Here is a 222236-nt window from a genome sequence, read left to right on the forward strand (position 1 = left end):
TAAGCTTTGTGGACTATAATGGTCTTGGCAGCCACTACTTGACTGGGCCATTTTAGGGAAAGCAGCCATAGACACACCATGAAAGGGTGGAGTTGGGTATGTTCCAGTAGGAAAAACAGGGAGCGGGATTTGGCCCACTGGCGGCAGTTTGCCAACTCCTGATTTAGCAGACGAAGTAAGATCTGCATGGGAAAGTAGACTGCAAAGTGCCATCTCGAAGTAAAGATGATGAGGAGAGGCCGCACAGCAGGCTCAGGTGAACCCCAGCAGACCCCACAGGTACAGAGAAGAACCTTCGACAGGACAGCCAGCAGCTGTGCGGCCTGGGTCCCCCGACAGCCCCGGACAGGGACGCTCAGGCGAGCAGGGCATGCTGGCCCGCAGAAGAGCCTCTTCCCAGGGAGAAGGCTCTCCTTTTCTGCGGAGTAGGTGTGACGGTGGGCTTGAAGCTCAGGGCAAAAACAGTCCTCGTTTGGGCATCAAATGATCTGAGCTGTGGCAGCAGCTGGGTATAGCCATGGTTGGGACAGTCAGCTGCCCACATCTGGAGACCTTGGGGGCGTTTGGCTCGATCCCTCTGCTGGGGAAAGAGGAGCCTCCTGTATCAGCCCGCACATTGCAGAGGACCTGGAGAGAGAGTCCCCGGGCTTTGCCAGGCAATCCTGCTCGTTTCCCTCGTAGACGGCAGTGACGATCCCACTGCCTCTAAGGGAGGGAGGCAGCACGGAGTCGTGGAGAGACGGCACCAGGCAGACCCAGATCTGAGTCCCAGTGCCGCCATATAGAAGTTCAACAGTTACTTAACCAAAATCCAAGTCACTTCTCTGAAACTGTCAAACATAAAGAATAATACTTATGGCTGTTGTGATGATTAAATTAGATACTATCCATACAGTATGGGGTCCTTAATTATTTTTTTGAGAAATCTTAGTCCCCTTCTCCTTGGTATACATGTGTCCATGAGTGGACTCTCGTCCACCTGGAAGGGGTGGTGATCTTGGATGCACAAGGGCAGGCTGCAAGAAGAGCCTTGAAGATCTATTGTCCTCCTTTGCTGGAGGTGACGCTGATCATACTGGGGAAGCATGATCAACTGCTCTCTCTCCACTGAGCATCATACCAGACTTAATGGGCTTATGTTTCAGCGTGACCAGTTCGAGGCTTCCTGTTAGACCTACAAATTAATGACTTTGGATGAAGGAAGAATTGTAAAACAGGTGTCAGTGGGGAGGTAGCATTTTCTTACCTAGAAATGTGAGCTCTCCGATCGGGGCCAGAACGGCCGTTCCTGTAGTCCGTCAATGAGATTGGCTGTGCTCCGCCCTCTGATTCAGGGATAAAAAACACCAGCCCTAGCTCTCATGGGGCTCGCAGGTGAGTGGGGACACGTTCACATAAACCATGATGATTAATTTTCTGTGTCAGTTTGAGCCCTAGGGTGCCCAAATATTTGGTCAAACATTATTGTGGGTTTTTCTGTGGGGTTGTTTTTGGGTGAGGTTAACTTTTTTTTTTTTTTTTTTTTTTTTTTTTTTTTTTTTTTTTTTTGGTGAACTGGTCTTTGTTACTTTTTTCTTAATTAAAAAAAAAAAACACCTTATTGAGGTATGGTTGATATACAAAAAGCTGACACACTGAATGTGTTTGAAGATTAGTGGATGAGTTTGGAGGTCCAATAACCATCACCATAATCCATACCGTAAATATATTGATGGCCTCCAAATTTTCCTTCCACCCTATTTGTGTGTGATCAGAGTACTTAACATAAGATCTACCATCTTACCAAAGTGTTGAGTACACAATACGGTATTCTTAACTCTAGGCACTGTGTGGGATAGTAGATCTCTGGGATTTACGAGTCTCGTTGATCTGGTACATACTGAAACTTTGAATCCTTTGACTAATGCCTCCCCATTTATCCCTCCTCCCCAGCCCTTGGAAAATACCATTCCACTCCCTGTTTCTATAAGTTTGACTGTTTTGGATTGCTCATATAAGAGGTAGCATGTAGTATCTGTTCTTTTTGTGTCTGACTTCACTCAGCATAACGTCCTTCCAGGTTCATCCATGTTGTTGCAAATGTCAGATTTCCTTCATTTTTAAGGCTGAATAATATTCCATCGCATGTAGATACCACATTTTCTTTATCCATTCATCCATCTGTGAACGTTTAGGTTGCTTCTAAGTCTTGGCTATTGTGAATAATGCGGTAATACATCTGGGAGTGCAGATTATCTCCTTACAATCCCGATTTCAGTTCCTTTGGGCATATACCCAGGACTATGATTGCTGAGTCATATGGTAGTTGGTTTTTTGTTTTGTTTTGTTTTAATCTTTGAGGAACCTCCATACTGTTTTCCCCAGTGGCTGCGTCAGTTTACATTCCTCCCAGGAGTGCACGAAGGTCTCCTATTCTCCACATCCTCAACTTCTTCTCTTTCTATAAAGCAGCCGCCCCCCTGGTGGGAGGTAAGATCCCATTGTGATTGTGGCTTCATGTGATTTGCTCACTGTTAAGTGATGTTGAACACCTTTCCACATACCTGCTGGTCGTTCGTATGTCTTTTTTAAAGAAATATCTATTCAGATTCTTTGCCCATTTTTAAATCTGGTTATTTTTGGGTTTTGCTACGGAATTGTAGAACTTCCCCACAGGAGGTGGGTACGGACGCGGGGGCAAGCGGGCTTCTGTGAAAGCTGCATCCAGCCTCTATGGAAGAGTCGTGATAACAAGAACAGCAGGTGGCACTTACTCACCTGCTATTATATTATGTATTACATTCCCAAGCAGTTTGCAAGTCCCCCAACAAATGGGGAAAGTACCTTATTACTCCCTCAGAGAGGTCAATGAGCTTTCCTAAGATGACCAAGGTAGTGAGTAGTGAACTAGGACTCGAATCCAAACCCACCTAATGCCAAAGTGCATTATGCTATGTGCTCAGGGCTATTACACCAACATCCAAGATGTTGGGCTCCCAGGGAATTGCCAACCATACCTACCATGCTGCTGGCCCACAGTCCTAGTCGCCCTCCACCTCTCTAGATCCCAGCTCTGCCACCTCTCCATAATTCACTTACTCAGCGTCCAGCATGTACTAGCATGCTTGGCCCTATGCTGGGCACTGGCTGTACAGTGACAGCCCAAAGGTACACAGATCCTCCACTCCTGGGGCCCACAGTCCATGCACAGTTACTGTCCATGGGCTGAAGGAGGGATGATGGGAAGTACAGAGTGCAGGGGAGCATACAGCAGGTGACATTTTGACTATTTTGAGGAAGGGCCACTGTATCTGAAATCTAAAGAATGAGAAGGTGTTTAAGAGGTAAGACTCTACCTGCCTCTGTCAAGAGAGGGCATGAACATGCTCAAGTGATGGTTTGTAATTCTGTCAGATGCAACGTGCCTTTTTTGGGGCGGGGGGAGATTTGTAAGACCCCCTTTTTGGTAGTATAATTTACCTACACACGTATTTTTTAAAAACCAGTGTAAAGTCATAATTGTAATATAGAAGGAACAAAGGGAAAGTATTTTTTAAAGATTTTATTTATTCGACAGAGCATAAGCAAGGGGAGCAGCAGAGAGAGAGGGAGAAGCAGGCTCTCCACTGAGCAGGCAGACCAATGTGGGGCTCCAACCCGGGACCCTGGGATCATGACCTGAGCCAAAGGCAGACGCTTAACCACCTGAGCCACCCAGGTGCCCCAAAAAGAAAGTAATTTAAATAAAATGCTATGCATTTTCATATACGCTCAAAACCACAACTGTCCTAGAAGGCATAGTATAGGGAAGTAGGCAGGATTTACACCTCTGGGGGAGGGGAAGTGATGGTGCCTGGCGGTGGTGGTTGTGGGTTATGTTGGCAACTCAAATACCATGAGCAACATTGCCAACAGTGCTGTGAATTTCTAAAGTGATGAACAACATTTGGTAATGTTCCAGGGAAACAAAGTGCAATCTTCCCTTGATTTACACAGCGGCTGTGTCCTTGGAAACTCTAGTTTGTGGTGGGGGAAAAAAAATCGAACCCCCAAACCTCATGTTTATATATAAAATGGGGTTTAGTTGAGGCTCAGATCAAGATAAGCAATTTGTCACCTCTCTCCTGTCTGTCGGGACCCTCATGACACGGGTCACGGGATAACCGTTGTGTTGCACCACACCGCCCTTGGTCATCGTGGGACTCTCCACATGCCTCCTGCCCAGCACACTATGTGCCAGGAGCTTCTCTTGCGATCAGCGTGACACCAGAGTCCTCTAAAATTTCTAAAAGGTACTCTAGGCGTGATAAGAGCCCCCCTCGCCCCAAAACACCAAGCTACAGAAATTCTAGAGCAATAGTGGCTTACAGAAATGTGAGCCCCGTATATAACTTTAAATTCTGTAGCAACTACGTTGGAAAGAAGTAAAATGGAACAATTGACATTGACCTTCATGATACATTTTATTTAATGCAACATAGCCAAGATACTGATATTTGAACAACATAATCTAAAAAGCTGCTTTTTCCCCCCCATACACAGTCTTTGAAATTCAGTATGTGTTTTACACTGAAAGCCTATCTCTACTCAGACCCGCCGCATTTCAGATGCTTCACAGCTGCACGTGGCTGGGAGCTGTCACGCTGGAGAAGTGCGACTCCAGAAAGTGTTAAGTTCCCTTCTTCGGCCCAATGACTTCTTTCTTGAGTCCTCAGTTTCCAGAACTTAGACTTGGGTTTCCCAGGCAAGAGTATGGAAGCCTCCACCCAGGGCCAAGGACCCTGAGCCGCGGCAGAGCGCGCAGCGAAGCCCAGTGCGTGCGGCTGCTGAATCCCCGCATCCAGCTCCCTGCTCCGGATCACGGGTCACGGAGCTGTGTGGAGTCACCTCTAATTGCCGATAACCACGTGGCTCAGTGCTGCCTGCAAATTGAAGGCCCCTTTGAAAATGCTGGAAACAGATGTTCTCAAGACTCTGACCTCTCGTCATTAATTTTAGAATGTAAATGCCTGTTAATTTCCCCCCTTTGCTGAGCTCCACACCGCGGCATGCTCAATGTCAGTGGGAATCTCCTTTGGAGATGTTCCATAGATCAAATCTGAAGGTTGCTGGGAATCTGGGCACTTAGAGGAGGAGAGGAAGACCGGGAGAATGGGGAGGGAAGTGGGCACCGTGGGGGCACAGAGCAAGGCTGGAAAGAAGCTTCTCTGACTGGAATGGAGGCCCGAGTGGAAGATCTGAATGTTTAGTCTGCGTGCCCTTGGCTGGTGCACGCACTCACAAGCCCCACTCACCCCTGGTGTCCCATCTGAGGACGTAGAGTGGCTTACCAGGGACTATCCCCCAGCAGCGGACTACAGGCAGACCCCGGAGACAGGCCAACCCAGGCTCCGGTTCTGTTTCCCTTGCTCTCTTGCTGCAGGAACCTTCTCCGCCATTTGCTCAGGTAGAAAATGGGGGTGAGAGCCCCATTGCCGCTTTATTAGAATTTCCTGGTGTAATGGACACAGCACCTCGCATAGTGCATGACCTGCAGTAAAGACGTGACAAACGCCACCCCTTCACCACTGGTCTCCTCCTCAGAGCCTTGGGTGATGGAGGTGATGGTGTCTATAGTGGCTAGTAACGACTTCTTCAGGGAGCTTACAGTTCAACTGTCTAAAGCACTGTCCTCTGGATGTTTGCACCCAGACCTCTGGAGGGGGCGGGTAATCAAGGTGGCTTCCTACTTAGACCAGAGGCCCTCGAGAAGAGCTGTGGCTGAGACCAGACAGGGTGCCTAGCATGTCCAAATGTTAAGTCCCTAAGTGCCACAACTGAGCTCTTGGCTACTTTCATGTGGTCCCAACACTTCCTCTGAGCGCGGGGGAGGAAAATCAGAACAAAGATGTCCCCATTATTGCCAGCAATGAGAGGAGATTCCATGTGTGACCTCTCTGGGCCCACTCCCTTGCGTCTGTCTGCTCTACCCTGTTTAGGAACAGATGGGGCCACACCTTCACCTTGGGGTGGACCCTGGGAATAGATGTCACCTTGACCACCCAGCCCCTGCTAGAGCCCCGACCATGAGCTCCCCCTTCCTCCATGATGTCACTTCTCCCCTAAGGCCTCGGGGGCTTTCTTTAAACTGTTTGCTGCAATGCCCTAGTATGGGCTTGAGAATTCAGCCAATTTTTGTGAAGGAAAGTGATTATACTTCGTCAGTACTTTGGAAGAAAAACGGTTTCCTTCACAAAAGAAAGACTTCTAGGGTTTTTAACTTCCCTGCTCTAAGGAAGGAGGAGAAAAGCCCTTAGCAGCCTCCAGGGTTTTCAGCAAAGCTCCAGAGAATGCCCAACTTCCACATTGTCGTTTGACTCTTGTAATTTGGCCCTAGAATTTGGCAGGGGGACATTTGAGGAAAAAGTTAACTCTGAATGTGCATTGCTAATGCCCTGAGTGTTCCTCCTGAGCCCAGCTGGGAGGGCCTGGTGGGGACTTCCGGCATCTCCCTGGCAGCCATTACAGCCTCCAGGCGTGGGGCCTGGGGTCACCTTTCCTGCCTTTGGTGTTGATTGTTGATGAAGTCCCTCTCCCCCGCTGCCAAGCGGAGGAATTGTGGCCTCGCTTTCAGTGTTTGCCCTCCTGTTTTACAGCGAGGCTGGTGCCTCCCAGTATTTGTTGGAAATGACCCCCCTCCTCCCAGCCAACCCCCACCCCCTTAAGTCTCCTCAGTGCTCCTCGCTGGCTGGAGGGTAGGTGTGGTGGAGGCATGGGGGCCCCATGTCCTCCCTCTCTCTGCTGGGATCTGTTTCAGGATTGACATTCAAGATATTCACATTCAGAAGTGTCTTATCACAGCTCCACGTCCTGATTGGAGTGGCAGTTACAGAAATCGATCTGTGTGCTGACATTTCCTAGCACCATGGCGTGCAGGTGCGCACAGGTGCATATTTGAAATGGTGAAAGCTGAATAACCCTTACACCTGAATCAGCAGTGTTGGGCTAGCGTCCGCTTCCTCGTTTTGGAAATGTGTTATGGCTGTGTGAGACGTTATCATTGAGAAAAAGCTGGGTGAAGGGTCCACAGGGATGCTCTGAGTTTTTTACACCTTCTTTCAAATCTTAAATTATGTCTGAATAAAAGGTCTCCCATAGAAGGGCCCTCAGGTCCTCAGGGAAATAAAGCCCAGCGACCTGCCCCAACCTACCCCATTCATGGAACTGCGTACTGGGCCTCCCTTTGGAACATCTGCTCAGGGTGGCCATGCTCTCTGGGCACCAGCCAGTGTTCATAGTCATTGTGCTTTGGATTCTTAGGGTTTCCCTGTTTCTTTAGCTATTGGGAGAAATGCCCATTTTTTAAAGTCTTTATTTAAATTTCAGTTAATGTACAGTGTGATATTAGTTTCAGGTGTGCAATATAGTGATTCAGCACTTCCATATATTACCCTCTGCTCATCACAAGTGCACTCTTTAATCCCCATCACCTCTTTCCCTCATCCCCAGCCACCCACCTGCCCTCTGGGAACCAGCAGTGTCTTCTCTGTAGTTAAGAATCTGTTTCTTGGTTTGCCTCTCTTTTTTCCCCTTTGCTCATTTGTTCTGTTTCTTAAAATCTACATGAGTGAAATCCTATGGTATTTGTCTTTCTCTGACTGACTTAATACTCTCTAGCTCCATCCAGGTCATTGCAAATGGCAAGATTTCATTCTTTCTATGGATAAATAATATTCCATTGTGTCTATATATCACATCTTCTTTATCGGTTCATCACTTGATGGACACTTGGGCTGTTCCTATAGTTTGGCTATTATTGACAGTGTTGCTATAAACGTCAGGGTGCATGTATCTCTTTGAATCAGTGTTTTTGTATCCTCTGAGTAAATACCTAGTGTGACTGCTGGATCATAGGGTAGTTCTGTTTGTAACTTTTTGTGGAACCTCCATACTGTTCTCCAGAGTGGCTGCACCAGTTTGCATTCCCACCAACAGTGCAAGAGCGTTCCCCTTATTCCGCATCCTCACCATTACCTGCTGTTTCTTGTGTTGTTAATTTTAGCAATTCTGACAGGTATGAGGTGCTATCTCATTGGCGTTTTGATTTGTCCATTTAAAAAAAAGCTTTGTTTCTGGCTTTCCCCCTTACCAAGGAGGCATTGGTGGACTGATGTTCCCCAGTGCACTTAGTCACAGCTGCTTGGAATCCCTGAGTTTCAGACATAAGCTTGTGAGTGCCGCCAAAATGGGAACAGTGAATTACTCCTTCCCTAGCCCATCCTGAAGTCACTCAACTTCTTCCCTTTGCTCTTTCTCCTTATTGCTGTATCTGTGCCTGCCACAGAGTGTAGATGTTCAAGCAATCGGGTTTTGAATGAATTAGTCCTAAATAGAATCAGGTAAGACGCAAGCATGTTGGAAATATTGCTTAAGTCGGTTTCTTCCTCCTTGTGGACTTCAGGGGAGAGGCGTTTCTTTTCTATTGAGATAGCCAAGTTATGTGAGCCTGGGGCTTCTGAAGACTTCTCTCCTGCAAGACCCCAGATGGCAGGAGTGGGTGGGGTGCTGGAGAGAGAGTGAAGGAGAGGAAGAGAAGACCCTGATGGCCTTACTCCAGTTCCTGGATTCAGCTGTACCTGAACCTCCCAAGTTCTGTGTCCAGAGCTGCCCGCCTCTTGCGGGCAAACCCACATAGGGCATCTCCTGCTTCTAGTCCAGCACAAAGATTCCTGGGGCCTAGCCCAGCTTCCCCTGAACCCCCAAAGTGAAAGTGAGCCTTGAATGCAGTGTGTATCCCTCTCAAGCTTCCTAGACCCGCCCTTCTTACCCTCTTTATATCTGTCCTCACCCAGGGATATGCAGCAGTGTGTGAGCTGCTTACGCACTACCAAGCCCCCTGTCCAACCGATCAAAAAGGTCTATCTTTACCTAACTCATGGACCCTCCACACTTCATTGCTCATCCTCGCACGCTTAAGCTAAACATGTCAGACGCATCACAGATGCTCTGATAGCACAGAAAATTGGAGTCTAAAAAATTGGGCAGAGGTAGAGTGACCTCAGAAGACTTCTTGGGTGTGGTGCACTCTGAAGAACAGGCATTATTTAGATGGAGTGGCAGGGCCATGATGACTGGCAGAGGGGTGGCACATGGGAAACCACCATAGAGACTGCGAAGGAGGCTGTGTGAAGCATTTAGGGGAGAGCAGAGGAAGGGCCAGAGGGAAGTCATCCTTAGGATATTAAGGATGGCAAGGGCCAAAGCATGAGAGCCTAGGATGTTAAGTCAAATACTGAGTTTTCCCTGTGAGCTGTGGAGAACCATTGGAGACTTTTAGGCAGAAAATGACATCAGAATTGTGTGTGGAAAGAATGATTCTGGCAGCAGGGGTGGGGTGGGGGTTACTGGGAGGATTAGAGGCGGGGAAGCCACCATGTAAGTCCAGGCAAACACAGGTGGTGGTCTTGGCAGGGACCAGTGAGGAGCTCATGGAAGTTTTCATCTGTTGCTGCATTTTCTCAGTAAAATGGGAGGCAGGCTGTTATAACTGGGTGTGACCTGCCCCCCAAAAGTCATATTGAAACCTAACCCCCAGAGTGACGGTGTTAGGACGGGCCTTTGGGAGGGGGTGGGGCCGTTGGGGTGGAGCCCTGGTGAATGGGATGAGTGAGTGCCCTGATGAGGAGGAATGCGAGAGCTCGTGCCCTCTCTCTGCCGACCACCAAGGAGAAGGCGGCTGCCAACAAACCAGGAAGAGGCCTTCCTCAGACACCGGATCTGCCAGGGTCTTGATCTTGTGCTCCTCAGCCTCCAGAATCGTGAGGCGACAAATTTCTGTTGCTTAAACCATCCAGTCTGCGCTGACTTGGTCCAGCCGCCCACACGGACTAGGACCCAATCGTGGGCTGAGAGGAAGGATGAGGGAAGGTACTGGAGGCATCAGAAGTTTGAGGGAAGGAAACAAGGGGTAAATGAGCAGTGGAAGTTTCCTGAGAAAGCAGGAGGAATAGGATTCAAGTCCCAGGTCAGATAGTTGAAGGGGTTCCTCGTTGCTGAAATGAAAAGTGTGCGGGGCAGGGGGAGGTCAGAAGAATGGTAGTTGTGTGGGGGTGGAAATAAGAGCAATCCCTTTTTGGGAGTCCTGGGTCTACTTTCACTAGTAGTCTACAATGGTTGCTCAATGTCAGTGGTGTCCCCTTGAGTCGGCAGAGCATGGTCAGAACTGCGGTTTATGTGGCCAGGGTTTCCTAATTTCAAGGATCAGAAAGAGGAGGTTGGGGGGCTGTCCCTGGACTCCCAGGAGACCCTTAGTTTTTCTATGCAGCTTCCTAGTCAACCACACCCCAGAAGTCTGTATGCCAAAGAAGGGCACTCTCTACTACACCATGAACAACAACAAAAACATTAAAAACCCAGAAGCTTCTATGGTACTCTTTAAGCTTATTAATTAAGAAAGCTACTATGGAAATTTTTCACATAGGATAACTTGCTGTCTCCACCTCCAGATGTAAAAAGATACTGGTTTACTTGTAAAGTAAACCTCAGCAGGTGTCCAGTTGAGACTTGAGTAGCTTTGGCAGAGTCTGGGGTGAGAGCCTCTCCTGACACCAGCATAGATGGGAAGTCGGGATTCCAGAGTCCCTTACCCAAAGTTACTGTCTCAGTGAATGCAATAAATGACAATTTTGGCTTATTTTGTACCCTGACGATACCTTTACCAACTTAAATCTGTCAGTGCGCATTGCTTTCCAAAGCACACGTTCTCTCACCTCCTCCCGGCTCATCCCCCATTTAGCGTCTCCTCCTCTCTATCTTCCTCACTTTCAATTTTTAAAAAATTCTTATTCTCACTGCCTATCCAATCTCTTCAGTTTAAAATTCTTATTCTCACTGCCTATCCAATCTCTTCAGTTTTTCTCTTCCCAGTTCCCCACAAAAGCCACTGTCCAGCCCATTTTCTTCTCTCATTATTCATCTTGAAATAGAAATCCAAGCATGCAGGGTTTTCACAGATGTGTCTAACGTATGCATATAATCGCAGTGAGGCTGGAAATGCACGACAGGCTGTCCTGGTTCTGGAGGTGGCGTTGGGAGAAGGGCTGGTCCTGGTAAAGTTGCAGGACACTGGCTGTCCCACGTCTGCAGCCCAGACCCCTCAATCTACAACTGCGCCCTCAGGAGCGGGCTTTTCATTTCCTTTACACTGACAGTGCTTAGGAATGTCTCAAGTATCAGGCTGTCCCTGTGTGAGAATCAGTGGGAAAGAATTCCATGAAAAATTCAGCAGAAGCTGGTGATGAGGGAAAATTCTAAAATCACATATCTGGGGGGCACCTGGGAGCTCAGTTTGTTAAGCGACCGACTCTTGATTTTGGCTCGGGTCATGATCTCAGGGACCTGGGATCAAGCCTGGCATCTGCTCAGTGGGGAGTCGGCTGGAAATTCTCTCTTTCTCCCTCTGCCCTTCCCTGACCCCCTGCTTGTGCTTGTACTCTTTCCCTTTCTGTCTCAAATAACTTTTAAAATAAAATTTTAAAAAATCACATATCTGGGCCTTCCTGGAGGTGAAGGAACCAGGAGTCTAATCCCAGGGACAGTGCGAGTCTGAGGGGGGTTGTGTCTGCCCCATTCATCCCATTCACCGAAAAGAGATCCTTGTTGAGGTCCCTTAATGTCAGAAACTCCATTTGACAGAGCGTTTCTTTAACTTCTAGCTGTGCGTATAAAAGACAGGGCAGTGAGTGTTTGAAGAAGGAGCAGTGAACCCAGTGATGCTCCTTGGATAATGAAAGGAGATGCAAAGGCTTCATTTATCAAAACCAGGTCCATCTGCCCATGATGTAGGGCTCACCTGCGGGCTGGGGCAGGCGTGCGGGCTTATTCCTACACGAGCGTGGGAGTAGGTATACGGAAAAGCCACTTAGCCCCAGTACACCTGCAGCCCATGAGCCAAGTCTGTGTCTTCATGGTTCGGAAGATCAGCTCCAGTGAGAACTTTCAATGAAGGTCGTTTGGGGAGAGAGAGCAAATGGAGTGGACGGAAGGACTGCCACATCCATCTGGGATCAAGCGTTTTGCCTTTCCGCCTTTCCAGCTTTGGCTTCCAAAAGGCCAGGACTGTTCCTCAGACTATTTCATGCAGCAAGTCTGACGCTCTGTCAAGCCATCAGTGACGGCTCTTGGTTCCTAGATGCCTGCCATCTTTCCCGTGCGATGCCAGAAACACATTTGGAAATTATTCTTGTTCTGAATAATGGAAATACATCCTTAAGGCGCATCCAGCCGCGCGCCTTGTTGATTGGAAATTTAGATAGCTGGTAAGAAATGATGGCAGAGAGATAGAATCTAGCAAACAAATCTCTTTTGGATGGTGGACCACTCTTCATGCTAATAGGGTGTTTTCATTAGTTAATGGGTCTGTCCAAAGAACTGATACGGCTGGCTAAATATTGATCATTTGATAAGCATTATTTAAAGAACTCAAGGGACTAAGTGTGATGTCTCTCCTGAGTGGGAGAGGGCAAAAGTTGAAAGCAGCAATGCAAAAAACAAAGAACAAATCCTAGTGAAAAACAGGAACTAAAAAGGGGGGGTAGATTTGCCAATTTTTTTTCAATATTAATATTAGATGCTTCTTTCTTTCTTTCTCTTTTCTTTTCTTTCCCTTTCCCTTTCTTCCCCTTCCTTTCTTCCCCTTCCTTCCCTTTCTTTCTGGAAGCAGAGGGAGAGGGAGGGAGAGAATCCTAGGCAGGCTCCTCACCCATCACAGAGCCTGATGTGGGGCTTGATCTCACCACCCTGAGATTGTGACCTGAGCTGAAATCAAGAGTTGGGTGTTTAACCAACACAGCCTCCCAGGCGCCCCTAAGCTAGATGCTCTCTAAAGATGCTTTTGTCGCAAAAGCATTTTACAAAGTCACTGAAATATGAGTCACCGTTGTTGACTATTGTGTTCCTGTGGCTCCTAAAACATCAGCCTTCAGATTCTGCCTCCGTACCGGGAAGTCCTGCAAGGAAACCTGTCGCGACAGCTGGCTTCACTAGAGGGGCTGGAGTTGTTTATCAACATTACCTAGTCCAGTCCTCAGAATTCTCTCCCGTGCCAGTTTCAGCCCCACTTTATAGCTGAGATACGAAAAGTTTAAGTAACGTCGCGGGAACCATATGGCTATCGTAAGGAATAAGGATTTAACCTCGGTCTGTCGGACTACCAAGGCAAAGTGTTATGTTCAAAATTATACACTGACCAGAGACTGGCAATCAAGTCATTTTTAAAGGAAGGAAGATAACACTAGAATCAGACTTTTGAACTGCAATGTATTATGTCAGAAGGTAAGGAATAGTAAATTTAAAATACCCAAGGAAAGAAAATATAAGCCAAGGACGGTGTATCTAGACAAACTCACCTTCCAGTATAATGCCCATGGATGAATTGTTATGAACATATTAGAAATTAGGGAATACTCTTCCCATGGACCCTTCCTGAGGTATACATTTGAGGGCAAGCTTCAGTCAAATGAGGGGGACAGAGGCACAGGGACTGGAGGCAAACTTTATGGATTTACCTATAGAACTAATGTAACTGATGCAAATATGGGAGATAGTGTAGTAACAGTACATATGAGGGGCGCCTGAGTGGCTCAGTCATTAAGCGTCTGCCTTCGGCTCGGGTCATGATCCCAGGGTCCTGGGATCGAGTCCCACATCGGGCTCCCTGCTCAGCAGGAAGCCTGCTTCTCCCTCTCCCACTCCCCCTGCTTGTGTTCCCTCTCTGACTGTGTCTCTCTCTGTCAAATAAATAAAATCTTAAAAAAAAACAAAAAACAAAAAAACAAACAACAGTACATATGAGCTCAACCACCAAATATGGAGAGTTTAGAGAAGGTAGAGAAGCTTCTTGGTAGATTTGTAATATTAACTATGGGAAAATAATAATAAACACTGGAGGATATGGAAAGGAGGGGCAAGAAGAGATTTCTTGTTACTGTCAGGATTGCTCAAAGTAGAGAATTGATAGTATTCCAAAAAATGGGACTGAGGATATTAAGTAATGTTAATATAAAGCTAAATTTTGGATAAAAACACAAACCTTCCTGAACACAAAAAGTATATTCAAGAGAATAACTACGACAGGAAGCCACATAATAAAAGAATAAGAGATGAAGTGTATCATCTGTATCAGTAAAACAGGCTTAACTCACCTGGAAAAATAAAAAGGTTTTCAGACTGACCAGCAAAGCAAAATTTTAAAAGTATGCTGTACTCAAAAGTAGTATCTGAAACAGATTCAGCTAGGTTGACATTAAAAGGCTACAAAGGGGGGGGGGGGGCGGGAACCACCGCAAAGCAGTTTTAGTCCTGCTGTTGGTAGTGGTGTAGGTATCCTTGTTCTGAGGTCATTATGTGAGCTGTTGTGGTTACTCTTCAAGTCAGTAGTTATGCTGGTGATGAGAAGCAGAATTTTTTTTGAGATATAATTGACCTATAGCATTGGATTAGTTTCAAAGGTACAACATAATGATTCACTATTTGTATATAGTGTGAAATGATTGCTATATGTTTAGTTGGCATCTTTCATTACATGTAGTTACAATTTTTTTTTTCTGGCGAGGAGCACTTTGAAGATTTACAACCTTACAACAATAAGGTATTAACTACGGTCACCATGCTGAATATTCTAGCCTCAAGACTTACTTATCTTCTACCTGGAAGTGTGTATCTTTCGACCACTTCACTTATTTGCCCCACCCCCACCACATGCCTCTGGCAACCACTGATCTGTTCTCTGTATCTGTGAGTTAAGGTTTTTTTTTTTTTTTAAGATTCCACATATAAGTAAGATTGTATAGTATTTGTTTTTCTCTGTCTGACTTATTTCACTTAGCGTAATGCCCTCAAGATCCACCCATTGTTGCAAATGATAGGATTTCCTTCCTTTTATGATTCATATTTCATTGAATCCTATTCCACTGTGTATATACACTACATTTTCTTTATCCATTCATTCTCCAAGGGACACTTGGGTCATTTCCACATCTTGGCTATTGTAAATAATGCTGCAGTGAACACGGGGGTACCGGTATCTGAGATAGTTATTTTTTCACCTATGGACAAATACCCAGAATGGAATCGCTAGATCATAGGCAGTTGTTTTTAATGTTTTGAGGAAACTCCATACTGTTTTCCAGAGTGGCTGAACCAGGTACATTCCCAACAACAGTGCACAAGGGTTCCCTTTTCTTGACATTCCTGCCAACACGTGTTATTTCTTTCCTGTTTGGTAATAGTCATTTTAACAGGTGTCAGGTGATACCTTGTTGTGGTTTGGTTTGCATTTCCTGATGATTAATGTTAAGTACCTTTTCGTGTGTCTGTAGGGTGCTCAGATTCTCTGCCCATTTTTAAAAATTTCATTGCTTTTTTTTTTGCTATTGAGTTGTCTGAATTCTTTTTATGCCTTGAATAGTAACTTCTTATCAGATGTATGATTTGCAAATATTTTCTCTCATTCTATAGGTTACCTTTTCGTGTTGTTGATAGCTTCTTTTGCTATATAGAAGCTTTTTAGTTTGATATAATCCTGCTTCTTTATTTTTGTTTTCTTACCTTTGCTTCTGATGTCAAATCCCCAAAAAGATTATTGCCAGGACCAATGTCAAGGAGCTTACTGCTTATGTTTTCTTATAGGAGTTTTAAGGTTTCAGGTCTGACATTTGTTCAAGTTTTTAATCCATTTTGAGTTGATTTTTGTGTATGATATAAGATGGGGGTCCAGTTTCATTCTTTTGCATGTGACTGTCTAGTTTTCCTAGCACCATTTATTGAAAAAACTATCCTTTCACCATTGTATATTCTTGGCTGTTTTGTTGTAATTTAATTGACCATATATGCCTGGGTTTATTTCTGGCTCTCTATTTAGTTCCATTGATCTGTGTGTCTGTTTTTGTGCCACTACCATACTGGTGTGTTGTTTTTTTGTTTTTGTTTTTTTTTGGGGGGGAGTACTGTTGACACACAATGTTACAATAGTTTCAGCTGCACAACATAGTGATTCACCAAGTACTGTACATTATGCCCTGCTCACAAGTGTACCTACCATTAGTCCGCATAAAACCCAATTACAATACCATTGACTATATTCCCTATGCCGTACCTTTTATCCCTGTGACTTATTTATTCCTAACTGGAAGCCAGTGTCCTCCAGTCCCCTTCACCCATTTTGCTCCTCATCCCCCCACTCCAACCCCTGGCAACCATCAGTTTGTTCTATTATGGGTCTGCTCTTTGTTTTCTATTTTAGATTCTACATAGAAGTGAAATTGTATGATATTTGTCTTTCTCAGTCTGACTTGTTTGACTTAGCATAATACCCTTGAGGTCCCCCCCTGTCGTTACAAATGGCACAATCTCATCCTTTTCCATGACTGTGTAACATTCCATTGTATATACACCACAACCTCTTTCTCCATCCATCTATGATGGACACAGGTTGCCTCCATATCTTGGCTTTTATAAGTGCTACAATAAACATAGGGGTGATTATATCTTTTTGAATTACTGTTTTCATTTTCTTGGGGTAAATATCCAGTACCAGAGTTACAGGATCCTATGGTATTTTTTTTTAAAGATTTTATTTATTTATGTGACAGAGAGACAGCCAGCGAGAGAGGGAACACAGCAGGGGAGTGGGAGAGGAAGAAGCAGGCTCCCAGCAGAGGAGCCTGATGTGGGGCTCGATCCCGGAACGCTGGGATCACGCCCTGAGCCGAAGGCAGACGCTTAACGACTGCGTTACCCAGGCGCCCCATGGGATCCTATGGTATTTTTAATTTTAAGGGAAACTCCATCTTGTTTTCCTCAGTGGCTGCACCAGTTTGCATTCCCATCAACAGTGCACAGGGTTTCTTTTTCTCCACATTCTCACCAACATGGTTATTTCTTGTGTTTTTTATCATAGCCATTCTGACAGGTGTAATATCTTGTTGCGGTTTTGATTTGTGTTTTGCTGCTGATGAGTGATGTGGAGTGTCTTCTCGTGTATCTGTTGGCCATCCGGATACCTTCTTTAGAGAAATGTCTGTTCAGATCATGTGCCCATTTCTAATTGGATTATTTGGTTTTTTTGGTATTTAGTTATAGACATTATTTATATATTTTGGATATTTACCCCTTATTGGATATATCATTTGCAAATATCTTTTTCTATTCAATAGGTTGCCTTTTCTTTTTCTTGATTGTTTCCTTCACTGTGCAAAAGCTTTTAATTATGGTGTCGTCTCATTATTTTTGCTTTTGTTTCGCTTGCCTCAGGAAACAAATCTAAGGAAATGTTTCTACAGCCGATGTCAGAGAAATTACTGCCTGTGTTTTCTTCTAGGAGTTTTATAGTTTCAGATCTCACAGTTACATCTTTAATCCATTTTGAGTTTATTTTTGTGTATGTTATAAGAAAGTGGTCCAGATTCATTCTTTTGCATGCGGCTTTTCCATCACCAGCACCACTTACTGTCTTTTCCCCAGTGTATAGTCTTGCCTCCTTTGTCGGAGATTAACTGACCATGTAATGATGGGTTTATTTCTGGGCTCTCTATTGTGTTCCATTGATCTGCATGTCTATTTTTGTCTCAGGATCGTACTGAAGTTTTTTTCATGTTTTTTTTTTTTAATTTTAAAGTCTCAATTTCATTTATTTCTGCTCTAATCTTTATTATTTCTTTCCTTCTGCTAACCTTGGGCTTTGTTCTTCTTTTTCTAGTTCCTTTATATATAAGGTGAAATTGTTTATTTGAGGTGTTCCTTGTTTCTTGAGGTAGGTCTGTATTGCTATAAATTTACTTCTTAGAACTGCTTTAGCTGCATCTCAAGGACTTTGGACAATTGTGTTTTTGTTTTCATTTGTCTCCATGTGTTTATTTCCTCTTTGATTTTTTTTGTTGACCCAACAAAATACTTGGTGGCATGTTTAGTCTCCACATGTTTGATGTTTAAAAATTCTTTTCTGTTGTATAATTTCATGATTTCAATTGTCTTAAATTTATTGAGACTTGTTTTGTGGCCTAACATTTGATCAAGCCTGGAGAATATTCTATGTGCACTTGAAAAGAATGTGTATTCTGTTGTTTGGGGAGGAATGTTCTGCATATATCTGTTAAGCCCATCTAGTCTAATGTGTTTTTCAAAGACACTGTTTCCTTATGATTTTCTGCCTGATGATCCATCATTAGTGTAAATAGGGTGTTAATGCCCCTGCTATTATTATTATATTACTATCAATTTCTCCCTCTATGTCTGTTAATATTTGCTTTATATAGTTAGGTGGTCCAGTATTTAAATTTTTATATCTTATCCTTTTATCATTACATATTGCTCTTTGTCTCTTGTTACAGTCTTTCTTTTAAAGTCTACTTTGTGTGATACAAGTGACCAACAGACACAGGAAAAAATGCTCAATATCACTCGGCATTAGGGAAATACAGATCAAAATCACAATGAAATACCATCTCGCACTTGTCAGAATGGCTAAAATTAACAAGTTAGTTAATTAACAGATTAACAAGAAATGTTGTCAAGGATGCAGAGAAAGGGGAACCCTCTTACACTAATGGTGGGAATGTAAGCTGGCACAGCCACTCTGGAAAAGTGTGGAGGTTCCTCAAAAAGTTAAAAATAGAGCTACCCTATGACCCAGCAATTGCACTACTAGGTGTTTACCGAAAGGATACAAACATAGTGATTTGAAGGGGCACCTGCACCCCAGTGTTTATGGCAGCAATGTCCACAATAGCCAAACTATGGAAAGAGCCCAGATGTCCATCGACAGATGAACGGATAAAGAAGATGTGGTGCGTGCGTGTGTGTGGGTGTGTGGGTGTGTGTGTATATATATGATGGAATATTACTCGATGATTAAAACAAATGAAATCTTACCATTTTCAATGACATGGATGGAACTGGAGGGTATTATGCTAAGTGAAATAAGTTAAAGACAAATACCATATGATTTCACTCATGTGGAATTTAAGAAATAGAGGATCATAGGGGAAGGGAGGGAAAAATAAAATAACATGAAATCAGAGAGGGAGACAAACCATAAGAGTTTCTTAACTCTAGGAAACAAACTGAGGGTTCCTGGAGGGGAGAAGGCATGTGATGTAATGAGCACTGGGTGTTACATGAAACTGATGAGTCACTGAACTCTACCCCTGAAACTAATAATACACTATATGTTAATTAATTGAGTTTAAATAAAATTTTAAAAATTTAAAAAAACCAACATATAAACCCCTCCCAAAAATAAATAAAATCTACTTGGTCTGATAGAAGTATTGCTATCCTGGCTATTTTCTTTCTTTTCTTTTCTTTTTGCTCCTATTTGCATAAAATATCTTTTTCCATCCTTCGTTCTCAGTCTGTATGTGTCTTTAGGTCTGAGATGAGTTTCTTATAGGCAATAGACAGCATATAGAGGGATCTTGTTTTTTAAAATTTATCCCGCCTTCTATGTCTTTTGACTAGAGCATTTAGGCCATTTACGTATAAAATAATTATTGATAGGTATGTACTTATTGTCGTTTTGCTATTTGTTTTCTGGTTGTTTTTGTAGTTCTTCTCTGTTCCTTTCTTGTTCTCTTTCATTGTGATTGATTAGTTGCTATGATGTTATGTTTGGCTTTCTTTTCATATTTTGTGTATAGGCGTTGGATTTCCAGTTACCATGAGGTTCATATATAACACCCTAAGTCTATAGCCGTCTGTATTAGGTTGATGGTCATTTAAGTTCAACCACATTCTTAAAGGATTTTTTTTTTACTCCTCAATGTTTTATGTGTATGTTGTCACATTTTATATCTTTTATAGCTTTTTATTCTTAGTTTTCTTTTAATTATGGCCTTTTCTACTTGAAGAATTCTCTTTAACATTTCTTATAATGCTGGTTTAGTGGTGATAAACTCCTTTACCTTCTATTTGTCTTGGAAACTCTGTCTCTCCTTCAAATCTGAATGATGATCTTGCCAGGTAGAGGACTATTGGTTGTAGTCTTTTTTTCTTTCAACTCTTTAAATATGTCATGCCACTGCCTTCTGGCTTGAAATGTTTCTGCTGAAGAAAAATCACCTGATTGCCTTGTGGGGTTTCCCTTGTATGTAACTTTTGCTTCTCTTTAGCTACTTTTTTAAAAGTATCTCTTTATCTTTAATCTTTGACATTTTTATTATTATATGTCATGTTGTAGACCTTCTTGAGTTTATCTTGTTGGGAACTCTGTGTTTCCTGAAACTGGATGTCTGTTTCTTTTTCCAGGTTATGGAAGTATTAAGCAATTATTTATTATTTTTTTTTCTTTTCTTCTTGGTATTTTGTTTTTTGTTTTTTTTTTTTTAGAGACAGAGAGTGCACTTGTGAGCAGGGGAGGGGGAAAAGGAGAGAAAGAGAGAGAATCCCAAGCAGGCTCCATGCCCTGTGCAGAGCTGGACACTGGGCTCAATCTCATAACATTGAGATCATGACCTGAGCCAAAATCAAGAGTCAGATGCCCAACTGACTGTGTTACCCAGGTGCCCCAGCAATTATTTCTTCAAATTAGTCCTCTGCCCTTGCTCTCTCTCTTTTCCTTCCGGATCCCTATAATGTAAATGTTTGTTCATTTGACATGGTCCAGGAGACCCTGTAACTAATCCTCATTTTTTGAATTCTTTTTTTTCTTTTTGCTGTTCAGCTTGGGTGCTTTCCATTATCCTGTCTTCCAGATCATTGATCTGTTCTTCTGCATCTGCTAATCTGTTGATCCCTCTGGTATATTTTTCATTTCAACTATTGTATTCTTTATATCTGATTGATTCTTTTTCATATTTTCCATCTCTGTATTGAAGGTCCCACTGATTTCTTCCACTCTTCAGTCTGGTGTGCATCATTACTAGCATTGCTGTAAACTCTTTATCATGTATGTAGCTTATTTCTATTTCGTTTAGTTCTTTTTCTAGGATTTTGCCTTTTTCATTTTGGAGCATATTCTCTGTCTCCCCATTCTGCTTGACTTTGTGTTTGTTTCTATGAATTAGGTGAAACAGCTACTTCTCCTAAACTGGAAGGAGTGGTCTTGTATATGGTTGTTACCTGGGTAGACTATGTGTGACTGGTGAATTTGGCTGGCTGGCTGGAGCTGTGTCTGGCATGGGCTGGGACTTCCCTGGTGGGGTGGCCAGAGCTGAAGTGGGCATGGGTCAGGGCAGTCCTGGAGCTCTCTGCACAGAGGATACCCTGGCAGGACAGCTCAAACTAACGTGAGGGTAAGCTAGTGTCCTGGGGCTCTTCCTGTAGAAGGCAACCTGGCAAGATGGCTGGAAACAAGGTGAGGGGCCATCCAGGGGTTGCTGGGGTGCTCTGTTCCGGGGGAACTTTTGTGGGATTGCTGAATGTGAGGTGGGGCACAGGCTGATGGGTCCTGGGACATTCTGCGCAGAAGGCCCCCTGGCAGGAAAGTTGTAGCTAAAGTGAACACGAACCACATTAGTCCTGGGGCTCTCTGCACAGGGCGCATGCTGCGAGGACAGCTGAAGCTGAAGCGAATGCAAACTGATGAGTCTTGGGGTGCTTAGAACAAGAGGTGCCTGGGTGGATCAGGGTGTGCCCTGGTGGGGCAACCGGAGCCAAGGCAGGCACAGGCTGAGGATTCCTGGGGTGCTCCACGAAGTGAGGGGCACCTTGGCAGGGTAGCTGGATTGAAGCAGATATGAACCAAGAGGTCTCAGAGTGCTTTGCACCTGGAATGCCTTAGTAAGCCATCTGGAGCTGAAGTGGTACAGGTCTGGAGAGTTCTAGGTGCTTTGTACCTATGTCGCCTTGGTGCCGCAAGTGGGGCTGTAATGAACATTGACCTGGTGTGTCCTGGTGTGTGCTGTACTGGGGCTGCCTTGATGGGATGGCTAGAGTTTTTGTGGGCTAAGGGCCCAGGGCTCACTGAGGAGGCAGGCAGGCTATGGTGCCGGGAGTTTGCTCCCATCCAAGTTATCAAGGTAGAGGGCGAAGGTGAATCATGGTGCTCACCAGCGCCTCCTACTCAGAGTTCCAGCAGTTCTCTCACTGGTGGAGTTCTAGGACAGTTTCCTTTATATAGTAGTTGTTTTTTTAAGCTGCAGCTTTTCCGCTATGTTTCAGGGCATATGGGGCTGGTGTGAGCTAGAGCCCCGGGGCTCACTGAGGCAGCAAGCCTGCTAGGGAGCCTGGAACCCTCTCCTATCTGCATGCACTATCTAGGTGGAAGGTGAATGTTAATTGTGGCACTTGCCAACCCCACCAACCTAGAGTTCCAGGAGCTTCCACTTCCCATTTGGTGGAGATCTAAGGCTGGATTTTTTTTTTTTCTAGTTGCTCTTTTAAACTATAGCTTTTCCCCCCATGTCCCAGGGCAGGTGAGTCTGCTCACGGTCTCTCAGTACTAGCCCTCCCCACTGCAGTTCAGAGTTGGAGGTGGGGGCTGTCTTTATTACCTTGTTTCCACCTCTTGCCGTTATCGATGTGGTCTTTTGTTGTGCAGAGTTTTCATACAGTCTTCAGTTCTTCTTCAGGAGGAATTACTCTGTAGATAGGTAGAGATTTGGTGCATCCATGGATGAGATGAGTTCAGGGTCTTCCTATGTTGTCATGTTGGACTGGGACTCAGTACCGTACTCTTTGATTGCTATAGCTTTGCAAAATAGTTTGATTACTATGTTCTTCTTTCTCAAGATTGCTTTGGCTATTTAGAGTCTTTTGTGGTTCCATACACATTTTAGGGTTTTCTTACTCTATTTCTGTGAACAATGCCATTGGCATTTTGATAGAGATTGCACTGAATCTGAGATTGCTTTGGGTAGTATGGACAGTTCAACAGTATTATTTCTTCCAATCCCTAAGTATGGAATATCTTTCCATTTGTTTGTGTCTTCAATTTTTTCATGGATGTTTTATAGTTTTCAGTGTATAGGTCTTTCACTTCTTTGGTTAAATTTATTCCTAGGCATATTATTCTTTTTGATATAATTGTAAATGGGATTGTTTTCTTAATTTCTTTCTGAGAGTTTATTATTAATGTACAGAAATGCAACATATTTTTGTATATTGATTTTGTACCCTACAATTTTACTAAATTTTTAAATTAGTCCTAACAGGTTTTTTTTTTTTTTATAAGTTTAGGGTTTTCTATGTATAATATTATGTCATCTGCAAACGGAGACCGTTTTCCAATTTTTCAGTGGGGAGGGGGGTAGAGGGAGAGGAACAGAGAGGATCTTTAGCAGGCTCCACACCCAGCATGGAACCCAACATGGGGCTCAGTCTGACAAACCTGAGCCAAAATCAAGAGTTGGATGCGTAACTGACTTGAGCCATCAAGCACCCCTTTTTTCCAATTTGGATGCCTTTTATTTCTTTTTCTTGCCTAAGTGCTCCAGCTAGGACTTCCAGTACTATGTTGAATAAAAGTGGCAAGAGTGGAAGGTAAAAGAATTTTTAATGTGAAATAAAGAAGATACTGATGTAAGATTGAAGAGATTTCGTGAAAAACTTTAATTCTGAATTGAATTCTAAATATCAGCATGAACTCATACTGTGTTATAACCTTTTCGAAGAAATACATGCATTTCCTAGATCTGTCCATTGAGAGCCCAGAGACAAGATCATGATCTATAAATATCATTCCCCACTAAGAGAAACAAGAATCTTTGGAGAAATGGCTGATTCCAGGTCTTGGCAACAAATGTACAAAAAAATTCTGAGATATCTTCTTATACTAGAAAATAAGGAAACTTTAAAGAGTTGTGTCAAAAAAGTTTAGGAGCCAATTTGAAAAGATTTCCATTGGCCAGAGATGGTATAACTGGGGTATCAATAAGAATAATATCTGTAGTGGATTGAAGCAGATCAAATTTGTGTAAATCCATGAGTTCTAAATTAAAAAAAAAAAAAAAAAAAAACCACTCCATTGCCCGTGGAAGTGACTGGTAAATAGATGGAAAAAATAAGTACTTATCTTGCCTTTTCTGTATGAATTGCCCCTCATGACAACCAAAGAATTGATGAGGAAAAGTTCCTCTTTTGGAAAGCTTCTAGTTTGGAGGAAGAATGATAGAATTAGACTATTACCATTTCACATTATGTAATAAAACAGTGGATGTGGACAGTAATTGTCAATGGCTGCTAACATCACAAAAAGACGTCTAGACAGTAGATACTTCTTCTTGGAAGTACACACTACTATCTAATCTTCAGAGAGGTTACCACTTTATCTAAGATAGCACCCCTGCTCTCCACCTGGCTTTAATGTTCATCATAGTACTTATTTTGTAAAAATATATTTTATGATTGTTTTATTTGTTCATCTGTTGACACTGCTGGATTGTAAGCTTTATCTGGATAGGGAGTTTGTCTTTGTCAACATTTTATTCTCAGCATCTGCAATACTGCTTGGTACTTAATTGGGCACTGAGTAAATATTTGGGTCAATGACTTTATGATTCTCACAGGATCAATAAATTATCAGCTAATACCTTATTGAGGATTAGCTGATAACAGTTGAGGGTGAAATTCTGCAAGCACAGAAAAGAGAGGCAGCTGGAAATTTGGAGTAAAGGGGAGAACTGTAGAGGGTGAGTGAGGGGGGAAAAAGAGGTTTTGGGGACAAGACAGGGAAGAAAAGACTAACTTCAGAATCTGAATGACAATTTCACAGAAATGAATCCTTTTAAAATTTGGATTTCTCTTTACAACACTGGTCTCTCTTTGGTGGAAGCATATTGCATACGTGAAGATTTGATGGCATAGTAATTGAAAATGTGCTGTGAAGCCTGATGAGCTGTTTGACCTTGGGCAATCAGGTGATTGTTTTGTACCTTCCTTTCTTCATGAGAAAACGGAGGTGCTGATAGCTTTCTTACAGGTTTATGAAGAACCTGTAACTTGGGAACTTGCCTGGCACATAGCAGTCGTTCATCCAGTGTTAGTTCCTCTCCCCATGCCTCTGGAGGTGAGGGTAATTAGTGTTTATTGACAACAATGCCACCTTTGATGAGCAAAAGTGAATTTTGACTATCTTGGATATTTGCATTCTTTTCTCTCACATCCTTGAATATCCTTCCTATGTTTGGGAATTCTCTGCCCAGTAAATCTGTGTTTCCCCCAAAGTAGAAGAAATTCACTCTCCCAGGTTCCTGTTGTGGCTGGGGCCAGATACGTGACTAGGCTCAGCGCTTCTGCCTGAAGCTCATTCAGCAGAGAAGGGTGAAGCAGCTGTCACACAGTCTCCGTGCTGCTGGGGGAGGCAGCAGTACCAGGGTTCCTAGTGGCGGCATCCTAGGCCCTCCACATCCAGGACAAGCTGTAGGGTCCATGTCTGGGGGGTACAGACAGGAGTGATCCTGCAGTGCGGTTTGCGCCCTACTCCTGATTGTATAGACTTCAAACTTGTTCTCTGGCTTTTTCACATTCTTTGATAAATTCTTTTTCGCTTAGACCAGGAGGAGGAGTTTCTGTTCACCCATATACCGAACTTCTCTATTAGCCAAGGTAGGTATACCACTGTGATGACTCAGATCTCAGCAGTTTAACACACTGGTCAACTGGCTTTCCCCTGAGCAGTGACTTGGGGACCTGGGCCCTTTCAGTTTGTGAAGCCACAGCTCTGTAGGGTCTCAGTGTCTCCTGCTGGATTCTCTCTTGGGTCCAGACAGCTGCTGAACAAAGAGAGTATGGAGGTTCTCATGGGAGTTAGTGGGTGGTAGGCCTGAAAGTGACATGAATCAGTTCTGCATGTCAAGAGGGTTGGAAAGCGTAGGATTGCTGTGTGCCTGAGAAGAGGAAACGCTTAGCTTCACCACTGGCCTTGGGCAAATCTTTATGCGCATCCCGTTCCTCATATCTGGAATGCCTCCCTCACTGGTCACAGCAGGCCATAAGGGGGATAAAAATGTGATAATACAGGAGAAAGGGTTTTGTAAACTTGCAAAAGGACTATTGCAATTAGAGCAGAGCGACTATGGTAGTAGGGAGAATGGCCCAATCGTTAGATTTGCAAGCATCTCAAAGGTGGGGCAAAAGAGAGTTCTTCTTTCATAGGGAAGAGCAAACAAGCTAGAAAAGACAAGAGTAGGCAAGGGGATTAATGGCTATGTGACTGGAGTTGACCAGGAAATGATTTTTCTGGCAGTAGGCTGATTCTCAGGAGGGGATATGAGCAGGAATGGCTCCTTGTTCTTTAATCTGAAGGATGGGTCAAGATCCAGGGGGTGGGGGAGGAGAGGAGCCTGACTGAAGTCTGGTCAAGTTAAATTAGTGGATATTTAGTACAGATTGGTAGTGGGGACAAACTGCCCAGCTACTCACTTAAGAGACAAAGAATGCGAATTTGGAGAGTGTATGTCTGGCCACATCCTAGATAAACAAGGGTTCATCTATGAGTCTTGCCCAAATTTGTGGGGAAGGGTGGTTCTGTGTAGTAAGCCGTTTTTGTAACACAAAAGGGCAAGGTTCAGGTAAAGCTCAACATTATAAGCCAAATACAGAGAATTATATAAAATGACTATAATTACAGAAATACAAGAAAGAATAACACTTGACACCAATAGTTAACTTTCACTTCTCTAGTCTATTTTAATACATAATAATGCTAAGTATTAGATACGGTGTGCCTCTAAGACAACCGCTTCATGTATAGGACATGAGATCTGAGTTATGAAATAATAAAGAGCTACATTTCAGTGTTATCCATAAAGTCCCTGGCATTTGGGATTTTCGTTCAAATAAAAATATGATTTCAGCCTACTTGTGGATAAGATTAAGTTAAAGTCTTTGATTCAACATAGATGTTTTTAGTTCACAATTTTTAATGTTTAAAAACTGTTTCCAACTGAATAAGTATTAAGCCAGCTTAAGCTAATTACAGCTTTAAGTATGTTATGTACTTAGATTTCAGAAGGCTCATTATTTAAACTTATGTTTTAATGTATTTTATGAACTCATTGTGAAAGTCATTAAACTCAGTTATTACTTATGCTCTGCAGGTTCATTTCAATTCTCCGTATTTAAGCTGTTTTCACAGTTAAAATTCCAAAAAGGCTTACTCAACAATATGCACCAACAGCAGGAAAAAACATTTTCATAATTGAAGTAACTTTCAATTTATGTATATAAAACACATTCAAGATCAAGGAAATGCCTCCTACCCATCCTATGTATCATAAATAGAGGAATTTTCTCTTCCCACACAGAGAGATAAAGAGGAAAGAAATTTCCACACAGATGGTTCTTGGAGTATGGGTGGTGGAAACAGGAGAATGGTGTTAATGGCCAGCAATTATCAGCCACTTCAAAGATAGATTATCTCTACTTTACCTGTGCTTATAAAGTCTCCTTCCCTGTGCATACCCCACCCAAGCGGAGTCCTCTCATGTATCTGTGAATATTGGGTCTATTTCATATTTCACAGGGAAAGGAAGGCCAGCACCAAGGTCCTGGGACACACCAGGGATTAACTAGTGACTAGTGTCCGTGGAGTGCCAGTATGAGCCACGACCCACTGAGGTCTGGGGACATGGTCTCTCCTGCCCATGCATGAACCCCACATGACAAGCCAGTGGGAAGTAAACTGGACTCTCCCAGTTAGAAAGAAAGAAAAGAAAGAAAGAAACCTGTCCAACATGATCTTCCTCTGGTTTAATTATGTGAAGTTTTGGATAGAATTTTTTTTTTTTTTTAACCTAATGGATTCTTGATTGAACAGTGACACCACTGGCAGTGCTATTTCCCATCTTCGCCAAAGTCTGCTTGTTAAAGATAAGTGCTAGGAGTTTAATTTATGCCATACCCTGTGGAGTCTGATTGAAAATAAAAGCCAATATCTATTTAAGGATTGTAATATGAGATTCTTTCCAAAGAGACAGGCAAAGATCGTCAGGAGAGACGGTAATAATATCTCACATATAGCCACTAGAAATGTCATCAACTTATTATGAAATTACCCACTAGCCCCTTTAGCCTCAAAATGACTAAAAGAGCTTCTTGGTTGGATGGCTTACTTTAATAGGAAGTCTGTCCACATTTGCCCTTTAGGGAGTTTATATTCTCTATGAACAATCAAATTCAAGGGTGAACCTATTTAACATCCTTATTAGCACGAAACAAAGGTTAATTAAGCGATAATCTCTCACGCTGCTCAGCAGTGGTTAACAGGTTTGCTAGTTAACTTCCCAAAGCTAAATCCATGTGGTGGGTGTTCTAGGCCACTGGTTAACCGCAGTGCCAGCTTTAACCCAGCCTAGCGCTGCCTGCAGTTGTCCTCGATGATTTGGAACAGCTGTAATGAATTCATAAATATTACGCAGGAGACGGCAGTGCAGATGGGAAGAACTGGCATTTATCCACGGGGGGGCTGGAGGGCAAGAATGGAGATAACAACAGAGATGGGATTGCTGCCACAGTGTAAAAACTGTTATAACTTCCCTTTTAAAATAATTTTTGGGTTATTTTTAATAATTTTGTCCGTTCCCCCCCCCCCATCACTACAAATGACACTTAATTGACATGGAAAAATAGTGCAGAGAACTGCAGTCTGGGAATGGAGAGTAAAAATTAATGAGGTCTAAGAAATCTTTATTACCTGTATTTACATGTTAATATGCAAAAAAGCTACACTACATGGATGAAAGTTTTAAGTGAACAGAACTGGAACCTGGCCAATTCTAACAATTCTATTACAAAACTCCTGTCCGTACTTGAAGGAATAAATGCAAAGGGAAGGATATCCATACATTTTATGACCAAGTAGGCAAATGTCACTTATTCCACAACCAGATTCAGCCAACATTTGAGTGTTCACTTTTGCTAAAAGATAAACTGAAGCCTGTTTGAAAATCTTAAAAGTTTATTTGAGCAAAAAGATTGGAATTGGGCAATAATAGTTAAAGAGCACTCCACCAGGGCCAAGACTTTTCTAGAGAAGAGGTGGAAGCAAAGCATTATTTGGGAAAGCCTAGTTGGCAGTTAGTGATTAGTTGTCCTTAGGTTTTGATTTCTTAACCTTGGGGCTTTTCAAGCTTAGGTTTTGGTTTGCTTAGGAAGGCTCCTAAGGCATTAGAATCACCTCGGTCTAATGGCTTCCTTGTTTAATTAATTTAGCACCATGTTCAAGGGGAAAGTTCACAGTGCTAGAATGAAATGGGTATTAAAAAGTTCATTTAAAAACGGTCTCTGGATTCCAGTTGTTCATAGTCTGGGAAACCAGTTGGTTGCATACATATCCAGCCAACTAGAATGCAACTACAGAAGTGACCTAATTGAGACCATAATAATACAGTGTACAGTAGGGTCACGCGATGAGAGACAAAAAACAAAGTGTAGAGAGGAAAGTTAATTCAAAATGAGAAAAGTTTCATCAAAGAAGTAGCATTTGAACTGTATCTGAAGGATAAATATAGATTTAATATAATATAAAGCGGGAATTGGAGTGAGGAGCAGGCAGGTGGGATTCAGCGCAGAAGAAACAACATCCAAAGTTACGAAATCACTTATGCGTCTGGCAGTGTGCTGTAGGAAGAAGTTTTCCTCAACCCTCTTGGGATCCCTGACTGACTCTGGAAATTCAAACGACAGATTGATAGGAGAAAAGCATTCACATTTATTTAATATAAATTTTATGTGACATGGGAGCCTTCATAAGAACATAAAGACTTGAAGAAACCATTAAACTTGAGTGTTGGTGTTTTTGTTTTGTTTTGTTTTGCTAGGTTCGATGAAGACGGGAAGTTATGGGAAAATAAGATAGGACAAAAAGGTTAGGAGCTAAATGTAATAAAGGGGGGGGCATCTTTGCAAGACCTGTTTCTTTAGATTCTTCTCTGCATCCCTCCATCTTGAAGATAGGGAGGGACACCTCTCATCCAAGGATCTTATGCTGTATTTCAAAGGGAAGAGATGAGGGAAGGTCAGCAAGATCTTCCTGCATCTGCCGTTTCTCAAATTCCTTCAGTTTAAAGTGTTCAGTACATCAAGGTGTCCTGTTTTGGGGTAGTGTGTTTAGACCCCATCAGGGTCCTACACTAGACACACAAAGGTAGACACAATACCCAAGATGCCAAGTCCCACAGAGCATGAACAAGCCGACGAGCCACGGAGATCTATTAGGTTTAAGAAGAGAGATAAATTGTGATGGGAAGGAGATGCCTAAAGGTAGGTTGGGGTGAAATTGTGAAGGTGTTCACAGACCAAGCTCTCTGCTTGGACTGTGTTCCATAGAAAATGAAAGCATTTACAGATTTTTTTTTTTTTTTAAGTGCAGGAGTGACAGAGAAAGTCCTGGAAATTTAAAACAACCTACAACCCAATTCCCTTACTTTATAGATTAAGAAAATGACACTCAGATTAAGTGATTTGCTTAAGTTTATTTACTTGACAGTGGCAGGACCCCAGCTAGAAACCAGGTCAATCATGTCTGTATTTTAGGATAATTTAGAAAGATTATTCTGGTGTCAGTGTGCAGAATGGATTAGGAAGATAGGGCTGAGAGAGAGTGTCTGAATAACAAGCAGCAGTCAGGAGAATGTTGAATGGTCCAAATCAAGAAATGATGAGATCTAGGATTTAGGATAAATGGGTGTTTTGGTGTCATTTTGATGTTTTTGTTAGTTTCTAAACCTAATATGCTTTAAAATCAGAATCATTCTTCTTAATCATTTTCATATAATTTTCCTGATGCTTTTTATCACATTAGAGATCAGAAATAAGTCATCATTTCCCATTCCCTACCTGCGAGTGCTAAGAATGTGTCCTATATATGTCATAGAGTGTTTTGCCCTAATTTCTTGGTTATGCAAGAAGGAACTGTTGGGTTTGAGTAATTGTAGATACATTGGTCGTACATTTAAAGGTTATTGAATGCAATGCTTAATAAAAAGCCCAATTCCTTAAGTATTTTTAAAATAATGTGAACGAATACTTGAACTGTGGCTGCTAAAATGTACAGATTGGAGAAATGACAGCACTAAAAATCACAGTATTCATTTGCTATAAATGAATATTGCTGCCATAACAAGATACCACACACTGAGTAGCTTAAAAACAAATTTATTTTCTCACAGTTCTGGAGGGTGAGAGTCAAGGATCAAGGTACCAGTAGGGTTGACTTTCTTTGAGGTCTCTCTCCTTGATGGGCAGATGGTCATCCTTCTTGCTGCCTCTACATGGTTATTCCTTGGTGCAGGTGCACCCCGGTACCTCTTCCTCTTCCAATAAGAACACCAGTCATATTGGATTAAGATCCCACTCTAATGGTATCATTATAACTTAATCATCTCTTTAAAGACCTCATCTCCAAATACATTATATCCTGAGATACTGGGGATTGGGATTTCAACATGTGAATTTGGGGCAGGGGGGAGACACAATTCAGCCCTTAATACTACTCTGTAAAGAATTGGTGAGATGAAAATGATAGCTGCAGTTATCTTGCATTTGTATAGTACTTTACAGTCTACACAGCAATTTTACATGCTTATCTCATTTAATTTGAATAGACTTTTGTTATTTGATCCAAAGTTTTCTTAGATAGAGCAGCACCTACTGAAGAATTCTGCCCATTAGAGTTTATCTGGAATGATTAGGAGATACAAATTGAAAAACGTCCAAGTTATGTTCTAGTAATCTTTAAATCTCAACTCTCAGAAGATAATAAACAGATGTAAATAGTGTGATTTCAATGCTATATCCTTTATCTCTTCTGATGGAAGAAGAAATCCAATTTAAAACAAAACCAGACCTAAACTAAAGAATTAGAAGGCTTGAAGGCCTGACTGGGACTGGAGGATCCACTTCCAAGATCACCGGTGTATTCACATGGCTGTTAACAGAAAGCCTTGGTTTCTCAGCACATGGACTTCTCCAGAGTATTTCAAAATGTTCTTGGGGTGTGACAGCTGGCTTATCCGTAGCAAGTGATCTAAGAGGACAAGTAAGAGGCTCCGTGCCTTTTACGACCTTTTACGACCTAGGCTCTATTTCTGTGAAAAGTAACATTGGAATTTTGATAAGGGTTGCCTTGAATCTGTAGATTGCTTTGTGTAGTATGGACATTTTAACAATAATAATTCTGTCATTCCATGTGGGGTATCTTTCCATTTATTTGTTTCTTATTGAGTTTCTGTCATCAATGTCTATAGTTTTCTGTGTGCAGATCTTTCACCTCCTTGGTTAAGTTTATTCCTAAGTAGTTCCTTCTGATGCAGTTATAAGTGGAATTGTTTTCTTAATTTCTCTTTCTGGTAGTTTATTATTAGTGTGTAGAAACTCACCAGATTTTTATATATTGATTTTGTATCCCACAACTTGACTGAATTCATTTATAAGTTCTAACAATTTTTTGGTGGAGTTAGGGTTGTCTATCTATAATACTGTATTCTCTGCAAGAAGTAAAAAGAGTTTTACTTCTTTCAAGTTGGATGACTTTTATTTTTCTCTTGCCTAATTGCTCTTGCTAAGACTCCCAATACCATGTTAAATAAAAGTGGCAAGAGTGGGCATCCTTGTCAAGTTCTGATCTTAGAAGAAAAGTATTTAGCTTTTTGCCACTGAGTGCGATGATACCTGTGGGTTTGTCATATGTGGCTTTTATGATGTTGAGGTATGTTCCTTCTATACCCACATTGTTGAGAGTTTTTATCATGAGTGGATGTTAAATTTGGCCAATGCTTTTTCTGCATCTATTGAGATTATCACAGGAATTTTATCCTTCGTTTTGTAAATGTGGTGCATTGATTTGTAGATGTTGGTTTGTCCTTGCATCTCTGGAATAAACCCCATTTGGTCATGGCATATAATCCTTTTAATGTATTGTTGAATTTGGTTTGCTAATATTTGGTTAAGGATTTTTGCATCTATGTTCATCAGGGGTATTGGCCTGTAATTTTCTTTTCTTGTGGTGTCCTTTTCTGGTTTTGGTATATGGGTAATGATGGTCTCATGAGTTTGGAAGTGTTCCCTAATCATTTTTAGGAAGAGTTTGAGAAGGATTGGTATTAATTTTCCTTTAAATGTTGGTAGAATTTGCCAGCGAAGCCATCTGGTCCTGGACTTTGGATTGGTGAAGTTTTTTTGATTACCTATTCAATCTCCTTACTAGGTAATCAATGTGTTGAGATTTCCTATTTTTTCATGACTCGGTTTTGGTAGGTTATATGTTTCTAGGAACTTATCAATTTCCTCTAGGTTTTCCAGTTTGTTGGAGAATAATTATTCAGGTAGTGTCATAATCCTTTGTATTTCTGTGATATCAATTGTGATGTATCCTCTTTCATTTCTGATTTTATTTGAGTCTTCTCTTTTTTTCTTGTGAGGTGAGATAAAAGTTTATTTTTTTTTCTTGAAAAAACCAGTTCTTAGTTTTATTGATATTTTCTATTGTCTTTTTAGTCTCTATTTCATTGATTTCAGCTCTGATATTTGTTATTTCCTTTCTTTTCCTAGCTTTGGGGTTTGTTTTTTTTTCTTGTTCCTTGATGTGTAAAGTCTGGTTTTTATCTGAAATCTTTCTTGCTTGTTAGTATAGGGTTTTATCACTATGAACATCCTCCTTAGAACCCCTTTGCTGCATCCCATAGTTTGGGTATGTTGTATTTCCATTTTCATTCATCCCAAGGTATTTTTAAATTTCCCTTTTGATTTCTTTTTTGAGTCATTGGTTGTTCAGTAACATGTTGTTTATTCTCCACATACTTTCAATTTCCCAGTTTTCTCTTGTAATTGATTTTTAATTTTATAACATTGTAGACAGAAAGCATGCTCGATAAGATTTTAATTTGAAACTTATTAACACTTGTTTTGTGGCCTAACATGATTTATCCTGATGAATGTTCCACGTGTGCTTGAGAAAAATGTGTATTTTGTTGCTTATGAATGGAATGTCCTGTATATATCTGTTAAGTCCATCTGGTCTAACATGTTATTTAAGGGCAGTATTTTCTCATTGATTTTTCTGTCTGAATGATCCACCCATTGATGAAAGTGGGGTATTAAGTCCTCTACTATTATTGTATTGCTGCCTGTTTCTCCCCTTTAGGTCCGTTACTATTTGCTCTCTATATTTAGGTGCTCCTCTGTCAGTTGCATAAATATTTATATATGTTATAGCTTCTTGTTGGATTGAACTCTTCATTATTACATAATGAACTTCTTTGTGTCTTATTACAGTCTTTGTCTTCAAGTCTATTCTGCCTGATAAGTATATCTACCCCAGCTTTCTTTTGGTTTTCGTTTGCATGGAATATCTTTTTTTCATTTCTTTACTGTCAGTCTATGTGTCCATATATCTGAAGTAAGTTTCTTATAGGTAGCATATAAATGGGTCTTGTTTATTTTTTATCCACACAGACACTCCGTCTTTTGACCAGAGAACCTAGTCCATTTACACTTAGTAATTTATAGGTACAGATTTATTGCCATTTTGTTAATTGATTTCTGGCTGTTTTGTAATTCCTTTGTTCCTTTTTCTTGCTCTCTTTCTGATTTGATGATTTTTTGTAGTGGTATACTTAGATTCCTTTCTCTTTACCTTTTGTGTTAAGTTTTTGCTTTGTGGTTACTTTGAGGCTTACATAAAATGACATATTTATAATAGCCTATTTAAGTTGATAACAACTTACGCCAAATTCTTTCTTAAGCTCTACATTTTAACTCTCCCCACCCCCCAACATATCGTTTTGATGTCACAATTTGCTTCTTTTTATTTTGTATATCTGTTAATTATTATAGTTACATAGACCATGTAGTATATATTATATAGTTTTGTCTTTTAATCTTCACACTAGCTTTATAAGTGATTAACACATCACCTTAACAACATTGGGTTGTTCTGAATTTTACTATAGGTTTACTTTAACCAATGAGATTTTACTTTCAAAGGTTTTCCTGTTACTAATCAGTACCCTTTCATATCAGCTGGAAGAAGTACCTTTAATATTTCTCGGCAGGGCAGTCCAGGGGTGATGAACAACTTTAGCTTTTGCTTGTCTGGAAAACTCTACCTCTTCTTCAATTCTAAAAAAGAAATTTTGCTGGTAGAGTACTCTTCAAAAAAAAATTTTGTTAGTATAATTGACACAAAATGTTCCTTTAGTTTCAGATGCACAACAGTTATTCGCCTTCTCTGTACATTATATTGTGCTCACCACAAGTGTAGCTACCATCTGTCACCACACGGTGCTATTTCATTCACTATATTCCCTGCGTGGTGCTTTCATTCCTGTGATTTATTCATTCTTGTGGAAGCCTGTATCTCCTACTCCCCTTCATCCATTTTGCCCATCCCTCTACCCTCTGGCAACCATCAGTTTGTTCTCTATAATTACAGGTCTGATTTTGCTTTCTGTTTGCTTTTTTTTTTTTTTTTTTTTTTTTTTTTTTTAGTATATGTGCTGCCAAAGCGAGCACAATTTGTTTTTTTTTTTTTTAAGTTCTACTTATGAATGACATTATTTGGTATTAGTGAAATAAGTCAGACTGAGAAAGACTTAGCATAATACCCTCTAGGTCCATCCATGTTGCTGCAAATAGTATGATCTCATTCTTTTTTTGACTGAGAAATAGTCCATCGTATGTATGTATACACACACACCACATCTTCCTTACCCCTTCACCTACCACTGGACACTTAGGGTGTAGCCGTATGCTGGCTATCATAAATAATGCTGTAGTAAACATAGGTGTGCATATACCTTTTTGAGTTTTTATTTTCTTTGGGTAAATTACTATATCATGTAGTATTTATATTTTTATTTTTTTGAGGAAGCTCCATACTGTTTTCCACAGTGGCTGCCCCAATTTGCATCCCCAACAACAGTGCGTGGGGTTTCTTTTTCTCCACATCCTCACCAACACTTGTTATTTCTTGTCTTATTTATGTTAGCCATTCTGACAGGTGTGAGGTGCTATCTCATTGTGGTTTTGGTTTACATTTCCTTGATTAGTGATGTTGAACATCATTTCAAATTTCGGTTGGCCATCTGTAGGTCTTCTTTGGAAAAATGTCTATGCAGGTCCTCTGCCCATTTTTTTTAAAATGTTTTTTTATTATATTATGTTAGTCACCATACAGTACATCCCCAGTTTCCGACGTAAAGTTCGATGATTCATTAGTCACGTATAACACCCCAGTGCACCATGCAATACGTGCCCTCCCTACTACCCATCACCGGTCTGTCCCATTCCCCCACCCCCCTCCCCTCTGAGGTCCTCAGTTTGTTTCTCAGAGTCCGTAGTCTCTCATGCTTCATTCCCCCTTCTGATTACCCCCCCTTTCTTTATCCCTTTCTTCCCCTACCAATCTTCCTCAGCAGGATGGAAATCACACAGCAGCCCACCCCGTCCCTTAAAAGCATAGGTTCATGTCCACTTGGAATAGCAGCCTGTCTACCCACCTCGAGGATGCTTTGAGGGGAGGGACTGATTCTCTTTTCTCTTTCTCACGCTTATTAACGCAAGGTGTGGAGAAAATGCATCAGGCTCAGGTCTGGTAGAGTCTTTTAATTCTCCCTCTTTGTTTCTCCAGGGCCTTTTCTTCCTTCCTACAGCAGAGTTATATATACAGTAAGAGATAAACAGACTGTATGGAATGACCTGAGGGGTCACTGGCCTGGGAGGTGGAGAGTGCCCATATGTAAAAGTTTACGTTTAAGGCAAATTGGGGAAAAGACTCTTTAAATTAAGGGAAAGTAAGATGACAGAATTTTAAAAAATGAATATAAGGGATGATTAGCAATGATCTCATTGGTCAGGGGGAAAGAGAGGCTTTTAAATGGCTTTTAAATGGCTCATCCCCTAAGATTGATTCAGTGCCCTCTGACCATCTGAATTTTCTTATCCAATCCTTTTAAATCCAGTTGGGGCTTGGCTCCCCGTGAAATATCACAAAACCATAAAATTTGAGTCTTAGGTTAACAAGGATTTCCACAGCAATGTTTAGGTTTCCGGCTACCCCTTACCTGCCACACCCAGCCCTGTTGAGCTTCTTTTCGCCCCGGGGAAAGTCCTGCAGAACCAGGGTGCTTTTTGCGGGTGGCAGGTCTCCCTGCAAGGTCACCAGTGCCTCGGGTGTTATGGACATGAGCTTGGCTTGCATCCTGGCAGCAGCACTGCTGTCCAACTCTGGAAATGCACTAATGAGTCCAAGTTTTCAGCTACTTTCTTTTTTATTGGGAGGAAAGAGCCTGTTTGATAAGCCTGAGAATTAATAGACTGGTCTGTTGTAATTGGGGTGTAACCTGGATGTTTTTGTGTCTACCGACTTGCAGCACTGTTTATATAAATTAGAGATCATGGATCCAGGCTGTGGTTTAATAGTGGCTACGTGGGATGTGGATTCAGAAGACCTCTCCCCATTTTTTAATCAGATTTTCTTTTTTTGGTGTTGAGTTGTGTAAGTTCTTCATATATTTTGGATACTAACCCATTATTGGATATATTATTTGCAAATATCTTCTCCCATTCAGTAGGTTGCCTTTTTGTTTTGTTGATGGTTTCCTTCACTGTACAGAAGCTTTTAATTTTTATGTAGTCCCAATAGTTTATTTTTGCTTTTGTTTCCCTTGCCTGAGGAGACATATCTAGAAAAATGTTGCTATGGCTGATGTCAAAGAATTTACTGCCTGTGTTCTCTTCTAGGAGTTTTATGGTTTCAGGTCTCACATTTAGGTCTATAGTTGATTTTGAGTTTATTTTCGTGGGTGTTGTAAACCAAGTGGTCCAGTCTCATTCTTTTGCATGTGGCTGTCCAGTTTTCCCAGCACCATTTCTTGAAGAGGCTGCCTTTTCCCCGGTGTATATTCTTTCTTCCTTTGTCATACAGTAATTGACCATATAATTGTGGGTTTATTTCTGGGCAGTTTATTCTGTTCTATTGATCATGTGTCTATTTTTGTTCCAGGACTATACTGTGTTTTTTTTTTATTAAGTTTTTAATTTTAATTCTGGGGTAGTTAACATATGGTGTTATATCAGTGTCAGGTGTAAGGACCATACTATTTTGATTACTACAGCTTTGTAATACATCTTGAAATCTGGGATTGTGGTACCCCCAGCTTTGTTCTTATTTCTCAAGATTGCTTTAGCTAATTGGGGTCTTTTATGGTTCCATGCAAATTTTAGGATTGTTCATTCTAGTTCAGTGAAAAATGTTGGTATTTTGATAGGATTGCATTGAATCTACAGATTGCTTTGCATAGTATGGACATGTTAACAATATTATTTCAATCCATGAGCATGTACGTCTTTCCATTTATTTGTGTCATTTTCAATTTTTATCATCAATATTTCATAGTTTTTAGCTTACAGGTCTTTCATATTTTTTTTTTATTTTAATGGTTTTTTATTATGTTAGTCACCATACAGTACATCCCCGGTTTCCGATGTAAAGTTCGATGATTCATTAGTTGCGTATAACACCCAGTGCACCACGCAATATGTGCCCTCCTTACTACCCATCACCAGTCTATCCCATTCCCCCAACCCCCTCCCCTCTGAGGCCCTCAGTTTGTTTCTCATAGTCCATAGTCTCTCATGCTTCATTCCCTCTTCTGATTACCCCCCCTTTCTTTATCCCTTTCTTCCTCTACCGATCTTCCTAGTCCTTATGTCCCATAGATGAGAGAAATCATATAATTGTCTTTCTCTGCTTGACTTATTTCACTTAGCATTATCTCCTCCAGTGCTGTCCATGTTGCAGCAAATGTTGAGAACTCGTTCTTTCTGATAGCTGAATAATATTCCATTGTATATATGGACCACAACTTCTTAATCCAGTCATCTGTTGAAGGGCATCTCGGTTCCTTCCACGATTTGGCTATTGTGGACAATGCTGCTATGAACTGGGGTGCATTTGGCCCTTCTCTTCACTACGTCTGTATCTTTGGGGTAAATACCCAGTAGTGCAATGGCTGGGTCATAGGGTAGCTCAATTTTTAACTTTTTAAGGGACCTCCACACTGTTTTCCAGAGTGGCTGTACCAACTTGCATTCCCACCAACAATGTAGGAGGGATCCCCTTTCTCCACATCCTCTCCAACAATTGTTTTTTCTGGCCTTGTCTATTTTTGCCATTCTAACTGGCATAAGGTGGTATCTCAGTGTGGTTTTGATTTGAATTTCCCTGATGGCTAATGATTTTGAACATTTTTTTCATGTGTCTGTTAGCCATTTGTATGTCTTCATTGGAAAAGTGTCTGTTCATATCTTCTGCCCATTTTTTGATTTGTTTATTTGTTTTTCATGTATTGAGTTTGAGAAGTTCTTTGTAGATCTTGGATACCAGTCTTTTATCTGTAGTGTCATTGGCAAATATCTTCTCCCATTCCGTGGGCTGCCTCTTAGTTTTTTTGACGGTTTCCTTGGCTGTGCAGAAGCTTTTTATCTTGATGAAGTCCCACAAATTCATTTTATCTTTTGTTTCTCTTGCCTTTGGAGATGTGTCAAGAAAAAGGTTGCTTTGGCCGATGTCGTAGAGGTTGCTGCCTATGTTCTCCTCTAGGATTTTGATGGATTCCTGTCTCACATCGAGGTCTTTCATCCATTTGGAGTTTATCTTTGTGTATGGTGTGAGAGAGTGGTCAAGTTTCATTCTTTTGCATGTAGTTGTCCAATTTTCCCAGCACCATTTATTGAAGAGACTGTCTTTTTTCCACCAGATGTTTTTTCCTGCTTTATCAAAGATTAGTTGCCCAAAGAGCCGAGGGTCCATTTCTGGGCTCTCTATTCTGTTCCATTGGTCTATGTGTCTGTTTTTGTGCCAGTACCATGCTGTCTTTGTGATCACAGCTTTGTAGTACAGCTCGAAATCCAGCATTGTGATGCCCCCAGCTTTGTTTTTCCTTTTCAACAGTTCCTTGGAGATTCGGGGCCTTTTCTGGTTCCACACAAATTTAAGGGCTGTTTGTTCCAGTTCTTTGAAAAATGTCCTCGGTATTTTGATCGGGATAGCATTGAAAGTGTAGATTGCTCTGGGTAGCATGGACATTTTAACTTTGTTAATTCTTCCGATCCGTAAGCATGGAATATTTTTCCATCTTTTTGTGTCTTCTTCAATGTCTTTTTAAGAGTGATTTATAGTTTCTAGAATATAGGTCCTTTACATCTCTGGTTAAGTTAATTCCAAGGTAATGTATGGTTTTTGGTGCTATTGTAAATGGGATGGATTCCCTAATTTCTCTTTCTTCAGTCTCATTATTCGTGTATAGAAATGCAACTGATTTCTGAGCATTGATTTTATATCCCGCCACATTACTGAATTGCTCTATAACTTCTAATAGTTTGGGAGTGGGTTCTTTTGGGTTTTCCATATAGAGTATCATGTCGTCTGTGAAGAGAGACATTTTGACTTCTTCTTTGCTGATTTGGATACCTTTTATCCCTTTTTGTTGTCTGATTGCTGTTACAAGGACTTCTAGTACTATGTTGAATAATAGTGGCGAGAGTGGGCATCCTTGTCGTGTTCCTGATCTTAAGGGAAAGGCTTCCAGCTTTTCCCCATTGAGAATAATATTTGCTGTAGGCTTTTCATATATGGCTTTTATGAGATTGAGAAATGAACCCTCTATTCCTACACTCTGAAGGGTTTTAATCAGGAAAGGATGCTGTATTTTGTCAAATGCTTTTTCTGCATCAGTTGAGAGGATCATATGGTTCCTGAGTCTTTTCTTGTTGATATGGTGTATCACGCTGATAGATTTGCGAATGTTGAACCACCCTTGCGTCCCAGGGATGAATCCCACTTGGTCATGATGGATCATCCTTTTAATGTACTGTTGGATTCTATTAGCCAGGATCTTGTTGAGGATTTTGGCGTCCATATTCATTAGGGAAATCGGTCTGTAATTCTCCTTTTTGAGGGGGTTTTTGCCTGGTTTGGGGATCAAGGTAATATTGACCTCATAGAATGAGTTTGGTAGCTTTCCTTCTGTTTCTATTTTTTGAAATAGCTTTAGGAGAATAGGTATTATTTCTTCTTTGAAGGTTTGGTAGAATTCCCCAGGAAAACCATCCGGGCCTGGAGTTTTGTTATTTGGAAGGTTGTTTCTCACTGACTCAATCTCCTCATAATTAATTGGCCTGTTTAAAAAATCAGTTTCTTCCTGTTTCAGTCTTGGTAGTTTATAGGTTTCCAGGAAGGCCTCCATCTCTTCCAAATTGCCTAATTTATTGGTATATAGCTGTTGATAAAAGTTTCTAATAATCCTTCCAATTTCATTGGTGTTGGTCGTGACCTCTCCTTTTTCATTCATAATTTTATTAATTTGGGTCCTTTTTCTATTCTTTTGGATAAGTCTTGCCAGCGGTTTGTCAATTTTATTGATTCTCTCAAAGAACCAGCTTCTAGTCCTGTTGATCTGCTCTACTGTACTTCTGGTTTCTAATTCATTGATTTCTGCTCTAATCTTGGTCAACTGCTTCCTCGTGATTGGATTAGGTCTGTCCCTCTGTTGCTGTTCCAGCTTCTTGAGGTGAGAATATAAAAACTGCATTTTAGATTTTTCTATTCTTTCGAGTGAGGCTTGGATGGCTATGTATTTCCGCCTTAGGACTGCCTTTGCCATATCCCATAGGTTTTGGACCATTGTGTTTTCATTCTCGTTAGTCTCCATAAATTGTTTAAATTGATTTTTGATTTCCTGGTTTATTGAGTCATTCCTGAGCAGGATGGTTCTTAGTCTCCAAGTGTTTGAGTTTCTTCCAAATTTTTCCTTGTGGTTGAGTTCCAATTTCAGAGCGTTGTGGTCTGAGAATATGCAGGGGATAATTTCAGTCTTTTGGTATCAGTTGAGACCTGTTTTGTGTCCCAGAATATGGTCTATTCTTGAGAATGTTCCATGGGCATTAGAATAGAATGAGTATTCTTTGGTTCTGGGGTGTAGTGTTCTATATATATCTATGAGGTCCAACTCATTGAGTATGGCATTCAAAGCTCTTGTTTCTATGTTGGTTTTCTGCTCCGGTGCTCTGTCTATTGCTGATAGTGGAGTGTTGAGGTCCCCTACTATTAACGTATTTTTATCTATATGTCTCTTTATTCTGGTTAAGAGTTGGCTTGTGTATCTTGCTGCTCCCCTGGTGGGGGCATATATATTTATAATTGTCATATCCACTTGTTAGATACATCCTTTAAGAATAATATAGTGCCCTTCTGTGTCTCTAACTATAGTCTTTAGTTTAAAATCCAATCTGTCTGATATGAGAATTGCTACCCCAGCTTTCTTTTGAGGTCCATTGGTGTGAAAGATGGTATTCCATCCCTTTACTTTCAGTCTGAATGTATCTTTAGGTTCAAAGTGAGTCTCTTGTAGACAGCATGGATGGGTTATGTCTTTGATCCAATCTGCAGCCCTGTGGCATTATGGGAGCATTTAGGCCATTTACATTGAGACTGATTATTGAGAGAGATGATTTTAATGATGCCATGTTGCAAGTAAAGACTTTGTTTCTATAGATTGTGACTTTCTGTTCTGTATCACTCTTGGGGCCTTTTTACCTTTATAGAACCCCCCTTAATATCTCCTGTAGGGCTGGTTTCGTGGTTACGAAATTGGTCAATGACTGGCGATTCTGGAAGGTCTTTACTTCTCCATCCATTCTGAACGACAGCCTTGCTGGATAGAGGATCCTTGGCTGCATGTTTTTCTCTGAAAGAGCTTTAAAAATGCCCCCCAACCCTTTCTCTCATTCCAGCTCCGTGTAGACAGGTCTGACGTAATTCTGATACCTTTGCCTTGGTACATGAGAAATTTCTTTGCCCTGGCCGCTTTCAATACTGTATCCTTGGATCTAATATTTGCGAATTGCACTATGATGTGACATGGCGTAGGTTTGTCATGGTTGAGCTTGGGAGGGGTCCTCTCTGCCTCTTGGTCACGAATGTTGGTTTCCTTTGCTAGATTAGGGAAGTTTTCAGCTACGATTTGTTCAAATATCTCTTCTAGACCTCTGTTTTTCTCCACCCCCTCAGGGATGCCAATGATTCTGATATTGGAACGTTTCATTGAGTCAGTAATCTCCCGTAACCTACATTCTTGAGCATGGATTTTTTTGAGTCCAGATTCTATTTTAGCTTTTTCTTCTACTAACCCATCCTCCAATTCGCTGATACTTTCTTCTGCCTCATTCACCCTGGCCATCAGAGCCTCTAGTTTTGACTGTATTTGGCTCATAGAATTTTTAATTTCTGCCAAAATTCACTCTCATTTCCGCCCTTAGAGATTCTATATTCTCATTAACATTTTCGTTAATACTTTTTTCAAGTCTACACATCATCTTGACCATTGTTACTCTGAATTCCATTTCTGATAATTTGGTTACATCCATATCCATTAGTTCTGTGGCAGAGGCCACAGACTCATTGTCTTTTCTTTGCTGGGGTGGGGGGGGGGGGATTTCTCCTTCTCGCCATTCTGATGAGGAGAGGTTGCGGGGTTGTCCAGAGCCCAAATTATTGACCGGGACCCAGGCCGTGCACACTTGTTTTATAGGGATCTTAGGGATATGGGCTTCTTGATTTTTCAGCCTGCCTTCTGGGGGAGGGGCCTGCCGCGCTGATACTCAGGCAACCCTGTTTGGGTAGAGCCTCCATGGGCACACTGTGAGCCGGTATTTCCAGGCTTTTGTTCTCTGGCGGCTTTCCCTGGCAGTCTGCTGTGCCTCTTCTGAGCGTCAGAGCAGCAGTGGCCGAATCTCAGCCTCTGTCTCAGAACAGAGGGATTGCGGACCGTTTTCCACTGATGTTCTGGCCACTTTAACTCTGTTTCTGTTGGTGCTGCTCAACCCTGCAGCGTCCCGGGATGTGCGCCCCACACCCGGCGTCCCAGCCCTCACTTCCAGGGCCAGTGTGTCTCTGTCCTTTGTGTTTCTAACACCGCCAGCCGCCCCTGCGCGCTCCGGAGCTCCCAGTCTCAGTCTGGTTCCAGTGAGTGCACCGGAGCTCCATGAGAAGTCTGGTGGCGTGCGATCCTGGCTCACCGGTCTCAGTCTGCTGTCTCGCGGGTGCTGTCCGTGAGTCCGCCCGCTCCCCCGTGCAGGTGGCTACCGCTTCCCGGCACCCGAACGCGGCGGCTCCCTCCCCCTTCCGTTTATCTTCCAATATCTGTGCGCAGTTTCCCGGGTCCCCGCTTCATACCTCAATACTCAGCGCTGGAGATGTTCATTTGTAGAGATCCAGATGCATCTTCCTGAGTTTCAGCCTGATTCCGTGGATGTTCAGGCTGGTCCAGTACCTATCCAGCTCGACTCAGGGGACCGGCTGAAAAAGGGGTCCCCTACTCCTCTGCCATCTTAACCTTGCCCCATATTTTGGTCAAATATATTCCTAGGTATTTTATTGTTTTGGTGCAATTGTAAATTGTTTTCTTAATGTCTCTTTCTGCTGCTTTATTATTAATGTATAGAAGCACAACTGATTTCAGGGTATTTTGTATCCTGCAACTTCACTGAATTCATGTAGTATTTCCTATAGATTTTTGGTGGAGACTTGAGGGTTTTTTTTATGTATAGTATCAAGTCATCTGCGAACAGTGGCAATTTTACTTCTTTCTACCAATTTGGGCACCTTTTATTTTTTTTTCTTGTCTGATTGCTGTGGCTTGGGACTTCCAATACTATGTTGAATAAAATTGGTAAGAGTGAATATCCTTGTCTTGTTCCTTAGGGGAAAAGTTGTCAGTTTTTCACCATTGAGTCTGATGTTAATTGTGGGTTTGTCACATATGGCCCTTTTAATGTTGAGGTATGTTCTCTCTAAACCTACTTTGTTGAGAGTTTTTATCATGAAGAGATGTTAAATTTTATCAAATCTTTTTCTGTATCTATTGAGATGATCATATAATTTCATTCCCTCTTTTTTTTTAATGTGGTGTATTATGCTTATTGATTTGCAAATATCAAACCATACTTGCATCTTCAGAATAAATCCCACTTGACCATGGGGAATGATCATTTTAACATACTGTTGAATGTGGTTTGCTAAAGTTTGTTGAGGATTTGGCATCTATGTTCATCAGGGATATTGGCCTGTGGTTTTCTTGTTTTGTGGTGCCTTTGGTTTTGGTATCACGGTAAGCTGGCCTCATACAATCTATTTGGAAGTGTTCTCTCCTCTTTTATACTTTGGAATAGTTTGAGAAATATAATAATTCTTTAAATGCTTGATAGACTTCAGCTGTGAATCCATCTGATTCTGGACTTTTATGTTTTGGTAGTTTTTTGATTACCAATTCTATTTTGTTACTAGTAATTGATCTGTTCAGATCAATTTCTTCCTGCTTCCATTTTGAAAGACTATATATTTCCAGAAATGTATCCATTTCTTCTAGGTTGTCCAATTTGTTGGCCTATAATTTTTTATAGTATTCTCATGTAATGCTTTGTATTTCTGTGGTGTCAGTTGTTCCTTCTCCTCTCTCATTTCTGATTTTATTTATTTGGATCCTTTCATTTTTTTCTTAATCTGGCTAAGGGTTTGTCAATTGTGTTTATCTGTTAAAGAACCAGTTCTTGGTTAAAATGATTTTTTTCTATTTTTAAAAATCTCTCTTATTTATATCTACTCTTATCTTTGTTATGCTTCCTTCTCTCACCTTGACCTTTGTTTTCTTCTTCTAGTTCCTTTGGGTGTAGGGTTAGATTGTTTGAGCTTTTTCTTGTTTCTTAAGGTAGGCTTGTTTTGCTATATATTTTTCTTTTAGAACTGCTTTCACTGCATCCCAAGGATTATGGACAATAATGTTTTCATTTTCATTAGTCTCCATGTAGTTTTTTAATTTCTTTGATTGCTCCATTGATCCATTGGTTGTTTATTTGTCATGTTGCTCAGACTCCATATGTGTGTGTTTTCAAATTTTTTTCCTGTGATTGATTTCTAGTTTCATACCAATGTGGTTGGGGGAAAATGCATGGTATGATCTTCATCTTCTTAAAATTATTGAGGCATGTTTTACATGTGATCTATTCTGGAAAATGTTCTATATGCAATTGAAAAGTATATATTCTGTTGTTTTTGGATGGAATGTTCTTTATATGTCTATTATGTCCATCTAGTCTAATGTTTCATTCAAAGATACTGTTTCCTTATTGTTGGCCTGGATGATATATCCATTGATGTAAGTGGGGTGTTCAAGTCCTTTACTATTATTTTATTACCATCAAGTTCCCTCTTTATCTCTGTTAATATTAGCTTTATGTTTTTAGGTCCTCCAATGTTGGTTGCATAGATATTTACAATTGTTATATCCTCTTGTTAGATTGACCCCTTTATCATTGTGTAATGCCATTCTTTGTTTCCTACAACGATCTTTCTCTTAAGGTCTATTTTGTCTGATATAAATATTGCTACCTCGGCTTCCCCCCCTCCCCACTTCTATTTGCATGGTAGATGCTTCTCCATCCCTTCACCTTCAGTCTGTATGTGTCTTTAGGTCTGAGGTGAGTCTCTTGTAGGGAACATATAAACTGGTCCTTTTTTTTTTTTTTTTTAATCTATTCCTCCACCCTACATGTTTGTTTGTTTGTTTGTTGTTGTTTTAAGTAGCTCCACATCCATTGCGGAGCCCAATATGGGCCTTGAACTCTCGACCCTGAGATCAAGAACTGAGCTGAGATCAAGAGTTCGATGCTTAACTGACTGAGCCACCCAGGCATCCCATCCATCCAACATCTTTTAATTGGAGCATTTAGACCATTTACATTTAAAATAATTATTGATAGATAGGTACTTATTGCCATTTTGTTACTTGTTTTCTCATTGTTTTTGTAGTTTTCCTCTGTTTTTTTCCTCTTGCTCTTTGTGATTGATGATTTTCTTCAGTGTTATGCGTGGCTTTCTTTCTCTTTTTTTGTGTATCCATTACAGGTTTGGGTTTGTGGTTACCATAAGGCTCATATATAACACCCTAAGTATACAGCAGCCTATATTAAGCTGATGGTCATATAATTCAAACACATTCTTAAAAAATCTTTAAAAAAAATTCCACATTTTATGTGTATGCTGTCATATTTTACATCTTTTTATTCATAACTTTTATGTCTAATTATGGTCATTTCTTTTCCACCTAAGTCCCTTTAACATTTCTTCTAAGGCTGCTGTAGTGGTGATTAACTCCTTTATCTTTCGTTTGTCTGGAAAACTCTTCTCTCTCCCTCAAATCTGAATGCTACCCTTGCCACGTATTTTTGGTTGTAGGTTTTTTTCCTTTCATCACTTTGAATATATCATGCCACTCCCTGCTAAGTTCATGCTGAAAAATCAGCTAATAGCCTTATAGGGTATCCCTTATGCATAACTTTTGTTTCTCTCTTGCTGCTTTTAAAATGCTCTATCTTTAACTTTGGACATTTGAATTATTATGTCTTGTGGTGTGGACCTCCTTGGGTTCATCTTGTTTGGAACTCTGAACATCTTGAACCCGGATATCTATTTCCTTCCCTAGGTTAGGAAATCTTTACTATTATTTCTTTAAATACATTTTCTGCCCCTTTCTATCCCTCCTTCTTCTGGGACCCCTAATATGTGAATATTTGCTTGATGTTGTCCAAGAGATCCCTTAGCCTATCCTAACTTTTAAAATTCTTTTTTCTTTTTGTGTTCAGCTGTAGTGTTTTCATTACCCCGTCTTACAGATCACTGATAACATTCTTCTGCATCTGCTAATCTCTTGATTCCCTCTAGTGTATTTTTTCATTTCAGTTATTCTTCAGTTCTGATTGGTTCTTTTTTATATTTTCTATCTTTTTCTCAAAGGTCTGAGTTTTTCTACTCCTCTCTCTAGCTTTGATAAGAATCTTTATGATCATTACTTTAAGTTCTTTATTAGGCATGTTAATTACCTTTGTTTCCTTTCATTCTTGTTCATTCTTTTGGAGCATATTCCTCTGTCTCACCATTTTGCTTGACTTTCTGTGTTTTTCTATGGATTAGGTAGAATAGCTACTTCTCCTAGACTTGTGGGAATGGTTTTATATATGGGCATCCCCTATGTAGACTGTGCTGGGTGACTTGTGCTGGTTGGAGCTGTGGGCAGTGTGGATTGGGGGTCCCAGGGCTCTTCATGCACTGGGTGCAGAACAGCTAAAGCCAAAGTGGGTGCAAGCCTCTGTGGTCCCTGGGCTCCCCATGCAAAATGTGCCCTGACAGGACAGCTGAAGCTGAAATGGTTGCAAGCCACATTGTCCTGGGACTCTCCACAGTGAGGGTAACATGGCAGTACAGCTGAAGCTGAATTGGGTGCAAGCTGAAGTGTCCTGGGGTACTCAGTCAGGGGGTACCCTGGCCACTTGACTGGAACAGAGGCCAGCGCAGGTGGGGGTGTTCCAGAATGTGCCATGTAGGGAGTGCTCTTGCAGAGTGGCTGGAGCTGATGCAGGCATGGGTCAGGGTTTCCCAGGGCACTCTGTGCAGGAGCTGGTTCCAAAACAGAGGTCAGTCGGGAGGTTCTGGAGCACTCTGCACCAGAGGTGCCCTAGCAAGCTGTCTGAAAGTGAAGTGGTGTGGGCCTGGAGTCTTTCATGGTGCTTTGCACCTGTGTCACCTTGACGCAAAGACTGGAGCTACAGTGAGCACTAACCAGGGCTGTCCCAGTGTGCACCACTCTGTGGCTGCCTTGGGATGGCTGAGGCTGGTGTGAGCGAAGGGCCTGGGGCTCCCTGAGGAGGCAGGCTGTTTAGGGTGCCTGGACTGTACGCTGGTCTGTGCTTTCGAGGTGGAGGAGATCGTAGATTGTGTCTGTCAGTGGCTCCCACCCAGAGAGATTTCTAGCAGCTCCCTGTTTGGTGGGGTTCTAGGACTGGCTCTTTTATATGTGAAATGCTCTTTTAAACCATGGCTTTTTTCTTGCCCAAGGACAAAGGAATCTGTTCCCCATCCCTCAGTACTTTCCCTCTCCACTGCAGTTTGCAGCATTGGGGGTGGGGATTCCCTTCGTTACCACATCCCCACCTCTCTTGCTATCCTCTTTCACTATTCTCTCTTTTGTTGTGCAGAAGCTCTTCAGTTGGCCCTCTGGTCTTCAAGAGTAATTGCTCTACAAATAGGTGTAATTTGATGAGTTCAGGGTCTTATGTCACCATTTTGGGCCAGAACCCCCTGTTGGGTATTCTTGGTTGACAGTGTTTTTTGTTTTTTTTCTTTCATTACTTTGAATATATTGTGCCAATTTCTTCTGGCCTGCAAAATTCCTGCTGAAAAATCTGCTGATAAACTTGTGTGGGTTCCTTATACATGCTTTTTCTTAAGAATCTTTCCTTGTCTTTAACTTTGGCACTTTAATTATAACGTGTCTCAGTGTGGCTCTCTTTGGATTCCTTTTTGGAACTCTCTGGGATTTCTGAATCTGGATGTCTGTTTCCTTCCCCAGGTTAGGGAGACTTTCAGCTGTCATTTTGTCAAAAAAGTTTTCTGCCCCTTTTTCTCTTCTCTGGGACCTCTATAATATGAATCTTGGTTTGGTTGCTGTTGTTCCATAAATCCCTAAAGCTGTCTTAACTCTTTTTGCTGCTCTTACTGGGTGAGTTTTACTGCCTGGACTTTGACTGCTCCTTTCTTCTCCATCTAGACTGCTGTTGAACCCCTCTATTGTATTTTTTATTTCAGTTATTCTTCAGATCTGAGACTTCTGTTTGCAACTTTCTTACATTTTCTATCTCCTTGTTGAAATTTTTAATTTTTTGTCCATTCTCCTGAGCTCAGTATCTGTATGGCCATTAGTTTGAACTCTATCAGAGGGGAAATCACTGATCTCCCTTTCCTTAAGTTCTCTTCCTGAGGGTTTACTTGTTCTTTCATTGGGAACATGTCCTTCTGTTCCTTCACTCTCCTTGACTCTCTGTAAAAGTCGCCCCTCCCAATCTTGAAGGAGTGGTCTCGTGTAGATGAAACCTACCGTTCAGCCCTGCTCTGGCTCAGTTGTCTCTCAAAGCTTTGTGACTTTCTAAGCAGTCTACTTTGTTTTTAGTGGTTCCCAGTAGTTGAGGGTATTCCAAGACCGGTCAGTGTCCCACATGGTGGGATCTTAGCAGCACTTAGATTTAGGCTGAATGGGAACCAGACCCTCAGGCAGAGGCTCTTAAAATATGTAAATATACCTCTTTCTGGAGAAGACTGGGAGATGCGGATTTCTATCTACTCCCTCTGCACTGACCCCTGGGGTGATAGCCAGGTAAAGAACCGTTTCTTTGCTAGAGTCTCGTTGAACCTGTAAACACAAGCCTCCCGGCCCCCGAAGCCAGGCTGTAAATGGATGTGCTTCGCGCAGCAGATGTGTACACACGCTGCTTTTTCAGAGGCACCCACAATTTGGAGCAAGGGAAAGGTAGGGTGCACGAGTGGCAACCACAGGTCTCCATCCCCAGAGAGTACCGTAGGCCCCTAGATGTGCACCACACCAGAAGCCTGTCCCTTGGACTGAAGCTCCAAGACAAGCAAATAGGCCTTTTTCACAGAAAGACTTGGCATGTGTTCCAGACTGCTGTCTCTGTGCTGCACGCTGGGGGTGGGTCGTAGCCAGCCGAGATCGGTTTCTCCGTTTGTTACAGCGCTGTAGGACCGGAGAGTCTCACTGGCTGGCTGAGCCAGGCAATCAAAGGGCTTCCCTGGATCCCACCACAAAAACCAGGGCACCAGACATATGTACAAGCTCCTCTCTGGGAGATACCTGTAGTCCAGAGAGCGGTAGTGGAAGAGCCTTATCAACACAGCGTTCCCCCAACCCCCTACCCCAGGTCTCTGCCAAGGATTACAGTTGGCCCTTAAATGTGTTTAGTTAGAAGCCTGCCCCTTAGGCCACAGCTATGAAGATAAGGCCAATAGGCCACTTTCACAGAAAGACTAGGTGTTGTCTGTTGCCTCACTGCTATGCTCTGGGGTGGGTAGCCAGTTAGTAACTCAGATTATAGGATCTCTAACAACCCTGTAGGACCCACAATAAGCCCCACTGGCCACCAGAGCCAAGCAATGAAGAGGTATCCTCTGAGCAGCAGCCACAAAAGCTGGGGTGCCAGATGAGTGTACAAATTCTTTCCTAGGAGATACCAGCGAGCTGGGACAAGGCAGAGGAATGGTACAAAGTGGTACCCATGGGTCTCCGTTTGGGGAGGATATTTCCATAGGCCCCTAGATGTGTTTTAAATTAGGTCAATGCTTTGCGATAATGTCAAGGCTCTTTTGCATAAGGTCTGGATGCTTTTCCCACAGTTGCCTCTACAGTGGGTCCTGGGATGGGGGAGTCCATGACCCTTATGGGGGTCTTGTGGATGAAAGCCCCGTTGTCTTTCAAAGCTAGACACTTTTGGGGCTTGTCTCTCAGGTGCACCTCCTAAAAGCCAGGCGCAGGGTGTGGGGTTCAAATTCTTCACTCCTCAGGGCAAGGCTCAGGGTTGTGAGTTCCCTCCTGATTGTGGGTCTCCAGCCCGAGGAGGGGGTTTATTTCAGCCTCTACTTGCTTCGTTGTGGATTTTTTCTTTTTTGCCCAATGTGTAGGAGCAGTCAGCTATTTTTGGTTTTGGGTCCCCCCCCGCCCTGCCCCAGAGAAAATTGTTCTGTACGTAGCTGTAGATCTAGTGTGTCTGTGGGAGGAGAGTGAGTTCAGAATCTGCCTTTTATCACCATCTTGAAGTGGGAACCACACACCTTTTAAACTAACAAGTTGAGGTTCAGTTGCTGGCTCTTCTTCCCGAGACTCGAAGGCATCCCTCAGCACACGGGTGACATATACCCTAATCTCTACCCAACGGACAGTAACAAATCATGTGGGATATTCTGCCAATGGTGCAAGATTTCAAGTTGATAAGTCATAAAATCGCAATGTAGTCCTGGGGTCGGATGAGGCGGGTAACATGCGGTTACAGCACAGAATGAAGACAAGTGACACGTTAGATTTTTCAGCGTATTAAGTTACGAGTCGGGTAGAGTTACAAACTTCTTGTGAAAAAGTTATCCGTTAATACAACCCTCTATGAGAAGGTGAGGAGAGCTGCCGAACAAATCCACAAGTGACTCCGAGGTCTCTGCCAACGCGCGTTTAGTCTGGATCGCAGACCTACTTTTGCCAACGCTTTATCACCAGCAGCTGGAGTCCAGCTGTGCCGTTATGGGGCAGCACACCTCCAACCGCACTAGCACATAACTGTGTAGACTAGCAGATGTTTTCAGGAATATTGGGTTGCACTGAGACTTTAATTATGGCCCAAGAGCTTTTATGGAAAACTCAGTAAGATTTGCTTTAAAGAACTTTATGGGTATATGATTAGCAATACGTGGAATGTTTGGATTAAAAAAAAAAATTGAGGCCTAATAGTATGTTCCCACTGGGAACATCAAGCTTTGAATACTGTGACTCAATGTTCAGAGGAATAGCTCTGCAATTTTCTTCCATAACCTAACAAAAAGACACTCAAACCTGAAAAGGCAACAAATTTGATTATGTGGCAAATTTAAGTACAGTTTTCATTCTGTAAATGAATAACTTGTGAAACATTCCTAAAGTCAGTGGACAAAACAGGAAAACCATTATTTTTGTTTCACAATTCTGGGAAATAGGATTAGAAGTTCTAGGACTTTAAATGCTTGTGCTACAGCAAATATTATCTACTATAATTAGGAAGCTGTTTTTTAAAGGGTATTTCTTCTCCAGGGTCATTAATTTTTTTTTCTTCTTTATTTAAAATATCTACCAATTGGAAAAGGAAACAGACACCAGGAAAATCTGGTTACATTCCCCCGCTTCCCATCCCCCGCCCCCACCGCCCCCACTTGCATTTTCTCATACACTTTCAAAGTCATTTGAAAATAAGACCATTTCCTTTGCTGGGTCAGTTATACAAATTAAGTAGACAGTGAATGTTTCTTGAACAGAACTTTTACATCAGTACCGTTGTTACCTTTAGAGGATACAAAACTAACGACCCAGGTAATGCAGGATTACAGTTTTAACAAAAAACCTGTGAGAGCCAATGAAAAAAATTTTAGTTTTGATTGGTTTCCTTTATTATTACCACTGTGGGCCCCCAAACTGTTCAGCTTGGATTCCTTTTCAAATCCTTCAAGGGTCCACTTCATGAGTTACATATCTACACACAGAATAAAACAAGTATCGTAATTTAAAAAAGTCATTTTACATATTATAGGCTAGACAGTTCCGTGTAATCAAAAGCTATAGCTCTGAAAAAGATAGCAATGGATTTTAAATCTCTGACGACAAAAGGTTTGTTAACTCCTGGTTTGTTTCAAGTATTACTGAGCTGTATTCGAAGTATATTCCTCAACTCCTGTTGCGTTACTGAGCAGTAAAATATTTGAAGTATGAAACGTAACGTTGATGACAAGTGTCTGAGAACATCAGGAATAAGATCAATGAAGAGCAAAGTGAATCCAGAACAAGGAAAGGAAAGGTACATTTATTAAAAATAAAAACAGTAGACAGTCTCTGGTAACAAAACCACTGAGAATCCAAACATGTCTAATATACATTGTAACAATGCACATATATCTAAAAAAACAAAAAACAAAGACCCATTAGTAATTTTCTTTAGAACTTCAGAAAGGAAAAAAGGACTTCGGCTCCCTCCGGCTGGAGGTCTGCCCACAAACACAGCATGCGGGACCAGCATCCGCTTTCGAGAGTTCCGTGCAGGACAAAACCGCAGTGTGCGCGTTCGTCGGCGAACACGGACTCTGAACAGAATCACTTCTGCAGGGACAGTCCAAGACCTAAGTCAGTGGCTCCATTTCATAAGAAATAGAGGCTGCAAGAGCAGTGGCAACCGTTTTCTGAAATCTTCAGTTTTAACAAAATGTACAAATTAAACTGCTAAATCTAGATGTTTTCACATTATTTTGCATGAGTATCAAGTACTGTGTAAAAATTTACGTAAAATTGTTAAGTTAGCCAAAACTACTGTCTTTAAACTTTAGATCAAAGTTGTTCTTCACCCTTCTACCGCGGCTCATTAATCTTTTCTGCCTTTGTCCTGAATGACGTTTGTCACACCGAAGAACTCTGAAAAAGAATATGCAATCCCGAAGGAACACAGTGCCAAAAATGTCACTGGAACTCGGTCCTAAGACACACACAGTTCCTGCTGGACGCTGGGCTGTGGGAGTTTATTCTCGTCAGCCTTCTCGTGTCCTGGGGCATGACAAGCAGTCTTCTTTTTAAATAACCGAAGACTCAAGCGCAGCAATTCGTTGTCTACCACTGGGGCATTCGTGTAAGCTTGCTTCACTGTGCCCTGATTAGACGAAAACAAAAACAAATGTTAAAAGATGAAGGTTACTAGCTAACAGTAGCAAAGACAGGCAGGTTAACCTCTAACAAAAATATCAAAGCTGTAAGAAAAATTAATGTGGGATAGATATTTAAAAGCAAAACTAAGAAATGTTTTTAGGTTCAAGGAATCTCAAAAAACGCACTCTTCCTATCTCTTGCTTACAGTAGGAATCTTCAGCAATCCCTGACCGGTCATCAACTAGCTTTTATTTCCAATGACAAGGCAAACAACAGTCACTGCACAGTGCTGAACATGTGGGAATAAAATCTCTTCTCTGGAGCTGCACATTAATTCAATTGTCCTCTTCCATGACAACCTTTCGGTCCTCTGAAGAGAAGCACCGACCACTCCACACTCCTTTCTGGTCTGTTACTGTCCCATAAAATGCGGGCTCGAGAAGTAAACAAATTCTCTAGAAGACAGCTGACCATTGCAGTATACTGAGAAACTACTTCCTCCCTTCTGCTAGAATGTGTATCTCTATTATTGTAACTTAAAGCTACATTAGCATTTTTGGAAATTGTCCTAAAATTCTGTTAAATGTTCTCCAACTATGTTCATAAATGAAATTAGGTGAGTTTTGACCATCTCGAGCATTCTACCATTTCTCTTCTTTCTAGGATCTTTAAAGGAACAGTGGTTCCTTGATCACATCTACATTAAAAAAATATATATGTTGTGATACAGTAAACAGACTTTCTACGTGTAGTTCTGTGAGTTTAGCCTTAGGTATTGATTCACGTAACCATAACCACAATCAGAGAAGTTTCATCATTCGGAAAACTCCCTTTGCTGTCCTTTTTTGTATTCACACCCTCTGCCCAACTCTAACCCCTGGCAACCAATGATAGGGTCTCTCTAATTGTTTTGCCTTTTCCAGAACACCAAATGGGATTGTATACTGTATGATTTCTAAGACAGGCTCTTGAGATTAATCCGTGTCATTGATAGTACTGACAGTTTGGTTATTTTTTATTACAAATCAGTAATCCATTAAACGGATGTGCCCCAGTTTACCGGTGAGCTATGTACAGAACACTGCTGGGGTTTTTGGTTTGGGGAGATTATGAGAAGACCTGCTATAAGCTTTTGTGGACAGGTTTTTATATGAACGTAAGTTCTCGTTTTTCTAAGGTAAAGAGCTAAGCAACGGGATTACTGGGTCATATAGTGAGTATATATTTAACTTTACAAGAAACAACCGAGCCGTTTTCCAAAGTGGCCGCACCATTTTGCATTCCCACCAGCAGCACGTGGCCGTTTCAACTGCTCTGCACCCTCACCACGGGGGTTCCGTTGTTTGGTTTTTAGCTATTATAACAGATTCACAAATGTTGCTCGTTTAAGTTTTAATCTGCATTCTCTAGTGGTTAATACTGTTAAAACACCTTTTCATGTGCTTATCCATATCCATTTATCCTCTTTGGTGAATTGTCCATTCAAGTCTTGCCCATTTAAAAAAACTGGATTGCCTACTTTTTTTTTGTTGTTAATTTTTGAGAGTTCTTTATATACTCTAGATACAAGTCCTTTTTCCAAAAAGTGATTCCAAATATTTTCTCCCAATATACTTGTCTTTTCACTCTGTCTCTTTCATAGAACTTTAAAATTTTGATGAAGATCAAGTATCACAAAATAAAAAGTTTAAACACACCCCGTTTTTTAATCCCCCCCCCCCCCCCAGCTGACCAGTCATATTTGTGTGGGTTTATTTCTGGACTCTGTTCCATTGATCTAAGTGTCTCCTCCCTGGCGCCAGTCCCACATTATCTTGAGTATTGTTAACTTATAGTAAGTCTTGAAACTGGGTACTGTGAGTCGGTAACTTTACTCATCTTTTTAAAAAATTAGTGTATTCTTGTTGCTTCGACTTTCCATGTAGACTTAAGAATCATTTTGTCTGTATCTACAAGAAAAACACAAAAAAAACAAAATAAAACCTGCTTGGATTTTGCTGCATTGTGTTAAATGTGTAGATCCATTTGGGGAGAACGCTCATCTTAACTATATTGAGTCTTTCAATCCATGAACATGATGCATCTCTCCATTATGTAGGTCATCTTTGATTTTTTAATCAGTGTTTTATAGTTCTTGGCACGTAGATCCTGTGCGTGCTTTGTCAGATTTATACCTAAGTACCCTTTTGGGGGGAACCAAGGTAAACATTTCCCCCTTCATTTCAATTCCCAGGTACTTCTGTATACTATTAGTGTATGGAAATACAATTGGTTCTGCCTGCTTTGTAGCCTGTGGCCTCGTTAAACTTCTAAGTTCTAAGAGTATTTCTGGTAAATTCCTTGAAACTTTTACATAGGCAATCATGTTGTCTGTGCAGTTTTACTTCTTCCTTTCCAATCTGTATGCCTTTTATTTCCTTACTGAACTGGCTAGAACTTCCAATAAAATGCAGAGTAGGGGTAGTGAGAATAGACATCCTTGCCTTGTTCCTGATCTTTCCAGGAAATCTTTCAAACTTTTACCATTACATATGATGTTAGCTATAGGTTTTTGTAGATGCCCTTTAAAAAGGAAAAGACTCTAAAATTCCAGCTTGCTAAGAATTCTAATTGTAAAGGAATGCTGAATTTTATCAGATGTTTTTTCTGCATCGATTGATCTGATGAAGTATTTTTTTCTTTTTGGTCTATTACTATGTAGATTACACTGAATGATTTTAGAATATTAAACCAGCCTTTCATTCACAGGACAAATGGTACTTGATCGTGGTGTAGTCCTTTTTATATATTGCTGGATTTGATTTCCAACTTTTGAGGACTTTTTTATGTCTATGTTCATGAGAGATATTGATCTGTAGTTTTCTTGTGATGTCTTTATCTGGTTTTGATATCCAAGTACCGCTGGCCTCATATAATGAGGTGGGAAGTATTCCTGTCCCTTCAATTTTCTGGAAGAAATTATGTAGAACTGGTGTTATTTCTAGCCTAAATGTTTGGTAGATTCTGCCAGTGGAACCATCTGAGAGTGGAGAATTCTTTTCCGACAATAAAAACAAAACCAAAGGAAACAGACATTGGACTATTCAGGTTATCTATTCTTGAGAAGTTTTGGTGCTTGTGGCTTTTAGAGCAATTGATGCATTTCTTCTAAACTTATGTGCAGAGTTGTTTATAATATCTGTGAGACTTGTAGGGGATTATCAATATTTTTCATCTCTTTAGAACCAAATTTTGGGTTTTACTACTTCTGTTTTCCTATTTATTTTTGGTATTCTTTCTTTCCTTTTGCTTGCTCCAGGTGCTGTATATAATTGCAACACTGTAATGCCAAATGAGAGTTAAACTCATTTAAAGCAGCCACGTGTTCTCTTCGTATCCTTCACCGAGCTCTTCTGAGATATAGTATAATTTATATATTTTAAAAATCATTATTTAAAGACAATGCCAATATGAGTTTACCATCTTTCACTTTTTTTCATCATCCAATAAGAAGTACCACTTTCCTCAATGAATGGTCCTATTCTGTACTTTTCCTTTATAGTTATAGATTTTAAAGGTTTTATTTTTCTTAGCGTTTTTCATGAGATTCTCTAGCATCTGAAAGTTTTCTTCAGTTGTCTCTTCAGCTTTTGTGCAAATATTTTTAACACTGAGCAATCAGAAAGCTCACAATGCTTTCTTCAGATGGGTCATTTAAGACATTTATACTGTGCCACTGTAACTTTATAACGTGTCACGTGCTAGTGAATGGTCTGTGCCCTGTACTAAAGGATTACAAGGTTCTGACAATGGTTCTCAAGGAGAATTTTACAAGGGTATTTTTGGTTGTCACAATTTTTGAGAAGCACTATGGCATATTAGAGGAAGAACCACAAAGTAAAAAGGGGGCAGGATTCTGGTGAGACTTCAAAATGTGCAGCCTTTCTCAACTGAAGTCCCCTACTTGAGCCAAGAGAAAATGATGTGCTGGATTATTTTTCAAATTCGATACTGACGATGGCAGTAGTACCACTCCAGATACATAAGAGAGAAGGTGATTCCTTACATACATGCTTATTAGGGCTATCGCGGCTTTAATTCTCTTGGAAAAATCTCCAACGGAGAAAAGCTGCAATGGGCACTTAGGCAACAGAATGAAGGGAACTAAGTAGTATACGAAGTATATGAAATGGGAGTGCAAAGAAGAATGTAGCAATTCTGTCAAGAGTAGTTCTGAGCCGGCCCTTTAATCAGGGAAGACTTTAAAAGCCTCCTATGCCTTGTATCTGTTTCCAGACTTTAATCTTTAGAGTTGAGTTCATCCATTTCATGACTTTTTCTTTAATGAAGTACATTTTCTGCTAGCAATGTTTTCTTAAATGTCCCCAGGTAAAAAGCTAATGAATATTTCCCTAATCTTTTAAAATCAACTCTCTTAAGACATTTTCAATTTCTCATGATCGGATCTCTCCCAAATCTTAATTTCTATTTCTCTTGTTTCAATTCCCTTTAAGAAAAAGCTTAAATATTATCACTTGTATTTATTTCCCTTTCTTCTGACTTGGTACATTCTCATAAACACTATTTCTTCTTACAAATACCCTTATCACCCTGTATCTGGAAAAATTTTTCCCCGTTTTTGTCTAGATAATGAAACATACTAGAAATTTACCTTGAGAAACTTTTTACAAATGAAAATATTTCACAGAAAGATACTTTAAACTCTTGATGCATCTAATTTTGAATAACAAATTGCTACTCACGAATGTTCATCAATACTATTATAAATAGAATTCTTCCTTTTACATCTGTAAAAGACTAGGAAACCGAGCTCATAAAAGCAGATAATGAGACCTGCATCTCACCTTAAAGCAATCAAATTAAAAAAAAAATGCCAATCATACATTCATTCATACAATGCATATACTTTGCTTTTTTTTCCCCAAGGAAACAACAGTACCTTCTCATTTTTAACAAGCTGCTTCCGGATTGCTGAATCCCGTCTGAAGCATAACGCTTTACAACATGGTCCAAGATTACTAAGAAGACTTGCTCGCTCTTCTTTTCGTAGTAAGGCAGCCATGTTGAGAGCCCCCAATTCATGTTCAAAAAGACTGTCTGCATCTTTCAATAAAAACAAACAGGCATTAAGTTTTCCTAAGACAGGAAAGTGTTACTGGCTGCTTCAACATTCCACATAGTCTATACTTTATCAAAGTTCCCATAACATTGGTGAAAATTATTTTATATTAAAGGCAATATACTTATACATCATAGGCCACAAAACAAGTCTCAATAAATTTAAGAGGATTGAAATCATATCCTGCATCTTTTCAGATCTTTATACAAGAGTATAAAACTAGAAATTATAAGGGGAAAAAAAACGTGGAGGCTAAACAACATGCCACTAAAAACAAAGAAATGAAAAACGAAAACAAACACATGGAGATAATAAAAACAGTAGTCCAATGTCTTGGGGACACAGCAAAAGCAGATTCCAGAGGGAAACGTACAGCAATATAGGCCTACCTCAAGAACCAAGAAAAATCTCAATCTAACCTTAGACCTAAAGGAACTAGAAAGTACAAGAACAAAGCCCAAGGTGAGTAGAGGAAGGAAATAATGAGAAGAAATGACAGAGAATAAAAGAAACAGAAAAGATCAATGAAACCAAGAGCTGGTTCTCTAAAAAGAAAATTAATCTTTAGCAAGACTCATCAAGAAAACACAAATTTAATAGAAATGAGAGAAGTAACAACCAATGCCAGAGAAATACAAAGGATTAGAAGAAGAGTAGTATGAAAAATTATATGCCAACAAATTGGACGACCTAGAAGCAGATAAATTCCTAGAAACAGATAAATTCCTAGAAACATAATAGTCTTCCAAAACGGAATCAAAAAAATAGAATCTGAACAGACTGATTGCTAGTTAACAAAACTGAACGGGTAATCAAAAGCTCCCAACAAAAGTTCAGAAGCATATGGGATTCAGGGGTGAATTCTATCAAACGCTTGAAGAAAAGGTAATAAATTAATACCCATTCACCTCAAACTGTCCCCCCCCCCCGAAATAGAAGGGAAGTCTTCCAAACACATTCTATGAGGCCAGCATTACCCTGATACCAAAGCCACACAAAGACATCACAGAATAAGAAAACCACAGGCCAATATGTCTGGTGAACACAGACGTAAAAATTCTCAACAAAATATTTTAAAAAAACCACAGCTGACAATATATTAAAAGGATCTTTCACCACGATCAAATGGGATTTATTCTGGGGATGCAAGGATGGTTCAGTAACAAAACTAAGGATAAAAATCCTATTACCTCATTGGTGAAGAAAAAGTATTTGAGAAAATTCAACATCTGTTCATGATAAACACTCTCCAAAAAGTGGGTTTAGTGGGAACATACCTCAACATTAAAAAGGCCATCCATGACAAACCCACAGCTAACCTCATACTCAATTGTGACAAACTGAAAGCATCCCCTCTAAGATCAGGAGTAGGACAAGGATGTCCACTCTTGCCACTTTTATTCAGCACTGTACTGGAAGTCCTAGCCACAGAAATAAGGTGTCCAAATTGGTAGGAAGAAGTAAAACTGCCACTGTTTGCAAATGACATAATACACAGAAAGCCCTGAAGACTCTACCTAGAGGTAATAAATTCCTAGAGGTAATAAATGCTTTCAGTAAAGTTGCAGGACACAAAATTAACGTCCAGAAATCAGTTGCATTTCTATACACTAATGACAAAGTTGCAGACAAGAAATTAAGAAAATAATTCCATTTACAATTGCACCAGAAACAATAACTAGGAATAAACTTAACCAAGGAGGTGAAAGAGCTATACCCTGAGAACTATGAAACACTGATGAAGCAAACTGAAGACACAAGCAAATGCAAAAACACAGCATGCTCATGGTTCCGAAGGACGGTCTTAAGATAGTCCATACTCTACCAAAGCAATCTCCGGGACAGACTCAGTGCAACTGCTATCAAAATACCAATAATGTTCACAAAACTAGAACAAATCCTAGAATTTGTATGGAGCCACATAAGGGCCCAAACAGCCAAAACTATCTTGGGGGAAAAAGAACAAGGCTGGAGGGATCACGATTCCAAATATCAAGATATACTACAAAGCCATAGACAAATTAATACAAACTCATGGTGGCCAGAGGGGAAAAGGTTGGGCGATGAGCAAAATGGATGAAGGGTAAGCGGGAGGTACAAGCTTCCAGTTACGGAACGAAGAGACTACAGAAGATAAAAGGTAGAGCATAGGTGAGACAGTGAATGGTACTGTAACAGCACATGGTGACAGACGGCAGCTACACTTGTGGTGAACAGAGAAGAACAGAGTTGCTGAATTGCTATGCTGCACAACTGAAACACTGTGCCAACCATACTTCAGTGCAAAAATTTTAAAGGCACTATATCCTCTGAAAGTCTTGAATATCTAGTTATATGTTGCTAGTCTCAAACAAAAGTTAAATATTCAGATAGCCTCTTTAAGATGTAAGACAAGCAGCCTAGGGAGAAAGAATTTAGACTTTGCTGTTCATGACTGGGAAGAAAAGTTCATTTAGAATTAGTGAAGTCCAATTCAGCATACTGCTTACCATTGACTATTACATAAAGTTCTAGATTAGATTTCAGTACTTTATTATAGCAAGATTCAAATGCAGTAATACAGCTGCATTGTGGAACCTCTAAAAAAAAAAATCAGGAAAGTGATTAGGTGTTAGACAACCTGCAAATTTTATCCTAGATTTGGTCTCTATAAAAACAACATATTAAAATCAGTTTTAAGTCATAACATGCAGACAGGGAGAAAACAAGTATCTCAATTCTTCTATTTTTATAAAGTTTAGCGGAAAATAAAGACATTGGGTTAAAAGAGACAAAAAGTCAAAATATCAGAATAGGGCCAGTTAGTAATCCAAATATATGTAACAGAGTCGTAATTTCAAAACTAGCATTCTACAAGCTAGCCAGAAGTACCAAAGGTACCAGATACTGCTTCTATGACATGATCAAACACGTTACCGTTACAGTCCAGAAAGGAAAATAGTAACACCTAGCAAAAACAAAACAGACACATTTGAGAATGAATGGAACCGCATATTTCATTTTCATTTCCTGAACTGCAAGTATAGTGAGATCAGATAATTAACAAGAAACTAGTCTCATATGATGTATCTAGTCAACAGGTTTAGATACCTGCCAATAGGTACAGAAAGAAGAAAAGGGTAAATAAATATAAGGAAAAAACTCAAAACCAGTTTGCAAACGTTGGGGTCTATCAGAATTCTCTGAGGAGCTCTGTGAAATACAGTGCCAGGGTCCTACCACCAGAATGTCCTCGCCTGGACCAGCACACCTAAGCAGAAAAAAAGCTGTTCCTTAGGTGATTCAGACATAAACGTGTTGAGCCAATCAATGATAGTCACAAAAAAACTAAAAAACCCTGAAATATTAACTACCATTCCACTGTAATACAGAAGAAATGTGCACTGAGCCCATCTTTTTCCTTGAAAATTGGTCATTATGACAAATTTCTTTATTGAAATCCTTATTTTCTGCTTCTAAAACAGAAATACAAAACACTTACACATGTCCCTAGAAAGTATAACATGGTTAAACTTCCAGTTTCTTTGTGGTTTTGAAATGACTACCACCTAATTATTCAAGAGACTGTTTTAGTTGTACCTTTTTTTTTTTTTAAGTAAGTCTTCGCCCAACATGAGGCTCGAACTCATGACCCTGAGATCAAGAGTTGCAGGCTCTACCAGTTAGGACAGCCAGGAGCCCCTGTACTTGTTTGTTTTTAATCTATCACACTACACACAGAAAACCTAGACAAAAGCAATTTAAATTTCAGTATACATGTAAAGGTTTCAGTTTTCAATCTTAGAATTTTTTTAAAAATTACATATAGCGTAGGGATATACTTTCTTCAGTATTGGGGCACTGAAACAGACTAAATGGGATAGAAAAAATCACTACCAATTATTTTACAAATACCTATTGTACACCTACTGTCCGTCGGGTACTCTTTCTTCTAGGCAATAGCATAATTAGTAAGAATGTCTAAGATCATTAGACAATGGACACAGCAGTAAACAAAGTCCCAATCCTTTCGAAACTTATATTCAGCATCATGTATCAGTTCTCTCGTTCTCTAATAAAGCTAGCATAGCAAAAAAACAGGAGAGATCTGATTGGTAAGCAACGATTAACCCCCTTTTACAACTGTATGTCATCAAGTTAGGGCCACAGTGCATTTCTACAGTTAGCAAAGTCATAAGAGCAAATAGCTTCAGAGGTGGGTAAGACCTTAGGGGTTTTGCTCCATTTTATAATCACAGGAGTTATTTGCTTAAGGTCACAGAGCCAACCAAACAAGGCAGAAAGAGTGGAGCAGGAACCCAAGAGATTGGTCATTTGTCAAGTTAATATACATTCACAATTATAATTTGTTTCATGCACATACATTCTATGTTCATTGGGACATGTCAAAACAAAGAGTGTTTACTGCTTATGCTAACAGCTGAAAAAACCTCATGGAACAATAAGACAGTTTTTTTCAATTTTAGTAAAAAGCTTAATCTTTCAACTTTTTTATTCTCACAAACACGATAGAAAATTAAATGCTGCTTTAATATTTTATCTCCTTTCCTTTTTACCACCCAGTCATCCCCCTCCCATTAATAAAGTAGGAATCAGATAAAACAGAAAAAAAATGCATAAAAGAATATTCCAGAAAATAGAAAAAACTGCAGAACAGTGAAAAGTTGTTGCCAAAAGGTCTAAAATCAATGTGATAAAATATTTTCAAACGAAACAGTAGCAGTCAATATTTATTGAGTGTCACTACATGTCAGGAATTGTTCTAAAAGTATTTTACTTAAAATACCTCATTTGTTCCTCTCCTAACGATCTTATGAAATTGATGGTCTAATTATTCCCAGCTTACAGATGGTGACACTAACACATAGGGATTAAATAACACCTAATAACTAGTGAACCTGTTGAGGAATCCAGACCATCTGGCCTTGACACCAAGTTCTAAGTTTTTATCCCTTTGTTAAAGGCTTAAACCTACACATTTGCATTTGGGTAGAACTCTGCATTTCCCAGGGGAATGGGTTGCCAAGACACCCAGTTCACTTAGGTATGAAAAATATCTAGTCCACTCTCGGGCTCTGCTTTGTTTAGTTTTGGGAACACCACTGAGGGCTCTGACATTTGAACTTACCTGTTAAAAAGTGAGTATGGTAAGAAAGATCATTTGTGATATTTTCGTAACTTTTCTGTGGGCTTTAATTTTCATGGTCAAAATTCCTTTTTAAAATTTCAAAGAAGATTTAAATAAAAAACATACGTGATTCCTCAAAAAAAAAAGTTCCTATATGGTAAGTGCTACATGAGAACGAGCCACACCCTTTGCAAAGGCATCTTAATTAACAGTTACAGCAGACATTGCACAAAGAATGGACTTACCTTTGGGTTTTTCTAAAAGTCTCTGACATGTTTCTTTGACTTTGGTAAAGAGTTCAGAACCTGCCAACTTTTTAGAAATCCCAACTCTTAGCATAACAGCTCCAGGTGTGAATTTTAACAGTGCAGCCCCAGGCTCTCGTGGTTCTTTTGGGTGCTTTGGCATAAGACCAGACCAATCCACATCTATCACATCTAATGGATCTGTAGAAAGTTAAGAACAGGATTTTTTTTTTACACCAAGAAATAGCATTCTTGTTATCTTTAGAGAAACAGAAATTGCAAAACGCAGACCGCATTAAATAAGTGCTTTGAACCAAAAACGTCCTATTCTTAAAATGAAAGCTTTCCTATAAAGACTAATAATTAGAATCTAAGGACCTTTTCAATAAAAAAAAACTCACCAAAAGAAAACAGGCAAGCAAACGAAAACCCAAACGCATTCCTACAAATAACTCGGGCACTGGCTCTTAATACTGAGAACAAATCATCCATCCATTGACAAGGAACAATTGAAAAAATTAACAAAGTAATGTTCTATTTAGATGTACCTAATGGCATTTGATAAAAAAGATATCATACATACTAATACATTAGTAGAAAAAATTATGAAATACAAAAAATTAAGTCAAAATAAAAGTTTACATAGCCAAAGCAAAGACCCTCACAATGATTTTTAAAAAATTTACTAACAATCAGACTATTTGGGATGATTCAACAGGAACATCAATGGGTGCTGCTTCATGGTGCAGTCACTAGAAGCAGCTCTGGCAATGCATAAAGTATACTACAAGGGAAAATAATTCCTGGTTCAGCAAACTGATAGAGGTATATAGATACCGTTTAAATATAATTTCAATGATTGAATGATTGTTTCAAAAGCTGGCTTGTAGCACCACAATTCTGAAGCTCTGTACCATATATCTACCATCTAGAACGTTGCTAGGCAATCAGTATTTGGTTAGATTCCAGGTCACATAATATGAATCTTAACCTGCAGAATGGAAATCTTAGAATTTTGCTATTTTAAATGGGACCCTTTCCAATTTATGGACAATGTCAACTTAAAAATGAGCAGAACATATAATTTTCATTTTATTGGCCTTTCAGTCTTAAATATAAAGGGAAAAATTCTAACTGCCTTTCATTAATTTGCACAGCATGAAAGGAACAAAAAAAAATACCTTAATACCATAAATCAGATAACTTTTATGTTTGACCACCCTTATAAATGATTACCTGGCATCTTCTCCTCATCCTGTTGGTCTTCCCTCTTTTCAGCATCACCTGCTAGAATTTCATCTAGTTCATCGTCACTGATCGGCTCATATCCTTCTCCAGCACCAGATCCTAAAGAATGTGCATCATCCAACTTGGATTCGTCATCTCCTGCTTTGGAAAGATTAATTTCATGTCAAAGAGCACAGCTAAGGGACAGCTAAGTGAAACCAAAGAGGAAACACTAAAAATATCTGAAAAGTATATTTTTCCTTAGAAAAAGCTACATTTCTTAATTATTCAAAATACTTGACAATTCAAAAAATAAAATGAATTTAATTTTAATGGCAAGAACATAGTATGAACAATATCAAAACAATTTATATGACAAAAGGTACCACTAACTTAATGTTGTTTGTGTGTTAATTTTTTATAATAAAACTTCAAGTAAATCCAAATTTACTAACTCCAAAAGGATGCAGTAATTTCTTTACCTAAATAAACTCATTAACTTAAAAGACTTGCAAAATTATTAACATTTATTTGAAACTTAAATCTTAGTTCATAACATTCAGCTCATGATATGAAGATCTTTACAGCAGTGAGGTAAAAATGTAAAACTGCCATTAATCATCTCTTTACCTCCAATTCATCTTTCCTATCCCAACACAATTTTAAAAAGAAAGTTGTAATATAATTTAAAAATATTTTCTTGGTACCACAAGCATACATTTTACTTATCTTACCAATCTTTCTCAACCACAAAGGCTAATAAGCTTTGTCACCTGGTGAGTTAGTTGTGTACTTAAAATTACCCTAAAACTACAGAGTATGTTTAATATATCTAATCAGCAGTTAGCCACACACTTTACTGAGTTTACGACACTAGTTATCAAAATGCAACACTGTGCTTTACAGGTATAAATCTGTAGCAAACTATGAGATGTTTCTAGTCATCCTGTAATTTTCTATTCTATTAAATTCTATAATAATCCCCTTATGCCTCCCCCAATTCACTTCTAAGGTAACGAATTTTAATGACTTCATTATACAAATATATGTCTAAACATAAATGCAGATGATAGGATTTTTATTTTTTCAAGTTTATCCAACTCATTTTCCTACTTTAGGTGAATAAAATTTTTCATCTCACATTAGGTAATTCACCTATAAATTTCTATGCCATGTTATCTGTAATCACAACCAGTGAATGATATATTTTAGGGATGAGGGGCACTGACTCCAGTCACAAGAGAGTTATAATGATTAGTTCAATTATATTCAATTATACCCCAAGGTTGTACCTCCATTAGTAATATGACTCATGATGCGAGGCTATTTATACTCAAAATTGAGATGAAAATGTAATGTGAAGAACACTGAGATAGAAATGTTTCTGTCAAGTAGAAAAAATATATAACAGATGGTGTACTGGAACATATCTAATCAGACAACCAAGAAATGGTAAAGATGTTTATAGTTCCAAAAGAATGTGAATTTTACTCCAGGCCCAATGTTACAATACAGCAAATAAAAAGAACAGTAAAAAATTGCCACTTACATAGAGGTATCCCAGAAGTCTCTTGAGGGCTTAAAATGGAGAGGTTATATCAGAACAATGGTATAAGCATTGGTACCAGAACTGGACAATCCCAAGGAGGCAGAATTTCCAGAAGAATTCCAGGGGAGCCATTACTATTGTTAAGCTAGCTTATAATTCACCAAAGAATAAGATGTGGGGTATGTATGCACAGGCAGAACATATTTTCATTAACCATTTACTGTGTCCTTGCTAAAGTCTTTATCTTGATGATAAAGAAATGAAAAGCTATGGTCCCTAACAAAGGAGTACCGTATAGTGGGGAGAAAACCATGGAAAAATAATTGTGAGACAGTGTGGGGATGCTATAAAAGCGATACCGACAAGGGGCTACGGCAACCTGAAACAGTCCCTTTAGCAGAGAAGGCTTCATACAGGAAATGATGCACAGCCTGGGAGTTGACGTCCGAGTAAGAGAAGCTAAAAGGGCAAACATCTACCAGGCAGTGGGAAGAGAGAATACAAAGACAGCTGGAGTGTAGTGCCTTCAGAGAATTCAGAGGTGTGAGTCAGTCTGTGGTGCAGCCTGGGGGTGAAGAAAGAGTGGGGCAGTGGAGAATGATGTTCCCCACATGAGGCTGGCTCTGAGTGGGCCAGAGGGGAATGCAGCTTCAGGAAACATGTATTGTTTCATGTATTTGTTCTCGACTGTCCCAGAAAACAGGATCACTAATAGTTATTTAGTCCATCTCTGAACCAAGAAATAGCTTCCATTTATGTGATTTTTTTTAATATCTAAGAAAAGGGGATGATAACTATTTTTTAACATCTACAGACACTGCATTTACGTTTCTTTTACTTCATTTAGGCTAATTTGAACCAAGTCTACCCTGATAGTTCCAATCAGGGAACCATGTTCTTGAAATATCATAGGGCTTTTCCTTATGCATCATCAGAACACCTTCGTAAGAAAATATTTTGTTTCTATATAATCTGAAAAAGAATGGAGCAGGGTAACAGACAAAAACGTGTGGCACTCACCTTCCACACTCTCGGTTCTCTCAGCTTTGTTTAGATCTTCAAATCCCTGCACAGATCCTAGATCTTTATCCACTTTTTCTTTATCCAAAGCAAGAGAGTCTCGGGAAGTGCCTTCTAGGTCTCTTTCATGTTCACTTTCCAGTTTTGCTTCACTGCGTTTAACAGACTCCATTTGAGAAGAACTCTCAAAAGTTCTGTCTCTGTCTCTGTCCCTGTCTCTTTCCAGAGAATCAGGAATTAGTCTCTCTCTTTCCCTGTCCAAATCTCTCCTTTTGTCTCGTTCTCTCTCGCGTTCCCGCAATCTATCTCGGTCCCTGTTCCGTGGCCAATCTTTCTCGGCATCGCGGTCCCATTCTCTCTGTCTTGTATCTCTCCTCTCTCTGTCCCGCTCTCTATCATGCTCATATCGATCACGTTCTTGAAGCCTATCTCTGCTATCAAATGACCCGGATCTTGAATGGACCTGTCGATCTGATTCAGGAGAACTTCTTCTCGAGCTATGGCTCCTTGAGTCCTGGCGATCTAAAATAAATATACAAAGAGTTAACACATGAGAAGATAAAAAAGTGTTTCATTGTTGCTGCACTTGTGGTGAGCACAGCGTAAGTCAAATCACTGTGCTATACAACACCTCAAACTAATCCATTGTATGTCAACTATACTTCAATAGGAAGAAAGAAAAAGAAAATGCTTCATTATAGGGTCCTTTAAAGCTTACAATTTGATGTTTCTATATTCCCAATTATTCAAGGAACTCATTTTAAGGAAAAACTGATCTGTCTCCATTAAAGTGCTAATTAAAATATGTAAAAGACAAGGAAACGTGTTTATTTCCACTATAACCACAAAATATCTTCCAAGAAATACATACATAAAAAATGGGTAAGCATTAATAGAATGGATCACTTCATTATCTGATCTCTTCCTATATACCCTACCTTTTTTTCTCTGGTCAAAGGAAAAAGCACTGGCTGCAGGAAGAAGAGCAGGAAGGTTAAAATTTTAGGCAATAAGGGACTTGAATACATAAGCCCTTCCACCAAGATAACGTACTAACATCCTGATATTAAACTGATGGGTGTCAAAGTATCTCTATTACCATGCTGGTATTAATGGTTAACATTTTGGCGGCATGGCTAAGCTTTTAAGTTCCTTATACTTTAAGGCACTGTATATCATAACCGATTTAGCATTTACTTTATAATTTGTATAAAATATAAAACTGTATAAAATATACTAAGACAGGAAACACTTGGCTAGATTATAATTCAATTTTATTACCTGAAGAAGTACTTCGACTGGGTTCTCCACGCTTTAACTGATCAATCCTAGATTTTCTCTCTCCTGTGATTTCCAGACTTTTTGTTTTCTCTCTATCTCTTGAGCCACTATGCAGTACTCTCTTTCGACCACTCTGGTCATCTCCACTTCGATGGGCAGAATCGTTGGATGGGGAACGGAGACGACCAGATGTATGACTACGATTACTCCGATTGCTCCCAAGGCTGCTACTCCTCTTTTGATCCACTGGCTTGCGATGTGGTGCGTCTTCTATAGTAACGTGAGGTGCCTCTACTTTCTCCGCTCGTGTTCTATGGCATTTTCTATGTGAGTCTTCACTGGCGGTGCTGGTGGGCATGGCAGAGGAGGCGATGGCGGCGGTAGATGTGCTGAAGGTGGCGGACGTGGCAAGAGCAGCAGGGGCAGTGGTACCGGCAGCAGTGGCCGCAGGAGGAGGGGGAGGAGGAAGAGAAGACGGAGAAGGAGTCCTTCCGGGAGTCGCAGCCGTGGCGGTGTGCTCCGCTTCTGCCCCCTCCGCACGGTCAGGCACATCCTCATCGGACCAGTCACTGAACGCGGTATCTTCTTTTTTCTGAGAATCCTCTAGACTGCCATCCTTACCATTGGAAATTTCAACCAGTTCCTCTTTGGTTGTTATAGGGGGAGTCCGTGGGCCTCTCTTCTTCTTATTCTGCAGGGCTGCTTCTTCATCAGAAATATCAGAATCACCTTTGGATTTTTTACGTTTTTTTTCAATACTTTTCTTCTTCTGTCCTTTTTTCGGTGAAAATACTTGACCATCTTCAGATGCTGTCTCTGTGTTACCCCTCTCTATCCCAACATCATCCTCTTTCTTTTTCTTAATAGGCTTCTTTTGAATTTTTGCTTTTTTCTTGTTCTCATCGTGAGCCCGATCAGATGTGTCTCGATCATCAGACGGGTGGTGTCCTATCATGTCTTGTGCACGAGTTCTTGAGCTTTCCATGATTTCTGTCTGTTCTCTCTGCTTATCTACAGAAGAGACTTTCTCTTTGAGCTCTTGCTCTTCATAGCGCCTTGAACTCTCTTTTCTTTCTAGTTTACGATCTTCCTCTTTCCATCTACCCTGCCTGTCTTCTGTAAGGTGTGATGGACTGAGAGAACGAGACTCTTGAGGTCGTACAACCTGGCTCAAGAGTCTATGTTTTTCATCTATACAAAAAGATGAAAGTAATCACACTTTCACCAGGTAAACAACATGGCATGTTACACAGAAATAATAATAACCCAACCTCTCACTTTCCATTTTAAAACTTTAAAAATGGCAATAATTTCACTCAAAACATGGCTTTATTACAAATAATAGGAGATGACAGTGCCAGTACGATAAAGTCACTGTATTTCTAGCATATACTTTAGTCACATGAGATATTCAGAGGCAGCAGAGCAAGAAAAATTTTAAATCTACTTCATCATTTTCTACTAATGCCAAAGAACGGTCTCATGGTTATAAAGGAACGTGGATATAAAAACACAGAAAACAGATTCTGCTTACTTTTATCATCTCCGCTGTTGTACGCATCACTGTCGGGGGAATGTTCTCGCCGGCGCTTAGGTGACTGACGAGGGCTAGGACTCCCTTCATTTCTATACCGTTTCCTAAGTTGGACAAATATAATTTATAAACTTCCAGAGGATGAAAAAGCGATTTACTAGTTCTTAGTATTATTTAACTAGAATATAAAATTGTAAGAGCAATATTGTCAGAGCTATATCATACAAAAGGTATTCAGCGTCTTTAATAAAATTCTTCACTTCATTTGTTAACACACAATTATGGACTTAAAGTACACAGCAACAGATCTTTCTTTGTTAAATCACCAGATTTAACTACTACAAGATGGTAACATACAACAGAGGCATTAATATATTGATGCACCCTCTACTAAAACTTATTAATTTTACATTTTTATGCTAAAGAAATACTTTATGTTGGGGAGCCAACTGAGAAAATTTAGTACTTGCTTTGGAGTCAAAAAGACATGAATTTAAATTAGTTATATCATAAGCCCAGTGCCAGTCATGTTGTGGGTATACTGGAAAAATTGTTTCCTTCCCTCTTCTAAGAATTAAGTCACTTGCTTCGTGTCAAGTTAATAAAATAATTCATATGTTCACTGTATTTCTTGTTAAACATTAAAGGACTAGTCATTTATATCTCTGGTATTTAAATTATTCTAGTATTTTCCTATTTTTTCATTAAATTTTGGTCACTTTTTAAAAAATTAACATTGTTTATAAATACTATAGTCAAAAGTGGCAAAAATACTGCATCACACCTACCTCCTTGACAGCTCATTTACACAGACGAGTAAACAGGTGGAAAAGAGATTAGTATGACAACTTGCAGGCCCAGCTCAAACAATTCCCTAGCCAAAGCTCTTCATCATTAGGCCATCTAGCTCTCCACTCTTTGAATCTGGGCTTGCCCAACTGACTTGTTATGACAAGGGGGTGTGGTCAAAGAACACAGTGTAAGTTTGGAAAGTCAGGACTCAAGAGGAAACACAACTTCTGCTTTTGCCCTCTGGGTATGTTTCCATCATTATATGTACAGTTTAGACTACCTGGAGTTGAAAGTTCACGTGGAGGAGAAAAGAGATGCCCTAACCAACAGCCAGTGCCAAATGCCAGACATAAAAGCGGGGCCATTTTTGGGTCATCCAGACCCAGCTAAACTGCTGGACAGAATGGACACATGAGTAATTCCAAGTAAGAGCAGCAGAACCGCTCTGCTGAGCCCAGCCAATAGTGCTAATCTACAGAATTATGAGCAGATAAACGGTGGTTGTTTTAAACTACTAACTTTTTGTGTGGTTTGATACACAGCAATAGATAATTGATATACCAGAATAAATAATTAAAATATACAAAATAGAACTTTAACTTCAAGGAAATAGCTACAGAAACAAAATTAAGAGTAAAATACATAGTATGGCAATTCAGCAAATAAAACCTTCTACATAATAGGAGTTAAAACAGTTCTGGATAAATTCAACTACTGAGATGACAATATAATTGATAAAAATATCTCAGACAGCTAGTTATTGTTATAGAGCTTTTTGACTCCCAAGTTTCTGGGGTCCTTGTAATGTTTGGATTGTCCAGTTACAAAGAACCAGAATAAACTCTGCCACTGTAAGCAGAGATCAGAATCATGGAAAAATAAAATCAAAGCACAGGACTGGATAATGATAAAAAACAAAGATTTCAGAATTTTAATCTTAGCTTAAGGAGGTCAGAGAAGAGAAATAATATGTATTGTGTGCCTACATGTGTTAATGACAGTATCTGAATTTTATGTTAATGTAAGATTTTTTTTTAAACGTGGGGAAAGGGAAGCCAGTGGGTGAACTACAGAAAACCCTGGCTGCAGACTGAAGGGAAGTCAAGACCTAACAGAAGAAGGCTCCACTTCTGTGCTATGTTCTTTGTCCATAACCATAATCTACAATAGCAATGATGAAAAAAGAAACTTTAAGCAGGGAGCTACAGTCACCATGATTCAAATGAGGTGGAGGCAGAAGCAAAGGAATTGAATATATAAATTATTTCCACAGTTTGTTTTAGCAAACTTAAAAAAAAAGGCAGTTAATTACAATGAAAATGGCTTTATGTCCATAAAACTGCAAAATTGACCAATGAGTCCAAAATTCTCATGGCTATAGTGATTGACTTAGCTCCCTTGTCTACTCCTCAACTAATGAGAGCCCAAACATACAGAGAGGGCTGTGAAGATGATCAGCATATGCCTGGGCCATCTTAGCCATCATGTGGAGAAAACCTTTCTGAGACTGGAACTCACATAGAAGAAAACAATGGAGAGATGGAGAGAGAGCATTCCCAATACTTCGTATGAAAGTCTGAATACAGTCACATCAGAACAAATGAACACCAACCATGGACTTCCCAGTACCTGAGCAAATAAATTCTTTTTGGCTTAAAAAAAAAAAAAAAAAAAAAAAAAAAAGAAGGGAAAACAAGAAAGAAAAAGAAACTGTCCTCAGATATTTGAAATAATAAGAATACACCTTTGGATCCTAGTAACATACTATAATTCCACAGCTCAAGAGAGGACAACTCCTCTCATCATCTTCTAACCATGCAGGGGTTGTAGGGCTTCCTTCAGTTTTAAGACACTGTGAATGCTTCTGGCGCTGAGGCTAGTGAATCCAGACTTGTAAGAACACAAAACTCAGGAAGGATTACCAGGAATAGCACAGGCAATATCTCTTGGTGACTGGTCAACTCCATTAACTAGTTGTAAAGTGGATATGATGAGATATAAGTTTATTGGTTCTATCACTTTTAGCTGGATTCCTTAACAAGCCTACAGAAGTTGAATAAGCCAGTATGTCATCAAAAATGGCACGGTAAACAAGAATGATTAATCATATCCATGGCTACAGAAATAGAATGAGAAAGTGTTTTTTGTTCCTAGACAATTCAAAAGACTTTAAACACCAAATATATATAACAAAATACAGGAAAATGTAGAGAGGAGAAAGAACTATCAGGACATTAAGGGCACACTACAAAGCATTAAATGAAACTTTTTGAACACTTTACTGAAATGTAACTTCAAAAAACTGATTCATTCTCATTCTTACTTTGACTTTCTCTCATCATGTCCATCTCTGGGATTCCGGTCTTCTCTGGTATCTTCCCGCTTTTCTCGGCGGTCATCTCGTCCTTTGTCTTTGTCTTCCCAATCCCTCTGACGCTCCCGTTCTTTATCCCTTTCTCTCGCTCTCTCTCGTTCCCGCTCTCGCTCTCGTTCCCTCTCCCGCTCTCGCTCTCTCTCTCGCTCCCGCTCTTCTCTCTCTCTCTCCCGCTCTTTTTCCCTATCTCGCTCCCTCTCTCTCTCCCTCTCTCGATCATGGTCACGATCGCGCTCTCTTTCACGGTCCCTCTCTTTTTCTCTTTCTCTCTCCCGCTCCCTAGCGCGCTCTCTTTCCAGCTCTCTTTCCTTCTCTCTTTCCCGATCCCGCTCACGCTCCCTCTCCCTCTCACGCTCTCTGTCTCGCTCTCGCTCCCTCTCTCTTTCTCTAGCCCTTTCATCTCTTCTATCCTCCACTCTGTCTACTCTTCGTTCCTCTCTTCTTTCATCACGCTCAAGCTCGTCATTCCTTCCCTGATGTCGAATTGGTGAGCTTGGTCTTTGATCTACAATGAAAATCAAGTTTTGTCAGTGATTAATTTGACAGATAACCTATTGGTAAGACAGTACGGCAAATCTTAAACTTTATCTGTGTATAGGGTCACACTGGCAGCAAATATAAGTCAGGTACTATATTTACTTTTAAGTTAATCATCCAAATAATCACCCCTAGATGTTTACAAAAAAATTTTTTAAAGGTAAGCTTTATTTGCCCTCTTACTAGCATGTTTTCTGCTCCCCACCAACCCCCCTCCCGCCTCCCACTGATCCACCTTTGATCTTTCTCTGCATGCTCCCTACCCTACCTCCAGCCCACTGCTCCAACCCCACTTTCTGCCATCTCTACCCTTCACCTCTGATCTTCTCTGTCCCCCCAGCAGGACCTGAGAACACTGGTGGCAAAGGATAGGGGCAGCAGGAGGTGTAGAACATAGGAGCTGAAGGAAAAAAAAAATTTCCCTCGTAAGTCACACCTCTAATTTCAGGCCAAAATATATATACATCAAAGTGCAGCTATTATGTGAGGAAAATCTAGGAGAACAAAACACCTGTCAATAATTGTTGCTGCAATATCAATTTATCATAAACTAGACTATCAAGGGTACTGATGCTTAGCAATTTTGAAGTAATCAAATGTAAAGTGTTTCATATTAGTGATATTTATAAGTTTTAATTAATCATATAACATCACTCAGATGAAGAGCTGTTTTCTTAAAAATGTTAACTGATAATCTCATCACATTTTATATAAATATGTTTTTTTCAATACATGAATCATATAAACATAGAGAAAATGAATACATGCTGCCCATATGCCCAGTTGAGCAGGAAATTAGTCTGGGACCAAAAAAATGTATAAGAAAATGGCATTAACTTTACCACAGAGCTAGCCATTTTTGAAAGTAGTTCCCTGTGGTAGGATCTAGGCTACTGTGTGATGTTTCTATTTTTGTATTATGTAATAATGTTTATGGGTTAGTCATAAAGGTCATACTACAATATGGTCAACAGGTTTTCAAGTGGAATATCTAACATCAACTTATTAAGCAGAATAACTTCAGGATATTTCCAGGGAAGGAAATACAGTAATTTGAATTTCCTATCTCATCACAGATGAAAAAGGCAAGACTTTTGCATATTTACTCTTTAGCAGTTACATAGCGATACAAAAGTTCATAGAATTTTAAAGCTAAAACAAAACCAAACCTTGTCCAGCCCCTTGTTTCTTAAAAACACAGAAATTATGGTCCAGAAGATGACCGGCCAAAGCCACAGAGATGGCAGATTTATTAGGACTTCAGGACTAGAAGTCAATTCTCTTAAATCCTTTTTTACACTTGCTGAAACCAATTTAATTTAAAATGGTTATTGTCCACTTTTGATTCCCCAAATGCTACATATTTATGGTCTTAGATTGTTTGAGTTCCTGGTTTAGGAGTCATGCTAATGTCACAATGATTACAAAACAACCTGAAATTCAATACTGCAACTTGTAGTAATTCATACTTGAAATTTCTGATTACAGCAATGTCAGGGAATAAGCTATTTTACTCACTCTTTTTTTTTGACAGATAAAAATTCTATTTTCCCCAACCAAAAAGACAATGTCTCTTACTTCAAAGAAAATGGAGAGGATATAACAACATCACTTTAATGTGTTTAAACTATTTTTTCTATCTTTTCCCCAAAATAAGTTCTTCAAAGATGCTCTTCTCTTCATGTTATTTCCTTATGTTACTGAATGACATACCCATTCATGAAAGCTGGAAACCTCTGAGTTATCCATCAGTTTCACTCTCAAAATATTCCTTTATTCTATTTCCTCTCTCTATCCCTACAGTTAATATTATTAACAGACTCTGATTGCCTCTTCTTAGATGTTCTGTGTCATCAACAGTATAACTGGTTGGTATCCTTGTCTCCAGTCCTTCACCAGACTTATACTTTTTCCAAGAAAACTCTATTTTTTTTCCAGTTGCTTAAAAGCAGTTGCCCTGTAGGCAGTGAAAAGGAAACTGAATTAAAAAATTTAGCCTGGTTTATTAGGCTATTTAGAACCTGGCCTATAGTCTCTCATCAACCCTTTTTCCCAGTTTTTTTCCTTCCCTACCAATTATGGCATATCTCTACTCCCAAGACCACAATTCATTACTATTCCAAAGTATATATTTCTTTTAGTCCTGCATGGCTGCACGTGCTATACCTTCTCCCTGCAAAGTGTTTCTTCCACTGTTCCTTCTAGCAAACTCTTTAGGGAAGCTTTCCTGATCTCAGAACTCTGCTCCTCTCATAGAACTTCATACAGTAGTAGCATTCATCACACTCCAATTGTCTCTGTGTACCCTAATCAGCCTGTGAAGAACTAAAGGGAAGACTGAAATTCCTGAGCACAGAACAAGGTGCCTGGGCACATCTCTACCCTCAACCTCTATCCATCTTCCTATTGCTCACCATGCTCGGGTCACACTGGTCTTCTTCCAAACTCTAGGACATATTATTTCCTATCTCAGGGAATTGGCAATACTCTACCCTCTGCATGGAATGTTTTTACCCTCAATCTTTGCAATGCTAGCTTCTTCTCTTGCATTTATGCTTCTGTATAAATGTCATCTCCTCAAATTTTGCATACATAATCTATCTTAAGTAGGTCCCTCTCTTATCCTTTATTTCTATCTGGGCACGTTCTTTGTTCCTTGATTGCACTCAATAGTCATTTCTCTTTTTGGGTGTAAGGGGAAGAAGTATCTTCCCTCCCATTAAGATCGATAAGCACAAGAACTACTGTACTTCAAGAACCTAGCAAAGTGCATGAGCACTCAGTAAACACTGTGGAATGTATCAGTAACCTCAAATATATAGTCCTATTTCAATCATACAACTGATATTTATTGAAGTAGTTATATTAAAGTAAAACAAAAAGAGGACAGAACTTGCAGTCAGAAGATCTGAGTTTGAATTCCAGCTCTGGAACTTACTTCTCTCTAATAGTGGAAAAATCACTAACCTTCTCCTAGTCCAACTCTCCTAAGTTATGAAATGTGAATTCTCTTGTCATACCTACACTCACAGGGATATTATAAAGATAAAAGGATTTTAAAGGATATTTCATATATAGTCCCAAACTTAATAACTTTTACAATATTAATATCTTTTACAATATTAAGTCTGGGAATATATAAAAAGCAACTATCAAAGTTCCCAGAAACTTAATACATGTATGGTTGAGAACTAAATATAAGACTAAAACCAAATGTTACTACTGAATTCAGGAATAAGATGAAAAAACCTGAGCTAGGATATTCAACTAGGGGGGGAAAAGTGAGAAAAGAGGTTTTAAAAAAGCATAGCATTATGAGGACATAGTGTTAGATTAAGGAGAGGTGAATCAGCGTTAGGGAAGATATATCAACACACAACACATAAACTCCAGCCTTATCTGTAACTAAGGAAATCATACACACCTTTTAACCCAAATGCATTAGGCTTACCCTAACAAATTCAACCAAGTCTGATCTCATCTATACTCCCAAAGTACATGGTGTCTTAGCTACTTCCTTCTCTCATTACTGTCCATATTAACATACACTATTACCTTTGTGATTCAGCCTACTATGAAACATATTCAATTTCCTACTCAATCAAGTTTCATACTATATTAATCTCAGCATTATAGCAAACCTTACTTCAGTAACCAGCCAAAGTTAGTAAGACCATCATAAGATCTTAAAGAGTTTAAAGGCCCTAATACATATGGACAATAAAAGCTTCTTGAAGAAAGTACTTATAAACCCTTCTTCAATGACTTTGAATAATCCTGCTTCAAAATTGATTTAAGAGAGTAAATCAAATAGGGCAGAATCTAATACAGTAACCAAAAATGTTTAGCTTAAGATACACAAGAATATAAAATTAGCAAAAGCAAGTACTGCAAACTCTCAAGAAGGAACATGCATAAAATGTTTCCTCAAACCACCCCCAACCCAACCATCATCAATTTTTTTCCTTTGTTTTTCTGACAGCCCTTACAAGACCCTGTTTATTATCACGGCTAGCGAGTGAGTGGCCAGGATACTCAGGTGAGAAAGTATCTCCTGAATCAGAAATGCCTAGAATAGGCACCCAAGCATCTACATTCTTTAAAGGATTGTAAGCTTATTTGGTTAAGGTGAGAGACATAAGGTAGGGCACCTAGGTTCCTGTGGTACGCAAGTACTTACTACACCTCAGTACCCACTCTTTTGCCAAATACGTACTCTGGCAGCTAGCTATTTACATACTCTCTCTTAAATTTAGTAAACAAGATTTTATGAGTAAACAGAATATTTTCAAATGGGTCAACAAGCGAAAAGCTTAAAAGATGTATTAAAAAGTAAATTGATAATGGTTTTTAAAAGACAATTCCCCCAATCACTATTGGCCATTATTGAATAACATGCGATTTGACAAACCTCTCTCTCTGTTGTCACGACGGTCTCTCTCTCCATGTCTTCTCTCAAAGGAAGAATCCCTTGCTTGGTCTCTGTTGTCTCTTTCAGGATATCTGTCTCTTTCAGGATAGCTACTTCGAGTTTCCCAGCTGTCATGATAGTTGCTACTACTACTGTGACTATCAATTTGAGAACCTCTTGTGCCTCGACTTCCTAAACAAAGGATATTCACACAAATGTTTAAACACATACACTTTATTAAACAAGTTTCATCAGTCATAATCTTCCTTCCCAAAAAAACATACAGATAAAGAAGGTGTGCTAGTGTTTCAAAGTATGGTTATCATTGTCGAAAAGAATATTAAATGTTGGATCAGAACACGCAAGTTGTCTAATGACTTGGGTAAGCTAAGTCCCAGTTTTTTTCTATCAATAAAAAGTCTTAATGGAATCATAAACTAAAAGACTCATTTCAGTTAACCCAAAACCCAACAAAACAAAGAATGAAAACTATCTGTTCATATTAAATTCACAGAAATATCATTAAAATAAGGAAAAAGTGGATATATATTATTGCTTTGATTACAATTTATAGCAAAAACATTCCAATACAGAACGAAGGTACTTTGTTGACAGTAAGTGGTGCCTGAAAATTTTCATTAAAAAATGTGGGAAATGAATGTTCATAGTAGCTTTATTTGTAAAAGCTAAAACCTGGAAAGTACCCAAATGTCTTTCAATGGTGAATGGTTAAACTGTGGTATCTCCGGACCATGGAATACTACAAGGAACAAACTATTAATACATGTAACAACTTGGATGAACCTCAAGGAAATTATGCTGAAGGAAAGAGCCAATCTCAATAGGATATATACAGCATGATTCCATTACCTAACATTTGTGAAATAACAATTATAAGATGGAGGACATATTAGTGGTTGCCAGGGGTTAGGGACAAAAGAGGAGATTTGAATACAGCTACAAAGGGGTAATACAGGGAGTCTTGTGATACACAGCTGAGTATCTTCATTGTGGTAATGGTAATGCAAGCTACACAGCCACTACTGGAAAACAGTACAGAGGTTCCTCAAAAAAAAAAAATGAAAAATAGAACCACATATGATCCAGTAATCCCACTTTTTGGTGTATATCCAAAGGAATTGAAATCAGGATCTGGAAGAGATATCTCATGTTCACTGCAGCATTATTTACAATAGCCAAGACACGGAAGCAACTTAAATAGCCTCTGGTAGACAAATGGAAAAGAAAATGTGGTATATAAATATAATGGAATATTATTCATCCTTAAAAAAAAAAAAAGGAAATCCTGCCACTTGAGACAACATAGATGAACCTGGAGGACATCACGCTGAGTGAGATAGGTCACACACAGAAAGACAAATAGTACATGGTACCACTTATATGTGGAATCTAAAAGAGTCAAACTCTTATTAGAGAGTAGAATGTTAATAGCCAAGGGCTGGAGGTAGAAGGAAACGGAGAGGTATTAGTCAAAGGGTACAAAGTTTCAGTTGTATAAGATGATTAGAGTTCTACAGTAAGGCATAGTGCCTACAGTTAGTAATACTGTACTGGAAAGTCAAAAATCTGATAAGAGGGTAGATGTTATATTAAGTGTGCTCATTAGACACATATAAAATAGTAAAGAGAGAGCAAAAGGAAACTTTTGCAGGCAATGGATATGTAAATGGCATAGATAGCAGAGATGGATTCATGAGCATATACTTATCTCCAAGCTCATCATGTTGAATACATTAAATGTATAGAAGCTGCATGTGCCGCTTTTTGTATGTCAATCACTTCTCAATAAAGTGGTTTAAAAAAATGCAGAGCTACACACACACTCACATACACACTCTATACATAATAGGCTTTGAGCATTCAAAGAATTAGAGAAGAATTCTAAATACTGTTAACAATGTATTTTAATGGTCAAAATATCTGTATAATTAAAGACCACAAGGAAGAAATCTAAAACATTTTTTAAAAACTAGAAATGAGCTACATATAACGTTTAGGAATGAATAAGTTAAGTCATCAAGGAATGAATAAGTTAAGTAGCAGCTTAGATGCTACTAAGAGATAATAAGTAAAAAAAAAAAAAAAAAAAAGATATGTCTGAGGATATACCCAGGAAACAAAAGAGAGAGATGAAAAATCTGAAAGTTAAGAATCAAAGAAGATACAATAAGATTCAACATATGCCTAACATATGTCTAACCTATGCTGTTTAGAGTCACATTTGAAACAAAAAGATACAGCAAGGCTAAAAGGATGAAAAAAGATACTTATCAAATATTAACCAAAAGAAATGTTAATAAAATAACCTTCAAGAAAAAAAAGCACTATTAGGGATAAAGAGGGTCATTCTGCAATGATAAGAGGAATAATTTGCCTTATGTATACCCAACAGCAAAGTCTTAAAATATTCAAAGCAAAAATTGATCAAATTATATGAAATCGACAAATTCACAATGACAGAGGAAGATTTAACTCACTTCTCTGTAATATCAGAAAAGGCAGACTAAAAATAATTTTAGATTTGAAACCATGGTTAACAAGCTTGATCTGAGACACCCTTTGCATCCAACAATTAAAGAACATTTATATAAATTTCTGAGCCACAGCCAAGTCTTAACAAATACAAATGCCAAAGAGTTGACTTTAAAGTCTTCTCTGACAACAATTAAAATTAAGGAAGGGGATTTATTTTAAAAAGTTATGACTGGAAATTTAAAATCCTATTTCTACCTAATTCATGAGTCGAGGAAGAAATTATATTAAAACTTACAAAGTGTTTAGAATGGTTACTAATACAATTACCACACATTTCATAACAAAGTAAAACCTAAGAGTAGGAATTAATAGAACAAAAGAGATACAAAAGAATATAAACCAAAGATTAATTGTTTGAAAAGACTCAAAACAGACAAATCTCTGGCAAGACTGAGCAAGAAAAATAAGGGAATATAATTACAGATATAATAGAGATTTAAAAAAAATTTTTGGAACATCTTTGTATCAAAAATTTGAAAACAAATTTCCTAGAAAACTAACTTACCACACTGCTTTAAGAAAAAACCCAAATCTATAACTTAAAATAATCTAAATCTATAACTCTTATGAGAAACTCAATTGGTAGTAAAAGCTATAACCATCAGAAAAATAAGAAACAAGGTTTAACAGACAATGTTGTTAAATTGTCAAATAATAGATAACTGATCATATACAAATTGTTCCAGAGGAAAAAAGGAAGCGACACTACCCATTTTGTATGTCTAGTATAACTTTGATCCCCAAACCAAACAAAAACAACATAAAAAATGAACTATGCAGTGGCATCCTAGAACCAGTTCACACTGGCTTGAAAGAGCCAATTGTGCGCATCTCAGCTCATGTCAGTAGCACAGAATCTGCTATGGCAAGAGTATTTATACCACGGAAATTGGCAAAAGCTAAAAGTCGGGACTTATGGTAGAGTCCATTGTTAAATATTTACCATCATGCCACTAATTATATGTAATCTCAACTGAAAACACAGATGTTTAATTCAACATCAAATGTTAACCTAATCTAGAACTTTAAAAAAGTGAAAAAATTCCATTTATCTTAAAAATGTGAGGATAAGCTCTGAATTTTAAATAAATACATAACGTAAGTAAAAAGGTTAAAGAGACCAACTGTGACCTTCTCAAGATACAGAAAAAATGGTCAGGAGAGAGCTGTTAACTAAGTTGGGGAATTAGGGGACATCTGTAACACAATAAAAAAAAATCTGCTAAAAATCTACAAGCACCATGCTTAATGGTAAAATGCCAACAATCACACTTTAAAATCTGAAACAGAGCAAAGAAGCCCATTATACCACTTATATTCAACACTATATTGAAAGATGATCAGCAGGTTATCGACAGTAAATAAACAATAATCAGAAAAGAGCCAAATCTGTTACCAGACATAAATGTTTAAGAGAATCTAATTAGATCTACAAAAATACAGCAACATAGCAATGTAAGATTAATATACAAATATCAATTATCGTTTCCATACACCAACAGTGAGCGGTAGAAAATAAAATACTTTAAAAAGATATTATTTAGTGATACCCAGTTATTCACTGAAGCACTGTTCGAAAACAAAGACCGGAATACCTACACATCTATCAATATACGATAGTAGTCTTCCCTATCTGTGGCTTCACCTTCTGTGATTTCAGTTACCCACAGTCAACTGGGGTCCAGAAGCAGATGATCCTCCTTCCTACATATCATCAGAAGGTTAATGGTAGCCTAATGTTACGTCACAATGCCTACATCATTCACTTTGCTTTCATCTCATCACGTAGGCATTCTATCATCTCACTTCATCATAAGGGTGAGTACAGCACAGTAAGATATTTTGAGAAAGACCACATTCACATAATTTTCACTGCAGTATATTATTATCATTGCTTTATTTTATTATTGGTTACTGTTAATTTCTTACTGTGCTTAATTTATAAATTAAACTTTATTATAGGTGTGTATGTACAGGAAAAGACCTAGTATATAGAGAGTTCAGTATTATCTGAGGTTTTAGGCATCCATTCAGCATCCTGGAACACACCCCCTAAAGATAAGGAAGAACTACTGTACTAACTTTAAATTTTTTGTTCTAGCTCTATGCAAAAAGGTTTGGTATTTTGATAGGGATTACAAAACAAATAATCCAATTATAAAATGGGCAGAAGACATGAACAGACATTTCTCCAAGGAAGACATACAGATGGCCAACAGACACATGAAAAAATGTTCATCAACGCTCATCATCAAGGAAACACAAAATCAAAACTACAATGAGTTATCACTTCACACCTGTCAGAATGGCTAAAATCAACAACACAAGAAACAATAGGTGCTGGCAAGGATGTGGAGAAAGGGGAACCCTCCTGCACTATTGTGGTGGGAATGCAAACTGGTGCAGCCACTCCAGAGAACAGTATGAAGGTTCCTCAAAAAATTAAAAATAGAACTACCCTACAATCCAGTAATTGCACTACTAGGTATTTACTCAAAGAACACAGAACTATTAATTCGAAAGGATACATGCACCCCGATATTTATAACAGCACTATCTATGATAGCCAAATTATGGTAATAGCCCAAGTGTCCAATGACTGATGAACAGACAAAAAAGATGTGGTATAAGAACACAATAGAGTATTACTCAGCCATAAAAAAGAATGAAATCTTGCCATTTGCAAGAACACGGATGGAGCTGGAGTATTATGCTAAGCAAAATAGTCAGAGAAAGACAAATAATGTATATTTTCACTCATAAGTGGAATTTAAGAAACAAAACAAAGTTAAAAAAAAAAGAGAAAGAGAGGCAAAGCAAGAAACAGACTCTTACCTACAGAAAACAAACTGAAGGTTATCAGAGGGGAGGTGGGTGGGGATATGGGTTGAATAGGTATTGGGGATAAAAGAAGGCACCTGTGATGAGCAATGGGTGTTGTATGGACATGTTGAGTCACTATACTGTACCTCTGAAACTAAGATTACACTGTATATTAACTGGAATTTAAATAAAAACTTAAAACTTTTTAGTAATTCCTACAACAGACAATGTGCACCATAAAGAAGAGGATAGCTGTTTATCAAGTTGACTGATATGGGATGATCTCCAAGGTCTTTTTTAAGTGAAAACAGCAAGGTATAGAGTAATATACAGTTTTTAAAAAATTATGTTTGTAAAATCAGATGGGTATATGAGTAGACATACAAATCTGCTTGTGTAGAATTTCTGGGAAGGATACAGACTAAATTGGCAAAAAAATGAATGAGGTCAGGGATAAAGGCAAGGCTTTTCACATCACAACATATTCTTTCTTTTGAAATTTTGAACCATGTAAATTCATTATTAAGAAGAGAGAAAAAAAATTTTTAAGTGCCACTGACAAGACCACCAAAAATGCTGGGTAACCAGGAATAAAATACATATATGACCTTAATAGAAAAAGTTATAAATTCATAAATTTAATGCATTTGAAATAAAAATCCAAGTTTTTCATGAAATTAAAAAGAAAACACAACTCATTTTAAAAATGTATATGAAAAAGCAAAGGGCCAAGAAAGGCCAAGACAACTATGAAGGAGAAGATAAGAGGCCTTCAGCTTAATATGAAGCTATAATATTGACCAAGATATACCAAAAGACCAATAGAAATAATGAATGTTCAGAAATCTGCAGCAGTATTTTAGGGGAGGGGAGAAAAGAGGGGAGAGGAATAGAGGTCAAAACTAATCTAGCCCAAGCAGTCTGGAGACAAATACATTTAGGTAGGTAGTTAGTGGGTGTTGGTAAAGAAGAAAAATGGCTCAAGATTCTCAAGTGGTTTGAAGCAAGCACAAGTATACTGAGGAATACGCAGTCATTTCTGATACTGTTAGTTTTGAAAGGCCACCACTTTAATTCCACTTTAATAATCATTTTATCATATATGTACCTGTTTAGTAGAAATTATTTTTTGACTCTACTTTTTTTGCTTGACAGGAATTTTCTTAGTGTTCCACACTACTCAAGAGGGTAAGCATGACTATATAATTTACCAGGGGATCTTAATCAGGACCCACTTATCTTTTGCTACTTTAGCAAATTCCTAAATCCTAGGAATTTAACAATTCCTATTTGGAATTTATAGGGAAATTCAATTAACTGAAAATTACTTTGACAAAATGATGATAATGAATGTAAAAAAGAATATATTTAGAAAAGAAACCTTAAAAGATTTAATAATTTCTATATAAGCATACAAGATACAGTTCACTGACAAGTCAAAAACCTTACCCTTTTCAGGTAATTCTGGACCTCTTCCCCTACTTCTGCCCATCCGGTCATTCCTAATTTCACTTCGAGACTCATTTCTGGCATCATTCCTTATTTCAGTACGAGAACTTTCTTCTCTTAAATGGTTTCTGCCATAACTTCGGGATTCTTCTTGATAGGTATCCTCCTTTCGATGAGTATCTCGACTTTCACGGTCCCTGTAGTCATGGGTATCACGAGCAGACCGAGAATCTCTGGGATCACGGCTCTCTTTGTTATCTCTGCTATAATCTCTCATCTCTCTAGAGTCCCGAATGTCTCTGGAGTCCCTTAGTTCCCGTCGGTCTCTAGTGTCTCTGGCATCTCTTCGATCCCGACCATCTCGAGGTTCTCTGTCATCTCTGTGGTCTCTAGAAGAGCTCTGATCTTGTTCATACTCTCGTTCTTCTCTTGTGTCCTTTTCTCTATCCCTTTTGCTTCTCGTCTCTGTAATTCAAGTTTGGAAATCAACTAGAATTCCTTTCACAAAATTTTGAGAAACTAGACAATACACATAAATATAGAGCTTAAAATTTTTTTAAAAATGGTAATTCACGTTTTTTGCAGAAAATAAAAAAAGAAAACATGGGCAATAAGAAAATCAAAACCATCCATAAGCTACAATTCCAAAGGTAATTTTATTAACACTTGGATAACTATGTTCTTGATTTAGGTAAACTTTGATTAGGATCTTCCCAAGCCCCAACTTACCCATACTTATCTTAAACAACTGAAACAAATAAATTGATCTCCTATCACGGATGGCTTATTTTTTAAAAACTACTTGTAGATCCAGAGGTACACAGTGACTTTAGCCGTCTCTACCAAGTATCAGGCCAAACAAGACCATCCAGGACAACCTCAAATGTACTTGAAGCACTTAAGAGTGGCCGACAGTTAGTAAGCTGGTTGGCAAAGAGATTTTGTTATTCACCCTCTCTTTTCTTGAGCTGTTTACTGGAATCACTCCTGTCTCTAAAGTTTTCTCTCCTTAAAGCATTTTCTAACACTTCATAGAAAAATAAGAAAGGAACTTCAGTTTTTAAAAAGCTGAAATGAAACTCACTGATTACTTAATTCAACCATGTCATTGTCTAAATGAAGAAATAAGAGGTCCAGAGCCTAAATACCTTAGGCAACCCCATACCTAATAGAATTTGCAAAGAACAGAAACTATTCTTTAGATCTGCCTAGAACGGGCATAAATTGATTAGAGCATAAATCTGATATGAAGTCAAAGGACTAACAAGAGAAACTCAGAAAACAAATACTGCCTTGTTTTTAAATCAGATTCCTTTATGTGTTGCTCGACACTCTGGACTACCTCAAGATCTGAGGCTATTTTAGCAATATAGCAGCCGTATGCCCAAGAGCCATATGCCTATTGTAAATTTACCTTCTTTTCTCTTTGTCCCAGGTGGCTAGGCCTACAGACTTTCTCAAGCACCCAAACACCTATCCATCCACAAGACCCCCTAGATTTTCAAAATAACTCATCTCTCCAGCTAATTACATTGTCCAGATGCTTCTATCCACAAATGCCCTTTAAGAACAGAGGCAGTAAGCAAGGATTTGATAGGTTTCCATCCCTTTCTGTGCTCATCTATGACTTCTAGTCCTCCTCTAATGCCAACTGTGCCTAAAAATACGTTCACTCAGTACCAGATCCTTTTCATGATTCCATCTGTCTTTTCAAATCTAGTTACTATATTTTGTTCTTTACCTACCTCCCCATTCTTCCACTAAAATTATTCTTATTTCAGAAGATGACATCTAAATAGAGGAACAAACATCTGCTACATCTCTTATACGGAAAGTTAAAGAAACATCTACTTTACAAAGAAACTAAACACATATGGTTTATTATTAAATGGATTCTTCCTGTAACACAGGCCACTCTTAGCACAAAAAAAATTCTTATAAGACTCAACTGCATACTATTTCCCCTCATTATTATTTCAAAGCAGACATCAAACTCACTAAAGAGTTTTCATCCAATAAGTAGTCATTAAATGTACACTATATTCCTGTCGACTCTAGTTAAATATCTTATTAAAATTAATAGACAGGTGCTCAGAGAATTTTCCTATCTTACCAATGTTCCATAAATACTGCTGTGCTGTTCTGGTTCCAAAGAGGTACACAAGAAATAATTCTATACAACAGATGCTCTCTCTGGTCCCTACCTGGGCATTCATCATTTTCTTGAATAAAAGAACTTGATTAATTATTGCACTGTTGATAGGAAGAGAACAACTAAATTCAACACGCAAGGAAGTATTTGAGTATTCATTATGTTTAAACACCAACTCAGAAATTAGGAAAAAAAACTTAAAATATATAAGGATAAGAAGCTTGGATAAGGAGTACAGAAAGAGATGAGAGCTACTGGACTGTACCGCAAGATAATAATAGCATCTCAGCTTGAATGAGGAGTAGCAAATCCAAAGTTAACTTAATTCTCAGGGATACAGAAAGGAAAACTGCTTTGCAAGTTTCCTTCTTTCTTGAGTTACACCAAGAAAACTGATCACGTGGTTTACACCGACCATTTCTTTCCTTCACTTCTTTTTTTTAAAGAATCAACTAAGCAATTAGAGGGATGCTTTAAGAATCAGATAGCCAAAAATTTCTAGAACTTGAATGTATTCACATGAAACATCTTAACTGAAGAAAGCACTACCTCGGTATACATAAAAATGCCCACTTATGTACATTTAATAATTTATGTTCCTGTGTCATTAAAAGCACCTCTTACTGCCCTCTTCTCTGTTACAGAAGACTTAATACAGCACAATTTTCTTCTTTCCCTTATTATGACAATAAATCTGAATGTCCGGTTCTTTAATAAAGAAAATACTTAACTCTAAAGAAATCAAGATAAAGTACAGTGCATACCTTCCCTTCTTTCATGACGCCTATCATGAGACTGTGAAGTTCGTTCATGGTCATGCCTCCCTTTTTCTCGCATTGGAGAGCGATGTCTTGGGGGACTTTGCTTTCTCTGAGGAGAAGACAGAGAATGTGAAGGATAAGGAGAAGCAGAGCGTCGTAAAGGTGGAGTTATTGTCCTCTGATAAGAAGGTGAAGGAGTTCTTTTTCGACGAGGAGAAGGAGAATGTCTTTGAATAGATGATCCTGATTGTGAGGAAGATGAGTGATGTCTAGAAGATATAGGAGAATGATGCTGTCCTACTGGGGAAGCTGACCTGTAAAGAAAAAGCAACGATGAAAAAAAAAAAAATGAACACTAAAGTTAGAGCTAAAAGTGTGAATCATAATTCCAGGACAAATTTCAATTCACAATGCTGTATAATAAGAAGTTAATTTTTAAAGATCTGATTGATTTTAAGTCAGCCTGAGGCCACAGTTCTAGATGAGATACGCACTGCCTTGCTCCCAAGCTTTGGCTCCAAGGAGCACTCTCCTTGAGCACAAATAGAGAGACTATTACCCTCAGTTAAAGTACGGAATTCGCTCTTATCAGAGATAATCTCTGACAGTGTGAATAGGTACTTGGAGGCAGGAAACCACAAGAGGCTAAAGAGAAAACACATTAGTAAGATCTAAATAGAAAGTGCCTGTGAGAATGCCTGTAATTCAAGGCTCTGGGAAAAGGGAAAAGTCACCATCAAGCTAAGCCAAACCTGAAGTCCGCACTGCCTAGGTCGAGATTTAGGATGGGGGAAAGAATGCTACGGTTAAGGAAAGGACATACTGTCTATACTGTCTTTATCTTAAATAACCAGCCTTCACTTTTGGCCAGCGCAGATTAAGTTCACGAGTCTTGGTTTGAGGAAGGCTTCTTCTACTCCCTTCAAATCACCTTCTTTCACTGCTTCCAGAGAAACAACTTAAAACCACACAAAGCACATGTGAATCACTCCTACAGTCTGTTAAATCCCGGGCCCTGGTTTATACTGAATATGCAAAATGTGTGTGTGACGGAAAGCTGGAATACACACATTTGTGCAATAACTAAAAAGAAACAGGACTAAGGTTTAAAAAATAACACTCCAGACACCACATATCCAGATTAGTGTCCTATTCCTCAATCATTCTGAAGACTAGATGTTTGTTCAAAAACATTCTGGAGTCCTAGTCCAGGTATTTTAGAATTACCTTCAGTGCCTATGATAAATAATTTTTAGTATCTGCAATGGTGGCAAAATCACTATTTCTCAGTTTCTCAATCTTGGTGGTCCTGACGTTTTGTATTCAGTAATTGTACTGGGGGCTGTCCTGTACATCATAGCATGTTTGGCAGCATCCCTGGCTTCTACCCACCAGAAGCCAGTACCACGCTCCCTCTCACCCCCGTACCTAACAACAAAAAATTACTCCTGACATTGCCAAATGTCCCCAGGAAGGCAAAATGACCCTTTGTTGAGAACTATGTTGTTTATAAATGATGCCTCAGTGGACGTTTTATCAATAAAAGCGCCAAATACATAAAATATATGTTACTGATTCAGGGAAGTGATTCCAATATATTGAAAAGAATTTTGCAGAACAAGGATTTTAGCAAATAAACAAAAACACCTTTTGGATAACAGTTGACTAAAACAGCTAACTAGAACATCACATTCACCTAAACATTCTAGTTTCAGTAATTCCACCAAACCTTCACACTTTTTGTAAAAATTATTTCCTTTTCATAAAAAAAATTAGCCACAAGCCACTATAATTTAAGTGACTCTTAATAGAAATGTATTTACTTACAGGTATGAGTAGAAATGCTCATAGGGTCTTACCCAAATTTGGAAAACCAACTATGATCAATGGTCCTTCAAATGCATCTTACTGAACAGAAAAATACTGCAAGATTGAGAATTAGAATGATTATTGTTTGGTACGTTCCAATTGCAATTTCATCAGGTTCTAGTCAATTTGGAAATCTCTAAATTGATAAAGAAAAAATGTGGCTCTCCACTGAACGGACATTTTGGTTAGTTTTATTTATTGTGCATACTAAAAATTGTTTCAAGAAAGTCTGCAATACCCCTTCTTTGGTGATTAGTTCACAGAACTTAAAAAATAAAATAATTCATAATACTATCTTTAAAAAACACAATATAGTTCAATCACATTTCTATGCAAATATGGTGTCAATAGCATGGAGTAAAAATTTCAGTTCAAGCTTAGGATAATCAACCTGTCAAATTAAGGTAGAGGACCAATGCTTTGTCAAGTTACAGTTTCAGTATTTTTCTTCTTACCCATCCTTCAAGAAAAAAAAAAATTAAGAAACGGTTTAATTTAAAAGCATCTGTTATAGACTGTGTCCTCCCAAATTTATACAACCCCCCAACGTGGTAGTATTTGAAGGTGGAGGCATTCTGGAAAAATTGGTCAGGTGAGGTCCTGAGGGTGGGGCTCCCATGAGATTACTATCCTTACAAGAAAAGGAAGAGACCAGAGCTTACTCTCTCCCCTCCATGTGAGGACACAGTGAGAAGACAACTATTTATGAACCAGGAACCACATCTGCTGGAACCTTGACCTTGGACTTTCCAGCCTCTATAGCTGTGAGAAATGAATGTCTGTTGTTTAAGCCATTCCAGTCTATGGTATTTTGTAACAGCGGCACAAGCTGGCTAAGAGAGCATCTTTATTTTCCTGTTATTATTCTTTTAAAGGTCTGATGACTAAAGGATAGTGAAAAGAGAGGATTTGTTACCGAAACAAGATGCATCAAATTATGGATGTCAGCATAACTGGACCTGGGTCTATGTTCATTCTATACATAGAAAAGGAAGAAAATAAAACTGTCTTGAAATCTGACCAAAATTATTAGTACTCTGGCTTTTAGACTATTGCAGAGGTATATTAAAGTTACATAAAAAACTATTGCAGCAGTAATTTTAGATTATTCTTAGGCTTTAGAATTGCCTGGTTTCTTGTCTGAGGAGAAAAAAGAGGTGACATTTGACACTCAAAGAAAAGAGTTTATTATTGCATGAAGAGAAGGTCAATACCTTAAAGAAGAAATCTGTATACCGTCAGCAAGAGCACTGTGACTTATAGCACAGGGAAAGCCAATCTTCAGCCTGACTTAATTCTAATCAAAAGTTTTTTAATGCTACTATAATTAGGACAAAATGTGGGATGAGAATATTCGGGGTATATTTCATTTGGGGAAAACATGTGAAAGGTTAAAAAGTTTAAAAAGAGAAACTCTCATTCAAGATACAATAATTTCACCTACAAACCAATACGCTTACCCCAGACTTTCTTAAAATTACTAATACCAATTTTTCTTTCAGTAAATGGTTTCTGTTTCTCAAATACAAAAATATGCCTTCATAATGTAACTAACATTTATAACTCACCTTTAAAATCATCATGCAAAGTATACTTTAAAAAAAAAAACAAATGGGCTATGCACACTATCAAAATCAACTATTTCCAGTGGTAAAATGCAATATAACATGATACAGATTTCACACACAGAAATATTTAGGCTTTATTATTTTACATAAGAAACATATGCTTATATAAAAAAGTAAGTCATTTTAATTTATTGAGCAAATATTAAGTGAGCACCTTTTATGCTCCAAGCATTATTTTTGGCACTGGGAATACAGAAATAAAGAAGACAGGCAAAACCACTAACATAATAACAATAATAATGATAATATCAATAACAGTAGCAGGTAACACGTCATATATTGTTACTTTGTGCATGCCATTGTTTTAATACTGTACATGTATTAACTCATCTCATCTTTATGACAACAACCCTAAGATAACTGAGACCGAGGACTGAAAACCAGTCTGTCTTAACTACATGGTCTAAGAGTAGACCACCACCAAGAAAGCAAAGCAATTTCAGTTAGTTAATGCAACAAAGTCTATAAAAACAGGGTAATGAAATAGAAACTATTAGGTCCAAAAAAATAAAGTCAGGGGGACAATTTTAGGATGCTTGGAAGGAAACAGCCTTTACTGAGAAGATGAAATTTGAGACAAGAGCTGACAATCTAGGGAAAGAACTTACTGTGCAGAGGGTTCAGCAACCACAAAGGAGGCAGGAGGAATCACAATATATGAGAACAACATTAAGAAGACAAGGGTAACTACAATTCGTAAGTGAAGAGTTACATAAGAGAAGACCAGGGAGTAGGCAGATGATGTGAAGTCATGTAAAGCCTGGACTTTATTCTTTTTTTTTTTTTCCCCCAGATTTTATTATAAAAGCATGAAGAAAAATCACTGGAGAGTTTTAGGCAGGGACATGTCATTCAAAATCTAGCATGATCTCAAAGGATAAAAATCATTATGATCACCTCAACAGATACAGAAAAAGTACTGACAAAAGTCAACATCCATTTATGATAAAAATTCTCAACAAAGTGGCTTTAGAAAGAGCATACCTCAACATAATAAAAGTCACACATGACAAACCCACAATTAACACCACCACCACCAACAACAACAGATTCAGTGGTGAAAAATAGAGCTTTTTCTCTAAGATTAGGAACAAGGCAAGATTATCCACTTTCATCACTAATATTCAACATAGTACTGGAAGTCCTAGCTGCAACAGTCAGAAAAGAAAAAGAAATTAAAGGCATTCAGAAAACTTCCAAACTCTCTCTATGAGGCCAGCATTACCTTGATCCCAAAACCAGACAAAGACCCCACCAAAAAGGAGAATTACAGACCAATATCCCTGATGAACATGGATGCAAAAATTCTCACCAAAATAACAGCCAATAGGATCCAACAGTACATCAAAAGGGTTATTCACCACGACCAAGTGGGATTTATTGAAAGGGTGGTTCAACATTGGCAAATCAATCAACGTGATCCACCACATTAATAAAAGAAAGGACAAGAACCATATGATCCTCTCAACAGATGCAGAAAAAGCATTTGGCAAAGTATAGCATCTTTTCTTGATTAAAACTCTTCACAGTGTAGGGATAGAGGGAATATACCTCAATATCATAAAAGCCATCTATGAAAAGCCCACAGCAAATATCATTCCCAATGGGGAAAAAAACTGAGAGCTTTTCCCCGAAGGTCAGGAATATAGCAGGGATGTCCACCATCATCACTGCTGTTCAACATAGTACTAGAACACCTAGCCTCAGCAATCAGACAACAAAAAGAAATACAAGGCATCTGAATCAGCAAAGAAGAAGTCAAACTCTCACTCTTTGCAAATGACATGATACTCTTTGTGGAAAATCCAAAAGATTCCACCCAAAAATTGCTAGAACTCATACAGGAATTCAGCCAAGTGGCAGAATATAAAATCAATGCACAGAAATAAGCTGCATTTCTATACACTAATGAGACAGAAGAAAGAGAAATTAAGGAGTCGATCCCATTTACAATTGCACCCAAAACCATAAGAAACATACAAATAAACCTAACCAGAGAGGCGAAGGATCTGTACTCAGAAAACTATATAACACTCATGAAAGAAATTGAGGAAGACACAAAGAAACGGAAAAAATGTTCCATGCTCATGGACTGAAAGAACAAATATTGTTAAAATGTCTATGCTACCTATGCAATGTACACATTCAATGCAATCCCTATCAAAATACCACCAACTTTTTCATAGAGCTGAAACAAATAATCCTAAAATTTGTACGGAACCAGAACAGACCCCAAATAGCCAAAGGAATGTTGAAAAAGAAAACCAAAACTTGTGGCATCACAATTTAGGACTTCAAGCTCTATTAGAGAGCTGTAATCATCAAGACAGTATGGTACTGGCACAAAATCAGACACATAGATCAACGGAACAGAACAGAGAACTCAGAAATGGACCCTCAACTCTACAGTCAACTAATCTTCGACAAAGCAGGAAAGAATATCCAATGGAAAAAAGACAGTCTCTTCAATAAATGGTGCTGGGAAAATTGGACAGCCACATACAGAAGAATGAAACTGGACCATCTCCTTACACCATACACAAAGATAAACTCAAAATGGATGAAAGACCTAAATATGAGACAGGAATCCATCAAAATCCTAGAGGAGAACACAGGCAGCAACATCTTTGACCTTGGCCATAGCAACTTCTTGCTAGACATGTCTCCAAAGGCAAAGTAAACAAAGGCAAAAATGAACTACTGGGACAGCTTTTGGACAGCAAAGGAAACAGCTGACAAAACCAAAAGACAACCAACGGAATGGGAGAAGATATTTGCAAATGACATATCAGATAAAGGGCTAGTATACAAAATCTATAAAGAATTTATTAAACAACACCCAAAGAACAAGTAATCCAATTAAGAAATGGGCGGAAGACATGAACAGACATTTCTCCAAAGACGACATACAAATGGCCAACAGACACATGAAAAAAATGCTCCACATCACTTGGCATCAGGGAAATATAAATCAAAACCACAATGAGATACCACCTCACACCAGTCAGAATGGCTAAAATTAACAAGGAAATGACAGATGTTGGCAAGGATGTGGAGAAAGGGGAACCCTCTTATACTGTTGGTGGGAGTGCAAGCTGCTGCAGCCACTCCAGAAAACAGTGTGGAGGTTCCTCAAAAAGTTGAAAATAGAGCTACCCTATGGCCCAGCAATTACACTACCAGGTATTTACCCCAAAGATACAAACATAGTGATCTGAAGGGGCACCTGCACCTCAATGTTTACAGCAGCAATGTCCATAATAGCCAAACTATGGAAAGAGCCCAGATGTCCAACGACACATGAATGGATAAAGAAGATGTGGTGGTGTATTCACACACACACACACACACACACACACACACACACACAGGAATATTACTTGGCCAACAAAAAATGAAATCTTGACATTTGCAACGACGTGGATGGAACCAGAGGGTATTATGCTAAGCAACGTAAGTCAGTCAGAGAAAGACAATTATCATATGATCTCACTGATATGTGGAATTTAAGAAACAAAACAGAAGATCATAGGGAAAGAGAAGAAAAAATAAAACTAGATGAAACCAGAGGGAGATAAACCAAAAGAGACTCTTAATCATAGGAAACAAACTGAGGGTTGCTGGAGGGGCAGGGGTGGAGGGATGGGGTAACTGGATGATGGACATTAAGGAGGGCACGCGATGTACTGGGTATTTTATAAGACTGATGAATCACAGACCTGTACCTCTGAAACCAATAACACATTATATGTTAATTAATTGAATTTAAATTTAAAAAAAATTAAAATTAAAAAATTTAAATTTAAAAAAGAGAAATTAAAGGCATTTAATTGGTAAGGAAGAAAATAAAATGTCACTTTTTGTAGATGACATGATACTATACACAGAAAGCCCTAAAGACTCCACCAAGAAACTATTAGAAGTAATAAATGGATTCAGCAAAGTTGCAGGGTATAAAATTACTACACAGAAAATGATTGCATTTCTATACGCTAATTAACAAAATAGCAGAAAGAAAATTTAGGAAAACAATTCCATTTACAATTGCACCAAAAACAATAAAATAATAAGGAATAAGCTTAACCAAGGAGGTGAAAGACCTGTAGTCTGAAAACACTGGCGACAGAAACTGAAGATAACATAAACAAATGGAAGGACATACTATGCTCATGGAAGAATTAATATTGTTCAAATGGCAATCTACAAATTCAAAATAATCTCTATCAAAACACCAACAGCATTTTTCACTGAACTAGAACGCATAATCCTAAAGTTGTATGGATCCCCAAAAGACCCTGAATTGCCAAGGCAATCTTGAGGAAAAAAACAAAAACAAAAAACAAAGCTGGAGGTATCACAATTCCAGATTTCAAGATACACTACAAAGCTATAGTGATCAAAACAGTATGGTCCTGGAACAAAAACAGATACATGATCAAAAAAACAGAATAAACAGCCCAGCAGTAAGTCCACAATTATATGGTCAATTAATCTATGACAAAAGAGGCAAGAATATACACTGGGGAAAAGAGAGTCTCTTCAATAAGTGGTGCTGGGAAAACTACAGTCACATGCAAAAGAATGGAACTGGACCACTTTCTTCCACCATACACAAAAACAAACTCAAAATGGATTAAAGACCTGAAACCATAAAACTCCTAGAAAAAAACCACAGGCCGTAATTTTTCTGACATTGGCCTTAACAACATTTTCTTAGATATATCTCCTCAGGCAAGGGAAACAAAAGCAAAATAAACTATTGGGACTACACCAAAATAAAAGCTTTTTGCACAGCTAAGAAAACCATCAATAAGACAAAAAGGCAATCTACTGGATGGGAGAAGATACTTGCAAACGATATATCTGGTAAGGGGTTATTACCCAAATATATAAAAAGCTTATGCAACTCAATAACAAAAAACGAAAACAAAAAACAAACAAAAAATCCCCCCCCAAAACAAGTAATCCAATTGAAAAGGGGCAGAGGACTTAGACATTTTTCCAAAGTACGCATACAGATGGCCAACAGACACATGAAAAGATGCTTAGCATCACTAATCATCAGATAAATGCAAATCAAAACCAGTCACCTTACACCTGTCAGAATGGCCAGAATCAAAAAACAAGAAATAACAAGTGTTGGTGAGGATGTGGACAAAACGAAGCCTCATGTACTGCTGATGGGAATGCAAATTGGTGCAGTCACTGTGGAAAGCACTATGGAGGTTCCTCCCAAAAATTAAAAATATAAATGCCATATGATGCAGTAATTCCACTACCGGGTATCTACGAAAAGAAAACAAAAACACTAATTTGAAAAGATATATGCACTCCTGTATCTATTACAGCATTATTTACAATAGCCAAGATATGGAAGCAGCCTAAGTGTCCATCAACAGATAAACAGATAAAGAAGATGTGGTTTATATATGCAATGGAATAGTATTCAGTCATAAAAAAAGAATGAGATGTTGCCACTAGCAACAACATGGATGGACCTAGAAGGTAATATGCTAAGCAAAATTAGACTGAAAAAAAGATGAATACCACACAATTTCACTTATATGCAGAATCTAAAAAAACAAAAACAAACCAAAAATGAATAAACAACCAAAAAGCAGAAACAAACCCATAAATATAGAGAACAAACTGATGATTGTCAGAGGGGATGGAGGGGGAGATGGTTAAAATGGGTGAAGGTGAGTGGGAGATAAAGGCTTCCAGTTATGGAATGAAAAAGTCACAGGGATAAAAGGCACAGCATAGGGAATATAGTCAATGGTACTGTAACAGCGTTGTGTGGTGACAGATGGTAGCTACACTTGTGAGCACAGCATAATGTATAAAGAAGCTGAATCACTAGGTTGTACCCCTGAAGCTAAATTAATGTTGTGTCAAGAATACAATAAAAAAAATTAATCTAGCAATATCTTACCTGTCTAAATAAGTATGTAAGATGGAGAAAGAAAATGCTTCTGTGTGATGATTTCTTTTAAACCTAGAGTTTGCTGTCCCTTTGAAGCAAGTAATAAATATTCCCTGGAAGGGGAATGATTTCTAAGTGAACAATCTACCAAAACAGGAGAATACTTTTGTCTGTAGAAATTTTTTGAAAGATGTCTCCTCATAAATATATAATGGTACTTGTAAAACAAATTTGATTCAAGCAAACTAATCAATTCTACATAATACAAGTAAATCTAATCCAAGTACTAATGATTCTGACTCAATTTTATTTTTGCATTTACACAGAAATGAATTTCAAAAACCTCAATTTAAGAACAAAGACTATTAAGATAAGCCTTAAATCAACACATCCGTAACTATTAGATTAAGATAAGCCTTAAATCAACACATCTGTAACTATTATTTTAATCTAGATTTACGATAGATAGAATTTTTCAGAATCTGGTTACACAGAGTTGCTCAATCACGTGACTTAGTGAGCTAAAAACTGTACCCACCATTGTAACTGAAAATCAGAAGACACAAGTACATGGTATCCCTGGCACACATGAGAAGATTGTTTTTAAGCTTTAGCAGTGAGAGAGTCAGTATTCCAAATGAAATGAAACGCAGAAACAACACACACCAGTGTAACATGAATTAAGACAACTGGCTCCCATCCTCTACCTGGTGGAGCAAGTTAAAGCTATTACTTTCTCCTGGGATGGGATGGGGTGGGGGGGAGGTGATGACACATAGAGGACCATACCAAGAAACAGCAGAAATCCAGTCTGCGGAAGGAGGGAGGTAACAAACAGTTCTCAAGGCTCTGGAATGATTTCCTAGACATAACATCTCCTCAGTTCAGGCCAACAAAATGGGTAACCAAATAAGGGAGATTCTTGAAATCCTTGCCACTGTTCTGAAAATCCTATCCAGTTTTAGGTCATTTAACTGTTAGTGAAACAATTACCACCAGATGGCATCAAACCACAGCCAGACTGGGATGGATTTTGCTTGTGCAAATTTGGGGTCTTTCATTAATCTCACTACATAAAAGGCAGCCCCACATTTTTACTGGATTGAATTTCCAGCCTCCATTTACTATGGTATACACTTCTGATAGTAGCAATTATTGGAACAGGACCAAACTTCCCAACCACCTCCTGATGCTGAAAAACCTGTCTGAAACTATTTGAGAACACTTCCCTCTCAAGTCTCTAATTTCACCAAGCGTGTTGGACAAAAGGTAAAAGTACAATTTTTAGGGACATAAATACCATTCCAGATTTGGCTGCAAAACAGGAAGTCCTCTAGTGAGCTCAACAAATTTTCCCAATATCACATCCATGAAAGACAGCCCAAGATTTGATCAATTGGACTAATCGTGAAATTGCTTATTTTCCCCCAATGTGACTTAGTTTTTTTGATATTTATAAAACTCTTTCATTTTTGGTGCAACTGGATGGCTCAGTCAGTATAGCATGGGAATCTTGATCTCAGGGTCATGAGTTCAAGGCCCACGTTGAGCATAGAGCTTACTTAAAAAAAAGTAAATAAATAAAACAAACTCATCTTTAACACAAGTCTACCATAAATTTAGCATATTACAGAATATATTCAGCTATGTTACATATTTCTTTATGTGCCTTAATTTTATATCCCTAGCCTAAATCGAAAACACTTTTTAGGTCTACACACAGGGCTTGATTAAATGCAGAAAAAAAGATTAATGCTTCAGATAAGCAATTACCAACCTGAACACAAAGGTCCCATTTTATATCCTTCATTATATTATTTGTGTTAATACCCATTAATTAGGAAAATGCTATAAAACATATTAAAATCATCAATACTTTTAAAATTTATATTTTAAAGTTATACTATTCTCCTTTTTTCCTTTTAGGTGTGATATTGGGTGTGGTGATTGTGTATTTTTAAATGTATTTCTCTCCTGGAGATATATTCTAAAATACATATGGGTGAAATATTAAGATGTCTGGGATTTGCTTCAAAGTAATACTGGAGGAGGGGAGGTGTATAGCGGTATACATGAAAAAGATGGATATAAAAGGATCATTATACTATTGTATTTCTATGTGTATGAAATGTTCCAAAATAATAATGTTAATGTAACATTTATCCATCCTCTATATACAGTCCAGCAACATCAGTACACATTTACTTAAGAAACCATAACTCAGTCTATAGAAAATGCTTGGTGCACAAATGAATTCTTCCTTGTCCTGTGGCTCATTGCCACAGGGTGAGATTTGCCAATCCAGACCATGATACATGTACATGAATGGTAAATACTGAATAAATCCAATAAATAATATTCTTCATCAAAGGTCTGAAACATTCTGATTTAATTATTTTGATAAATGTGTGCAATAATTGAAAAGAAATAAGACTGTCACACTGATGGTGATTTGCTCATTCTCCTAAATTGAAGTCAAAGCCAACAAATTTTGAATGATCACATCTGTCTTTCAAAGCTGGGTAAGACTCATCATGCAGGCATTTGTACTATTAAGAAGTAAGTAGATTTCTATATTCAGGTAATTATAATGAAGTGTTTTTTTTTAAGTGATTAGCTATGCTCTCAATATTATCTTCTCATTTAACCACAAAATTCTGCATACTAGCATTTTGATTAAAACATACTACCATCCATCAATAAAACCATATTTACCAAATGTCCAGCAGAATGAGCTATACACAATTGCTAGCTAACTCCTCTGGTTAACTACTATCCAGAAAGTTTGTGTTTGTTTAAGCCTTTGTTCTTACAGTACACTAGTAACTTGGTTCACTTTCCTAATTCAACAAAGCATACAGAATATGGATTTTTACTAATGAAGAAGATTATTACAGGTCCAATGAAATACCACCACAAATTCCACTTCAGGATTATCTAGATGTAACAGGTTAGGAACACTGCCACAAAACATTCCCTTCACAAGTGATTTTCTGACTAAATACCTAATTTGAACTTAATTTTCCTGTGACTTGCACCTTTTCTAAAACAAATTACAGAATAAAAATGATTTAGCTGAGTTCCGGGTAATCAAGATTTTACTATTTTCTGTACAGAACGAGTCATGAAAAGTTTACTTTACAAAAATGTAATGGGAAATTGCTACATTTTCTAAAAGTAGAGTGATAAAACCCATAAGGCTTTTTTTTTTCTTGGATAAACAAGTGGTATTCAGGTTTTGATCAATGTTGCATAAATAAATCATAGCTCAGTAAAGTCTACCAGCCAAGTGGGAAGACACTGTTTCACTTCAAAACATGACAGAACTTAGTGCTATTAAATTAACAAATATTCTGAGAGTATATTCTTCACAAAGTTGATGTGGCCAATGAAGGTGTGGGCGGAGGTACTCAAATTCTCAATGACGGATCAGTGACAAATAGAGGGAGAATATCATGATTGTTTCTGGGAGGAAATGGGTACCTTCCCTCTCACCAAAACACACACAGGCAATATTTTACCCACAAATCAAGAAATTTGCAGATCCCCTGAAATCTACCAATAAATCTCAGGTTAGGAGCCCCTGATCTAGAAAGTTATGAAATTGAGACACAAAAGACAGGGAGAGGGACTTAAGCCATAGGATCGTTTGGTTTTGTTGCATCATCTGTCCTACACGTATGCATCCTCTTGTATAACTAAATAGGGAACAATCCTTAAGAAATGTAAGTAATCCCCTACATCCAATAGGCCTTGTAAGTTTTACTTGGGAAAAAAAAAAAGAAAGAAAATCCATATTCAGAGAAAAACTGTTTTCCATACACGTGATTACTATATTACTTCTACCTACAGTAACAAAGCTTCCGAGAACATTTTTGTTCACTGCTGTATCACCAGCTTTTAGAACAATGCTTACCCTATACCCAATAACTGAATAAAATGAATTCGCATATTTTTACCTTAGCACATAACATCCTAATAACCAAAATATTCTGAATACAAGCCCACTATAACATCTAAATTAATTTTAAAGGGCAATTTTCTCCAAAATGAATTTAGCCTTTAATTACATACCCCACCAATCTGAAAGCATCACGATGATTCTTAATACAGTATTTGGTTTTAGAATTATTAAGTTCTCCTTCAAAGTAATGGGGATATATTAAAATAAGAGATCCACCTCAAAAAAAAAAAAGGGGGGGGGCGCCTGGGTGGCACAGCGGTTAAGCATCTGCCTTCGGCTCAGGGCGTGATCCCGGCGTTCTGGGATCGAGCCCCACATCAGGCCCCTCCGCTGGGAGCCTGCTTCTTCCTCTCCCACTCCCCCTGCTTGTGTTCCCTTTCTCGCTGGCTGTCTCTATCTCTGTCAAATAAATAAATAAAATCTTTAAAAAAAAAAAAAAAAAAAAACCCTGGAAATCAAATTAACTCCTCCTAAATCAAAATGTCCCTTTTCAACCATGTCAAATATGGCTTTAGAACTCCAGTCAGTTACCCATGCATTCTCCAGTACTCTTAGTTCTGCTGCTTCAATTTGTTAGAGAAACAAAATAAACCAAGGTCAGATTTTTCTATATACTAAGTAACAGGTAAGTCCTAGGCATACCAATGTTGTTCCTGGTGGAGGCAGCTAGGAAGAAACACTGCAAAATGAAGAAATCAACCTAAACAATACCCAGTTCTTCCTAATACAAAACATGTAACTATTTTAATGGTGAAGTATCCACAGACATATGTTAAAAATCACCTCTCAGAAATTTCTGGGTTAAAATAACAAATTGAAAATACCAAGAATCATTAAAGAGTAAAGACTCCTTAAAATGTAAATCAGTAAGAACATTTAACATAATTTATATCTGATTTACATGTCATTTTCAAAAACATACCTACTAGATTGAATAAAATACAGAATATATTTTAGGAAAATATGTTTGAGAATTGTGGGTGCTCCACTTAACCATTCCGTTATTGCTCCAATAAGGCACAATGTTGCTAGGTCCTAGCAACGGTTCACAGAATCATCCTGGTTCTTCTAAGTCAAGTCACCAGAGGGGGAGAGAAAAAAAATGATTCATCTAAGTAAGAAAAGATCTCTTACCAAGACAAAGAAAGGACTAAGCTTATCATCAGAATCTATTTTTCAGACGAAGACTGGGTTTTGTTGAACTTTTAATTATAAAGCTATGTTAACTGCTTACTAGGTAAGTAATTAACCTCAATAATATTACAAATACCAGTTCACAAGGCTTTCCAGATAAAGTGGCAGGTAACACTTCTTTCAATCTAATAACATGTTATTACTTAATAACATGAACAGAAATGGTATCTTGTGAGTATAGAAGAGACTGCCATGAGCTATCCCATACCCATTCTCTCCTTGCTTTTTAGTAAAACCAGTTTTATTTGGGTCAGTTACCTGCTCAGCTAAAGGATTACATTTCTTTCTTTCCTCCTTTTTCTTTCTTTCTTCTTTCTTTCTTTCTTTCTTTCTTTCTTTCTTTCTTTCTTTCTTTCTTTCTTTCTTTTTTTAAAGGATTACATTTCTAAGACACGCTCATAGCTAGATGTAGCCATGTGACTAACTTCTAGCCAATAGACCTAACAGGAAATAGTGCTTGGGACTTCCAGGAAAATTAAGGCTTTCTTCTCTTCATAATTTTTCTGCTGCCTGGAATATGGATGGAATGTCTTAAGTCATCAGTCTTCATATTAAACCATGGGATAACCCTTAAAAAGGAAGCATGGGGCGCCTGGGTGGCTCAGTCGGTTAAGCGTCTGTCTTTGGCTCAGGTCATGATCCAAGGATCCTGGGATCTGTGTCTGGCTCTCGGCTCAGTGGGGAATCTGCTTCTCCCTCTCCCTCTGCTGGTCCCTCTGCTTGTGCACATGCACTATCCCCAGGTCCCCTCACTTTCCTCTCTCAAACAAAAATATAAAATCTTTAAAAATAAAACAAAAGAAAAGAAAAAGGAAGCATGCACAAGGCAGATAGACAGTACTTGGATCACCAATGACTGTGGAATGAACAGTGTATAGGTCCTGGACTGTCTCCCTCCGAGCTTCTTTATATGAGAGAATAAACCCCAATTTATGTTTTTTTAAACTTTGATGAACATTAGAATCACCCAATGAGCTTTTAAAACTATGGACACCAAGGCTGCTCCTCATATTAATTAAATAAGAATACCTGGGGACTGAAATCAGGTATTAATACCTTTTGAAGATTCCCAGGCATATTCCAAGGTGCAGCAAAGTCTGGAAACTATTGCTTTATGTACTTAAGCCCCCCACATTGAGACCTTATTACTAACAGCTGATTCTAAATCTGATACTGCATAAGTATCAGAAATAAAAGAACATCTTTATGGCTACATTCTATTACCTATGTAGTTTAAGTGAAAACCTGCAAATGGAAAGACACTTTTTTAAATATCACTACACTGTAATTTATCATTAAAGTAGGAAGACAGAGTATATTTATTAAGTACTTGCTTAGTTTTTAAAGCATTATCTCATTTAATCCTCACCTCAACCCTGTGAGGCAGTATCATGCATATTTTATAGTTGAAGAAATAGAGGTTCAGAGAAAACAAAGAACGTATTCAGGGTCTTACATCATGTAATTGGCAGAGCCAAGATACAAGTTCCTATTTGTATAACTTCAAGGCTTGTGCCTTTTCCAATACACTGTAACTCCACAAGAAAAGACTGAGAGACCTCTATACATTTTCTTTACATTTTTTCTTGAGGAAATACTAATTTCATTAAAGGATAAATCTGAAAACTAATTTTAAAAAATGAATAGGGAAAAAGCATTCCTATTAAATCTGTAAGCATTTCATAAATCTTATGAACCACAAAAATATTACCTTCAAGTTAATTTTTTTAAAAAAATTTTGCTCTTAAGTAGCACTAAATAAATGAATTTTAAAAATCAAGAATTTATAATTTCTCAGTTTTGAAAATAGATCTTAATAAGTACTATTGTTAGAACAGAGGAAAAATTGGCTATGACAAAGAATTTATTAAAATACATAGAATCTAAATTAGTTAATGCAGTGACTTAACTCTAAATTTTGAAACACTATTAATTTTAAAAGGAAAAGATTTTCAGAAGGGTCTCAGCTCTTTCAATGGCTGGCTCTTTTATATAATTCCATTTATACCAACAAGTTAATGTTGATTAGCTGACAGAAAAACAATAAGGAAACAGAGGATATGAACAACACTACAGATCAACTGGATCTGACAGACATATAAAGAACAATCCACCCAACTGTAGTAGAATATGCATCCTTCTCAAGTGCACACGGAATATTCTCCAGGACAGACCACGTTTCAGGCCATGAAACAAGTCTTAACAAATTCAAGAAGACTGAAATCATACAAAGTATCTTTTCTGATCACAATGGAGAAAAACAGAAATCAATTTGCTCAAGTGAAAAACATGCAAACAGAAAGACATTTTTAAATATTATTATACTGCGAATTTATTATTAAAGTAGGAAAATAAAGAATATACTTGAGTACTTTATTTTTTAAGCATTATGCCATTTATTTTTTTTTTTTTTTTTTTTTTTTTTTTGTTTTTTTTTTTTTTTTTTTTTTGTTTTTTTTTAATTAATAATGATTTTTTATTATATTATGTTAGTCACCATACAGTACATCCCCGGTTTTCGATGTAAGGCTCGATGATTCATTAGTTGTGTATAACACCCAGTGCACCATGCAATATGTGCCCTCCTTACTACCCATCACCGGTCTATCCCATTCCCCCACCCCCCTCCCCTCTGTAGCCCTCAGTTTGTTTCTCATAGTCCATAGTCTTTCATGTTTCATTCCCCCTTCTGATTACCCCCCCTTCCTTTATCCCTTTCTTCCCCTACTGATCATTCTAGTTCTTATGTTCCATAGATGAGAGAAATCATATGATAGTTGTCTTTCTCTGCTTGACTTATTTCACTAAGCATTATCTCCTCCAGTGCCGTCCATGTTGTAGCAAATGTTGAGAACTCATTCTTTCTGATTGCTGAGTAATATTCCATTGTATATATGGACCACAACTTCTTAATCCAGTCATCTGTTGCAGGGCATCTCGGCTCCTTCCACGATTTAGCTATTGTGGACATTGCTGCTATGAACATTGGGGTGCATATGGCCCTTCTCTTCACTACGTCTGTATCTTTGGGGTAAACACCCAGTAGCGCAATGGCTGGATCATAGGGTAGCTCAATTTTTAACTTTTTAAGGGACCTCCACACGGTTTTCCAGAGTGGCTGTACCAACTTGCATTCCCACCAACAATGTAGGAGGGATCCCCTTTCTCCACATCCTCTCCAACAATTGTTGTTTCTTGCCTTGTCTATTTTTGCCATTCTAACTGGCGTAAGGTGGTATCTCAGTGTGGTTTTGATTTGAATTTCCTTGATGGCTAATGATTTTGAACATTTTTTCATGTGTCTGTTAGCCATTTGTATGTCTTCATTGGAAAAGTGTCTGTTCATATCTTCTGCCCATTTTTTGATTTGTTTATTTGTTTCTCGTGTATTGAGTTTGAGAAGTTCTTTGTAGATTTTGGATACCAGTCCTTTATCTGTAGTGTCATTTGCAAATATATTCTCCCATTCCGTGGGCTGCCTCTTAGTTTTTCTGACTGTTTCCTTGGATGTGCAGAAACTTTTAATCTTGATGAAGTCCCATAAATTCATTTTATCTTTTGTTTCTCTTGCCTTTGGGGATGTGTCATGAAAAAGGTTGCTTTGGCTGATGTCGTAGAGGTTGCTGCCTATGTTCTCCTCTAGAATTTTGATGGATTCCTGTCTCACATCGAGGTCTTTCATCCATTTGGAGTTTATTTTTGTGTATGGTGTGAGATAGTGGTCAAGTTTCATTCTTTTGCATGTAGCTGTCCAATTTTCCCAGCACCATTTATTGAAGAGACTGTCTTTTTCCCACCAGATGTTTTTTCCTGCTTTATCAAATATTAGTTGCCCAAAGAGCTGAGGGTCCATTTCTGGGCTCTCTATTCTGTTCCATTGGTCTATGTGTCTGTTTTTGTGCCAGTACCATGCTGTCTTTGTGATCACAGCTTTGTAGTACAGCTCGAAGTCCGGCATTGTGATACCCCCAGCTTTGTTTTTCCTTTTCAACAGTTCCTTGGAGATTCGGGGTCTTTTCTGGTTCCATACAAATTTAAGGACTATTTGTTCCAGTTCTTTGAAAAACGTTCTCGGTATTTTGATCGGGATAGCATTGAAAGTGTAGATTGCTCTGGGTAGCATGGACATTTTAACTATGTTAATTCTTCCGATCCATGAGCATGGAATATCTTTCCATCTTTTTATGTCTTCCTCAATGTCTTTTAAGAGTGATTTATAGTTTCTAGAATAAAGGTCCTTTACGTCTCTGGTTAAGTTAATTCCAAGGTAACGTATGGTTTTTGGTGCTATTGTAAATGGGATGGATTCCCTGATTTCTCTTTCTTCGTTCTCGTTATTCGTGTACAGAAATGCAACTGATTTCTGAGCATTGATTTTGTATCCCGCCACGTTACTGAATTGCTCTATAACTTCTAATAGTTTGGGAGTGGCTTCTTTTGGGTTTTCCATATAGAGTATCATGTCGTCTGCGAAGAGAGACATTTTGACTTCTTCTTTGCCGATTTGAATACCTTTGATCCCTTTTTGTTGTCTGATTGCTGTTGCAAGGACTTCTAGTACTATGTTGAATAATAGTGGCGAGAGTGGGCATCCTTGTCGTGTTCCTGATCTTAAGGGAAAGGCTTCCAGCTTTTCCCCATTGAGAATAATATTTGCAGTAGGCTTTTCATAGATGGCTTTTATGAGATTGAGAAATGTACCTTCTATTCCTACACTCTGAAGGGTTTTAATCAGGAAAGGATGCTGTATTTTGTCAAATGCTTTTTCGGCATCGATTGAGAGGATCATATGGTTCTTGAGTCTTTTCTTGTTGATATGATGTATCACGCTGATTGATTTGCGAATATTGAACCACGCTTGCATCCCAGGTATGAATCCCACTTGATCGTGGTGGATAATCCTTTTAATGAACTGTTGGATTCTATTAGCAAGTATCTTGTTGAGGATTTTGGCGTCCATATTCATTAGGGAAATCGGTCTGTAATTCTCCTTTTTGAGGGGGTCTTTGCCTGGTTTGGGGATCAAGGTAATATTGGCCTCATAGAATGAGTTTGGTAGCTTTCCTTCTGTTTCTATTTTTTGAAATAGCTTTAGGAGAATAGGTATTATTTCTTCTTTGAATGTTTGGTAGAATTCCCCAGGAAAACCGTCCGGGCCTGGAGTTTTGTTATTTGGAAGGTTGTTTATCACTGACTCAATTTCTTCATAATTAATTGGCCTGTTTAAGAAACCAATTTCTTCCTTTTTCAATCTTGGTAGTTTATAGGTTTCCAGGAAGGATTCCATCTCTTCCAGATTGCTTAGTTTATTGGCATATAGCTGTTGATAAAAATTTCTAATAATCCTTCCAATTTCAGTGGTGTTCGTCGTGACCTCTCCTTTTTCATTCATAATTTTAATAATCTGGGTCCTTTCTCTTTTCTTTTGGATAAGTCTTGCCAGTGGTCTGTCAATTTTATTGATTCTCTCCAAGAACCAGCTTCTAGTCCTGTTGATCTGCTCTACTGTACTTCTGGTTTCTGCTTGATTGATTTCAGCTCTAATTTTGGTCAACTGCTTCCTCGTGCGTGGATTAGGCCTGTCCCTCTGTTGCTGTTCCAGCTTCTTGAGGTGAGAATATAAAAACTGCATTTTAGATTTTTCTATTCTTTTGAGTGAGGCTTGGATGGCTATGTATTTCCCCCTTAGGACTGCCTTTGCAGTATCCCATAGGTTTTGGACTGTTGTATTTTCATTCTCATTGGTCTCCATAAATTGTTTAATTTGATTTTTGATTTCCTGGTTTATCGAGTCATTCCTGAGCAGGATGGTTCTTAGTCTCCAAGTGTTTGAGTTTCTTCCAAATTTTTCCTTGTGGTTGAGTTCCAATTTCAGAGCGTTGTGGTCTGAGAATATGCAGGGGATAATTTCAATCTTTTGGTATCGGCTGAGACCTGTTTTGTGTCCCAGAACATGGTCTATTCTTGAAAATGTTCCATGGGCATTAGAATAGAATGAGTATTCTTTGGTTCTGGGGTGTAGTGTTCTATATATATCTAAGAGGTCCAACTCGTCGAGTGTGGCATTCAAAGCCTTTGATTCTTTGCTTAGTTTTTGCCAGGGTGTTCTGTCTATTTCTGAGAGTGGAGTGTTGAGGTCCCCTACTATTAATGTATTTTTATCTATATGTCTCTTTATTCTGGTTAAGAGTTGGCTTGTGTATCTTGCTGCTCCCCTGTTGGGGGCATATATATTTATAATTGTCATATCCACTTGTTGAATACTTCCTTTAAGAATAATATAGTGCCCTTCTGCATCTCTAACTATAGTCTGTAGTTTAAAATCCAATTTATCTGATATGAGAATTGCTACCCCAGCTTTCTTTTGAGGTCCATTTGCGTGAAAGATGGTACTCCATCCCCTTACTCTCAGTCTGAATGCATCTTTGGGTTCGAAATGAGTCTCTTGAAGACAGCAAATGGATGGGTCATTTCTTTTTATCCAATCTGCAACCCTGTGGCGTTTGAAACCAGAATTCAAACCATTAATGTTCAGGCTGAGTACTGAGAGATATGCTTTTAATTCTGCCATGTTGTCAGTAAAGTCTTTGTTTGTATTGGCTGTGACTTTCTGTTTTGTATCACTCTTGGGGCCTTTTTACTTTTATAGAACCCCCCGTAATACCTCCTGTAGGGCTGGTTTCGTGGTTACGAAATTGGCTAGTGACTGTCGATTCTGAAATGTCTTTATTTCTCCATCAATTCTGAATGACAGCCTTGCTGGATAAAGGATCCTTGGCTGCATGTTTTTCTCTGAAAGAGCTTTAAAAATGCTCCCCCAACCCTTTCTCTCATTCCAGGTCTGTGTAGACAGGTCTGATGTAATTCTGATGCCTTTGCCTTGGTACGTGAGAAATTTCTTTGCCCTGGCCGCTTTCAATACTGTTTCTTTGGATCTCATATTTGCGAATTGCACTATGACGTGACGTGGTGTAGGTCTGTCATGGTTGAGCTTGGGAGGGGTCCTCTCTGCCTCTTGGACACGAATTTTTGTTTCCCTTGCTAGATTAGGGAAGTTTTCAGCTACAATTTGTTCAAATATCTCTTCTAGACCTCTGTTTTTCTCCACCCCCTCAGGGATGCCGATGATTCTAACATTGGATCGTTTCGTTGAGTCAGTAATCTCCCGTAGCCAACATTCGTGGGCGTGGATTTTTTTAAGACCATCTTCTAATTTTATTTTTTCCTCTATTAACCCATCCTCCAATTCACTAACCCTTTCCTCCGCTTCCGTGACCCTGGCCGTCAGAGCCTCTAGTTTTGCCTGCATTTGGCTCATAGAATTTTTAATTTCTGTCAAATTCGCTCTCATTTCCGCCCTTAGGGATTGTATATTCTCAGTAATATTTTCCTGAATACTTTTTTCAAGTCTACTCATTATCTTGACCATTGTTACTCTGAATTCCATTTCTGATAATTTGGTTACATCCATATCCGTTACTTCTGTGGCAGAGGCCCCTGACTCACTGTCTTTTCTTTGCTGGGGGGGGCTTCTCCTTCTTGTCATTCTGATGAAGAGAGGTTGCGGGGTTTCCAGAGCCCAAAATTATTGACTGGGTCCCAGGCCGTGCCTCTTGTTTTATAGGGATCTTAGAGATGTGGGCTTCTTCTTTAAAGATTTTATTTATTTACTTATCTGAGAGAGGGAGACAGACAGTCAGCAAGAACGAAACAGAAGCAGGGGAGTGAGAGAGGAAGAAGCAGGCTCCCAGCGGAGGAGCCCGATGAGGGACTCCTTTCCGGAACGCCGGGATCACGCCCTAAGCCGAAGACAGGCGCTCAATGACGGCGCCACCCAGGCGCCTCCGGTTGTGGGCTTCTTGATTTTTCAGCCTGCCTTCTGTGTTCTGGGGGAGGGGCCTGCCGCGCCGATACTCAGGCAACCCTGTTTGGTTAGAGTCTCCGTGTCCCCTGCGAGGGAGGATGGGGATGGGCACTCTCTGAGCCGATATTTCCAGGCTTTTGTTCTCTGGCGGCTTTCCCTGGCGGCCGGCTATGCCTCTTCTGAGGGTCAGAGCAGCAGAGGCTGCATTGTCGCAGAACAGAGGGATTGCGGCCCGTTCTCCACTGATGTTCCGGCCACTTTAACTCTGTTACTGTTGGTGCTGCTCAACCCTGCGGCGTCCCGGGATGTGCGCACCAACTCGGCGACCCTGCCCTCACTTCCAGGGCCGGCGCGTCTCTGTCCTTTGTGTTTCTAATGCCGCCAGCCACCGGCCGCCCAGTCTCTGTCCTTTGTGTTTCTAATGCCGCCAGCCACCGGCCCGCGCGTCTCTGTCCTTTGTGTTTCTAATGCCGCCCCGCGCGCTCCCAGGTCTCCCGGTCTCAGTCTATGCCCGGTGAGCACACCTCGATTCCGGAGTTTCGTGAGAAGCCTGGTGGCGCGCGCACCCGGTTCAGGGTCTCAGTTTGCTGTTTCTCGGGTGCCGACCGCGAGTCCGCCCGCTCCCCCGTGCAGGTGGCCCGCCAGCCGCCAGCCGCCAGCCGCCCCGCGCGCGCTCCGGGAGTTCCCGGTCTCAGTCTGGATCCCGTGAGCACACCGGGATTCCGGTGTTCCGGGAGATGCCTGGTGGCGCGCGCGCGTTCACGGCTCACCGGTCTCAGTCCGCTCTCTCGCGGGTGCCCTCTGTGTGTCCCCCGCTCCCCCGTGCAGGTGGCTGCCGCTTCCCGGCGCCCAAACGCGGCGGCTCCCTCCCCCTTCCGTTTATCTTCCGATATCCGTGCACGGTTTACAGCTCCCCTCTTCGTACCTCAATACTCAGCGCTGGAGATGTTCATTTGTAGAGATCCAGATGCATCATCCTGCGTCTCAGGCTGATTCCGTGGTTATTTAGGCTGGTCTGGTACCTATCCAGCTCGACTCAGGGGACCGGCTGAAAAAGGGGTCCCCTACTCCTCCGCCATCTTAACTCCCTCCTCAGCATTATGCCATTTAATCCTCAAATATATGGAAATTAAACAACACACTCTTAATGAGTCAAAGAAGACGTCACAAGGAAAATTAGAAAATACCTCGAAACAAATGAAAATGAAAACATACAAAACTTATGAGATGCAGCGAAAGCAGTGCTAAAAATAATTTTATAGTTATAAATGTGTACATTAAAAATAAGAAAGATCTCAAATCAACAACCTAATTTGACACCTCAAAAAACAGCAAAAAGAACAAACAAAATCCAAAGCTAGTAGAAGGAAATAATAAAGATTAGAGCAGAGATCAAAACAGAGAACAGAAAACCAACAGAAATAATCAGCCAAACTAAGTTGGATTTTTGAAAAGATCAACAAAAGAGACAAATCCTTAGCTAGATGAAAAAAAAAAAGAAGATTCAAATAACTAAAATCAGGAAAGTGGGGTCAATACAACTGATACCACAGAAATAAAAAGGATTATAAGAGAATACTATGAAAAACTGTATATCAACAAACTGAATAACCTAGAAATAATGGATAAATTCCTAGGCACACAACCTACCTAGACTGACTCATTTAAGAAACAGTAAATCTGAACAGACCAATAATGAGTAAGGAGATTAAATTAGTAATCTAAAATTTCCCAAAAAAGAAAACCTTAGGATCACATGGTTTCACTGATGAATTCTATCAAACATTTAAAGGAATTAACACTAATCCTCTGGAATTCTTCCAAAAATACTAAGGAGGAGAGAATACTTCCGAGTTTATCCTATGAGGCCCTGATACCAAAGCCAGACAAAAACACTGCAAGAAAACTAGACAAATATTCCTGATGAACACTAATGTAAAAATTCTCAACAAAGTACAAGCAGATCAAATTGAACAACACATTAAAAGGATTACACACCATGACAAAGTGGGATTAATTCCTGGAATGCAAGAATGGTTCAAGAATTAAGAAAGTCACATGATCATCTCAATGAATGCAGAAAAACATTTGACAAAATTTAACACTTTTTCACGGTAAAAACACTCAATAAACTAAGAATAGAAAGACGCTATCTCAACATAACAGAGCAACTTATGAAAAGTCCACAGCAAACATCATACTCCATGGTGAAAGACTGAAAACTTCTAAGATCAGGAACAATGTGAGGATGCCTGCTTTCATCTCTTCTCTTCAACATGGTATTAAAGCTCTAGCCAGAGCAAACAGGCAAGAAAAAGAAATGAAAAGCATTCAAATTGCAAAGGAAGAAGTAAAACTATCTCCATTCAAAGATGGCAGGATCTTATATACAGAAAACTCTGCAGGTCACATGCATGCATGTGTGCACGGGGGCTATCAGAATAAATTCAGCCAAATTGCAGGACACAAAATCAACACACAAAAATTAGTTGTTTCTATATGCGAACAATGAACAACCTGAAAAAGAAATTATGAAAACAATTCCAGTTACAGTGGCATAAAAAAAGAACATAACACTTAGGAATAAACCTAACCAAGGAGTTCAAAAACTTGTACACTGAAAACTACAAAACATCACTGGAAGAAATTAAAGAAAACACAAATAAGTGGAAAGACATTCCACGCTCATGGATTAGAAGACTTAATACTGTTAAGATGTCCGTACCATTAAAAGTGACCTACAGATTTGACACAATTGCGATTGAAATCCCATGGCATTTTTTGCAGAAATACAAAAATTCATTCAAAAATTGATACAGAATTCCAAGGGACATGTAAATAAGCCAAACTAATTTTCATATAGAAGAATGAAGTGAGAGAACTCACACTTCCTCATTTCAAAATGTATTAGAAAGCTAAGTAATCAAAACAGTGTGGTACTGGCATAAAGACAAACAGACCAGTGGAGTACTATAGAGGGTCCAGAAATAAATGCTTGCACAACTGGCCATATGATCTTCAACAAGGGTGCCAAGACCACACTCAATGGGGAAAAGACAGTCTTTTCTAAAACAGTGCTGGGAAAACTGGTTATCTACAGGCAAAAAAATGAAGTTGGACCCTTATCTTACACCATGTACAAAAACTAACTGCACAGGGATTAAAAATCTAAGTGTAAGATCTAAAACTGTAAAATTCCCACACAAAAAAAGCACAGGGGAAAATCTTTATAACACTGGAGATGGCAATGATATTTTGGAAATGACACCAAAAGTACAGGCAACAATAACAAAGATAAGACAAATGGTATCACAACAAACCGAAAACCTTTTGTGCATCAAGGACATTATCAACAGAGTAAATGAAAAGGCAACCTATGAAAAGGGAGAAAATACAAATCAGGTATCGGATTTGGGGATGATATCCAGAATATATAACAGATTCCTAAAACTCAGGAACAAAATCAAGTAATTCAATTAAAAGTTGGGTAGAGAATTAAATAGACATTTTTCCAAAGATAATATACAAATGGCCAACAAACATATGAAAAGATGCTCAACATCACCAATCATCAGTGAAACACCAAATCAAAACCATAATGAGATATCACGTCACACCAATTAGGATGACTACTGTCCAAAAAAAACCAAAGTAACAAGTGTTGGTGAGGATGTGCAGAAATTGAAACCCTTGTAGACTGTTGGTGGGATTGTAAAACGAGGCAACTGGTATGGAAAACAGTAAGAAATTTCCTCAAAACTTAAAAACAAAACTATCATATGATCCAGCAATTCCACTTCTGAGTATACATCCAAAAGTATCAAAAGAAGAGTCTTGAAGAGATATTTACACATCTATGCTTATCACAGCACTATTCGTAATAGCCAAGAAGTGGAAGTAACCCATATGTCCAACAGGGGAATGGATACAGAGACAGTGGAATATCATTCAGCTTTAAAAAACAAGTCAATCCTGTCACATGCTACAACATGGATGAATCCTGAAGACATTATCCAAAGTGAAATAAACCAGTCACAAAAAAACAAAATGGTTCTATTTATTTGAGGTATCTAAAAGTAGTCAAATTCATAGAAAGTAGAATGGTGGTTAGTAGAGGCTGGGGATATTCAGATGTATTTCAGATATGCAAGATGAAAAAGTTCTGGAGATCTGTTTCATGACAATATGAATATACTTAACATTACTAAACTGTACACTTAAAAACAATTAAGATAAAAAATTTCATTATTTTATGATGTTTAAGGTAATGTTTACTGAATCATCCCTAACTCAACACGGGAATTACTAAATACACATACACAGAGTTTTAAAATACTAAAAAATCTACTACAGTAATGTCTAAAAAAGCTTCTGAAAAGTGAGTATTTTAGATTCTACAAAAGGTTAAAAACATACAATCCTACTTACCTTGGCTTGTCTCTTTTTTCCCTTTGTCTTTCAAAATCTCGTCCTCTGTCTTTTCCATCTCTTGGTTTTTCTTCTATTCTGTCTTTTACTTTGTACTTCTCTTTATATTTTTTCCCCAGAACAATATCTTCCTGTATAGGAGGGGGAGGACTAGGAGTTCGAGGTCCTTTCTTTTTACTCTGGTTGCCTTTTGAATTCCTGAAGGTAATACAAAGCTATCATTAGAGGTCCAAATACTTTTGGAAGGTCAAATGGGTATTTTTTCCATTTTAACAAAGCACATTTAAAAAATGGTAGCATTCCTCACCTTTTGCTATTTTATTAATTAGTAATCAATATCCAGGAAAAAACAGACACAAATGAGCAAATAATTAATTTCACTTGTCACATATAATTTTAAAGGGTAGGTTTCTGAGAAAAATAGCAGTGGAGTAGGAAGAGATTCTTTCAGAAAAAGAATAACAAGACAATTGCATGAACTGAATTTGTTTAAGCTTATATAGAAAAGTAGATGAAGAAAATAAAAATCATGTATAATTCCACTACCCAAGGATAACCCTTGTTAACAACTTGGATATATGCCCCCAGTTTTTCTATGTCTCTTCTCCCTCCCCCAATACTATTATGTTTTATAAAAGTCTATGTACTAAACACAGCATGGGTATCTTTTCTATGACAAAAAAAAAACACATGTAGATAATTATTTTTATACACTGTATAATATTTCATCGAAGAGATACGCTCCATAACTTCTTTAAACAGTTTCAGATTGGTAAATTTTTTAGGTGGCCTCCATTTTTATGATAAAGAATGCAAAATTACATCATCTAAAAATGAAATCCTAAACACTGCTAGTAAACATTCATGTAAATCTTTGAGTCTTGTTTAAGAAATCTTTCTCAATACTAAGATTACAAAAACACCCTCCAAAATTGGGAATTTTACCTTTCACATTTAATCTACCTAGAAGTGATTACTGGGTGTAGAGTATCCTCTTTAATTTGACACTTTAAATAATTTTATCCAAATGGTATAACTTTGATCTCTTATATATCCAAAATTGTCTGTCTTTACCTCATATCTGCACAGTCACTTGACTGATACAGCATCTTGGTGTTACTATCTTTTTCCCTCAGAGCTCTACAAATGTTGTTATAATATTTTATAACATTTAGTGTTGCAGATGAAAAATACAAAGAGAGTCCATTTCTTTTCCCCCATGCATGTTACCCAGTTTTTCAGCTGGGATGATTGTAAGACATTCTTCCTTGGAAATTAAACAATGCACACCAAGATATATCTAGATTTTTTTTTTTTTTAAACCTTCTCTAGAACTCAGTAAGCCATTTCAATCCAAAACCTTAAGCCTTTCAGTTCAATTTTTAAAAAAATTTTTTTCATCAATTCTCCAAATGGCCGAAGTCTCTCTGGTTAGCTTTATTATAGTTACTGCATCTACTGATCTCTCCACCATGTCTTATTTTTCTATTATTTCCATCTCTCCTTTTGCTTTCCAGTGTCCCAAATATGTCTTCAAATTCACTAAGCACTCATTCTACTTGTTCCAAATTTGGCAATCTCATTATTCTGCTCTTTTCAGTTTCTTAAAAATTGTTTTTCTCCCAAAATATTTTTGTTCACAGATTGCTTTAATTTTTCTGTCAACTGGTCTCATGTCAAAACAATTAGTCTCTCAAATTGTACTAAAATTATGAATTTATTATTTAAATCTGTTGTTTTCTCCAACACTGTTTAGTCTGGTGCTGAGTTTTGAAGCAGCTCTCTCTTTTCCTATATCTGGTTCACCAGCTACTCATTTCACTATTAGTTTTTATAAATGATGACCTAAGTCTATATCCTAGAACTTACGTCCTATAACCTTGAGGTCTCTAATCCCATGATTCCTTAGCTATGAAAAGGTAATGGACAGCACCTTCCTCAAAACTGCTGGTAAAATTTAAAAAAGATAAAAAAAATCAACGGACCAGTGGGCATTCAGAAAATTTAACTCTCTTAGTCCTTATCCCTATTTCTTATTATCATAGATAGGATTAGCTACGTTGCAAGTCAGAAATTTACTAAAATATAATCAAACCTATTTTTCACCTTTGTCTTCTGCTACGAACCATACTAGCCACATCTCTCATTACATATTTATGAGATAACACAAACTTTTAATGTATCTAACAGATAAGTGACAAATGCCTACATTTCTGAATATTTTCCACTTAAAAGACAAAAACAGTTACTATCTATCAAAAAATTATTTTAAAGATAAAATAACAGAGGAATTCTTGATACAAACTGTACTTTCACATTACTTTCTATGACAGAGACTAGTTAGGTATTTACTAAATTTTGTCTTTGGCACACTGTTGAACCATAATGTCCAGACTTTTTTAAAATCAGGTATGGCCAAGTGACCAAGTTCTGGCCACAAAACGTGAGTAGAGGTCATATACACCAGTTCCAGGCCTAACTAAGAAAAGACTCTCATACTCCAGGCAATTGTAAACTGTTCATCCAAATAAGAGCAATACTCCAATTAATTTTTTTCTTTGCACATTCCATTTTCTGGTGCCCCCAAAACCCAAGTGGAGCCATGTCACAAGGAGCCTGTTACTGAATCTCTGTGTATAACAGAGCAACGTACCAATCAGAAACACCCATTTTGATTTTACTTCAGTGAGAAATAAACTTCTGTAGAGTTAAACTTACATTTTGGGATTAAGCTATTACAACAACCAGGATTACACCAATATGCTCACTGAGGTACAGAATATCTTCACATTATCTTCAAATATATATGTAGTTGGAAATCACAATTATGTTACAATATAGGGTTTTAAAGTACCTTCCAACTACAGAGGTCAAAACTCGTTTTGCACATTCTGAAGTCATCAAGATCTTTCAATATTTTTTTAAGTCAACTGATCATTCTTTGGTGGCACAGAGTCTACTTCCTATTTGTGACACCGAGCTCAATTATCTACTTCTACCATTTTTAGATCCTTTCCTTCTCTCTCCTCAAAGTACTTCCTTTGAACAGCTTTTGACCTACTTTGTACATCTTTGTACAAAGAGCTATAAAGAAAAATTTACTTAATAAAAACTAAGAAGCAATGTAGATGGACAGAACAGATAATACATTTGGTGATGTATCTAAGCCACACTGTATCTCACATATTAGCCTAAAGCTTGCTACCAGGATAGATCTCACAATGAACATCAAAGAAAACTGCCAGCTTTCAGGGAGAAGTAGGAGTTTCAATGTGTCTGTAATTACGCTGCCTACTCAATAAGATAACAATGTAAGACCAAGGAGTCTACTGACCTGATTGTCACCTCAGGTGACTTACTGGCATTGCTACAACACCCTACTGAATTTTAACTGAAATTCTAATCCTTACTTTTTGTTTAATATGCCTTCAAACAGCTTACAGTAGATTCAGCAATGAAACCAGGAGTTGATGATCTGACACACACTACACAATGTAAACTGCAGGGCCAAAGAAATGCTATACTCAATTCAATGTTTTCTTTGTGCCTCTAATGTACTGTTTTCCAGGCCCTTCCACTTTAATTATTAAATTAATGGTGCATCTTGAAGTCAGTAACATCTTAGAATACAAGAAATATAGTAGTTAAATTAAGGTGAGTAATTATTCCTGCTAAATACTAAGAGAATAAATGAGTTACTATTAAAGCAGTAAAAGACTATATGAAAAAGAACAAGATGAAACTAACCCTTCATCTAAACAGTTAACAAAACTTTCTACAAAGACATTAAATTTCAAAGATTTTATAAATAGGAAGGATAAGAAAACAAAAGAAGGATATTTCTGGTATGCTGGTTTTTTGTTATTGTTTTTTTGTTTTTCCTGGAAATGGATGGAACTGAGGGATAGTTATTTAATTGTTCAGCCAAGAGGATAAAGAACAAGAATAAATGGAGTGGACTGCATCCTCTATAGTTCACTTCTTCCATATTTCTTTGCAACCTTTACTCAATCCCAGGAGCAAAGGAGAGGATCAAGTTAACTTTACAGAATGTCTTATAACAATGCAAAGCTCTATGCAAAGTAGGTGCAGTGGGGAGAAAAAACAATGAACCATCAAGATCCCAATCTTCAAGGAACTTAAATTTAATAGAGTTCTAATAAATGTATGCCACAGATAAAATATAATGCAAACAGTAATTAATATTAAGCGGGAGGTATAAATAAAATCTGATATACAAAAGGAATAGAAATTATGCTCAATAAAGAGAAATGGAAAAACTTAATGGAAAGACAGAATTTGAGCTAGACACTGAAGAACTAAAGGTGGAAGAGGGTAGGAGGACAACTGGACAAAAGTATTAACAAGACTGAAAAGATCAAGGTATAAATATAATTTAAAGAATCTAAATTTTAGGGCACCAGGGTGGCTCTGTCAGTTAAGCCTCTGACTTCAGCTCAGGTTATGATTTCAGGGTCCTGGGACTGAGCCTCTCATGGATTGAGCCCTGAATCCGGCTCCCTGCTCAGTGGGGAGTCTCCTTATCTCTCTCCCTCTGCTCCTCCCCCCACTCATACATGCATGCACATGCACGCTCACTCTCTCTTATTAATAAATAAAATCTTTAAAAAAGTAGAACCTGAATTCTATTCAACAGAATGGAAATCCATTGAGTTTTTCAATGGCCTAGTAAATTAATTGGAATTGTTCTCTCAAGATTTCTCTCACATCTGTAAAATGAATGGGTTGGGGTTGCTGAATAAATGTTTATGTGTGTAGGGGAATGGACATTGGATAAAATAAATACACTTAGTAGGATATAATAATCTAGGTAGAAGATACTTGGAGTCTGAAACAGGGTTAAAGCCTCTAGAAACTAAAAGGAAGAAGACAGATATAAGTTTCCTTATGGGTTCAGACAGAGTTTGCCAACTGGTCACATGTTGGGAAGAGGTTAGTTTACGTTTTTTCTTGAAGAAAATTAGTATATGTGCTTTAATTAAAACAAAATTTAAATTGTACAGAGTGACATTAAGTGGGAAAGTGTCTTCTGGTCTTATTCTTAGTCCCTCAGTGTAATCATATTTTCCCATTTCTATTTTTATTTCCTCAACTGGCTACTGGAATAATTCTAATATTTCGTACTGCTATGTATAGGCTATAAAGAATCTAATCTCATAACCACATGCACAGGGAGACAAGAACGTTCACTGTGTATAACTTGTAATAACAAAAAACTGAAAATAACTTGAATGTTCAACAGAAAAGTAAATATAAGTACCCAAATGAAAAAAAGGCTACATACATCAATGTAAATATAAAAAATGTTAAGTAAAAAAGAAAGTTGCAGAAGCAAAGCTTTAATAAAGTATTAAGATTAAATAGATACAAATAATACATATGAAAGTATAAACACACATGCGCAAGTATCAAAAACAACAAATTCAAGAAGGAAGGACAGGATATATATGTATTATGTTCTATTCCTAAAAAAATAAAAAGCTCTGAAGTATATGTAGGTGGGACACAGATACCTGTTTTATTGTTCTGTATAGTTTTCTTTTAAATTGAAACTTTTTATGCCTTTTTTTAGAAGAAAAATTTATGTTAAATAGTGAACGTATTATAAGTACCCTTCTGTAATCTACTAATTCTTTTGAGTATCAGTTCAGAAAAAACTATTTCATCCTGGCATTATTTACCATCCTACTGACCTCTGCTGGTCCAATAAGGGTGAGGATACTGCAGCTGTCTTCCTGTCTTTCTTGCTTGCTGAAGATGAGGACTTAGGGCTTGATTTTCGCTTTGGAGATTTGCTTGATTTTCTTAGAGAAGGTGATGGAGATAATTTTGATCTAATCACTTCTGGTGAAACCTTTTAAAAGAATTCAGTAAGTCAATTCAGAAACTCCTTCAATCATGGCTGTTATAATCAGACAACAAGGTAGGTGTTTCTAAAACATACCAAACCTCAGATGAAATACTAAGCTCTATTACAGATATCATGTATTAATCTGACTCCTAAACACATGCTTTTAACCAATATAATTAACCACCCTAACATAACACTACTATCAATTAAGCAGATTAAAACTATAAAACTTCAAAATTTCCTCAGAAAAATCACAAATTATATTCAAAAAGTTATATGTCCACTCTTTAGAAAATAAACAAGTATTCTAGAAATAGCTTAGGCCTAAAAAAGAAGACATACTAGATTCAAATCCTATTTAACATTAGCTGGTGACTCTACGCAACACAACCTCAGTTTTTCACCTGTCCAAAAGCAAAAACATTTCATATTTATCCAAGAGTAATGTGAAGATTAAATGACTGACATATATGTAGTTGATATACAATAATTTAATCAATGTTATCAATATCCTAATACAATTTAAGATAGAGCAAGCAGCTAATGAAGTCTCTGATCAATAGCCACACTGATGCTAATTATTAACATGTATTTCAGTAAATACCATACCTCCTTTTTAATAATAATTTCTTCCCTCTTGTCCATGTTTTCTTGTTCTAGCTTCATTAATTCCCTCTGTATCTTCTGACGCTTCATTTCCAATGACAACTCATGAACATAATCATAATTAATATCTCCATTGTCAGAATCTTTAAAATAAAAATTACATTACTTGTCAGAAACTATCAATTACCTATACCAAAAATTAGAGAATTTTTTTCCACTAATTTTTTATACAAATTAAAATGGTAGATTCTTTCATTAGAATAACACACTTCTCAAAGATAAAAGAAATATATTCTGTTTCTATAAAAGATTAAAATCAATATGGTTGATTTCTTAATGAAAAGCCAAACATTTTTAAGATTCTAGGGTTTTCTGAAAGTGGTTTTGAGTTGCCTGGGGGTTGGGATTTTGGTTAGGAGATGGGATTTTTAAAAGATACAATTAAAAACTCACATGTAAATTATAAATATTAAAGATACCAAAACCTTCACTACTTCATCCTCAATACGATGTGATTTCATTATTTCCTTAACTTTCTTAAGGATTCATTAGTATGAAATGAAGGTTACATGAGGTGTCCTACATTGCTTCCATATTCTTTTTTTTTATCAGTGACACACTGATTTGTATCTAAAACTAAAGTTTGGTAATTTTAATACTAATGTGTACATGAGCTAATGTCTGAAGGAGCTGTAGCATTTCCATCGTAAGTGGTTTGTACTAGTTCCTTAGATCAGAACTGCCCAGCTCCTCAACGGATCTGATACCATGCCTTTATTTCCATTTACCTTTTCCAATGAAAAAAATGTGATGGCTGGTTAAAGGAAAAAAAAAAAAAAGGAAGAAAGAAAGAGTGGTGTGCAGAGCTATTTCACCGCAATAAGCAGAAGTTTTCAGTGGCTACTGGCACTGCCACCCAACCTCTCACCCTCAGTTGCTATAATGCCAAGACGCCCAGAGGAAGGAATTTCAGTGACTCCTATCCTAACACATGACAATGCTGGTTTGACTGCTTAGGAACTGAAGTGCCTTCTCAAATCATACTTTAAGCACTGAAGATCACCATTCCTTACCCCGGGGGAAAGAAAGAAAATGAAGAACTAAAAAACAACAAAGATAGGTAGTCCTACTTGACTGTTTAAAGCACAAGAAAATGAACATCACTGTCGTGCACAGACAGACCAAACACATTATAATGCCAACTATCCATTTATATGCTTGGGAACTGAGAGGATAGCTATATAGCCTTTAACTGTGTAACTAAATTGATTACTCATTTAATATCAGAAGATGATGACAATTTTTCCGCAAATATGTAAGATAGACTAAATCACATTTTTCAGTCAGAAAGCAATCACTAAATATTTAAGGACATAAAGCTCTTACTAGATAAAATGATTAGATATATTGTATTTTTTTTAAAGATTTTATTTATTTGAGAGCACACAGCAGGAGGGAGGGGCAGAAGGAGAGGGAGAAGCAGAATCCCTGCTGAGAAGGGAGCCTGACAGTGGGCTCTATCCTAGGACCCTAAGATCATAACCTGAGCCGAAGGCAGACACTTAATCAACTGAGCCATCCAGGTGCCAGAGGATTTAATTAAATAAATAATGGCTATCTTCAGTATTATTATGTATTCTGATACCTTATATCAGTGAATAATAGGATTCAAAGATTCAGTTTGATGATATTCTTAAATTATTAACAGATAAAAATTCCGTAACTAAATACTAAATATGTATAAAACAAAGGGAAGAATTAATTGCAAAGAATGATTTACAGCATTTTTAAAGTATTATCAATAATGTCTTGCGCCCCTCTAAAAAGTGCTACCTGGAAATATTACCAATACAGAACACACGTAAAAAATGAGAAGCTGGGTTTCAGTCCTTCAGTCCCCAACTAAACCACAAGGGGGTAAGTCTTGAACAGTTAAAATCAATGCATTATAACTATTATATTTTGCTTAGAGGAAAAGCTTTCAAGTCCTCACTCAGACACTACTTATTCTTATTGTATGGCTATCTATCATAAACAAAAGGAAGTTTTCCTCGCCTATAAGAGATGAGTTACAAAATAGGCATGATGCAACTGATAGTCTCCTGATAAAAAAAGAAAAATGAGAAGGTACAAACATAAAATGGAACTCAAAACAGAAGTAAGTCTGAAACCATTTAATAAATTTAGAAGATGTCTTTCATACCTTATAGCTTGAGGTTATCATTAAAATTGCCTAATAAAAACTGACTCATATAGATGATCAGTCTAAGTCATTAGAAAAGTATTAAATATAATCAGAATGGCATATTTTATAAGGCAGATATTTTTAAGAACATATATAATAGAAAAATACATACAATACATAAGGTTGACATTCTTTTTTTTTTTTAAAGATTTCATTTATGTATTAGAGAGCGAGCGAGCACAAGCAGGGAGAGCAGCAGGCAGAGGGAGAGGGAGAAGCAGATCCCCCCACGGAGCAGGGAGTCCAATGTGGCGCTGGATCCCAGGACCCTGGGATCATGACCTGAGCTGAAGGCAGACGCTTAAACCGACTGAGCCACCCAGGCGCCCCAACATTCTATATATAGAGTTCATACTGATTCAAAGGAGAATGAGCAAGGACACAAACAGGCAATTCACAAAAAGAAAAAAATGCAAATGACTGATAAATACAGCTTTTTCATGTATTAAAGAGTTATTTTTTCTAATTATAATATTAGGTATTAGCAAAGGTATGTTCTCTGAAGGTAACAATGTAAACTAGCACATCTATCTTGGAAAGTAATTTGGCAACATGGGTAAAAGCCTTAAGAATATTCATATCCTTTAATATAGCAATTTTACTTCCAATAATCCATTTTATGCAAATAATCACAGATATATAAAAAGTATATGTATATGGATTAAAGACTTTATTTATTTAAATATTTCCTTTTGTCTTTAACATACACATTCTCACTATTAAAAGTCTTAAGTCTTATGGCTCTTGGATGGCTCAGATGTTAAGGCGTCTGCCTTTGGCTCAGGTCATGAACTCCAGGTCCTGGGATCGAGCCCCATGTCAGGCTCCCAGCTCAGCAGGCAGTCTGCTTCCCTCTCCCTCTTCCCCTGCTTGTGCTCTCTCTGTCTCTCAAATGAATAAATAAAATATAAATAAATAGTCTTCTTTCTTAAGTACACAAGGTAAAATGTGAAATTCCCTTACACTCCTCCCACTGCCATCCTTACTCCAGTGGTAACACTGTTCCTCGTGTAGTGTTGTATGCATAAAAATAAACCTTTATATTCACACTCTTTAAAATAATGGGACCAAAACTACACACACTGACCTATAGAAATAACTTTCCAGGGGCGCCTGGGTGGCTCAGCTGGTTAAGCAGCCAACTCTTGATTTCAGCTCAGGTCATGATCTCAGGGTCCAGGGATAGAGCCCACGTCGGGCTCCAGGCTCAGTGCAGAGTTGCTTGAGATTCTCTCTCTCCCTCTGCCCCTCCCACCACTTGCACTCACTCTCTCTCTAAAATAAATTCTTTAAAAAAAGAAATACCTTTCCATGTCATGCATAAAGATCAACCATTTTCATTTTAACATCTATAATGCATTTCATGATACGAACGTATTGTAATTTATTTAACCAGTTTCCTTCTGACACACGTTCAGTTTGTTTTCAATGTTTTGCTCTATAAACAAGACTTCAGTGAACATTCTGACAGCTTCACTGATTCACAAGTGCAAGTTATTTCTTTAGGCTGGATTTCTTAAACTAGATTTGCTGGATCAAAGATAAGCGTAATTTTATTTTAATATTGCCAAACTGCATTCCAAAATAGCTTTACCAATGGAAACTCCCACTTCATAATATTAGTATTTTTCATTTTTATCAATCTGATGGGTGAAAAATGCTACCTTTTTATATTCATTGGCTTTCTTCTGTATTGAGCCTGAGCATTTATTGACCACTTCTATTTCCTCTATGAATTACCTATTTTTGTTTTTTGCCCATTTTTCAACTGGACTATCTTTTTCTTATATTTGCGGAAGTTGGTTATATGTTTATATAGTGTTTTTCCCATATGTTTACACGTTACACATGCCAAATATTTTCTTATGGTGATCCTTTAATTATTAAATTACGTTATATGGAAAATTAAATCTTTATGTACTCAAATAAGGCCTCTGGGTTTTATGCCTTACTTCAGAAGAATGTATCCACCTCTAAGATTACCAAACTATGTTCATATATTTTCTCTTCTCCTCCAAAGATACTTTTGTGTTTTATGTCACTGCACTAGTCCCTATGATAAATAAATAAGAGGAAGTTTAAGTAACCAAATAAAAAACACAGACTTGGGGGTGAGGGGTTGGAAATATAGGAAGCAACCAGATAATGAAAAGTTTTGTACAATAAGAATTTGTACTTGATCCTGAAGGAAATGGGAAATCCAAATTTTTTTTTAAAGATTTTATTTATTTATTTGAGACAGAGAGAGAGCGTGTTTGCACATGCACCAGGAGGGGGAGGGGCAGAGGAGGTGGAAGAGGGAGAGAGAACCTCAAGCAAACTCCCACTGAGTGCAGAGACCAATGTGCAGCTCCATCCCATGACCCTGAGATCACAACCTGTGCCAAAACCAAGAGTTGGGCACTCAGACAACTGAGCCACCCAGGAAGCCCGGGAAAACTGAATTTTAAAAAGAGGAATGAAGTGAAGCAATTTATTCTTTCGTAAGAGCATTCTGCAACTCAGACTGGAAGAAGATATTTGGAATACATAATCTGATGAAGATCTTATACCCAAAATATAAAAGGAATTCTCAACAATTAAAAACAGGTAATACAACAGAATAGGCAAGTCTGGAACATACAGTTTACAAAACAGATTATATAGTAGTCAATAAATGTGAAAAAGTTCTCAACTTTATTAGTCATTAGGGAAATGCACACTGAAACCACAATAGGATATCAGCACACATCTCCGGAATGGCTAAGACGAAAAATACAAACAAAAAAATACCATATAAAAAACAACAACCATTTTTAAATTATCTACTAAAGATGAACATATGCAAATTCCATGGCCCAGCAATCCTACTCCCAGGCATAAACTGAAGAGAAATGGGTACATGTTTAGCAAAAGATATGATTAAGAATAGTAATATAGCACTTTATTCATAATAGCTCAAAATTGGAAATTACTCAAATGTTTATCAACAGTAGAACGGATAAATTATGGTATATTCATACAATGAAATTCGATATAGCAATAATAATGAACTACAACAATGTGCAGTAAATTAAAATACAGTTTAATCTCGAAAATGTATTGTCAATAAAAGAAGCTAAACATAAAAAGAGTACTGCTATAGATTCCATTTATACATAGCTCAAAAACAGACAAAACTAATCACTGATGGTAGAAATCAGGGCAGTAGTTACCTCTGGGAGGTGGGGGTTGGGAGGTAGTGACTAGAAAGGGAGCACAAGGGGGCTTATGGGATACTATTAATTTTCTATTTATTGATTTGGGTGCTGGTTATACAAGTCTGTTCTGTTTGTAAAAACTGAACGAGTTGCACACACGAATCTTGCACTCTTCTGAATGTATACTATGGTAAAAAAATTTATTTTAAGATTATTCTAACTTTCAAGTGGAAAATGAATTAGGAGACAAGATTAACCTACCTCAAGGTAGGTTATTCTGGTAAAATATATTTGAAGGCAATAAGCAAGTATTTTAGTAACCAAAATATTAGTAGTTAGGTAAAAAATAGATGGTTCTAAAAGATATTCAGTACGTAGAAATGTCAGAACTCTATAAATGTCTAGGTTGAGGGGACAGAGTATCAAGTAATGATTCCCAGGCTTTGGGGGACCTAGTAGGAAAGCGGTACTCTTAAGATGGGAATGCAGATGGAGATATCCAGTTGATAGATGCCTTAATTGAGAGCTCTAGATATTGGAATCATTAATACATAGATGCTAATGATGCCCTAAAAGCACGATTTCATCTGGAAGGAAAAATTAAAATTGAGAAAAGGTGGCTAGGCAAAGGGAAAACAACTGGAAGCACAAGCCACTACAAGAAACGAGTGGTTCTCAAAGAGTGGTCTGAGGACTCCTGGGAACCCAAGACAATTCTGGGAGTTTTAGAAGATCAAAAATATTTCTATAATACTACATTATTTGACTGGTTTATTATTCTTTCCTGAGTATATAGTGGAGTTTTCCAGAAGTCATATGATATACAATATCATTAACAGTCTGAATGCAGAAGCAGATATGAAAATCTACATGTCTTCTATTAAGTCAGATGTTAAAAAGATTTACAAAAACCTGTAAAACACTAATCCTCCTTGTAATTTTTATTTTTAATTTGCAAAACACATCTATTTTTTGTAAATGTATATGATGGGTTTATTATTGTCATTGTTTGTTTGTTTTTTAAAGATTTTATTTATTTATTTGACAGAGAGAGAGACAGCCCCAGCGAGAGAGGGAACACAAGCAGGGGGAGTGGGAGAGGAAGAAGCAGGTTTCCAGTGGAAGAGCCCGATGTGGGGCTCGATCCCAGAACTCCGGGATCACACCCCGAGCCGAAGGCAGACGCTTAACGACTGAGCCACCCAGATGCCCCTATTATTATCATTGTTAAATAAATTCATAAGTAAATATTTTTAAAATTCCCAGATTCAATGTCTAATATGGTAAGAACTGAAACAGATAATCTACCAGGTCAAAAGTTCTTTGGGCGGGGGGGTGCCTGTGTGGCACAGTCGATTACGCATCTGACTCTTGGTTTTGGCTCAGGTCCTGACCTCAGGGTGGCACAGACTGAGCCCTACGTTGGGTTCCACACTCATCACAGAGTCTCCTTAAGACTCTCTCCCTCTCCCCTTTCCCCCTACTTGCGCCCTCTCTTTCTCTTCTCCCTCTCTCAAATAAATGAATCTTAAAAAAAAAAAAAAAAAAAAGCTGTCTGGGATCCTTTTAAAAAGTGTTTGCATTGACATGGATGGAACTGGAGGGGATTATGCTAAATGAAGTAAATCAAGCAGAGAAAGACAATTACCATATGGTTTCACTCATATGTGGAACATAAGCAATAGCACTGAGGACCACAGGGGAAAGGAAGGAAATCTGAAGGGGTAGAAATCAGAGAGGGAGACAAACCATGAGAGAATATGGACCCCGGGAAACAAACTGAGGGTTTCAGAGGGGAGGGGGGTGAGGGGATGGAGTAATTGGGTGATGGGTATTAATAAGGAAGGCATGTGCTGTGATGAGCACTGGGTGTTATACGTAACTAATGAAACACTGAACACTACATCAAAAACCAATGATGTACTATACAGTGGCTAGCTGAACATAATAATTTAAAAAAAAAAAGTGAAAAGTGTCCTAAGACCAAAAAGTTTGAGAAATATTGGTATAGAGCAATTTCTTCTGAGTCTAGCTAAAATTGCTATTTACTTTAGATTGAAAATGTAAAAGGAAAGCCTATTAAACTAGTTCACAGTCTCATTATCTGGGGATTGAAATGGCTGAATCCATGCATCAATATTCCTTTAAGCATATTTTTAATATGTAGAGACAAATGATCAAAACCTTTGAGTTCTAATCAAGAGAAACTGTAATAAACAGCCATGTGTATATTTTTTATGTAAAACTATATAAAAGGCATCTACTCACCTTTTAAAGTAATTTTGTATATAAAAGCCTCTTGTAATAAAATCACTTCAGTTTTTTTTAAAGATGGCAGTCTAGAGCAAAGCCTTGGGAATCAACATTTAAGAGAGAGATAAAAATAAAAGGAACCTCTGTAGAAGACTGAAGGGCTTCAAAGGAAGACAGAAAACCTAAAGAGGAATAGATAGATAGATGAAATCCAAGGGGAAAGTGCTTCTAGAAGACAGAGGCTCTCAAATGCTGCAGAGAGATTATAGAAGAGAGACAGTAAGTCTCCATTTATTTAGCAAAGAGGAAGTTATCAGAAACTTTGAAGAGCAGTTTAGTGAAGACATGGGTCAGAAAACTGAGTAAGTATTGAGGTGAAAAAGTAAAGACAGTAAGGTACAGAACTACTTCAGGAATTTAGTTGTAAAGTGGGGATAAGCAGGGTTATGGCTGAAAGTCACATGGAGAGAAGAGAAAAAGTATCCAGATGGATGTTAAAGATGTAAAAGAGAACGTATGCTCAATGAACAAGACTGCAGATGGGGGAGGAAATCGGATCCAGAATACAGGGAAATACAACCTTACACAGTAGAAGGGAGGCTTCTTACATAGAATGAAAGGGAAATAGTGAAGTTCAGGTGGGAAAAGAAGACTAATTTGGAACTATGGTAGCAGGAAGTTGAGGGAGTTAGTGGATGGTGAGTTGTATCGTTTCTGTGTAGTAAACAGCAGACAGAAACTACGAATGAAGGGTTCACTGGGAGATTTAAGGAGAGGGTTTGAAATAGCTATTATGAAAACAAGGAGAGAACTGTCTTAGGCTTTTCCAAACCTTTTAAATGGAAACAGAGAAATTTTTGTTTTTAAAGATAAGAAGTATCCAGTACATTTCAGAGTGTTTTTTATCCACAAATAACTAAAATGAAAAGAATGCTGAGTGTGTTGAGTTAATCCTTTCATACTCAGGAAAAGTTTACCATCCAACCATTAACAGTCAAGGTTTGTAATATTTTATTTCAGTATATTAACTACTACCATTGTAATGGGACATTATAGCTGCTTCTACTGCTATTTTGTAGGAGGTATGAAATTGGCTTATGAAATCCCAATAAACTAATCGTAGGGAAGTTTCTTATCTATGTTTAGGAGTAAGTTTTAAAGACAACACTATCTAGGGGCGCTTGGGTGGCGCAGTCGTTAAGCATCTGCCTTCGGCTCAGAGCGTGATCCCGGCGTTATGGGATCGAGCCCCACATCAGGCTCCTCCGCTATGAGCCTGCTTCTTCCTCTCCCACTCCCCCTGCTTGTGTTCCCTCTCTCGCTGGCTGTCTCTATCTCTGTCAAATAAATAAATAAAATCTTTAAAAAAAAATAAAATAAAGACAACACTATCTGAAGATGGAATGGATTTCCTTAAAAAATACTGATGTTCAAATTACTGGAGAGGCATTTAGCACACTTTTCACATATCAGAGTATAAGTCCTCAGAAACTGTTCTTAAATGTAACAGTAAATATTTTAGACTTACAGGCTCTTGGCTCTCACAGATGTCTATTCATCCACTGTAGCTGAAAAGCAGCTACAAAAAATATGTAACCAAATGGGCATGGCTGTGTTCCAACAAAACTATTTGCAAAAACCGGTAGCTGGTCCACAAGCTATTGTTTTTTTAATCCCTGGTCTAAGTTTTCAGTTTACTGCTAAGGAAGTTGCTTAAATTCTTACACTCTTTAGTTTTGTCATCTGTAAGTAGAATAACAAAGCTACTGAATTAATAAGGTAATTACATAATTACATTAACTAGATTAAAATGCCCAGCACACCTTAAGCATTCAACAAATATGAGTTCTCTTTCTCTATACTTGGTAGTGTGAGACTACAGTGCTCACCTTCAGAAGGTCATAGAAGTGAAGAAGAGAGAACATTCATGGTGTGGAAAATAAATGCTAATTTGTTAAGACAATGATGCAAAGATGATTTTGCTATTTTTCATCAATAAATCCCTGGTCTCAATTATCCAAATTGGATTTCTTCTGAAAGATGAAAGTCTACAAAATTTCTTGGAAATAATTTTCCCAGATCCTTAAGATCTAAAAATCTCATTTTAATATTTTATGTGAAACAAACAAAATTTAGACTTAAGTTTTTTAACCTTGGTATTGAGGAACTAAAAAAACTTAGAAAAGTAGTACAATTTCAAAGGACTGTGACGCTGCCCAATATAGTTCTAGGGGGAAAAAAGGATGAGGAAGTTGAAAAATGCTGTGTGATCAGCTTTCTCTGCCTTTGTTCTGCTACCATATGCCATTTTCTGTATTCTAACTCAGTAAGGTAGAAACAATGCAATAAGATGATTCTGAAACAAGGAGATCACAGTTGAAAAGTGCTTTAGCCCAAAAAATCTACAAAGTAAATAATCAATAAATTGACTATATAAAGATTTTGAAACTCACCATCTCTATTAGTTTCCCATTCTACATTTTCTTCTTCACTTTCTGGAGTTCTCTCCTTAGTGATTTTTATGTCTTCCTTTTCCCTATGTCTCCCTCTTGAGGATTCTTTCTAAAAAGTATATACATACATACAGATTACTATATTTTAAAAAATTATGATAGTTACTATAATACAGAATACTTCTAGCTTCATCTTTTTTTAATCTGTTTTGCAGATAATCACTTATTCACGAAGTAGAAAAAGGGACAAGTTCTAGCGCAGCAATGCAATGGGAACACTATTTTATTAAAGAACAGCAACATGGTAAAAGTAAGGAGTAAATGAGACTTAAAAATATACAATACAAATATTTAATAAGCACTGGATAGTCTACAACATACCAAGTTTCTATTACTAAGTTTCTAGGGGAAAAAACTGTTTAAAATGGATAAAATAAACAAAAGGACCGATACATGACTACATTAAAAAAGGACTAAAAAACGACTACACTGTTCATAGTAGACGCTCAAAAATAATTACTGATCTAAAACTTGTCATATACTAATGTAATAGCATTTCCCTATACACCTAAAGATAAATCCAAACTCATCGGATAATTTTATAAATGCTTTCCAAAAAAGATTTTTCCCTATTTTGATGAAACCAAAATGGTAGCTAAAACACTTAGAAAATTAGTCCTTATACTGTAGCTAAAAAACAGAAAATTCTACATTCCAAGTTTAACAGTATCCTATAGACAAAACAGGACAATAGTAATTCAGCTGGTAACATGTAATTAAATATCTTATTACAGAAAAACTCCAAACAATATTTTACAAACTGGTAAGAAAATAAAGTAACCAGTGTAATGGAACTGTTACCTTCCTACCACAGTGTCTCACTTTTATTAATGCTTTAAATCCCGCCTATGAAAGAAACTAACATACAAAAGACGTTAATTGCTGAAAGTTCTTTCTGAGCATCACCAAACATAAAATGGGGCTGCTTAAAACACAAATTAATTTCTCTTTGAAGTCTTCTTTTTAAAGAACTCTAGAATATATTATAATTGCCCCTAATTTTATATATTTAAGTATAAAGTCATGCTGTATCACTTGTTAAATGACATATATGGTTGCTGTTAAGACAATAAAGGCGGACAAAAGTCATTATAAAAGATTCTACAAGAGTACAACCAGCCGTGGAAAAATGGTAAGAGGTCAAAAGACAGAAAGAGAGGGAGGGAGGGAGGGAGGGAGGGAGGAAGAAGGAAAAAAGGAAGGAAGGATCCTATTTATACATAAAACAAAAGGAAAAAAAGGAACACGATCTATTTTTATTCTTAAACTATACTCTAAAGAGCATCAGTGATCAACTATTCTATATCCCATGCCACTTTTTTTTTTTTTTTTTTTTTTGCTCCACACCCAGTGTGGAGTCTAATGTGGGGCTTGAACTCAGGACCCTGAGATCAAGATCTGAGCTGAGATCAAGAGTTGCACACTTAACTAAGCCACCCAGATGCCCCCCACGCAACTTTTAAATGTTCTGTGGATTAAACTCACTATAAATATAAATCAGTACAAGTTATATCAAAAATTTATAGAAAGTTATCTCCAAATTATTGAAAAATATATTCCGTGTTTCCTACTTAAAATATCATGGGGGCACCTGGGTGGCTTAGTCCTTAAGAGTCTGCCTTTGGCTCAGGGCGTGATCCCAGCATTCTGGGATCGAGCCCCACATCAGGCTCCTCCACTGGGGGCCTGCTTCTTCCTCTCCCACTGCCCCTGCTTGTGTTTCCTCTCTCGCTGGCTGTCTCTCTCTCTCTGTCAAATAAATAAATAAAATCTTAAAAAAATATATCATGTACTATCCAAATACTAATTTAGTTGAAAAGGGTTTCAGAGCCATAGTGCTGATACTGCAAAATAAACAAAATAATCTGCAAGTGTGTAACAGAATATTTTTAAGATTTAGAACCAAAAATGTAATCATCTTAATAAATTTCATTAATAACTTACATAAATATTTTAAAATATTCACCCTATATAATAAAATTATGTAATTTTTGAGCTGCTAATGTCTTTTTTTCTTTTTTAAAGATTTTATTTATTTGTCAGAGAGAGGGAGAGAGAGCTCAAGCAGGGAGGCTGCAGGCAGAGGGAGAAGCAGGCTCCCCACTGAGCAAGGAGCCCGATGGGGGACTTGCTCCCAGGACCCTGGGATCATGACCTAAGATGAAGGCAGATGCTTAACTAAGCCACCCAGGCGTCCCTCTTTTTTTTTTTTTTTTTAAAGGCTATTGTCTTTTTTTTTTTTTTTTTAAAGATTTTATTTATTTATTCGACAGAGATAGAGACAGCCAGCGAGAGAGGGAACACAAGCAGGGGGAGTGGGAGAGGAAGAAGCAGGCTCATAGCGGAGGAGCCTGATGTGGGGCTCGATCCCATAATGCCGGGATCACGCCCTGAGCCGAAGGCAGACGCTTAACCGCTGTGCCACCCAGGCGCCCCAAGGCTATTGTCTTTTAATATGACTCTGACATTGTCCTCAGAGATCATATATGACTTCTGTTATTAAGTATTAGAGACTGAATGCAGGCTTCAATAATAATGGAATCTCATTCAAGTTAGAAGATACATTTTTTTCTAATACTTTGTCATTATCAAAATATAGGAATTATTTTGATAACAATTATTAAGAAGGCTCAGATCATTTTTTTAAAATGTCACATTTCCCCATTTTTTTCCAATTCAAAAGTGTTTAGGCATAATTTGGTTAGATATGCTATTCCTTTGTCAGTTATTTCTCCCTTTCTTTTACCATATTCAAATAAACAGGGTCTGGTATTCCCTGTCCCATGCAGCACAGCATGGCCTGCTCTCTCACCTCTTGACCAGAGTAGCTTGTCCGTCTTATTTCTTTTAAACGCAAACCTATCATCAGATGTGCAGCTGTTTGATTACTTTATTATGCATCCTAACTTAGCCGTCCCAGAACATGTGCATGTTGAAGTACTTGTTAATGAACTAAAATATTTCAGCCAATACTGTTGGGATGAGATATTTTAAGAATTAAGAATTTTTGTGGACTTCAAAGTATATTAAGTAACACCACCAGCAGGGTCTGGAGCAGCAACCTGTGATCAAACATATGAATATTTTTACAGCAAAACACGAATTCACCAATTGTATAAAGACTATCATTAGCTTCATGTCAGTTAAAATTAGGTTTTGCTGTTGAATAAATCTATGCCTTACTTAGGAAAAATGTTTGGTTTCAAAAATTTCTTAGATTTCAGAAATGCAATAAATGATGGTGGACTTTAAGTTATTTTCATTTTATATTACATTCACATTTATTACTTAAACATTATATGTAGGGACAGATAATATTCATTATGAATTTTGTTTTTATACAATAGTAAGGGGGCATTACCAAGAATTTGATCTAAAAAGAAGTATTGAGGTTAAGAGTTGAAAACCAATATTACAATAATTGGATTAGCAACTAGAATAATAAAATGCTAGGGGTCTTTGTAAATAATATAATTCAACCTCCTCCTGCCTTATGTAGAATTTTTTTAATACTATGTAGTTATGAAAGTCCTGTGAGAAGATTTTCAGAAAAAAAATTTATTCCCTGCATCTGCACTGATAGCTCCTCACTGCTGCATCCCTTTGTCCCCATTTTCAGACAGCTCTAAGTATTAAAACATTCTTTCTTATACTGATTACAACTCTCTTACACCGCTCCAGAATTCCTCCTGACTAAATCAGTTCTGACGTCTAAATCATGTAAAAATAAATCTAATACTTCTTTCACAGGATAGCCCTTTAAATATGTGAACACCGGCGTTACTAAATCTCTTCAGCATCTTCTTATACAAGGCCAAAGAGATGGCTCACATTGATCATACATTAACATTTTGAGATTTTCACACTCTTCCTCACTCTGTCATTTTCCCTGGACTCACTACTTTGCCAATGTACTTCAATAAAAGGTAATAACTAAAATTAATCTAGTCTTGTCAGAGCAGTATACAGCATATGGCTTCTACTTCTGGTGTAGAACTGAAATTATACTTGTATTAATGAAGTCTAACTTGTTTTGCAGGATAAGTTTTGGGTAGAGCTTAAATAAGATACTAGAAGCTTATAAACTACAAATTTGAACTACAATCTCACATAAAATAGCGCAAACTTCAGGGCTGGGTGATTTAGTAACACGCTGAAATCTTCAGAGATCAAACTTTCTGGTGTTTTTCCTTTCTGACAGCTCTGCTATTCCTACTGTTGACTTCACGTTGAGGCATATTTCTTTTACCATAATAAGAAGCAATCTAGGTTCTCCCAGTGGGCCTCTCCCTCAATCATGAAACAAGAATTCTTTCCTGCAGTTTGAGTAGGCCAACTTCAGTCACATGACTACATCTAAACCAGGAACTAATACCAAGGTAATGGTCACGGCAAAATGACTTAGGCCTGGTTCCTGAATCAACTGAATTAGCAAGGGGAATGGGATTATTTTGACTGAATTAAACTAATCAGGCCCCAGCAGTGAACCGAGGTCAATTCCCCCAAAACACAATGCAGCTACAAAATGAAAAAGTGATGGAATGGATTCTGGGGAGTTCAAAGCAATTTACACTACACTTTTGGTACCATACCACACCTCTTCAAAGTATAAGGCCACACTTCTGACAACTTCAAAGGCCGTAACAAAACAGACTGTCCAACCTAGTAAACATTTTCTCTGTTCACCTTTCCTATTCACATTTCAGATCCTCCTTCTAAGGTCATTTGCTATCTTCCTGATACGTATCTTTTTAGAGATTCTCTATTTAGTGAAGGTCTCCTAGTACTCAACATTCTCAATTTTATTTGAAAATGTATTATATCCTCATTCTTGAAAAATAATTTCGCTGGGCATACAGCTATGGGTTGACAGATTTATCTTAGCACTTTGGAAATATTAATCTCACTGTCTTTTGGCTTCCATTGCTATTGAGGTCATTCTGTTGCTCCTTTGTAGGATGACTTGCCTCTTTTGGGGGGGGTATTTCTAATATTTTCTCTAACTCTGGTATTTTGCAGTTGCATGATAATATTCTATTTGGTATATACTGTGCTATCTGTAGCTTTGTCTCATCAATTATGGAAAATTCGCAGCACTATTTCTTTCAATATTAATTCTCCTACGATCTATTTTTTCCTGGAGTTCCAATTAGAGGTACATTCAATTTTCTAAGTATTTCCCTCACATTTTTGAATCTCTTCAACATTTCCTATGACCCCATCTTTATGTGTTGTATTCTGGATTAAGTTCTTCAGCTCCATGTTTCAATTCAACAACTCTCTCTCCACAGATGGACCAAAGGCTTATTCTCTGACCAACTCTAACACTAGTAAAAGTTTCAAGGTCACCACTAGCTTTCAGGTTTGCCACTTAATCCTTGGTTTCGATTCCCTGTTCGTGTTTCTTTGTTTTTGCTGCTGTTTTGCATTTTTGAGAAAGCAGCAATACATTTAAGATGTATCTGCTCTCACTTATCCAGGATCTAGTACTACTGCAGTGGGAGGGCCCTCAAAGTATACAGACCATAATAGTGCTGAAAGGGAAAGTTAATACCAACAATTCTTTTTTTTTTTTTTTTTAAGATTTTATTAGAGAGAGAGAATGCGCACACAAGAAGAGGAGAGAGAGAGGGAGAAGCAGGCTCCCCGCCGAGCAGGGACCCTGAGATCATGACCTGAGCCGAAGGCAGGCACTTAACAGATTGAGCCACCCAGGCGCCCCAAGACTAACAATTCTTAACAAGATTAACAATTCTTTAGCAATCACATGAGACTCCGCCTCTTGTTTGAAGTACAACCAATTATGTCCCCCTTGGACTTATCCACAACCATTGGTCAGATCAAGCCACTCTAGGCCATACTAGTGCAACTGACGTTTTGTTCCTAAAATAAAGTCTGTTTATCCCTAACACAAGTTTGTTCTATTGTTAATGACAGGGAACAGTATTATTATGTATTAGATAAGACAAAGAAGATGGGAAGGGGGAAAAAATCTACTTCAACTACCTTTTCCATTTATCCCATATAATCTCATTACATTTCCTTACATCTTTCCAAAATTACTCGGAGAAACTTTGAGACTCATAGATAAAAATTATCACAGAACACTTAGTCAAAGAATAACTCAATTATTTATATACCAAAGAAATTCTCCCCTTGTACTAATATTCACTTTAAAACAACTGTGTAAATTTGTCCATTACTAGCCTAAATCTATTATCAATCATAGAAATAATTCTGTTATATTAAAGAATATCAAGTTTTTAAACACTCGATGCTTTATACAAAGGATTTTGGGGTTTTTTTCGTACCTTTTATTTTTAAAGAATAATGATTCCAGGGGCACCTGGGTGGCTCAGTTGGTTAATGATCCAACTCTTGATTTCGGCTCAGGTCATGATCTCCGGGTCGTGGTATCAAGCCCTATGTCAGGCTCTGTGCTCACCACGGAGTCTGCTTTTGTCTCCCCCACTGCTCCTCCCCCCTTCTCCCTCTCTATCTCTAAAATAAATAAATAAAATCTTAAAAAAAAAAGATTCCAAACCCTATTACTCTAAAAATATACTTAGTTTCACAAAACACTAACATCATTAGTGAATTCTTAATTTTCTGTCAGAAACTCTAGAATTAATGTTAATCTAAATTTTTCTTGTCTGTAATTTACTACCACATATCATATCAAAGCTATTAACAACTGGAAAAAACTACTATTGAGATAATGGTTTTCACCTTAATATTTTCAAAACTTTTCAACTGGACACTTCTGATGAAGGGTATTAAAAAATGAACAATGGTTCATTGATTTTTGGCCCAAACATTAGCCCAAAAACTCAGCTCAGTCTATAGCTATTAAACAGATACAATCAGACATTTTAAAATTTTAAATTATTCACAGATGTATAATTTCAGATCCTTTCAATATTATAAAAACACAGAGAATAAAGAAATGTAGATCTATACTGGGGAAACTGTAGTATAATTTGTTTACAACTACTGAAGAAAACTCCCCTTATAGGGTTAATGGAGATTTTATGAAGTGATCACAAAAATTATATTATCTTGTTTCATAATAAGGAGAGCCACAAATAAGACTGTATTCTTCAAAGTACATTCAACAGATAACCAAACTCAAGTTATCTCTAAACACTGCTTTAAAAAAATTATAATGAAAAGAGAACAGTTATTATCTCTGTACCTGAGCACTCAATATAGCAGTAAAGTGCAGAAAGTACAAGAGATGTAGATAAAACTAGACAGAGACATACCACTGAGATACTTCAACAAGATCTTCTCAAACCAAGAGATCAAGTAGACAAAGATATTAAAAATACAGAAGATCAAAATAATAGATGTTTTAGATATACTCTAGAACCTGAAAACTAAAAAAATAGAAAATACTTCTTCTTTTCAAGCACACAGGGAAAATTCAGATAAACTGACTATATCTTAAGTCACAAAGAAAATCTCACTAAAGTTAAAAAAAAAGAGTAATAACACAGAAGTTATTTTTAATCAAAATAACACACAAACATAACAAAAAGCTCTTCAACCTGAAAAATTTAAAACATTCAATTAAAAGATTATTGGGTGAAATCCTAACCTAAAAAGGAGAATTTCTTGAAAATAATGATAATGAAAACATGACATATAAGATCCATAAATTCAGCTAAACCATTTATCAAAGTTTAAAGCATTAAATACTAATATAAATCAAATAAAAATAAATGCTCAACCAATTCAACAAAGGAATACAGTAAACCAAAGAAAGAATAAAAGAAAAACAAATGAGTATGTTACAAAAGAGAAAGAACTAATCCACAAATCCAAAAGCTAACTCTTTGAAAAAACAAACAAACCAAAAAACAAAAAACCAAACAAACAAAACAACAACAAAACCTCCACTGGCTAACCTAATCAAGAAAAAGGAGAAAAGCACAAGTATCCAAAATCAGATATAATAAAGTAAAAACAGGCATCAGAACAAAGAAAAATAAGGAAAAACATGAGATTTCTTCACACAACTCTACGCAGTTTAAAAACCCAGAGGGATTAATTTTTTAGAAAAATACAGTTTGACAAAATTGATTTCACAAAGTCAAAAGTCCAGTTAATTTCCATATAAAAAATAGTTAAAGAACTTTTCATAAAACAGTACCAGATTCAGATGGTCTCACATGGGAAGTCTACCAAACCTTTAAGAGCAGAAAATCCCAATATCGCTTATGATATTCCTGAGCAAAGAATTCGTAAATTTTGTTATTATACAGTACTTGGACTACCTGTGAAGCACTACAGTGTCATTTGAAAGGAGACTTCAATTAGTTGTAAACTTACACTGCAAACTCTAGTGCAACCACTAAAAAAAGTAAAAATAAGCAAACCGATATGCTAATGAGAGAAACTGGAATAATAAAAAAATGCGTGATAAAAACTCTTAGCAAACTAGAAATAGAGGGGAACTTCGTCAAGTAGATAAACCAAAACTTGGGAAACTAAACGTCCTCATACCATTCAGTCCTACAATGGCATTCTGTGGTATTTACCCAAATGAGTTGAAAACTTGTGTCTACACAAAACCTGCACAAGGATGTTTATAGCACCTTTATTCGTAATTGCCAAAACTTGGAAGCTACCAAGATGTCCTTCAAAAGATGAATAGAAAAATAAACGGTGGTATATCCAGATAATGAAATATTATTCACTGTTAAAAAGAAATGAACTATCAAGCCATAAACAGAGCTGGGAGAACCTTACATTCATATTACTAAGTGAAAGAAGCCAATCTAAAAAGTCAACCTACTGGAAAAGGCTAAGCTCCGGAAACAGTAAAAGAAACAGTGGTTACCAGGAGATAGGCGGAAAGAACGATGAATAGGCACAAAGACTTTTTAAGGGCAGTGAAACTACTCTGTGTGATACTATAATGGTGAACACATGTCATTATACATTAGTCCAACCCCATAGAATGTACAATATCAAGAGTAAACCCTAATATAAACTATGGACTTTGAGTGATCATGATGTGTCAATATAAGTTCATCAGTTTTAAGAGATGTACCACTTTAGTTCAGGATGTTCAGAGTACGGGAGGTTGTGAGTGTGTGGAGGTAGGAAGGATATGGGAAATCTCTGTACATTCTGATCGATTCTGCTATTTACCTAAACTAAAAAAATAAAGTATTAGAAAAATGAAAAAATGAGGAAATTACCAGCACCTGATATCATAAACGGTCCCTACAAGATATTCTATCCCTACAAGATATTCTAAAAATAAAGAACTACCAAAAAAAAAAAAAAAAAGGAAAAATGGGCAGGAAATATGAACAGAATTCACAGAAAACAGGTTCTTAAATATAGGAAGATGTCCAACTTCACTCATAAGAGAACCATAAATAAAAATTATACAAACACAATTTTTTCTGGTCAAATTGGCAAAACTTCAAAAATCTGACCACATATGCTAACAAAGCAGAGGAGAAATAGGCACTGTCACATGCTGCTGGCAACAATGCAAAATGGTATGGCTATGAACAAGAATTGTCATTATTCAGCAAAATTACACAGGAAATTTACCCTTGACACAGCAGTTCCATTCGACAGATTTATCTTTCCCTGAGACTCGTTAAAAAACAAAACTCCCAAAACAAAAACACAAGTGCACAAAGCTATTCACTGCAGTTCTATTTGTGGTAGTAAGACTGAAATAACCTAAATGTCTGCCAGGAGAACACAAGTTAAACCATGTGCAGTACATTCACACAATGAAGTACTATGCAAATGTAAAAAAGCACAAGAAATACTTCTACATATTGCTATGGAACAGTTTCCTAGATACAGTAATAAGTAAAAACAGCAAGATCAAGAAAATGTACACGAAAGCAGAAATACCCCTACATAAACACCAATTTGTATATGTACCTATATACATACATGTATATGTATATTTGCATCTTTGTGTGTGTGCATGTGTATCTGTTTAAAGTGGCAGGAGAATCCAAAAACTAGTAAGAGTAGTTACCTATAGAGAATAGGACAGAGCAATCAAGAGATAAAAGGTAGACTTCTGAATACAACCTGTTTTGGAGATGTAACTTTGCAGCCATGTAAATGTTTTATGATTAAAAAACAAAATGAAGGGGTGCCTGGGTGGGTCAATCAGTTAAATATCTACCTCGTTATTTCAGCTCAGGTGCAATCTCTTGATTTTGATCTCAGGGTCATGAGTTCAAGCCCCAAAAATCAAAAAGAAAGAAGAAACCCTAAAACAAAAATCAAAAATAAAGAAAGCCACCCAAACCCAACTATTATACAATTTTGTGGTTTAACCTCAGAGAAGAACTGTTTCAAGTGACTTGACATACAATAATTTGATTTTATATCCCTAATAGATTTCACAGATATTTCCCTAATGAGATATGCCCTAAGAACTACAAAGAAATCTTAAACTGTTCTCAGCGATCCTATTATTAGTGATATTATTGTTAATTGTTATTCTGGAACTGTTAAACATAAGATAATGCAACTGAATGTCAACAGGAACTATAATGGCACATTAGTGTCCATACAAGTACTAAAAGTAGTGCCAAAAATTAGTTGTCCATGATATGTGCCTAATATACAAAAGGGGCCACAATACAACTTGTTCTCTTCTCCATCTTAATGGCATGGAAAGCTTAGTTAGGCTTAACATGTCCCCTCCACTCATTCTTTTGGTCATCAAATCCTACTGACTCTACCTCAGGATTTTGTGTTGAATTTAGTTCCACTGTATTAAATTTGGTTCAGATTGTCCAGACCAGCCTTTTACAACAGAAATATAATACAACACATATGTAATTTGGGATTTTATTGTTCTGATGTTAAAAGGAAAAGAAACAGGGAAAATTAAAATTCTGGTAATATTTTTTTTAACCCTGTATATCCAAAATATTGTCATTCTAACATATAAACATAAAAATTATTAATGATAGATTTGGCTTTTATTTTACATATTAAGTCTTTGAAATTCAGTATGTATTTTATACTTACGGTACATCTCAATTCAAACTAGCCACATTTTAAGTGTTTAACAGCCCCACTGGAGCACAGACCCTAGGCCACCAGGGGTTCTCAACACTGGCTACACATCAGAATCACTTTTCATTTATTCACTAAGTGAACTTACTAGATCCAGGGTCTGGAGGTGAATCTGTGAACAAGAATAGATTCCTGGCATACAAATCTCTTTTCTCTTGCCAAGCCCTGACTGACACATTAAGATTATTCACAATCTGATCTAACTACCTCTTCAGCCCTCACCTCAAATTCACATGCTATAATTTCTGTATGTTAGGCACAGAGCTTCCCAGTTTCTCAAACTCACTAGTCCTTTAAAACTCCTTATTGTAACTGTGTTGGTTTTCTCCTCTTTCTAAACTTTGACCAACCCCTCTTCCATCCCACCTATGCTTCCAACACTCAGTGCAAATGTCATTTTCCTCTGTGAAATGTTCTCTGGTTCCCCAGGCAGTTATTTATTCCTTCCACTGTGTGTTTTGCTCATCTCTCTCTGTCACACTATCATACTCTATAGAATTACAATGTATCTATTTATGAATTTGTCTCCCCACAAGATCACAGGTTATCAACCTCATAACTCAGACACACTGGAGTTGAATTCAGTGGCAGAGAAAGGGTAGAATGACAGTTAGTTTGTATCTTGACCTATCTTAGCTATGCTATGTTATCTAATCTATGGCTGCCCCTACCTAAACTAAATCTGACTTTTCCATAAATTCATTACATAAAGATCAACAGACATCTGTGTTGCAGCAGGAATGTATCACAGATGATCAGCATTTGTTATCCTGTCAGATAGATCACTCAAAATAATTAATACCCTGGTATCGTAGCTTATTAACAGTTTTCTCTAAGTTTGGATAGGGAATTTCCTAAAACCTGATCACTCTTGTGACTATGACCCATAGGTATGCATGACACTCAGCACCTTTGAGGGCTTCCTCATCTAGGGAAAGTAAGAAGCAGGCTTTAAATTTCTTGATGAAATTCCAACTCTGCTGTCTACTAAATTGATATGCTGAACATATAAACCTTTATGATTGGCAACACACTTAGATTTAGATATCTGTTAACAACCTAAATCTCCAATGCAGATGTTCATCTCCTATTAAGAGCCTAACACCAATGTACATTAGAGAGGAAAGGCCAAGAGCTATTCTCATACTGTACGTGCCATTTATTAAATAGTCATCATAGATTAGCCACTCATGTTAGTTTTACATATATTTTCTTCACAGCAAAACACTGATAGAGCTATAGCCTCCATTTACAGATAAGGAAAATGACAGCAGAATTAAAAAACAATTCCTAAAATAATGTCTTCAGAATATGAATTCTAGACATTTGCCTTTTGAACTACAGTCCATTTAATGGTATGCTAGAGCCAATTCACACTGACTCACAAGAGCCAACTCTTGTGTTAAATTTTTAGGAACTGTAGAAGTCATTGTTAAACACAGCTATGATTAAAAATTAAATGCTATAAGCTAACAATTACACAAATAATAAAAACAAAGGTAACTGTTATTCAAAACTCACTTCCTAAATATTTCAGTACATTTTACTCGAGATTAATTACATTTATTATACACGAGTGTGTGTGTATATATATGTACATATATGTGTGTATGTGTGAAAAATACTATATGATGGTGTGAAATGAGTCATCTCTTCCCAACTCTGTATTCATTGATACCACTTTGCGAACTTGAAACTGACCATGATGGCAGAATCTATGCCAAAGAAATTGGCAAATCCTACAAAGCATGGCTTTTTTCCCCGAGTCGTTGTTAAACATTACCAGCACATCATGGATTTCATTCTTTATTCTGAGTAATCGGTTATTTCAAAATACAATACAAATGCTCAGCCCCTACCCAGAAATTCTAATTCAGTAGATCAGGGGTAGAGTATCAGCATGTATTTTGCAAAAGACTCTTTCTCCTCCAAAAGAATTGTGATACGTACATACCTCTAGCTAAGAACTACTATCTGAGATTTCTAAAGCAGTATTATGTATCATCAGACATTAGAAAAATACATACTTAAAAGTGTATTACTTCAGGTTCCTGAATTTATTTTATTTATTTTCTTTTTAAGATTTTATTTATTTGACAGAGAGAGACACAGTCAGAGAGGGAACACAAGCAGGGGGAGTGGGAGAGGGAGAAGCAGGCTTCCCGCTGAGCGGGGAGCCCAATGAGGGGCTCAATCCCAGGACCCTGGGATCATGACCTGAGCCGAAGGCAGACGCTTAACAACTGAGCCACCCAGGCGCCCCATACTTTAGGTTCCTGAATTTAAATCTCTACAAACTATAATGTAAAACTATAAAGCAACTTTTTTATCAAGGATCAAAAAAAAATAGTCATAAGCAAGTTTCTATGTAGCTTAAATTATCAGAAAGGTTTCTCTTTAAACAATTCAAGAATTTTAATAAAAAGATTATAATATGAGACAAGTAAGACATCCACATGAAAAAGAATAAGGCTGGACCATAAATAAAAATTAACTCAAAAGGGATCAAAGCTAAAGCTAAAGCTCAAAGATTCTTTGAAGAAAACAAGGCATGAATCTTTGTGACCCTGAATTAGGCAATGGTTTCTTAGATAAGACACCTAAAGCACAAACAACAACAAAAACAGATAAACTGTATTTCATCAAACTAAAAACATTTGTGCTTTAAAGGACATCATCAAAAACATAAAAAGACAACCCACAAAATGGAAGAAAATTTTTGCAAATCATAAATAAGGAATTTGTATCTAAAATATAGAGAGAGTTGTTATAAATCAACAAAAAAGACAACCCAAATTAAAAAACAGGCAAAGATCTGAAAAGACATGTCTCCAGAGAAGATATGCAGATGGCCAATAGGCACATCTTATTGTTCAATATCAATGATTTCAGTATCATTAGCCATCAGGGAAATGCAAAAACTATAATGAGATTACCACCCATTAAGATGGCTCTAATCAAAGAGTTCAATAATAGCAAATGCTGACAAAGATGTAGAGAACTGAAAACCTCACGCACTGCTGGCAAGAATGTAAAATAGTGTAGTTGCTTTGGAAAACAACCTAGCAGTTTCTCAAAAAATTAAACATAGAGTTAGTGTATGACTCAGCAATTCTACTTCTAGATATAAACCCAAGAGAAACGAAAATATATGTCACTCAAAAAACTGTTTATGGATGTTCACAGAAGCATTATACATAAAAGCCAAAAAGTGGAAACAACCCAAATGTTCACCAATTAATGAATGAACAAAACGTGATATATTAATACAATGGAATATCTGGCAAAAACAAGGCATAAAATATTATATATCCTAATAATCTTTCATGAACCTTGAAATCACTATAGTAGGTAGAAGACACAAGTCAAAAACAAAGCCACATATTGCATGACTGCACTTATATGAAACATCCAGAACAGGCAAATGTACAGTGATAGTAAGTGGCACAGTGATTGCCTGGGGCTGGTGGTCAGTTAGATAATACAGGTATAACCATTAAAGGGGTACAGGGCTTTTTTGGTTGTTGGTTTGTTTTTTTTTTTTACGATGATGAAAATGCTCTAAAACTGATTATGGTGATGGTTGCATGACTCTGGGAATATACAAAAAGCCACCAAAAGGTACGCTTTAAATGGACGAATTGCATGGTACGTGGATTATACCCCAATAACGTGGATTATACCCCAATAAATCTGTTACAAACACATATACATAAATTTCTTTAAAAACACTAGCTCAGGATGAGATTTCCATATCTGAAACACTGATACACTGATGTTTTCTTTTATTCAATAAGCTACATCATAAAATATATTTCTCTTTTGGCTTCATTGCCAAGAAATTCACCATTAAATTTTGTGGTCACATGAGCTTTCCTTCACCTAAGGTCTCTAGTTCGGTTTCTGTCACCACCATGCCTTGCTTTCATTGTTTTAATTTCTCAGTGTTCTACTGTAGCCCACTTCAATCTTTCTTGGAAACAAGCCAGATATGATGGCTGGCTGAATTCTAAAAATTTAAGAATACTTTTAGATACTCATGATGCCCACCAAGATACAGAAATCCTATGAAGTTCAGCTTGAGCTCTGTGAACCAATTCCCTTCATCTTAACTACCACCAAGAACTGATTCAGAGAATTATCAGTTTTCCCAGAGGACTTTTTTTCTCTAAATTACATTATATCCATATAAAACATTATAATGTGATATTACACACCTACCATATATTTAGCACACAAGATAATATTTTAAATGGAACATAAGTAATAAATCACTACTGAAATTTAACTGTTTTGGGAAATTCATTCCTACCCTAACAGGTGAGGATGACTCCTCTGTATTTCGTTTCTGGGACTCAGTGTCCACATCTTGGCGCTTGTTCTTCATTCTTTCTCTAAGATCCCCTGTAGGTCTTTCTGGTGACCTTTGAACCAAAAAACAAAAACAAAACAAAAAACAAAACAAAACAACAAAAATCTATATTTATATAACATTTATAAGAATATATTTACAGAAATACCTCATGAATCTCAACAAAATTTTTCTGTTCATGGCTCCTAATGTTCAGAAAAACAATTTGCTTCAGCTTAAATATTAATATATAAAAAATATGAGCATGACTTACAAGTTTTCTCCCCATTACAATCAGAAATGTACACAATAAAATTCCACGGGGTGGCAGGTACTGATGATATGTATAAGAAACTGTATGTGAGCCAAGAAAAAGGAATTTGTAATTAACAGCTTAATTTGATTTTCTAAAAATCACATAAAGGTATTAGTTATATTTGAAAGTAAAAAGTAGGAAGATAGTTTTAAACCACAATGTTGTAAAATTAATCAAGAAGCAACAGTATTATCACGCATACACATATGTGGCTCGAGATAACATCTACAACTGAGAATTACCCATCTTAGGAATCACGGGACACAGAGGAGTTTTGTGTTATTCTTATAACTTTTCTTAAAATTTGAAATTATTTCAGAATAGAAAATAGTCAAAGGATTCAAAGCAAGACTTCGGCAGTGGATTTCTTTTTAATTAGGTAAAATCATACATATTTATAGTCAACATTCGTAAGCTTTCATAATTCATCCTGAAAATGTGACAGATGGCTATCCAATTATTTTTACACCATTAGTGAGAAAACACACTTCCTTTAAACAATATTCCTAGAGGACCTTTTAAAAAGGGCAATAGAAGTTAAGGAGTGGTATGTCCCTCACTGGCCACCAAAAAATACTGTATATATTTTTTAAGGATATAAACAAATCAAATATATGTTTCCATCTATTTCAAGTAATAGTTATCAATCAAATCAATTCTTTTATCAATCAATACAAGTCACATGATTAATGAAGAAAATAATTTCAGTTAATTCACTTTAAAGGATCTCATTAATATCTGTATGTACATTTTATAGGACTATATTAAATGTTTTAATAGTTAAATCTGACCTTGAAAGTGGAACCTATTAAAAACCAGTACTTAAATGCTTTAAATTATAATTATGATGACATGTACATCTTTTGTGTCGTGGTTTCCTTTATATAATAAGACAATTTATTAAGAACTTGTTTCGACCCTAAGGAGCGCCTAACAGAGTGCTCTACATACAATGAGTGCTCAATAATGACTTAAATATTTTGTGACTAAGCATTTCTGAAATACAGTTTTTCTTTCCATCTTTGCATCACATTATGAACTGTATTTTCTTCCCTACAAAGGAAAAAAAAAGACAAATCCAAAGGGGGTTATCAAATGGAAAAACATGCACAAGAGAACAAAAAAAATCCTGTATTCTAAGTCTAGTAATGACACTATTTTTTCCCATTTTAGACAAATTTCTCTGCCCATTTTCCTCAAAATTACCTCTTGTATAAAAATTTTCTGTCGGTTGACAATTAATTTCACAGATGAATTAAAGCATGTGTTAAAAGTGTGGTAATAATATGAACAAAACATTAAAATTATTGAAACACTTTACCTAAGTGTATATTTATACAGATAATTAAACGCATGTTAAGAACTGGTTTTTCCACATTAACAGAAGGCATAGATGACAATCTAAATACAAATAAAACAGTATTCAGCATCACAAGTAAACTAAAATGTACGTTTAAGTGAACAGGAAGTCAGTTAAAGGTCTGAATTTTAAATTCTATTAAGTTTCAAAATCTATACACACACACAACACACACACAAATTCACCCATTTAAAAAAAATCTGCAAATGCTAATGTTCAGTTTTATACTACTGCTGTTACCAAAGCAATCAGCACATCCAATTTTAGGACTCGGTTCACTACTTGTTTACCAATCAAGTTTAAACTGTTTTTGTGACAAACTTTACATATGTTACATATTTAAACACCATAATATAATCATCATGAACTGAACCAAAATAAAAATTAAAGGTCTTTATTAGGAAAGTTACATTTAGCTTTGCCTTTATTAAAGGCAAAAAGATGTCCTAAATAGGTAGTAGTACCTTCTTTATCTACATATAAGTACCTGTTTTCATTTACATTAATACATTGTGATAAGGGATCTGGTGAATGTATTTTAATGTACAGAGCTTGCAGCAGATTGTCTTATGTCATTAAGATCTGAATTTAAACATCTTAGAAAGCTAAAATTATATTTGTTAAATTTTAATTTTTTAAGAGTTAAAAACAGTCTTTCCCCAGTAAAAGTAAATCCATGAAATTCTGCTATCTTAAGCCATTTTAGCACATACCTGGGGGTGGAGAAAGTAAGTCATACATATATTATAAAAAAATCTATTGGAAAAACAGTAAATACTGAGCAAATAATTTTAAAGTGTACATTTTATTAATCTTGAAATGAACAACTAAAAAGATCTTGTTAATCTTTGACTATTGATAAGACCACCACCAAAAGAGAAATATCTGATCAAATATATGCTTGTATTTCAGATTTTTATACTAAATAAATTACAAAAGCCATCTTCTAATAGTATATGAACAATTCAAAGTTCTTAATTTACCTTCTATAATTGCTGCTATAACCTTTACCACGGGGTGAAGGGCCATGTACGAATCTACATGTGTTTCCATAGAGGCAGTTGCCAGTCTTCAGCCAGTTACGGCACTGTGTCTAAGAGACAGATATGACTATGTAAATTTCATATTTATTTCTGGAAAAAAGATGCTAGTGGGACAAAATTAAAACAAATGCTACCAAAATTCCAGCTACCTTGAGATACATTATTCATTCCCCAAACAATAAAAACATCAGGAAAAAAAACCCATAAAAATTATTACCCTTTTCACTCCTTTATGAAACTCAGTTTCAAAAATTTACTGAACATTCCTACAATACAACAACCTATGCGCCTTTATGATACAAATCAGTATTCAAGAACAGGATTATAAGACAACCCCTGTGACTGATCTAGTGACAACTCACCTCTGCTGTACTGCCAGTGCTGGGTCCAAGCCTCTCAAATACACTGGGTCTTCGGGATGTGCTATCAGATATGGTCTTGGTATTTTCCACTGTGACCTTCCTTCTAATTTTTGACATTTTGTACTACTTTAACCAAAAAAGAGAGAGGCAAAACTGTAAAATTCTTCAGTTTTAAATTAACTGAGCCCATAACTTACACGTAGATAAAGCTGTAGATAACACTGTAAAATTATGGGGAACTTTTCTCAGGAAGAAAAAGGCATAGGAGAGGTCACAGGTAAACAGAAGGTATCTTCTAAGGCACGCCACATTAGTGAGCTCATAACAACGCTGAAATCTGTTGGCTAGAATTTTTCCTCTTCTGCAGTGTGAAGGAATAAGATTCTACTCGCACAGTTTTCATAGTACATCCAACCTCAGAAAACAACTACAAAATGTTCAGTTTCTAAGTTTCAAAATTTAGCTAACTATCTTTTAAGGAAAAGTTGTGCTATTCCCCATAAGGTAGTTAACTGGAAAAGAAAGCCATGTCAAAGAGAATTGGAAAATAAAATCAGGTGAGAATTTTATTGATAGTAGAAATTATGCTTTATACAGTTTGTGACATTAGGTATATTCCAAAAATCAGCTTGGGAGAAAAATACAAACTATTTAAATATTTTCTCTATCTTAACAGAGCTTAAAAAAGAACAATCTAATCAAGGACATTTATTTTCAATAATATAAAGAAAATTCAATGTTGACAAAATGACTTTCTTTCAAAATAGGACAGGCTACAGAACTAGAAGCCAAGATGTTTCTATAATTTATACTACATTGACATAAAAGTCAAAGATGCTAAAAGTGATGAACAGGCTATCTTACCATTATTAGAAACAAGAAAGACAAATTGTAAGAATATTTTACAAAAGTAAATAAAATATTTAAAACTAAAACCATAACAAAACAAATCCAAGTATATAATCAGGTGATTCAACTGGAAATGAAAACATCAGATATCAGTATTTATGATATATGTTAGAAAAAAACATTAAGTTATAGATCTAGAAAAAATTAGTACATCACTGTGGGAACTGGGTAGGAACTGCCTGGGGGGGGGGGACTAAACCAAATCATATTTCATATAGTCCAATTAGTTGAAATCTTATCAATAGTCAAAAGTTACTAGAATGAATGGTTGCTAAAGAAGTAAAAGTTCCATCTGGTACAGAACTGGTCTCCATAAAATTCACAAATTCAAGAAGCTCTTTAAAGCGGTTTCAAAATAAAAACATATCACTTGAAAGGAAATTAAGTCTTGATAGTACCAAATCAAAAGTTTAAAAAAATTATAAACAATATCTGGTTTAGTTAGATACTTCTTCTCAGGTCACATTTTTAAAAGAATCCTAGGAGTAAGGACAACATTTGACAAATGAACAGATAATGAACCAAGAGGAAAATAAAAATGATACAATATGGTAGTTTTAAATAGGAAAAAAATGTATATTCTTATTCTTTAATATAAAATACAAACATTTTAGTAATTAATTTTTAGTGATTCAGAGAAATTGGAAAGTAACTTTACAAATTTTTAAAAATTAGTGTAGAGTGACACATTAATGAGTAAGAGTTTGCTGCAACATAAAACCACATAAGTATCAACTGTTCTCCAAATAAGGAACTATACAGCCAACCCTACATACAACAGTTAGTATTATAAGATAATCTTTGATTTCATTCTCAGCCCAAATGTGAACTTACAGAGTAAAATTTGGTAAAATTTCACATGTCCATTTGATTTACTGAACTGAAAAGTTCTTTATAGAACGGAAGGCCAAGATAAATGGAACTGAGAAAAGATCTTCTAGAAAATGTAGAGCTTTGCTTAACTGAGAAAACCACTTTTTTACAATTTATATTTGAGCAAGGAGTCCATAAAAAGTGAACATGTCACAAAAAATAGGGCAAGTTTAGAACAAAAACAAATGGTCAAGTCTCATTATGTTACTATAAATATTAATATAGAGATGTACATTGTAACCTTCATTCACTAATTCAATTTTTTAAACATTTATTAATAAAGTTAAAATTGAATGAGTTCTAAAAGTTCCTTATTAGCTCTTATTAGTTATTTAGAACTTAGAAAACAGGCACACCATCACCTCATGCTGTCTCAAGACAACTAACCCTCTCCTTACATATTTCCCTCTACTATCAATGGAAATAGTTCTGCTCCCCAAACTCCTATACAGCCGCAGCATGCTGCCACTCCCAACACACCCTCCTCCAAAAAAATTAATGGTAGTGCTTTCCACAATTTGGGCAACAGCTATTTATTATTATACCTGAACACTGGTCATCTAGCATCTCCTTTCTTGTTTTTTCTGCGGGCTCCAGGTATTAACTCCACTGTTTCTCTTCCTGCTCTATAATCTGTTGCTTAGATCAGCAGTCCACTACTCCCCTGACCTACCACTGAAAACCATGGCTTCTCTCCAATCCTAGATCACTAACGTAAACTTTGAAGATTTCAAAAGGTTTGGAGGACTATGTCAAAGACAAACAAGTGAGGACTGATGATGGAATCTTATACTCCTCCTTGTATATATTCCTGCCACTAAAAAAGTACCTTCCCACAGAGACAAAGTTGCTTGTACATGTGACATCAAGATTCATCTACACAGTTATTATCACTGGAATTTTACTTTTAGCTACTTTGAGTCCTCCAACTTAGGGAAAAACAGCAAAGTAAAAGTCATATTCTCAGAATCCAACAGTGTCAGGCTTCCTCCTAAAATTGCACTGACTTTGAGTACCAGGTCTATGTTATAGGGAGGTCATAGACAGGAATAAAAAAATCTAAGACAAAAGGGAAAAAGTATGACTTGAAGTCTTCTAATTGAAAGGAAGAGGAATTCTTCTGATCATCTATCTAGGAACTTCAAATAGTAGTCAGCAATAGTAAGTTTTCGAAATATTATTACTGAATAATATGACTGACATAGATAAAATGCTTTATGCTTATAAAGGATACAAAATATAATATTTTAAATCCTACTTGTCTAAATATATACACATAATCTACAATACACCAGAAAAGCATTTACTTTTATATAATACTGTATATTAAGTATGTGACCAACTAAAATGACTTAATTAGAATTTTTAATCTAAAAATTTGAGCCCTCAAAGGCAAATAAATACCACAATATAATAAAATATAGATTGGACTGAGTGGGGATAAAAACCTTTTTCAATTAATATCTAAACAGGCTTCAATAAGCAAATGCTTCAAAGTATGTGAGAAAAGTTAGAAACAATAAAATAGAAATGTAAATATCAAAGTCTTCCCTACCTCAGAGACTTTAAATCTTTTCCCTCCAGTTTTGTTTTCAAATTAATCTTTGATTTCAAGTTGTCATTACACTTTCACCCACATTATCATGTCTTTCCCAAACACCAACATTTCACCACCGGTGAAAGTCTATGGAGTTATTTTCCTATTTCTCCCCTCCATTTGCAGAGTAAATAAATATCAAGGTTTTTATGATACATTTTCAATTGAAAAACAGGGGGCAAAGAGTTTGAATCTAGTAAAATATAACAAAAGATCGTCTTAATAAATGGGAACAGTCCCCTTTCTCTCCCCAAAACTTACAAATATCACAATGTACTCAAAGATACACCTTATAAATATGGCTAAGAAAGGGGAAACATACAAATGATCAATGATTCCTGAAGCCTAATTACTAAAATCTTGTCAATAAAACATATATCAATTCTAGTATCCTCATTTTAATCCATAATTACATCTTTTTGAGGCCTCATCTTCCCCTAGCACAAATGAAAGCATATATTATTTTAATCTGGGTAAGTTGCAGAATAATATTAGGAAACTGTCAAATAATTAAACAATAAAAACTACATAAATTTACTAACTGGTAGAATAAATTCTTATCCACTGAAGTTCTAAAATTAAAAGGTTTATATTAAAAATAAGGTCTCTTCCTATTTATATTTCATATTTTTGAAAGAAAAACATTAAGTTTATTTGATGCATAGTCTGGGAGAATTTTTTTAAAAATAACTTTCTAAAACAATCTTGCAGGTTGCTTACAGATAGACTAAAACAATTCCAAATTTAATTCCAAACAGAATTAACAGAACTAAATTGACTAACTAAAATGAGCATGGCAATACTGCAGCACTGTGCAGAAAAAAATAATTTGTTAAAAAGACTATGCACAGAAAAGAGCCAATGCTAGCAACTACCATAAAGTGAAATAAACAGAACTGCAACATGCAGACTACCAAAAAGAATAAAGATACTTTAAATAGCAACACCAGTTAACCTACAGCTGTTACTAACTATCTACTAAAATAGCTCCAACTGTGTATGAAATGGAGAATGGGGTTGGGGAAGGTTGGGAAGACTAACATCCACTGAAAACCAACTCTTCAAATGTCAATTAAACAATTTTGATTTCTATATTTAACTGCCAATGCATACCGTAATACAAATTAACACTGACAACTTATTAACATGCTAATAACCTGTACAGAAGTGAAAATAGCATCCACTTGATGAATTTTAGTATTAATTTACCAATATGAAAATTGGATTGATTTGCATAACTTAAATATGCAATCAATATTCATTTTGAAACAGCAAGAATTAGAAAGCCAGTAAGAGGCATGCACTTGATAAAATTGGATCCTACCAGATCCACACAGTAAAAGTCTAAGTTTCATGTTGCAACTATTTTTACAGACACGAATTGCTACACACCTGCATCTTAGTAGCCTCTTGTTTAAATTGTCATCTTATAATCTAAATATTTCATTAAGAATTTGGAAATTATTTGAAAATCTACAGATTATGTCCGCAATACTCTTAAAAATATTCTCTTAGGTACTAAAGCCATTAATTTCAAATATTACAAAACTAGACTCCCCTAACTGGCACCATATACACATGCATGGATTATACTGCATAAACATTTAGATTAACTGCAACAGTATCATGGACCCTGAAAAGTTGAGGTGTGAAGATATTTTCCAAACTTTTAAAATTATTTCTTCAAAAAAACCAAAAACCTGAAGAGATAGTATACGCCTATAATTTTCAGAGTAGTTCAAATTAACTGAAAACTTCGCAATATAACCGAATAGCTTAAGACACTACGCTCCTCAAACAAGATCCTACCAATATCATTCAAGTAATATCAACTCTGATCAATTTTCCAGCCACATAATTTTAACCTATTTAGAAAGAGATAATGCCAAACTGCACACCCTCTCCTTTCACTCCACCTTCCCCAGTTTCTGACAGTTGCCAAAAGTAACTACCTAGGGAATGTAAAGATAAAGTAGCACTCCTCAAGCTCCAGGACCCGAGTCGTTAAATTATCACTGTCGGGAAATAAGCAAAACCAAATACAACCAACAGCAAGATAATTTTTCCTGAAGGTCTGGAATACGTAAAGAGGGAACCTCTAAATCTAAGACCATATTCCTGCCCCCGTCCAGCGAACACAAATGCGAGTACTGCGCAAGGGTTCCCAAGCCTTTTTGGTAGGGACCCAGCACAGTCTTTTGTCTGAATCCACCCGTCCTCTTAAACTCGCCGGAATCAGAACAAGAGCGAGAAGCGAAGCCTGAGCCCCGGGAGCAATTGCAGAATTAAGGGTGGGATGCTCAAGGAGAGTTAAAAAAAAACTGGTGTGACCCAAGAGGGGATGGAGGACAACCCGGGGCCTCCCCATGCCGAGTCCGTCCAACGCCTTTACACTGATACCCACACCAATTCACAAAATTCAAGCTTACCTCCTCCCCGAGCTCCTATCGCAAGCTCAGTCCGGAGGCGCTACCGCCGCCACCGCTCCGAGGAGCGGGGGAGGCGACTCTCTGTCCCCGCGCCTGGCCCCGGGAAGACGACGGCGAGGAGAAGGAGGTGCGCGCGCGGCTCCCGGGAACCGGCCCTTCGCTAGCGAGAGGCCCCCGGGGAAGCTGAGAAGCAGAACCCGCCTGCCGCTTATCTAGGGTCGAGTGAGACTGAGATGTAGGACGAAAAAGAACGAAGAGAGACTAGAGAGCAAGAAAAGGCAACGAAAACACTACCAGGCCGCTACGAGAACCGACTCAAAATGCCGCCGGAAGTCAAATGTTTGCCCAGATTCCCAGCGGACCGAGGCAGCTTCCGGCCCCCAGATTAGTCGTCAGCGCGCAGGCACCGCCCCCTCGGAGACACGCCCCTGGGCGTAACGTCGGCTCGTAGGAGTGCAGTGGAAATCATCAAATCCTTGGGGTGCATTCTATAAAGCAGGGAGAGCCAAATTTTCCAATAAAAAGTGAATTTAAGAGAAAGAGTTTACTCCTTTTATTACATAATCTCTTACAATAAACAGGTGTTGTAAATGCCACATCTGTTGTTGAAAATAACTACAGCCATTCGTTCATTTGCTAGTGAGCAGTGACAGGTGGTGTTTGTTGTGTTTTTGACACTCCTCCGCTTACAGGGGCCATCGCTTATTACTGTGGAGCAAAGGACACACGGTTGTGTTTTTAAAGGCGCAAGCAGTTCATTGAAAGTTTGGAGCAGAAATCTTTAATGTACTTGTAACCACCTTTCCTTTTGCGGTCCAATGATCCAAAAGAACCTAGTTATTAAAATTGCTTGACGTGGGCAGTCAAACATCCTGAATCAAAATTCGTATCTAGCCTCTTACAAATTTTTTAAAAAGGAAAAAGAAATGTGGGCCCTTTTCTGCCTTAATTTTAAGGTAGCATTTATTTTGTTCTTTGACAAAAGCAAGGAACAGGAAAACCTTTTCTCAAAACTACTGATAAAATTTTAGAAGAACGGGTACAATGATTCAGTCTTGTTGGAACCAGTAAATTAGAATATGAGAGAAAAGTGAAAAAACGAAGGGCGTTAAACATTCTTGATGACATGCCCAACTATTTCAGAGATAGCGGCGAGAGCTTCTCTACAAGTGGGTTGGATGTAACGCTCTGGCAGCAAGAATCCGTATCTGCCTTTATCTCGAAGTTCAATTGTAAACGAATATTTTATGCCCAAGTCATAGATCCAGTCATCTGAACCTCCAGGAGCTAGGTCTACAAGAAGAAAAAAGAAATTACTTTTTGAAATACAGATGTTTTAAGATAACTAACAAAATGGATTTTTTTTCCCCTAAAAATAAAAATAGCTCAGCTTTTTCTGATTATTAAGTAATCTAAGTTTCTGGTAGAAAATGGAGATGAAAAAAAAAAACAGGTTAAGGAAGAAAATAAAAATTACCCATATTTCTGCCAAGGAGTAATAATCACCATTAACATTTCAGTGTTACTTTTTCCTCAGTGCATGCTTTAACATACTTAAATTTTCCCTACGTGAATAAGATCATCCTATACATGCAGTTTTGTAATATTTCTAAACATAATCTATCTGAACAGCTTTATGTATCAATGACTTCAAGTCTACGTTATCATTTTTCATGATCTCATAGCACTACATTGTAAAGCTGGGTATAATAAGTTCAATAATTATTTACTTGGAGAACTTAAGACTTTTTTTTCTAATTTCTAGTTAATATAAACAACTTTACAATGATCTTTCTTGTTTTTACTAATTGCTTCTTTGTTTCTTTAGAATATTCTTCCCTAGAAGTAGATTCACTAGCCTAAGAATAAGTATTTTTTACAATGATGCTACATGTTCCCAAATAACCTGAAAAAGAATTGAACCAAGTTACATCTCCATATGGCAGGGTATGAATATGTCCACATCCTCCTCCCATACCATGCACAGGAATTATGCATTTCTGGTGATTTTATGGATGAAAAATAATATTGAATCATCTTATTTTCTTTCTTTGATTACCACTGAGTTGAACATTTTATTTGGTATCTTTATTGTCCATCTTTACATTTTTTACCAGTTGTTTTTGCTCATTTTTCTACTCAATTGATTTTATAAATTGTTTATAATAGCAACATTAGTGTTATTAGGCTTGTGTAATATGTGAATTTTTTTTCTTATTTGGTTATTTAGCTTTCAACTTGGTTTATGGCAGAGTGTTTATATTAAAATATTTTATCTATCTAGGATTTATTTTAGAGAAATATATGCTAGTAAATCAATTAATTTCTTTTTCTGAGTAGCTTGTTGGGTTTTCCAACCCTATTAATTGAATAACTAACATTCTTAGAAATGCCTCCTTTATGAGATACTAGATGCCCTTATATACTTAAGTGTCTTTCTGTTTCCACTATTCCCTTCTGTTGATCTATCTTTTCCTGGCTCAGCTCCACAGTCTGCATTACTATAAGTTTATAATGTGCCTTAATACCTGGTTGAGGCAAATTCTCTCTTATTAGTCTCGTCTTTCAGAAAATTTTACAAGCTCTTCTACCAAATTCATTCTTTCAAATAAATTCAGTCATTTAACTGTTCATTGCGATTGCGTTAAATATACAGATTAATTTAGCACTACTGACACATTTTTATTTTGCTTTCCCACTGAAAACTATGGTAACTTTCTCCTTTTATTTATCCTCTTTTATGTACACCAGTAAAATTTTCTAGGTTATTCACATAAATATATGGATTTGTATGTGTACACACATATATACATTAACAATGAATCCACATATATGTATTGGTATGTATATATGTGTGAAACTTACATATATGTACATAAAGAGGGGCAGTAGGTACCATTTTATTATCTACCTGATTATTTTTGGTATATAAGAGAGCTTTAGATTTCTGTATATTTAGTTCATAGCCCCCTTACTCAACTTTTGATTGTTACTAATATTTTTGGTTGATTTCTACTGTTTTCCAGGTAGACAATCATATAATAAAGTCATCATTTTTGCCTCTTTCTAATGCCTATACTTGAGTTAACTGCAAAGTTGTTTACCAAAGCACTGTTTATAATATTGAAAATATCCCTCAGCAGTGGATCAAATAAGTTATTCAGCAAATATTTCTGACAACCACTATCAGTATTTGGCATTTCTTCTTCCAGCCATTTTCGCATTCTTATGAACACATTCTCACGGATATATACTGACTGAATGAATGAATGTGTAGAGATAGACTGATTTCATCACACCAGAAAGTTGCTTTGTAAGTTCCTCCAGCCCTGAGACACTGTGGTTATACTTTGAGGAGCAATGGTAGAGAAAAGGATGAGAATCAAGAAAGCTCTAAATTGTGAAAGGAAGCTGTGGGGTCCCTCTCTGACAGAGCAAGGACCTGGGTCAGCAAAGGCAGCTGTGGGCCAGTGATACCAAGAGACAGAGATACCACGTGGACCAATCTGGCCCCACTTTGTTCTGAGACATTTGGGGGCTGTTGAGGAGAAAGAGGAAGATTCTGGACTTTCTATTAATAGGGCATCTTGTGCTCAAGCAATTTATTGAAAATAATATGAATGTGATTATTAAGATGAATGTGTTTTTATATGCCTGTAGATCATACCTGTTAAAGAAAACTTTGGGGCTTTGAATATTGTCTCAGGGCCTTGTCACAAGCCATTTTCTGTCCCTGTTTTTCCCCCTACACCACTGTTTGGCAGACACTCATCAGGTAGGTTTCCCAGAAGTGTCATCTACAGAGAAAGACCCTCCTAGGCCACTTTAGCTAAGTAGCCCCTCTCTCCTGGAGTCCTCAAACCCGTAAGCCTGTTTTATTTTCTTCACTTCTCAATGGGATTATACTGTATTTGACTCTTTTGTTGTCTGCATCAGAGATTGGCAAACTTTTTCTCCAAAAGACTGGATAGTAAGTATTTTAGGCTTTGTAGGCAACAGAGTATGTCACAACTACTTGACCCTACTACCATGAAAGCTGTCAGAGACAATACATGAATAAATGGGTATGACTCTGTTCAAATAAAACTTTATCTTTGGATACTGAAATTTGAATTTCATATAATTTTAATGTGTCACAAAATCTTTTTTTTTTCCAACCTTTTAAAAAATGGAAAAACTGGAGTGTCTGGGTGCCTCAGTCAGTTAAGCATCAGACTTTTGATTTCTGATTAGGTCATGATCTCAAGGTTGTGAGATCCAGCCCCTCATCAGGCTCCACTAGGCATGGAGTCTGCTTGGCATTCTCTGTCTCTCCCTCTGCCCCTCCTCCCACTTGCACACTCTCTCTAAAATAAATAAGTAAATACATAAAATCTTTTAAAAATGGGAGAACCATTCTTATCTCACAGGTTATACAAGACAAACGGCTGAATTTGGCCTATGGGTCACAGTTTGCTGACACGTGGTTACATGTTTATTTTCTGTTCCTCTTTTGCCATCTCCTCCTCCAGCTTCAAAAGAAAAAAATCATTGTCTGTCATCCCCATATGGGTAAAAAGAGTCCTTTGATAAATATCTGCTAGCAGAAGTTAAATTTAAAAATATTTCTTAAGAGTTTGCCACATACAGGCTGTCATCGGTGTGGTACAAACTAAAGACATTTAACGATATAGTGTGCTTCAGTAGGCACAGCCTGTTATCTCAAAGCATCTAATGCAAATAGGGGTCCCTAGATTTGTATAGGGAACAACTTTGAATGGGAGCGCTGGACATCTTACACATTCTTTTGACGCTTTATGACCTCTCCTGTTTCACTCAACCAGTGTGATGCCAATTCTATAATTTCTGCTCTAAGGCAATGAACATGATTTATTATTTTTTCTTTTTTTTAATGTTTTTTTATTATATTATGTTAGTCACCATACAGTACATCCCTGGTTTTTTATGTAAAGTTCAATGATTCATTAGTTGCGTATAACACCCAGTGCACCATGTAATACGTGTCCTCCTTACTACCCATCACCAGCCTATCCCATTCCCCCACCCCCCTCCCCACTGAAGCCCTCAGTTTGTTTCTCAGAGTCCATAGTCTCTCATGCTTCATTCCCCCTTCTGATTACCCCCCTTTCTTTATCCCTTTCTTCCCCTACCGATCTTCCTAGTTCTTATGTTCCATAGATGAGAGAAATCATATGATAATTGTCTTTCTCTGCTTGACTTATTTCACTTTGCATTATCTCCTCCAGTGCTGTCCATGTTGCAGCAAATGTTGAGAACTCGTTCTTTCTGATAGCTGAGTAATATTCCATTGTATATATGGACCACAACTTCTTAATCCAGTCATCTGTTGAAGGGCCCCAATGTTCATAGCAGCATTGTCCACAATAGCTAAATCGTGGAAGGAACCGAGATGCCCTTCAACAAATGAATATGATTTCTTAAATATAATTTTGGCTTCTTTTGAGTGTATTCATTTATTAATATAGCCTTGTTCAGTGCTCTCATGGCTATTACACTTCCATTTCTGATTGTTGTAATCCAACTATTTTACATGTGACCTTGTTTAAAGATTCCATTTAGAAAAATTAAACCCACACAGAAAAACCAAACACACAGATTTCTTTAGTACCTCACAGTTCTCCAAGATCTTAAGAAGAAATACTTACATAAAGTTTCTGAACCGCTGCCATGAGTATATCTGGTATTTTTATTAATATTCTCAATAGCACGGGCTGCTGCACTGGCCACTAGGGACTGAAATCAATAGAATACGGAATTTCAGTTAATGTGCAGCTTTGAAGTAGGACAGGTAGAAGTTTCTTAATAAAACAATCATATGTTAATTGAATCAAACTGTGTATAGGAAGAAATAGAAAGTAGAATGGTGGTTGCCAGGTGCTTGGGATGTGAATGAGATGGAAAGATGTTCGTCATGAGATATAAATTTCCAGTTATAAGATAAATAAGTTTCAGGGACCTAACACACAGCATAGAGACTATAGTTAACACCACTATTTCATATACTTGAAAGTTGCTGAGTGAATAGATTTTAAATGTTCTCACCACAAAAGAAAAAGTTGTAATTATGTAAGGTGATGGATGTGTTAACGAACCTTATTGTGGTGATCATTTCACAATGTGTAAGTGTACCAATTCATCACATTGTACACCTCAAACTTATACAATGTTACACATCAATTACAGACCAGTAGAGCTAGAAAAAAAAACGTACATGTGGAAAATCCACACAGTAAGAAGAATAAATAAACTTTAAAAATTATTTTTTGCTTTATGGAAATCACATTTGGGTGGCTTTAAACATAGACTCTTCTAATACATTGAAAATTTTATTTAACTTGAAGGAAAAATAATTCACACATGCTTTTTGGTCTTCAGGAATTCACTTATTATATAAAATGAAGTACAACTGTATCTCAAAGGCCAACAGCCTGGGATTACCCTATTCCTACACAAAATTATCATCAAACTTTATTTTTTTAGAGAATTAAATTAATTAATTAATTTGGAGGGGGAGGAGCAGAGGGAGAGGGAGAATATTGGAACAGCCTCAGCACTGAGTGCAGAGCCTGACAACAGGCTCAATATGACAACCTGAGATCATGACCTGAGCCAAAATCAAGAGTTGGACACTTAACCAACTGAGTCACCCAGGCGCTCCAAAATTATCACCAAACTTCAAATGCAACTTCTCTAAATACTATATATACCTATGAATCATTTCCTTCTCACAGACTATTGTCTTCTTGTGTAAAATGTCTAATAACTCCTAAAGACTCATCAAGTAAAAAGGATCATGTGCCCAGTATGGGATAGGCTAATAAATAAATCCCTTATTCTACTACATTTGGTTCTAGCTTATCATCTTTTATGAGGTTGATGCTAGTACTCATTGACACTCTCTTAAAGAACCCAGAGGAATATCAGTGCATATTACATTGTAGCATTGCTTCGTTCAAAAAAGTTTTAGTGGAACCCCACTGTCTACAGAATGAAATACAAATTCATTCTGACATTCAAACAAGCTGACCACATCTACTTTCTGATGGTGTCACCCTCCAGTTTCACACCCACACACACTTGAACACACCCCCCACACCTAAACACACTTCCTGTGGGGAACATATTTCCTCCGCTTTCAATGTCCTCCCTTACCTGTCTGCCTCTAGATTTCCTATTTTTCCATTTCTGGCTGAAAATGTATCTGTTCTTTGTTGTCAATAGCCTTTTATTATTATTTTTTTTTCTTTACAGTATGTCACCCCTTAATAGATGATAAATTCCTGAAGAGCAAGGACTTTATCCCCTAGCTTTCCTAGCATTTCCTTCTGAATCGAGTTAACAAGGCCACCCCCTGCTATCCTAGTCAGAAGATCTACCATCTGCACCACTGATTTAGTAGTACTGCACTTAGAATATAGCTATTTGTAACATTTGCTGATGGCTGAGCTCCCTAACCATATCATGTTCTCTTAAAGGGCAGGGTCCCACCTAATGTTTCTTTTAATGTCCCCCAAACATAATATTTTACACAAAATAACTCTTAACAATTGCTTGTGATAACAGTAATCCAAAAATAAGGGAAATCAGGCTCATTCTATTTCCAAATCAGGATAAATAGCCTTTCATTTCTTCAAGGATAACACCAATAAAGGAGGTTTCCTTTAAAGTTTTCCTTTGAGAAGAAGAAAGAAAGCAAGTATCAAGTATGTTTATGTTCTAAATGAGCTGTTTTCAGAAAATGCAAATAATCTTCTATTTGTCATCAGTAACTGCTAGCCCCTAACGTGGCTATAGTTTATTCCTGTAAGAGAACCAGGACATACACATTAATACCAAAACAACGAAACAAAAACAAAAACAAAACAAAACCCAAATCCACAAATAATCTACCTAAAACATAGGCAGAGAACCTGAATAGACATTTTTCCAAAGAAGGCATGCAGACAGCGAACAGACACATGAAAAGATGCTCAACATAACCAAACATCAGGGAAATGCATGTCAAAACCACAACGAGATATCACCTTATACCTGTCAGAATGGCTAGTATCAAAAATACAAGAAATAACGGTTGTTGGCGTGGATGTGGACAAAACAAAACTCTTGTGGACTGTTTGGTAGGAATGTAAATTGGTGTGACCACTATGGAAAATAGTACGGGGGCTCCTCAAAAAACTGAAACTAAAAATATCATGTGATCCAGTAATTCCACTACTGGGTATTTACCCAAAGCAAATGAAAACACTCATTTGAAAAGATATGTGACCCCTCTGTTTACTGCAGCATTATTTACAATAGCCAAGTTATGGAAACAACTCAGGTATCTGTTGATAGATGAATGGATAAAGAAGATGTGGGGTGTATATATATGTAATAAAATATTATTCAGCCACAAAATAGAATGAGATCTTGCATTTTCAACAACATGGGTGGACCTAGAGGGTATTATGCTAAGTGAAATAAGTTAGAGAAAGACAAATACCATATGATTACACTTATATGTGGAATCTAAAAAACAAAGCAAATGAACAAACAAACAAAAATACAGAAACAGAATCATAAATACAGAGAGGAAACTGGTGGATGCTGGGGGTGGGGGGTTGGGAGGATGGATGAAATATGTGAAGGGAATTAAGAGGTACAAACTTCCAGTTATAAAATAAATAAGTCATGGAATAAAAAGTGCATCATAGGGAATATAGTCATAATATTGTAATTGTTATATGGTGACAGATGGTAACTACACTTACTGTGGTGAGCATGATGTATAGAATTGTGGAATTATTATGTTGTACATCTGAAACTCATATAACATTGTATGTCAACTATACTTCAATAACAAAAACAAATAAGTAAAAGTTAAAATAAAAGAAGAAAGAAAAGAAAAAAAAAAAGAGAACCAGAACAAATGGAATCGGTAAGAAACAAACCACTACACAGAGATCAGACCTTGAGCAAGAGTCAGACTGTCACCATAACACTTCCCATGTCCGGAAAGCAACTGGGGTAAGAAGTTGGCCAATCCTAGCTACAATCCATCAAGAACTCTTGCATTCTTTGTCATCAACCCAAACATAGAACATCTGGGACCAAAAAGTAGTGAGGGGTTAGCAGATTATATGAGTCCTCTTTGAACTTCCTGTGTCTTCTACTACATTCCAAAAAGGGGTGAGGGGGACTCTTGCTCCAATGTTGACATTAAGGTGCTTTTAATAGGACTGAACCCCTGGGGGTTAGGAAGTCAGTGTGTACACAATTCCCGATGCGTGCCAGGACTTGATCTATGCCAGGCTGTTGTAGAAAGCTAGTTATCACAAAGCAGACCCACAATTCCAGAGACTCTTGTACTTGCTTTTATAGTTTTATATGTAGATCAGCTCCATGTGGAACAGTTCAACCCTGACCTTCAAGCAATGTTTCTGACATTTTCGTAGGGACCCATCTGCTGGACTAAAGTTCACATCCACAGGGTAGGACCTATTCTTTACATACCCTCAGGGAACCCTGACCCAGAGTGACTCTCAGAAGAGTGAGACAAAAATACAAAGCATCTTTCCATCTGTCTGCCAAAGGAGAAATTTTTTCCCCATAGTTTTTGATTCTTGAGCTAGGTATTATTTTATTTCTGAAATGCCAATCGAAAAAAATAATTCAGTAGCACTTACCAGTTCCTCATGGTCTTTGCTTTTGCTTCGATTATAGGAATATGGAAACACTATATGCTGGGAGTATGAATGCATACTGATGTAAGCCTTAATGTGGTTGATGTTTTTTCTCAAGAAATTAGCCATCGCCTGCACTTCTGGTTCTGATTCAGGGTAAAGGCCACAGTAGGTTTCCGAGCATGAGAAACTCGATGCACCTTCCCCTGAAGTGAAATTGATAGAGTGGGATTAAAGGGGTTATATATGCTATTGCAATTTGTGATTTCCCTGACAGTGCCTTCTCCGAATGTCTATGGTGCAACATTTTTAGAGAAATGGATTAGCTAGAACTCTGCAAAGCACATATTTCTATTTCTTTTGAAGTAAATATTTATATGCCCTCATAGCAAACACCCCAACAGCTGCTGCCTGGAGGCAGCCATCTTGCACCCTTTGTGAAAGTGGTTAAGGAAATCTCAGAGAGGCCAGCCAGCCCTGCCTCCAAACTTGTGGCTATGTGAGAGAAAGAAAACCCATTTTTTTTTTTTTAGAAATTCCATTTTCTTTAATCCTTTGTGAGTTTGGTTTTTCTGGTGTTTGTAGTTTAAAAGTTACTAATCAATATAGCCTATAAAAGAAAAGTCTCATTTGGGAATTCAGAATATGGAAGTCAGTCTTCAGTGCTACTTCTAACTTACTAAATAAAGAAATCTGGTAAATAAAATAAGATGGTGATATTGGAGGCCAGCATAATATTTATTTATCCTTTTGAGAGATTGTAGTATACATCACTTCTGATGGTAGCCTGGCTCCCAACACTTCACCTTTCTTCCTTAATACACAAGGGTAGAGCCCCAGGCAGCCATCTCTGACCCCAAACATTATTCCCTGCTGGGAACAGTTGATTCATCCTGAACTGGGTCCTTAACTTAAGTTCTGTCAATCTGACTCCCTCCACTGATAACTTGAAATTGAGATGAAGAGTCTGGTGTCAGTCTACCGCTCTCTAGAACAAAGAAAACGACACCAATAACATCACCAGCTGACACGAACTCTAGGATTTACACGCAGTATCTCATTTAATCCTCATGCAACCCTATGAATGAAATACTGCTATTTCAGGAAATGGAAAGTGAACATTCTTGGCAGTAATGGTCCTTTACAACAAGAGGCTAAGAGGCATAGGCATATTGTTAGTCATCTAATCACTTGATTCTAATCTTGGCACTGCCATTTAATTGCTGTATGGCCTTAGGTAAAATGTTGTAAACCTACCTATACCTTGATTTTTTAATCATGGGAAAATTATATATTTAATGAGGATTCAATGAGCTAATGAATATGAAGTGCTTTGCATGGTGCCTTGTCTATACTAAGTGTTCAGTGACTACTGTTTCTCCTTTTTGTCATCATCATCGTCATCATACGGATTGGAATAAAAAAAAATCCAGTGTGCTTCACAGTGATGAATGGGGAGAGAAAGGACTCACAGAGCCCACTGCAGTGCTGAGGCCCAGCTCCAGACTGTATCTGAGGCTCGGCTGCACCCTTGTCCTCGGGTTCCATGGGCTACTCTGTTAGCCTTCCAGGGCCTGCCTGCCTCACTTAAGCTTGCTCTGCTTTCTTCCTTTTATTTGCAATAGAAACAGCCTAATGTTTATGAAACATTCTTTTCCCTACAAGAAAATGTTGTGCTAAACATCCAAGGCCTCTCCAAGTATTTCATTTGTATTAACTTTTAACCAATAATGTGATCAAATGAGCCATTTTGATAGTTTCATCCCCTTTGATTACTCCTGCCCTTTTCCCCCGATATATAGCTCCTGAGAACAGAGACTATACGTTAGGAGTAGAGACAGGAGAGGACATGAAAGAGATGAGGGAGGAGGTGGTATCCTAACATGAATCCTCAGACCAGAGCTCTTCCATAGAAACATGCAACATGTCACAAGTTGAAGTTTTCAATCATTTTTTTAAAGAAACAGGTGAACCTATTTTAATAATACACTTTATTTAACCCAATATGTACAAAGTACTACCATTTCAAATGTAATCAATATAAAAATTATTCATGACCTATTTTATGTTACTTTTCTCATGCCAAGTCTTTGAAATCTGGTGTGTATTTTACACTCACTGCGCATCTCAACTCAGACAAGCCACATTTCAATGCTCAACGACCACTAGTGACTACTGCAGTAGACAAAGACAGTGCAGCCTCAGATTGTCATTCTGTAACTGCCATTCTGGAGATTTCAAGTATTTTGGTAGGAAGACTCGCGGAGAGTCAGAAAACTCGAGTCTGAGATCTGCTTTGCCATGAAACAGGCACGTTTGGCTGGGCAAGCTACTTCATCTCTCTTCGCTGAAGGTGCTTCTTTTGTACCAAGAAACACTTAGTCTACTGGGTCCCTTCAAGCTCAAGCATTCTCTGATCTATAGGCCTAGTATAGCAAAATTCATAAAAGCTGAAAGTAGAGTAGAAAATACTAGGGGCTGCAGCGGGGTGGGGGTGGGAATGAGAAGACATTGCTTAACGGTCACAGAATTTCTGTTTGGGATGATGAGTTTTGGAAATGGATATTAGTGATGGCTTTCCAGACTGTGAATGTGCTTAATGACTCAATGCACTGAAGTGTACACTTAAAAATGGCAAATTTTATGTTATATATATTTTAGCACCATAAAAAATGATGAAAAGACACTACAGTCTCTTAGGAAAAGAAATAAAGGATTTTCCACTGTACACTGGTTTTAAAAACTTTGTAGTTTACCTAAACAGTTTAGAAAATAAGTGCATCTATCTTAGGAAGTTTGAGATCAGAGGTCCTCATAACATGCTCCCTGTTATAGACTGAATTCTATCTCCCCAAAATTCATATGTTGAAGCCCTAATGCACAATGTACTATGTTTGGAGAGAGGGCCTTTAAGGAGGTCATTAAGGTTTAAGGAAGTCATAAAGGTGGGACCCTGATCTAATATGGGGGGTGTCCTTTTAAGAAGATAGAGAGAGAGAGAGAACAGGTATGTGCACACAGAGAAAAGGCTATGTGTGGACACAGTGAGAAGGTGGCCATCAGCCAAGGGCAGAGGCCTCAGGACAAACCCACCCTACTGACACCTTCATCTTGAGCTTCCAACCTTCAGATCTGCAAGAAATAAACTTCCCTTATTGAAGCCACTCAGCCTGTGGCATTTTGTTATGGCAGCCTGAGCAACTTCACCCCATTCCCATTTTCAACACACACACACATAGACACACACACACACACAATTTTAATACAAAGGAAGGGGAAAATGAACATGAAATTAAACAGCCTTGATATGCCAATTCCTGTTAATAAGTAAGGTGTTCTTTTAGATTCTTAAAAAAGTGTCATAAAGGCATGTTCTAGTTACAGGGACAAGGAGGAGATAAGATTTAATTCTTTTGCACTGGCTTGCTCACATTGTACTAAAGAGATACTGGGGCACTGGACAAAAAAAAAAGTTCTTCCAATTTTTTGTTTTATTTGGCACTCTCTTTTGTCTATACATTTGCTGCTTCTGTTTCTGTTTCTAACTCTTGTGATCTGTAATAGATAGTGCCATACCTCAGAGGGCCTACCATATGTCCTGATGGCAATAACAGAATATATTTGATGTCTTGGCTATTCAAATTGGGTAATACAGACTTCACCATAAAAAATATTAAGTAAAACAGCACCAAAAGAGCATGAAGATAAAATAAGAAGTTACATATGAGAATTTATAATACAGGGGTGATTCTCATAGAAGAATGGCAGGAACTTTGGAGTCAGTCAGTCTGGCTTTATATCCCAGCTCTTCCACTTCCTAGGTCCGTGCTCTTAAGCATGGGATTAACCTTTAAGTCTGGGAATCTCCATTCAGAATACATAGATCATGAAACCTAGGTGGAGACCTATGTAAACAGTTCAGCACTTAGTAACCATCAACTCTGTTCAGACCTACTTTATATTTGCTGCTGCTTCTCTGACTCCCTGCCCAGTCACCACTGCTGCAGAGTCTCTGGGCCTCAGTGGGCACTTTTATTGGACAATCTTAAGAATGGCTCTCACCAAGAAACCACTAACTGATTCCCTTAATCACAAAAGGAGTGAGCCTGAGGCAGGATTAACTGCTCCTTCCTCTGCTTGCTTATTACATCTGCAGCTCTCTTAGAACAACTAATTCATTCCTATACGCATTTAAATAAGTTCTGGGAACGCTGCGTGTGCCAGGCATTGCTCTAGGTAATGGATAATGGTCCCTTCCCTCACGGAGTTTCTAACCTAGAGGAGGAAAGAATCAAGGAAATAAGGTAAGGACTCTGTTGTGAAGTTTTCATGTGGACTCTGAGATAATGATGAAATGTTCAAAATCACAAAACTTCCCTTCTTTTTTAAAAAGGGAATATGTACAATCATGTACATAGCATTGTGTAGGGCAAAGGAGTGGTCAGAAGTGGGTTTTTGTGTAATCGCTTTCAATCACAGAGCTACGTGTACCAATTCCAAAAACAAAGATGATTCAAGATCATAATTAGGTTTAGTTTTGTTTTATAGCTGTTTCTGTAAATGTAGTAACTATGAAATGCAATGGAGGGAATGCGAACCATCACCTACCTCTACGAGAGCAGATGATATTCTTGAATGCCAAAATCAATATTCACTGAGTACTTTAACTCATTCAAATCAATGAGTGATAAGCTCCCACTATGCTAGACGTAAGTTTATGACATTCATAAAAGAAAAAGAATCGTGGTAAGTAAATAGTGAAAACCAAAGAAAATGGTTTTGAATGTTGTCGAAGTGAACTTTTTCCTATGGAATTAAAAAGGAGAGGTACCCACCCCCAATCCTACTTTGATACCCTAATGATGAATGTTATTTGTTCTCTGAGGTAGGATTTTTAACAGTCACTTCCTCATTATTCTAGAGAAGTGGAATTTTAGAATTTTGAAACTAGAAGGGGCCTTAAGGAACTGGCTCAATTTCCTTTTTTTTTAAAAAAAAAAGATGAAATGGCAGGGCAGAGAGGTTAAGGTGAGCTGTGTGTATGCAGAGTGTCGCATTTAACTAAAAAGTTCATTAAGTTATTTACTGATTCAAATAGGCCTCCCCTCTAATTACTTTGAATTATGAGCCTTTCTTTATGAATATCCCTTTTTAAATGAATAAACATTGCTGGAAATGAAGCAAATAACCTACCACACCAATGTTTGGAAGCAAAGTTCCTGTTCAGGTCTGTTCCGATGCAGTGATTATTTTCATGAAAGGACCGGTTCTTCCTCCACATTCGATTCTAAAGAAACAAAATACTGATAACCGGGATGGCCATGTTCCTAGTTCAAGCAGAGACACTACTTCTAGAGCCTAAGTGGTCAAGGTTGTGTGTCTCTCCTGCAAACCCATCACTACACCTGTCACGATCTTCCCAGCATTCTTTTCTCACAGCCCTTGTTTCTATCCAGGTCTCAATTACATTCGCTCAAAACTATTTCAGTCTGAACCAGAGGGAATGGTAATATTTGATCAGCTTTGATCTATACCAACAGAAATTTCATTTGGTTTTGCCAGGCTGTTTATTGGTTTTCTTTAATCTTGTTTGCTCTAATTTTAATTCCTTCTGAGAAAAGTAAAATAACTTTGTGTTTCAACTAAAATTAAAACTATGAGTCATAAGTTTCAATGCTCTCTTTAGATTGAATTCAACTCTCTCATTTAAAATCTTCAGGAATTTCCTGCCTTATTAATTTTTGCCATTCTGACTGGTGTGAGGTGGTATCTCAGTGTGGTTTTGCTTTGAATTTCCCTAATGGCTAATGATGTTGAACATTTTTTCATGTGTCTGTTAGCCATTTGTATGTCTTCTTTGCATCGACATGGATGGTACTGGAGGGGATTATGTTAAGTGAAATAAGTCAAGCCGAGAAAGACAATTATCGTGTGTTTTCACCTATATGTGGATCATAAGGAATAGCATGGAGGTCATTAGGAGAAGGAAGGGAAGAATGAAGGAGGGGAAATCAGAGTGGGAGATGAACCATGAGAGACTGTGGACTCTGGGAAACAAACTGAGGGTTTTAGAGGGGAGGTGGGGGGGATGGTTTAGCCTGGTGATGGGTATTAAGGAGGGCACGTGTTGCAAGGAGCACTGGGTGTTGTGCGCCAATGATGAAACATGGAGCACTACATTGGGAACTAATGAAGTACTGTATGGTGATTTTCATAACATAATAATAAGTTTTTAACAGGTAGAGCTGTGAAGACACCTATAGCCTGATGGTTCCTTTGATCGCACTGATTCAATCCTCATTTGTAAACATAAAGCAAATTCCCCCAGTGGATTCTTGGGGAAAACTGGGAAATTTGATCATGTAAACAGTTGCACAGACTTTGTTTAAATCCTGGGGTTGGGATGAAGTGGTACCTTTTCCCCTGCTCTCACCAACCCTTCTGGAAAGTTTCCCAGGCTGCTTCCAACCCCTGGCCTGCGGTTTAGTAGCAAGAATTGCCCTGGAGAAATTAGGTTCTCAAACTGCAAGAACTAACTGACAGTGTTAAGATACAAAGGACAGTGGGGGAGTAGCACTATATAAAGGGTGGCTGAATTCTACCGGGATTCAGTGAAAGAATAAATTATTGTAATATCAATCTGTGAATATCATTATTTATGTATTTATTTATTTATTTGAGAGAGAGTGGAGAGAGGGAGAGCCAGAGGGAGAGAGAGAGAATCTCAAGTAGATTCCCCACTGAGCATGGAGCTGGAAGTGGGGCTTGATCTCATGACCCTGAGATCATGACCTGAGCCAAAATCAAGAGTCAGACACTTAATTACTTAGCCACCCAGGTGCCCCAATATGATCATTCACTGAACACGAATTTGTGTTATGTACTATGCTAGGGATTTCTCACTTATTTAGGTCCGGATTTGCTCACTCTTCCCTACAAACTTATATTCACAGTATTCCTTTCACTTGGGATGATTTTTTTCAGCCAACCCCCTTCACCATTCCCATTTCTTCTGCAAAAATTACCTCCTCCATAAAACAATTTCTGTTTAATCCTATATGTTTCCAATCACTCTGATTACTCTCATTCTCCTTTGTGTTTACACATGCTGCTGAAGGAGGCTTTTCTGAACTTATATATGCTCAATTACGTTTTATGTGCTCCTCGTTACATTAGAAAGGACTGCACTTACATTGCTTGAGTTATTTTCCTGAATCATGATGTTGATGGGATAGAAATAGTATTGATAATGGTTTCCAGTATAGATGAGATTGACCAGGAAACTTACTCATACTTAGATGCTCATCACTAAATTAAAGGGTTCTAAGGCTTAAATTCACATATCAGTTAGAATGCAATTCTACCAGAATGCAAGTGCAGTTAGGATGCTTTTCTAAATCTTGCAATTTATGATTTTATAAATCAAAATGCTATTCAAAGGATTCCTAGTAAGAATGGATGGATCTAGGCATTGTGTGTTGATGGCAGCTAACATCACAAAAGGAAACACAACCAGACATTATGCAGAGCAAAGAATCACAATGAAGTAGTCCTGCCAAAAAAGTCAAACCTGAATCTGGTTTATCCTCTTCAAACTGAATTTCAGTTTTAGAAAATGCAGAGGATAGAGGAATGTGAAATTGCAACGTGGCAATGCAATTAGCAAATCCAGACAATGGGAAAACTTTTCTTCAACGAATAAATTGCAAAGAAAAAATTGAGAGAGAGAGAAAGAGAGAGATGGCAGGAGAATCTATGAATTAAAATAGAATTAAAACACATCTAAACCAATCACAATATATTGGCTTTAATTGGATCCTGAATCAAAGAAAAAAATTTTTTAAGTTATGAAACAATTGCAAATTTAAATATAAATTTTATGATATTAAGTATTGTTAATTTTTAGGTACAATTGTACCATTTTTTTAAAGCTCTCTTTCAGAGATGCATTCTGAAATATTTATTGATGAAATGATAATGGTGTCTGAGGTTTGCTTCAAAATTATACAATGAGATAGAATTGGTTTGGAAATATATATGAGAAAGCATTGGCCATGAGTTGATTATTTTATTTTTTTAAAGATTTATTTATTTATTTTTGAAAGATAGAGAGAAAGAGAGAGACTACGCAGGGGGAGGAGCAGAGGGAGAGTCTTAAGCAGACTCCACAATGAATGCAGAGCCTGATGCAGGGCTCAATCTCATGATCCTGAGATCAGAACCTGTGCCAAAACCAAGAGTCAGCCCCTTAACCAACTACACCACCCAGGCACCCCTGGCCATGAACTGATTATTGATGAAGTTGTGTGATATGTACAAAGGAGTCTACTGTGCAATGATTTCCATTCACATGTTTCAACTTTTCCATAATAAGAATTTAAATACATATATTTTTTAAACAACCATTGTGCCACTATACAAGATTCTATGAATAATTCAGCCTGCGCATCCTGTATCCCCAAATAGGGTACATTTTGTTTTCTTTGCCTTTACCTACCTTTTTCCACGTGAAGTCATAACCATCCACATTAACTACTGGCATCACATAGAAATCCACATGCCTCAGAAGTTCAGTGTATGACGTTTCTTCCCCACGTGGTTTAGTTACCTACAAATTAAACCAAAAATGTTTGTAATAGCTCTTTTAAGTCCTTCTAAACTTAGTCTGTTTCTTTTACGTGTGTGTGTGTGTGTGTGTGTGTGTGTGTGTGTGTGTGTTAAGAAGTCATTTGGAACATTTAGATTTGTGGATTTAACGTTCAGGAAGAGTATTAATTCCTTGAAAAGTCTGAACTTAGGGCGCTGTCCTGCCAAATGGAGGCAAATGCCTTGGACATGGAACAAATGGTCTTCTTATTTAATGAAGGCAGAAAATAGAACCATATATTTTCTAAAATTTTCTTCAAGAAACAAAAGAATTCTTTATGAAAGCAATACAGCTCACTTCAGAGATTTAAAGAAACAAAACCTAGATACAATTTCACTCTTTTTTCAATAATCCATATCAATCATAGTTTAAACTAACCTTGTCTTATGCCCAGATATGACTAAGTAGTTTCTACATTGTCCCTATAACCTGGGGAGCTAAATTTTTAATTTTAATTCTTTCAATAAATCTATGAAACATGCATTCCAACCCTCACTCACTCCTTCTGTTTGGAGACCTGCTTTTTGGATAAGAAATTCCAGAGCTAATGTGGATCATCTATCAGAGCCCAACAAGAATTTCTTGTGGAGGGGCGCCTGGGTGGCTCAGTCGTTAAGCGTCTGCCTTTGGCTCAGGGCATGATCCTGGCATTCTGGGATCAAGCCCCACGTCGGCTCTTCTGCTGGGAGCCTGCTTCTTCCTCTCCCACTTCCCCTGCTTGTGTTCCCTCTCACTGCCTGTCTCTCTCTCTCTGTTGAATAAATAAAAATCTTAAAAAAAAAAAAAAAGAATTTCTTGTGGAGCCCAAGGCAAGGCTTGAACTCACAACCTTGAGATCAAGACCTGAGTTAATATCAAGAGTCATTTAACCGACTGAGTCACCCAGCTGCCCTTTTTTCCTTTAACAGCTTTATTAAGATACAATTCACATAAAAAAGAAATTCACCATTTTAAAGTGTGCAACTCAGTAATTTTTTTTTAGTATTTTCACAGAGTTGTACAACTATCACCACTATCTGACTTCAAAACATCTTCATCAGCACCCCCTCAAATCCTTACCCATTGAGTTATTCCTCTTTCACCCATCCCCACACTCACCCCTGACAATCACTAATCATCTTTCTGTCTCTGTGAATTTACCCATTCTAGATATTTCATATAAATGGAATCATAAAATATGTGGCCTTTTATCTCTGGCTTCTATCACGAGCATATTGTTTGCAAGATTCATCCATTTTGTAGCATGAGTCAGTACTTCATTCCTTTTCATTGCTGAATGATATTCAATTATAAGGATATACCACGCTATTCTGTCTACTCATACATTGATGGGCATACTTTTTGGCTATTATAAATAATGATGCCATCAACATTTGTAAACAGATGTGTTTACTTTTCTTGGGTGTATACCTAGTAGTGGAATTGCTGAGTCATATGGTAATCCTATGCTTAAGCTTTCAAGAAGTTGTCAAACTGCAAAATCATGGCTGAATTATTTTACAATCCCAACAGCGATGGATAAGGGTTCCAATTTTTCCATATCCTTACTAACACTTATTATTATCCTTTTGAAATGTTAGCCATCCTTGTGGGTCTGAAGTGGTATCTCGTTGTGGTTTTAATTTGCATTTCCCTAATGACTGATGATATTGAACATCTTTTCATGTGCTTATTGCCCATTTGTATATCTTCTCTGGAGAGTTGTCTTTTCAGATATTTTGCCCAATTTAAAATTGGATTATTTGTCATTTTATTGTTTATTTGTAAAAGTTCTTTCTATATTTTGGATAAAAGTCTCTTATCATATAAATTTCCCCCATTCTGTGGGTTGTCTTTTCACTTTATTTTGAAAAGCACTAAGGTTTTTAATTTTGGTAAAGGTCTATTCATCTCTTTTTTCTTTTGTTGCTTTTGCTTTTGGTGTCATATCTAACAAATAATTACCTAATCTAAAGTCACAAAGATTTACTACTTCTAAGTTTTCTTCTGAAAATTTTATAATTTTGGTTTTTAAATGTAGGCCTCTGACCCACTTTGAGTTAATATTTGTGGCATGAGGTAGGGGTCCAAGTTCATTCTTTTGCATGTGGCTATCCAGTTGTTCCAGCATAGGATGTCTTTCTTGGTACTTCACAAAGACACCATCTGGACTAGTGGTGAGCTTGTTTGGGTGCATTTAAAGAAGATGAGGGTCCAGAATAAGAGGGAATTGGTGATCTGAAGAGAAAAAGTGGATGAAACCAGGACCTCAGTGGAGAAGTTTAGAAAAAAGAAAGACAGAGGGAAATTGTGCATTAGGGGGACTTCTCAATGCCTATCTATAAGAAGAGATGTGGACCCAAATGAGAGGGTGACCTGAATGGATGAGCTAGGTAATTTTATAGCATCCTCAGGACTTTGGGTATTTTCCTGTTTGGCTAAGGGTAAGATTGGGTACTTGGTAATTGGGCAAACTTGTGTTCTTTTCCAAGTATTGTGCAGATTAAGGCAGAATTACATAGATAAAGAGAAATAAAAGAAATGTTCTCAATTAACTTTGTGAATAATGTTATTACTCAGTAAGACATTTTCAGATTTGATATTTATCCAGCCATTTAAACTTCAAAAGCATATAATATAGATATATAATCATATCATTGAGGTAATACAATGTCTAAAATTTTATAAGCCTTATAATTCTGACTTGGTATATCACCTGTGTTTTAAAGACATGATTTTTTTAAAAATAACATTTTCAACCAAACTTGAACATGCTTATGAATCTAATAATTCTTTACCCATTAATTTGTGATTTGTGTAGCATGGGGTTCTCCAAACCTGTGTTATCCAATGAGTTTTCATGGTATTTTATAAATGTTTACAGTCATGGTTTTATATCACTCTTAATGAGGTAGATGGCTGAAGAAATTATGCCTGACACACAAATGACAACAAGTAAATATTTGTTGAAGGAATGATTTACCAACAAGTAACATAGTTGAAATCACTGTCCTAGTAATAAAAATGAGAGAAGAAAGATGAGACTAGAGAGAGGACTGTACAAGAGTGAGAGATTAGGGGATGGGAGATAAAGGCTTGTCTGACTCCTAGCAGCTTGACCTGTGGCAGATGATTACTCACCAGTCTTTTTCTGGGGTATGCCAAAGGTTTGTCTTTATCATGGCCCTAAACAACAACAACAACAACAACAACAACAACAACAACAACAATGCCTACCAACAAATTAACCAGTAGCCATTTGATGAATAAATTAGTACAAAAAAGCATATAAGATGCTATGAATGGAAGATTTCAAATAAACCATTACCCTCATTACCACTAGAAATACAGCAAAGAGCTGGAAGTCCCAGGTTTTCTACAATGACAATAAAACATTTAGCACAATGGCAGGTACTTTCTGGACCCCAGAGTTGTATTTGAGCCTAAAGTTGAAGCATTAATTTAAATCTTAAATATAACAAGAGGATGTTGAATGCTGGTTCTATGGACCAAATAATATACTGAATTATGGGTCACAATAACAAAAACAGACTTTAGAGATGATCTTTGTCCCTAACAAGCTGATGAAAGTGTTAAGTTAGAAAGGAAAGAGCAACAATTCAATGTTACAAGTATGATAATAAAACCAGGATGTACAAGGTGGCTCAGAAGAAGGACAGTTAATTCTGTGGGGTGTTTAGGGTTAGAACTCCTGAAGAGCACATCAAGGGGACAAGACATTCAGGATACGGGTGAATGGGCAATGAACAGGTGTGAGGAATGGCAGAGGTAGAAGGAGAGGAAATTAAGTGGTCAGACTGTTAAGTGACTCCTCCTATTGTTCCTGGTTACTGTCCTTGGTTATTTTGAGATCAAGAGGATGGCCATGGGGGAAATTTACTAAAATAGAGTTGAGGTTAGGTTTGGTGATGTAGAGTTCAAGTTGCTGAGATGATTCCTCAGATGGACCTCACATATGGACTTTGAATTCACTCAGAATAAGGGCAAGAATTGGAGAGGAATAAAGAACCATGAGCCAGGTTCCAGGGAATTATCTGGAGGCCATTAGATGGCAGTAAAAAGAAAAGACAAGGTTGGTTCATCTCAGCTCCTTCCACGATTTAGCTATTGTGGACAATGCTGCTATGAACATTGGGGCGCATATGGCCCTTCTCTTCACTACGTCTGTATCTTTGGGGTAAATACCCAGTAGTGCAATTCCTGGATCATAAGGTAGCTCAATTTTTAACTTTTTAAGGGACATCCACACTGTTTTCCAAAGTAGCTGTACCAACTTGCATTCCCACCAACAGCGTAAGAGGGTTCCCCTTTCTCCACATCCTCTCCAACATTTGTTGTTTCCTGCCTTGTCCATTCAACGGATGACTGGATTAAGAAGATGTGGTCCATATATACAATGGAATATTACTCAGCCATCAGAAAGAATGATTACACAACATTTGCAGCAACATGGACGGGACTGGAGGAGATTATGCTAAGTGAAATAAGTCAAGCAGAGAAAGACAATTATCATATGGTTTCACTCATTTATGGAACATAAGAAATAGGAAGATCGGTAGGAGAAGGAAGGGAAGAATGAAGGGGGGGTAAACAGAAGGGGGAATGAACTATGAGAGACTGTGGACTCTGGGAAACAAGCTGAGGGCTTCAGAGGGGAGGAGGGTGCAGGATTGGGATAGGCCGGTGATGGGTATTAAGGAGGGCACATATTGCATGGTGCACTGGGTGTTATATGCAAGTAATGAATCATGGAACATTGTCAAGAACTGGGGATGTACTGTATGGTGACTAATATAACAAAATAAATATTATTTAAAAAAAAAAAGGCAAGGTTGATTCAGCCAGATCAGATCAGGACTTTGGAGAAAAAGGCAATAGCAGTACAGGTTTCCCACGCTATCCAAAAGCAGACCATGCCTATGAAACCTTTCTGTACGCCAAAATGGCATAAAATGAAAAGTATCCACCACTTCCCAAATACTTTTACATTAGTACTTGTTTTTGCTAACTGAAAGAAATCTGAAGGACTTTTTTTTGCTTTTATGAAGAAAGCCATTCCCATATGAATGTAGGTCTTTCATAAAAGTGAAATGGCCTCATGCAAACTTTTGGAAAGTAGAGGACACATGTATTAGGAGAGGAGAACATTGGTCCACTCCTCTGATCCTTCAGGATGTGGAGATATGAAAGAACAGCCCCTCTCCTTGACAGAGCTTCTGTGAAGCAGTGTCCTTCACAAGTCACGTGTCAGCTAAGGTAAGGGGCAGCAGAAGGAATTCTGTGGAGGCCCTGAAGTTGCAGGGTGCCAACTTTGTGTGCAGCTACATGAGAGTTCTCCGGGTCAGAGGTTCAGAGGGAGGTTGGCACTGAGAAATGCCAGTTGGCAGACAAAGTACTGAGCAAGTTGTGGTGCCCAACACGTTCCTTGGGCTCCAGTGATGTGTAGACCCCGTGCTGAGTTTGGTCCTGGTGATGCAGTCATGCACAAGCCAGCCTCGGCCCCCGCCTTTGCACTAGTAGAAGGGATCTAAATTTGGCCTCTACAGGATGAATGAGAGGTACAGAAAGAAATGACTGGCCTCAGGGTCCCCAAAGTGTAGAGTAATGGGTTTCCCCTAAGCTGAGACTGCACCATATTGAGTTGGAGAAAAGAGTGAGAGACTGTGGCTAGAAATATGTAGATATGTTGGTCTTTGCCCCACGCCCCCTCTGGTTCCTGGCACAGACCTTGTAATTTCCTAAATGATAATAGCAATAAGGGCATCTTTTGGGCTAGTATTTGGTCTTTGACGTCGGTTCCTGACACTGAACTTTTAAATCCCTTGGAATTTTCTGGGTGATAGCAGTATCTTTTGTTCTATGAGGTGACTCTTTGTGGGATCCTGGAAGGAGGCTAGTCAACAGAAAGACCAAGCCAGGAACTTAGAACTATTAGCCCCAACTCTATTCTCCAGGAAGGGGAGAGGGGTTAGAAATACAGTTAATGATCCATCCAACATGATGAAGCCTCTTTAAAAATCCCAAAGGTATGGGGTTCATGGAGATTCTGGGTTCATGAACGTGTGGAAGTGCTGGGAGAGTGGCTCATCTGGAGAGGGCGGGGAAGCTCCACACCTCTTCCCACATACCTTGCCCCAGACATCTCTTCCACCTAGAGGTTCATCTACATGCTTTATCATATTCTTTTCATAATAAACTGGTAAATAGTAAGTAAACTGTTTCTCTGAGTTCTGTGAGCTGCTCTAGCAAATTAATCAAACCTAAGGAGGAGGTCATGGGAACCTTTGATTTGTAGCTGATCAGTCAGAAGCACAGATAACAGCTGGACTTTCAACTGGCATCTGAAGTGTGAGGGGGGCAGTCTTGTGGGACTGAGCCCTTACCCAGTGGGATCTGACTAACTATCCATGTAGACAGCATCAGAATTGAGTTAAATTGTAGGACACACAGCTGGTATCACTGAATTGAGTCGTGTGGGGGAAAGTCCCCATGTATCTGTTGTCAGAAGTGTTGCGTGTGTGGTCGTATAAGAGGAATGGAGAAACAAAGGAATGGTGTAGGTTTACTTTACAGAGACTTAAAAAACTAAGACTTCAATTCATCTTTGGGTTCTTTTCTTTGTAAATACAAAATCTACCCACACAAAATTTTTAAAGCTAAATCTTTAATTTTTCCTTCTACAGTTGTTTGAATCATTGTGAAAAATGATCTAAATTAGTTTTAGGCAGGCAAGGATGGAGCTTCTTAAATGTCCATTGAAAAGAGGGGCGCCTGGGTGGCACAGCGGTTGAGCATCTGCCTTCAGCTCAGGGCGTGATCCCAGTGTGGGATCAAGCCCCACATCAGGCTCCTCCGCTATGAGCCTGCTTCTTCCTCTCCCACTCCCCCTGCTTGTGTTCCCTCTCTCGCTAGCTGTCTGTATCTCTGTCAAATAAATAAATAAAATCTTTTAAAAAAAAAGAGTTTATCAACTGTGTTGCTTTGGGCTACAAATTTTTCAAATTTTTGTTGGGACAAAATACTTGACGGTAAGGTTTTTGAGCTGGATCTTGTTTCCCATGGTATCTTGAGTCTGGAAAGTCATAGGCAATTTATAAATATTTGTGGAATAAATAATTTAATCTTGCAAAGATTCAGCATGTGGGCAGGGTAGAGGAGAGCATGTGTAATAAGAGAGAAGAGGGGTCAATTTGAGAAGGATGGCAAGTAAGGACAACCTCACCAATATGAACTAGAGTCAATATGAATTAGAGTTTCTTTCTGGCCCTTTCCAGGTTCAGTGATGGAATGAAAAAGAAGTGTTCATTCTTGTTTGCTTTGCACCTTTCTTTCTCTAGTAACTGGTACTCCATTCATTACCTAAAATGAAAAACTACCCAACTTGAGGAAGGATCATCAAATGTCTGGGATGTGTTAAGGATCCAGTCAGTTAAGAACTATCCTCATTTGGTCAAGGTAGTAGCGGTGGTGGTTGGGAACTTGGCAGAAGGCTCAGGGATGCTGCGGCTCCCATCGAGGGGAGAGCAGATGGCAAGGCAGGAGAAGGTAGGTAGAGATGTTGTATTTGACAAGACCCAGCAACGGCAGAAATGTTTTTACCTTTGATGTACCTCATTTGTTAAGACAGATCAATCTAAGTGACTATCTTTTAATTTTTTAAAACAAATCTGTTTTGTATAGTTGTATACCTGTGAACACAGGGACAAGAACCATTATCAGAAGGACATGTATTTTAAGTTATTCTTCCAGTGGTAAAGGCTCTTTGTATAAATCAATAGAGAACATTTATGCCCATTTTATAGGACCTGAAGCATAATTTTTATGCTTTCATTTATTATAGAGGTTTATAGTCATTATAATTTTTATTTTTATGCCATACTCTTTGTCTTATATATGGATTTTTTTTTGCTGCCAAGACCTTCTTCAGGGACAAAGTCCCCCATTATAACATATGAGAAAATATGATCTGCTCTGTAATGTTGTACTTCATGTTCAATTTCCAAGGGCAGACTATGGCCCTTAGTAAACACATTACAATTGCAAAATATTTCTTGTTTATTTTCCAGCATTTAGCCTTAGCCAGAAACATAGGAAGGAAAAGGACAATCTTTAGGGTGATTTAAATGCTTGAAGTTATGGTTCTCAAACTTAATATGCCCAGAAGTCACCCAGGTAGCTTATGAAAATTGTAGAATACCAAACCTCCCCACCAGAGAGTTTGAGAATTCTAGGAAGTGACCTGGGAAAATGCATTTAATAAACAGTCCAGTCAATTCTGCACATGTTGACTTAGGCCACACATTGAGAAACTCTGGCTTAAGAGAATGTAAATACTTACATGGTTTATGAACCACAAGCAGAAAGCAGGAGAGATCCATTCTCTGGCATGGATTCCGCAGTCGATCCATATGGCATTTTTGGCTGTTTGTCCTTTTTTAGAAACCTGTCCAAAGAAACCAACAATAACAAGAAGCTTCGGGATAATACTTCCATTTATCTACTGCTTATATTTAATTCTTGCAACAAATCTGTGAAACACACTTTATTCTCTGCATTCCTTTGAGGGTTTTCAAGGGACGTTAAAAGCTGGTGAGATTAAAAGATGCTAGTTAAGGTCACATAGCTGGTGAGAGTCAGGACTGAGGTTTGCACTCAGGACTTTTGATTTAGAGCCCCCTTTGTTCCTCCACAATTACTTAGTCATACCAGAGCTGCATGTGGAAGTGTAGAATTAAAGACCAGAGCACTAGTATTTCAGGCTGTATCTTGACACTTTGTGAGGTAAGTAGGTATATGTAGCGTGGGCAGCTTTCTATAGGAGACCAGAACAAAGAAAGGTTTGGGGAGGGGAAGCCAGTGGTGCTGAAAATAAACTTGGGTTCCCTCACCGTTTTCCCTAGGGTGCATACTTTTTAGGTATAGACTATTTCCCCATTTCACACAGAAAGAAGCACACATCTAAGTCCACACAAACTTATTACCACCAAGTCTGGGGACAGAAGCCTTGTTCTGATTCATGGTGTGGGGAGCTAATGCAAGCTGCCAATTCTGGAATAAGAACTCCTAATCTGTCCTCAGTGATAGACTTTGGAGTCTCCAGAAGTGTCCTCAAAAACACCTCCAAACAAAATGAATCATGGTTCCTTTGCTTTTAAAAGTTAGTCAACACATAAAAAAATCTTTAAAAAAAAAAAAGTTAGTCAACACAATTAGGGTATGGAAGGGAGGGAGAAGAGTGTTATAAAATTAAACAAATATGTGGAGTTGAAATTCCCAAACAAGAAAAGGAGAGCGTTAAATTTGTATTGTCATTCTCCAGCCCTCAAGGAAGTTTGTTCTTAACTAATCTGGAGCTGGTGATAATCCAGTAAGAAAGCAAGGGAGAAAGTCAAAGGGCATTAGCTTCAAAGAATGAAATAATACACAGAGGAGAACTGTCTGGCTGATTTAATTTACTCAATTTAAAAGAAAATCTTGAGTTGTCTGGACTAGTCGCCTGACTCAATTTTTTGTCTAATGGTGCCAAGCAAACTCTCTTGGTACCGGTCCTGACACTGGAAAGATGAAGGAACCCCAGAGACTCCCATCATGTGTACGTCCTTGGTCAAGTAAGACTGAGACTAAGGCACACAGGAAGCATGATCTTCCAATGTGTAAATCTGAGTCCCAGAAACACAAGTTCTGAAGAGTACATACAATATGGCTGAAAGCAAATGTCAAGGGTGGGTAGACCACAATTGCATGGATCCAATTTGATGGACCAACTCAGCTGTCAAGAGGACCCTATGTTTCATATGTCTACCTTGAGTTTGCACTGCAGGTTCTTGTCAAAACAGATGAAAACCCAGAAACCCCAACTCAAAATCTTATCTTTGGATGACTAAGAGCATCACTGCTCACAATTTAGATAGATAATGTTGGAAAACTATATGTAAATTAAATGTTATTAAATCAAATGTATTTTTCTGATGCTTACTTATTTTTTTAGAACTTCTTTCTAATTATTGGGAGGGGGCGGGGGGAACTGCTAAAAAAAAAAAGAAATGCAGAACTAGAAATTAACAACAGGAATTAGTATGGTTTCATGGCTCCCGAAAATTCTTTCTTTGGCCATATTCACATATCTTAACTAAGGCCAATTTACTCAACTAAAAATAAATAGCCAAATGGACACGGATTGTGGCAGAAGCTATCATTTCAGCCCTATTGCCAAGGGCCCAACACAGCCCTGGTTCCTACCCGTCCCTGGTTTGGTTGTTCACTGTTTCTTTGGTTCCAAAAACTACATCAGTATCAGTGTTTGTCTAACAACAGATTCCTCTCCATTCCCCCCCCCCCCATGTAAGCCAGTCAGAGGTGGTGGTGGTGGTAGTGAGTAAATAAAGTACTTGAAAAATAATCCAGATGGCTCCCCTCCTTCTATGAAGGTAGCCGCCAAAGTTCAGGAAGGTTAAATAGCTTATCTATGTCCCATAAACAAAGACAGAGTAGATTCTAAAAATAAGGTTTTCACTCTCAAAACAGCACTGCATTAGTAAAGGAAAGAATACAAAAGCAATAACCAATCCCCAAGGAGCTAAATATTAAAATTGAGAAACACATGTAATGCAAATATTTTCATAGCTCAAAGGAAAAAAAAAATCCAAGTTACAATAAGCAGCAGTGGAGAATTAACACATTCTCCAAAGTTGAGTGATCAATAATTCTCCCCACAACACACCTTTAAAACATAAAGTGGGTACTTCTCATATGAGGATCCAATGTGGATTTTTTCAAGCAAATCAGGACGGTTCTCAGTTATAGCGTCCATCCAAAAATAGATCTGTCAAATCAGAAACCAACAGTTAGTCACAGAGCAAGTTCAAAGCATTTTCTTGGCCAAAGGAAGCAGACAACTTCTTCAAGGCAAGGGGATCCCTTTAAAACCTTTGCACAAACAAAGAGTGAGGAACCAAAGCAGTTGTGGCCAGTGTTTCTTCTGCTGTTTAGGAAAATCAATAAAATTAAAGTTCTCAAAAGTATCAAGGTTTAGAGAAAGAGTAGAAAAGTACTAAGAAATTTATGACAAAGCAGGGAAAATTAATCTTTAGAGTATATTTCTTGAAAGTTATTTTTAAAGGTTCATCACATTGAATTGTCTGCCTCCGTGTGTGAAATCCTCTTTACCATTCATTCTGAGTTCACATTTCTATGGGACTTTCCTTTTTTTTTTTTTTTTTAATATTCACTTTTCAAGAGTGACCTAAGGAAGTGCTGGGCACTATCTTTGTACAGGATAAATATCAGTGCCATTGTTTCCCACTAGAGACCTGTGTAGTCACAACAAGAAGTGTAAAATGAGAGAAGGCAATAAACTTCCCCTCAGAAGGTTTGGAGGAAAAATATTTTCTTTGTCTGAGAAGTTTGATTTAGAACCTTTCTCCGGGCCAGAAGTCTGGTGGTACTGGTGATTCTATCAAGATTACAATGGAAGGAAAAAACAAAACCTCCTGGCCCTGACTTTAGGCTAGTGTCCACTTCAAAGCAGGGTTTGAATGATGGAATTCAGTCATGTTGTAATGGAGACCAACTTCTCAAGGGCCATATTTGTACTTTTATACCTTCTGAAATGGGAATGACCAACCCTTAGCCTTATCTCTGGGACCTTATCAAGAGGTAATTTCAAACAGCAATCCTAGCTGATGGAAACTAGAGCACCATTTGCCCACAGATCCTCTGAGAGTAGTATCACCAGGGTGAGTGGTTGTCCAGTGCTGAGAATTAAGATGCTCTTGGGAAGGCCTACCTGTCACCAAATACCAATGCTGTCAGTGTCTGAGGTGCTGGGCATCCAACCATCAGAGGTTTCCTCATTGGGCCTCTGTTTACCACGTTACTCTTCTAAGGCATGAGTACATCTGAGAGAACTACGACATGAGATTATCTTGTGTCACAGTATTAATGGTTCAGTAGATTTCCTTCAACTGTGGAGGCTGTGTTGAATGAAGGCTGCTTTACAGAAAGCTTGATTCATTTCATAATCTAATCTGGGGTAATGAAGGTAACATCCTTAATGACTCTCTTCTTTGGCTATTTGTTTTAAGAAGTATATATATATATTTTTGTCATTTGTTTTTCTCCCTACAGTGGATTAAGACTTCCTAGCAAGAATCAATGACAAAAGAACCCCTCTTGCCCACCAGGTGACCTTGAGGTGAGGGCTGAAGGAGAGATCAATGCTGAAGGGGAAGGGAGGACTTGGTGGAATTTTCTGAGAGCAAGAAACCTAAGGATTGAGGGTGGGAGGGAGGAGAGGTCCAAAATGTATTCTGCAATGTCATTGTTACAAACTGAATTGTGTTCCCCTCCAAATTCACATATTGAAGCTCTAACCCCCTGTAGCTTAGAATGTGACTGTATTTGAAGATAGAGCCTTTAAAGAGGTAATTATGTTAACATGAGGCTGTTAGTGTTGGCCCTAATCCAACCTGACTGGTATCCTCATAACAAGTGGAGATTAGGACATAAACATACACAGAAAAACCAGGGATGTGCACACAGAGAGAAGGGCATGGGAGGACACAGCGAGAAGACAGCCATCTGCAAGTCAAGGAAAGACGCCTCAGGAGAAACCCAGCCTGCTGTCAACTTGACTGCACACTTCCAGCCTCCAGAGCTCTGAGAGAATACATTTCTGGGGTCTAAGTTGCCCAGTCTGTGACACCTTGTTACGGAGGACTAACACAGTCATGTCTTTTTTTTTTTTTCTTCCCCCTCCTGTGTCTTTCCAGCTCTGTCCTGGAGAGAAGGTAAGAAAAAGTAACCTTGAACAAAATAATGAAAAAATATTTCAAAAATATTTAAAAGTACTTCTTCTTAAGACACCCCCCCCCTTTCCACCAAATTCAACACAGCAGTGACACATTTATCTTGCCCATTTTGCAAATCACACCGACCGAGGTTCTCAACTGCTGGGCATCAAGTTTGTTTCTGCACAGCTGGTGATGGACACTGGAGGGAAGAGGTCTCAGCAGAATAGAGACAAGGGAGGAGAGAAAAAGGAGCAGGATGCAATTTTAAGCTCCGCATCAATCAGCCAGGCACATTGATTCTAGAAGCAGGCTGAGTTCTGGTTTAACTAACTGGAAAGGAACAGATGCTTTTTTTTTTTTTTAAGATTTTATTTATTTATTCGACAGAGATAGAGACAGCCAGCGAGAGAGGGAACACAAGCAGGGGGAGTGGGAGAGGAAGAAGCAGGCTCATAGCGGAGGAGCCTGATGTGGGGCTCGATCCCATAACGCCGGGATCACACCCTGAGCTGAAGGCAGACGCTCAACCACTGTGCCACCCAGGCGCCCTGGAACAAATGCTTTTGAAGATTAAATAGAAAATTGATTCTTACTTCTTAAGTCTTAGATGTCTTAAAAACATGGATATGGTCCTTAACAGTTTCTGGGCACCTAGCCAAAGATGATAAAAATACTTCTATTAAGCAACAGAGCAGCATACTCCATGAAAGAAAAAAAGGTATCGAGGGATTTTTATTACTTGGAGGATACTATATAAAAAAAGAAAGTCCTCCAAAGAGTTTACCCTTTCAACTAACAAATATGGGGATATGGTTCTTAGAGTATCACATGAAAGCTTACTCCAGTCAACTGAGCCCCAGTATCTTTTTCAGGTTCCCTCTAGGAAAATTAGAACCTGTAAGTATTGATAGAAAAAAAAAATCAACTTTTTGATTAAGGTACAGGTGGTGAAAGAATAAAATACAGGTGGTGTTATTATTATTACTATTAGTTTAAATAGATTACTCCTAAGGGGAATAAAATGTTTGCAGTGTACTAAATATAAGCGAATAAATTCCTTTAATTCAGTGAGATAATGTTGCCATTATTCAGTAAGAGTACAATCAGGGTAATGGTCCAGAGAGACATGATTAATTAGATTGTTAATTTTTTTGTGGCAGTTTCATTATGAAGGCCCTACTTTTTATTTCCTGTGATTCCTTAGCACGCAGTATTACTCCTAACAGTGGGAGATACTCACAGCTGTGGACAGACAGCCTGCTCAGAGACAGTTTACTAAATATGATGCAATCTTCTCAGGGAAGAGATCTACAAGAGGATAAGTTAACGCCATATAATCAACCTAATCGTGATTTTTTTTTTTTACCCTCTTCCACTACTTATGTTTCTTTAATAATATCCCATGGTTGAAATGGCAATGCTAATTAAATGAAAACAGTAATTTTGGAGAGAAACGTAATGGCTTACTTCATTTAGTGGGTGATACCGTTCGTAGTATGAGGAGGAAGTCCGGGGGATGACCGTGTCATTGAGAGTTTGCTCTTGGATAAGATCTCTCACTTCTTCCACCAAGATTCTGGGGACAAAACAGAGGGAGAGCCGATTTCCAAACAGGACTTCTATTTTCCCATTGCCCACTGCAGGCACAACAGGTGAGCATGGGGAAAAATCATGGAGAAATCTAACAAGCAAAAGTTCATCAAGGTGTAAACAATAACCCCGAACATTGTAGTAAGCTGAAATTCATCAGTCTTCTGGTGGAACCCACGTGGGTGCTGGAGAGAAAGTGGCTCCTATCCCGTATGTTTTGAGGGCCTCCAAAAACTCACCCTTTTCCCACCATTACCAACATTCCTTGATTGTGATTCATCAGTGTCTTTAACATATAGTTTAATGGACAACTTTCTTAAATCCAGAGTTATTATCTTAAATCCAGTTGTTATTATTCTGTTTTCAGTTAAGGACGGAGGAGAAGCAGAAAGCCTTTACTTTTTGTTTTTCATTTTGACAATCATTGACCTATACCAGATAGCTGCATAGCCAAAGATGATCAAATCTCTAGAGAAACAGAAGCACAGGGAAAGGGAAGGTACCGGCAAGTCATCTTGTTTAATTCTCTTGAGAAGTACCACCTTGTTAACTAGGCAAACGTTTTAACTGAATTAAGCTGTTCCTTCACACAGGATGAACAGTTTGAAAGTTAGCTATTATTTTAATATCATTTTCCATTTTTTTTTAGGCCAACAGATGAGAAGCCAAGGCTTTGACATCTGAAGTGTCTGAGTTCAACTCTTAACTCTGCTACCTTCTATGTGCTATGATCTTGTGAAATTCCTTTGTGTATATGAAACATTTTTCCGTCTGCATAATGAGGATAGTATCTATCCCACAGAGTTAAAGTAGAGTTAAATGAAGCAATGTATCGAAAGGCTCAGCACAGCTCCTGGAAGTCAGTAAACACCTATAACATATCATTAATAATTATCATAGTGTATTATCCAAAGGCTGCCCATTGATACGCAGAAGGGAGCATGGTTTCCAGGAGGTGCTAGGGTAGCCGGAGGAAGACTGGCTCTTGGGCAGTGGATGCCGGAAGGAGACATTGGACAGGAGAGTCCAAGAGGGAGGGGACACGGAGTATGAACAGAAGTTGACTCTGATACAATGTTTAGTTCAGGGCCAGACATTGAGGAAAGTTCACTGCCTTGTGAAGCAAGGAAGGAAGCAAAATACCCTTTAGCAGCTGCTTTTTCAAGAGATACCACAAAACCTACTAAGGAGAATGACAATTTTGCTCCCCAGGTCTAGGCACAGAGTAGAGGAAGGAATAAGGAGGAACTCTAAGAGGCTCGCCAGATCCCTGAGTCTGAGGCATTTTCATATAAGGGACCTAGGTCATGAGAGGTTAAACCAATTGTCGAAGGTCGCAGAGCGAGTCACTTGGGCTTCATCACCAACCCACTTCAGAGATTTCCATGTTGCCATGTTCAAAAGCAGTGTTTATTTTTCCAGGAAGCAATTACACCGTCTGCTCATAAAATGCATCAAAGGTGCTTATAAGGGTTACTCAGTAAACATTGAATGGTGCCTACCTGAATAGGATCGCGCTGTCATGTAAATGGGCTTTCACACTGTTTGCATCAGACGCATTCACAAAAAAATGGACTTCTTTCTGCTTCTTAATAAGTTCAGGGGTTACTGGCTGCCAGAGAACAATCTGCATTTTCAAAGGGGAAAAAAATGACAACAAAAACAGTTGTTCACATCATTCTCATCTGTGGCTAAAGCCACAGGGTGTGTCGATAGGAGAAACGAAAAAGACATTTCCTGGCCGCTGGTCACCAGTCACCATTCACACATGTGGCAGTGTAAACATTTATTTTGCAGGGGGCTTGTTTTATTCTTCGCTGCAACTGCAGTTGCTAAAGAGGGCCTGGGCCATACAAGGCACTCCAAAGATATTTGGCGAGACAAGAATAAATGAGTGAATGAATATATTTATGACCCAACTATAAAGCTGGCTGTGTATGTCAGATGTGTAAAGGAGAAATGAAATTCTGTCTGACAGAAAGTTAATTAAGTGTTGATATTCTTTAATAAAAATTCCATGTCTTGATATTATTATCCTGTTGGTATTCCTTTTCTTTAATCTAATTATGGACTTTGGGCAACGCCTTCCAATAATATTTACATTTTTTTTTCTATTTTACCAGGCTTTTTCCAAGCACTTTCATACCCATTTCCTTTGACCATTATAATTACACTTTGTTACAGGCTAGGCAGGTGTTATTATTTTCACTGTTATTATTTCATTGGAAATAATGAAGAAGTGAATGCTCATAGCCAATTTGTCTAAAATCATACACGTAGGAAGTGGCAGAACAAGAACTCTGATGCTTCCTCTGGTGGTATGGCCTCTGCCGTCGGGAGGTGGCCATGAAAACTCACCACCCATTTCTCCTGTTCAGAGGAGCATAGTTGAAGGGCCTTCCCAGCCCCTGCCCCTCTTGATCCACTAGAGACTGAGGCCGAGCTGCCCCAGGGCTGCAGTCAGCCACTGACTGAGCACTGAGGGCATATTCTTGCAGGCTGATTTCTGCAAGATATGGGTTCCTTCTTCCAGGTGGCTTTGGCTTAAGGACTCACCACTGGTCTAGCCAAACCTTCATCAGAACTGCCCTCAGGCTAGAGAGTCTCCATTTTTTGCTCAAGCGTCAGAGCTGCATCATGGTCTGAAAGTGCCCCCTACCATCTCTAGTTTCCTCCTCTTCATCCATCACAAGCATCCCCCCCTAGTCCATCCCTGGCATCTTTAATCTGGTTTTGATGTCTGCTTCTTAAAGAACCTTCACTGACAAATAGGGAGCCATCAGTTTTCTACCATGACATTTTATATCTCTGGTCAGCTTTCTACACCTTAAGCATTTGGAGGAGATGGGTCCCAGGCATGAAGATTTTAATAAATGTTCCCTTGTGGTTTTGATACTTATTCCTTTTACAAACCATTGTTCTATAAGCAAAGTTCTATTGGACTTCTGTTATCACAACATCTTTGTAAGTACAAACTTTCATTCCCAAAGTACTATTATTATGAAATTGGCTGATAAGTCAATGGCACAAATGAAGAAGTTTTGATTTTAGCAACCAGCAAAATCATGTGATGATGGGAAGGGGGAGTAGGCTATAAGGAAAGGGGTTTAAGGGCGCCTGGGTGGCTCAGTCAGTTTAAGGGTCCGACTCTTGACTTTGGCTCAGGTTGTGATCTCAGGGTCGTGAGATCGAGCCTTCCATCATGCTCCTTGCTGGGCATGGAGTCTGCTTAAGATTCTCTACCTCTGCCCCTCCCCTCCCCTCCCCTCTGCTTGTTCTCACCCTATCTCAAAAAAAAAAAGGGGGGGGGGTTATACCAGCTGTATGTAATTCAGACAACATATGAGAGAACATGGTGCACAAAATTTACACCTAGTGAAGCTAATGTACAGCTGATCCTTCAGGACTGTGGGGGTTAGGGGTGCCAACTCCCATGCAGTTGAAAATCTGCATATAACTCTTGACTTCCCCCAAACTTAACTACCAATAGCTCACTGTTACCTGGAGCCTTACTGATACCATAAACAGCTGATGAACATGTATTTCATGGGTTATATGTATTATATACTGTATTCTTATAATAAAATAAACTAGGGAAAAGAAAATGTTATTAAGAAAATCTAAGGGAAATACGTTTACAGTACTTATACTGTATATCTCAAAACCAACCAACCAACCAACAAACAACTGTGTGTAAGTGGATCCCCACAGTTCAAACCAGTGTTATTCAAGGGTCATCTGTAAAGATGAAGGAGAAATTACCTCGTATGTTGTAGTAAGATTCTGCAGAATGTGAACTTGCCTGGAGGTTCTAGGAATAGCAGATAAAACCTGGCCACTGGAAAAAAATAAAACAGAATTTTGATGCTAAATAAAAAAGTGAAAATGAGATGAATTATACTGGGAGGGGCTCCTAGGGAATTGTGAAAAGGAAACAAACTAAATCGTAAGAGGATCTTGCTACAGACTGAGTGTTCAAAAGAGAACATATACTTTCTCATTCTTTCTGCTCCTGAGCACCTGCCAAATCACTAACTCTCTTGAATGGGAGTCCTTCCTTCCTTCTTCTCCTCTGTGTGCCTGTGCATGCCTGGGTGTGTTTAATTTTAAAAATTAAATATTTGATGCATGAGGGAATATTTATGTTAACATTCACTGATTACATAATGAAACAAATGCCTGGGAACCCATTACGCCACTTAAGAAACCCAACGTTATTAGGTGTCCTTGCAGCTCCTTGTGGCCTTGTCCCCATTCTGTGTCCCTGCCCCATCCCCAAAGGTATCCACTACCCTACATTTGCACTTTGCTCATTCCCTTACTTTTCCTCAATAGTATGGATTCTTAAATAGATGTATGGATTCTTGAATGTGTAGATTCTTTTTTTTTAAGATTTTATTTATTTATTTGACAGAGATAGAGACAGCCAGCGAGAGAGGGAACACAAGCAGGGGGAGTGGGAGAGGAAGAAGCAGGCTCATAGCGGAGGAGCCTGATGTGGGGCTCGATCCCATAACGCCGGGATCACACCCTGAGCCGAAGGCAGACGCTCAACCGCTGTGCCACCCAGGGGCCCCTTGAATGTGTACATTCTTAAGATACCCTTAGATTTGCTTGATTTAACTCTATAAAAATGGTGTACTATATGTATCCTTCTAGATCTTATTTTTCTCACTCAACATTGTATTTTCAAGTTTATCATCTGTGTTGAGGAATGTAGCCATAGTCTACATGTGCTGGAATTTGTCTACAAGTGGAATTGCTATTTCTTGGAGGTACACACATTTTAATTTTATAGAATAGTACCAAATTATTTCTCAAACTTTTTACACCAGTTTATAATTTCAGCAGTAGTGGAAATGATTTCCTATCGCTCCTCCTCCTTGCTATCACTTGATGCTGCCTGACTTTTTAATTTTTCCAATTGGATGTTTGAATTGCAATGGAATCTTTAATGCAATTTTAATTTTAATTTTCTGACTTACTAATGAAGTGCAATTATTTCCATTCAATTATTTTTTGTGACAATCGACTAGTAGAATTTCTTTTTATAATCTGGATACTAACCCTTCGTCAGTTAAGTGTATTGAAAATATTTTGTACCAGTTTGTTTCTCTTTTCTCTGTCTTTACGATGTATTTTTATCCATCATTTCCTTCTAGGTTTGTGCTTTACTGTGTGTTAAGAACTCTTTCCCAATCCCTAGGTCTTAAAGATATTCTCTTATATTTTTTTTGTCTTTCTTCTTTTTTTAATTTAAATTTCAGTATCGTTAACATACAGTGTTGTATTAGTTTCAAGTGTATAATACAGTGATTCAACAATTCTATACATTACTCGGCACTCGTCATGATAAATGTATTCTTAATTCACTTCACCTCTTTCACCCATTCCCTCTCCCACTTCTGCTTTGATAACCATCAGTTTATTCTCTACAGTTAAGAGTCTGTTTCTTGGTTTTTCTCACTCTCTCTGTTTTCTTCCTTTGTTCATTTGTTTAAGTTCTACATATGAATGAAATCTACAGTATTTGTCCTTCTGATTGACTTATTTCACTTAGCATTATACTCTTTAGATCGATTCATGTTGTTGTAGATGGCAAGATTGGATTCTTTTTTATGTCTAAAAAAATTTTCCATTGTATATTGTATTCCGTATATAGTATGTATATTATATACACACAATATCTTCTTTATCCTTTTATCTATTGAGGGACACTTGGGCTGCTTCCATAATTTGGCTATTGTAAATAATGCTGCAGTAAACTTAAGGGTGCATACATCTTTTAGAATTAATGTTTTCGTATTCTTTGGGTAAATACATAGTGGGATTACTGGATCATATGGTAATTTTATTCTTAATTTTTTGAGGAACCTATGTACTGTTTTCCACAGTGGCTGCACCAGTTTGCATTCCCACCAATAGCACATGAGTGTTCCTTTTTTACCATATCCTCACCAACACTTGTTGTTATTATGTTTTTTATTTTAACCACTCTGACAGGTGTGAGGTGTTATCTCATTGTGGTTTTGATTTACATTTCCCTGATGATGAGTGATGTTGAACATTTTTTCAAGTGTCTGTATATCTTCTTTGGAGAAATGTCTGTTCATGTCTTCAACCATTTTTAATTGGATTATTTGGGGGGTTTCTTTGGGTTTCTATGTTTTTTGGTGTTGAGTTGTATAAGCTCTTTATATATTTCTGATACTGACCCTTTATCAGATATGTCATTTGCAAATATCTTCTCCTATTCAGTAGGTTGTCTTTTAGTTTTGTCTTTTGTTTTTATTATTTAAGTTTTTAAATCTATTTGAAAATCATTTGTGTAAAGAAAGACTTGAGTGTAAAGAAAGACTTGAGTTCCTTTTTTTCTTCTTAGCCTCATTTGTTAATCATTAATACTTTCCCCAGAGATCAGCTATGCCAATTCTGCCATGTATAAGTTTTCATACTCTTTGGTAGAGACAATGCTGGTTCATCCCATCAGTTTTCGTTTCTGGGGATACACAAAAAACTGCATTTCCCAGCCTTCCACATGGTTGTGTTGAGACCACGTGCCTGAGTTCTCAACAATGGGAATGTGTGAGGGAGCGATGTGCCACAGTTAGGAGCAGGTGGGAGTCTTCATGTGCTATGTGCTCTTTTACCCTGGAGCTGGAAGGAAAGAACCCCAAGGAGTTGCAATAGGGAGGCAGCCCAGATCTCCAAGTTGGAGGAGAGGATGAGGGAGAGCCGAATGATTTCATTAATTGGTGAAGGGAGTGAGAAAAAAAGCCTTGTTGTGGCAAGTAAAGCTATTTCAGGAAGCATTAGTTATACAGCATAATCAAGGATTACCCTTATTGATGTGGTGTGGTCCATTTCTTGGATCTCTTTTATGTTCCATGGATTTACTTGTCTATCCTTGGGCTGATACCATTCTTCCGTGTGATTGTAGCTTCATATTAAACTTAACAACCTACAGGACAAGCTCCTGCTTCCCCTCTCCCTCATCTAGTTCTTTTTAGAGATTTTCTTGGTTTGACATTTTGCTTTTCCAAATAAATTTTAAAAATCAAAGAGGAAAAAATGAAACAAGATGAAACCAGAGAGGGAGACAAACCATAAGAGACTCTTAATCTTAGGAAATAAACTGAAGGTTGCTGGAGGGGAGGAGGGTGGGGGGATGGGGTGGCTGAGTGATAGACATTGGGGAGGGTATGTGTTGTGGTGATTGCTGTGTGTTGTGTAAGACTGATGAATCACAGACCTGTACTCGTGAAACAAATAATACATTATATGCTAATTAATTGAATTTAAATTTTAAAAATCAGCTCTTTATGTTCCATGAAAAAGCTTGGATTTTGATTAGTATTATTATAAATCAATAATTTGGGAGAATTGACATTCTCCTGATTCTGAGTCTCCATGTCATTAATACAACAGATTTGTCTACCAGTTTAGGCATTCTTTAATAACCTTCAAAAAAGTTTTATAATTTTATCATACAAATATTGAATATTTTTATTATATTTATTCTAGCAAATTTCTTTTTTCTTTTATAAATAGTGATTTTTAGTATTCCATCTCTTAGTTCTTCCTTGTTGAGGTATAGAAATGAAATAAATTTTTAGATATTAATTTTCTATCCAGGTCCCTTGGTAGTTTCGATCATTTCAATGTAGATATTTTTTTTTCTTTACAAGAAATCATTACAATTGCACATACTAAATTTTGCTTCTTTCATTTCAATGCTTGCGGAATTTTTTTTCTTGCCTGACTGTATTGACTAGGACCTGCCATACAGTGTTGAATGGAAGTGGAAATAAAATTCATGATGCATAATTTTTAAGAAAAGTTTGTAATGTTTCACCATCAGAATGCTTGTGGCAGGGTTTTGTAGGTGCCTTTTATCAGGGTAGAGAAATTTCTTTCTACTCTCTGCTATGAGTTTTTATGAGGAATGGATGTGGATTTTATCATATGTTTTTATGAGATGAGCACGGGGTTTTCTAGTTTCATCTCTTAATGTGATGAATTACATCAATAGATTCTTTTTTAAGATGACACCTGGTTTAATTTGTTTTCTCACCTTTGCTTTGTCGTATTTCTTTCTACCTTATAATGCTTGCTAGGGCCCTAAGGGATGCTTAGCAATTCTTGCAGAGCCAAGGCAATAGATTAGTGTGAATCAATATGGATTGACTTTATTTTTACATACCACCTAATCAGAAAGGAAAGAATTTCTTAATAAATTTTCTCATCCTTGCAGCTTTCTATCCATTTTTGCAGGTGAGAGAGATTTGGATAAATAGAGAATGGAAGCAGTGAGGTGAGGAATTATAGATATATGCGGAATCTGTTAACAGCAATGGCATTCTTAAATTTCTAGTCTACTTCTGAGTAACTATTTTATGTAAGTTAAAATTAGGTTATATTGGTAGCATTTGCCAGAGGGAGACCATTTTTTAACTTAAAGAAGTTTTTCTTATATTTTTAGACAAATATTATCTTTGAAATGTGGGATAAACATATTTTTTTAATCACAAAGAAAATGTTTTGCTCTTTCCTAATCTTAGCAGGTGCCTGGGTGGTTCAGCAAGTTAAGAGTCTGCCTTGGGCTCAGGTCATGATCTCAGGGTCCTGGGACCGAGCTCCACATTGGGATCCCTGCTCAGCTGGGGGGCCTGCTTCTCCCTCTTCCACTGTTCCTTGCCCCTGCTCATGCTGTCCCCCCCCTCTCAAATAAATAAATAAATAAATAAAATCTTTTTTAAAAATTAAAAAAAAATAAAACTAATCTTAGACTTTGGGGTGCCTGGGTGGCTCAGTTGGTTGAGCATCCAACTCTTTGATTTTGGCTCAGGTCATGATCTCAGGGTTGTGGGATCGATCCCCGCATCAGGCTCTGCACTGGGCATGGAGCCTGCTTGAGATTCTCTCTCTCCCTCTGCCCCTCACTCCCCCTGCTCATGCTGTCTCTCTCTCTCTCTCAAAAACAAAAACAAAACAAGAACAAAACAAAACTAATCTTAGATTTTGCTTTTAGTCAAGATGGAGAAACAAGGACTAGGTTTACTCTCCTGCCAGAAATAAATAAAAAACTGGAATGAATTCATTCTATATATAGATAGATAGATATAGATATAGATACAGATACAGATATATCTCACAATGTACTTAATAAATTGAATATCAGCAATATGATGATTAGATATAACATTGTATCCTAGATTAGATCCTGAAACAGAAAAAGGACATTAGGGGAAAAACTGATGAAATCCAAATAAAGTCTGGAGTTTAGGTAATAGTAATAGTGTTAACAATGTTGGATTTTTAGTTTTGACAAATATAACATGGTAATATAAGACACTAACAGTAGGGGAAACTGAGTGAAAGAGTATTCAGGAACTTTCTGTAATATCTTGTGACTTTTCTGTAAATCTAAAAATATTCCAAATAAAATTTTTACTTAAAAAATGTAACAAGAGCTCTGGAAGTACAAAAGAGGTTATGACAACTTATGCCTGTCATTATTAGCAAAGGCTTTATGGAAGAGATGTTTGGGTAAAGTAGAGTATGGAAAGGCCCTGTGGCAGGAGACAAAAAGGCACTGCTGGGGAAATAGCAAGCTGTTCCTTGTTGCCAAGTGTAGGATAGGATAGTCGCTAAACAGAAATTAACTGGAAAACTTGTTTTAGTCCTTGTCTAGAGAAGGTTTTGAATGCACATTGAGAAATCTGGTCTTTATCTTGTAGGCAGTTAGGAGTTAGGAAAATGACATTTCTTGTGATTTATAAGAATAACTGACAGCAGAGTGGAGGGTGGTTTTATTTAAGAAATCCTGATTAAAAGATTTAAATTCTGGAAATAAGCCTATGGAGACTTGATTTTCAGAAGGGGGAAAAGACTGGCTCACAGGAAAAAGAGACTGGGAAATTTTACGTCAATCCCTGGTAGAGTTTTAGTGTATGCTATTCAATCGGTACTTGAGGAAGTATGTTCCAGCGGAGGTGCTGCAGGACCATTAATAGTAACAATACCTGGAAACCACACGAATGCTTCTCAGTAACAGAGTTGTTGAAAGATAGTAATGTCTGCACATTCTGGAATGTTTTGTAGTCATTATAAAGAATGAGTTAGGTTTCGAAAAGTTAACTTGTGGGAGATTTACAAGACGTTCTAAAGAAGCAAGATATGGAGAAGTCTATAAAATATTACCCCATTTTTGAGAGAAAAATAAATTAGAAAGAAAAAGGAAAATTACATGTGTTAAATGCAGGAGAAAAGTGATGAATGAATAAGCAGCACATAGTTAACATTGATTTGGATGGTGGGGGAGGGCAATTGAAAGACTGGGTGGGTGAGAGAAGTGGGGGGAGGAGTTCCAATAGGAGATCAGATATTCGATGAATGTATAATTACACAAGGGTGTATATAAATGTATAAAGAAACACAGGAAAGAATGATTACCAAAATGTTAGTGATGTTTTCTCAGGGGGTGATGAAATTTCAGTGTTTTTCTCCCCAATTTTATGCCTGCCCACATTACTAATTAACCAAAAAGAACTCTTATTTAATCGGGGGAAAAACTATTAAAAAGTTACTCTTACTGTGAAAAAGCCACTGCCAAACTTCTTATACTGCTGAAGACCCTTTTGCTAGAATATTCCTTGTTGTTTTCAAATGTTCTCTGAGCCCATCAGGGGAGTAGAGTGAATTTCTAGTATTTCATAGTATTTTCATTCTAACATGTCCTATTCTAGAAATTTTTTTTTCTTTCACCATCTGCCATAATAGCTCTGACATTTCTAGTTCACTAAATGTAGGCCACTGTTTTCTCCAAGCTTCCAAAAAACATCCTAGCAGCAATTAGCACCACCTCCCAAGGATCTAACTAGAATGTCAAATCCTGTATCTTGGGCGAGTGCACCTCTCTAAGGATATAGTCCCTCTCCTTTGTTAACATACTCAGCACTTGTACAGCCAGATTATGTCATGACTTAACTCTAGCTACCAGTTAGGAGGAGAGGTGGGAGTAGATTCTGAGGGCTGAAAGTAAGAGATGACATTACAGAACCCTGATAGCAATGGGGGTGATGAAATCATTGTATAATAGAAGCCAGGTGGCAATGTTTAATCATTCTTGACAAGTTGGGTCCAGAAGAACATGACCCATAGAAAGCTATAGAGGTAGTTAAGAGAACATAGAGTTCTCAGGGGCAAGATAAATGGCAGCCAACAAAAGTATTGCTCAATCTTTACAATCAAAATAAATTAAGGATGAATATGTGAGAACCTAAGGACAGCTATCCCCATCAAGAGTTACAATCCATTGCCCAGTTTCCAGATACAGTTTCTTAGACCCAGTTCCTAGACCCAGAATCTTTTTCCTGAAGTGGGGAGGCAAGTCCCCACCAGGAAAGACCCTGCAACATTATAGAAAGGGTATATGATCATGACTTCCTCTGTCCCTCCCCAAAGAAACCTATGAAAATGAACTCAGGAACTCTGCACACTGGAGAAAGGGAGAATACTCCATCATTCTGAGGTCTTTTGGATGCAGGGTCCAAGCTGACATTGACACCTGGAAGTCTGGAATCCTAGTCTAGGTCCAGTTCTTGGTGGAGGCACTGGGTCCATGGACCCCCACTCCATGATCATTTCCCTGGTCCCCAAATGTAAAACTGACATGGACATACTTGGTAATTGGTAGGACCCACTCATCAGTTCCTTGCCTGTAAAAGAGCTATCATAATGGGAAAAGCCAAAAGGTGAAACTGTGCCTCTTCACCCTCAGCCAGGAGAAGGAAAAAAAACCAAACAAACCAAAGCATTCTGGGGAAAATGGCAGATATTATGCCACCCTTAAAGACCTAAAGATGCGAGGATGGTGGTTTCCACTTTAAATTCATTAGTCTGGCTTTCACAAAAACAAGATGGGTCCTAGTGCATGGCAGTGTACAATCAGACTCTACCAAAGAGGAGCAAATTGTAGCCACTGTGCTCAGTGTGGTCTTGGCTGGGCAGAGGCTTAGGTATACAGTATTCATCTATTGAGCTGGTTGTCTCTATCAGAAAAAAAATCACAAACAATTCACATCCACTTGGTATAGTCTCCCATATATAGCTAGAATCTTGCTTCAACTTGAATTAATTTCTCCACTAATGAGCCTGTCTGGATATCCCAAGCTACTATATCAAGGACATCATGTGAATCTTGGATCAAATGAACAAGAAACACCAGGTGTGCCGGAGGTCTTGGTAAGGCACATGTGCTCCCAAGGTTGTGTGTGTGTGTGTGTGTGTGTGTGTGTGTGCCGGGGGTAATACTATAAAGATTCAGGGTACTGTTATACTAGAGAAATTTAAAGGTCTAGTGATCTGGGATAGGCTGGAAAATTCCCTCTAAAATAAAGGACAGAACTTCTATCTCTCCTGATGAAGAGAGGAGCCTAGTTCCTGGTAAGTCTCCTGGGTTCGGGATATACCTCACTTGGAAATACTGCTTCAACCCATTTATTGGGTGACATGAAAGACTATCATAAACTGTGATGGAGAGGCCCAGAGAAGAAAGGTTCAGGCTGTGGTACAAGAGGCCTGACACTTGGGCCATATGGCCTGGCAGGCCATACAGGATTGGAGGCATCTGTTGTGGGAAAAGATGCCACTTAGAGGTTTTGGCATGTCCCAATAGGAGAATCACAATGTAGACACCTACAGCAAGGCCATGACATCTGCAAAGAAGAATCATACACCTTTCAAAAAAACCAGTTCCTGACATGCTATTGGGCCCTGGTAGAAATGGAATGCCTGTCCGTGGGTAACAAGTGGTCATGGAGCCAGTCTCACCCATCATGAGCTGGGTTTTGTCATACTCACTATGGTAGACAGAATGATGGCTCCCTAAAATGTCCATGTCCTAATCCCTAGAACCTGTGAACCTGTTGCCTTACATGGTAAAAGTGACTTTGCAAATATAGTTATGTATTTTGAGATGGGATGATTATGTTGGATTATCTGAGTAAGCCCAATGATATTGCAAAGATCCCCAAAAGTGGAGAAGGGAGACAGAGAGAGAGAGGCAGAGGGAGATTTGGCCTAAGAATAGTTCAGAGTGATTCAGTGCAAAAAGGACTCAACCTGCCTTCACTGGCTTTGAAGATAAAGGGTGGAGTTGCAAGCCAAAGAATGAAGGTGGCCTCTAGAAACTGGAAAAAGCAAGGAAGGGATTTTCCCCTCAAAGCCTCTAGGGAAAAAACACAGTGGTGACTGACACTTTGATTTCAGCCCAGTGAGACCCATTTTTACTATTTAAACTACGGAAATGTAAGATAATAAATTTGTGCTGTTTTAAGACCCGACTTGTGCTAATTTGTTACAGTAGCAAGAGGAAACTAATACACTTGTCGTGTCATGAGGTTGGGCAGGCCAACCAGAACTCCATCATTAAACAGAGTGGTACATCTGGGATCAGGCACAGGTAGGATCTGAGGAGACAAGTGAGGTGCATGAGCAGGTGGCCCTTCCTCTCAACTCATACTGACACATGCCGCATGTGGAGGTCCCTTATGAGCAGCTAATGCAGGAGTGTAGCAGCCATGAGAACACACCTCTAAGATCTCCAACTGCAAGACACGTAATTGATGGAAGCTGTGCTTGAATTCTGTCCCTATGTTAGTGCTAAGGCCATATTATTCACTGGCTGCTTCCAGCTAATAACTGAGCATGGTGGGGATAACAAGGCAGGCTCATTACTGAAAGATGGGGGGCCCTTCTGGTGGATGACATTGGCCAAGAACCACCTTATCAACTTTGCAAAATCTTTCTTAGAATTGCACTACATCTAAGACCTTCCACCCTCCTTCCTTCCTTTTTTCCTCCACAAGGATTAAATCAGCATTGCAGTCCTATGTCTCTCCCCAGAGCCTCTTCTTGTCCCCACCTTATTTTTTCCTCTCAAGCATTTTTCTCAATACATGTCTTCCATGTCTAATTCCATCTTGGTGCCTGCTTCCTGGAGGACTAGGGAAGTGGGAATAAAGTGTGGAGATCTTTGTATCACATTGTAACACCTAACAGAAAGCACCCACCAAACAATAGGCACTAACTAGGTAAACATCATGATTAGGCAGTTGATGTCAGCCAGCCTCTGTCAACAGTCACCCCAGTGCTGGCACAAAGGGCCCATGAGCAGAATAGCCATGATGGCAAGGACGTAATTTTCATGGCTCAACAGGATGGGTTCCTACCCACCAAGATTGATAGAGCAACTGTTGCTGCCAAATGTCCAACTTGACAGCAACAGAAACCAAAACCAAGCCCTTTAATCAGCACCATTCCACGAAGAGACCAGGCACCCGAGAAATTGCCACTTTGGTCCCCTTCCACTCTGGGTCTGGATTTGCCTCTTCTACCTGCAGGGCCTCAACTGGTGTTACCATTCAAGGACTTATATAGTGTTTGATCCACACAGGATTTCACCTAACACCGTATCGGATTAAGGGATCCACTTTACAACAAGGGAGGTGCACAATGGGCACGTTACTGTGGGATCCACTGAGCCTATCACATACCACACCACCCAGGAGCTGCAAGCCTCATGAAGCGATTAGAATGGATTAGCTGAGGTGCTAGCTTGGAAAGGAGCAACATCTTCCAGGATGCAGTCTTAAATCAATAATCATTATATGGTGTGGTGTCTCCACAAGTTAGAACACATGGTTCATGGTTCCAGGAACCAAGCTGAGGTGGCTTTACTCACCACCATTCCAGGTGAATTAGGGGAATTTGTACTTGCAATTTACAAATATGGCTCTATAAATTTAAAGTTCTGGTTCCCAGAAGAGAAAAGCTCCCACAGGAGTCATGGCAAGAGTTTTATTAAACTGACAGCTGTTGCTGCTACCCAGTCATTTCCGTCTCCTCGTCCCAAAAGATGATCAGAAAGGAGAGGAGTTATGCTGGAAGGGGTAAGTGACCTTGACCATCAGGAGGATATCGAAGGCTGCGTTCACACAGTTAAGCTGTCAGCGAAGAATACATTTGGTACACAGATGATAAATTTAGGCATTCTGTGATACTCCCTTGCTTTACATTATCCAAACAGGCTAAATTTCAATCCCACATAAGGGAAGTGTTGTGTTGACTAGAAGATAAGGGCATTTTTCTAATGTATTTGACCAAAGCTAGTCAACAGAAAAGAGAAAAAAAAGAAAAAGTAAAGGTAAAAAAATGTGTTATTCCAAGGGTCCTATTTCTTAAGGAGAAAAAATTTAAGGAAACATAGAAAAATACATTGGGAAATGTGGAGGACTAAAATGATGATGGTAAAAATGCACCATAAAATATATTAATGTGTCCACATTCCAACTGTGGTGAGCTGGACTCTTCCTGTCTCCACCTGTTTAGCCCAAGTGCCAACACAATAGAATTAGGAAATGGAATGAGGGTCAGTCAGGTCTCCTTATGTAGAATTTACACAGTTTCTGAAAATCAGTTTCCTGACACGATGCCCCCTTACTTTATCAGAAAGAGGCTATGAAAAGTGGTCAGAGTGGAGAAAGGGAGAAGATTTGTGACAATATTTCTTTGAAACACGTTGTTACAGTTCTGTCAGTACCCTTGCTCCCAAAGGGGATTAAGTTTGGGGGTGTTACTTCCCTCATCCCCACCAGTAGGGAGGACTTCCAAGGGGTAATGGGAGAGTCTGAACATGTTTCCTCAAGTTTAGAGACACAAAGACTGGTGCCTGGCTTTTTCCCAAGGAAGCTAAATATGCATGTGGCTGGTCTCCAGTTGGTTGGGCAGTATATAAATCAAAAGAACTACTTCATAGGCCATAGTTATAACTCAGACGCTGACAGCGCCACCTACAGGGGCAGGAACGTGGGGGTGAATGCAAGATTCCCAGCGGTGAAACATGGAGTCACAAATGGCCACCTGACAAGAGACGCAACTATCTCTGGTCTGGAGAATTCCTCAGCAAAGGAATCTGAAAAATTCCTAAAAAGTTAAAACCCAAGGGGCGCCTGGGTGGCTCGGTCGTTAAGCGTCTGCCTTCAGCTCAGGGCGTGGTCCCGGGGTCCTGGGATCGAGCCCCGCATCAGGCTCCTCTGCTGAGAGCCTGCTTCTTCCTCTCCCACTCCCCCTGCTTGTGTTCCCTCTCTCGCTGGCTGTCTCTCTCTCTGTCAAATAAATAAATAAAATCTTAAAAAAAAAAAAAAGAAGTTAAAACCCAAGAAAAAGGCAAATGAGAAAAAGAGGCGTGTGTGTGGAGAGGGGTGAGGGGTGGTTTCCCTGTAAAGACTGAAATTTGAATAATATCTTGAATGGACCCAATATTCTAGTTTCTAAATCGAGATTGTTTGCATGTTAACACGACCCCAAAATTATCAGTTACTTAAGAGTGGACTAAAAAAAAAGTCAGAATTTGCACACTTTCCATGTGGGGCAGAGAAAGATTACTCTACCACATGGAATGCAATGGGGCAAAGGGAGACAAGAAAATAAAGAAATGTTTTGATCGCATCTCTGAAGTGATACAGTTAGAGGATTTAACCAACAGCCAGTTGAAAATTAAAAAAAAAAAAAAAAGTCTTGGGGCGCCTGGATGGCGCAGTCGTTAAGCCTCTGCCTTTGGCTCAGGTCGTGATCCTGGCATTCTGGAATCGAGCCCCACATCAGGCTCCTCTGCTATGAGCCTGCTTCTTCCTCTCCCACTCCCCCTGCTTGTGTTTCCTCTCTCGCTGGCTATCTCTATCTCTGTCAAATAAATAAATAAAATCTTTAAAAAAAAATAGCCTTGCACCAAATATCGAATGAAAAGTATAAGCACAATGAAATAACAGCAGACATTTTACACAAAAAATAAACTGAGGTTCAAAGAGGACACGGACATTGTCCAAGCCCGCATAACTAAGAAGTCGCAGCTCTGGGGCTGTCTGCAAACCCCGGGATTTTAACACTAGACAGCATTTCCTCTTGCTTCCCCTCTAAGAACATGATTATTTTCATCAAGCTCTGTCCCCTGCTACGGTTTATACTATTTGAAAAACTGGCAAGATGCCCCTGAACACTGGAACACCGCTCGAGGCCGCACGTTTTCTTTATGCATGACAGTGTTTTAAGGCCACCAGCGCCCTGTTCTTTAGGATGAAAATAATATATCAGGGGAAGCTAAGTGAGAGAGAAGCAGGGGATCTCCAGGCGGCAGACAGTATATGAACTTGACAGAAGGAACAAGTCCTGTGGTCTATTAATAATTCAGAAGCCCTCTCTCCTCAACCATCCCCCACTCTCCCAAGTCTTTTTCCTTCTTTTCTTTGTACTTTCCCCCCACTTCCCTGTTTCCAGTAAACAGCCTCCCTGACAGCCTGCACGTAGGTCATCAGAGCACGATCCAGTTAATGTCTTGTTTACAAGGTGCTTGCTAGGATTTTATTTTTGCCCTTTACAGTATTTGGCCTTTAACAGCAAGTGACTACGGAGACCTGTTTTTGTTTTTGTTTGTTTGTTTGGCTGCTTTTCTCTTTGGCATATGGTATTAATGCCTTTAAAATTTTTTCCCGTTCTCGTTCCGGGGCATTTCGCTGATGAGATGTATCAAAATGCACCTAGAAAGCAGCCAGTCAGACATTGCCTGGATACAAAGTGTTATTAGGAAAATGATCACGACAAGAAAACAATAACAGAGAACAGCTTTAGGGAGAAGACAGACCGTAAGCTCTTTTTAGAAAGGGTTGGATTCTTGCCCCCAGAAATAATTCATCAAAGTCTCTCACCCTGAATGAAATTAGATTTCCCTTTTAGCATCGGTGATAGCTTGTTCCTGGGAAAGCAGAGCTCAGAAACAGTTGGTAAAAAAAATATATATATATATATATATATATATATATATATATATATATATATATATATTTTTTTTTTTTTACTCACAGAAAGAAGAGTTTGGAATGTTTTTTCTAGCGGAGGAATGGGAGGGAGGAATCAGATATGAATCTGCCCACAAAGCTGCCGCTCTCCCTTCCCCAATACACACAGACAATATTTTCAATACCATGTGATTGGTGAAAATACAGTCATAGTCTCGTTCCTCTCTTCAAGCATAGATATCGATCAGACTCCAAAGTATAAGCTGAAGCAAGAAATAGTAAGAAAAGCTGTGCCTGAAGGAATATTCTCGTTTCTTTGCTGTTTTGTGTGTGTGTGTGTGTGTAAATTCTTTATTCGACTACTTAGTTCCACTAAACTGTTATATGCCTTCTCATTTTGAAGGGACATGGTAAAGCTTTTGAAGTATCTTGCTAAGGATTCTTATCTAGGAGTTCAGTTCATTATGATCCAGGCAGTGGCGTGTGGGTGAGCCTGCCACGCTCTGCAGCCACCAGCTGCCAAGGGGCAAGAGCCATGCCACCAAAGACCCACTGCAGGTGTGACCCTGACACTGAACTTCCAGCCCGTCCCTCTCCCAGGCAGCGCTCTGGATCACCTGTCTTCTCTGCAAACTCACTGTGACTAAATCTGACCTCCATCAAATTAGCGCTCTTCCTAATTTCTAGATTTTTGAGGCAATGAGATTCAGAGAAACGAGTTGAAATGAGGCGAACATGGGTTTGAATTCAAACTCTACACTTACTGTTTGATTTGGGGCAAATGATTTATCCTTCCTAGGGCTCAGTTTCCTTCTCTGTAAGATGTCGCCATCAAGATTCCTAAGGCGTAGGATTGTAGGCATTTATGTATTTATTTATTTATTTATTAAAGATTTTATTTATTTATTTGACAGACAGAGAGACAGCCAGCGAGAGAGGGAACACAAGCAGGGGGAGTGGGAGAGGAGGAAGCATGAGGGACTCGATCCCAGGACCCTGGGATCAGGCCCTGAGCCGAAGGCAGATGCTTAACGACTGAGCTACCCAGGAGCCCCAGGATTATAGGCATTTAATGAGATGACATTTCTAAGTGCCAGGCCCAGCGCATGAGGTAACATAGGTGTTAAATAACCATGTGTCCCCTCCCTTTCCCCTCTCTGTGGATGACACTGCCACTGTCTACAGTACCCAGCTGGACATGTTGATAACAGTTTTCCTCCTTACCTCTCCCCTACCTTTAATTAAAGCCAATCACCAAGTTGTGGGATATTAGAATCGGCAAGGACCTTAGAAATTACAGTTATCTTATTTATTGAAAACACAGAGACCTATAGGTCACCAATTATTCCAGCAATTTGACTCTCATGTCAATTCAATAACAATCATTATTTGGTGATGGACTTTGTTGCATGACACTTGATAATCATATTGAACAAAAAAGAATCGATATGTACAAATACAGCATCAGGCTCTCAAGTCAAGCTCTGTTTTCTTAAATGCTGACCCATGGCCTTTTCTGACTCAGAAAAAGTTTTTTTTTTTTTTTTTTTTTTACAGATTTTATTTATTTATTTTAGAGAGGGAGGGAGAGATATAGTGAGAGCGAGCACAAACGGGAGGGGAGGGAGGGTCAGAGGGAGAGAGAGAAGCAGGCTCCCCCGCTAGCAGGGAGCTCCACACAGGACTCAATCCCAGGACCCCGAGATCACGACCTGAGCCAAAAGCAGACGCTTAACCAACTGAGCCACCCAGGCGCCGAGATAAGTATTTTTGATAGAATTTTCCTGTCCCTGTATGTCTTTCCTCTCTTTACTATTCACTAAATGGGGAGAGGCGTTTGTCTTGGAAACAATTGGAGAAAAAAAGAATCACGGAAGCAAAACAAAGGGGAAAAAATAAGATAATTCCAAAGGAAATAATATCAATTTTAAAACTCTACGAGTTCACTAGTTAATACATTACAATATTACACATAGCCTGGGACTATTTGCCACATATTATATGCGTTAGAACACGAGTTCATTTGTATTCTTCTAAGTGGTGTATAGTAAGCAATCTCCAGGGAATCACTCAAGTAAGCAAAATAAGAATTAGCTACATTCATATATGTGTTCTTTATAACACAACTATCCTTCCTTTCATACCCCATGTAAATACTCGTGCATAACCTAAACCTCCTGTTCCATACCTTTACCTTCTTCCCTTCCTATGTTCTATGTACAAGAGGAAACTATTCAGTTACTCACAGTTGTATTATTCATAGTTAATACACATCATCCAGTTAATATATTTCGTGTGTGAAGACAAAAAATGTAAATCATGTGATGTGTTAGAGTATAAATAATTATTTTTATAAAAGCTTCTATTTCTTTCATCGCCCTAGCCACTGAATATACATTTCCTCCAGCTTTCTGTCAGTAATCAAAATAGAGCCAGAAAAGGAAAAAAAGACCCTAGATCTAGTGAGATCCTATTACACTGAAATGTACTATTTGTCAGGGCAACATGGAAAGTTCCTGAAAGAGCTGACCTTCAAACTTTTACATTTTGCTCCCCAGGTTAGTGCACCGACTAGATTCCACGTGGGGCAAACAAGTGAGGAAAATGGCCCCCCACCACTTAAGATTCTATTGGGTTACCTCTGAAAAGCGAAGACATGCTGCTCACACAAGAGGAAGATGGCTACAAGGACTCCACAGCTGTAAAGCTTCATCCCAACAGCAATTTGCTGAAAAACAAAATTCTCTGGAGAGAAGCGCCTGGATGGCTGGTTACATAAGAGCCTTCTTTACACACTGGTTAAAATATAATGGCATGTTCCCTGTCATTTCTGTGATCAATTGACCAAGCTTCTATTTTCACCCTTAAAAAATAAAGTATGATGGGAATCATTCTTACTTTCGACTATCTAGAAAATATTTAACTCCTCAGGGAAGATGAGGCCGGGAATAAAAGTATAGTAATGTTGCGGAAATGTGTCTGGTTTGTTGAAGAAAAATAGCCCTAAGGTATTGACTAATGGCGCGTAACCCATGCTGAGGGAGGTGTCCAGTGGAGTACTAAAGAGGTCTTCCTTTGTCTCTGTCTTTTTCAACATTTTCAACCTAGACGAAAACATAGAAGGTGAGTTTCTCAACTTTGTGGCTCTTACAAGGCTCAGAAGGAGAGCTTGTGTGGAGGATTACAGAATCTCCATTTACAGAAATTTTTCCATGTTCATATGAAGTGACGGGTCCACCTGTAAGAGAATAGGAATATTATGTCCTAGGGAGTTCTCTGAGCAATAAAAAAAAATCAGGTTGTTTTGAATCATGTTTATTTAGGAAAGGTCACCATAAGAGCCATTATCTAAATCAAAGCTCATCACATGTCATTCTGAAGGTAGCATCTTACTTATAACATTTTGTCTGGTGTGAGGCCACAGCTTACCTCTGTAAATGGATGAAACCCAGGTATTACCCCTAAATTCCCACTGCTCAATGCATTTGAATGTTCTTGAGGTCAGGGCAGGCAAATTTGCAAAATAAAACAACCTTCCTACAATGGACCTCTGAGAAGGAAAGGATTGAGATTTCAAACTTCTCTCTCTGAGATTCAAAACTATTAAAACATATTTAATGGATTAAGGTGACTCCACTGAAATGAACTCTTGTATAAGAAGGAAGAAGAAAAAGAATAGAATGTGTATCTGATCACTTTTAGAGAAAGATACATAGGAAGAATAGACCAGAAATCCATTAGACTGTAGTTACCCACAGCGGGTAGGTAGAAAACTGAGTGGAAAAGATACAGGAATAAGAACAGGGTAGAAGAGATGGGAGAAGGAACACTTTTTTGAGTAAACGTTTTTGAATACTTCGGAATTTGAAAATACAACAGAATTTTAGAACCACATTATTTTTTCACTCACTCAAAACAAAGAAGTAAATAAAATAAATACAAGCAAAAGCACATGAACTGAATGGTGTTTTTAATGAGCGACATAACTACACAGAAAGGGAGACAGGATAAACTAACCCAAGGACTTCTACCTTGTTTTTTTTAAAACACAAAAAGTAACTTTAAAATAACAGTCAACAGTGGAAGTTTACTGACAAATTTTATCAATTCTTGTGCTCCCTGTTGAGGTGTATCCTATGTCTCCTCTCCGGGTTTACATTTCTTCTTGCTGAAGCAATCTTTGAAAAGTTGCCTTAGTGAAGATCTATTGGTGGTAGATTCTATTGTGCTCTGTCTGTCTGACAAGAACTTCCTTCTGCCCTGACTTTCAGACTAGCTTAGCCAAATGTCACATTCTCGTGGGACAGCTCTTCCATTGTCTTTTGGCATCTACTGTGGTAAGGTAGGAATCTGCTGTTACGTCTTGTTCCCCTGCAGATGAGCTGTTCTTTCTACCGGTGACTTTTAAGGCATATGGGATTATCTCTACCTTTAATACTCTTCAGATCCATTACTCTTGTCTAGATGTAAATTTATTTTTTATTATCTAGCTTGGTACACGGAATGTAATTTTGATCTGAGGATTTAGATATTTCTTCAACTTGGGAAAACCATTTTATTATTTCTTCAGCTATTATCTGCTAGTGCTTTTTAGGGGCTCCCTTTGGAGTTCCTTGATCTACCCTCCATGTTTTGTAACTGTTTTTTCAAGTTTTTAAAAAATCATAGTCTGTCTCTGTATGCTGAATCCTGGGCAAGAGTTTCTCAGTACCACTTTCAAATTCACAAATTCATTCTTTGTATCTAGTTTAAACTACATAGTCAACTGACCTGTGTGTGTTTCTTTTTAATTTCAATAACTTTACGAATCTTTTCCAAGTTTTACAATTGCTTTTTTTCACATTTATCCATTTCTCTTTTATTTTTTAAAAGATTTTATTTACTTATTAGAGAGAGAGAATAAGATCATAAGTTGGGGGAGAAGCAGAGGGAGACGGAGAGGGAGAAGCAGACCCCCCGCTGAGCAGGAAGCCCTATGTGGGGCTCCATCCCAGGACCCTGAGATCATGACCCAAGCTGAAGTCAGCTCCTTAACCAACTGAGCTACCCAGGTGCCCCCATTCTGCTTTTATATCAGTATTTTTAAATTTCATTTTAATGCATTTTGTTGTTTAATTTTTAATAGATGTGGTTCCTTCAGAACTCTTGCTGAGAATCCTTAGAGTACTTATTTTAATGTCTGTGTTAGACTTGCTCTAAAGGATTAATTGTATTTGAGATGAATTCATGCTCTGAATATTGATTTTGTTGACTGCTTCTCTAAGCATTTGATTTCTTCTGTGATTTGGAAGCTTTGTTGGCAGACGCATTTTGAAGTCTTTTGTTTTCCTTTCCTGCCTTTCTCCTTCTATGCTTACTTTTCTCCATTCTGCACATGCCTCCAAGCAGCCCCTTGGTTTCCGAACCAGAACGCTGTCTTAAACTGGTTTTTGGAGTTTCTACACCACGATAATATCATGGTTTTCAAAGATCTAGTCACCAGTTGGGATGACTTAACTTAGTTACTGGCTTAGTCACTCCTGTCTTAGTTACTTCTCTGTCTCCTACAGACCAACAGATACTTATAAACCAGTCCTAGGCAGCAGTGAACACTATCTTTTTAAAATTGAGGTACATATATTGAAATGCACAGATTTATGTGTATGAGCAGATTAGTCTTGAAAAATAGATATACTTGAGTAACCCACACCCCTATCAAGGTATAGAAAATTTCCATTGTTCCAGAAAGTTCTTTCATATTCCCCCCAATTTCCCCTCTGTTCGAGCAACCACTGTTCTGATTTTATCACCATAAATTGATTTTGCTTGTTTTAGAACTACATGGAATCATATATTGTCCTAGTGAGTTCAGGGTGTTGCAGCCAAAATACTGTAGACTGAATGGCTTAAACAACAAACATTTATGTCTTTAAGTTCTGGAAAGCGGAAAGTCTAAGATCAGGCACAGATTGAGTGTCTGGTGAGAATCCACTCCCTGGTTCATAGATGGCTGACTTCTTGCCATATTCTCACATGGCAGAAAGAAAGTGAGAGAGCTCGATGGGGTCTGTTTTATAAGGGCAGTAATCCCATTCACAAGAGATCTACCATTATGATCTAATCACCTCCCAAAGGCTCCATCCAAATACCACCATACTGGGGATTAGGCTTCAACACATGAGTGAGGGATGGGGAGGACATAAACATTCAGTCTATGGCTTTATAGTGTGTATTCCTTTGTGTCAGGTTTCTTTTGCTCAGCATGTTTTTGGTTTTTTTTTTTTAAGATTTTATTTATTTATTTATTTATTTATTTATTTATTTATTTATTTGAGAGAGAGCATAAGCCTGAACAAGAGTGGGGGGTGTGAGAGGGACAAAGGGAGAGGGAGAAGCAGGCTCCCTACTGAGCAGGGCTTGATCCCAGGACCCTGAGATCATGACCTAAGCCAAAGGCAAAGTGAGACTTCAGCTCACTCAACCAACTGAGCCACCCAGGTGTCCCTAATTTATGTTTCTATGATGACTAATGATGTTGAGAACCTTTTTGTGCTTCTTGGCTGTGTGCGTGTGTGTGTGTGTGTGTGTGTGTGTGTGTGTGCATGTGTTCAAATCATTTGCCTGAGTCTTACTATCGATTTGTAGGAGTTACTTATATTCTGGACATCAGTCCTTTGTCAGGTAGAAGTATTATGAATATATCTTGCTCTGGGAAATATCTGTTAGATTCTTTTGACCATTTTGGAAAATTCAGTGGTTTCTCTTTCTGTCATAACTTTTTATCATAACTTGCATGACTACTTTATATACTCTGGATAGAGCTCCTTGGTCAGATATATGTCTTGTGAATATTTTTTGCCACTTGGTGGCTCGCTGACTTTTTATTGTGTCTTTTGAAGAGCAGACATTTTTCATTTTGGTAAGTCCAATTAATCAATTTTTCTTTGACGGTTGGTACTTCTGTGTCTTTTTTAAAGAAATTTTGACTAATTCAAAGTCATGAAACTATTCTTCTTGAAACTTTATTGTTTTGGCCTTGACTTTTAGGTTTATCATCCATCTCAATTTGACTTTTGTGTGTGGTACGAGGCAGGGATTGAGGTTCTTTAGTTCTTATGGCACAGTTTTTCTAACACCACTTACTAAAGATTTTCTTTTCCCCGTGGAATCACTTTGTCGATTTTTTTGTACATAAAGTCAATTGATTGTGGAAGTGTGAACCTATACCATTAATTTCACAGTGATTTTTTTAACAGCAATAATAACTAGAAAAGTTCTATGTTACATTTCTTAACTATTTTTTCTCTTTGTGTTTTGGCTTGGACACTTTCTATTGATCCGGCTTCAAGTTCACTTATTCATTCCCTGCTATTGCAGTTTGCTGATAAGTCCATTGAAGTAATTCTTCATTTCCACATCACGTTTTTCATATCTGACCCTTGTATTCAGATTTTTTTTTGAATTTTCTTTTCACTGTTGCTCGTGCATGTTGTTCATGGGCAATTTCTGCATCTGGTTCTTTTAACCATTTCCTCTCTTAAAGTAAGGTCACATGTTCTTGCTTTTTCACTTGCTTATAGTTTTTTATTGAATGTGAGATATTATGTATAAATTGATAGTATAGACTAAAGTAAATAATACTTATGCCCAGAATAGGTCATATACTTTCTTCTTCATGCCACTGGTGTGAAGGATTGAGTCAGTCTAGGCTGCAGTTGAGCTGGGTTTGGGCTTTGCTGTTATTTTCATTAGATTTTATTTACCACAGTCTCAAATTACTTAAAAACAGGAGCAAATCCTTCTCTTTAGCAGGGATTGGGGTCTCATTGCCTCAGGATTTGCCCTCAATTCTCCTCTCTGCTCTCAGCCTTCAGCAGCATAGGAGAGAGCTCTCAGATCTCCTGCCTCTCCCCCAGTAGCGGGTAGCCACTCTGCACTTTTTATAATGTTTACACCTAAAGTAAAACGATTTAGGAGAGCTAAAAATAAGAAATACGTAGAATGAGACATCAACAAAACAGAAACAAAAGCTAGTGTGGAGCAATAAAAAGTGATGAGCTATCAAGCCACAGAAAGACATGGAGAAAATTGAAAAGCATGTTGCTAAGTGGAAGAAGCCAATCTGAAAAGGCTGCGCACTGTATGACATTCTGGAAAAGGCAAAGCTGGATACAGTAAGATCAGTGGTTGCACCAGGCTGAGGGGAAGAAAGGAGGTTGCACAGGTGGAACACAGAGGGTTTTTAGGGCAGTGAAACTCTTCCGTATGATACTATAATGATGGACACATGTCATCATGATTGTTAAAATCCATAGAATGTACAACACAAAGAGTGAACCCTAGTGTAAACTATAGATTTGAGTTAATAATAATGTATCAATATTGATTCATTAATGGTAACAAATTGAACTCCATTAAGATGGAAATAATAAGGGAAACTGTGTGGTGAGGGAGGGGTATGTGGGAACTCTGCGTTTTCAATTTTCTGTAAACCTAGAAATGCTCTAAAAATAGTTTATTAATTTTTTAAAGGTGGTAGTGTTGAAATCAGACAACCCAAGTTCAATCAACACAAAAGCCTTAAAGAGGACAAAGATCAACTGCGATCGATAACAGGTATAATTAATATACAACAGTCATTAAACTTTATGAGTTGAAAAATACCATTAAAATGTAAAGCAAAACGTGATAGAAATACAAGCAAAAAATGCATAAAAACATAAGGAAGATTTTAGCATACTACAATTTTTCTACGATAGTTTACACAAAAGGACACACAGAGAATATATAGCCTGTGATCCAGTGGGGAACAGATGTTTCTGCATGAAAATGTGACTTTCACTTATCTTTCTCACTCTGTTCCCCTAAGAACTTGATGAAGGTAAAATGTCGACTAAGTTTAAGGTAATATTGTTTATAGTAGAAATAACCCCTGCTGGGTAAATTGTATCTGGGCTAGGAGACACCATAAATGAGCTGATTGGGACATCCTAGACTTAGGCTTCTGTGAATGTGGTGACTTTTGTATCTGGGCATGTCTCTACAGGGACCCAGGAATCTAGGCCTGTGAAACTGTTACTGAAGTTTGGCTATTGGGAGCATGGGGCTTCTAAGCCAGGGTGATTCTTACACCTGCCGGATATAAATCTTATTCCTTCCACATCCAAAACGTCATTTGGGGAGCCTGGGAAGCTGTGTAGAGTGTTTCAGGGACAGCTCCAAGAACTACTTAAATGCAACAGGACCTCCTGACATTGCCTTGTGTCAGGCTTTGTTTCTATCTTATACATCTCAGAATAAATGGTACTGAATGAGGCTGGTGAAGGTTTTGTGAGTCTGAATGTTTTGTGGAACCTAAGAAAACTTCCTGGTGAATATTGCAGGATGGTACACTCAATTTGGATAATTTGTGGGGAGTTTAATAAAAGTATTGTTTACACTGATGTGGGCAGGGTAAGGGATATTACAAAAGATCATTGAGTATGCCAAGACTCGTAACAACAAGGCACTGAAAGGATAAGAACCTGCGAATAGAGCCATATGCAGAGGGTTAACAGACAGGAACTGTGACTTCTCAATGAGAGACTCAAATGGTCATTCCTACTCTTGCAGGGAAGAAACTAGCAGAAAAATAATTCTGACCTCACTTCCTTCTTTTCCTTTGTTTTCCTGCGGGGGCTTCTTATGGCCGAACCTGAAGAACTTGGGTCAGGCAAAGGTATTTTAGAGCATAAAAGAACGCAAATCACAAAAGAAAACTTGAAAAACTGGACTTCATCAAAATTAAAAGTACTTGTTTTTCAAAAGACACCTTTAACAAAATTAAAGGACAAGCCATGAACTGAAAGAAAATATTTTCAAAACATATTGGGTAAGGGACTTGTATCTGATGCATATAAAGAACACTTGTAAATCAAGAATAAGACAAAAAAAATGTTTATGGGCAGATTAAACAGACATTTTCCGAAACATCATTAATTATTGAGTAAATGCAAATTAAAACCACAGTGATATGTCACTACTCACCTCTGGAGTTCCCTACTGGATCACAGGCTATATATTCCCTGGAGTTCACTAAATGAAAAAGACAAAAAATATGAAGTAATAGTAAGGATGTGGAACACCTTGAACTCTCCTACATTGCTCGTGGGAATGCAAAATGGTATAGCCATTTTGAAAAAGTTTGGCAATTTCTTATAAAGTTAAGCATACTTACTATATATGTCCCAGAAATTCAATTCCTGGCTATTTACCCAAGTGAAAGGAAGCAATGTCTACGCAAACACCTGAATGTTCATAGCAGCTGAATATTCAAAAAGTTGAGCAATTTTATTTCTAGCAATTTTATTCATAATGAAAGAAAGAAAGAAAGAAAAAAGAAAGAAAGAAGAAAGAAAGAAAGAAAGAAAGAAAGAAAGAAAGAAAGAAAGAAAGAAAGAAGAAGAAAGAAAGAGATGAAGGGAAACAGGGAGGGAGGGAGAGAGGGAGGAAGGAAGGAAGAAAGGAAGGAGAGAAAAAAGAAAAAAATGGAGACAAGTTTTTTTCCCTGTTCTGCATCTCTCCTTGAGATTTCTGATCTTGGCACCTCTTGTGAAGAATGAAAAGAACACAAAGTTTGATCAGATGGACCCACCCTTAGATCACAGGCAAATCTCTTAATCTCCCAGAGGTGCAGTTTTCTCTTCCGAAAAATGAGATTAATAATAACCTACATCAGAAGGCTGTTGTTAAGGATTCAGTAGGATAACATGTGAAAGTAACTGGCAGAAACAGGTGCTCAAAATGCCCCACTTATATTAAAAAGATAAACCAGGAAGGGGTTGGTGGGGGCCAACATGTTCTATGCCCGGAGCTTTATCTAGCTCATCGTGACCTTGGGTACAGCTCGTCCTCTTCCTCTGATGCTCCCAGAAGAGTGAGGTGATGAGTTGCCTACCCAGAAGCCAATCTAGTTCTGGGGGATATATTTAATTGAATCATGTCCCCTGGGACCCATCTAATTTATATATTTGTTCTCCAGCCATTTCGGAACATTAGGTGGCAAAAATAATATGGCAAGTGCTTCTTCAAGAGCCCTAACCCTCCGCCTTTGTTAAGACTGCATAAGAAGCGAATTTCCCCTGTGAGGACTGGTCTGCTTTGCCTTTCTCTCATCTGGAGGAGCCTGAGAATCAGGGTAAATGCCACAGTGATCTCGGCTGGCCTCACGTGGATATACAGCTCAGGCTTATTGTTAGGTGAGCACTAAAAGAGTCAATTAATTCAATGGCTTTTTATTATGAGTTCAGGTACAGCTCAATTTACAAGTTTTCCTTTCAAAATCACTCAGCCATTAAAGCTGCATAATCTTGGGAGGTTTTGAAGACACTTAATTGATAAATGTTTTTTCTCTCCACACATTAGCTCTCATGTTTATTCATGAAGAGTGAAGCATTTTTATAATTTGCACAAAGGTTTGGCATATCTGGACAAACCTTTCTAAAGGGAAGAAAGGATGATGCCATCTCCAAAGCCACTGAAGAGAGGGATTTGAGTTGTGAAGGCAGAAAACTGTACCTCAGGTTTTGATTCCCTTGTTTTGGCTAGCAAGAGCCTGAGACCAGGGGCACCGAGGGGCTTAACGGGCACCCAGACAGGCAAATGCATTTTGACTGGATGGTTAAATTGTGAACAGAGCAAGGTTTGTCTTTGGAAATTTCCATCTCTTCATTCCCCCTTTCTAAATCATCATCCCTTGGGGCGCCTGGGTGGCTCAGTTGGTTAAGCGTCTGCCTTCGGCTCGGTTCATGATCTCAGGGTCCTGGGATCTCCTGGGATCGAGCCCTGCATTGGGGGCACCCTGCTCAGTAGGGAGCCTGCTTCTCCCTTTCCCTTCTCCCTGCTCTTTCTCTCTCTCAAATAAATAAAATCTTAAAAAATAAGTCATCATACCTTGTATTGGTCTCCCAACTTTCTAACATGCTTCACCCAGCCATGCCCTTAGAAGAGTACGCCAAGCTATAGACCTGTGTTTCTCAAACTTGACCCCATATTGGAGTTATTTGGAGATCTTTTAAATATCTGGCTGCCCCGGCTGCACCATCACATCAATTATATCAGAATCTTGGAGGGAGGGGTATAGACATCAGCATTTTTTTTTTTAAAGGCCCTGAGGTAATTTCAATGTGCAGCCAGCGTTGAGAATAGCTGCTCTGGACCAGTGCTCCAAGTGCAGTCTGTGAGTCATGGACCCCCCTAGGGTATTTGTGGAAAATGCAGACTCCCAGGACCACCGCCTCTATAGGCACCGAATCTTGCAGTGGGATCTGGGAGATTTGTGTTTTAACAAGCTCCCCAGGGGATTCTTAAGTGAAGCTGGTTAAATTAACCTCCTATCAACTGTAAGTCTTTTAAGAAGGCTTCTATTCTTTTAGGACAGTGTTTCTCAAACTTTAATGTGCACATGAATTAACTGAGAATCTTATTAACCGCAGATTCTGATTTAATAGGTCTGTGGCAAGGGCTAACCAGAGTCCAGGTACCCCTGGCCTGAGCACTACCCTTAGAACAGGAAGTTTGAGTATTGGGGACTCATCATTGGGCCCTTGGGATAGCCAAGTCCAGGAATGCCTACCAAATTATCAACTTTTACATTACATTACACATAGCTTTATTAATTTTTATTTAACTTCAATTAGCCACATATAGTATATCATTAGTTTCAGATGTAGGTTCAGTAATTCATCAGTTGCGTATAACACCCAGTGCTCATCACATCACGAGCCCTCCTTAATGCCCATCACCCAATTGCCCCACCCCCCACCCCCTCCCCTCCAGCAACCCTCACTTTGTTTCCTAGCATTAAGTGTCTCTCATGGTTTATCTCCCTCTCTGATGACTTCCCATTCAGTTTTCCCTCCCTTCCCCTATGTTACTCTGCACTGTTTCTTATATTCCACATAAGAGTGAAACCATATAATTGTCTTTCTCTGATTGACTTATTTTGCTCAGCATAATACCCTCCAGTTCCATCCCGTTGATGTAAATGATAAGTATTCATCCTTTCTGATGGTTGGGTAATAGTCCATTGTATATCTATACCACATCTTCTTTATCCATTCATCTGTCGATGGACATCTGGGCTCTTTCCATATTTTGGCTGTTATGGATGTTGCTGCTGTAAATATTGGTGTGCAGGTCCCCCTTCGGATCACTACATTTGTATCTTTGAAATAAATACCTAGTAGAGCAATTGCTGGGTCATAGGGTAGTTCTATTTTTAATTTCTTAAGGAACCTCCATACTGTTTTCCAGAGTGGCTGTACCAGCTTGCATTCCCAGCAACAGTGGAAGAGGGTTCCCCTTTCTCCGCATCCTCACCAATATTTGTTGTTTCCTCTCGTTAATTTTAGCCATTCTGACTGGTGTGAGGTGGTATCTCATTGTGGATTTGATTTGTATTTCCCTGATGCCAGGTGATGTGGAACAATTTTTCATGTGTCTTTTGGCCATTTGGGTGTCTGTTCATGTCTTCTTCCCATTTCTTGGCTGGATTATTTTTTTGGGGGGGTGTTGAGTTTGATAAGTCCTTTATAGATCTTGGATACTAGCCCTTTATCGATATGTCATTTGCAAATATCTTCTCCCATTCTCTCTGTTGCCTTTTAGTTTTGTTGACTGTTTCCTTTGTTGTGCAAAAGCTTTTTATCTTGATGAAGTCCCAGTAGTTTATTTTTACTTTTGTTTCCCTTGCTTTTGGACATATCTAGCAAGAAAGTTGCTGTGGCCGAGTTCAAAGACGTTGCTGCCTGTGTTCTCCTCTAGGATTTTGATGGATTCCTGTCTCACATTTAGGTCTTTCATCCATTTTGAGTTTACCTTTGAGCATTACACATAGCTTTATAATTAAATATTTGCATGCATTCTAATCCTCTAAAAGCTCTATTCCAAAAATGACATACGATAGCTCTCTTAACCCAAATACCTATTTAAATGGAAATCCCCAATTTTGACATACCAGATAACAAAAATTATTGTCATTTTATCAACCTGCCCAAGTTGTTAATGTTGAGATAGTGGGTATTGACTAGATTATCTACGTTTTTGTGCTTGACAAAGGTGGGTATTAAATATATGCAGAATACATATATGTGAGAAAACATTTACATAATTTTCTTTCCTTTTTTATTTTTTTCGGGGGTCACTCATGCACAAACTCAGATGGCAAACTCTTGTCTTTCAGAAATGGGGAGACAGGACACTGAGTAAAGTGTAGTCTTTGGCAGCTGCCTTTATTTCTGGAATTTTATTAGGAAACTGTCAAAATAACTAGATTTCACAAGAGTCAATGCTAACTTGTCATGAGCATCAGCTCTGGTTTCTGGATCATGAGGCTTGCAGGGATGTGCTGGGCAAGACGTCAAGTTCACGGAGAATGCTGCCAGCATTTTAATCCAAGTGTATTGGGTCACTGGGGTAGACAGAGAACAAAAGTCCATAATGCCTCAGCAGCTGCTGTGTGACAACAGGCACAGTAACTGTAAAGGTTGGAACGGGAACCATCCAGGGAAATGTCTGTCATGCATCAAGCATCTGTCCGAATCAGGCTTGTGTACCGCAGGCTGAGTCTATGTAGTTTTTACGATCAAGACCACAGTTCTGCTTCCAGAGACAGACTAG

At 38.1% G+C, this 222236-nt stretch overlaps 2 protein-coding genes across 14 annotated transcripts; both read right to left on the reverse strand.

The window, feature by feature from the left end:
- Window positions 1–53361: 53361 nt before the first annotated feature.
- ZC3H13 (zinc finger CCCH-type containing 13) lies at window positions 53362–157470 on the reverse strand. Of its 13 annotated transcripts, none has more exons than XM_048215590.2 (20): window positions 157034–157470; window positions 151226–151348; window positions 150804–150913; window positions 148106–148217; window positions 132658–132766; window positions 122531–122670; window positions 121764–121924; window positions 116050–116247; window positions 89180–89490; window positions 86264–86728; window positions 79436–79627; window positions 75371–75424; window positions 74437–74992; window positions 71322–71425; window positions 69788–70978; window positions 68507–69028; window positions 65947–66099; window positions 64711–64911; window positions 59158–59321; window positions 53362–54222 (listed from the first exon to the last, which is right to left on the reverse strand). In XM_048215590.2, the coding sequence occupies exons 2-20, from the start codon at window positions 151340–151342 to the stop codon at window positions 54052–54054; spliced, it is 5031 nt and encodes a 1676-aa protein (XP_048071547.1). In that variant the 5' UTR covers window positions 151343–151348; window positions 157034–157470; the 3' UTR covers window positions 53362–54051. The 13 variants fall into 13 exon arrangements, with proteins under 13 accessions (XP_048071547.1, XP_048071543.1, XP_048071548.1 ...); XM_048215586.2 differs by having other exon boundaries at window positions 75341–75424; XM_048215591.2 differs by having other exon boundaries at window positions 65947–66096; window positions 151226–151351.
- Window positions 157471–157562: 92 nt separating this feature from the next.
- Window positions 157563–210440, reverse strand: CPB2 (carboxypeptidase B2). The gene is made up of 11 exons (XM_026493296.4): window positions 210239–210440; window positions 193507–193582; window positions 191247–191371; window positions 189622–189730; window positions 186084–186185; window positions 183702–183806; window positions 175214–175324; window positions 171910–172003; window positions 166720–166922; window positions 162700–162787; window positions 157563–158326 (listed from the first exon to the last, which is right to left on the reverse strand). Exons 1-11 carry the CDS (start codon window positions 210310–210312, stop codon window positions 158142–158144), a joined length of 1272 nt encoding a protein of 423 aa, XP_026349081.1. The 5' UTR covers window positions 210313–210440; the 3' UTR covers window positions 157563–158141.
- Window positions 210441–222236: the final 11796 nt, after the last annotated feature.

This window comes from Ursus arctos, unplaced genomic scaffold (genome assembly GCF_023065955.2).
Source record: "Ursus arctos isolate Adak ecotype North America unplaced genomic scaffold, UrsArc2.0 scaffold_10, whole genome shotgun sequence".
NCBI classification, from domain to species: Eukaryota; Metazoa; Chordata; class Mammalia; order Carnivora; family Ursidae; genus Ursus; species Ursus arctos.

What these genes read in the sequence shown, in the direction of transcription:
- ZC3H13 (XM_048215586.2), bottom strand. Translation starts at nt 151,342, where the DNA reads ATGTCAAAAATTAGAAGGAAGGTCACAGTGGAAAATACCAAGACCATA. An exon ending in AAATTATTATTAAAAAGGAG is followed by an intron (nt 121,925 to 122,530) that starts GTATGGTATTTA and finishes TTCTTTTAAAAG; the next exon opens with GTTTCACCAGAAGTGATTAG. An exon ending in GGATGAGGAGAAGATGCCAG is followed by an intron (nt 64,912 to 65,946) that starts GTAATCATTTAT and finishes AACTTTCTACAG; the next exon opens with ATCCATTAGATGTGATAGAT.
- CPB2 (XM_026493296.4), bottom strand. Translation starts at nt 210,312, where the DNA reads ATGAAGCTTTACAGCTGTGGAGTCCTTGTAGCCATCTTCCTCTTGTGT. An exon ending in ATCTTACTACAACATACGAG is followed by an intron (nt 191,372 to 193,506) that starts GTAATTTCTCCT and finishes TTGAAAATGCAG; the next exon opens with ATTGTTCTCTGGCAGCCAGT. An exon ending in ATGACTTCACGTGGAAAAAG is followed by an intron (nt 172,004 to 175,213) that starts GTAGGTAAAGGC and finishes TTGTTTCTTTAG; the next exon opens with AATCGAATGTGGAGGAAGAA.